The 245079-nt window shown below is 46.6% G+C and overlaps 5 protein-coding genes and 1 non-coding gene across 22 annotated transcripts; 4 read left to right on the top strand and 2 right to left on the bottom strand.

Annotated features, from left to right (window-relative positions):
* The first annotated feature begins 15046 nt into the window (after window positions 1-15046).
* Window positions 15047-79875, top strand: NDRG3 (NDRG family member 3). Of its 4 annotated transcripts, none has more exons than XM_039563373.1 (17): window positions 15048-15142; window positions 45897-46001; window positions 50044-50079; window positions 67448-67553; window positions 68239-68359; window positions 68851-68913; window positions 69237-69297; window positions 70922-71008; window positions 71541-71597; window positions 72764-72867; window positions 73255-73320; window positions 73784-73835; window positions 75153-75200; window positions 75825-75860; window positions 75951-76002; window positions 77799-77837; window positions 78339-79875. In XM_039563373.1, the coding sequence occupies exons 2-17, from the start codon at window positions 45945-45947 to the stop codon at window positions 78515-78517; spliced, it is 1164 nt and encodes a 387-aa protein (XP_039419307.1). In that variant the 5' UTR covers window positions 15048-15142; window positions 45897-45944; the 3' UTR covers window positions 78518-79875. The 4 variants fall into 4 exon arrangements, with proteins under 4 accessions (XP_039419305.1, XP_039419307.1, XP_039419308.1 ...); XM_039563372.1 differs by adding an exon at window positions 39444-39513 and having other exon boundaries at window positions 15128-15142; window positions 75825-76002; XM_039563371.1 differs by having other exon boundaries at window positions 15047-15142; window positions 75825-76002.
* A 3589-nt stretch (window positions 79876-83464) lies between these two features.
* SLA2 (Src like adaptor 2) lies at window positions 83465-86966 on the top strand. Of its 2 annotated transcripts, none has more exons than XM_019294043.3 (8): window positions 83465-83690; window positions 84061-84298; window positions 84384-84483; window positions 84615-84701; window positions 84942-85045; window positions 85613-85762; window positions 85927-86053; window positions 86146-86966. In XM_019294043.3, the coding sequence occupies exons 2-8, from the start codon at window positions 84211-84213 to the stop codon at window positions 86291-86293; spliced, it is 804 nt and encodes a 267-aa protein (XP_019149588.1). In that variant the 5' UTR covers window positions 83465-83690; window positions 84061-84210; the 3' UTR covers window positions 86294-86966. The 2 variants fall into 2 exon arrangements, with proteins under 2 accessions (XP_019149588.1, XP_019149587.1); XM_019294042.3 differs by having other exon boundaries at window positions 84036-84298.
* Window positions 86967-92164: 5198 nt separating this feature from the next.
* On the bottom strand, window positions 92165-163603 carry PHF20 (PHD finger protein 20). 10 transcript variants are annotated; one of them, XM_039563216.1, is made up of 23 exons: window positions 163498-163603; window positions 161303-161344; window positions 159844-159892; window positions 154514-154562; window positions 152752-152880; window positions 148201-148315; window positions 142140-142311; window positions 141840-141924; window positions 141073-141152; window positions 137155-137542; window positions 136669-136776; window positions 135444-135620; window positions 134447-134620; window positions 127153-127431; window positions 118549-118728; window positions 115288-115386; window positions 113291-113452; window positions 110902-111098; window positions 106033-106132; window positions 101968-102163; window positions 98442-98841; window positions 96432-96615; window positions 92165-94899 (listed from the first exon to the last, which is right to left on the bottom strand). In XM_039563216.1, the coding sequence occupies exons 6-23, from the start codon at window positions 148281-148283 to the stop codon at window positions 94757-94759; spliced, it is 3207 nt and encodes a 1068-aa protein (XP_039419150.1). In that variant the 5' UTR covers window positions 148284-148315; window positions 152752-152880; window positions 154514-154562; window positions 159844-159892; window positions 161303-161344; window positions 163498-163603; the 3' UTR covers window positions 92165-94756. The 10 variants fall into 10 exon arrangements, with proteins under 10 accessions (XP_039419150.1, XP_039419157.1, XP_039419158.1 ...); XM_039563223.1 differs by having other exon boundaries at window positions 110902-111071; XM_039563224.1 differs by lacking the exon at window positions 127153-127431.
* Window positions 163604-163819: 216 nt separating this feature from the next.
* LOC104698042 lies at window positions 163820-170449 on the top strand. 3 transcript variants are annotated; one of them, XM_019294040.3, is made up of 6 exons: window positions 166492-166647; window positions 166869-167004; window positions 167767-167928; window positions 168324-168413; window positions 168710-168896; window positions 169182-170449. In XM_019294040.3, the coding sequence occupies exons 1-6, from the start codon at window positions 166568-166570 to the stop codon at window positions 169925-169927; spliced, it is 1401 nt and encodes a 466-aa protein (XP_019149585.3). In that variant the 5' UTR covers window positions 166492-166567; the 3' UTR covers window positions 169928-170449. The 3 variants fall into 3 exon arrangements, with proteins under 3 accessions (XP_019149583.3, XP_019149585.3, XP_039419695.1); XM_019294038.3 differs by lacking the exon at window positions 166492-166647 and adding an exon at window positions 163820-166000 and having other exon boundaries at window positions 168710-170449; XM_039563761.1 differs by having other exon boundaries at window positions 168710-170449.
* Window positions 170450-175164: 4715 nt separating this feature from the next.
* LOC104698020 (rho GTPase-activating protein 39-like) lies at window positions 175165-232353 on the bottom strand. Of its 2 annotated transcripts, none has more exons than XM_039563326.1 (10): window positions 232224-232353; window positions 202694-203092; window positions 191657-192965; window positions 189087-189633; window positions 187731-187820; window positions 181093-181166; window positions 179443-179642; window positions 178451-178542; window positions 177785-177954; window positions 175165-177391 (listed from the first exon to the last, which is right to left on the bottom strand). In XM_039563326.1, exons 1-10 carry the CDS (start codon window positions 232232-232234, stop codon window positions 177197-177199), a joined length of 3087 nt encoding a protein of 1028 aa, XP_039419260.1. In that variant the 5' UTR covers window positions 232235-232353; the 3' UTR covers window positions 175165-177196. The 2 variants fall into 2 exon arrangements, with proteins under 2 accessions (XP_039419260.1, XP_010411447.1); XM_010413145.2 differs by lacking the exon at window positions 232224-232353 and adding an exon at window positions 203625-209075.
* Window positions 232354-243304: 10951 nt separating this feature from the next.
* On the top strand, window positions 243305-243376 carry TRNAE-UUC. The gene has a single exon. It is a non-coding gene; the product is annotated as a tRNA-Glu (tRNA).
* The last annotated feature ends 1703 nt before the right edge of the window (window positions 243377-245079 follow it).

Below are 245079 nucleotides of genomic sequence, written 5' to 3'. Positions count from 1 at the left end.
CACCTGCAGAGCTGCCTCCAGCCCTGGGGACCCGACATCAGAAGGATGCGGAGCTTCTGGAGTGAGTCCAGAGGTGGCCATGGAGATGGTCCCAGGGCTGGAGCCCCTCTGCTCTGGAGCCAGGCTGGGAGAGCTGGGGATGTTCACCTGGAGGAGAGGAGGCCGCAGGGAGAGCTCAGAGCCCCTTGCAGGGCCTAAAGGGGTTCCAGGAAAGCTGGGGAGGGGCTTGAGACAAGGGCTGGAGAGACAGGACAAGGGGGAATGGCTTCCCACTGCCAGGGGGCAGGGTTAGAATGGATATTTCTTTACTGTGAGGGTAGTAAAACACAGTTTTCCCAGAGAAGCTGTGGTAGCCCACCCCTGGAAATGTTCAAGGCCAAGTTGGACAGGGCTTGGAGCACCCTGGTCTAGTGGAAGGTGTCCCTGCTTATTGCAGGGGGCTTGGAATAGATGGCTTTTAAAAAGTCCTTTCCAGCTACTCTCTGATTCTGTGAAACACAGATAGTGGAAAAGGCAGCATGGGGCACTCTTCAGGGAGCAGTGCCTCGCTCCAGAGCCCAGCATTGTTTAGGGATGGTACAAGGCATCCTGAGAGCCCCTGGAAATGGGCCACTTTACCTCACTCCCTGCTGCAGCTGGAGAGAAGCACCATCCACCTGCCTGTTATCACCCCTGGAGACACGCAGTGTCCACCTCTCTGCAGTGTTCTCTGCTTTCTGCAAGTGTTCCAGCAGGTGCACTGCTGGGAAAGTCAGTCCAGTCTCACAGATTCCTTTTGGGCTGCTCCACAGGGGCCAAGTTCCAGGTCCTTTCTGCAGCATTCACCTGCACTGCTCCTTGTTCAGTGCAGCACGAAGATGTTAACATAAACAGGAGCCTGCAAAGCTCTTTTCAACCCCTTGTATTGCCATCCATTGAAGGAATACCATATATCACAGAGCAAACTGTACTCCTGTCTACTTCCTGGCAGGAAGACTTCTGGTCTGCACTCCCTGTGCATGGAGACTGCTGACAGCAAGGGATGTGAGTTCCATAATAAAGATTTGCTCAGTGCTTGTACTGTAAATCTTTTCCTCCTCTTTGTTCTGCCCCCAAGGGGAGAGCAGGGCCCTTGCAGGACACATCTTTTCACAGTACCATGAATCTCTGGTGCCCCCCCCCCAAAAAAAAAGATCTCTGGAGGGGTTAGTGAGACTGCTGGGGTGATAGAGTGCAGAAGAGATGGAGAGGACTGAGTGGATAGGACATTTGTGTCTTGGTTTGAAAGATATGTGTCTGCCAAGGAGAATGGGAGCCTCCATTGAAATGGAAAATGTGACCCCCTTCCCTCCAAATTACGATCGCTTTGAAATTAAGGGGCTTTCAGGCAGAGCTACGGGAGAAGGAGTAGCAGCTCTTTGCTGGTGTGTGTGTGGGTGCCAAGGCACACAAACAGCAGCGCCGGCAGCACCAACGAGCAGCAGCAGAGCCCAGGGCCGGCCTCTCCCGGCCGCAGGCCCTTTCCCCTCGGTGCAGCTCCGCTCGCGGCCGCCAGGGGCGCTGGTGGCTCCCGGCCGGGCAGGGCGGCTGCGGGGATTCCCCCGCGCCTGCAGGGGGCGCTGTGGCGCCAGCTCGGCCGCCTCTGCACGCGGTGATGGCGGCCGGGCCGGCGGGAGGGATGGAAAAGGGGCTTCCTTGGCAAAGCCCCAGGGGCAGCCGGGCCCCTCGGGTGCCGCTCGGGAGCCGGAATGGAGCGCAGCAGGAACCTCGGAGCGGCGGCTGCCGCAGCGGAGCCGGGCGCACCCAGAGTAATGAATGAGGTGTATTGGAAACTGCAGCTGTAGCAGGAGCCGCGGGGTGTCCCGGCGGGCAGGGGGTGCGTGGCTACAGCGTAACAAAAAAACATCCTGGAGCAGTAGCAGAGACACAGCGGGGCCCCGCACCGCAGCTGGGCTCCCGAACAGGGCTAGGAGAGACTCCCTGTGAGGGGGAAGGGGCTCAGGCTCCCAGGGTTTCCCCTGAGGCACCCAAGCAGATGGTGAAGGTCCTTTTTTAGTGAGTTAGACTGTTAATAAGGTCCCAGCTCACCGGCTGCTCCCACAAGCAGAGCTTCAGTCACGGTAGGAGAAGACAGCAGGAGACAGAGCCTCACAGTGGTAGCGAATTCTCCCCACAGCAACCCCAGCCTGTCTCCCCTCTGATGCCAACAAGCGAGAGCGTGAGCAGCTGAGTCCAGCCCCTTCCCCCAAATCTCACGGTATCTCTGCCCCTCCAAGAGAAACCCTTCAGCTATGGGAGCAGCCAGCCGCACCCTTCCCCTGAACCCTGGCTATTCTTTTCTCTCTCGTAAGTACTGGTCATTATTGTGTTTTAGGAATATATGGGAGAAAATTCCCTAGGAGAAAGTGAATCAGGGGGATGGGAAGCAGGAGAATTAGTTTGTTAGGAACAATGCATCCAGCTTGGTCAGCATACCAGGGCAGGAAGAAAAGATAAGAGACCACTGATAAGGGCAGAGGGAGTCTCAGACAGACATCCTGCGTCATCCCAAAACTAGCTCAAACCGGTCTCGAAGCTTAAACCCAGGCCAGGGGTACAAAAGAGCATGCGTAGGGAAGAAAGGTGAAAAGTTCAGGATGATGAAGACTCCTGACTTCATCAAAAAGACCCTCGGAAGACCCCTACCAAAGCCACCAAACCACACTGCGCAAGCGCAACGCGGATGTAAATGACTTTTGGGTTCATTATAATACGAAGCGAGGCTGGGCGGGGCTAGGTGATGAATATGTATAGGCGTGCTGCGAAACTTAATGAATATGGAACTTGTAACCCGATAAATACCGAGCTGAATGCAGCTGTCAACACGCATGGCTTTGGAGGAGCGATCCCCCGTGTGTCCCAGCTGGAAATAAACATACCTACTTTACTACTTATTTAGTAGTGGAGTTCTGTCCACTCTTCATAAGAAAACAAAAGGAGGAATCCTAACCTCCAACAATTTGTTACACAAGCAGGGGCTCACAGCCAACAGCCACACGTGCAGAGGTGAAACACTGCAAAGCTTGCTCATGGACCCCTGTTCCCCAAATCACAGTCTGCTTGCTGTGCCTCTTGGCCCTTTACCTGCTAGGTCAGAGGAACAAACACTCCTTCCAATCTCGTACATTTAGCTTGACAGCAGCAGAGCAACGGAAGCGGCCCATGGAGACCCACCTTTCCCTGTGTGCTCACTGTGTGTGACTTCAAAACCACTTAGAGTGGCCTCAGGGCTGCCAGCTGCTGCTGTGCTGCCTCCCAAGTCTCTGCAGCTCACACTGTGTGGATTTTCCATGTATTATCACGAGGCTCATGCACTTTACCATTGTCATGTAACCTTTATTTATGTATAAAAAAGCTAAGATCACTGTCTTTTTCTTCCCTGTCCACTCAGGGTTCTCTCTCCAAAGCCAAGCTGCAGCAGGACTGCTTGTGGAGCACAATGGAGGATCCCTATTCCCACTACCCACATGGATCCTGACAGGACACTGCTGGGCATTGAGGGGCAGGCGACCCACGCAAACACTGCTCCAAGGGGTGCAGTCCTTGTACACTGACGGCATTAGGGCATATTCTGTATCCCCGCAGCCCTGTACTCCTGGATCTGATGTGGCAAGCCTTTGAATCCACATGGTGCAGTAATTGAGGTGATCCTTTCACCCTCCCAGCCAGAGTCAGAGACTCTCTGCTCCTGGTCAGTGTATCCACTGTTGGATTCCTGTGGTTTCAAACCACAAGTCCCCTCACCAAGGTCTGGAGGAGAGGCGGTCTCAGCCCTTCTTCTGCATCTGTAATGATGAAGTTTTCAATGTGATGCAGACATCCAGGAGCATCACCCTGTTCCACTGCAGCCTGAGTAAGTCCATAACAAATAGTAGGCTGTGCTTCCACCCCTGGGACAGTCGATTCCAGGTGTGCTGGACACCCCTTCCCATAACAGCAAACTGTGGCTTGCACTCTGCTGCCACAAGGACTGAGATAAACACAGGGGCAATATCAGTTGTGGTGTTCCATTGGGCTGCTTGGGCTCTAGTTGGTACTGGAGCTCCAGCACATCTGGGACAGCAACACATGGTAGTGCTGTGACTGCTGAAGTCATGATAGCCCACTGCTATCTCCCTGCTCCATCAGATTTTAACAGTGGCCATATGCAGCAGTTAAAGGGTAAGTGGGTCCTGCTGATCACTCCTTGTCTCTCCAGCTGACAGTCAGCTCATTGCTAGGATCCAGGGAGTGTCAGACAGCGGGTAGTTGCTGCCATCAGCACCTGCTGTTCTTCAACCTCACAGCAACCCCATAAAAGAGGCATCCTCCAAGAGGCCAGGCAAGGGAGACAGCTGCCTAATTTTCTCTGTACTCAAAGCAGCTACACCAAAGACCCAGCAGTACCCTTTTGGGTCCTTGAATTACCATCCCCTGAGGTAGTCTATACCAAGGATACATGGGCCTCTGGGCTGGCTGTCATAGGTTGCTTCTGCCACTTGTGCCCTGTTAAGTTCACTTCAGCCTCCAGTACAGACAACAGTTGGGCTTCACTGAATGGTTTCCTTCAGCTTTTATTGCTAAGCTTGATGCCATATGGTCTGGAATACCCCTTTGGTCAGTCAGGGTTAGTGGTCCTGGCTGTGTCCCCTCCCAGCTGCCTGCCCACCTGCAGTCTTCCAGCCCCTGGTAGGGAAGATCCATCTTTGTAAAAATAGTGGCACATGGGTCAGGAGTGACGTATTCCATCTTGGAAGGACAAGGAGACACCTCTCACCATGTTCCCCAGGGTTTGCAATGTATGAAATAATTTCTTTGTTTGCCTCACACAGAACCTGTGTGGAGGCTTACCCAGGTTTCACCACAGCTTTTGTTTGCTGAGTGCTAACTATCACCCCATGTGAAGTTCTGGGTAATCCTGTCCTCTGGCCACTCCAAAGCTCCTCCATGGCTGCTGGACCACAGAGAACTGTGTGGTGGGGTTTGCACACCAGTGAGCTGTGGGGCATGGAACTTGGAGGGGAGCCTGATGGCTCACAGGGCCATAACCCCAGGCTGCACTGAGCAGGAAGGGGGGTTTTGGTGATAGTTCTGTCCTATTAAGAAGCTTGGTGTAGGATGATAATGAGGCACAAGTGTATATTAGGCACAGCTGAACCTCTGAAATGATAGCTCTACATTTCTTTTGTGTGGACCACCCATTTTATAACACAACCACCAGGTATGTTGGAATCTAGTCCATGTGAATTGTTTCCTTTCCCGGGTGAAAGCAAAAAATATACTGAGATTCCAGATGCACCAGAATAGGACAAAGGCTTCACACAACTCAATTGCTGTAAACCACTTGGCACTAGCCAAAGCAATGTGGTTATCATTGTTGAAGGATCAGGATCTACTGGATGTGGTACAGTCACCCATTTATTCATTGCTCGCCAGTCTTGGATAAATCTATAAACTATTTTTCCATCCAAGCCTAGTCTAGGGTTTTTAACAGGCAAGGTAGGAGTATTACAGAGATACTCGTGAGGAATTCCAGGAAAAGACCACATGTATTGGGAGAAAAGAGGCCAGAGAATTAGAAAACTGGGGTTGGTATTGGGTGGGAGTTCCCTTTGTCCACAGCTGTGCCCATGAGAGCTTAAAACTGCTCATAGCCTGTGCAAGCTGTTTTCTTATCCTGTGACCCAAGAGGATTTGATGGTGTGTTGTAAAACACAAGCCAGGTTGACAAGGTACAAGACAGCAGTGCTCAGCCAAAACTCTTCCTCCAGGATTGGAACCACAGCTTTCAAAAAAAGAACAACATCAGAGGAAGGCCATTGGCATTCAAAGAACCAGAGGAAAAGGTTTGTTTGGTAAGGCCTTTTTGCAAGCTAGAGATTGTCATCCATTCACTAGTCACACTATTAATGCTGCTCTACTGGTTACACTCTCCAACAAGTCCTGTTGTCATTTACATTGCAGGCAACAGCATCTCGGACAAAATATTACATAAACCCGATGGAGAATGGGGAAGTGAAAATGGAGTTTTCAACTTTCTCTGGAAAGCTCCTTTCAAAATTCATGGCTCATTTTCAAGTCACATTTGAGATGCATTGGTCAGGAGTCACTGGTTTCTCCCTGTCCAGTGACTCAGTACTGACAGCTGCAGGCAGGGGAGCATCACCCCATGCCCCCCCACCTCAGGCCCTCACACTTCTCCCCAGCAGCTCATTGGGCACCCTAGGGTGCCACCACCCATTGTTTTTGTGAAGTGGGCGGTGGGAACACTTGCCAGGGAGCAGCAGCCTGGCCTGGTGGAGGGGACAGGGCTCTCTGCCAGGCACTCTGCTGTCTCCTGGCACCCAGATGGACCCCTGTCCTCACTTATTGGGGACCTCCAGTCTCTGCTTCAACACTGAAGCACTTTCCCCTCTGTAAAATCATCATGACTCATCACTATTTCTACCAGACCTTTTTTCCATCTTGCTATCAATCACATTCTCTGGAATAGCTTCCATATGTTTGCCTGATAGAGGCAGTAAACTCAGTGGTTCCTCAAATCCCTTTTGAAAAGTGGAATGGCATTTGCCATGTGCCAGTCCTCTCCTATCAAGGACATTTTATCCTGTGGTTGCATAAGCAGGTAGATGACTAATGGTTGTTTAGTCTACAACGCAGGACTATGATCTAGTGCAAGCAATTTCTTCTTATGAGCAATTTGTCTCAAGATTTCTTCTACTTCAGTTTGAAACGGATTTTCTGGCTGACTCATTCCATATAAAGAAAAATCCCAGCCAATGAATAGCCTGAAGCTGTTTTGGAGTAAACAGCACTGCAAAGGCTTCATCTGTCTTCTTGAAAACCTTTCAGATTTTCTCTAGGCATGAACCTCAGTGCTGTTGGATAGTGAGCAGACAGAGATGGAGGTTACCTTGACTTTGAGCCTCAGAGAGATTTTCCATCACGCCCTTGTCCAGCTGCTCATCTGGGGGTATGCCTCTCCCCCTGCACACATTTGGCACCCAGCTGGGCAGAGGGCCTGGGAGCTCCATCCCAATCTTCCTGCCCATAAAGACACCACTGCCCACAACTGCCTGCTTCAGAGCCCGCTCTGAGCCCTGTGAGAAACAGGACTTTTCCTGCCCAGCTGGATCAGGGACAAGATTTGTCACACAGGTCTCCTGTATACAAGCAAGTGTTGAGGTGTGACTGAGCTTCAGAAAATTGTATCTAAAGTAGACCTCTTTTTAATAAGCATTTCATCAGTTTCTTATTATACTGCACCATACATTTTCTTAGAGGATGTCTTCTATCATTCATGTTTTAATTCACTGATTATTTTACAAATATTGAGCATATTTCCAGCCCAAAGCTCCAGCCCAAACTACTCAGTCTCCAGGACTATGCACTGAGTTAAATCTATATCCATTTACATCAGTTTGATATATATTTTACATATAACATATATAAGTCATATATCATTAACATGTCATAGATATATGTATAATCTTAACCATTCATTTACATACATATACATTTATATGTATAGCTTTAATCTGGGTATTTTGGCTGTTTCCTCAGCCTGCTCTTCTGCACCTGACAATACCACAGGTGTCTTGTGAAGATTTTCTTCCCCTTTACTGTAACCCTGGTGGCATTGTCCCACTTAGAGATTTTTCAGAAAAAGAGATGTGAAAAAATGCATTCCATCAGTCACATTCCCACATTCCCCATCGCTTTCACTGCACATCTCTAACATGGAAATGTACTTTCAGGCATGCTGAGCTTTCACTGCTTTAGTTTCCATGAATACTTACAAAGAAGTGAACACAGAGAAAGCAGCTACTAAACAAGTAAACACTTACTGATGGAAAGGCGTGAATTTATAATGGAAAAAGGAATCTGATGAGGCGTGGATTTATAACGGAAAAAGGAATCTGATGTCTATTTTCTAGGCTGGGAGCCACTCCTATTTTCACACACAGAGCCAGTACTCCCCGCTGCTGTGTCTGGAGCAGGGCCTAGCTTAGGCAGAAACAGGGGGTTTTGCTGAAAAGGAGCAGAAGGCAGGTGTATGGTTCCTTCAAACATGGTCTCGTGCCCCTCAACCACAAACCAGCTAGCCTACACAAGGTGTTGTCTGCCTTCAGAACACTAAACAGCCAGCCTCAGCCTGGCCCTTTTTGCACTGTGAGCTGCACTGTCCCACAGGCGTCCTCAATAAATGGTCAACACCACAGATGTGCAGTGATGGTGTGGAAGGTGTTTCCAACATGCCAATGAAACAAGCAAGAAGAGTGCTCGTTTCAACTCTTCCACTTCCATGAAAGCCCCAGAAAGACACAAGTGGGGCATGATACAAAGCAATGAGGTTTGTGGAGAGCAGCCTTGCCCCCCTGCCCTCAGTGTTACAGCCTCTGCCTTATGGGAGGAGCAGTCTTTTGCAGTAGGCCTTTGAGCAGCTGATGTGAGCCAAGGCACAGCATGCAGGGAGCTTTCTGGACAGAGTAGCATGCTACTCCATATCCTGGCTGTGACTGAAGGTGAGCAGTTGTCACCTGCGTAGCCTGGAGAGATGCTGGACAAATGGAGCCAGCAGGAGAGACCCATCCTGGCAAAACAGAGCTGCAGGCAGCCCCTGCAGGAGTACACGCTCCATCCAGGAGCTGCTGGGGCAGCTTTGCTCTCTGCATGAAACTGGAAAGGCATGGAAAATCAACGTCACTGGCCCAGCAGATCTGAACAAACCTGGTGAGGCCTGTGGATGCAGGGATGGCATAATCATGCTTGTGCCCCACTGTCCGCATGACTGCTGCAACAAAAGGCAGAGGCGTCTGCTCAGGACTAGCCCCAGGTTCTTCACAGCCTGTTACCTGATCCCTACTGGCCCTTCCTGGTGCTCGGTGGAAACAAGCCATCCATCAAATGGGACTGCCCTCAACAATCAAATGAGTCTCCTGTGGGAAAATCGGAATAGGCTCCCTTCGCCTTGCACTGAAGCAGCATATATGCTGCATGCTTCTTTCAGTGCTGTCACAAGAACTGTCAGAGAGGAAAAGGTTAGATTTTAAACTCCTTGCAGAATCAGACCAATCCCCCAGCAGTCTTCCAGCCCAGTTAGATGCTTTGATGGGTGTTGCAGTGGGGATACTGCAACATACATATATCAAACCAGGAGTCCTGTGGAAAGGAAATATATATGGACAGACAGATTCTTGATAGCTGTTTCAGAGAGATGTTTATTTCTCCAGCTGCATGGCCGGAGCTCTGCCCAGGAACTGTTCCAGTCACGGGACCAAGGGTCCTTCTGCCCGCGCAGGGAACACAAACCAACCAATGGGAACGAGGCTGAGCAGGGGCAGGGAAACCCCGTGTCTGTGCCCTCAGGGCCCCTCTCCCAGGGCTACACGGCGGGGGAGGGACCCCAACACCTCACCCGTTTTATTTTAATAAAAGGAGAATGAAAACAACTGGATAAACATAACAAGAACAGTTTCAAAACAAAACAAGCCACCCTCCTGAGTCTTTGAATGTCCAAACAGATTCTGTGGAACATCTTAGGGCTGACAGAAGGGAGACAGAACTCTCTGAGCATACTTTGTGGGGAAACTGAGGCAGGAGAGGGTTTAACTTCTTCCCTCCCCCTTTTCATCCCCCACTTGGCATTGGAAAGGGATTTTTGGGGAAACAATTGGCAAAAGCATGGTTTTGTGAGGGAAACCATGGATGAAAAAACGGATTGGGAATACACTGGGGGTAATAGGACATAGGGTAAAAGAGAAAGGTGGGATTAGGAAAGGGAGACTGTAGGGGGGGTTTACAATGGAGATATTGTCTAACATGACTACGATTTTTAGCACATATGCTGCCTTTTACAGGAACACCATCAGGCCCAGTGACCTGCGATGCTTGTAACCCTTTTCTACCTCATATAATTTTGAATTCCACGACTTCTCCATCTCCCAAGCTTGGGATGCTTTTTTCAGGGTTATTCTTTTTAATAGCAGTTCTATGCACGAATATGTCTTGCTGGTTGTCACACCTTGTTATAAAACCATAATTTTGCTTAACATTATACCATTTTACTATCCCTAACATCTTAGTTACTATGATCTTTTCCTTTTTCCGAGTGGCTGCTGTTTTCTGTCTCGCTGCGTCTTTGCTCTCTCTTTCGGTCGCTCCCGTGTTGGAATTGTTGGAGCTGCTCGTGCCTTCGCGCTCTTCCCGGGGTCGCGTTCGGGGCTGCGCGGGCCGGGCCGGGCCTCACTGCTCAGTTCTCTGCGCGCTGCCTCCTCTGCTCTCAGCTTTGCTGCCGCTGCCGGGCGCTGTACCCACGTCTCGGCCGGGCCCCGAGCGACGACCCCCCCGCATCCTGCTCCAGCGGATGGGGACTCAGTTTTGTCAAAGCTGTGTCTCTGGCAGATACTCCCTTCTCAGAGAGGGTTGAAGGCGAATATGCAGAGACGTTCCAACATCTCTGATTCTAACGAAAACCAATAGTATTTTGGAAAATCTGACTTGGATTAGTTAGAAGAGAAGCTGGCAGAGACAGACTGAATTCTATCTGTTATTTTCCAAATCCACCTTTTCTCCGAATGCAAACAATCTGTTTAGCTGCACTAAATGTGCACATTGCACAAGTGATGGGTGAGGGTTATGTTGGTTTAAGACAGATTTATCACTTTGTAGTGAACAAATTATTTTTCTATAAAGCTTGAAAAATAATTAATTGAATTAAAATACAATATTGTTTCAATGCTGCCTTAGTATTTTGAACTACAGACCTGAGTGGAGGGAGTAGTTGCTTCATTGCTATTGATCTCCTAGATCAACTCATGTAAGCTTGTAGATTTTGACAAGAAAGAATGTTTGGCCAAAGCTTTGTGAAGGATTTAGGCCGACACGAGAACTTTTACAGCTGTATCTTGCTTATACAGGAATGAACAGAAACCTGTGCTCTCCTGATGTCGATAAGGACAGTAGAACAGAATAGCATTTACTCTTATCAAGGAATGCGGAACACAACAGCACAGCTTTGGAGAAACAAATAGAGGATGTAAATCAGACAAACAGAAGTCAAGCAGGCAACAAAACACAAGCAGGATGCCAGCTCAGTTCTGCAAGGGTGACAAAGCAGAAGTTATGCAAAACAACGATATTGTCCTTACTCAAAAGCGGGGCTCGAGGAACAGCCACCTGAAATGGACACCAGACGTTGAAGATGGACCCCAAAGAACCATATAAGGACTTCTGACAAGGGGTGGGACGGTGTAAAATAAAGCCAAGGAAGTGGGGATAGCTAATGAATATGTAATCAGTGGTTGTGATAAAATCCCTGTTCACCCAACACTCTTCACACTTGAATGGAAGAAGGATCCCCCCGAGTGACCAGCCTGCTACAGTAAAGAATGCCTGCTTCTGATACTCAAAACTGTGTTACAAAGTTTCTATCCGGCCGATTTCAGTATCGGTGTGAAGTCAACTGGCCCATGCAGGGCCTCAGCAGCCCAATCCACTTGGAGGCTTGGTCCAGAGCCGCACTGAGGACACCTGGCACGACTGAATGACTCCAAAAGCATCAAGGAACCCCAGCCCTGACTGCCTGTACAGCCAGAGAGCCATCTGCTTCCCAGCCTTCACCCATGCCCACATAGTGGTTATTGCTACACTGGATGCTCAGCACCTCAGTGTATGGTTCTGCACATCATTGCCAGCATTGTCATTGCTTTTCTTTAGTGTCTTCCCTGAGAAAAATAGAAACTAACACTTTCTGGGAGAACTGGAGAAAAAAAAGACATAGGTCAGTCAAAAACACATGGGGAAGAGGTGGTGTTAGGGCAAATGCTGCTGCCTTTTGTAGGGTCTGGGACTGCTGTTCTGCAGCACGGGCACAAAATGAAATAATCATGTAATTATCATAGAATCACTAAGCTTGGAAAAGCCCTCTGACACCATCGAGTCCAGTCGTTAACTCAGCACTGCCTGGGCCACCACTGAACCACGTCCCCTTGTCGAGGAATTCATTCAGTGCAGGAGCTGGTGGTGCAGCTGCAGTGACAGCTGCAGATTGAGCTCAAACTGCTGACCTTGTCCATAATGAAGGGCACTGGACCTGTGGCCCAGCCAAGTGCTCAGACACTGCAGGAGCTGAGGACTAGGGAGGAAGAACTGAGACTTGCATGAGCTTGGACTGTGAGGGGATAAAAGCCCAGTCTTTTGTTGGGGCTGCTCCTTGGAGGCACCAGCTCAAGCTCTTTCTGTGTTACTGTGCCAGGAATAAAGGGCTTTATGGAACAAGACATCTGAGGCTCCCATGGGAAAGCTGGGGTCGAACTGGTGAGGAAACCTGGTCTGACTGTGAGAGTGGGGAGTGCAGGGAGTCACGCAGGGCACTCCTTGGCTCACTGGAGCTGCTGCTGCTGCAAAGGGGCTTCAGTCCCAGCTGTTAAAGTTGCTGCTGGTGGGAGAGTGACTGCCAGAGTGTCTTGGGAATGGTCAGACTGGGAAGGTTCCTCAACACCCAACTGCCACATGCACACATTTGTTGAACACTTCCAGAAATGGTGACTCTAGCATTGCCCTGGGCAGCCTGTTCCAATGCCTGACTATCCTTTTAGTGAAGGAATTTTCCCTAATATTCAGTCTAAACCTCCCTTGGTAGAAACTTGAGGCCATTTCCTCTTACCCTGTCACTTGTTGCCGAGAGAAGAGCATGGCTCCACCCCCCTGTCAGGGAGTTGCAGAGTCTCACTTGAGCCTCCTTTTCTCCAGGCTGACCCCCTCCAGCTGCCTCAGCCACTCCTCGTGATCTTGTGCTGCAAAACCTTTGCCAGCTGCATTTCCCTTCTCTGGATATGCTCCAGCACCTAATCCATGTAGACAACAGCAAGGACAGTGTGGGGACCAGAGACCCAAAAAACAGCTTCCTGGGTGGGAGAGCCAGTGCAATGATTTACAGTCTTGTGGCAGGAAATCACCCTCTTTCCACCTCTGTTCAACATAATCCCTAAAAATGTAAGCAGCAGTATTGATGTTTCTGCTTATAATGCCTGCACAAGTCCACACTTACCCTTCTTACTTCCCCTCTAGTTCTCGGTAGCCCAGGCAAGCTCAAAGGTATTACAAAGAGCTGGAATTATGCTTAATCCTGTGCAAGATGGGGCAGATAGTACTCAGCCTGTTATTTCTTAATGGCTTTTATATGAAAAAGTACCTATATGAAACAGAAGTTAAAAAGATGTAATTAAAAATTAATTGTTCAATTAGGATAAAGTTGGTGGGGTATAATACACATTGTAGGGGTCTGCCCAAGGGACAAGCTATTTAAAAGCCAAGGTCCATCCAGAGCCAAGCTGAGAAGGCACAGCTGGAGACAAGCACCTTTCTGTAACTGAGGCAGGGAGGAGGGCACTGGGCTGAGCGGGAATGGGACTTCCCCGAGGGTGGGGCTCTCAGGTGAGGCTGGTCAGGGCCATTCAGGCCTCTATGGGTACACTCAGGTCCACCATGGGGCCATCTCAGCCAGCATGTTCAGCTTGTGCCCAGTGATCACTTCCGGCACACTTCTGAAGAGGGATCTCAAAGAAAGTCCTGGTCCTCGTAGGGAGGCACAGTCAATACAGTGTGGTCTGCCTGAACTGGTGTCTGCTCCAAGACTTGTTCAAGGGCACCAGGACAGAGTGGTGTAAGGGGAATCTACCAATTCCAGGTGTGAGAACTTCTGGGAGGTACTTCTGAAGTCCAAGGTGCAGTAATAGACGTTCGTGGCCCTGACCAGCCACACCTGAGGCTTCCACCCACCCACATGATGTCTTCAGTGCTCTTTCTTTTCTAATTACAGAATCATTACATTTAGAAAATCCCTCTTAGGCCATCATTAACCCAGCGCCACTGTGTTCACCACTAAACCATGTCCCCAAGTGCCACATCCACACGCCTTTTGAACTCTTCCAGTGGCGGTGACTCCACTACTGCCCTGGGCAGCAGGTTCCAGTATCTGACCGCTCTTTCAGTGAAGAAATTTTCCTTAGTATCCAGTCTAAACTTCTCGTGGCACAACTTGAGGCCATTTCTTCTCATCGTGTCATTTGTTCCCTGGGAGAAGAGCCCAACTCTCATCTCAGTCTACTGGGAACATGCTCGGGAATTATTTACCTACACATGCCTCCGTTCTATCTCGCCTACTCCATCGCTATTCAGCCTTTAGTTATTGAAGATCCAACGTAAAAGCATTTCGCAGGACCACAGGGTGGCACCAGAAACTAGGGCACGGGTTAGGTTTGGGAAAGACCTCAATCCTAAATGTTTAGGGTAGGGCCGTACCGAGGGTAAGACGAAAGGGATCCCACCGCTGGGGATGCCACACTACCCTGCAAAGCGAGTGTTTCCACCTGGAGACGTTCCTGGAGAGGGGGAAAGGCAGGAAGAGGTGGAGGATAGCACCCGCCCTCCACGGAGCGCTGCCCAAAACGCCAGACAGGCAGCGAGCTCGCTGTGGGATAGGGATGGCTGCAGCCCCCAAGCGGGGACGGAGGGGCAGCCGTGCTCAAAGCTCACCCTATCGAGCAACGCCAACCCCCCCGGCGTCGCAAGCCCCGGCCCGGCCCGGCTCCGCCCCGGCTCCGGCTCCTGCTCCTCCCCGGCACGGTTCCAGCTCCAGCTCCGCCCCGGCTCCGGCTCCGCCCCGGCACGGTTCCGGCTCCGCCCCGGCTCCGGCTCCGGCTCCGCCCCCGGCTCCGGCTCCGCCCCGGCTCCGCCCCGGCACGGTTCCGGCTCCGCCCCGGCTCCGGCTCCGGCTCCGGCTCCGGCTCCGGCTCCGGCTCCGGCTCCGGCTCCGGCTCCGGCTCCGGCTCCGCCCCGGCACGGTTCCGGCTCCGCCCCGGCTCCGGCTCCGGCTCCGCCCCGGCTCCGGCTCCGCCCCGGCTCCGGCTCCGCCCCGGCTCCGCCCGCGGTGCCCTCACGGCCGGGGCGGGGCCCGGCGGGCGCCCACAGCGAGGCGGCGCCATCTGCCGGCGGGAGGGGAAGGCTGCGAGAGGCGCCGCCCGAGGGCGGTGGGGGGCGGCGCCATGTTGTTTGTAGTCCCGACCCCGCGCAGAGGCGGCCCCGCGCAGGCGCAGAGCGCTCCGTGCCGCGGCGGGCGGAGTGCGGAGGTACCGCGGTCCAGGTGAGCCCTGGGCCGGCCCCACGGGACCCCCCGGGACCCCGCGGAACCGCCGCGGCTTTGGGATGCGTGGCTGCCCCTGGGCAGTAGGTGCCACGCGACAACGGCGGGCGGGCTGGGGTCGAGGGCAGCCGCGCCCGCGGTCACCGTGTGTCCCGCCGCGCCCCGGCCCCGGCGCCGCCGGGGGTGGTTTCGCCGCGAGGAGGTCGGTGCCGCCGCCGAGAGGCGCCGCTGAGGGGGGGCTCAGCGCAGCCCGGCCCCGCTGTGAGGCGCCGGTGGAGGGACCCGCTCCCCCCGCTGCGAGTGGGAAACGATCCTCGTCACGCCGGGCTGCGCTGGGAGCGGGGGAAACGCCTCGGAAGTGCCCGAGGTTATTGCGGAGATGGTTTTTTCATGTAAATAAGGGACGGGAGTGCGTCGGGCGTTCTGCTTTCTCTCATTTATAGCTTTTCTTCCGGGTGTTCAGATGTCAGAATTCTCGTTTGCATTATTTACTTCAGACAACGCAAACTGGGTGTTTATCTTTAATTCGGCCCAGCCTTGTCGGAATATGAATGGAAAGGGAATAGCTTTTAAAAAATTTTGTTGATTTGAATCATCATGTCTCTTTTTTCTATTTAAGAAATATTTTGTATTTAGTATAAGTCACAACAGGAATTGAAAACACTGTAGCAAAATCAGAGGCTTCTGCTATCTTAAAGAGCATCGTTATAAACAGCAGTACAGAAGATGGGATATTACAAAACAAGCGAGGCTGTGAGCCCTGTCCTGGCTGCTGGGAGGCTGGCGGCTCATGGCACTGCCTCGGGGTGTTGCACTGCTGATTGAGAGCCTGGGGTCTGTACCGTTCTTTGGTGGCTCTCAAGTCTGAGGAGGTTGGAGCCGGTGTGCAGTCGTGTCATAAAGTGTGGTCACACCATGAATTGCTGTGAGATTGGGGCTTGGCCACATGCGTGTTTGCTCCGGAGAACAGGAACTGTCTAGTAGGGATCGGGGGGTTGTGTCCGGGAAACCCAAGAGTCTTTGTGCTTGAATACTGAGGTGATGAGATAAATGGGGGTTCCAAGTGGAGAAGAATGCTCCCTCCCTGGAAGTATTCAAGTCCAGGTTGGGCAGGGCTTGTAGCAACCTCGTCTAGTGGAAGGTGTCCCTGCCCATGGCAAGGGGTTGGAACTGGGGGAGCTTTAAGGTCCTTCCCAACCCAAGCCATTCTGTGAAGAATCTGCTTCTGCTACGTGCGTCAGGCATGCTTGTGAGCATCCCGTGTTCAGAGGACTTGGAGGCTCATTGCTTTAGCTTCTGCTTTGCCTTGTCTGTAGAAACAACAGTCTTCCAAATGATGGAGCCTGGCAAACCAGGTTTAGCAGCAGTGTATCAGTCTGGGGGGAAAAGAAAAAAGGTGATGTAAAGTCAAGGAGCTCAAGTTAAAACTAGTATCAAGGTTTTCTAGTACAATAATTTCCTTGGGCTAGGTAAGCAGAGCTTACCAGATGTCTCGCTTAGTTAACTGGGGAAGAAGCAAGGTGATCAGTAGGATTCATCTGGATTATTGACCACTGGACTGGGGATTGTTGAGGGAGCTCAAGATGGGCAATGACTGTTCCAGTTTCAATTATTTGTTTGGATTTTGAAACTGGTGTGGCACACAAGGCACCTTGTCTTAGGGCAGCAGCTTCGTGTGCCTTATATTTGCCTGGTATGGAGGTGTTTGCAAAGATAAAAGCTGGAAATGTTACACAATGAAAATTAAACAATATTATACAATGAAAATTATACAACTACTGCAAGCAGCATTATTGGAGCCTGTAACTATTTTCCTAGCTACTCATTCTGCATCTGAGGTTAAAAATTAATTGAAATTAATAACCATGTTTGATTTGCATTTTTCTAATCTCAGATTACCTTCAGAAACCCTCCAGTGCTCCCATTTGCAGCTCATATGTCACATTGGTCATACATGCCACAGTCCTCAGTGTTTTTCATTGGAAAGTGTAAGTGTAGTGGTACCTTTAGATTTCAGAGGCTTTATTATGTACAACATGTGTTTTGGTTCCTTAAGGATATACTAGAAAATTTTTTAAAAAATACTTCTGAGACTTTTTTTTTTAAACATTCCTCTGTTGTATGCTCAAGGTAAACATTACAGCAAAGTAGAAATATATAGCTATTTCAGTAAGAAGCACAAAAAACTACAGTCATAGTATAGTTCAAGGACAAAGATAAAAACAAAAGAGAAAGCAATTCAGTTTTAAATTGGGGGGGGGAGGGGTGGTTGTTTTTTATGTGTAAGAAGAGACTAGGGGGTTTAATTTTTAATTACTTAATTGTCATTCTCACAAACAGTAGCTTAGTTGCTTCCTGGAAAATGGTGAAGCCAAACCCTCAGTTCTGTTTCCATAGGCAGTGCTAACACCATAACCCGCCCTGAGCAGGGCTTATCTTGTGCTCTTGTGTCAGCTGTGTCTTGGATACAAGTAAATATGTCTGTGCTGCTTAAGCCAATGTTGGGCACTGTGCAGGGCTGGCTCAGGCTATTTTGTCTCTGTGAATATTATGGCCTGGTTTAACCTGTGATGGTTCCAGAGGAGCGGTTTGGTACTGTTTCCTTGTGTAATGTTAGTGTTCCTGATAGGTGTCTCCGTGCCCCTCAGTGGTTTCATGTTCATGTGAATGTGGTTTGGGAGGAATAATAAAATCCTGTATTGCTTTCCCCCGAAACTCCCAGTGTTCTGGCCAGCCAGGTCAGTTATTAAGCCAAGCAGTTGTGATTTGGTCCTGCTGTGGAAAGGGTTGGGCGACTGTGCCTTCTACTGTGCAAAGCAGAGTTGAAGAGAGACTTCCATAACCTCACTTGGTCTTCAGTTGTGTTCTTGTAAATTCTGGATTGTAAATGGGATTTGCTGGATTTTTAATGATCTTATTGATCACTCACCGTTTTTCATCTGGTCATATCTCCTTGTATTCTGTGACTGGTATAGCACCATTTATTGCAGTAATTCAGCAGATGCTGTGGGAAGCATGGAAGGAATAGCTCTGTTTTCATCTGACTATTGTCCTTCCTAGACTTGGATGCATTTCTGTATTTACAAAGGGTTTAGTTCCCCGAAGGGGTTTTCCTTATTTTACATAATATAAGAACAGTAGATGTTATAAATGTAATGTTTAATTTTGAAGTAACCTTTACTATTCAGCCATGTATAAAGCAGACTCTCTTTGTAGTTACCAGATGGACTAAAGATGTGAAACCAGCACTTTTATTCCCCCCACAAGAGCTGGATTTGTGACTTTTACCTGTGTGTTTGAACAGAGAAGATAGGCAGTCAGCTGCTTCCTTTTAATCTCTGTTTTGGTGATGAAGCTGTGTGTTACACATCTTAAACTGATCTAAAGACTGGCTGCCATGCAAAAGGACTGGCATATTCTTGCCCTCTCTTGTACCACCTTCAGCATTTACTGGAGGTTTTCCTGATCCAGTTCAGTTTGCTGAATAATCAGAGCACTAATCCAGCCCCTCTGTGTCCTCATCTCCCCAGAAGATCAGCTTTTGCCAGGTAGGTAGGCTGAGTGAGTTCACAAAAGGGCTGAGGAGTACCAGAGACATAATTGATTTTTATGGTGTAAGAACACTGTTCTTTTCTAAAAGTGACCAAAAAGAGAAGAGCATAAGGTCAGGATGTATAATAGAAGCCTTCACCTGATGGTCCTCTTGTCTCTTGTCATTTGTAGAATGTCAAGAGGTAGATGTTGTTTGCTTTTATTTTGTTCATGATTAATGCATTTTTCTTCTGTGAACTATAGCCTGTGTCTCCCATCCACTGAAATGTATGGCACTGCCACATCCCAGGGAGATTTTTCCAGAGCACAGAATCACCTTGTTGGTGCTAACTACCTCTGTTTTGTTTTGAACTTGACAGCTGCTGGCTTCATTTCCTATCTCAGCTGCTGGATGGTTTGGACACAGTGAAGAACTGATCTCGATTTACCTTCTCCATTCAACTGATGATTTTACAGGTTTCTGTCATATGTCACTGCAGCAATCTCTGTTTCCAGGCAGAAGAACCCTAGCCTGATTGATTATTCCTCATTCATATTTTCAAACCTTTTTTCCTTTAAAAAAAATATTTTCCCTTCCATTATGTCCTCTTGAAAGGAAGGAGCAGGCACTACATCCAGGATTTAAGATGCAGCCATTCTATATTTTTATATGGTAGTTTTATTACTAATAATTTTCTAACATTATTTTTTCATGCACTGAATGACTTTGAGCTGATGCTTTAATCAGTCTGTTGTGACTCCAGCAAGACTTTCTGAATGTTAATGATCAATTTGGAGTACACCACTCTATATGTGAAATAAGGACCATTTATCTTCAGACTGCTGTGCTGAATTTAGTCTGTTATTTTATTTCTCCATTATTACTCTCAGAGGTTTTTTCCGCAGATCTTCAGCCAGCTTTTCTCTTTGCTCTCAGAACAGATTGTATGGTAAGGAGACTTTCACTCTGCTCGTTGCCCCTTTTTCCGGACTTTATGAATACAGTGTATAGCAGAGTGCTGCAAAAGGCTCCTTGCAGTCTCTCTCCCTGGGAAAAATAAACACTTATGCCCACCCTCTGTGGTCTGCATTCAGCTGAATGTTAGTCTAGGCAGGGGCTTTCCCACTCAGGGTTTTCCCAAGTTCTCCCGGTGTTGACTGTGCGGCAGTTCTGTCTGCTGTGAACGCTGCTTAGGGAGAGGCTCTGCATGTCCTGTGCCCCTCTGGCACTCCTGCCCCGCAGTGAGCCCAGTCTGCAAACAGCTTGGACTGGAAATGAGCCCAACAAATTACAAATTAACGCTGATTTAGTGGTCTTGTACTGGCAGTACACCAATGCGGGGGTTTAATTAGAATCAGTTTAGTCAGGTAAGTGCATATGTCTGTGCTTGCTGCTGCTGACTGAAACTGCAGCCTTACAGGCTGAACTAGTCTAGACTGAGGCAATGTGTCTGTGCATGCACTTCCTATTTCATATTGTCATGTTTGATGCTGTAGTTAGCTTAGCGTGGCTTGGTGTATGAATTACACCAGGTACTAATTCAGTCAATTTTGTGATTGTGTCTTGGATGGTTTTCCTGGGCTGAGGCGGGTAAACAGTCTGACTCTGGGTTAACATCTGGATTTCCTTAAACAAAGACAGTGATTAAGGAGGGGCTTTAGTGTATTTATGTAAATTAATAGGGGTCTAGTAATACTTTTTATCCTATATATGGACTTTGTTCTAATTTATTTATAAGCATCATAAATACCTTAAAAATGTAAATGGAAATTCACAAATTTTGCTACTGATACCCTATAGCATTTTGTAAATTCTAGAATTATTTGGGGTCTGGGTACATTTAAGTTTTCTAAATACATGGGATATATATCTTTAATGAAATTTCTGTTCACTAAATTGATTTTTCAGATCTGTTCTTGAAAATTTGCCTGGATTCTCCAGTACTGTTGTCACACAAAGTAGTTTTCTCCTGAGGGGTTTTTTGGACTGTCTTTGTGGGGAAACTGAAGTTAGGTGCTTATGTTTTTAATGGTTTCTTTTGGCTGTGGTAGTTTTAAAATTTATTACTTAGCCAGTAAAATCGGGGCAGGGGCTGGGGTTCAGGTTGTGGAGGTATTTCTACCTTTGCACAGGCAGAAAGAAAAACTTGATTTGTATAGTTTTATGACTTGGATTGGAAAAGGAGGGCTTGTGTTTGGGTTGTGCTTTGTCCAGATGGTAGAAGGTGGGGCCTGGGGAGTGGTTTAAGTCTGCTTTTCTGTGCTGCCAGCTCAAGTGCTGCATGGCTTGTCTCTGCCTTGGTGGAGAACTAATGTTATAGTGCTGGGAGTCTTGAGAAAGGACATGCTGCACGGTTGACAAAGAAGTGTTTTTAACCATTTTATAAGAGCTCTATATTTGCTATTTTCCTTATGTAGATCATTCTGATACGTTTTCCAGAAAGAAACGACCCTTGTTACAAATTAAACTTTCCTCCTTTAGCTTGGATGAAAAGATTATCAAATACATATCATATGGCCCTCAGAAAATCCAGGGAAGATTTTTTTTTCATTTTACAATGCAATTGGGCTTTATCCATCAGCCAGCCTAAAGAAAGGCACAGGACTTGGTGAAAATCTTCATGTGTATTAGCTCAGCCATAGAATAAAACTATTCTTTCCTGACATTTTTAAAGTAGTTAATTGGAAACATTAATTATTTTTAAAAAAAAATGAGTAAGAGATATATTTTTTTGTTGCTTCTAGCAGTAGGTGGATGGAACACTCAGCAGGTATTCCTGCCAATTCATGTTTATCAAATAGTCTGTGAGGTCACCTGTCAGTGAGTGGCCTCTCTGCTCCATCCCCACACAGGTGAGCATGGTCATGCTGCTGTGAGGTTGCAGTGCCTGTGGGGGTCCAGGAGTACTTTGGAGTTGAGAGCAGAACTGTAGGACTGCAGGGCTGCTGGTTCACAGTGAGGACATTGCTTTAAGAGAAGGGATATTATATTCAGCATTTTAAACTGTGCAATGCCTATATAATGCAACCACTGTAGCTGCTGCTCTGATGATGTAAGAAACAAAAGGAAGGAGTTGTTGCTTAGAAGACTGTCTGTCAGGATGTCTCCTTGGTGAGACCTTGGCTCACCTGTGTTAGCCTGTAGTGCTGGGCTGTAGCCTGGATTGTCTCCCCGGCCACAATGTGACTTGGTAGTGTTGGGCACTGTGCTCATTCATGCTGCTGTGCCATAGAACTGAATTATTGTAACTGAAGAGTTGGCATAATCTAGGGCTCTCAACTGGCATTTTTCAGTTACTGACCTGTCATTGTCAAGATTTCAGCACAAATGTCTAAGTTGCAAAAGAGCTGGACTTTTCCAGCAGAGTGAATGCAAAAGCACAGGGGGAGCTGTAGCTTTGTTTGTACAAAAGAGCTCATGAAGTAGTTCACGTCATCTCTGCTTAAATGCCATATTGTTTTTTCCCAGTGCCACGTTGAAGAAAAAGCAAGGCCTCCACCGCAGAGAGCAGCAGCAATATGGGCTGTGTGCTGTAGAGATCCAGGCGTACCCCAGCCTGGGAACGCTGCTGTATGGTGGCTCATAAGAGAGTAAAGGTTTAAAATATTCTTTTGTCCACACTGAGCAGAACCATTGCCCAGGTATTCAGTACCTTTTGGACACTTAATTTCTGTATTTGTAACTGGTTTTAAATGGACTTGGAGCTCATGGCTATCCCGCCCCTGGACTCAGTTGTGGGGCTGACCACATGAGGCAGGAGCCAGAGACAAGTTGTCTGTGATTTCAAGGGATCACAGAGTTTTTCTAATCTTCTACTAAAATGCCCCAAACAACTCAAAGTCCGCCCTGCTGTCAGCCAAGCTTCAGGAGACACCTCCACCTCAAAAGCTTTTTCTCTGATCTCTTTGGTAGCAGCTGAAACCTTAGAAAATGGAAACCATGAGCATTTTTCCTGTTTCCAACATGCAAAAGTGTTATTGATGTGGAATTGGAAAGTGTGATGCTTGCAGCTGGAGACGGTCTTTAAAAAACTTAAAGCCGGGTTGATTTTTGTTGTCCTGGTATTTGAATACGTGCTTGTCTGGACGTATTTCATGTGGTCAGAAGATCTGTGACCAGACTCTTTTGTCACAGTAATTGCTAACTGATTTCTCTGTGGCTGTGCTCCAAGGGAAGGAGCCATCTCAGGTCTGTGATGGTTACTCAGAGGTGTTAACTTGCCTTAAAAGTGATTGTCACTCAGCCAGTGTTCCAGTTCCTGCCCCAGACTGCAAGGAAGTTAAAAACCTTTGTTGATCTGATTTCCCTGGGGGCTATCCTGGGTCTTCTGAACTTCTGTGTTGGCATGCTGGCAAGCATAGAGGTGGAGGTGCAGCATAAGAAATGCCATCTTCCTTATCGCCCTCCCCCTCCCTGTGGAAATACTCACAGCTTTTACCGCGGAGCAGGCAGCAACACCTCCCCTCCCCCCAAATCTCGCTTTCTGATATATCTATACTTTGGGTGGTAGATGGAAGATTTTTTACGATTTAGTATTTTAAAGATTGGACTGAATGATCTTAGAGGTCTTTTCCAATCTTAATGTTATCCACCTTTCTGGTCCCTCTCTGGCCTGAGACCGTCATACCAGAGCAGTAATGGAGACTTCTTGTACCCTTCTTACCAAATGTTTTTTTGCTTGTTTTGTTTTGTTTGTTTTGTTTCCTGTTGATGTTGAGTATGAATTGGTACATTTTGTGTGATGTGTACTTCCTTATTGTCTTCACTAATTCTTTGTAAAGGTATAGGAATGTTGGCAACGATTTCCAAATTTTAGGTAGCCTGACAGTCTTGTATCCAGGTATTGAGCAGTTCTTGAAATCTGGGAAGCAAGTGTGTCAGCACCAGGGCTGCCTGGTCACGTGTACTCCAGAAGCTTCGCAAGGGTAATGAATCCGTCAAGCCCTTTGGATAGTGATTGAGCTTACACTGTGAGAAATGGCTTTTGTTGTAACATTTGGTAGTAATTGCCTAAATGAAGTGTTTTCAAGGGGAATTCTAGGCCATTATAATTATATGTATGCTGCACTCACTCCAGTATAAAAATGTCTTTAAAACTATTTGCAGAGCTCACCAGTTGGTTTCTTGGGATGGGGCTCTTGTGCCTGTTCCCCGTGAATGCATTCCATTTCTGGCAGTGGTTTTAGGTGTTAGAAAATGATAATTCCTTACTGAACATTGTTTTCCTTGGCAGTGCGGTGACTTCTTAAAATGTCTAAGAAGTCTGTCATTCTGCCCTTTTTTTTTTTTTTAAATTTATTTTTTTTTAAATTAACTGTGATATCCTGAAGGGAGCAGAATTTCTGTAGGAATTCCAGCATCAGCAGTGAAGAGCAGATGGGAATGTGCAGCGCTGGAGGCAGAGCAGAAGAAGCTTCTGGGAAGGGATAGTGAGCTGAGTGCTTGTGTCCCTTGGGGCTGAGCTGCAGGAAGTGTCCTCACGAGCTGGTTTGGTCTGGGGAAAAAAACCTTAATCTTCTTTTTCCCTTGTTTAAAAAATGTTTTGTTGAGGTTGCAAAACAAGGACAAGACAGCCTTCAAATGCCAGCTTTGGAAAGGGTGTTGCATAGGATTTCTCAGACAGATGGAGGAGGCATTCACTGAGCACTATATTATCTTTTTTCGTCAGTAGTGGAAGAATAATCCAGGTTTTTCCTTGGGCCTTACAAAAGATAACCACTTTTTCCCCCTTGACTTTAATTGTTTCCTTTTTCTTTAATAGAGACAGGAGTTTCTTAACAATAAAAGCAATAAAACAGCCAGAGAAGCCTGTGATCCCTTCTAAGAAACGAAGAAATAAGAAATAGGATAAAGTCCATTGTATGGTATAGTAACCTTTGAAGAAATTCATAGTAGAATAGAAATACGAGTTTAAGACAGTGTATAAAGGCAGGAGAAATACTGTCAGTACTTCATTTTTGTAAAATAAGAACTGTTTAGGCAGACATTATTCAGCCATTTAGGGAGGTTTCCAGAAGATGAGTCTCTCTGCTTTCTCTTTGGTAGTAGTTGTTGGGGAAAAAAATTGAAGTGGCTCGAAACACATTGCACCAGAAAGCTTAATTCGTTACCTGAGCATTGTCTGAACTGAGAAGTGTAATGCAGATATCTTGCTTTTCAGTAGTTTTATTCCTTGATGTGATGTATTAATGTTTCCTCAGATCTCTAGCCTTCAAATGTTCTGGGCTATGGATTGATTATAAACATGGCACTTATGCTGCTATTTTTATCATGTCTCCCCATTAAAATGAACTGCTTATGTAGAAGCCATCCTAAGTCACCTTGTTGGCCTAAAAATGACTTAAGCAAATACAGTCTTTGTATTGTCAAAATGTTCTGTAAGGAAAGGCTCACAGAGTTTAAATCCTGATCTTTAAATATTTCATTTAGTGAAGTCTGAAGTATTTTTATCATATCCTAAATCACTAGACTCAAATTTTCTTTTGTGTTTTTAAAAAAACCCCAAGGTTTCTGAGCAGCAGTGATTCCAGGGTCTGGGACCTCAGCTTTCAAGACTGGCATTCACCTTTCCATCCATCAAGGGACTTGTTCCATGCCCACAGTCTCTGCTTCCCTGCAGCAGGGTTCAATAATCTGTGTGGCTCAGAGGTACAGGGAAAGCCATGTTGTGGGGAGCAGAGGTACTCTCCTCCTAGCATCTTCTGGTGGCTCCAAGCTCCTGGGTGCAGTTGCAGTAGGAGGGGGATCTCTCTTCTCTTGTCTGGCCTGCAGTGGTTTCTGGGCAGCTGTTAGAAAGTTCCGTCCTTGTTTTACTGGCATGCCTGTATACTCCTCATTTTTAAGGGATCAACAGTCACATCTTAACATTGACAGCTGCTGCTTCTTCCTCTGAGCACCTGCATTCACAGTCACCACTGACCCGGTGAGAAGCTTGGTTGAGCAGTGCTGTGCTGTCTTTCTCATGCAGTGGCTAGATGAAGAGTGATGACTTTTATTACTGCTGATTGCATAATAGAAGGTAGAAAACAGCTTTCAATCAGTAATGGTGAGGGTTCTATTTTACTCCAAACTGGCTGTAGAGGCATTGCAGGAGAAGTAGCCTTGGAGCTTTTACCTCTTCCTTGGTTTCTCCCCTGACTGCATCTTCATTTGAAGGAAAATGAAAACATTTAACCTCTGACTGAGGTGAATATTTAACGGGAATGTGTCAGGTGCCAGTGTACTGGGCTGCAATGCAAAGTGTTGGTCCCTTCATTAAATGCAAAGTTATTCCATGCTGACTCAAAAGATCTCAAGAGAAACAAGACTACTTAATCCCAATGTGTGGTTTGGTGAAAGAACTGTGGAGAAAAATGTGTTATCCTGTGCTAGACAGGAGGTTCAGATAGATCAAAGAAACTGATCTCTGACTTCACTGTATTAATATCAACATAAGAAGCATTGCCTGAAGGGTCCAAGAAGACCAAGAGTACAGCCTAGAAAGAGACCATGATGAACTTACTCAACTAAACCAGATCAAGCCATTGTTTTGAAAAGAAATTAATGCCTGAGCCTGTGATGATTCCCTCTGCACCCTTCGTTTCATAAAAGCTCTTGAACAAGGAGAGGAGTGTAGGACTTCTCTGCAGTGGATGGACACTTTTCGCAGCTCCTAGGTACTAACCTCGTGTAGCTCATACTCAAATGGAGCAAATGTACATAAAAGGGCTAATAAAAAAAAAATCAAAGTTGAAGTCAACTTGAGGTCAAGAGAGAAGCATACGAGCATCTTAAATTTAAAATTATGTAATAAAATATTTTTTAATGAAATTCCCAGCTCTGGGAGTGGTAGGGGAAGCAGGGCATTATGTCAAAGGTTGCATGCACATTTATGAAGGTTTGTGGCAGCATTAAGGCACACTTCTAAAGAGAAACTCTATCTCCCTGAGGAAGTGTGAAAGTCCTATAAAACAGTGAAATCATAGGAATAATCAACACTGGAGCTCATTATCAGCATAATCTGGCAAATTTTTTGAGTATAAGAGAGCTAGAAAAGAGAGAGCTGATGAGAGAGCAAAGGCATGGAATTAGAAGACGGAAGGAGACATTAAATGGTTTAGGACTTTGCACCTCGGAAAGAAGCCACTGGGAGGACAAAGGGAAGTAATAAAGCTTTATGGAAGGATGACTGGTGCAGGAGGTGAGTGAAGAATAACTGGCATTTCTGAGACCATGAGGACTGTTGGGATATCCAGTAAAAATACAGCTATAAATCAGACAGACGGAAGATTTATTTTATACAGTATTTTCACAATACTAACCAGTGCCAGAGAATGATATGGAAGCCAGAAGCACAGAGAAGTCAAAGTCAGAAAAATAAGCAGAAGACAGGCAACAAATTTATTTTTATCAGCAAACATACATTATCATAGTAAATGGAAGTTAGGTTTGAGGAAACATGAAAAAAATCCTGTGGTACTAAGTGATAAAGCAGCATTTTAAATTCAGCATAGTGAAGTAATGCAGCTGGAGAACAGCCCCCACTGTATGTGTACAGCAATGAGCTCTGAATTGCTTTTCCAGTCAGAGACAGAACTGAGGGTTATAATAGGCAGTTCTATCAAAATATTATCTCACAGTTTAGAAAAGCAAATTGAAAGTTAAATGCTGGTGGAAAAATAATGGTGATCAAACTAGGAAACAGTGGTGTGTAAGCTCACAGTGCGCCTGTGTTGTGAGTGCTGCATGAGTTCTAGTCCCATTGCTCTCAAAGACCCAGTGAAACTGGGAGAGATTCTGAAAAGGTTGATGTGATTGATCAAAGATGTGCAATGAGTTTCTTGTAAAGAATGATAAACAGATCAAAGCTCCTCAGTTTCAAAAAGATGTCTTTGAAGAGGATATGATGGAAGCACAGTCTTAGCAGCATGGCGTGTATGTGAACCCACTATTCACTGTCTCTTTTGATAAAAGGACTAAGACCACCAAATGGAAATAGTGGGTGGCAGGCTCAAAACAAAGTGAGATATTTCTAAAATAGGAGCAGGACCTCCTCTTTGGCATCGAGTTCTTAATCTGCTGGAACGAATCCCTGGATTTAAGCTGATTTATTCTGCAGTTAACACTTCATCATAATGTTGTTCATGGGGCTTTGTAAGCTTAGCTCTAGAGCTCTGTTCACAAGAGAAATCCTTTTCAATGGTGGAGTAGGTATATGCAGCCTGGCAGGCTAAAATGGCCCCTTGGATCAGTTTTCATTGGGAAAATCAGTGCAACTTCTCAACAAAATATTATAGTAGAAATACTTGGTAAAGTCAAATACAGTTTCTGCAGCTCAGGATATACAGCCTCACCTTGTGTCTGGTGTTTTCAGGTTGTGATTGGAGTATTAAAACTTCTGGGACAGCAAGACCATATATACCCTCTTTGTCTGGGATTAGCTGGGATGGTGGCATTTTCTTATGCTCCGGTGGTAGTTCCAGCTGCATCTACTACAGAAATAATATTACATTAATATACCAACCAGTTGCAATAGTGTTGTTTTGGGATTGCTCCACAGGAGTTAGAAAAGCAGAAGGTTTTGGATTCATGGAAACTGGACATGATTTCAGCATACAGGTACTATTTGTTTGTAGTTTATTACCTGTGCTTTATTTTATTTGCATATTTATTGACAATTAATTTCTTGCCATTTTAGGCCGATTTAGCACCTTGCTAAACATTTCTTTACTGAATTGTAAAGACAAACTTCACTAACTTTAACTCATAAACTGCTCAAGTGAATTGTGCTTTTGAGTTGTGTTCAACATCTGCTCCTGACCTGCAGAAGGGCATCTGGTCACAGAAGCATGTCATTATTTCCAGTTCATTAAATAAAAGCTATGACCTTAATCTGAAAATCCTTGAGATATTTGGAGTTTGAAAGAGTAGGGAGTGGAGTGGTGTAGTCTGCTGGTATTGCTGAGCTAACCCCTCACGGTCACTTGTGTGAGCACATGGTCTCAAGGACGTTGTGTCTCCCTGGAGGCACCTTGCTCCTGAGCAGGGCACAGCTGTGCCCAAGACTGAATCGGACTCTTGAGGTGCTGAGGAAGTGTTTGGTGGTAAGGTGGGTTGTTATCGTTTTACTTCTAAAGTGTTACTATGATCCAGAGTAATCATATTACTGAGGTTTCACAGATAACTAAATGTCCTGTGTTCTGTGGATGATCTCAGACCTCTCCACTGGTCAGCTAAAACTCATTAGCTGAAATTGCTGTGGACAAGGCTCAAAAGAGTATCCACACTTTGGTTCCCTCATGGCGGCTTAAACAAAGATGATATTCTTTACAATTGGGTCTGGCACCTGATTGTACCACAACTCACCTGACTAATACAGTCTTTCTTACATCTTACGACTACCCTTCTTCAGAACATTTAAAATATTTTCTGAGGATTTTTTTAGATACCACAGCTATAACACTGCAATACTGGACACAGGGTGCCATTTTCCAAAAGAATATGGCAATGAAGCTTGGAAAGGGAGGAAAAAAGAGTAATGTTGGAGTGAATAAAATCAAATCAGAAGTAACTAAGGCTTTCATTTTATGTCTGAGATGCCTGCATCAGCTTAAATTCTGCTTAAAGGTTAATACGGGAGAAATGTGCAAGCAATGTTACAGAGAAGAAATACTAAACCAAGTAAAAATATTTGATAATTTATCTCCAGGTGAAATTAGTGTCTTTAGAGAAGGTATTATCAAGCTTTTGTAGGGTTGAGACTGGTGTTCTAACCCTTGATGTTTGCCAAGGGCATTGGAAAGTTCCTTCTCTGGACAGCACATGTGGGCAATGGGAGTTGTGACTGCTCAGAGCTGTTCAAATGGGCTGTCAGAAAGAGATTATTTGATATAATCTCCAGGGTGTGTTACTTTATATTGCATATTTTTTTGGGGGGGCGGGGGGGGGGTGTAACAGTGGGATGAAAGAGTACTCTGTATATAATAGGTCAAGCTCTTGATAATTTTCATGACTAAAGGAAGGAGAGAGGCACTAAGATTTCATGGGCAAGGCTGCCTTACTGTTCTGCAGTACAAAGCCTGAGAATAACTTCTGTGTTCACAAGGAACAGCAGTGTTTCAGTGCACTGGGGAAGAAACTTCCACAGGACTTGAGAGAGGCAGACGCCGCCTGCAGTACACGTGGATGTACAGGCAAAGGGGAATTATTGTCAGGTGCTCTTCTTTTGCTGTACCCTAGACATTTGCTCTTGGACTGAATCAGACGGGATGATGCACTACTGTCTTGGTTTGAAAGACAGGTGTCTGCCAAGGAAGGCAAGAGTCCCTTGAAATGAAAAAAAAAAAAAAAATGCAACCCCCTTCCCTCCGAATTATTATAATTTTGAAATTAAGGGGCTTTCAGGTAAAGATATGAGGAACAGGAATAACAGTTCTTTATTATTATATATCTATGTGTGTATAACAAGGCAAACAAACAGCAATAACTATGGCAGTAGCAGCAAACAATCACAAACCCAGTGCCAGCCTTCTCGGCTGTCAGGCCCTTTCCCCTCGGGTGCAGTTCCGCTCGCAGCCGGCAGGGGCGCTGGCGGCTCCCGGCGAGCAGGGCAGGTGCGATGGTTCCCCCGCGGCTGCAGGGGGCGCTCCGGAGCGAGCTCGGGGAGCACGCGGCACTGGTGCCCCGGGATCCCGGGAAGGGATGGGACAAAGGCTTCACAAACCGCTGGGCAGCCGATCCCGGTGTCCGGCCAGACCCTTGGGAACAGCAGGCTGGCAAATCCCAGGTGGCAGACGAGATGTATCGAACTCCGGAGCTGCAGCGGGAACCCCCCCTGGAGGTCTGGGCAGGCAGGGCATGTGGAGCTACAGAACAGCAAAGGCTCAAAGCAACTGCAAAGGAACGGCGGGGGCAGGGCAGCCACAGCCCAGCTGCCAGCAGGGCAGGGAAAGGCGGGCTTGGGATGCCGGGATCTCTCCGGTAGAAGGAAGGCAGCCGAAAAAAACCAGAAACCTGCAGTGTTGACGAATTCCTTCCAGCCTCTCTCTGTCCAAATGCTGGGAACTAACAGCCCACAAGCCCAGGTAACAAAGAGCAGCTCATAGGACCCCGCCCTCAGTGGCCAGGACTTTTAGTTTTTCTTAAGCGCTCAGTAATTTGTCCCCCTGGCAACATGTATGGGGAAAATTCTTTAAGAGAAATAGAAAACAGAAGGAGAACTCCTAAAACCCCAAGAACTACTCAGGTCCTGCATGGTTCCTCACCTGTTCTTTTTCTGGAAAATATTGAACGTTTTTCAGAGTTGGCAATCAATTTAATATTAAGCCTGTTATTCTGATATATTAACATCTGCCCTGAAAAATTTACCAGATGAATTTCTGCTCCAACTATGCCTTTAATGTGAAGTATCTTGAGTTGACTCCTTATTCATTATGAAACAGTTTTAGAAAGGGAATTTTTAAAGAGTTCTGATATGTGGCTGTAGCAGCCACACATACTTTTGGATTTTTTCTTTTTATTCTGGTCTGTGATATTTTCAGATTAAAAATCTCATTGTTTATACCACTTGCAGCAAGGGAAATTCCCGTTGGATAAAAGGAAACTATTTTTGCAGTGAGAATGGTGTGTAATGCTCGAATCTACATCCTTAGAGATTTTCAAATCCGTAAGGCCCTGAACAACTGGATCCAGCTTTGAAATTACTCTTGCTTGGAGAGTAATCTCTCCTCCAGAAATCTCTTCCAGCCTACACGGTTCTGCAATTGCATCCAGGTCCCATAAACAGAAACCTTGCCGTGTTCCTGCGAAAGAGGCTATGAACAGGCTTCTGAGAAACTTCCTCTTAATTCTTACTTGAGGAATTAGTTTTAGACTTTGGTGTAGTCAGCTTTTTCCTTCTCTCTTGCTTTGGTGTGGTACATCCTTGTCTCATGCAGGTTTCTAAGGAATGAAATCAGGAATTAATCTGCCATAACCAATTCTTTCTAAACACAGAGGGGTTAAACGTGAAACCCATGTGATGGTTCAACTTTAGTCAGGACTAGAGTATTAGAACTAAATCACTTGTATTCAGATCTTCAGTTAGTTTTGAAAGAAGTAAAATCTTTGTGTTTTAACATCTTTGGGGGTCTGTTTACAATAACTGCATATCCTAGTTGACAATCATCCTTGGGATCATAGATTTCCATCATAAGATATGTGATGTGAAACTGTCTTAAGCTTGTGAATGTTTGCCTTATCCCAAATATGCAAAACTGAATTTCACTTAAGAGGAACCACCTTAACTTACACTGTTATTTCTTAATGAAAACTAAATTCTGAGTTGATCTAATCCATGGACTTTGGTTTGGAGAAGTTTGGGTGAGGAAAAAAGTTGTTACTGCTTTTACCAGATAGCTATTGCAGCAAAAGCTAGATTCAGATTACCTTTCTAAAACCTGTTCTTTTTTTGGTATAAGTTGTTTACCCAGTCCAGTTCACAGTAGATAAGCTTTGGTTTCTGATTTTGACCCCTCAGATTTTAACAGGAATCGGTGTGGGGGTGAATGAGGAAAGGCAGGGAAAGAAGGATGGAGAAAAAGGGAAACAGAAGTTCTATTTGCATTTTAGGAAGGTAAGGGCTTGGATCTCACAAGTCTAGGAGGCACCTTTTAGGAGGATGTGTCTGCTGGATTTTTGCAGATCTCAGGTAGTAATGATCAGAGCTGTTGCAGGAAGAACTAAACTCACAAGCAGCTTGGAACCAAGAACAGCCACTGGAAATCTGTAGAAAGCAAATTTGGTTTGGGTGAACATGGAACCTGGGGAGTAGGTCAGTTTCCTCCTCAGGCCTTATCTGACAAACTTAAAATTTGGGAAGGCATGTTTGGTACAGAGTGCCATCTGCCTTTGGCTTCTAGCTGCTTGCAGAAAAGCATTCCTAATTCTATGAAAAACATCACTTGCCTTCCAATGGTATTTTAGGTATTTACTTTATATGCAGTTTTATAACTGACTTCAAACACAAGTCATTCTTATGAGTGATGTTTAGCTTAAGTAGTTGGTGTTTTCTGTCCTATGTCTCTGTTGTATTCATGCAGGTGTTTGCAAACTACCCCTGTAACTTGTAAGGGAGGATGCTTACAGTGGCCGAAAGAAAATGTGGTCCAGTGCTGCATCACAGAATCACAGACCTCAAACACCTCATGTCAACCCCTCTTTCATGGGCAGGGACACTTTTCACTAGACCAGGCTGCTCAAAGCCCCGTCCAACCTGGCCTTGGGTACTTCCAGGGGTGTTTCTACCTACTCTGAAATAAGACATTACTGTGTTTTATCAAAAGGCTTCTATCCATTTCAGAAACTTGTAACATGAATGCCCATGCTGATGTGTACTTAGGTATTCATTTATAGGCCGGGTTACACGGAGCACCATGAACACTCTAGTGAGTTTGTGAGTATATTTCCCTACCCTTTTGTATGTGATCCTCAGCTTATACTGCAGGATTGGGAGGCAGTTCCAGAGGTCATTACATGTCTGGTCCTCATTGCATGAGTTGGTTCTAATGTGATTGTCTGATAGGCTCCTTCATCTCATTAAACCAGGAGAAAGCTAGCCTGGCAAAAAGTCTGCAGTACATCTGCTCATGTTGCAGTCAAGCATGCCAGACATTCCCCAAGGCAGGGTTTGGGTCCTGGCTGCAAGGGGATGGAGCAAAGGAGAGATCTGAAGGGTCTGGTTTTTCTTTCAGAGGTTGTGAGGTGAAACTCAAGTTCCTCCGTATGTCCTGACATAATACCCTACAACAAGGCAACTCAAATTAGCAAAATTAGAGTTCTGTCCTGTTGCAGTGGGGATCCTGCAACACGCATATATCAAACCAGGAGTCCCGTGGAAAGGAAATATATATGGACAGACAGATTCTTGATAGCTGTTTCAGAGAGATGTTTATTTCTCCAGCCGCATGGCCGGAGCTCTGCCGAGGAACTGTTCAATCACGGGACCAAGGGTCCTTCTGCCCGCGCAGGGGAACACAAACCAACCAATGGGAACGAGGCTGAGCAGGGGCAGGGAAACCCCGTGTCTGTGCCCTCAGGGCCCCTCTCCCAGGGCTACATGGCGGGGGAGGGACCCCAACACCTCACCCGTTTTATTTTAATAAAAGGAGAATGAAAACGACTGGATAAACATAACAAGAACAGTTTCAAAACAAAACAAGCCACCCTCCTGAGTCTATAAATGTCCAAACAGATTCTGTGGAACATCTTAGGGCTGACAGAAGGGAGACAGAAATCTCTGAGCATGCTTTGTGGGGAAACTGAGGCAGGAGAGGGTTTAACTTCTTCCCTTCCCCTTTTCATCCCCCACTCGGCATTGGAAAGGGATTTTTGGGGAAACAATTGGCAAAAGCATGGTTTTGTGAGGGAAACCATGGGTGAAAAAACGGATTGGGAATACACTGGGGGTAATAGGACATAGGGTAAAAGGGAAAGGTGGGATTAGGAAAGGGAGACTGTAGGGGGGGCTTACAATGGAGATATTGTCTAACATGACTACGATTTTTTGCATATATACTGCCTTTTACAGGAACACTATCAGGCCCAGTGACCTGCGATGCTTGTAACCCTTTTCTCCCTAGTACAATATTAAATTCCACCACCTCTCCATCTCCCAAGCTTGGGATCCATTTTTCAGGGTTATTCTTTTTAATAGCAGTTCTATGCACGAATATGTCTTGCTGGTTGTCACACCTTGTTATAAACCCATAATTTTGCTTAACATTATACCATTTTACTATCCCTAAGGTCTTAGTTACTATGATCTTTTCCTTTTTCCGAGTGGCTGCTGTTTTCTGTCTCGCTGCGTCTTTGCTCTCTCTTTCGGTCGCTCCCGTGTTGGAATTGTCGGGGCTGCTGGTGCCTGCGCGCTCTTCCCGGGGTCGCGTTCGCGGCTGCGCGGGCCGGGCCAGGCCGCGCCGCTCAGTTCTCTGTGCGTCGCCTCCTCTGCTCTCAGCTTCGCTGCCGCTGCCGGGCGCTGTACCCACGTCTCGGCCGGGCCCCCGAGCGATGACTCCCCTGCGCTCCGCTCCAGCGCACGTCTCGGCTGGGCATGGCTCCGTTCTACCGCCATCGCCGCCAGCCGCTGCCTGCGCTCCGCCCCTCTTGGCCGGGCATTCACGGGGCTCGCTCCACCACGCGCTGTGCTGGGCCGGGCGGGCACCGCCGGGTCCTGCCGCTCCTCGCTCCGCCACCGACACTGTGGCTCGGGTGGCTCCGCCCGCGCGTGGGAACTGCCTCGCTGCTGCTCGCAGAGCGCTCGGTGCACATGGTCTGGGCCGCACGGTCCCTGCGCCAGGCTTCCCTTCGCCAGGACACAGCTGACATTGCTCAACAGTCTCGGTAACTAAATAATATTCACGAAAATATTCTTCCATCGGCATATATTTTGACTCCAGTATTAACTGTGTCCAAACGGTTTTCCAAAAGCCCTTCGTAAGAATTAAATCCCAAGAAACATAGAAAAAGTTCTTAAACAACCATGCCAGGAAGTGTTTCAGTTCTTTTTGAGCTTGAATCAAGCTAAAATTTACAAATCGTTGTTCAAGAATCATTTTAAGTTTAAGATAAATGTCCATATGCGGCTCTGAGAGCCAAGAGTCTTCCCACGGTTCCTCCATAGTTTAGATATGGAATAGCAAAGCAAAACCAAGAAGAGGAATCCAAAGTTTCCAGGGTTTACTCACACAAATCAGTCGCTTAGGGATCGGGGATCGTTCTGCTCTCAATTCTCCACCATTTGTTGCAGTGGGGATCCTGCAACACACATATATCAAACCAGGAGTCCCGTGGAAAGGAAATATATACGGACAGACAGATTCTTGATAGCTGTTTCAGAGAGATGTTTATTTCTCCAGCCGCATGGCCGGAGCTCTGCCGAGGAACTGTTCAATCACGGGACCAAGGGTCCTTCTGCCCACGCAGGGAACACAAACCAACCAATGGGAACGAGGCTGAGCAGGGGCAGGGAAGCCCCGTGTCTGTGCCCTCAGGGCCCCTCTCCCAGGGCTACATGGCGGGGGAGGGACCCCAACACTGTCCTATGTTCTGTTTACACTCTTACCTAGATGGATTAGATTTATCATTCCCTAAAGCTAAGTGCATATGCCCCTGTATATAATCTGGTAGCATCCTGAGCATGTACATTAATCTGCTCCCTGATTCAGCTGAAGAGCTAATGCTGCCTGGACACCTGGTTTCTTACAATCCAACCTCAAACTGAGATACTTGACAGATTTAGAAAAAAGACAGCACACAAGGAGCCTTTTCATCAGTCAGTTCATTGATCCAAGTGAAAGGTAGTCCTGAAAAAAACACTTGAGGGAGAGGGTAAGGAGATCTGATTTTCCATGTTACTGCATAATCATCAGCCTGGTGCAAGGGAAGAAGAGGAAGGGAATTCTGTCTGGTGTAGGGAGGGAGGATGGGAGCATCCCTTTTGGCAGAAACTCACAATTGTATTAAATAACTAATGAAATGATCTCCTGAATTGTCTGTACTGTATCCATTACTGGTTTTAACTGTGCTAACTGGAGTTGCCTCTCCTGGCCAGCTGCCTCAGGAGGGACATGCAATTCAGCCTGACACATACAGGGATGTTTTCTGCTTGGAAGCATATACACAGGCTGGAAGTGATGGACAGGACAGCTGTGTGGCAGTTGCAATGGGTCTGAAGTAATGGCACTGATACTTGAGAAGAGGTTGTCCTTCAATGACACAGGTTGGGCCAAAATGAAAGAGCTTGTTCTGGGAAGCTCAAGGAGCAGTACTGTATGCATAAGGGGAATATTTCAGTAATGAAGAAGAATGGGCAAAAAGCATATAATAAAAATCTTATTTTACCAATTTGTTTCTCACACAATTGTATTCTTAAAATTTGTATCAGTCCTGTGAATGCCCCTTTTGCAAGCAGTCTGCAGCTAGAGCAGATTAAGATAGTGAAACATGGATTAAGATAGGAAAGCATCCTGAGACTTAGTCTGTCTTCTGTGGACTTTGATATTCCTATTAACCATCAGTATTTAATATTGAACAATATGTATTTGCTGTGATAAAACTTAAGGACTCTCCCATGTCCACCATGGTGGATAACTTGGAATTGGAGCTGTTGAAGTGTTTGATCACCTTGTGCCTGGAAGTATACTACTTTCTCATGGCCAAAATCCATTTTTTTCAAGTTTGAGTGAAGTAAGAAGAAAAGTTTGGGGTTGCTCTATGAAGACACTAGAAGAGATTTGGATGTATATACATATACAGCACAGTGGAAGGCTCTTCTTTACCTGAATGAGCTGAACCAGAAGCATTTGTGTCTTCTTAGCTGCTGAAGAGCAGAGCTATTTGTTCTTCCTGAACTTTGCACATGTCTGTGATGATTTTTAAGTTTGGTTTATCCAGACTGCACATGTATTTGTATATATATTTATTGCATTGTACATGCCAAGAGATCACCTTCACTGGTGGATACGTTACTACATTTGGTTTAGGTTGTACAATTTATATATTTGAGCGAACACAAAGTTTAAATGAAAGTCAATCTACAAATTTTTTCTTCTGTCCCAGTAGCACCCCATGCAAATGAACTAAAAAATATCAATCAAAATTGCATTAGAAAATATGAAAGCTGAGGTCTGACTAATTCTCTAGCTATACAGTAACTTAAACAGTGGTTCCTCACAGACAGCAAGAAGGCTCAGTTTGGTGTAATGGTTATGTTATGGAATGGTTTGGGTTGAAAGGGACCTTAAAGGTCCACCTTCCACTAGACCAGGTTGTTCTAAGCCCTGTCTAACCTGGCCTTGAATCACTGCAATTTAATGTTTAGTAACCAGTGAAAATGCAACTTTTTCAATAAGATAAATAAAATGCAAAATCAGCATTAAATTTCAGTAAATTGAAATGTGGTATTTGATGATAAAAATCACTGTTAAAATCTCATTTAAACAGATTTCCAATTCACCTTGCTCTGGAATGCTTTACTTTGCTCAATGCAATATGTACTCACATTTGATTAATTTTTTTTCACTTAAAGTGTGAAAACACAGTCAGTTAGTAGGAAGCATGGATGAAATGAAGCAGAAACAAGCTTGAAAATAAAACTGCAGAGGAAACTGAAGGATCTGGAGGAAAGCAGTCAGATTTCATCATAAGCTGCTTAAGAGCATGTTCCTGCTGAAGACAGCATTTTCCCCACTTGCCTGGTGTCGCATGGGCAGATGTGTGCTGGGGAGCAATTGAGGTCAGCTACACATAGTGAGTGCTCAAGGGTGGGGACACAGGACAGGGAGGAGGTGGCAGGAGGAGAAGGTGCAGTGGATGCCATGATAGTGACAGTGCCGATGAAGAGCTACATGTGTTTTGGTTTGGACAAACATCCAGCCAAAAACCTCAAGAGCCCTCACTGGTGCCTGGGTGGGATCTCCTGAATGACAGGGCTAGTGGAAGTAGGTGGCTCAGTAGAGGTGAAAGCACCTTGGAACAGATCCACTTGAACATGTCCTTCACTGTGGAACTGGCAAGAAGGGCTCTGTGGTTTGGTCTGAGCTGTGTGAGCTCTGACACTGGATGATACAGGTGTTGCTTTAGAGTCATGCCACTGGGCACAAAAGGACAGCATCATGCGAGTAACATGATTGGTGGTAACAATCACTGCTTATTTCATTTGCCTTGGGGAGAAAGGAAATGCTGCAAAGCTGTTTGAAAGAGATACCATGATCAGAAGAGACTCTTTCAAAGACAATAATTTGCACAATTTTCATCAGAAATTTCTCATTCCAGTTTATATCCTGGGGTGTCTCCACTCTAAAACTTCTTGGACTGTCCTGTATAGGGGAGCTCAGCATGGTTCAGTGTTTTCATGGGCACTGGTCCAGATAATGTAAAACACTTTTAAAGACTTTCACAGCATTCTTGCTTAATCAGCCCTGTGGTCGATGCCTGTTAATTCAGGCAGTCAGCAGGCATGGTGTCCTGCTTGCTGAGCTCAGTTACACCCATGGCAGTATGACACTGCCTTTATTTAGAATTGGACTCATCCAAAATTAATGGAAAGCAGGGCACAGACCTTTTCCTTACAAAACCATTGTTAAATGTAGGTCTTGTTTAAACACCTTAGGAATTATATGCACCAGCTGACATTTCTGTCCTAGGTGTAGCCCAGATATCAGGGACATAAAATCATGGTGGATTAGGAAGCTGCTATTGCTTTGCTCAAGTGCAATGATGCCTTAAAGATCTAGGAATAAAAGAACACACTTTCGAGACAATATTAGTATAGGAGGTAATATAAAGGCTGGTCTTTATTGGGGGCCTCCAGGGGCAGATATGGAAAAAACCCTGCATAGGGTGAATACAGTTTTGTAAGTTTAGCAAATTAGGATAATTGACAAGAATCTCCAATTAGAAGCACAAGTGATGAGGTAATTCCTCCCTGGTTCTACCCTTTTCTGAATTCCGCCCCCCCTTAGGTAGGAACTAAACTTTGTTTATGAAAATGTGTCTCGAAGAGCTGGTTTCAACCTTGGCTCCCACTGAGCCAAACCTTGGACTCCCAGGGCTTGGAGCCTCTGGAATGTGTTTTGTCTTTCTGTCTATCAGGGTAGGGAAAAGTACTGGAGCTAGCTAGGAACTATATAACTACACAACAACAGTCTACAGAGTTACAAATATATATGAAAGAAATGTAAAAGCAAAATCATTTTGGCAACAGTGAAAAGCTGGAACTGCACTGGTGAAGCAGAACACTGTTTCTTCCTGTAGGTACACAGTTTGCCTTGGAGGTGGAGCACCATGTGGCACATTCCCAAAAATGCATGAGCTGGAATGCAAAGTGAGTAACCTTAGAAAATATTCTGAAACCGAATTTGGGCCCTTTGCTTGTTTCTCTGGAAGTTCACCATGTCAGCCAGCACTTTAGTATAGAAAACAGAGTCACTTGTGCAGGTTTTGGGAAGCACACTGCTGTCCAGAGGCTTACACAGGGCAGAGGAGCCACAGAACAGGAATGCCTAAGGATCTCAAGGCCCGTAATTAAACTTACCTGAGATCTATATGCCAAGACTGTGGCTCTGCCCAGCCAGGCTGAGGAGCCGTGCCAGAGAGCTGGTTTTCCAGCAGCACAGGAAGCAGGAATCCCCTTATGAAGAACAGGAAAAGTTACAGTGGAGAGCAGTTACACAGCAAACATAGCTGAAGAAATAAAGGCCTGAGCAGCAAACCTGCAGACCATGGTGTCATGGTTTTGACACTGGCTAAGCACCAGGCACCCACAAAAAAACCTGTTCACTCATTTTCCTCTGCTGTAGCTAAGCAGAGGAGGGGAAATTAAAATGAAAACTTCATGAGTTGAGATAAGGATTAGGGGAAAAACATTTTAAGGGGAAAACAGGCTCAAAACTTAAACAGTTTAAAAAAAATTTATTATTAACATAATTAAAAGTAAAAAGGGTAATGAGAACTAAAACCTTTAGAACACCTTTTCTTCCCAGTCCGTCCCTCTTTCCACCGACCGCACAAGGAGACAAAACGTGGGGTTTTGGTCAGTCTTTCACTTCTTAAAAATCTTTCTTCGGTATGCTTAAGGAAAAGAGTTTATTTCTTCTGCTGTGCTGTGGGATCCTTCCCACGGAAGATAGTTCTCTGCGAACTTCTCCAGCGTGGTTTTAACTTTCACAAACAGCAGCCCGCCTGACCTGCTGTAACGTGAGTCCCTCCCACGGGCCAAGAAGTCTTCCCACAACTGCCTAGCGTGGATCATTTTAGTTCATGGGGTTTAGGCTTTTAAAGATGAGCTGTTCTAGTTTGGAAGCAAGGGTTCTCTGTCTCTATAAGCAAGGGTCTTCTCTCTCTGTTCGAGTTCCTCACTAGATTACAGCTTTTCAACATTCACTCGCGCCAGCGTGAGCACTGTTGCTCACGGGCTGCGCGTGGATCTCTGCATCCCCCCATGCACCTCACGAATTACAGATTTGTTGTATTATAGTCCTCCCCCGGCGTGCAGAACAATCTCAGCTCCAACGCCCGAAGTTCCTTACCCTCCTTCCTTTGCACCGACCTGAGTGTCGCCATGTTGTTCTCACGTGTCCTCTTTTCCCTTTCCTCTGACTCGGAAGAAAATTGTTGTCCGTGGGTATTATTGTTCTCAGGTTCTATCAATTGAAAAGTTCTTACAGAGTTTCGCAGTGCAGAAAGGGTTGAGCTTGTCCGTGCTCCGTGTCGGGGAATTGTCTGTTTTCATCGCTGGCCACATGATCCCTGCCGGCACTGCACGGGCGGCTCCTGCCAGGACTGCCCCCGGCGGCCTCCTCACCACCCCTCGGGAGAAGAAAGGACACCTGCCCGCGCCTTTTCCTTTCTTAACTCTGTCATCACAGAGGCGTTACCAACTTCTCTAATTGGGCTGGTAACCTGCGCATCGTCAGAGCCTTCAGTGATTGGCTCTGTGCCGGACATAGTAGAAACTTCGAGCAGTTTGTTCCCGCCCACCAAAACCTAGACTGTTTTTAAACTAGCACACGTGGGTAGTGTATTTTGGTTCTGGCATAGGTTGCAAATTGTGGGTTTGTTCCCATCTTCCTTTGCATACCTGGGAGTAGCACTTCTGCTTTCCATCTTGTAAGACATAGCTGGCTTGTCAGAGAGCGGTTCTCAGGAACCTTACCCGGATTGTCATGGCTGTGAGTCCCTAGAGAGGAGCTTCCTCAGCTTGCCTCTGTTGTCTGCCAAATGAGGGAGCATATGTTTAGGTACATTTGATGCCATGTTGAGTAGCATAGCTTGCCAACTGATGGGTGTAATTTTGCCTCAGTGTGGTTAACATACCAGGCGAGAGTGTAAGTGGCTATGGAGGTAACGAATTATAAGCTGTAGTCAAATTGAGGTGAAAAAACAAGAATTTTTTGCCTCTGAATGCAAGGTTTTGTTGCACTGAGTTCCTAAACAGTGTAGAGAGATTGAACCTCCATAAGAAAACAGACTTGAATTCAAGATGCAGCTCTTGCAGCTCCTAACCCTGCAGGAAGCAGTTGTGCCAGAGCTTCAATGACCAGAAAGCAGAGCCTCAGAACCTGCAGGTATTGCAGTTCACACTCGGCCTGTAGTACTCATGCTCTTGACTTACTGAACTTTACTGCGATTTCTTTCTTTGTGTATTGAAATGATGTATATTGAGAGTAGCCTTGTCTTAAAATAAACATGCACACATGTATTTAAGGTCTTATTTTTGTAGGTAGATGGTTTCTTTCTAGGGCTTGCCTGCCTTGTTTTTTTGTAGCCTTCTGTCTTTACCCTGATTCTAGTCTCTGTGCTTAATGATTCACCACATCTTTCCTGGATTCTTGTCTTACTGGTTTTCAAAGAGCATAGGTTTCCTTCAGCCTTTAGGAAACCTTTGGAAAGGGATAGATGGTTTCAGTTGGGGGATTTGAGTGTATTTACAGTAATATATAAATAGAGGCAAGAGGAATACTTGCAAAGCAGGTGGTACTGGGCCATTTATAGAAAAAGTGTATGATTTGTACATGGATTGTTTCAGACAAACCTTTTGCTTTGCCTGGGCCTGTCTTCCACAAAAATCTTTTGAGTGCTATGAATATTTATGCTGCTTTGTTGTAGTATTTTAAACTTGCTTTCAGCTTATTAAATGACATGTTTGTCTGTTTAAATAACAGGAGGAATGGAGGGAGAAAATTGTTTCCTGGGAAGACAAGTCTGCAGAGCTTTTTTACAAGGAGTCTTTAGCATGGTTGGAGCAGAGGATAGCCCAGCTCACCAACACCCCACCCTTTCCTTTGCCTCTGCACTTGGCGATGTGCTCTACAGAGGTCTCTCTACTACAAAGCATCCTCTTTTGAGAATTTTTGTGGCCTTTTTTGCTCAAATGTGCCTGTTTGCTGTGTTTCAAACCAAAATGCATGTTGCTGTTAGCATAGCAGGTGCTCAGGTGAAGTTGTGGCAAATAGTCATGTAGAGTGAGTAGATTTTATGCTGTAATCACAAATTACCCAGATTTAATCCAGGGCAATCACACTGAGCTTGCTAAGACCTTGGGAGAAGTACATGCATCTGCCAACGGAATAGCCTCGGCTTGGATTAAAATGAAGTCCTGAGGCTGTCTCAGCCATTTTCTGGAGAGCTCACAGTGAGTGGATTGGGAAGAGCTGATTCAGGAAGCTAAAAAAGCTGCTTGCAAGCAGTGATGGGGACCCCCTGTGCCTTTTCCTTCAAAAAACCTTCAAAAAACTTTGGAAAGCAAAAAAAACGTTAAATTGCTAGGTGAATAGATATAGAATCAAAGTGTTTAGGGAAAAAACGCACCATCTGAGGCTGTGTAGGTTTAATCTTTGTGTGATTTTGCTCTCAGTTCAGCAATTCTCGGTGACTTCCTGGCTCACCTCAGTATTTGGTTCTCACTGGAGGGATCCTTTGTATGTCTTGCTCCTGGGTGAGAATGTGCTATGAGCTGAGGAGCTTTCCAGGCCGACTGTGGTGCAGACTCACTGCAGAGCAAGACTCTTACTTTTCTGTGAACTTCCCTACAGAGGTTTTCACAGCTATTTGAGCCCAGCTGGTGTTAAGGAAGGTTGTCTCTTCTGTCTCAGATCAGCACCCAAATCAGCAGCCCTTTTTGTTGCTACCCGGCTTGCTTTAAGGAAGGGGCAACACATAGTGCACATTATGGCAAACAGCAGCTTGCCTTAGAGATCTCCCTCCTTTGAGACAGCATTTGGAGCAATAGTGGACCAGGAAGACAATCATCAGATTAATTTCAGTGTGATGTTGTTTATTGTGTGCACTGTAGTTGCATCTAGAGATCAAGTATGGAAATCAAATTTGATGAGATAAATGCATTTGTTAATCCTTGCTTTGAACCCCTACTAGGTTTTTATTCTTCTTATATAATATGTGATTAACAAAGTAGTGCGTGAGTTCAAGATGTGTGTCTCCCCTCTGACAGACTTTGCACACTTCATGGATGTGCTTGTATTGACAGCAAACAGTGTACCTGGGCAGGTTTATGCAGGATGCATCTCAGGCCTCTCTGGGACTTACCGCACTTTTTATAGCTCAGGGGAAACTAGAAGAAATATCTGCAAGGCTATAGCAGAAGTTTCTTTGAGCAATGTAAGGCAGAGCAGTTGGTGCTCTGAGGTGTTCTTTGGTCAGCCACAGCTCAGTAGAGAGGGGTTACTATATTGGTGCCCTCCTTCTCTGTAGACTCTGGTTTAGGCAAAAATGCAAGGTGTGAGCCCAAGACTCAGGAAAACTCCTGCACAGAGAAAGGTGGCTGGTGTGTGCAGTTTTTAAATTCCTTTGGGTAGAGTGGACAACTTCTTTGTCTCTTGGGTGACCCCAAGAATAAGCATGACCTTCCTGCCTGCTACCAGTGGGTGTCTTTTCAAAGGAGCATAAGAGAAGGGATACGGTCTCCAAATAGTAAGGTGAAGGTGGTCATTCCAGTACTGTGTCACCTGTCTGCACCTTATCTGCAGATAAGCTTTGTGATGCTTGTTTGAAATTCCTTTTGTGTCTGTAAGCTCATGTGATGCTGTTTTGGAGAAAACCTGGTAGATATTGAGCTCTTAATCAGTCCCAGTGTATATGGAAGTTGTAATTCCTTAGTAGAAATATTATTTTATTCCGTAATATCTTATCAGTATGACAGTAACCAGCTTTCCCCTGGGGCTTACAGTGCACTACATAATGGCTCTTAGTCTTCTTCTGAATAAGAGTTCCTTGTGGAGTAAGGGGATTGTTGCCTATAGATTAACTGGTTTCTTGACACTCTGACAACTGGTATGCTTTACAGCAAAAAAAATCGGAAAAAGAAAAATAATTCAGTTTCGTAAAGCAAAGGAGCTAAAAGAGACAGGAGTTCCTATTGCTGATTTTCAGAGGGAAAAGGCGTTTTGTTTTGATTTGTTTTGTGACAGACTGGCTTCAGCCACACCAGGGTTAGTCCTAGCACAAAGGGTGCAGCTTAGGCACAGCATTTGGGGTGAGGGGGACCCCTCCTCCACACCACATGTTTGTGTTGGGTTGAGGTGGATGGAGAACACAATTGTTATTTTTCTACTTTTTTTTTTCTGTGGTTAGTAGCCTATGATATCCTAGACAAATAATTTGATTTGTGACAGTATTCAAAAGTATTTTCCTAGCATGCTCAGCTGATGCACAGGAAGTCCACCACATGCTTACTTCTGTTCCGTCAAACGAAGCTGATGACTTCATTTATTTCATCTGCAGTAATAGGTACAATTTTCCTGAACAATCCGGTAGACTGCACCATCAGGTGTGATCATCTCTTGCCAGACCTCTTTTCATGTTGCTGCAGCTGCTTGCTCTAGAAATTCTTCTGTCTAGAAACACAGCTAGAGTGTCTAGAGTAAAAATTAAATGCCTTGTAAACTCAGCCATATTTTTCTTCCATCTTCATTGCTGTATTTGTATTCAAAGATTTCTCCTCTGGCTCCGTGGCAGCAGCCATTTCCCACAGACGTATGGCAGCTTCGCATAGTGTCCATTAATTCTTTTCTTTCCTTTGCTGACTCTGCACCATCTGATAGAATGATGGTTTGGGCTGCCAAGCTAACAGTGTTGTCTGCACATGTTCCACTGGAACAGCACTATCTGGGGCCCTTTTTATATCTCACCTTGTATCTCACCTTATATCTCAAGGACTGCCCTGAGTTCTGAACCGTCTTATGTTCTGCCAGCAAGGAGCATGGATCTCCACACCTCCATCTCCTGTGTGTAGATGTGGTTTTGTCTGTATGTCTCAGGGATACAGCATAGCCTTGCCTTTGGTGGCAGGATGCTGGGGTTTGGGTGTGTAGGGCATGGTAGGGGGAAGTCAGTATTACCACATACTAAACACAGTTTTTCACTCTGCTGATCAAGTAATTTCCAGTTCATTTCCAGACACGCTATGGCTGAAATACCAGCAATGCGTAGAAGTGGATGCAGTTTCTCAGTTGAGAGGCCTGAGCTTTCAGGGACAGCTCTCGGTGGGCAGGGCAAGGAGTAACCAGACTAACACAGTGAGAGCAGGACTGGGTTTGCCTTCTGCACTTATACAGGTGCTTTATGTTGCATCAAGGACCAGCTTTTCACAGGCTTAATTTGAAGCATAGACAAGTCTAATGAAAAATCTCTAATCTTCCTTTGATTAGCATAACTTGTAATGCTGTTTCTAACAATACACCTTTGTTTCAGAATCCCTATTTGCTGCTTTGAGGATTAATTGGCTTCACTTCCAGCACCATGGATGAACTGCAGGATGTTCAGCTGACAGAGATCAAACCGCTCCTGAATGACAAGGTAATACTGGCTGCTGCTTTATCCTCACAAGTGTACTCGGGATGACTTTGTGTCTGGCAAGGAGCCCTAGCTGCCAGAATCTGTCTACAGATTAAAGTACCTTAAGCACTGAAACCCAGTAAATTCTTCCCCATTCTGGTAATCTACCACCACCTACTCTTCCAAAGTCTCAGAGAAAGATAGACCACCACAGTTCAGGTAATTTTGGAGTCCTGGCCAAACAGTATCTCATACCCATACTGCGGATTTGCAAAGGCTGGGCAGCAATTGAAAAGGTGATCCCATTCCTGACCTGGTGTAGCTGTAAAACCTCTAATAAGTTTCTCCTTGTTAGAGAAATGCTGGATTGTATCCTGGTTTTTTTGGTGGGGGTTGTTTGTTTGTTTGTTTTACTTTTTTTTTTAGTATTCTGTCTTAAATGATCCTTTAGTGTTTTGACCCCTAAAACAGCTCTGTCTCCCTGGATTTAGTAATGGAGAGTCATCTCCTTTTAATGTGTGCAGAGCCCAGTTAGAGCAGTCCAGATTCATGCAATACTGAGACTTTGGAAAATCATTGTATTGCAGCAGCTGTTCAAGTCTTTCACTCTTGTCTTCTGTGGGCTGGAGAAGAGCCATCTGGGCTCTGGGAGAGCCCTGGCCTTACTGAATTCTGCCATAAACTGTTGTTGAGAGTGCCTAAGTTCATTACAGGCATCCCAACAAGATCTAGCATCTTATATCTGCAAACTAATTATGATTATGAGCAATGTGGTTTGGTCACTTTCCATAGCTCACAGCCAAGCCTAATGGTGTGGGAAGGAGTTCCTAAGGCTTTGCTGTTTGATGGCTGACATCAAGAACTGGCTTGTGCTGCCAAAGGGCTGTGGTGCTTTGTCCACTCACTGTGTGCTTGCAGAAGACTGCATCATCCCCCACAAAATGGGTGAAATCTCTGAAATTCTGCTATGTTTTAGTCTGTACTGATAAGTTTTTGCTCATTTCTTTAGCATTCTAGCATAGCTGTTTGGTATATGTAAAATCTAAAAACTCAGCTGAAATCTTCAGTCCAGGTACCTGTTCTGACAGACTAGTGCTTGACTACTGGGCTTCCACCATTTTTAAAAAAACTGTTTCCTGGAAGGGTGAGTCTTGAAAGTACAAAATCAGTGTAGATCAGCAAATAAAAATATGGAATACAGGCCTTGAAGAGAGTTACTAATTTCAGAACAAGAGATAAAACATTTACAGAAGACAAGCTTGCTAAATACAGCGGCCCAGATCTTGCTCATGATTCTCCTGGGATTTTCTATGTTTGAATTCAGCTGGGTAGATTGCCCTTGCTTCAGTCAGCTGACCTAAGTAGGAGGCATTGAAGCATGCCAAATCAACGTGTTTTTCACTTTATAAGTTTCCACTGTTTCTGTCAAGTATTGCCGGGTCAGCCCCGTCCAGTGGTGTGGTGTCAGTTGTGGTTCAAATGCTCACCCAAACAGAACACCCAGTGGTGTTAACCATTGCACAGAAAGGCACACAGAGAGTAGCTACTTGCTTTCCTTGAGTCAGTGTTAAAGTTACAGGACGTATATAGTATCTCAGTAGGGAGAAATATGAAGGGTGGCTCCAGAACCATCCTCAGTACTGTATGGGAAGAGAAGTATGCTGTGGCTCTCCTTTTCACACTTTGTTTTAACAAAAGGAGGGCCTCAGGGAGCAGCCACCTCCAAGGTCTGGCCCTTATTAAGGCTTTGAAGCTTGAGAGAATACATGTGTGCTTTTTAGACATAGTTTATGGAGCATGAGGGTGTGGCACAATAACCTGTTATTCTGTGCAACTATCAGAGTCCAAAATCTATTGAACTGGCAGTTCACTAAGGTTTTTACAGACCAGCCCACTTTAGACATAGGAGTTTGAGCCAGCATGGATTAATGGCCAGAAATAGCACAGTAAAACTCTTAAGGTGCTAATGAGTGTGTGCTCATGAACTCTTCACATACAAAGGCTGCTGTACACAGAGAAGGAGCTCTGGTTTCTCAAACTCTGAAACCAGTGGAATTACCTGGGAAGTGGAAATGGGTCATATCTTGTTCACTTGTCTGAATGGTAGATAGTGCTACTGTGGACCACTGAGTCCTGGCTTTGTTTTGTCTCAAATCAGCAAAAAGTTACAAGCTTGACTTTTAAAGAATACGAACACTGTTTTGTTTTTGTGTAACTTAAGCCTAATATCAAGTGCAGGGAAGTAAAATACGTAATGTTTGTTCACCTCATTCAGGCTCACTAAAATGCAGTGACTTTATACTGGGGAAGTAAAGAAACTTCAAATGTTCCCATTTAGTTGAAAGAGAGAGAAAAAGAGAGTATTGCCTGATCAGAACAAGTGTCCCAGTGACACTTTATTATTCTGGCACCTTTGATTCCTGTTATTTCAGCCTCAGTGAAAAGGTTACTGAAGTGCCAGAGCCAGATTCAGGAGATGAAACAGGCAGCCCTTAGGCTGGGTTGAGTCAGCCCAGCCAGCTCTGTGCTTTGAGGTGCAGCCGTGGCACCTTCAGAGGCCTGAAAAACTTGCCTTAAAGTTTCTCAAGTTAAGACAACGAATAAATGGTTTAAAGTCAAATTTTCGGTGTGTTAAAGTCAAGTATGTGAGAGTCAGGGCATGTCAGCTTATTTTGCCTCATGGTATACCTTGACAACAAGCAGCCCAATTCAGAGCCTCATTCCTTGCTTTGTGTCATTTCTTCCCCACTCGCTTGGGGAATCTCAGACGTTACCAAGTACAAATTCAGATCACCTTCTTTTTTACTTAGCATGCACCATCCAAATCCAGTGCTGGGTACAGAAGTTTCTCCTTGCTCCATAGAGAAATGGGTGACTGAACTGACCTGCTTGACAAGCTGGTGGTAGTGTCAGAAATCTCAATTAATTTCAGGGTCTCTGAAATAAGAGGAGACTGCTTTTTATTTTCTTTTCCCCAGTCCTGAGGATGTAGTGGGTTTTGCTATGTCCTGCTCCAAACATTGCCACAGTTCAATACTTAACACAGAGGAGGAAAGAGGGGAATGGATTCTTAAAACAGATTTGCAGATACCTCAACTTAAATGTCTCAAAGTGGAGAATGTAGGTAGCAACCCTTGTTCTTGCTAACAAGGCAAGGGGAGGAAGACATGGCCATGTGTTCACACATGGAGAGGAATGAGGGTGCTCAGCCAGAAGAAATGTTTGGAGTGTTTCTGTTGTCCATATGTGATCCTAGTTTTCTCCTAGTACTTTTAGTACTAAGGTGCTATGCCTAAAACACAAAAGCTAGAATGCTATCTCAAGTGGTTTGCTCAGCCTTTTGCTGACAGCTCTCAGTGATGTAACCTACTGTGCGGTCAGAGACAGTGTTTCACAAAGCTCATGGGCACACAGACAAGTTCCTGCAGACTTTCCAACCTGCAGGATGCCAAGTGGGTGCTGTTACTGACTGTGTTCACCTGCATGCATGGGGTCACGTTCTGGGAAGAGTCAGTGGTGAGCTGCTGCGTGCAGTTCCCATGCACTTGGGTTTCAGGAGCTTGCAGGTCCCTGTGTCTGTCACGAAATGATCCCATGCCTGCAGCAGTGGCTGCACAGGAGCTGACTGCATGGCTTGTTTTCTTGCACGCAGTACATGAGATCCCAGGAGTAGTCCTTTAGGATTTTTGCATCCAAATTGTTAATGGACACCAGGAGTAGACAAAACCCATACCCATATGCAGCCCAGCTGTGGCCAATGTCCTTCCTATGTGCATCTGTCCCTGCTTGAACACTCTCAGCTGTGCACACAGGTACTCACTTCCCTTAGCTGGTAGCCTCCTTACAGCCCTATAACCTTGGTGTATAGGAATGGGCAGTTCTTGCATGGGGTTTGCTTGTACGGATCTTGCATTTTGATGCTTACCTGACTGCAGCCAGTCTTGACTGTGCTAAAACAGAGGTCTCTATGGGAAACTTTCATGCTGTTGTTGGGAGTGTTTTGGGGCATTGTGCTGATTTCCTTTTTTCTTTTTTTTTCTCTTTTCCTGTTTTTTGTTAACAGAATGCAGCTCGCAACTTCCAGGACTTCGACTGTCAGGTAAGACCATGTGTGGGAGACAAGGATCGGTTGGGAATTCCCCGTAGCTCAGCAGTAATGTTGAGAGAGATGGAAAAAAATCTGTATTTTAATTTTAGCTCCTATTAAGGTTTAATCAATAAGAGCTGGAATATGTCCAGTGACAGAAATTGCCCTTCACCCTTTCATGCTGAGCACCATGAAAGTTCTGAGTTCTAAGGTGCAGACTGCTCTGCTGAGGCTACACAACATCTTGCAGGATGGCTGGTCTCCTGAAAAACAGTTTCTTGGAAAAATGCAGTATGCTGAAGAACTGCAGCTCTTTCATGTCCCATCTGGCTGAGAAAGGAGGAGCTTGCATGTTCTACCTGTTTGTCTTGAGAGGAGATGGAAGTGACAAAGCTGCGCCAGATACAGCATGCTGCTTTGCTTGGGCCTGTTTTGACACAGCCATGGTTGTTTTCCAGGAGTTTATTGATGGTACAGAGATGAGCCCAATGGCTCTGGTTGCCATAGGAATAATCCTTTTGTAGAAGTGATTGCTCCACCAGCATCCAAGACAGAGGACACGCTCTGTGATTGGCAGAGCACAGCACTGAGATTCTGTGGGGCATTTTGTGAAGCACAGTCTCATTTCCTGTATCAGGTTATCCTGCTGCCTTTTCACGGAGTATGTGGGCATGCAGGTAGTGGCTGTTGTTTCTCTCTAGCATTCGCAGGCTGCTGTGTCTGTAGTGCTCTGCTCGACACAGGGCAGGTCATACAGCGCTGCTGACAGGGGCTGGCAACATCATGTGATAAATTTAATAGAAGTCTGTTGATGTAGGTGATTCCAGAAAACCATTTGCAAGCCTGTGCACAACAGCAACATAGTAAATACAGTCCTATGAAGGTAGTCTGTATTTTTTCCTTCTCTTAATATCAGACACTGATACTGTCCACCTTATGTGGGCAGGCACATGTCACTGTACTGCTTTAACTCAATTAATTGTGAGTTTTGGTATCTTAAAGCCTACAAGTATGAAAATCACTACTCTTATCACATTATAACTTTAGTGTCTGATCTGGAAAGCAGCAATAGTGTTAAGCAATGCTTTTTCTTTTGAAATAAAAGTAGATAATGGGTTTAAAACACTTTCCTGTACCATCATGTCTCCATCTATCTGTATCTTCTCTGTTACCTTTAGAGGTAAAGTGTGCTCCCATGTGAGATGAGTAGTGGGTAAAAATAGGTGCAATGCCTTTGAGTAAGTGTTAGACAGCAGAGGCACTTCCTGCTGTGGTCTGTGTGCCAGGACTGGGAAGAATATAACTATATTGTGTATTGGCCTCTGCTGTCAGTCCTCTACTGACCCACCAAAGCTCTGGGCATGCCCATGCCCTGCCTGGCTGTGAGCAGCATGGTCTTGGGAGCCGGAGCAGAGTGGGAAGGTGGGGAGGACGCCCTGTCACAGAGCTCTGTGTGGCTGCTGCCTTTTGGCTCTACACTTCCCCTCAACAAGCAAAGCCTCTTTGCATCTTTCTTTAAACAAAGCCCCAGATCTGAAGCTGGGCAAGCCCCACAGAAACCTGGCACTGCAGCCACCAGCCTGCACACTCAGCATGTCCCAGAGCTGTGGTTGTCCTCTCCAAGGCTGAGCTTTGGGAAAAGCTGAGTGGTCTGCAGCCAGGGAGAGGTGCTCTGGGGACTACTAGGCTAGGAAGGACAGGCTTGTTGCTTCTCTGCTTTGCTGTAGATCACCAGTGAGCTGGTGGCCATGGCAACAGTTGGGCAGGAGGCAAGATGTTCTTTCCAGGAAACCATGTAATTCATGTAGAATACTTTTTTTTAGCAAGATGTTAACATGGTGTCTCTCATGACTGTAAATATTGTCCCAGCCTCACCTTCCTCCAGCATCTCTCCCTACAAGGTGTAGTTTCAGGATACACCTGGCTTGACGCTCCCCCGCATAATACTTGGAAAATACCCCAAGGGCTGGTTTAAATCTCTGAAATCTTCCAGAGAGGATGGATCATGTGTTGGGTCCTTGGGTTTTCTGTCTCAGTTGCTAGTACCAGGAACAGTGCTTCCACTTGGAGACTGAGCTCATATCCTGTGAAAAATTACTGCTGCTTTTGAATCTGGCAAAGCACATCTGGCTGCCACATCCAGGCCTCTGTGGTGTGACTTTACCAGTGTTGGAGGAATTTGAAGTGAATAAGGTTGCCAGGGCTTTCAGAGGAAGGAAGATCCTCTTGTGTAGAGAAAGACTTAAAAGCACTGGGGCTGGGGCAGTGGTTTAATTTGTCCTAAGTTTCACAGGGAGGAAGAGCCTTAGGGAGGATCTCAGCTTGACAAGAACAGGCACAAACCGGCCACAAATTGATGAAGATTGATAACTGGAAGATGGTCTCCAGTTACAGTGCAGTGAAGTTCTCAATCAGCTTCCAATAGCAGCAATATCTGCAAGGGACCTGGTGGGTTTTAAGGCAAAAAGTAAAGGATTTGTGAGGTGGATTTTATTATCTTGTACAGTGTAGTGTTTGCAATATGAGACCATGGCATCAGTGAAGCAAGACCTACATTTCAGACCTTTTTATTTTTCTAATAGTTAAAAAAAGCTGTTTTAAATGGAGTTAAAGCTGTGGCTTTGACTGGGGCTGACCACATCCTGAGCTGTGCTTGCAGGGCTGCAGGTAGTGGGGTGAAGGAAGAGGGTGGTGAGGGAAAGGTGAGCCTCTGTCAGCATTGTTGATAACCCTGTTGGCAGTGCAGGTCCAGTTTGAGCTCCCCAGTAAAAGACATTGATATATTGGAAAAAGTCCTGTTTTATTTCTGTGTCTGTGTTATTCTGTGCCCTTGGCCATGAGGTCATCTGCTGTAAGTCCATCCCAGAATTTCACAGAGTATGCTGAGTTGGAAGGGACCCACAAGGATCATCAAGTCCAACTCTTAAGTGAATGGTCTGTATTGAACCCACCATCTCTGGTGTTATTAGCACCATGCTGTAACCAACTGAACAAACCTCAGGGTCCCAGCTCCTGCCAGTACTGACTGATGTCCCTGCCCTAGCTTTTCTGTGGATACAGCCAGAGTAATAGCCACCCTCAGTGTTATTTCTGTGGTGCCTCTAGACCTCCCTCTGGCTGAAATCTGGAGGTTCAAAATATTCTCTGCAGCTGGGCCATGCTTATGAATGGGAGTAGTGTTTAGTTTAATCCCATCTCAGGAGCATGTCATTAGCAGTGTCACTGACTCTAGGAGGTGTGTAGGGCCAGGCACACAGGTTCCCCACACTGTTTTCTGAATAGCTTTGGCATGTGTTACTTTTCAAGATAACATGTATATTTAAGGTTTGTAAGATCTTTCCTTTGGTGAAAAGGGGTGATGCCATTGTGAATTTCTATTCATTTCCCCATGTGTTTGGTTTTATTTTTGAGTAACTTGCCAGGATCACATCTGGGCAAAGCCAACAGCACAAGTTTCTGCTTCTTCCTGCTTCTGAAATTTGATACTCTGGGGTGAATGTGTTTGAGGAAGCTTTTTAGCTTTTCTGGTACAGCTGACTTCCAGATACAGCTGTCCTGGTTTTTTAAAACTGTTTGTATGCAAGCAACCAAAGCTAACCCTGATACATAACAGATTGCCTGGGCATCAGTTAAACAACCCTACATAATCTGGTAACTGCAGTGGAGATGAAATGGAGAGCTAGCATGGAGGCTTAGGGGTCTTTATCAGTATGAATTTAGGTTATTCTCAGAGCTAAAAAGTATTAACCTAAATATGAGACCTACATTTTACTTGAAAGCTGTATGAACCCTAATGAAGTCTCGGCTTGGCTTTTCCCAGTGTCCATGGGCAGATGGTCAAATAAATGGTCTGGGATGCTGATGGACAGATGGTGTGGTGATCTGTGCTGTTAATAGAGCTGTGCCTGTGCTTTTATTATTGTCTGCAGACTCTCTGCAGCTTTCAGAAGTAGGTGTTCCGTCTCAGCCTACATCTCGCCCCTCTTTTCCAGATGATTTGCTTTAAATAGAAATGAAGGAATATGATGATATATTTTCAAAACTATCCAACTAAACCTGTGTTATGTTTCAGTCTGACATAAGCTGGCATTTGATCTGAAGAGTTGATTTGATCATTTGAGCTGACACTTCCCCTCTGCTGCCTCCCACCAACGGGAAGGCAGAGAAGTGTTTGGCTTTCAGCACACACTGTGCAGAAGCGGGCCTGGGGTGTGGAGATCGTCTGGGATTTGGCTGAGTATTTGCAGAAAGCTCTCAAGGAGGAGGAGGTGGGAATAAGTAAATCCAGGACATGCAGGGTTCATCTCAAACAGAAAGGACAAGGCATGCATAAACCCTTGGAGGAAAGAAATTAAGCTGCCTCGTATAAAAATGTGCTGTCTTGCGGGCATTTGTTGGGGTTTAGGATTCTTTTTGCTTTTGTTTCTTTCTCTTTAGGAATTCTCTCCCATATGTTCCTAAGGAACAATTATGACTGGGTACTTAAGAGAGACAAAAGAAAGTTGTCACAGCTCAGGGGAGGGGTGCAGCTGGCTACTCTCTTCACCTGGGGGTTTCTCTGGGAAGAGTGGACATATGGTGAGATTTGGGTTGGGTGAAAGGGTTAGGTGCAGCTCCTCGCTCTCTTGCTCTCTCAGCTTCGAAGGAGGATGGTCGGAGCTGCTGCTTGGGGGTTGGAATTTGGTGCTGCCGCCGGAGCCCAGCCCGGTCCTGCTTCTTCTGCTGTGGGTGAGCCTTTGGTCGTGAGAGCAGCCACTTAACTGGGACCTTATTAACACCCTACCTCACTAAAAAAAAGGACTTTCACCATCTGCTGGGGTGCCTCAGGGGAAAACCCTCGGATGCAGAGCCCTTTCCCCCTCCCAGGGAGCCTTTCCCTGCCCTGCTCCAGAGCCCGGCCGCTGCTACCCCACCCTGCCAGGATGTTCTTGCCACTGCTCGCTACACTGTAGCTCTGCACCCCCTGCCCTGCTGGATGCCCCATGCCCCGTGGTTCCAGCTACAGCTGCGGAGTTTCTGCTCCCTCTTGCTTGCTGCCCAGGGTGAGCCCGCCCTGCCGTTCCAGCCGCTGCTCAGAGGTTCCTGCTGCAGCCCATGGTCGCCATTCAGCCCGGCCGCCATTGCTGTGTGGTCTCTGAGCTGGCGCCACAGCGCCCCTGCAGGCGCGGGGGAATCCCCGCAGCCGCCCTGCCCGGCCGGGAGCCACCAGCGCCCCTGGCGGCCGCGAGCGGAGCTGCACCGAGGGGAAAGGGCCTGCGGCCGGGAGAGGCCGGCCCTGGGCTCTGCTGCTGCTCGTTGGTGCTGCCGGCGCTGCTGTTTGTGTGCCTTGGCACCCACACACACACCAGCAAAGAGCTGCTACTCCTTCTCCCGTAGCTCTGCCTGAAAGCCCCTTAATTTCAAAATGGTCATAATTTGGAGGGAAGGGGGTCACATTTTCCATTCCATTCCCACCTCCTGTGGCCCACACACCTGTCTTTCAAACCAAGACACATTAATGGAAAATGTGGAGTTACTCAGTTGCTTGTGCCCAGAGTAAAACACAGCACAATGTTTGCAGAGTTAATGACAGACCTCCATAAGGAATTTCTTGTCACTTACTGAAAGTGTCACTTTTCCATAAGCCCATGTTTGTACTGATTCTGTTTTGGAGAAGTTCTTCTACAAGTATGTAAACTTAAAAGTAGCTTGAAGCTTTTTTAATCTGCATTTTTGAAAGTTTGCTTATCCTTGCCTAGTCTCTGCTTTATTTTTACTTGCTTTGCAGTCAGAGAGGGTGTGTGCTGCTGAGAGGTTATTGACATATTCCATTGTGTGCATTTGCTGATGTTGGAGAGGTTAAATTGAAACTGTGGGGTTTTTTAAGATTTTTTTTTTAAGACAGCTTGTGAGTGCTACCCAGTGGCATTGAATACAAGATGTTTTAAGGCGTCTTCTATTTACCGTGATGAAATAAAATAGAATGTTGGCACTTTTGAGGAAGGGTTTGCTTTCTCATGTGAATAATGGGAACTGTTCTGACCCATATTGAAATATTTTGTCTGGCATATTGAGGACCATTGTTCCTCTGATTTGTACAACGAATTCTTTTGTTCGAAGTCCTAGAGTGAAATTAATTAGAACACAGAAGATATTTTGATCTAGAAAGCAGGTCTATTTAATACCTGCTAGATTAAAGCTGCTCCTAATCTTATTAAAACTAGCATCACCACTAAAGTACTGGTTTTGACTTCTGACATCACAGCAAAAAGCACTGTACAGATAAAAATTATTGAAACAGAATTTTATTTTGGCCTCTTTTTTTGCATTATTTTTGTTCCTTGGGAAGCTTTCCTCCCAGCTGGTTTTCTATCTAAAAGCTCACTTTTCTGTAAAACTGCAGTGTTGAGTTCTGGAAAGTTTTAGCTAGCTGGACTTAGACTGAAACATGACTCTTATTTCTAAATGTATGTGCACAGTCCTTCCCTGGGGTTTAATTAAACATTAGTTTTGCTTTCTGTATTCTGTGACAACAGTGTGCCAAAGGGGTGATTATGCATTTGTAATACTTGAAGTTCCTGTACTTTTTATGTTCTTTTGAGTTTTTAGAGCAAAGCAAATGTATGTGCTTCAGGTTGAGCTGTTTTCATCCATTAGGCAGCACCCATTAATGGTATTTCACAGCAATTAATGAGTAACCAGGTTTAACTCAATGCAGTGGTAGATCCCAGGGATGTGGAAAGTTTGGAGATGCAGAACACAGCCTTGCATTCTCTTCTTTAAGAGATTTTAGGATGTTCATTGTCTTCAGCAAGGTACTGAAATGCAGTTTGGGACATCATATTAGTAGGAAGACTGTCCTTGGCCCTTGGCTTACCTGCCCGGTTCCTTGAGGAATTAAGGTGATCTGAGGTCTAGCAGTCACACAAACTATTTCAGACTCACCTGTGTATTAGCACATTCAGATCTCCCTTGCACGGGCCTCCGGTTTACAAAGGCTGTGTGTCTGCAGGTGGTGGCACCTTTAGTCCACTGCCCAGGGGATGGGAGGGCTAGAGGTTCTCTGTTCTGTGTGCAGTCTGTGGGGAAGGCTGCAGTCTCAGGCTGCTGTCTCAAAACAGCAATGCAGAGTGCCCCCCTGCCAGCCTTGGGCAGAGCAGAGCTCCTCTGCCATGGTTTAATTCACCCTGAACTATTATAGATCTAGGCAGGTCCAGTTTCCTGCCTTAGATGGGGAAGAGGGTATCTACTCTCAGAGTGGGAGTAAGAAGCACCTTGTATTCCTCAGTCTGTGCTGGGTGCCTTGATAATGACAGTGGATACGAGACTGGAGTGCAAGAAAGTTGTGGTTTTAACTGCTTTTTGTAGTACATGGGCAGGGCAGGAGATGGAAAAGTGCATCTTGCTACATCCCAGACATGTTGTCATGCATTGCTTACTGGTTTCAGCATTACGTGGTTGTAGGGGTTCATGATTTCCGCTTTGGGAGCGCAAACCCAGCCTGTCAGCCATGCTGGTGTTGTAGCTCTCTTGACTGAGTTTCTTTGACTGCAGAGCCACTGTTTGTTCTCTGGCAGGATCTGTGTTTGGAAGCGACTTGCCAGTTCTTGCTGGCTGACACTGAGCATTAGCAAGGGTCACAGAGAGGCACTGGGTCCATCCTTCACCATCTCCTGCCTTTGGAACAGGCACACACAAATGCTTGTTTGTATATACAGCAACAGCAGCACCTCTGTCTCCTGATGCTTTTGAGTTTGTGTAAGCAGATTGCATATCTCATTCTTCTGCTCCTCTCAATTCTCACCCAGAATTTCTCTTATTTAAGACTTAATCCAATTACACAGAGTACCAGAAACCATTGCCTGCCTGCATAGATCATATAGTGTTTTCTATTAATAAGTTTCTGTTCTGTATAGAAATGAATAATTTACTTCAAGATGTTGCTTTAAATCTGATTTTGATTTGCTTCCCATGCAGCCATCTCCTTCAGCTCTACTATCTGCAAAATAATTTTGCACTGGGAAGGAGCTGGGAAGCACTCAGCTACCAGCTGCCTTAAGGTTGGCAGTATTATAATGGTAAGAATTACCAGGTGGTGATGTTTTAGAGTCTTACAATATTTTTTTTCTTATTTTACAGGCATAGTTTATGGTATTGTTTTAATAACGTGTAGAAATTTGAGGGCAGGTGTTGCCGAGAGCAAGACAATGGAGTCTCTGCTTTAATCTCTCCATAGTTAATAGCTGGGATAGGCTGCCCCAGGAGCATGATGCAGTTGTTTTTCACCTTTGCTAAAATGGCAAAGATGACGTAAATAGGTGTAGCCACAGAGTCAGTGAAAAGGGGGAAGGCCTGCCCTGAGTAATCTGCATCTCCTCCACCTTACAGCAAAGTGGCAGAGGCAGTTTTCTTTGCCTTAGGTGAACCAGGAGCTGCATGTCCTTAAGTTGAAAGGTTTTTTTGGGGATGTTTCTAGCCCTATGCTACTACAGACATTCAGCAAGCTTGAGCAGAGTGCAAGCAACTATATGCCATGCTGCTCTGTGTTCTCCCACACTTTAATGTTAAAAAAGAAAATTGAAGGGATTTCACAGATGTGTTCTTTATTGCCAGTTTCCAAATTAAATAAATCCCAATTTTTCTAAGGAATTAATTTTGATCTTTGAGCAGCTGCACATTGGGAGTAAAACTCATCTGGTAATGCCAAAAAAAAAGAACTTAATAAATTAGTCATGAAAAGCACTGGTAATACAAATTCTAGTCATTAATCATTCCCACTGTGAAACAAATGGTTTCTTCAGCCTTTAATAACTTTTAAAACTTAAGCACTGGATCACACTGTGACCTGGGTCTTTGGAAGCATGGCTGGAATTTGGACTGCTACCTCTGCTGCCTGTGAGTTTCTGGAGCTCAAGGCATTTAGCAGCTCTGGAGCTGCCTTTGGATGCCTCACTCCTTCACTCAGAATGTTTTTTCTCAATATGGGAAATTTTTGGTGGTGTTAAGGAAACTTCTCTGTCCAACTCTCCCGGAGCTACTCTGACAATCACTCTTGTACCACCTGAACTGGGACCAAGTCCCTGGCAGCTCACATCCCACACACAGTCTGAGTGGGTTTCTTACTGGCTCTACCCCATGTTTTCCATAGCAGAGTCACAGACGTCCAGATCCCTAAGATAATTTAATCATGGTGCAACAACTAAATAACAAAGCAACAAAATAAGAGCTCGAGCTGATGCCTCCAAAGAGGGACCCCAAGTGCAAGGGAAGTCTGAGGGTCCTCGGCTGCTGCACTGTCTGAGTCTGGGTTCCCTCGCTGGGCCTCAGGTCCTTTAGTCCTTTGTTTTGCAAAGGGTCTTCAGTTCATGGCCTCTTGTCACAGGCTTGGGCTCCTGGCTCTCCAGAGCTCAACCTGCAGCTCCACTGCAGCTGCACCTGAAGCTACTGGCACTGAATGGATTCTTTAACAGGTGGCACCTGTCAGTGGCACTGTCATTTTTTCCTCTCTGGCCAAAGGCAGAAGGTGGCAGTCAGAAATTTGAACCTTTGGCCACATGCCTACTTCTTTCCATAATCAGTCCTGCCATAGATGAAGGCTTTGGCAGCCAGAGTTGGGTGTGGGTTTTCCTCCTTAGTTTGAGAAGCATTCAGAAATGTTAAGAGCAAATAGAATAATGTCCCAGCCTTGTCTGCAAATCCCCAGCAAGGAATGCCTTCCAGCAGTTCTTGTTTGAGTTTGATCTCAGATATTTCAAAGCTTCTGTTGGGTTGTGTTGTGTCACCTTCCAGTATCTGAGCCACTATGGTTCACACACGCTTCTGAAGTGCAGGGCTCTTTGATCAAGAGCAGAGATTCTCAGGAGCTGGCACCATATAGGTGATATCAAAAATCACAGGGCTTTCAGAGATGGTCAGTAGCAGTGGTGGTCTTTCTCTGGCCACTACTTGTTTTCCTGCCCAAGCTCTACCTGAAGGCGTCTCTTAACAGTACAGCTAAAGCAAGGCAGTGCCTCTGCCACCACATGTGCACTTGTACTGCTCACTTTCCATCTTGATGAGAGATCCTGTGACTGCAGGGCCAGTTGCTTTGTTTTCCTAATGTAGTGGGACAGTGAACCCAAGCCTGCACTCCTGCTTACAGATTTCCCTAAGACCATCAGCTCAATGGACATGCGGCAGGGCAGAGGGACAGGAGAAGGACTCTTTCCAGTGGCACTTCATCATCAAGTCAGCCAATCTAAGTTGCATCCATTACATGGTAACAACACTGCATTTTAGCCATAAACTTCTGTGGAGCAGCAGGTTAAGGAGCCCCAGAGCATGAGAAGCCATCATTGACGTGATTCTGAGGGCAGAGAAATGTGTTCTGTGCCTTCCAAGAGCTGTTCTGCGATGGGAACCATAATGTATTCCAGATCAACATCCTTGGGGAAAAGGAAAAAACTAACCAGCAAACCACAGAAAGCTTCATTAGTTTTGCACTCAAAGTTCAGAACAAAACCTGCACAGAAATAGAGAAGACTGTTGAAAATAAACTGAGCAGAGAGCAAATGCCCACCATCCATCGCAGCAGAGACAAGGAATGGTGCCAGAAAGCCAGCATGACTAACAGAAGGGCAGGGAGGCAATTGTAAACAAAGCATTTTTCAAAAAGCTAGGGAAAATGGAAGAGGTTATAAACTCTAGCAGATTAAATATATGAACAGAACAAAGCAGACAGAGGGGTTTTTTGAGAGATGATTTGCAAAGGGAAATAAAACAACTGTCGTGTTTCAGACCTGTCAAAATGGAACCTGGAAGGAAGGCTTAGGGCTAGTCATAGCAGAAAAACTCAACATAATTTTTGGCACAGAGCAACTCACAGAGAGTACTGTGCTGGAATACTCTTTGTGGGGAGTCAGCACAGACCTTGCCTTCACCCAGTGCCTGCTGCAGAGGCTCTACAAAAATAATATTTATGCATTTGTAGCAGGTTGCCAGAACTGGAAGTATCAATCCAGGAGTTTTAAATAAGTTTAAATATTTGAGGTGTTAAGTGAGAGGTTACGCTCCTCTATTGAAGCTGCCATGGTGCCCAGTGATTCACCTGTCAGACATTTTATAAGACAGGTCAGAATTCAGAGGAATTCTGGGAATTCACTGAACAGCTATACAAGACAGACTGATAAAATTAGCAGAGTATAGTGGATGAATTACACTGATAAGTATTAGGGAAAGGTAATGTAAGTTTTTTAATGGAAGTCCTGCTCTGCAGAGCTGTTGGAATCCTTCAAAAGAGTCAGTAGTGATAAAGAGAATTCAGTCAGTGCAGCCTACTTTGGATTTCCAAGAGACAGGACCATGAAGAGTCTTAAGACATATATCTTAAGGGACTTAGGATGCCATGCAGTCAGAGGAGAAGTCCACTGATGGATGAAATACTGATTTTAAAAACCCCAGCATTTGTTTTCACAGTTGAGATTACTTGAGGAGCACTCTGTAGAGCTGTGCTGGAACCTGTGCTGCTTAAATATACTCTTTAGTGGTATGGAAAAAGTGATGGAAGGTACAGCGACAAAAGTTATGGGCCTTTGGGTAAACAAAGTGTGCTACATATTGAGTCAAACCTTCCTAGAGTGGAAAATGAAAGCATGTGCTCAGGGCTGATGATAACCCAGAGGCATAAGACCTTAACATTGCAAGGGATGAGTGACAATGTCAGCTCAGGGCTTGTGACTTTCAGCAAAGTAAATCAATCCTTGTTCATCAGGAAGAGAGAACAAACAACCCCATTGTGCTGCTTCGTGCATCCACAGCATGCCTGCATGTGTTTGACATCCCGCCAGCCCCCTTGGCTCAGCAAGGACGGAGCTCCCTGGGGCAGTTTTGGAGGACAGCAGTATGGTCAGGGTTAGCTGCTGTACCAGGGCTGGCTTGACTGTCTAGGCACATCAGCCTAGAAAGGGGCATGTGAGAGACACCAGCTATTAGGGTGTCATTTCTGGGGAGTATGGAAATGGGTTAGTTGCTCCCAAGCTTCCAAACCAAGGGCCAGGAGATCTCATGCAAAATCAGCAGATACAAGATGGGGAATTAGGTGGTTCTTTATCCCACAAATTAATAAGGTTCAGCTGCTCTGGTCACAGGGCGGGAGAGAGGTACCAAAGACACAAGTGTTCGGGGGTTGCAGCTCCATCCTCAGAAAGTTGAAGACCACACCTCCAGTTCAGGAAGTCTTATTTGACCTACAGATTGTTGGAGGCTGGGAAACTGTTACCAGGCGCAAGTGTTTGAGGACTTGTATAACACTTTCCTTTTCCACAAGCACAGGCTCCTGAAGTCAGCCCAGCAGGCTACAACTACAGCTGGTCCTTCTGTTCCTCCTCCATCACTGCTCTTCTCATTCCTGGCCCCCAGGCACTGCTGTTGTTTGAAGCTGTGGCTCCCAGCTGTGCTGAGTGGATCGATGGCAGCTGCCTGCCCAGCCTCAGCGCTGTGTCCCAGCAGTGAGTGTGGCACAGGCTGTGCCCGCAGCTGGCGAGAGCTGGCTCTGGGAGCCACGCTGCCTCCGCTACCCATGTCCTATTTGCAGCAGGTGGGCTGCAGCTGCAGTTTATTTTTACCTACTATACAAATAAAAGCAAAAGATAAAAATTTCTTCAGAAAAACCTCTGATAAAATTTTCAGTCCCTAAGTGAAAATTGAATTTTATCCATCTCTTCAAAATACAACCTGTGGATCCTGATCTTCTCTTGCGTTCATCTCCCTTGTTTTGTAGACTGCAGGTTTGTAAAAGTTTGGCTGTCTCCTGGCCACATGTTTTCCACCTGCCTTCTTGTATCACTGCTTCCCTGCAGTAGACCAGATAAGTGTTCAGACCTTAGCTGGAATTAGGCACCTGCAGGGCAACAACCCTTGAATCTCTTTTCAGACTACACTGATGCAGTGTGTCATAGCTGGCCTGAGCAGAGAGCAGAAAGAAACCAAGTGTGCCAGAGTCTGGAAGTGTCTGTTTCTTTCTAGCACATTTCTACATGAGCAAAGGGCAAATACGAGGAGAGAACATGCCAGAATTGTGTTTTGGAACACCAGCAGTTAAGGAAGCATTGATGCAGTGTGACACAGGCAGGACATCTCACTGGGCAGCTGTGAAGGGTGTCTACAAGAAGGACATGAAGAAAGTCTGTTTGTCAAGGACAGAAGGTACAGCCTGCCAAGTTCCTGTTCTCTCACTGAGTGCTCTGGTACCCACTGTAACTGGGTATTCTGCTCCATGTTTGAGAGGGTAATAAGCCAGCAATAATGTAACAAAATAATAACTTTTGGGGGGCAGTTCAAGGTAGCAGTTGTATTGTGTAAGTGTAGAGACTGTTGTTGTCATCTGAAGCATAATACCTAAGCTCTGGTTTAAGCCTCTGTCTCATGCTGTCTTGTGGCTTTGATGGGAGAGAGCTGTTGTGGAGACACAGGTAATGGGCAGCCATGTGTGCTCTAATTGTGTGTCATCTGTAAATGATTTTGTCCTTTGCAATCAGAGATTGAGGTAAAAGCCCTAAAACTCCAGGGCAAAGTTTCAGAGAAAATGAAGTTCACTGGAAAAACTGACATGGAATTACCTGTAGGGAAGCTGGGGGTAAAACTCAGTCTTACTTCTCCAGATCATCTTGAAAAAGAGATCAGCATGATCAGCTGATATGCAGCTAAAAAAGTGAAGGTAGAAGCCCTTATCTAGTTGAAGTGGCTGCTGCTCCCTTGGTAGAAAGAAGAAAGCCTTGGAAAAAGGCTTTTAAAAGTAATACACTTTATTCAGAGTAGAGAAGGGTAGCTGCTTCCCACGAGGAGGATTTCCACCTTGCTAGGGAACTAGCAGGAGAAATACAAAGTAACCTTAAACTCTCCCAGACTGAGGCATTGACACTGTAGAGGGCAGAGTAAGAAGTTTGCAGATTTAGCATCTTACAAGTGCTGCTTGCTGAGATTTGTTAAAGATGGGATTTCTTATGTTGCTGCCATGTTCAGTGTTGTGCTGGTTTGAAGGACAGGTGTCTGCCAAGGAAGGCAGGAGCCTCCCTTGGAATGGAAAATGTGACCCCCTTCCCTCCAAATTATGATCGCTTTGAAATTAAGGGGCTTTCAGGCAGAGCTACGGGAGAAGGAGTAGCAGCTCTTTGCTGGTGTGTGTGTGGGTGCCAAGGCACACAAACAGCAGCGCCGGCAGCACCAACGAGCAGCAGCAGAGCCCAGGGCCGGCCTCTCCCGGCCGCAGGCCCTTTCCCCTCGGTGCAGCTCCGCTCGCGGCCGCCAGGGGCGCTGGTGGCTCCCGGCCGGGCAGGGCGGCTGCGGGGATTCCCCCGCGCCTGCAGGGGGCGCTGTGGCGCCAGCTCGGCCGCCTCTGCACGCGGTGATGGCGGCCGGGCCGGCGGGAGGGATGGAAAAGGGGCTTCCTTGGCAAAGCCCCAGGGGCAGCCGGGCCCCTCGGGTGCCGCTCGGGAGCCGGAATGGAGCGCAGCAGGAACCTCGGAGCGGCGGCTGCCGCAGCGGAGCCGGGCGCACCCGGCTGGCAGACAAAGTGTAGCAGAAAATTCCACAGCCGTAGCAGGAGCCGCGGGGTGTCCCGGCGGGCACGGGGGGTCGGGTTAACGTGCACTGAAAGAGCCGGAGCAGCGGCAGAAAGCAGCGGGGCCCGGCAGCGGCAGCAGCCGGGAGCTGCTCCCTCCGGGAAGGGGGACGGGGTCGGGGTCCCGGGTTTTTCCCCTGAGGCACCCGAGTAGATGGTGAGGGTCCTTTCCAGTCAGATCGGGTGTTAATAAGGTCCCAGTTCACCGGCTGCAGCAACTCGACCGTTCCCCTCCAATCCCGAGAGAGAGCCAGGAGCTGAGCCCAGCCCTCACCCCCCAGCCAAAACTCTCGAGGTCTCTCTGCCCTTCCCAAGAGAAAAGCTCCCGGCTAAGAAGCTGCAGCCAGCTGCACCCCTTCGTCCCATCTTGGCCACTTCTTTTGTCTTTTAAGTACTGGTTGTTATCATTTCTTAGGCAACAGATGGGAGAAAATTCCCTGAAAGAAAAAAAAAAAAAATCCTAACCTCCAACAAGTGTACATTCCCTGTATTTGAATCACTAATACGACTGAAGGAGTAGCAGGGTAGTCCCCTTTCCCCCAAAGTGCAGTTTATAGAGTGTGCAAAGTCAAAGTAACCAGGAGAGCAAGAACTGATTATTAGCTCAAGGAAACTTTTCCTTCCCCACTTGAGAGCTGAGATCCAAGCTCGGCGTTGGAAAACAGAAATGCAGGGTGCTGCAGTTTGAAACACATTGAGATGCTTGGACAGAGGCTCTGAAGGGAAGTGGGTGTGTCTGTTTCTAGTACCTCGTCCTGTAGCTTACCTAGTAAAAAGCATGTGTGGCCTTAGCAGTAAGATCAGATGTAATTACAGAAAAGACTGTATGCAGACATATTTCAATATCATCAGCTCTTTTGTTGCTTTCTGTGCTTTTCTTATTGTTGCCTCAGTTTAGTGGTTTTGCTTCTCTTTGATAGCTGACCTTTTGCTGCTGCCTACAGACCCCACCCTGGTCCCCTGCAGGTGTATCTTCATGAGCTGTGAGTCAGTTTAATTGATCTTGTGCTCAGGGCAAGGTTATTCCTTCTGCCACCCCATGCACTCCCCTTGGGCTCTGAGCCAGAACCAGCATTTGCCAGACCTCTCTGTGAGCTTCTTAACTCACTGACCTGGCAGAAGTCTAACAAAGTAAGATTAATTTAAAAACAAAACAAAAAAAAAGGCAGCTGGATAGTTTCCTGCCAGCTCAATGAGTTCAAGCTGCTTATGGAAGAGCCTAGCAAGTGCCAGAGCTGGCAGAGAGTCTTGCTCGTAGTGGCAGCCTTTAGTCCAGCCCTCTGAGGCGTAGGGGAAGTGGGGGTTGCAGGCTCCAGCCACTTTGGCACTCGCTGCACTCTCCACTTTCTTCACTGTGTTTCACCATTCCAGCCACCTGCACTGCCAGTCACCACTCTTGGCCTTCTCTGAAAGTGGCCACTTTAGTTAAAGGACTCTTTAACACCTGCAGGCTTGGAGAGCACTGAACTGGAGTTCAGTGCTGTGGCTGCACGGCACATCCTTCAGGAATACAGGACAGAGCTGTGCCCAGCTTAGCAGAGCAGCCTTGAGAGAGCTGAGTCACGGGCTAGGGGCAGAGCCTGCAGGTTTTCTGGAGGCTGAGGAAGCAGAGACTACACCCTGGGCTGCCTTGTGCAGGCTTGCTGTGAGGGCAGGAATTCCTGCCACGTGGACACACGCTCAGCGCACACAGACAAGTCCTTTCCTACCCCCACAGTCCCTTCCTAAGGAAGACAGGTGAGCCTCAGGTGAGGTCACTTGCAGACAGGTCTCTGCTGCTTTGTAGGTAAGTACTCCAGCTTCTGCACGTGCGCAACCCAACAGCTGCATGCAGGCAAACCCAGCCCCATTTGGAGGACAAGGACAGCCAGGGGTGTCTTGTCATCCTTCAAAGGCAAGCTCAAGAAGGTTTCAGGCTACCACAGGTGATTTGGCTGGGGCAGCGTCCTCCTGTTGCCACACTCCTGGGGCAAGGGGAGAGAGAGGCTTTGGAGTCCTCAAAAAGAAGCACAGCTGGGGGAAGGAGGGTCTTGCACTGCAAGAACTAAATCAGTCTGCCCCACAATCAGCCCTCAGAGTACCCAGAAAGTGGGGGTGAGGTGGATTTCTGGTGTGCTGCAAACCAGGTAGTCTCACCAGTCCTGTATTTGGTTTAATGACTTTCAGGTCATTCGAAATTAATTTCATATACTTTGTGTAAACTAGTAAAACATATTCTTGAGGTCGTAATGTCCTGTCTTCAAGCTGAACCATGAAGCTTTTTCCTAAGCAGGTACTTTCTTAATATCAAGAAAATAATTGGTGCTTTTTACAGTTTCTGTAAGTGGATGTCTCTCCATTGATTGGTGTAGATGAGAGAAGGGACCTACAGGTGATGTTGTATACCCAGCTTTCCTGACATCTCCACAGCTTTTCCAAAGTCCATAGTTATCCCAGACATCTTGATCATGGGAAGATGCAGCCCCAGGCCATTTGCACATCTGTACAAAAGCAAGCTGCTTTGGGCAGTGGTTGGACACAGAGGTTGAATACAGAGATTGGATCCACACACGGCTGTCGATTGGCCAGGTTGGATGGGTCTTGGAGCAACCTGATCTAGTGAAAAGTATCCCTGCTCATGGCCAGGGGCTGGAATGAGACGGTGTTTAAGGTCCCTTCCAACCCAAACTGTTCAGTGATTTCAAGAGCTGTACTGTGAGTAGGAGAGCTGTGTTAAAGTGGGAATGAGGCCCTTGCTGCTGGCCCTCAGGGTTCCCTGTGCAGGCAGCACATGTAACACTGGGGCTCCTTCTTCTCTCTCTGCAGGAACATGACATTGAGACAGCTTTCGGAGTGGTTCATGTCACCATGCGGGGCACGCCCAAGGGGAACAGACCTGTCATCCTCACATACCATGACATTGGCCTCAACCGTAAGCCCTTGCATTCCCAGGACCCTGAAAAAGTGATTGTTTGTGGTATTTGCTTTTGAGCGTGGGGAGTAGCAGGCCTGGCATGGAGCTGAGATTAGGTCATTCCAGGGTGAAAAGATAAAGGTCTGCGGGAGAGAGAGCACGTGGCGTGCCTCTGTCCATTCCAAGAGCCCTTGAAAGGTAGGGCCAAGGTGGAAAGGTGGAAATAGGTCCACCCAACACACTGTAGTGCTCTAGCTGACTTGCTACACTGTGTGATAGGGTATCCATTCCCTGGGTGCTGGGCAGGTGAACAAGTTCCTTCTACATGGCTGCACCAGGAGTGTAATGATCTGGTGGGCTCAGCTGATCTTTTGACATGTCTTCCCACCCAACATGTACTGTTACGTTCACACAGGTGCTCCTCTGTGAGTGCTTTGAGTACCCAGGTGCTGCAGGCCCTGCTTTCTGGGACATTGCAGGCTGGACTCTTGTTTGTGTGCCTGCCCTCCAGTCATGGCAGTTCCATTGCTGGGACTCACTGCTGCATTGCAGTTTTGAGGCACAGCACATACACCATCCAGCACCCACTGCTCTGTGGGCTCAGTGGGGACTTGAGTTCCTGCAGGTGTGGGCTGTGGTGTTTGGAGGGTGGCTTGCAATAAAACTTAAGTAAATGTCTAATTTCTTTATGTTGTTGTTGCAGACAAATCCTGTTTTAATGCATTCTTTAACTTTGAAGACATGCAAGAGATCACCCAGCATTTTGCTGTGTGCCATGTGGATGCGCCAGGCCAGCAGGAAGGAGCTCCCCCATTCCCATCTGGGTAAGAGGTCTGCAGAGACCCATGTTGTTCAGTCTGGACTGAGGTAGTACCCAGTTTAAGCCAGCTGGGACTGCCAGGCTGAGTGTAGCGGTAAGCAGCTGTCAGCAGCAGAGGAAATGGCAAGATGAGGAGGCTTCCCAACGGGCATTCATGGAACTCTCCAATTACTAAGACATGGGTAAAGCCCTCACTAGTGCTGAGTCTGGTACCAGCTTTCTGACTTGAACATGAGCCCAGCACACTGCAGTCGAGCTGGTATTTCATCTGTCCATCCTGCCACAGAAGTCTGACTGCCCAAAAGACCCCAGCTGTGTGTTAGTCTTGCTCTGAGGGATGGGATCCACACAGTCAGCTGAAACATACAGTATTGTTGCACATTAATAACCTGTGCACATGTCTGTCAGATGTTCCTTGTCCCTCCTCCTACCTTGAGTGGAACTGGAAGGTAACCTCTGTCAAGCTGTATTTGGAGGTCCTCTCTTGCTTTTCAGGTACCAGTATCCCAGTATGGATGAACTGGCTGAAATGTTACCTGCTGTTCTGACACACCTGAAGTAAGTCTCTGAAAGGAAATGGGGTGAGCCAGCTGGATACCGCTATTCCAGCACCTACCTCTGTCTCTGCGTGCTGTGTCTGATATGCTCACTGAGGTGTCCCAAGAGGCACAAGCATCTCCCAGTCAGTGTGATCCTGTCTAGCTCTGTGCTAGGAACACTGTCTGCTACATGAGCAATTTATGGCTGCTGCATCATTGCTGCATTATTTCGAAAACAAACCATAAGTGCACATCTGGATGCAGAGGGGAAAGGCTTTGCCTCTAGGGATGCTTCAGCTGAGCTAAGTTAGTCTTGCTGACTGTGAAATGCCTGTATTTCAGCCTGAAAAGCTTCATTGGGATTGGCCTGGGAGCTGGTGCTTATGTCCTCAGCAGGTGTGCAGTAAGTATCTCTTCACTGCTGGTGACTCACGTGGGCTGTGGTCGTTGCTGATCAAACTGATGGTGTGGGGCCCAGGCAAAGTAGCAGTCAGTAATTACAGCAGGGCTGCAGGGAGTCACGGGAGAGCTACCTCCGTCCAGATGGTTATGTTGTAGCAGTCAGGGTTACTCTGAAGCTATGCCAGGCGTGGAAAGATTGTAATGTGATGCCTTTGAGTCAGCAGAGCCCATCCTGAGTGCTAGGAATAGCCAGTCTTGAGTCTTCACAGAGACTGGCTGCATTACTGTGTGCTGTGTGCAGTGTTTGTAGCACCAAAGAATTGATGTGGTGATGTACTGCAAACTGGTGTTGATGAGGAATGTGCTTTGTCACTAGAAGGAAGCGGATTTTGCTCCACCCTTACACAAGACAGCTGCCTCTATTTTGGTACCTGGTTATACATTTCTCTCAAGTGTAGTGTTCATGTGAAATCAGCGGGCATTGTTTAGCAGCCCAGGAATTTGCCTGAGTGTTTCAGAAATAGTGTTAAAAAAAGCCCCATACATGTGACATTTTCAGTAAAATTTGCTTCAGGTTGATGAGTGCAGAGAGTTGCCAGTTGTTCAGAGCGCTATCATTTCTTCAGGCCACTGTGCTGGGCAGCTGCCCCTCCTACACAAAGTTCTCTGTTTCCCATTCTCTACAGTCAGGATTGAGCCAGGGCAGTGTGAGGCACTGGTGTTTCACTGTTCCTTGCCTTCTGTATCTTGGGTAGTTTTCAGCCTTGCTAAAGAGGAGTTTGTGCAAATCAGCCTTAGTCCTCAGCAAACTGCCACAGGGCCCTTGCCATGCTCCCTGGGCTGCGGGCAGTTTCCTGCTGAGGACAGAGGTGTTTCCTTCTGCTTCACATCAGTGCAGTAGAGCAGGAGAGCTACCATAGAACTTCAGCCTTGGAGCGAGCCCAGAACTCAGAGGCTAGTTGCCTCTGATTTCTGAGTTTATGTTTGCAAGCAGTTCTCATAAGTGCTTCCTACCTGTGCTGCCCAGGTACAGCCCGAGGTACACTGCAGGGTTTTGAGTTGCTGGATGAAGCAGGGGAAGGGGTATCTGCAGGCAGGGAGGCAGCAGGGGTGCTGTCTGGGCAGTGGGTATCCCTGTAGCTCAAGTTTTCCATGCTGCAGGGGTTTGGGGGCCTCAGCACTAACTCCGCTGCCATTTGCCTCATCTCCACTGAGAGACTGCCTCTTCCTTGAGGAGAAGGAGGTGCTCTCTAGGCACAGGAGCCTTTCCAGGTTCCTCACAGAGGTGCTGGATTGGAGCAGAGAAGGTTGCTGCTCCCAGCCTTGTAACACACAGGGCCTGAGCTGGACCCGCCTCTGTGCCAGGTGCACAGGTCACCAGAAGGCACTGCTGAGCCTGTAGGTCCTATGGAACAATCAGTCCCTCAGTGCCACAAGTGAATCGAGTCTGGTCTTGCTGGGAGCCACTGGCTGCCAGCTGTTACCCTGGCACAGAGGAGCTCCCTACTTTGCATTTTACTTTGTCTCGCACCTTTTGCAAGAAATTTTCCAGCTGCTGCACCAGCTGTTGACCACTGTGTGGGCTGAATCATCCTTCTGATTGTGCCTCTGCTCTCTCCCCACAGCTCAGCCACCCTGACCTGGTGGAGGGACTTGTTCTTATTAATGTTGATCCGTGTGCAAAGGGATGGATTGACTGGGCAGCATCGAAGGTGAGATTCTGCTTCCCCACACATCTGCTCTCCACAGCACCTAATGAACAGTGTAGAGTAAAAAAAAGGACATAATACAGGAATTTTTCCATTTCTGGTGAAAAATGCACGATTTATTTTCTGTCCCTGCTGCATTCTTGGTCTGGGTATAGTATGGCCTTTGCCTTAGGGGCAGGGGTGGATGTGATCATGTGAACAAGGAATGCAGGTAAACTGCTTGGAGCACTCAGCTTTCCTCTGATTTAGTACTCCTGCTTGCAGGCTTCATTTGATTGATATTGATATCTCTTAATTATTTTTGTATTCTGGTCCCTTGAAGTTATTCAAGGTTTCAAGTTTTTTGGAGAGCTGTGTTGTGTGTACAGTTTCTTTGAAGCTTTACGTGTCCATCCCAAGCTTCAGGCATTTGCTTCTTATGTAATTTGAATGGTTTCTTCATTGTTTTCTTGACTCTGAGTAGCTGTTTTGCAATGTGTGATGAAACTGCATTTTCCATTTACTCTCCTCCTCATTCATGGTCACTCTTTTTCAGTTTTCAGGCTGGACAACCAACATTGTGGATATTGTCTTGGCGCATCATTTTGGCCATGTAAGTACCCAGCAGATGTTAATGTTGCCTGTGCAACTGTACATGGAGCTATAACTTCTGCATGTGTCTGCTCCCAAATAGTTCTGGTCCATCAGATAAGGCCACAGGTAGTACCATTTTCTCTGTGTGTCAAGCTCACATTGGGGTTGGCATGCTGGGGGGCACACACATCCTCACTCTTGCCCTAACTGTCTCCAGGCCATGCACTGGTGGTGGAACTCCTTTGTGGTGCCCAGGATGCTATCCACAGAAACAAATGGCAGCCAGTTCTCTGTAGCCAGCATGGAAGCCTTTGGACTGTGGGTAGAGCACAGGTCAGCTGGGAGCTGACAGTGGGATCTTGTATCTGTCCAGATGTTGAACTGCTGCATTCTGCTCTTCCTCTTACCCTTCAGTTTCAGCAGAGGCAAACCAGCCCCTCCTGAAAACTTTGGATACAGCAATGCCTTCTCTTTGGGATTAGCTGTCTCTCAACCAGCAAGCTTACTGGGCAGTGACAGGGATAGTGTGTTTGCACACTTTATATGCTACACAGCAGATCAGTCTGTGACCTGAAGTCCTCTTGCAACAACACATCAGCACTGGAAGGAGAGCTTCCTTCTCCAGCACTGCTTCCTCCTGCACACATCCTGTTCCCTTCCCACTGTCAAGCCCCTTCATTGTATGTAGTGCTTCCTTGCATTCCCTGCTCTCTCTGGCTCTCTAAGAATGAAGTTTCTTCTTAGAACTGGGTGCTGGGATTGAACTTCCCTTTGATCACAGTCTTTCAGCTTACCTATCAGCCTACCTTACAGCTTTGCTTCTTAAACATTAAGCATACGTGGAAGACCTGCCTAACGCAGAGTGATTTGTATCTGTGTAAGCATTACTGAGGCTTGGGAGTTAACTTATCCCATCTCAGGATACCTGTACTCTTGCTGCAGCTTGTGCATTGCCAGTTGTAAAAGTGTAGTCACATTACCAAAGCGTGGCATGTACCAGCACATCACATAAACACCTCATGTCTCCAGGATCCTGATGCAGTCTGGAGTCGCTGCCCTGTGGTGTCACTGCTCAGGGAATGACATGTATGGACACACTTTAATGCTTTGGTATTTTTATGACTATTGCTTCTTTGCTTGTCAAAAGTATGTTTCCTGTCTTTCAATTTTTCTGCTTTTGTACAGGAGGAACTGCAGGCAAATCTAGATTTGATCCAAACATACAGGCTTCATATTGCGCAGGACATTAACCAAGATAACCTTCAGCTGTTCCTCACCTCATACAACAGGTATAGGATAACTTTTTGCCTAACAGACAGCTCCTACAGCTTCCCTGCTCAGTAGATTTGCTGCCATATGTATTATCCTATTGGGTATTGTATCAGGGGAAGCTTTGTCCTAAGCCTAGTCTTCAGCTGTTTCCTGAGCCAAGCCTAGCCCTTGTGTCTGCCCCCAGACCCTGTCACACCTCAGTAGATCATCTCTGGGCACACAGCAATGCCATGAGAGGATGGATCCTGTTTTCTGGGAATGACTACTGGGGCTCCTGCTCAGGGCATGACACACAGAGTTGCCTGGGTGGTGGAGCCAGCACTGATGGTTGGATTTTGTGTGCCCCTTTGATATCCAGTTTCCTTTGCAAATTTAGTGGAGCATTGTTCTGTTTTGTCTTTCAGTCGTAAAGACCTGGAAATTGAGAGACCAGTTGTTGGTGTCAATGAAACGATTGCAAAAACACTCAAGTAAGTTGTCTGAATCAGCCTATCTCAGTTGCTGACTGTGCAGTCTCTTCAGCAGAAAAGATGCTGTTGCTTCTCAGCAAGAGCTGCACCAAGCCCAAGTGCTGGGAAGATTGTCCAAGACAGTCCCAGGCTGTGGTGCAGGACTGTCAGCTGCAATGGGGCAGAGGTGTCTGGAAGTCCTCTCATTAAGAACACATTGAGATTCTCCAGAAGGCAGTGTCAGAGGCTCATGTTTGCAACAACAGTGGTGGTTGATATGCATGGAGGGGATAGTCTGGGTGCGTCTGCAGGCCCTGGAGAATGTTTTGGTACAACAAAATGCTGAGGTGTGATGGCAGGCAGGGATTTTGCCAAGCCTTTTTTTTGTTAACCTTTCATGAGGGTGTTGGTTCACAGAGCTCAACCTTCTTAGAAATCCCTTGGATGCACTTTGAGTAACACCTCTGTTTTGGTTTTTGAGCAGGTGCCCTGCCTTGCTTGTTGTTGGTGACAACTCACCTGCTGTGGAAGCAGTGGTATGTATCCATGAGCTCTTTGCTCTTGTGACATTAGCCCCACAAGTCACTTCGCAACCCTGCAGTGCTTTCACCTTGCCCAGAATTAGTTACAGACAATGGCTCTTTGTCCCAAACTCTCTTCCAGTCCCCCAGCTACTCGTGGGAGAGCCAAGGCTCAGGGGGCCTGAGTGGCCCTCAGGGCAACTCCAAGGTGAGGATGGCAGAATCTGAATGAGCACCCTGCTCATTCACCCTGCTCATCAAACAGGTGATGCAGAGGACCCTGTTCAGGATCGTTCATCCTTCCCCAAGCTGCCTGCAGTTTGGTTCAAGTCTTGAATTGCTGTTGTTTTGCTGTTACACTGAGGCTACCTGGGGATTAAAAAGAACTGACTCCAGTTCTTGGGGTGGGGAGCCATGTAGAGCTCTCTTAGAGCACTGCGTCATCAGGAAGGCAGCACGTAGGAGCTGTTGCCCTCTGCAGACACCCATAACCCACTTCCCTCCCAGCACAGCTGTAAACAGGGCACGGTACAGGGTAGTGTGTTTGTGGTGGATGTTGCTCCTCCCTGTCAGCCAGGGATTGTGGGGAGACCAGGGGGTTGTCAACAAAAGCAGCTGTCTAAAACTGTGGAAGAGTGTAGGAGTCTCCTAAAGCAGTAACTTGAACCTAGGAGCCATGTATGGAGAGCATTTTATGGCCATGGGCTGTTCCCTTGGTCTGTTTGATCTGGAAGTCTGAAATTAAGTCTGCAAGTTTTGACTTTTCTAGGATAATGTCCTTGATTCCCATTGCTTACTGGCCACAGCACAGTATGGGATAGGGTCTTCTGCATCTTAGTGTGCCTGTCTGGCTGCCTGGGTTCCCAGCCCTCCCCTAACCTCCCCTGCTGAGGTTGCTTTTCCTAGGGCCCCTGCCTATTCCCTTTTTGCAGCAGCCTTACAGAGAAGAGGTGGTGGTGGCCCCCTTGTCTGGCCAGGGGACTGAGTGATGTCCCTCATGCTGCACAGAAATCTCCTTCCCTCCCAGTCTTGCTGTCAGAGCGCAGAAGGTGCTCCAGGGTTTCATAGTGCATCCCAAAACTAGGGGATGATTTCACCTGAAGTCATGACCTGTCATCACAAGGTCCCTTGGATGGAACACCTGCCGTTCCTCCCTGGATCTTTTATTCATTGTTCACTTCCTACGTGATCTCTGCTTTCTTGCTCAGTCCTTCCTGGCTCCAGAGAAAGTGGCTGAAGACAGCCACTGCTTCTGGTGCAGCTACCCCACATTTTACATCTGACTCTTCAAGTTTTCTGTGTGACACTATGTCCTTCTCTCCTTTTTTCTAGGTTGAATGCAATTCACGTCTTGACCCAACCAAAACTACCCTTCTGAAGGCAAGTGCCACTCTAGAATCATTCTGGCCAGCACAAAGACACTATTTTTGCTCATCTCGTTAGATTTTTGCCTTCCATACATTTGGCTTTAAGAAGTTTGTGGACAGTCTTTCAGGGCTGTGCTCTCTCCTCCATGGAGCCAGGGCTGAGAGGGAAGAGTTTGTCAGGGTCCCCAAATCCCTGCTTTATGGCCACCTTCAACTGGTAGGGAAGACCCCTGAGATTAGAGATGCCCTCCACCCTGCTCTCTGCAGCAGCAGCATCCTTTTTCCTAGCTTTGTACCAGTCCTGCCCACCCTCACCTGTGGCCCTGCAGTGTGCCAGACAGCAGCTGGATGGAAATGCAAAGTGACAGGTTTGGCTGGGGGAGAGGTGGCAGTGGAAGGTGCTGGGCTTCTGGAGTGTGGCCTGAGATCACCTGGTGACATGGCCTCCAAAGTGCAGGGTTCCTTCAGCAGCAGGTCCCTGAAGGTGTGCCAGCTGGCCTTGCTCTGGCTGTAGAGGTGAGATGGTGGAAATTGCAGTGTGGTGCTCTCAGCCATGGTGGGTGGGTGGTGCTGGTGTGGTTTGGGGTTGTCCTGGGCAGGAAGGACAGCTCACCCAGCCTTTTGTTTCCTGTTGCAGATGGCTGACTGTGGGGGCTTGCCCCAGGTGGTTCAGGTGAGACAAACCTTGGCTCTCCCATGGCATTTGGGTGGTACAGAGCCCTTTGTTCTTCTTGCACTAAAGCCGCCCTCTCTGTTTCCACAGCCTGGCAAGTTGACTGAAGCCTTCAAGTACTTTGTACAGGGAATGGGCTACAGTAAGTGGCAAACGTAACTTTGTGGTTTGGAGCAGGGTTGTCATGAAGGGAACTCAAGCTTTCTGGTCCATCTGGCATCTGTGTCCCTACTTCTGAGCTAGTGTGGTTGCCAGGAGATCCATCCATGCTGGAAAATCAACTAGTGTGCTGACAAGCTTTAGCAAACCAGTGTTGTTCCCTGACATGTGTTGGCAACTCCTTTCTGGTTGCTGGTGTTGGTAAAACCTTGTAAGTCTGTCTTTGTGCCAATCCAGAAAAATGTGTTCCCAAGAACAGCAGATCTGTGCATACCTTCTCCAAAGGGGAAGGAGGTAGCAGTGCAGCCCCACGACTGGTCCGGGTACATGAGAGCTCTTCCCTTTCTCCTCAGATGTTCCTGTTTCTCTCAGACTCGCCAGGGTTAAGCAATACTCCAGAACAAATCCCTCTAATGGCAGAACAGGTTACTGGGTGACTTCCGAGGCACCCAGGGAGCCCAGAGAGAGCTGTGCTTTGCACCAGTGCATGTCCTGCCCTATGGCTTCCTCCCCATGCTTGGAAGCAGAAGACATTGTCACCTGAGTGTGTCAGACTAACAGCTGCTCAGCTCCCTGCCCTTGGTGCTCCTGAGGGATGGGAGGAGAAGGGCTTCTTTACTTCTTTATCTCCAAGAAGGGCTTTACTGCTCATGAACATCAGGAGAAAGGCTTCTCAGTGCACTACAGCAACTCTCTCTTACCTGTTGGGGCCAGGAGTTCCCTTTTGTGGATGAGCCTTCAAAAGCTGGAGTTAGGGAAGGAGCTGGTTTGTGTGACTGGCTAACCACTCAGCATGGCCACTGTGGGAGCTGGAACACTTGCAGTGGTCTCCTCACAGCTTTGCCAGCTCATGGTCAGGACTTAGCAGAAGCTGTCCTTTTCCTCAGGGCTCTGCAGGTGACACAAACGTGTGGGACAGTCATGTTCTCCAACGCTGGCCAAAGGAGCCTGATCTTGCAGAGGAAGATGCTGTGTGAGGAGGGTCCCTCAGCCTTACTGAGAGCGTTTCAATGTTCATGTCTTTTGTGTTCCTGGTGTTAGTAAAGTCAGCAAGTGCTGTCATCAGAGCAAGGGCTTCAGCAGCACTTTGGGGGTCAGCTCTCATCAACAGGATGTGCAGCACTGGAGGACAGGCCAGTTTTCTCCTTCCAGAATTAGTAGCTGGTACCAGAACAGTTTTCCCAGCTTTGGTGGGCAAGACTGTGGAACACTGTGGAGCGTGGTCAGTTTTCTTGGGGAGAACAAGGTAGAAGCAAAACACAGCTGGGCACTGCTTAAAATACAGAAGCCAGTTCTCCAACAGCTGTTCCTGTGCCTGCTGTACATGGGCTGAAGCAGCTGGATGTACTTGTGCTGACGCTGCAGGTGGAAGGTAACAGCCTTGCAGGAGACTTGTAGCAGGAGTCTGATGCTGTTATCCCAAAGACATGAATTTCTGTCCCGTATTTGGAGTTACACAGTATAACCCAGGGAAACAGTATCTCTATTGAGCAGGTGTGGAGTGTGCAGTGGGGAGTTAATGTCACCAGGTACAGTGTGATTTTCAGCTAAAGGCATTGATCTGGCCCCGATGGGTTTTTAGATGAGCTTGGCCTCTCCCTGAGATGCTCATTAGCAGCTGCTCTTACAAATTCTGGGAGCTTTCCATGCAGTGTATGAGCTGGGAACAGAAAGAAAGGTAGCTGGGGGTCCCAGGAGTAGTGCAGCCACTAGTCACACACCGCAACTAATTGGCTCTTTCCTGTATTCATCCCTTTCCTTGTCTCATGTTGTTTCCAGTCCCTTATGTGCAGCTCAGCCACCTAAGCACTGAGTCAGGTACCTCCAACCGTGCATCCACCTCGGCCCCAGTCTGTGTGCTGAGTGGAATTGTCCTCTGGGTGCTTTGCTCTGTCTCAGCATGTCCTGCTGTGGGTGGGCTGATTGTTGTACTGTGTGTGCTATGGGTTTCCACCTTTCATTTGTATTTTGTTGATTGTTGCATGACTTCAGCTCTGTGGTTTTCTAGAGTGATGAGACTGACTTTCAAAAGGTCACCCATGCCATAGCTGCCTTGGTTTGCACAGACACTGGCCGTGGCTGCACTTGCAGATGATCAGTTACACTGCTGGCATTTGCTCACCTTGGACCTTTTGAAATTGGGCCTTAAACATCTTGCTTTAGACATGCAAAGACTTAATTTTGGCAGTGAAGAGTGAATTTTCTTCCCAAGGGTACAGCTCTTTCTGTGCTTACCCAGTGACACATACCCGAGTGACTGTGGTCCTGGCTCCAGGAACTGCCTTCTTGTCTGAGTCTCACATTTGTTCTCTCTTGCAGTGCCAGCAGCCAGCATGACTCGGTTGATGCGCTCCCGTAGCCACTCCTCCTCCAGCGTGGGCTCTGGCGAGAGCAGCCGCAGCCGGTCTCATGCCAGCACCCATGGGGAAGGAAGTGTTGGAACCCCAGAAGGCATTGACCTCCAGGCTGCACCTCAAACTATGGAAGTATCCTGTTAGGCAGGAGCCCCTTTTCTGGATTCAGACAGCTCCACTCAACCCCACTGAACCCACTCAGAATTTAGCATTTCATCTGACATGGCATTAACTGTTCCCTCTAACCTGTGCATGCCCATCTGAGCAGCCACTTCCTTGGTAGTCTGTACTTGACATTACTTTGATCCTTTCTGTATCCCCTTGGCATCAGAGTCTCTTTAAAACTCATTGACATTCCATGGTCTTAGTAAGTCCCATTACTGTACATGCTGATGCCATCTCCTGTCTGTGCTGTGTATCAATCCAGATGACAGCCGTTGTCTCCCTTCTTCATTTAAATATAATTTCTGTGGCTTTGTGAGGTTTAGAAATGCTTTCTAGTTGTGCTTCTGCTAAAGGACCCTTGTGGTGCAGTTGGTATGTCATTGGTGGGATGTGCCACGAGGATGTGGCACTCCAGGCACTGGAGCAGACAGTGCTCTGTGTGGAGCTGTGCCTGGGGCGTGGAACCCACTGGAAGGTCTGTGTGTTTCCAGGGCTGTTTCACATTCCAGGCAGCCTGAGGACAAATGGTCAGGAATACTGTCTTGATCTTACCTGTGTATATGTGTTAAGAAGGAGCAGAGTGATTTCTTACCTGAGCCTCCTGAAAAAGCAAAGCAATTAACCAGTAAACTACACTAACAAGGTGCACTATTAACCCAGTACAAGGGATTAAACTCCAGCAGCCCTGGCTCTAGACCACTTCTGCAACCCTCTGCTGGCCCAGCAGAAGGGCAGGATGCAATGACACATGGTCACTGTTCTGCCCTGGCACAGGTGAATCATTTGAACATTGAGCAGGTTGTGAAACGGGAAGCAGTGCCTCTTGCCAGGTGGAGATCGCAGAATCTGCTGCACTGCCAGCTGTGTCCCACTGCTGCTGCCCCAGGCAGGGTCTGCACAGGGTGCAGTTATGTGGGGGCAGGGAACACCAGTGATGTGACAACCAGCAATCACACATTCCTGTGAGTCAGGTCAGAAGGGTGAGCAGTGAACACCTATGTGCAGGTAGTAGTTACTGTCTTTGTGGAATTCACAATTCTGCTATGTTTTTACACCCGGCTGGGTCACCAAGGGTGGACAGCAGATGCCTGCTACGGGCCAGGGTCTGGTGTTAATGGGAGAAAAGGGATAAGTGGTCAGGCTACTGCAAATCTCAATTGATAAGCAAAACATCCTTTCCTCACTGCTGTGCAGCCCTGACCCAATGGGAGCCAGCTCCTCCCGGGGTCATGCTCATGTTCTGCTCCATTTCAGGTAGGGAATGGGACCGGGAGGCTCTGCCTGAGGGGGACTTTGTACCGGTTATTGAATAAAGCTGTAACTGAGTTTCATTGTTACTCTGTGTGCTCTTGGTGTTTCTCTTGGCACAACCTGCACCCCTGGGGGTTTGGCCGTCTGAGTGTGTCCTGCGGCAAGCAGCAAACTCGTCCCCGTGGCAGGGAGAGGACTGGGCACCTCTGCACCAGGATAATGTGGTTGGTGGCCCTGTGGCCCCTGGTAGAAGGCTGTCCAGGGACATTGGAGAGCTGGTCCCTGCCAAAATGCAACTAGAAATTTCCAGAATGGAAACAACAGGTTTGCTGCAACACAGGCAAGAACCACCTCCCTCCCAACAGCCAGCACTTGGAGCCATGAGCACTCCGAGCCACCTGCTGTCTCTGGAGCAGTGCTCTGCACTGGCATGTTGCACAAATATGACACAGAGCTCACTTGTGACAGGGCCACTGTCACAGCATGCGAGCACCAAGGGCAGTTCGGGCAGCAGGGGAATGTGTGTTGGCACATCCACCCCGCAGCCGGGCACAGGGAAGTGACGTGCAGCAGCCTGGCATGGAACACACCTGGTTCTTCACCTGCTGTTTTCCAGACCCAGTTTCTACTCCCACTGTCAGGTGTCACAGTTACCCTCTGTGTCTGGAGCGGGGTTACGGTGCTGGGCATGAGTTAGTCCCAGTCTCGCTGTCACGCTCCTGCAGCTGCCTGCCTGGACTGTCTGAGACCTTGGGGGAGGTCATTGCAGAAATGAGACAAAGTATTCTCAAGCATTGCAAACTGGATGAAAGTTGAGACTGGGAAAAACTGGCCAGTTTTATCAATGAACAAACAGTGGCAGTAGAAAGGGATCAAATGAGCAAAACCAGAATTTAAATCTATAGGAGACAGGAGACCACCAAAGAAACCTGGCCCCTGGACACGGTGGGAAGTTCAGCACTTCTGGATGCAGGTGTGGATACAAAGCACCATGTGCAGGAGAGAAGCCAGTGTAGGTGCAGCACTGGGATCTAATATGATCTGCTGACTGCACCCAGGAATGGTCCTGCCTTCAGAAGTACAGACCAAAAGAAAGGAAACACAGTATTTAAATGACAGTGAAATGAGTTAGAGGAAGTGATCCCACAGCAGGGATCAAGTGCTGTTCATGATGATGTGGAGAAGGAGAGCTCCAAGCTCCCGACTGCTCCTGGACCAGGAGCCCAGGTTAGTATGGAAATTAGACTTAGCAATTTGGAAGAGGAGTGATTTAGTGGAGAGTGCTGTTGTCATGGTGGCTCATAGGCTGATGCAAGGCAAGATCTGTAGTGATGGTTGGAAGGATTTAATTGTCCTTAAAATAACTGGGAAAAGTAGACTTGTTTTTACATAAGCAAATGTTTTTCCTGTTAAAAAGGCAAAAAAATCAAAGGCAAATACAAGGTGAAAAATCAGTTTAGTAAAGGGACAAAGTGTTTCGTTGGGTGCCATGAACTACACCCACCAAATCCAGGCACAGAGCTTGAGCTTGGGACAGCCTTGCCTGAGCTTGGATCCTGATCCCTGCTGACTGTTGGAGTGTGAGCAGGGCAAAAATGTGCATTCCCATCCCTCGAGGGGCAGCCCAGAGGTTGGAGTAAGACCTTGCAAATTGGTGGAGTTTCCTTGACCTCTTCCTGCTCTTGGGAACTGGGATGCCCAGTGGAAGGGGCAGGCAAATGGAGCCAGCATTTTTCTATGCTCACCCTTAGGACTGAATTCCCAATTGCCCAAAACCTTGGGACAAGTTCATTCAGTGGCGTGTCTAGCCCAAGATCCCAAATTTGTGTATCAGTGGCTCCTTCAGCAGCACAGGGTGAGCCTGGCTTAGCTCAGCTCCAGGTCACTGATGGAAAAATACAACTCGCAGCCACAGGCTGAGGTTTCTGCATGGGGGCTGCAGGGCCTCAAGTGCTGATGGGGGTGGGGGGGTTCTGCAGAACCCAGAAATCCATGGACCAAGTGTTTGGCTACCCCCAGCCCTGGGGCCGAGCTGCAGCCAGCCCCTGCCCCCTCACACCTGGACATGTTCCTTTGCAAAAGGGATGGTGTCAAACTCTTCTTGGTGCCAGAAAATGCTGGGAGGAGCAACAGCCAAAGATGGGGAATTGGGAGGCTCAGAATTGATGCTGGGATTTTTCCTTGTTTTGAAGGCAGAAGGATGGGGGGGTTGTGGGATGAGCAGTGGGGAGGGATGTCCATCCTGGAGGTGTTCAGGGTAGAGCCACAGCAAAGCTGTGTCAGTCACACACTGAGGAGGACACAGGACTGGGGCCATCAGGGGCTCTTGCCTCCCACAGCAATCGTTTGGTCTCAACTCCTGAAACACCAGGTGGCTGGGCCTCACTTTGCCTGGAACCTTGGTCCTCCCCACCAGATCAAGGTGCACAAGCTGGTGCATTTCTGCTGCCCCAGGTGTGCCCAGGCTGGGGGGAAGAGAGGGCTCCTGGGTCCCTCCTGTGGCCTGAGACACCTGTAATGTGTTTGTAGGCCATGTACTATGCTTTTGCACCCCACATCCCCAAGAACCACAATGGGGCTGCACCACCACTTCCAAGAGCAAATGAATCTTCTCCCAAACATTATCAACCCTTTGCAAAACAGCTCTGCTGATCTCAGGGCAGGCTCAAGGGGGTCCTGACCCCCAACAGTGTCATAAGGCCCAAAAGCCCTGTTGAACCTGAGTGCATTTCACATTGCCAAGGTGGTTACAATTGACCAGAAACTTTCATGTTTCAGCACAGACAGAACAGGATGTGCAGCTGCAGCTGCAGCAGCAGCAGGGCTGCGGCAGGAGGCTGCAAGAATCTGTTCACATGGCGGGGGCACAGAAGGAAACAGTGGGGGGACACAGAGTGTTGCTCAGCTGGGCCATGAGTTCAGGAGCTGCTGAGAGCAAATCCCAAGGACGTTCCTCAGGGCTGGATTGCAGGGAAGGGATGCATGTGTGGATCAGAGGGTTCTGACCTCAGGCAGGGGGAGGGGGGCTGGTGGATGGTGCTGGCTGGGACAAGCAGTGTTTGCTTTGAAAGGTGAATGATACACACACACAGTTTGGGCAATGAATGGTCCCACACCAGCAGCAGCTGCTGAGGATGGAGATGGGACAGAGCTGGGGCTGCACCCACTCATAACCCAACCGAGACCAGGCACAGACAGGCTGGGCAGAGCTGGTGTGGGGCAGAGCTGGTGTGGTGTTGGGTGCGGGGCTGTGCTGGTACGGGGCAGTGCTGGGTGCAGCACTGTGTTGGGCAGGTCCATGAGCATCGCACCTCCCCACCCCGCCCATCACATCCAGCACCATGCTGAGGGCCCTGGTGCTTCTACAACTGAGGAGGCACCCTGGTACACTCCCCCTTCACTGCGACCACCCTGGGGATGGCTCCTTTCCAGCCTCAACTTATGAGTCCTGTCATCATCCCTGCTCCCACTCATACGTGTGACCCATCCGTCCCACTTGCCCACCCATAAATCCCATGCGATGCCCACAGTGCCTTGAGTGCCTGCAGGGACTTTGCTGGGCCTGGTGTCCGTACTCAGGGCTCTGAGGGGCTCAGCTGAGTGATCTGTGACTGAGTGAAAAGGAGAAACCCTCTAGTGTGTGCACGTCACAGGAAGCAGAAGCAACCGCAGCCCCAGCACCTCACAGCCCTTCACGGCAGCACTGCCAGGAGCAGCTCCAGCACCAGGACCTGAACACCCAACCCTAGAGCGGGGCCAAGGGCAAACCAAGAGGGTCTGGCAAGGACAGGGATTGCCACCCTGGGTGCCCTGAGGCCCCTCCATGCAGGGAGGGCAGAGCTGGCCAATGGCTGCCCAGGCATGACACCACCCAAACAATGGTGGCAGCGGTGAGGGGCAGGTAAGTGGAGTTCACCTCTCCTGAGGGCAGGAAGGTGTTAGGGCAAGGGAGGGGAGGGGTTCAGCCTGAGACAGTTCTGGGTCACACGCAGCTCTGGTGGCAGCTCTCCATGGTCAAGGAACTGAAAGAGGCATTCCCGCAGCTGCTGAATCTCCATGGGGGCCAGCAGCTTGGGACGTTGGGATGGGTGCCCCACATTCTGGGGGACATGGGGCTAGGGTGGGATGGCAGCACTCAGGGAGTCAGCCTGGCTGGGAGCTGTCTACTATGAGGCTGCAGAGGCCCTGTCCTGGGGAGTACCCACACACGCTCTGGGGTGGTGATGGGACAATGGTTTTCTCAAAGTGCTGCCTGGGAAACTGCCTGCCAGGCTCAGCCACAGCCCAGAGCCCTGCCCTGGACCATGCTGACATCGCCCTGCATCAATGCCCTGCCTGGGTGGGGAATGCTGACCCAAGAACCAAGTCCCTTCCAGACAGCAGCAGCTCAGGCCAAGGCCCTTGGGGGCTGAACCCCAAGAATGGGGAATTTGCCCAGCCGGGAGAAGTCACTCAGCATCCCAGCAGCGTCTGCCGACACCGCACAACCTCCACTGCCCACACAGGCAGGTGAGTGCCCAGCAGCTGCGAGCTCATTCCAGCACCCAGGCTGGTGCTGCCAAGGGAATGCTGAGCCCTCTCTCCTTCCCTGCAGTCCCCAGTGGCTTCCAGGCCCTGGCCCTCTGTGACTTCCCCTCCAGCGTGGGGGTGGCTGCTGTCCTGAGGATGGGGGAGCAGCTCCGCATCCTCTCTGAGTAAGTCTCTGCACTCCTGCTCAGTGTCCAGCCTGTGGTGCTACAGTGCTGGCATCCATCCTGTATGTCTCTTCCCTCCCCATCCTGCAGCCCCTCAGCCCCTCAGGATGGCTCATCCCTCTTCCCCACAGGGATGGAGAGTGGTGGCTGGTGGCATCTGAGGTGTCTGGCAAGGAGTGTCACATCCCCAGCAGCTGTGTGGCCAAGATCAGGCACAGGTAAATGCTGAGAAGGATCTATCCCAGGGAGGGCCCCAGGGGAACATGGCTCCACCACAGAACCTGGCCAACCCTGAGGCCAGACTCCGGCCACTCCTCTGGGACGTCCTGCCCTGAGAAGTGCTGGGGCTGGGGGGGTGGCATGGCATGCTGGAGTGTCCGCAGGACATGCCCCAGTTGGGGCAGGATGGGCCCCGGGGTGCTGGGTGAGAGGCTCTGCAGTGCCCGCTGTCTGCACAGGTGGCTGTACGAGGGCGTCAGCCGGCAGCAGGCAGAGGAGCTGCTGCTCCGTCCAGGCAACCACAGTGGATCTTTTCTGATACGAGAGAGCCAGACCAGGCAAGGTGAGAGCCCTCAGACCCATCTCCATTACTATCCCAGCCCTCCCCGTCGGGGTGCCAAGGAGCGAGAGGGAGTGATCTTCCCTTGCTCACATCTAATGGCAGTGGCCCTGCCTATGGGGCTGCGTCCTGGTATTGCTGCCCCCCACTCTGTGCTGAGCCCCTGCCATGGGGCTTCAAAAGAACAACCAACCATCAGGTTCCTGCAGCTTTGGGTTATGCAGAGAGGTGGCAAGACTAAGCCTGCAAAATGAAACAGGGCCTATCACACCAAGGGGACCCTGTGAGGGGATCCTGCCAGGTGCCACTGTGCAGGTGGCTGGTGGCACCGACGTCACCCGCTTGTCCCCGCCATTCCCTGTCACCAATGTTGTTTTAAAGGTGCTCATGGCATGGGGCTGGCACAGGGATGCTTGCAGCCACAAAGCCCGTGGGGAGAAGGGTGATGCCTGCTGCTTCTGTAGGATGGTTGAATCCCTGCAGTGTGCAGGAATGCAGCAGGCAGCGGGGCTGAGCAGGACAGGGGCCTGGGACAGCCCAGGCAAGTGCCCTTTGCCCTGTGCCTGGCAGGCTGCTATTCCCTGTCGGTGCGCCGTGGCGAGCGAGCTGCCTGGGCCTCGGTGACTCACTACCGCATCCACCGGCTGGACAACGGATGGCTTTACATCTCGCCCCGGCTCACCTTCCCCAGCCTGCACAACTTGGTGGACCACTACTCTGGTAATGCCCCACCAGCCCCCAGCACCCTGGAGCTGTGTGTGGGATGTCCTATGCTCCAAAAGGAGGGAGGGGAAAAAGGTGGCAGCTGGTCCCCCCCTGCCCAGGTGTGCCCAGGTTGGGGGGCAGGGGGTGCACCCTATTGATGCTGCTGGCTCCCTGCCCAGAGTTCAGCGAGGGCCTCTGCTGCCGCCTCAGCGAGCCCTGCTCCACGGAAGCACCAAGGGCGGCCCCAGCCTCCACACCACCGGCTGTCATCAAGAAGCCATCGCTCCACTGGGATAAGATTGAGAGGTGAGGGCAGCTGGGGCAGGGGCTGGGACTCCCCCACCTGACCCTCAAGGGGCTGTGGGCTGCCTGCTGACTGCCTTATATCCTCCAAGCAGCTCCCTCCTGTTCTCGGAGACCGCATCCCCACCGGAGGAGTCTCCCATCAGCCAGGGCCTGCGGGAAGCCATCAGCTCTTACCTGATCCTCTCAGAGACTGACACCCCTGAGCCAGACCCCACACGAAAGGGGGTGAAGAACAGCTGAGGACAGGGTGCCACTTGCCCACAGCTCAGCCTTGAGCCACAGCTCATCTCCCAGCTCAGCCTTCTCCTGCTTTCAGCTACAGTCACTCATTGGTGCTGGGGCCCATTGGCCAGAACTTGGGACAGCCAAGACCAATATGGAGCCTGGCAGGCAGCAATGCTGGAGGAGGCAGGTGCCTGAGGGCCTGTTTTTCCCTCAAAGGACACTTTGGGACAGGATGCTTGAACACCCTGAGCTTCACCCAACACCCAAGGGGGGAGGAGGCAGAGGCTGCAGAGAGAAGGAGCCCTGCCTGCCCCACAGGCTGCAGCGGGGGCCCTGGCATCTGTGCTCCCAAAGCAGCAGAGAGAGGATGGAAATGTTCAACAAACCAAATCCTGGCCCTCCCCCATCAGACCTCTCAAGTTCAAGCACAACCATTTTAGGGGTGTGGGTGTCTGTGCAGGCCTGTGGGCAGCAGCCAGGGACCCTCAGAATGCTCTCACCCCCATAACTCAGCCACTCTGCTTGCTGGGACCAGCATCCAGGGGTGAACCAGCCCCTGGTAGTGCCCAAAGCAGCTGATTTTTAAACCTTTTAACAACATGGATTGTAAGTTCTGCAAAGCAGGATCCTGCTGGACATGCAGCAATAACCATCTGTAGCGTCTCAATTAAAAGGCACCTCCTTCACAGCTGAGGCTTGGTGAATATTATCGTCACTTGCCCATGGGGCCAGTTTCACTGCCACAGCCTGCAGGGATTTGCTCCAGCCATGGCCCTTGGTGGCCCCTGCCAGAGTGAGCAGGCAGCCACGGGCCAGTGCTGGTCCTCAGCCAACTCTCTTCGGGTAAATTCATGAGCCCAGTAGGTTTAAAAGTGTAATTTAACATCAGAACTGCTGTTCTAAGGAACAGTGGGGAAAGAAATGGGTCTGTGCCAGGAATAGATTATTCAGAGAAGTAGAATGCAAATACTCATGTACAACCCTGATCCCAGCTACACCGCAGGGCTGAGGGGCCTGAAGAGCAGCAGAAATGCCTCAGAGCAGCCACACTTCAGAGCCTCTGCTTTCAACAGGCCCTTATCAGCAAAGCTGGAGCTTCCTCTGTGGCCAGAAGCGGTGCAGAGCAATTTTGCTGCTTGGCACCATCCCCCTCTTCCTTCCCTCTCTGCACCCCGAGGCCAGTGCAGCAAGACCTCCCGTGGCCTCCAAGCTGCAGGGCTCTGGCTTGGACATGCTCTAATCCCTTCCTCATTTTCCTGTCTGATGAGCTCAATCTTGCAACCTACCATCACTTTCTCATTTCCTTCTCTACCCAGAGCTTTACAGACCTGCTCAGCCCCAGCCTCCAGCCCAGGTGGCCTCAGCACAGAACAGGCTGGGGTTTGTCCCTGCCCTTGTCCTGCTGCTGTCATGCTTGGGGCCCCAAGGTAACTCAGAAGAGTTTTGCATCCTTTATTTTTGCTATTGACCCAACATGGCTCTTGGGTTCCTCCCTCCATCACTGACCTGCACCCAGGTTGCTGGATGCATTTACACAAAGGGCCACAGTCAAGAGCCTGCTGCTCTGGCATTTGTAACCTGGAGCCAGGTAAAATGGGACAGATGTAGTTGGAAAGGCTGTTCAAATCCTTCCCCATTGCCAGCAGCCTCTGAGCCCTCCAACGTTCCTGTCCCGAAAATCAACTTGTTCTGGGCATATGCCACTCATGCTGGGAAATGTCTTCCCAGGGCACCCCTGGCACATTCCCTGCCTCTCATGGTTGAATGCTGCAGCCTGTGAACACCACGGGCATGAAGCAGGTTTTGACAAGCAGCAGAGGCACAGAGTGGGTCCAACAGCTCCAAAGAGTAGTAGCGCTCTGCCAGCCGGAGGAGAGCAAAGCAGAAGTGGTGACCACGGGGCTACTCTCCCAGGCAGTGCAGGACAGGCACACTGAAGGCTCTGAAGGGACAGAACAAGCCCCAATGAGACCCACAAGTGCCAGGGCAGGGGAGGACCCACCAGCTACCCCAGCCACCCCAGTGTGGGCAGCTGTGAAGGCACAGCAGGTCTTCCCTCGTGGTGTTCTGAAGGCCCAGGACCCTCACAGGGAGAGGAGCTTCCCAGCTGCTCCCCAGTGTTCAGGGCACCTTGCGATTGTGACCAGTGGCCAATTTGGCCAGATCAGCCACCCTGTGGGCAGCACAGGCCTCGCCAAGAGGTGTGTCACCACTTCCTCTGAAGTCACAAGTACTTTGTGTTACAAACCGTACAAACTGTAAGTACAAACTTACTCGGAGATGGGAGTAACTCAGGTTCTTGTTAATAGATCCACTGGGGTGGATTAGAGCAAAACCACACTGAAATGCTCAATGTGTATAAATACCTGTACAGAGGGTTTCTTTTAGAACAAATTGGTTGCAAAGGGGAGCAGGTACATAGTCGTTTTGATTATTATTATCTATAGTAATATAACAATATGAAAGTATTGCAAAATTGTCACTGCAATTCCTGAAGCTGCAGGAATAAAAGAAACTCTCCAGTACCATCTTTCAAGTGTTAGAGAATCAGGCATTACTTTATTCCAGCTAGGATGTGCAGTAGAAATCATTCCAGCTCACCTAGTTCTTTGCCAGACTCTTCATTTAAAACCCAAAGGAATTCTCATTCACTGGTTCTACATTATACAATTCTTAGTACTCGATTCATTATTGATCCCTTCACCTTCAATGCTAATTTGGTCCTCATTCTTCTTATCAATCTTTTCCCAGACCACATGACTCCACCCTAACGAGAGGGTGATGTTTGTTAACGGCCATTTCTCTCTGTATCTTCTGGCTACTCCCAACCTGTAGATGGTGATTTTTGTTGATTGAAGCCCATCAGGCCTCACCCAGCAAAACTCAAACCCTCAGTGAACTGAGTCTTTTAAAGAGAAACATCAATTCTGCCCCTCCGCCCTCCTTCCCCCTTGGCAAAGGTGAACAAACCCATGCTGCTGCCTGCTTCGAGCTGCCCTTCCCCCTCCCTGGTCAAACAAGCCAGGACTTGCCTCTGCCATGTGCTCTGAACTCCTTTGTTCCAAGCTTGGGCAAAACCAAATGTAACTCAATCTCTTTAGCAGTGTCTCATTGGCCTGTCACCCCGGGTCCGCCCCCAGTCCTCCCCTTTCCCCTTCTCCGAATAAAAGAAGAGCCCAAGAGGGGGGCCACGCTCTTTGGCTTTGCTATTCTTCTGCAAACAACATCTGCGTGTCTGTCTCTGCTTGGAAGCTTCCAGTTGCAGGAGTTAGGCAAACTCCCTCTTTGCTTCTGCTGGTGGTATCAGCTTTGCAGCTACCATTTGCCGCTTTCAGAGCTACTGAAATGCTGGATTGCCCGTGCTACCTCTCTAGGCTGCTCGAGGCTTTCTAAGGCATTGAACTACGAGCCTAGCCAGTAAAAAGCTGTGAGTATTCCACAAACCCATGACTAAAGTTACTTTAAAAATTTTAAAAGTTGTATCATTTCCAACAATATGAAACCACAAAAATATCACCCAAGGACTTGTATAAGGGAAAAAGAGAAAGAGAGAAAGAAAAGGAGGAAGGGAGGGAGGATAACAATGTGGAAATCTCACCACCAGTCAGCTTTCAAAGAGTCTTGACTGTTGCAGCTTAGCTGTCCTCTGGTCAAAGTGATGGTCCTTCAGGGGCAGGGGAAAGCAGCCCACAAAACACAAAGTCCGATGGGTTAAAATACACTCAGGCCAGGAATGCCCAGGTACCTCCCCTCGGGTGGGGAGCTTCCAGTCCTGTGGTAGAAAGCCTCAGAAATGAGTCTGGGGGCACTTTGGGAGCCCCTGATGGTTTATGACACCTAAAGACATGACAGCTGCCTCTCAGACATTTGAGCCAGGAACGCCCCATCAGATCTTCCCCTGACATGAGGCTCCATCCTGCCACAAAGTTTGTTATCTCACTCATAGCCTGTCATTCAAGCAAAGCACACCAGTGCCTACACAACCAAGGAATGCTTTGAGTCATTAACCCAGAAAAGTCCAGTCTCTCACACTTGGCAGTATCTGGATGTGTGACCCGGCCAGACAAGTCTATGCTCTGCCCCTCACCGCCCTCAAACCAAACTAGGCATCTCTCCCTGCAGCAGCATGTGCTGGGATCAAAGTGATTTTGAGGAGTTGCAAAGCAGGCAGTGCCATCAGCTCTGAGCCTCTGTGGAAAGGACACAGCTGTGCCCAGAGCCCAAACTCAGAGCAGCATCCACCCAACCCTCACCCCAGGGCATAGAAATCACTGGCTCAGGAGCCCTGGTGTCCCTTGTCATGTCTCTACTCAAGCTCCATGACTTACTTACCAAGTCACCAGTCTGGAAGCCCAGAACGTACACACAGCTTCCACTCCCAAGCCCACGCAGCCCCTCAGAATTAGGTATGGAGCATTACAAGGCTCCATGGCTCCATCCAGCCTCTCCTTTCAAACACCCCAACCAGCAGGAAAACCCCACAGCAGGACAAGATGAATCCCAGTTTTGCTGGTTTGTTCTCAGTTGTTGTCTGCTTCTATGTCGTAATAGGGGAAAAAAAAAAAAAAAAGGTGTTATTTACTGTTAACCTGTTTCAATAGGACCTCGTTCTGGGTTACTCACAGCAGGTATTACCCAGACAAGAGCTGTACACAGATTTTTCCCTTCACAAGAACTGCTGTGCAAGCTGAAGGATTAGCACAAAGCTGTGAGACACTCCTGAACAACTACAATGGCCTGCAGGACTCCAGATCCCCACCGGGAAATCGGAGCAAGGAGCAGCCACGAGCGCTCCCACGGCTGGATGGGGCAGCAGATGGCGGCAGCGCCGATGGTGCACTACCATCAGGCTGGGCATGAACGTGAGCCACGGGCTGGACAACGGTTGGCAGCAGATCCTGTAATTACAGATGATGCTTTGGTCAAGTAACAGCGAGAATATGGTGACTCTACCCACATGAAGGCCGACAGCTGACTGAGAGCTGCCTCCTTCTCTGAGTCTCCATCTATAGAAACCTTCAGATCTGGCAAGTAAATTAATCAGAGGGCACATAAAAACGCGACAAGCCAAAGCACACATCCCATTGAATTATTTCAGATTCAGACCACAACTTCAGAACCCAATTTTGACATTTAAGCGATCATCAAAGACCTGCATGACGACACTGACCTGTGTGACACACTGGGATCTGCCATCAGTGGCTCAAGTCTCTCCAGGCTTCACATGCCAGGCTCCAGCAGTGATGCACCCTCCAGCCTTAAAACCCAATTTCACAAGATTTTTTTTTTTTTTTTTTTTTAATGGAGAATGAAGTTAGAAAGGAAAATATGCTAGGACAAGGGAATGTATCTGCTTTCTTCCCTGAGAGGGAAGAAATGGAACCTGAAGGTATATCAATGCCTGCCCCTGCCTTCAGGCACCCTGGGCCAGGTACACTGCTTCTCCAGCCCTTCCCCTTTCTTTCCTCCTCTTCCCATGCATCTTCTCTGTATGAATTGTTTCAACTGCATCCAGAGCTCCTTGCTTCACACTATCACTAATGCTGCATTTCCTCTGCCTTGAGCTGCTGCGGCTGCTTCTAACAGGCTGCTCGTCCTAATAGAACAAAATTTAGGGTCAGATCACACATACTAGGTACTAATACATTACATACGTTACGATTTGGGAACAAAATGTATGAACTTCTCATTAAACAATATCCAACACAAGCTATTAAGGATATTTATATAACATAGATCTGGAAAACAACAATTTCCTGACTTCAGCAACAGTTAAGATATCTATACACCTGACAAACTACAGTACTTGCATTTCAATGTGATGTGAAGGAAAGAAGTCCAAAATTATTTTATTATCATTAACTGAAACAAAGACTTTACTAAGACTTAACCAACAAAAACCTATTTTTTATTTATTCCAAACACCAAGATACAGAAGTTTTCAAGTTTTGCAAATATTGCTCCAAAACAAAATTCTATGTACAGCCCCTTGGTTCTAATAGTGCATCAACAAAGACAAACACGTGTGTACCCACAGTGCAATGTTTGCTCAGTTCATCAAGGCTCCACGTTGCATTCACTTACCAGTGATTTAAAGAAACAAAAAAGTGACCTGCCAGCCTGAACAGTTGGTCCAGACTAAAAATAACAATGAGGAAACTTGCAAGAACAGGGACAGAAATGAATCCAGGCAGAGCACAATGAAGAATCTTCCCTGAACATGAGAAGTACTACTCTATTTTAAATAAATATTTTCAGTCTTTATCTGCAAGGGCTTCCCCAGCACTACTGAAGGGAAGCAAGCCTCCAGGATCTGCCACTCGATCTACCCATGGGAACTGCCTTTTCCTCCAAACCTCCAGTACTGCCCTGAGCAAAAAATAAACTGACAAGTAAAAACACACAATGAGCACACAGAAGCCATTGCTTGAGAAGAAATCCCCCTTTGGAGCAAGAAGCCTGCCCAGGGACTGAGTGCTTGAACGCCCTCAGACTGGGAGCACAACTAAGCTGTTTCCACACAGCCGTGTCCTGCTTTAGAGATGGTAGCCAGGGAACACCTTTCCACTAGGGAACACCTTTCCTGCTCCATTTCACCTGAAAATCACCAGTTGCCTGGGAGGCTGCTCTGATGCTATTCTGGTTGTCTGGTCACCACCACCTCCTCTAGAACTACACAAACTCAGGTGCCTGACAGGAATGAGACAAGGTGTAAGCATTGGTCTCATCTTCAGAGAGCCAAGTGATCCTTAAAATACCACGCAAGCTTTATTCCAATTGTGTCACAGAAAAGTAAGTTTGTCTGCTGTACGTACATTGTATTCACTATATACCAACTTAGTACTACAAAACCATGAGACAAATTATTCCCTGAACTGAATCTTGGCATAAGAGTCTTAGTTACTGCCTAGAGCAGCCTAATTATTTTGTTTTCTGAAGGAAATAAAATATTCACTTTGTAGAGACTGTAACTCCTACAATAATATTGGATATTTCAGGTTTACATTATTCTTTGCAGAATAAACACATTATAGATCTATATTCCAAATAAATAATTTGTACAGGTATGGGCCTTTCCATTACAACTCTGCTTGAATGTTATCCTTTGGTAGTACCATTGCACACAATAAAATTAAGGTAACAAATCCAGCTTTTTAAGGACACCCTCTCACTGCAAAACCAGCTCACTATATTCCATAGGGAACTGAACTCAGCAACAGCTCTGAAGGAAAACTGAAGTCGCAGCCATTATTTCAGGAGTGGTGATCTGCAGCTGAAAGACTCTGAACCTCTCAAATACTCACAATGTTCCAAAGGTTCTGTATAATGTGACTGAACATCAGCAGCCTTGTCACCTTCCTATCGCAAAGTAAATACAAACTGAAAATTAAAACTTAAGGTATAAAAACGGACTTTGTGAACACAGACCATTTAAGATAATAACCCACTCGCTGTCTGCAAGGACAGCACCTCATGCATAGATCTTGAGGCTTTATTTACACAAAATAAACTGATTCCCAAAACCACACATTCATAGCAAGTCTTTACAATGAACACATCCAGAGTATTGAAAAAAGTCTACATTTCCAAATATAACCGGAATGGCAATTATTAACAAATGGGTAAAAATACATCACATCCATGACAGACCATGCTGCAGTCTGAACTCAGAGCGTGGCTCCAGTCCTTTCCCGGTGGCATTCCATACCACTGCAATGAGGGTATCCCACCAGCAACTGCTGCAGGAGGCACAGGATGGCTGGATTTAAGAGCTCGAGAATGCACATAAACACCATGTTCACGGGCTTCCCCAGTACCGAGTCATGTGACAGTGACAGGATAAATATGGAAAACAATCATTTATTCTGAAAATAAGTGCAATCCACCTGTAACCTCCTGCTACATTATTTACTGTAACAGAAGTGTGGGTCAGGCCACTGTTACTTACAAACCTCCACTTAACACTTTATAGTCAAGAGCTGGACATTCATACTTACTAAGTCTGAAACTGTTATAACATCTCCTAATGATTAAATACTGAGTGCTAGTATGCATAAACCAGAAGGAATAAAACATGACATGAGTCACTTAAACTATGCAAAGTTATTTACAACCCCTGTCAACCAAACTTTTTTGGCTCTTAGAACTCTGTTCTTCAGTGGCACAATTTTTAGTCAATTTAATAATGAAAAAGTCTACCATTTTGATGAGCAACTTGTAAGGAGTGAAAATTTGAGTGTAACTTATCAACCAACAGGCAATCCCTGGAGACAAGAATATGACCTTTTCCACAGCATTATAATTGTCTAACAGACCCAAAATAACCTTTTTGCTGTTCTTTGAACAACACTTCTTCACAAGTCCCTGAAGTCAATCTGCATCCCATGCACTCAGCATGCTAGTTTAATTTACAGATTCAGAGCTGCTCCATCAGCCACTCCAGCTTCGCGCGCAGTGACAGCGCAGTGCTCTCCAGCCTCACGTGGAGCAGCACAGCGCGATCTGCTGCACTTTGCCCAGGTCCGTTATCAGCTGCTTTATACAATGTTTGAGCTGGGGGAGTCGAGCCAGTGGTTCTGGGGGTTCCAGCTCTCCTGTGTAATCCAGCCAACTCTCCAGAACTGCAAAGAAAACAAAAACTGTCACTACTGCAGTTCTCAGCAAACAGCTCATCTGAAGCCACAAAACAAGAGCTCTTCAGATCTTTTGTAAATCTTGAGAAAGCAGTGGGCAATATTTTTAAAATGGTTATTTGAGAAATGATAAAACTGAACTAAACACTTGCACCAATCTTTGCAAGTAACTTTGACACATAATCAAGTAATTCACATGGGGATGGAAGAAGAAGCTGCTGCTCCTAGGAAAAAGCAGGAAAGGAAAACTCTGGACCAGACACTGAAATCTCACGCTAAACTTCCTCTGATCTATGTCAATTCCAGGGCAAGGACACTGTGGTACAGGGAGTTTATGCCATTAAGAATGGGACTATGGTAATGAAAGAAATCTGTCATCAGTACAGAACACAACTGACCAAGACAGAACTGGGTAACACAAAATGAGGATGAAGATCAAAAGCACAAACAGCAGACTGCTGCACAAGGAAAATGAACTCCTGCTTTAAAAAGCTTCTCAGTGGGAAACCAAAAATCCCACTGAGCAGAAGACAAGTCAAGTGACAATGTAACATGGACACAAGGAAGGTGGTCAGGTTGGACTATGATGAGTTCTGGGGATGTTGACAGTATTGCAGATGGAGACTGAAACACTGAAGACAGAATAAATACCTCCGCCAAGAGCAGCCACTGCCACCAACCAGATCAACAGGTGAATTTCACCCATGGGCAGCACCTGCTGCAGAACCAGCAGCATCACCTGCTACATCCAGCCTTGGAGTAAGAAAGTTCCTGCTCAAAGTAGCAATGCACTGCACAAACCCCTGCTCAGCAGCAGGTTCACAAAGTCTAACTTTGGGGAACCAGAGCTTCTTTGTTTAGGCAGTACAAGCCTGACTGATCTTCACTACCTGAAATAGCCCTTTAGCTGTCCAACTTTTCAGTACCTTACTTACAAAGAGAGGGCTCTTACTTGGGCGGAAGTTGGATTCCCCTGCAAGTAAAGCTGCCACTGTAACCACTACACAACCAATGGTCAGACTTAACAATGTAAAGAAGAACTATCCTGAATCATTTAATGAACACAAAGGGTTTATAAGTTTTCCATTACTACAAAAATCTTAAAATACATTTAAGTGAAGAATTTGGAAGAGACAGGAAAAGCTAAGAGCCTTGTGCACTGAAAAGGCCACCCAGAATGGGCTAACATAGCCAGCAAGGCCCTGAGGAACAGAGAAATGCAGACACACAGAAGAGTTGTGGAAAATGACAAAAACCTAAAAAGACACAAAGATGTTCCAATACAAAATCTGATGCAACTATTTAGACATGACCTAACCAGAACTTGTTCTGTGAAATTCTGCTCTTTGTTTTAAAATCTGCCTCCCACATCAGCAGCATGTCTATTTTCTATTAGGAAATGTGATAATGAAACATTAATCTCTTTGTACGTCTGAAGAAGTAAAACTCTGGTTAACATGTTTTTAACAGGTAGTTCAGTTAAAAGAAGTTATTTTTTAAACTAGAGTAACACTACTTACCATCTAGCTCCTTCTCAATGAAATCCATTCTGTGTATAACTTCATCTTGCAGAGATTCCACATGAGCTAAAAGATTGAGCTGCCACTGCAGCTGCGAGTTCACAACTCCTTCTTTGTCTTTTTCCAGCAATTTCATTTCAATAGCTTCTTCTGGAGAGACTTTCTTAGAAACAGATTCTCTCACCTAGCAGAAATACACACATTAATATTTCTTAAACAGAACTGGGGAGGCAAACTGCCTGAGTCCTCCCAGTCCCCGAAGCTAATTGCTCAACTCATCACAGGTGAGTGAGGGAGAGAGACACTGACCATACACAGATACTAAACTGGTTTGGGCAAGAAGATCTAAATATAGACTAATTTTTATAGGTATTTTGCTAAAAACAATTTGTACTTCACAAGCATCTGGTTTTCTGAAGGTAACATACACATGTATAATTATCTCCCCGCCACCTTTCATCTGGAAGATCCTGCACTGAATCTGTGCATCTCAGGAAATGCTGAAGCTGTTTTTCACCTGACAATAATAAACTAAAGAGCAAACAATTCAGGAGTGAAAAGGGACTTTTCCTTAAGGAATCTAATCTAAGTTCTACTTAAATTTCCACTGAATCATCTCCAAACAAGCATTACCACTCCTTACAAAACTACAGTATCAGCAGTGTTCATTCCACTCCCCTACTTTTTTCATCCTTCTGCTGAAATACGAGCCTTTAGAAAAAGGCTCTTTTAGACTGAAGAACTAAAATACTTGCCTTTCTAGGAAACATAACACAATCTCAACTGAGAAGTTAAAAGTAGCAAATTACAACTTACATATGGATGAAGTAAGAGCTATCCTAACTTTTAATCTAAAAAGAGGGAGCTCAGTATTTCACAGAATCATAAAATTGTACAATACTTTGGGTTGGAAGAGGCCTTTAAAGGTCATCTAATTCCAATGTCCATGCCATGGGCAGGGACACCTTCCACTATCCCAGGCTGCTCCAAGCCCTGTCAAGCCTGGCCTTGGACACTTCCAGGGATCCAGGGGCAGCCACAGCTTCTCTGGCACCCTGTGCCAGGGCCTGCCCACCCTCACAGGGAGGATTTTCTTCCCACTATGCAATCTTAAATCTAGATTTAAGATTAAGCCTTCAGCTTAAGGCCATTCCCCCTTGTCCTGTCCCTCTATCCCTTGTCCCCAGTCCCTCTCCAGCTCTCCTGGAGCCCCTTTAGACTCTGGAAGGGGCTCTGAGCTCTCCCTGGAGCCTTCTCTTCTCCAGGTGAACACCCCCAGCTCTCCCAGCCTGGCTCCAGAGCAGAGGGGCTTCATTCACTTCCCAGAGGGTTAACATTTCTCAGCCCACATTTCACAGGAATTGGTACTAATTAATAGAAGCAAAATTTTTGCACTGGGGTGTAGAAAGAAAGGCCTCTGCTAGACCTGACAAGAGCTGACAATGAGAAAAGCTAAACCTGAAGTGCCCCAGTAGGAAGAAGACACAGGGCTATTCTATGGTGATCAGTCTTAAAAACATCACTTCAGGCTGATACCTTTTTTTTTTTCTTCCATCGTGAAATGCTGCCTGAAGAACCTAAAATTAATTTAACTATTAGAAGAAACATGGGAATAAGACGGAAATAATTAGAAGCTGGCCTACCAGTGTATTTGGCAGTATCATACATGCTTGGCCTGTTCTCTCCCTTGGCTAGTGTTAACTTTTACATTGAACACATGAAAATAAACAGCAATGAACTACCAGGGGACCATAATGCATGGTCCACACTTTTCAAATGATTTGAGGTCCAGAAGTCAAACTAGATTTTAAAATTATAATATAAAATGAAGGCGTTTATCACATGTATCATTTAAATTGTTACTGGCAATGTAAATTTAACTAACAGTCTAAAGAAAAAAAACCAAAAAAACCCACAAACAGACCAAAAAGCATTAAAAAAGGCTGAGGTTTGCATGTTGCCAGGTGAATACATGCTCTTTGCCAGAGAGGGCTATTTTAATAAAAATACCTTAGAGTAACTGTGTTTGGATTCATTTTCCATCTTGCATATTTCTTGGTCCAGATTCCAGCTAAACCTCTCTGACAGGGTATCATCCCCATTCTCCCTTATTCTATTTACTCCATCATCCATGGCTGAACCTCTCGTTTCCACAACCAGCCTCTGCTCTATGGCAGGGTAGTAGGCCCGAGGCTTCTGGTAGCAGTGTTCACTCGTAATGTAAGATTCCTCCACAGAAGGAATTGTTGAGGGTTTCTCAACTGTCCCATTCCACGTTCTGTAACTTGCTGTCTCCTCTTTGCAACAGTTTTCCTCAAAGTGAATGATGTGTTTTGTATGGATTTTTTCATCCACCGTGATGTGCTTCCATGGATGACACCAAAGCTTTAAGTCAGGGTGTTCTTTATTTCTGTTCAAACACAAAAAAGTAAACCACCCAAAGTAAATGTCAAAGTGACTAAGCAAACTGTCCTCTTAACTAAAGAAATTAAGAATATTTGAAACATGACATATTCAAGACATCATAATCAGTAAAAAAATGCCCAAATACTCTGAAATAACGTAGTTTCACTGACCTCAGTTGTGATCCTCCTAAAATGTTCCATTAGGTTCACTATTTTTATTTCCATAACATGGTACAAAAGCCAGGTGTTTGGATTAAGAAAAAACTTGAAGAATAAGATACAAATAGATACATACAACTTCTCACCAAAGTTGTCCTTCATGGACCATTTTGCTTCAATATGTGCAATTTATTAACAGCAGAAATTAATTTTAACTGTGATATTTTTAGTAAGGTATGGTACACCAACATTGTAGTGGTGTTCCATAGTGGCCATAGTTCCCTTCATCTGTTCTTAGAAAAATTCTTATTTTAATTGTCTTCAAATTGACTAATACATTACTTATTCCAGCAGAAGGGACAACTATAGGTATCAGATTATTACAAAGATATAACAAACAAAAGATTTAGAGTGAGCATTGTAACTCATGTTCTTCCTCGTGTGTCGGGCATCAAAACAGCAGTAAAAGGAGAGCAAAGCAGAATACTCTCCTATCTTCAAAGGGCTGGCAGCTCATGTGCTACAGCCTGCAGGAACAGCAGAGAAAATTCTGACTCTAAAGCACCTGCACTGGGCTGCACAGAAAGGGGGACCTGCCCTCAAGCAAAGGTGGATGGACTTATTCTATTCAGCTGATCCAACTAAATAGATTTCCTACCTGTTTACCAAACCACTCAACAAAACATGACCACTTGACTTTGGTAGTAACTGCTTTCTAACCCATCCTGCAGCAGCTCAGGTTTCTTCAATGTCTCTCAGAGGGAACCAGAGTGAGTATAGCTGCCAAGGACATGGCTCAGACTATTTCATACAAGCACCTTTGCCTCATATGCAATACATCCTCACCAGTGCTGGCCTAGTGGAGGATGTATCTCCCTGGTGTGTGGGGTATGCCCAGCCCCCGCCCTGGAGGGACATCTGCTGAGATAAGGAGATTGCTTAACCTCCCAGCAGAACTCCCCTGGAAAGGGAGCTACTCTTCAGTTACGTCGAGAAGACAACAAACCCAGAATCCTCTGGGAGACCCTATGCAGATCCTTTGTAACCCATTGGCCTTTACCCTCTGACACCCACCCCCTGTATCCCTATAAAGCTAACCCCCTGCCCCTGCAAGGGCAGAGAGCTGCCCGTCCCTGGCCTCCCCTTTGCCGGGTACAGACCAATAAAGCTGCCTCGTGCGGAACAGCCACACGGGCCTCTCGTCTCTCTCTGGTCTGGCCTGGAGGCTGCCCTGCAGAGCTGAGCTGAAATCACGAGCTGACAATCACTAAAGAGCTGACAGCTTCTGCACAGGTCCTCCTGGCCAGCAGCTGAGGGAAAACACCGGGCCCTGGGAAGACAATTCCTTTTGGGACCATCTCTCCAGACCGGTCACCTCTTCCTCAGTCAGAGCTACTGACCCCATCACCAGCTGTCATACTGGTGAGCCATCCTGAAGGCACGCCTGGAAAAGTGAAAGCCAGGTGTTCATTTACCAAAGCTTTCTGCTCCAGCTCCACTCATCTGCTATACCTAAAGACATAATATTTTGCTCAGAACAGAGCAAGAGATAACTTTACAAAAGACTGAAATTTTTTCCGAAAAGTGATGCACCAGTTTATAAGAATGAAAATTCAAATGCTAATACTTGAGTAACCTTTTAACTCCTGCCTGCTGAAGGCTCACCCTCCCATGGCACTCTCAGGGTCACCTAAGATCCTTTGCCACCTCCTTGAAACACTGAGCAGCACTCTCCTAATCATTTCAGGCACCTGTGAAATCACCTTCTATCTGTTGATCTGCATCAACAGTATGATCATTCTTCTAATTCAGCAATTTTTCAAATCCCTTCTGATTTATGTCATGATACAGAAAACAGGGGCTGAAGCTTTCAACCAGATGATCCAAACACGACTGCATCTCACCTTTAATTAATCCAGGCCATCACACTGATTTCAGCATGAGAGAGAAAAGGAACAAAACCTGTAGCAACCATCACATACACACCCAGTGCTCCCTACCTCTGTACTATGTAAATCTCAATTCACAACTGGAAAGCCAGAAACTGGAGTTCCACTCTTTAATAAAAGGCCCAAGGAGTGGCCTCACAATATTTATGTTTCAGTCTCCAAAGAGGAAAGAGATTACTTACAGATATAACTAAAGGATCCCACAATGCAAAAGCAAAACCTTATGTTAAAATGGCTACTTCTCTTGCTTTAAGCATTTCCAGTTCTGTCAGCAGACCTCCTGCATCACCACAGATAAGGGGGAACAGTCTAAAGAATGCCAAAACCACTTTGTTTTCCAAATAGCTGCTGCCATGCAATTTATCAACTAATAATTTACAACTGTAGAATTCAATAGATTTAGAACTGCTGGATTTGAGTTAGAAAAGAATTTTTTTCAGTCATCAGAACCCAAGGATAACTTAAATAGGAAAATATGCAGAAAAGTTGACTTTATAAGAAAAAACCTTTTGTATAAATAATTATGTTATTTTCTGTACATATAGCTGAAATGACCTTTCCTCAGAAATGAAGTGCTGCACATTGCTGAAGGTGAAACCACTCTCCCACTGCAGCAGAACAACATACTGTACCAAACAAAAAGATCTGATTCCTCTTGGACAAGCTATGATCAGATTTGGGAATGGAGAAGGCAAGGGCTGTAAAAATGGTGCCATGGGTTATAAGTCTATCCTGTTCTTACTTAAAATCCATTTGGGTGATTCAGGAAAAGCTGTCATTCTCAGTTTTCTCCCTTCTTTCTTCACACTTTCCCAACCCTTTCTATACACATTGTCCATTTACACTCAACCCACTTGAACACTTTTCAAGCAGCCAAGTCCTTTCCCAAGATCACATCAGCAATTCAAACTATGTTATAAATCCACAGAGAAGCACAAATCTAAGTCTGAATTTCTGGTTATTTTATACTTGCAGCCTAAGTCCCGAGGAGAACATGCCAGCTGGTACTTAAATAGTGCTTACTGTAATATGCTCATCTTCAGCTGCAGCCCGTGCAGGACTTCGATCACTCGCTGTACATCACCAAGCAGCTGGTGGGTGGCCACTATCTTCTTGGCATTTTGGTGGGAATAATTTTCTTCCAAAAATGCTAAGCCATGCATGTGACCATTACTTAACCACTCCTTTTCATACCAGTACTTTAAGCTGGACCTCTGACCTAAAGTGACAGTAATGAGTCAGTTAAAATGAAATGTTGACGTTACTGGTAGTAGTTCTAATTATCTCCAGGTACCGCAACAGCTTGTTTGTTCTTATCAACAGAACCAATGAAGATCCTGTAACACCAGACATAACCCTGAAGAAATTAAGAGCTTGTAAAGCAGGAAGCAAAAAACCTCTTCCCAATTGCAAAAGCATTCAGACTCCAAATTCCACCGAAGGACATCCGCAAGAGGCAGCTGCAGATAAGGCTGAGAAAGGTGTATTTTTAGCAGGATATCACACTGTCTAGCCTAACCACGGTTATGACATAACTTACAGTCTGAATGCAGCTCTCTGCAGACAGAAAAATGCAGAAAAAGGCAATTAACTTCCCAGTGGTCTTGTTTTTAACATCATATGTGTATTAGTACAGTTGTGCTAAAGTACATTTTGAAGAAATCAAGGATGAGATTCTGATAGAAAACTTGCCTAAGTCAAGCTACTAATAACGATAATTCTATCTTAAGAGGTTGGAATATCAACAACAGCTGAAATGAAATGGTGTTGAATGTGTTAAATGCATCAGTAGAAATAACTTAAACTGCCAAACAAACAGTATTACAAAGAAAGATGCTTGCTAAATTGCAAACACACAAAAAAGCTTCATGCTAAATACCTAACAAAAGCTCCCCCCACCCTGTAAAACATACAGTTACTACAGATGTTCTCAGCAGACAGCTTAGCACCCAGAGAAACACTGCATCAGCCACTGCCTATGTACAGCCCAAGCAGCAAGCCCACAAAACCAGAGATAAAACTGGAGCACAACAAGAGAACCATAGTCACAAAAAGGCCTCCAATAGGAGCAGGTTAATATTGACTAGAGGAGAAGCTAAAAAAATAGGGAGTTACTATGCAGCAAAGTAAGACTGAGGTTGGCACTACATAGCAATCCGTGGTTATTAGGTGGCATCAGAAATCTTGACAGGGAAAAAAGGAATTTTGAAGGTTGTACCAAGCTCAACCTTCCTGTGTCAAGCAGGAAGGCGAGCAGAATTTTTGGTATGGTCAGAACCACATTGGAGACACTCCCTGCACCTGCATTAGCCCTCCCTCATTAATTTCTGATCAGAGATCTGTGACAGAAAAGTAGAGTTCAGTCCACAAGAATAAAATAGTGACTTTGAGAACTTCATGGTCACCTGAACAACTGAGGTGATGTGTACTCTGAGGTAAAAAGTGCTCCCTTTTGAAGTATATAACCTTAAGACACTATATCCACAAGCAATTGTGCTACATAATCATCTTGATCATGTTTAAGCAAGGCTAAATGTTAACAAATCTCTTAAAAATCCCACCTGACTCAAAAAGACCTGAGTAAAATAGCAGTTAGTACAGTTTTTAGACAAAATTACACTAAATTTGCTTTAATTTCTAATAGAATGAGTGGTGCTGTTACAAGTCCTAGCAGTTTAGACTGGGGAAAGCTCCTGAGTTTGCTGAAGAGCCACGCCCAGTTTTAAAAGCCACTTCCTTGCAGATTCATACAGCCTATTAGTTCACTTCAAGCCAAAAAGCAGAGTCACTGAAAAGCAACCCCTGCAGTCAAGAAGTTGGACATGTGTTCCTTTTCCAAGACAGAAGCAAAAATTAAGCCCCCTCCAATGTGAATTTCAGAATCTTCAAATGAATAGTTAATGATTATTTAAGCAAGTGAAGTTGTAATCAGTTTCTGCATAAAAGCACTCATATTCAAGTATGATAACACAAGTTCAGTTTACATGTACATTTTAGTTCCATTTAAAACTACCTTCAACTGACATAAAAGCAAAATATCTTTAATGTAAGTTTAAAATCCCAGAAGCAAGATACTCTAAAAAGCCTTGAATATATTGCTGTCTCTGTAGCAGAAGTTTAAAGTGTAGCATGTCTTCATTGCTGAGAGTACAAACAACAGCAGTAAACCAACTACACAAATCCATGAGTTAAAGTACAAAAGATCTGGTACCTTTCAACAGCCAAAAAACCCTGAGATCACAATCCAAATACATATACAAACTAAAAAGGTATTTTCATCAGGTGAACAGAGATCCATTTTCTTGCCATTTATAACCATGGACTCAAGCCCAAACCTCATACATTTTCACTTTCAGCATGGCTTTGTAATCCATAGAGTAGAAAGTCAGAAAATATTCAAGTGTAATTTTACCTGCTGTGCAAGATGGACTAATGCATTTAAAAATATCTACTTAGAAGGAGAATGTATTGCTTAATCAACTCTTACTGTGTTACCCCGGGTAAATACCAACACATAGGTTATTGCAGGTGTGTTAGTTTTGCACAGCCTGGTTTTGGTAGCAGGGGGACCACACAGGTGCCTTCTGTGAGAAGCTGCTGGAAGCTTCCCACCATGTCCAGCAGAGCCAATGGCTGGTGGCTCTGAAGATGGACATGCTGCTGGCCAAGGCTGGGCCAATTAGGGATGATGTAACACCTCTGTGATAACAGATTTCAGAAGAAATCAAAACAAAGTGGGGCATGCACAGTTTTAATTGCAGCTAGAGAAGAGGAGGAAGTGAGCACGTGTGAGAGAAACAACAGGGAGACACCAAGGGCAGGGAAGAAGGAGGGGGAGGAGGTGCTCCAGGCACCGCGGCTGAGATTCCTCTGCAGGCCATGGTGAAGACCACGGTGAAGCAGCCGTGCCCCTGCAGCCCCTGGGGATCCACGGGGGGCGCAGAGATCCACCCGCAGCCCCTGGGGGAGGTGCCCGTGCCAGAACGGGTGGATGCCTGGAGGAGGCTGTGATCCAGTGGGAGTCCCGGTGGAGAGAGAGGGCCCTGCTTCCAGGCTGGAGCAGCCTGGCCTTGGAGGACTGCAGCCCGTGGAAAGAGAGACCCACAGTGCAGCAGTTTTGGGAGGACTGTGTGCCCATGGGAGGGACTGACAGTGCAGCAGTTTTGGGAGGACTGCTGCTCGTGAGAGTGGACCCACGCCGGGGAAGGTCACGGAGAACTGTCTCCCGTGGGAGGGAGCCCCCGGCCGCACAGGGGAACAAGTCCTCTCCCTGAGCCACGTGGAAGAAAACCTCGGGTAACAACCAACCAAAACCCCCACGCCCTGTCTCCTGCGCTGTAGGTGGGAAGGAGGGAGGGGCTGGGGGAAGAAAATGTGCTTTTAAGGCTCATTTTATTTCTCATTATCCTCCTCTGATTTTGTTGGTAATAAACTCGCTTTGTATCTCTAAGTTGAGCCTGTTTTGCCCTTGGAGTGTTTTCTCCTGGGCCTTATCTCAACTGATGAACCCTTTGTTAAGTTTTTCTCTCCTCTGCCCAGCTGTAGCAGGGGAGGGCGTGTGAGCAGCTTTTGTGGGTGCCTGGCATTTGGCCAGTGTGTAACCAAGACAGCAGGTAATGCAGTCAACAAGAGCCACAGCTGAGGAGAGCCAGGAGCCTTGTGCCAACTCATTTTAAAGAATGCGTAATAAAAGCCTGATCTTGCTGGGGGAGAGCTGCAGCCTCATCTCCTAAGCTGTGCCCATGCGGAGTCTTTGCCTGAGCTTCCTGAGTGTTTTCTACACTCGTTTGCCACAGACAGTACAATCCTTATTACAGCAAATACGTGACAGACGGTCATCACAGTGAAAACATTCATTTCCATTCCTCTCCTGTTGTAATTCTACAATACTGACTCATGGACATTCACATAAATTACACTTTCTGTATCTGTAACTGAAAATTATCTACAGTGACAGATACAGGTAGGGGGGGAAAAAACAGTGTAATTTTTGAGAGAGATAGATAGCTATAGATACAGATGAGATACAGACAAACTAGCAGATTTACTACATATATAACAAGGGTCTGTAACCTTAAATTTCTGTACCTGGAGGATCTTGGCAAATATAGCAGGTGTATTTCTCAGGTATATTATCTTCCAGTAAGCCCATACAGACTCCATGCTGCCAGCACAGACACTCTTCACACTGTTCAAAGTCACAAAGTGCACATTAACAGAAATGAAGGCTAGAGGAGCTCAATACCATTATGTCAATTAAGAAACACAGGATCTACATATTTTAAGACAAAAAGATCTATTAATATCCGCACCTCACCTTTCACTTAACAAGCAAATACATTACAAATCAGGCTATAATAAAATGGGAGCCCTTCCCACTCATTTTTCACATATGTTTCTGGAGAATGACAATTAAAAAGTGGAAGCAGAGATCCTGAAAGGTAGGAAAATACTCCTCCCTATGGAGATGAAAATCTTTCATGAGATGCATGTGCATGTAACCAGGATAGCCAACAGAGCAATCAAGCTTTTTTCACCAAAACAGATCAATTTTTCTGAATTCAAAAGCTTCCCCCTTAAACAGTAAACCACCTTCAATTACCAAATCCCAGAGATATTTATGTCACACAGGAATAGCCAATATTATGCTTTACTGATTCTTGTACCCCCAACATTTTATCCATTTCAAAGGTAGCCCAACTAACACAAACCTGCAGTACAGATACAGCTGCACCAGCTTTAAGAGCTTCCAACATCCTTCCAAGGCAGGGCAAGCATACTGGCAACAACTGAATATAATCTGGATCTATTTGGCACAGTTACACTATTTAAAATGTAATCACTGTTCTTAAAGCCATGCTGTTCTAGAGCAGGAAAAAAACTACATTCACATGTTTTGTTTCTGTCATTTTCTCCCCCCACCAGTATTTTAATGAGAGACAAAATTTTGACTGTAGGCTACAGACCACTGAAACATGGAACAAAACCCCACATAAGAACATTAAGTCAATTTTGATTGGAAACTGTGATGTCAGTTAAAAATTACTATTTTCCCAAGCAGTGAGACAAGAGATCATATACCCTTTATTTCTCAGAGCATAAACCAAAAGCAGAGATGTTGTCAATGCTGCAACAGGACTGCAATATGAGCTAAACCAAGCCCTAAAAGCAACTGCAAACAATCTCAGATGTTGCTCTTCACTGACCTACAAAAATGCCAACTTGCTAAACATGTCATCTGTGTTCAACACCACTTTAATTAATGCTCTTGTCTGCTGCCCTTCCTCAAGCTAGGAGGGACAGAAAGGGACAACCAGATTTTGAATACTTCACTGCATTAAATGAGCAGTCCGGGTGCGGAGGAAATAGAAGCTCCGGGAATGGAGAATGTAAAAGGCTAGAAACAGGTTTCTGAAGGATGGGACCAACAATGTTTTGCCTTCCAAAATGGGTGAATAGACCTAAAGCATTTAGGAGATGCTTCCAAAAAAGGCAGAGAAACCATCCTTCTTTCACAAACTAAAGCCAGAAAAAGATGTTCTAAAACAAAGAAAACAGGTAAGAGAAATAGATGCTGCGCTAAAAATAATAAGGGAGCTCCTGGATGGAGTTACACCTGCATCCTATAAATCATGCCATATTGCACTCAGTGATTTTCCAGGCAATCTTGCCCAGAACTCTAGTGAAGCATCTGTCCTGGGTTACAAGTGGGGTTATAACCAAACAATGTATTCTATTCCCATCTACGTTATTCCTAATGAACTGTTAATGGGGGTGGTTTGCAACAGCTGCCCACTGCACACCCCACCCCCCAGTCAGCAAGTGTTAGATAAGGGAAAGGGGCAACCACCTCCCCCCCCCCCCCCCAATCTGGGCACATCAGGGTAGTGTTTCTTTGTCTTCACAAACTGACTGAACCGTGATAACTACACCCAGCTGAAGGTGGTCATCTCTGCCAGTGGGGTCATAATGGCTCAAAGCCCCAATGGGCAGCTGTAACAACTTAGGCCATCAAAGACTCCCCAGCATATTCCATGACTCATTGGACTACATCATTCCACTCTGAAATTCCCCGCTCTGGGGGAGGTACCAAGCATTCCTGCCTGTATCTGACCATAAATAATCTGGGTGCTTTGGGGACTTAGGACATGAGGACCACTGGACAGATCAGAGAAGGACGTGAACTTCCGCAGGAGGACCAGACCTCCCACAGGACCACTGCTCTCAACCACAACCATCATTTCAACAGGACTGCACTCACTATTTGGTAGGACTGTGACCACCACCCTGAGCAATAGGGTACCAGGCTGTAGTCTGACTGTGGGTTTAAGCCAGGTTTTGTGTATCATTGCATTTACTGTGATCTTTCTATTAAATTGTAACTCCGACCTGAAATCTCTCTCCAGGTATTTATGTGGGGTTCATTTCTCCCGCTGGTTTACTTTCAAACCAGCACAAGCATTCCAACTTTTTGTTATTTTACTCAACTGATATTTAAATATCCAACCCCATCAGGGCACAGGTCCATTCTTTAACCTGCAGGTTCTACTGCACACTGTGGCTGCCAGGCTACAGGATACTGCTGTGCACACATGCTACAGGGAAGCTACTCCCTGCCCAGGTGGTAAGTAGGGAGGTTCAAAGAATGCAAAGTAGGAGATTTAGAAGAGAAAAAATGTGCAGCATTGTGCAAAAAATATTTAAATTGAAATTCAAGTCACAAAAGAAATAACTGAACCCAAAAGACGTGTATTTAAAGCAGCTTTTCACCTTCCAGAAAAAAAAATCTGAAGTCCATTTATACCCATCACCTCTGAGGCCATCAAATCTAGCCCCAGAATTTTCTGCATCATACACAAATTCACCAATGTTTAAGTACAAAAACCGAAAAGAAGGGACAATGACAGTCTGTCTGGACTTTTTTGGGCCTCACCATAAAAACTGAGTGCTGTGCCTCCAGAAGGAACACAGGGCAATGCTACACTGCTGCTTTACACCAGCTCCATAAATGAAGTCTAGTAACCTCCTTGCAGTTTAGAGACTGGAACAAAACAGCACTGACCAACAATACAGTATTTTTCTGTACTTCTTTTTCCAGATCTGACTTCTACTAACTGAAGCAGATACTTCTATAAATGCAAACCCAGACTTCTGCATCACGGTGCAATGAATGACATCCTTAATGCAAAAATTGCTCAAGACAATTTAAGGCAAGTACACGTCAAAGAAAATTGTTTATAAAATCTTCCGAATGTAGGGGAAAGTTTAGTTTACATACCTAAAGGAACAAACTCCCATTTTAACTGTGTATGAGTTTCATTAAACCTTAACAGTCCCCCCATCTTTCATGGAGAAGAAGGTACTGATGTGTTTAAAATTAACGTTTTCCTTCATTATTTCTAAATTTGGTACATTCATGGAAATGAGCACAGCTCGAGGAGAATGCTTGGCATTCTCCCTCTTGTAAGAGAGGAGGGGATACATGTATACTGGGAGGAATGAACCTTCTGCCAGATCCATGAAGAAAATGTCCCGGCTCCTCATTCCGATACCAAGATGGGTACACAGCAAACCCAAGCAGGTACCCCAAGTGCCAGCGCAATTCCTCTCACCTCAATCCCCATAGAGAATGCAGGTACTCATGATACTGCTGATCTTCATTCATCTCCTCTCCAGAGAGAATAACCTACTCTCCTAGCTAATTATTTCATAAAATAGCCGAAGTGTTAAAAAGTTTGCAATATGCCAAAAAACCTGCCCAAACTAGTTCAACCTAGCAAGTCCATCTTAAGAAGCAGCCCATGAAACTTTAAAGGAAAGGCATCCATAGGCTGTATCCTGAGCCAGCTGACAGCTCCTTACATTCTGCAATCCCAACCTAGTGTTGAACTTAACTTTTGCCAGAAAATTATACTCCAGGCTATTTCTTTGGGTTTCTTTCTGTAAGCCATCTCCTCAGAGGACATTCAGCCCCTTTAGTCACCACTCTCAGACTCCTTTTTTTCTCTTGTACACTCTGGTGCTATTTACTTAAATCTGACCACTGCCCATCACTCCACCCTCCCCTACTAATTCATAAGGTACCTTTTGCCCTGCATTGCCAGGATCCAACACTAAAACAACAGTGTGCATCGAAGTGAACTCACTACTAAGAGAAAAAGCATCAAACCTTCCACAGCAAAGCTCCATGAAATAGCATGGAAACCCAAAGAAAATTAATTAGAACAAAAAATTATGAAGAAATTGAATTTATCTTTTTGACTTCACCTCTTGAAATCAGTAGCAACTGGGTGGGATCATTCAGAGCAGCTGTGTAGGGAATAATTTCCTGATAATTTACAAGCATCTCAAAAAGTAAAAATAAACAGGCAGGTAACTTCCAAGGAGGTCTTTATCAACAGTTTTAAGCAGGAGAGGTAATAGAAACCTCTCCAAGTTTTCAGCGAAGCTGGTTTAAAAAGGGCACATACATGTGGAATGGACATGTGCAGCTCTGCTTTAAAGCAAAACACTCAAGTGTGGATTTTTTTGTTGTTGTTCAGCCTGTCTGGAGAATTGTATGTGTAAGTTAAGCTTCTTGCCAGGCCAGAGGAATGGGAGGTACACTACTATCTCATGGCAATGTTCCGAACAGGCTCTAAATTAGAGGGAGCCTAAAAATCACCGATTTCAAATATGCATTCTCAAAATCTAGGAAGTCTTCTATTTTTAGAAAAATTCACAAATGACAAACCAACCATTTATGACTTGGAGTGAATTTTCCCTCTTTCCTTCAATTAAAAATCCCAAACTGTACTGTGAAGCAAAATTGTTTTAACTATCATAGCAGTTACTCTGACAGATTACCTGAAAAAATGTTATGACTTTGGAAGGCAACAATAGCTTATTTCATGTACAAAACAAAAGCTTTTCCACTGACACCTTCCACTGAAATGTGCATTTACCCTTACTTCATACCTGAATCATGAAGTCATTTTCTTCTTTTACTTCACAAACACACCGAACAATCTCAAAATCACTTTCTTCAACTTCTTCATCAGGGTTGGTGGTTACATCAACATCCTGACTGCAGTCATCATCACTCCAAAGCAAGCTATCCATAGATGACTCACTCAGGGTGTCATCCTCTGTACAAGAAGGATTTATATAAAATCCTGAGTAATGACAAAAAAAGTCCCTCGGGATCCCATCCCAAGTATGCACACATACATTCGTAAAAGCATGAGTTCACAGTGTAATTTAAGGAATATCACAATATTGACAGTTTATTGAAAGTTACTACATAATGAAGTTTTATAGTCTCATTGATGGCTCCTTCAAAATACTCTAACTTAACAGCTTTTGTCATTAAAACTGTATTGTCAACATGAAGTGTCTCAAACCAAAGGCACAAAGTCTCTTAAGACAAATAACTATAAAAAACAAAACCAGGCTTCTACATTCAAACAAGATTCATGGTAGTTGCAGCAATTCATACAGAACTGTGACTTGGCACTTCTAGTGCAGAGCTCTCAAAAAGAGGCAGGACAGTTCTGTTTTATGAACCGTTCAATCTCACAAAGTGATGTTTCCATGACAGAAAGACCGAGTCCAACACAGAACTTAATCCTGCTTCAGAAATTATTATTTTCCTTTAGTCTTCTGCTTAGGATGCGTTTATAAACTCACAGGCAGTGCACTGCACGAGGTATTCTTCCAGAACACACCTACACAACTAAAGCATTAATGCATCCTAGATTGAATAAAACTGCCAAGAAAATTTTTACTGAACAGCATGCTAAATTGAGATTCTTACCTCAATAATATTAAAGCAATGTCTGCATCTTCCTTGGGGATAGAATGGGAGGGTCAGAGGAAGATGATGAGGTATTTTAATTTTTTGAAAACAATTTAATGAGTTAGAGGGGAATGGAAGGTAAAAAATTGAGTTTTAGGTTAAGACTGTGGGGTAGTTATACCCTACAGTGGGTATAACTACTTTCATCATTTAGCTCGTAGAATCATAGAATGCAAAAATAGAACCACCAGTCTGTGGCATAAACTACATCTTCTGGAGAAACATCTGTTCTCAAATTAAAGGGGTTGAGAACCCAACACAATAGTTTATTTTCATGTTTGAAAGTTCTATTCCACCTCTGAACTAGGACACTCTTTCTTAAAGCACTGTGAAAGCGACAGGTTAGGCACACTACACTTCCGTATTACACAAAATTTTCACTTTTATTTACAACAGATCTTGTTTATCTAGACACAAATTCTGCAGATGCAAAAAGCAACAAAACAATTGCGAAAAGGATGAAAAAAAGTAATTTCCAGTATTTTCCACCACTTTCAATGTCTGTGAACTGATCAAAAGAAGCCTGAGCAACTGATGGCCAAGTTACTAAACCACATGTTCTATGGTTGATATACTCCAGAAACACAACTGCTCAGACTTGCAAAACATGTTTCAAGACATTACACCATCTGCACTTCAGTAGTTTTTAATACTTCCTGTCTGACCTAAATTTTCCTGTCTGACCTGTTTAACCTGAAGTTAAATTTTACTTTTGTCTAATAACAAACAAAGTTGTGTCCAAAAAAAATCAAATGGTTCTCAACAGTGTATCTGTACAAAAAGGAAGTTAAGGTTCTTGTATATAATCAAGCTGTCATACATTTTCTGTTTCCTTCAAATCTGTGAGTTTTAAGAAGAGACAAAACAAATGTTTATCTTTTTTACTGTACCAGCTTGTGACAGTAAATAGTAATATGGACCAAGATACTAAGAATTATGAAAGCTGGTACACAGCGGCTGGATTTTTATGAGATCTGTGCGTGAAGTATTATGAAGACACCAATAAACAGTTACTCATGAGCTTGTCATTAAGAAGCTCAAATAGTCATTAGAATCATGTATCATTCTGTATCTATACAACTACACATCACCACACCCAGTGGTGTCTCGAACACAACAAGCTTGCAAAGCACCCATTTTTAACTCTGAAGGAGTTTTTACTTTGTAGAAACCTTTGAAAATATGAAAAATGTAATTATTAAGTTGGAACATGGTTATTTTAGAAGTTAATAAGGTACTGAAAAAAAATGCAAAATGAGTTTGATTTCTGAAATAAGGGCAACAGTCTTGAAGTGTATATGAAGGTAAAGTCAAAGCAAAAAGCGGCAACATCAAGCTCTGCAAACGAACTGGGTCCAGTTTTGTCAGAGGGAAAGAAATAACACAGCCCTCAGTAAGAATAGCCAAATTTACACAACAAGAACCAGTTTTCAAACATGTTAGTGCTGCTCACATATTTACTGGTAATGAAGAACAGAACCAGCAAGCCATAGAGGAGAGTCATCTCACCATTTACTTTTGATTTTCCCTTGTGCTGTCCGGAATCAGCGCAGTGCAGCAGTGTGCTTGGGTGGGCAGATGATTTATTTGAAGAAATAGATTTTGTGACAACTGGTTTTTCAAGTGAAAGCTCTTGTGAGACATCTGTGTTCTCCCCAGTGCCAGAACACCCTGTAAAATTGTAGTAAGAGTTATCATTAAAAATCTATGGTCAAAAAAAGTTGACAGAAGAAACAGCACCATGCATGCCCATAGCAGGCATGTGTCATTCACTTAGCCAGTTCTCAGTATGCTGGGGCTCAGGGACTGCATGATGCTGCTGCAAGATGTGCAAGCTTTCCAGAGGCAAGGAAGGTATTGTCTGAACCAGACAATTTTATGCCGCTCAGTCACTGTTTATTGCTGACAGAAGTGAGAAAGGTGTAAGCGACCAGCCTTTCCAGGATTTAACTATTCTTCAGGCTGAGTAGGTGTAGAAATGCTTTTGCTTTACAGGCACTTCCACACAAGCACTGCTAGCTGGAGACCTCCCCCTCACACCCCACTCTTACTGACACAGGCTACACACATTCCGTACTCTCACAGACTTCAAAGTGGACAGCAAGTACTCATTTTCCTAGTCTATGTATGGAACAGGATACACAGGTGGACAAACCCCAATTAGGAGTGTATGAAGAAAACACCGTGAATGGTTCCTCTGTGAGGTCCCCACCTGTCATGGCCTACACTGGATATAAATAAGGCTGGCTACAGTTACAAGTAGGACCCTCCAGGTATGTGGAAAAAATCTGCACAGTTCCTGGACTGAATTACCGTAAGGTCAACATCAAAAAAAGGCACACAACATCTTAAAATCCCAGGACAGACTGACAAGCAGCTCATGGGATTTATTTGTGCATAAATCTACAAATTATATTTTGCACATTATCATTATACTTATGAGCACCATACAATCAGAAACTCATTAAAATTATTTGTTTCAGTACAATTTAAGTCACTTGGCGTAGGGTTCTTCCCATCCACTCTCTTGATAGCTTGCCCTATTTCTTCATGGCAGCAAACAGAAAAGTAAGGTATTTCCTTTCTATCTCAGAAACTCCTCCTTAAGATCTAGTTTCACAACTTATGCCTAGCAGATTGAAGTATGCTGCATCAGTGATCCCAGACATCCATCAATAGCAGAGAAAGTTGTCACACTTGATCCCTAAACGTTTCACCAAAGAAATCTTCCAGAATCAGCTGTGTTTTCAGCAGTGAAGAATCCATTACCTCTAACACCTGGGCCTCTACATCAAGTTCAAAGCTTGAAGTGGCCAAAGGAAAGCATTCCCAGGCCTCCATAGATGAAACCAACAGAGAAGACACGTTGCTGCTACAGCCATTTTAATGTAGTGCAACAGCATGTTATGAGACATGAGGGGGACACAGCTTTAAATTGGGCTTTTACTTAATCTCTTCAGAAAAAAAAGATTAATTTCCTCTAAGAAAGAAATTAAGGCTGTGACAGGTTTAATTGGACTAATTGTCACATCCCCCTTCCCCCATGTGAAGGTGTAAGAAATAAGGTTAAAAGCAGAAAAAGAGGACTCAATGTTTCCAAACTCCACCATTCACAAAGCAGGCCCAGAACTAACATAACTGAGAATAGCCTGTACCCAGGGCACCTGCACCCTCTTAACTGGGCAAAGCTTGCAACAGAGACACAGTTATTAAGGAAAAGCCCGCCTTAAAGACTGACATTCACTTAGGAGTGACATTTATTCTGTGCCATTACAAGCATTACTGCAAGCCACGTGGCCATCCAGCATTCACAATGAAGCTTAACCAGGAAATAGATTATCTTGCCAATCACAATTTAAAATCAACCACTTAATAAAATGAAAGCTATGTGAAGAAAGCAGTCTTAAGAGCAATGCCTGCTCTTAAGTGATCTAAAGCGAATTTTTTGAGGTAACAAAACAAAACAATGAAGCCAGTTTCATCTACAGAAGAAAAATGAGCTTTACCAGGCTTAGACCTCTTTTTCTTTTTTTTCTTTTTCTTTGACTTGGATCTTCCATAGTCTTTGGATTTTCTTTCTTTGTTCTTCTCATGTCCTTTAACAGCTGAAATTAGACAATATTTCAAGTTAGTTTAAAAAATATATATACATTTATTCTACTTATTAATTTTCTTAAAGGCCTCCACAGTTTCTTTGGACAATCAAGGCCAGTTCACTGCAAAAAAAAAAAAAAAACAACCAAGAAAACTTATATGTAAGAATTCCTGAGCTCTCAATTGGAATGATCTATTTTAAGTCCTAATTTGACTGTCCCATAACAAAATATGAGTATTATGTGGGAGACATCAAATATACAGCAGTGCCCATAATTTACATGCTTCAGAGATTATAAAAAAGACTGAGGGATTTGTTACATCTGGACATTTCACTAGCATTGTAATAGAACAAAACCCCAATACCCCAAAATTCAGTTCCCCAGTCAAATATTTTGATACTGAAAATGGAGTAACCGGTTCAGCTGGCTTTTATCTCAACATCTCAACATCTGTTCTCCATCCTATTTTTATGGGATTAAAAACACACCATAATTTCTGAATGATTGAGTGACAGCTGTCAATCAAGTCTATCCTCAGAGCATGCACAGCACAGTATAACCCTGTTGCAAGGTCATGTATACAAATCCCTGCTTTCTGGACCCCAGTGTTTGGTTACAACTCCTGTCTTTCAGATTTAGGTCTCAGCAGCAGCATTTCTAGATACTTACACAGTCCTTAAGTAAATTATCCTGACTCAGCTAGAGATGTAATCAATGCCTATTATGGAAGGATGCCTTGTATCTCAAAAGGGCTCTGCTCTCAAGTGTGCTTGGCTGATTGAGCCATTCACCATCCCATTCAGAAATCTAGTTCAATGTTGGATGATAAGAGATCTGAATAAGCACTTCAAGACACTCAATACTGTAAGACATCTTCACTTGCACAAACTATTTGAGAACCCTAGGTTGTCTCTAACCTCTGTAACCATTTATGAAGCAAACCAGCAATACCAGTGTATTACGTCAACCTCTTTCATACATGCCAACAGTAAACTCCCCAATTCACTTGCTGTGTATTTATGGCATAAACAGTTCACTGAGAAACTGCAAACTGCAGTCACATTTTATCAGCCGTGGTAAGCATGCAGGAGACATGCTCAACAGCTTGTCCTCAGGAGATTCTTTAGTTCTGCACCTCCCCATCCCTCTCAGTCCCTGAAGATTTCCTGCTACTTTGCCACTTCTGTGCCCCTCTTGGCATGAGGTTAGTGAAGGCAACTCAGTGTGCTCACCCACATAGCCACACCAGCCACCTGGCCCTCAAAGGCAGCAGGAATGGCAGCACAAAAGCCATCTTCTTCCACCCCCTCCATGGGTGTTTGAGGGGGGGGTTAAAAAAACAAAAAAAACCCAAAACCAACAAAAAACAGGAAGAAAAAAAAGGTTCATATTTAATTGCCAACATAGTGCTTCCAACTTCCTTCTTACTTTCCTCTGTCCTCATCTGTTCTTCCAATGGTCAGGATCCTCTGGGTACCATTCCCTTCTCTCTGTTCACAGGGATGCAAGGAAGTTCTGCCATTTTATTCTTCCAGAAGGGCAAAGAGAAAATAACTGAGCTCAACAGAGGTAGGAAAATTTTGCTTCTTTTCATTTGAAAACTGAAATTCACATGATAAGATTGCTGGATTTGTTTGAAGATATCCAAGGGCACAGGATAAGCTTCCTCAATCACTATCAACATATCCCAGATAAATATGAAAGAAAATGTCACTTTGTGCCATTGAGCTTCCCCATGTGTCTTAAAATCTGAAAAAAATCTAAGTTTTTGCAAATTTCTATGTGCAGCTATCTTCTGAAATGCACAACAGAGTTAATGCTCGTTTCCCTGAAAAAAAAAATCTTCAAAGAACAAGTATTCAAGTATTATACCAGAGCCTTCCAAAAAACCAGGTACTGAAAAATCTTGCTGCCTAAGGCTGTTTCTTGTAAGTGCTCTGAAGTGTAATGTATTCTCACTGATGCAAGACCAGACAGAGAGACTTGTCTAGGTTAGCAGCATCCTCACAGATTCACATGATCAAACAAAACGATAAACTGAAAAACAATCCTAAAAATTAAGCACAAAACTACATTTTTAAATGGTTTGGATTTTTTGGGGAAAAAAATGAAGGATTTCAACTTCCTTGAATGGCAGAGACTCATGAAGACTGGAATGAGTATTCATCATCCTCTATCACACCACCACTGTGAAAGTTCACTCTAATCTCTAAATGCCACACTCGAACGTAGGACACATCCCACTGAGTGAGAACAGTGAGCAGACACTGATGGATCTCATTCAGACCTTCCTACAAGGGAGGGCAGTAAGGGATGCCCAAGAACAAACAAGATGCTTAATACTACCTGACTGCTATGATCAACAGAACAACAAAGAGACAGGCAGCTAAGGAGATGATCTCTAGGATACAAAGCATCTGTCATAGATACAGTAGTCTAACCTCAGATTTTGTGTTTTCCTCATCACTGTGACTCAAATTCTTACCAACATCTGAAGGAAAGAAGTGATGTAGTAATCTAGAAGTATGCTGGAAATTTATGTATCATTTATATACATACAAAATATTAAAATATATGTATTGTTTCTGTGAGCGTGTGCCATATACATCCATCCCCCCATCCCATTTGGCTGTTACACAACTATACTATAGTAGATTTCAGTATAAACAGGGTTTACACTATACCACTGAATAGTCAAAGTTGTCAAGTTCTTCAGAGATGTCTAGTAGCAATTGCTGACTACCAGAAGTGGTCAAATGCTATTGAAAAAAAACCCCTACAAAATAAAACACCCTAGGTCATACTGCCCAGTGCCCACCCCCTCTTTTAAGTTTAGATATCTGAGTAAGTACAAGATTACTTAAAATATTTAACGATTTGGACAACCAGGAGTTTAACAGAACCTACAATCTTTTCATGACCTTTAATACATTAGTACTTTTTACATCTTAAAAATATCAACTGACTGGGAAGAATAAACCCCAATGCAGATAGCATGAAAACTTACAAATTGACAGTGAAAAACCACTGCTTACATTTTATGCCATACATTTATACAAAATTACTCTCTCTAAATGATGGTATACAGAATATTATCAGTTCCTTACAATGTTCAAAACTTTCCCAAGACTTTTCCACGTTTAACTTTCCATGTTAAACCAAAAGCCGTACCATGTTGAACTCTTTCTCTTTCCCGAGGCCTCCGCAGTGCTCTTGCTATGTGGTTCCTGGTTTGGTCTCTAATAGAATGTCGGTGACTATTTAATGCACTTACAGGAGTTGAAGTTCTTCTCTTTTCTACTTTTTCATCTCTATATGGGGTACTCCTGAGGGCTATGTGTAGAGGAGCATCTACAAAGAGAACAAAGTCCAAGCTTTAAATAGTTTCCAAAGTCACTCTACTTCAGCAGCAGCAGCTCTAGCAGTCCACGTGGAATGTTTCTGATCAGACATTGCTCAGCTCAGTCCTAGCCCTGACTAAAAGGCTAAAACCTCCAATGCTTTTGTTGGATTTGTTGAGGGACTTTTCCTTCAAAAAGAAACAGTGGATGCCTATGCATTCCCCAAAGCTCTATTCTTCCAGAAATACTGTGACTTTGAGAAAAGATGAAAAGAGAAACAGTTTGGTTTGGCAGAGATATGGTTTGGGTAATTTTTATTAGCTTCTCCAAGAGAAAAAGTGCTTTGTCGGTTTCATTAGAGGAACCACAGCCAGTTCTCAAAAGTGTGCTTTGTAAGGACACACATAGAAGTGGCATAAAGCAGCTCTGCACATACAAGGAAGAGCAGTTTTCAAGTACATACCACTGAAACAACTGTGTTTCAACCAAGAGTGAGATGCAAGAATTCATGATCACTAGCTAAAATTCATAAAAATCGTAAGATGCAGACATGGCTTCACCCGAGATTCCATTTTTTATTTAAGTCAAACAGTTTCATCCTCCTACCTGCAAGTAGCAACTCCTACTGAAAGACTCCTGGACACGGAAAAAGAGCAGTGAAGGCAGTAAAAGCTAAAGCTGCATGGCAGGTAGGACAGCAGACTAAACAAGAGCAGTACATTGCCATTTTGGAGTAGTACATCAAATATCTTGATCAATGAGACCCAGTAGCCAAGGTGACTGGCTGCTGACTTTCATCAAAAATGTCCAGTTCTATCAGTATATGCATCTCCAAAGTTCAGTGGATAAGATGGGCAACTTCCTTCTAGCCTAAAGATTAATGTGCCACTTAGACACCTCTAATAAAATTGTGAGCAGAACCTGAGAGTTACTGAAAAGAGAAGGGAAAGAGTCCCAGAGACCACACTTAGGAGAAGAAATTGGATCAAGCACCGTGCCCTGATCAACATTTCAAGCTGAAGAAATAACAAGGCACATTAAGACGTATCATTGTAGATCTTTCAGAACCAAGTGCATCTCTTCAGGCAAAAGAAGCTCCAAGATGCAGAAATCTGATGACATTTTCCCTGGTCCTCTCTCTCTGAAGTTAGAACTTAAAGGAAAAACAAACAAACAAACAAACAAACAAGAAAAGCCATTTGCAACTATCTCCACAACCAAACTTAGGTTCTAGTCACCTGCCCTAGTGCTCTACAGCAGCCACAAATGGCAGAAATTAAAACCAAAACCCAATTACCACACACAACTCTCTGAAACATGCCCTTTGTCCAGACAGGCAACTCGCTGCTGCCTTTCACTGAGTGCATACTTCCCTCAAGAAAGTAGAAGGTTTTGTCCATAAAGAATTACTAAACCAGAAGATACTCCTTGATAAAACACCATGGTATCTGTATGACCTTCCATTTGCAACATGACTAACTTCTCTTGCAGGAATAAGTACAAAGAAGTTTTGTGGTAATTTTTTTTTTTTTGTTTGGTTGGGTTTTTTGGTACCGTCTTTATTTGCTTGTTTAAGTCAGGTCTATTTTGACTTCTTGCTCCTCTGAGTCCTTCCATGACTGTGGGTCAAGATATCATCAGTTCAGATGACAAAAACAAAAGAAAACTTTTTCCCACAGTACACAGTAACTTAGAAAGAATGCTCAGGTACTACATAATCTCTTTGGGAACACCAGTGCCCTAACAAACTTTATGAAATGCAAATGGTATATTTCAGTACACGGTGAAAAGTCACATAAACAATCTCTTCTGCAGCTTTCGTGACTGTCTACTACTCTGCAATAACTTTTCAAAATATTCACACAACACCATGTCAGAGAAACTCAAAACTACAAAAATCCACACAAACCTGACAGCCTTCATTTAGGCCTCCTAACTTTCCCCTCTGCCAACAGTTCAACTCAATCTCATGAATTAACATTTAAGAACACCATAGCCACCTTGATCCCACCAGTCTTTGCAACAGCACAAGGCCTCTTAGATTCCTGTGGGCTGACACAGGTGAACACAGACTCTTGGTGGAAAAAAAAATTGTATTTCGTGTCCACTGGGTTTTTTTAGCTTTGTGAGACTTAATTTTAAGGAGATTTTTGCCAAGAATACGTCCTGTCTTTTACAACACACAAGTTAATATACTTCTGTAAGATTTCTCAGTTAACTGTAACATTGTCCTGGGAGAGGTCAAGGCACTCTATCATACATTGGATACATTTTTTTTTTCAGTAACTGATACAAACACACTGAAGTTTTGAAACACCTTTGTTCCACTGACAGAAAAGTTTAGAGGGTGTACAAGATCTTTGAGCACTCTGAAATATATTTTAGGAGTTGTGATTGAATTTGAGAAGATGAGATGAAAAACCTACAAATTTATCCTAAGCTTTTGGGACAGCAAACATTAAAACTGATGCCATGGAGACACAAACTTACAAGCCTTCCACACTAAAGTGTCCTTTTTCCTCTTTATTTGCAAGTATAACTGAGGTCAATTTATAAAATCGTTCCCTAAAGAACAATTATTCATAACAACCACAACTAAGACCTTATATTTAGGCATGTGGCTTTAAAACTTGGACATTTCTCATGTTCAGATTTTCTGCGTTAGTACCAGTCGCAGTGTGTGCCACCTGCTTCCATCCTCTGGTCTCTCCAGGCCAATCTTAACCCTTCAGAAGGTTTCCTACTCCTCTGCCTCCACCCAGTCACAGGATTACTGGGGTTGTGAGGCTGCAGCGACAGCAGGACCAGGCTCATGGAGGCCCCTATGAGGAATGCACAGAGTGTTTCCTAAAGCTGCTTGTGCAGGCCCCATAAAGACCTGTGTCCCACCTCAGGGAAACCACAAAAGGCACAAAAAGCCTCCGGACATCCTGGGCAGTGACACTCTCATTGTTCTTGAGCAGGAATGTTGTGATTAAACATCAGAGCAGATTAATTTCCAGCTCAGATAACACTGAATACCACTAACAGGTATTAGGTATGTTCACAAGATACTGGAGATGAACAGGATTGCTGATTAACTGCCCCCAGCCTTCTTCCACGGAGTTCTTTCAGGCCTCTGTCCCATAAGCAGGAAGAAGTATCCTCTATCATATGAAGAGCTGACCCAGAAGCAATGAAGGATCTCAGAAACTAACACATACAGACCTGAGGTATGAAATTACCTCAACCATGCAGAAACCACATGGATAGAGAACTTTAGAGTTCTAACTTTCTTTAGAGAACTTACACCTGAGCACATCGAGGCTCAGTGACAGACAAGGCAGTAGCTTTCTGTTCCCTGGAACCCTGATGCAGGACCCCAGGTAAAAAGATAACTCAGCACTCACAGGAAGCAGAGACTGCATTCTGAAGTATGTGAATCAGACAAAGTTACCATCCACAGCTGTGAGATCATTTGCTGAGAACTTCCAGCGGTATTTTCAAGAACTGAAAGACCATGTATCATCTCGACTTACAGCCACCCCCCAGAAACCAAATGGAGTATTGTCATGATAAGCCAAAGCAAATCGGCAATTCTGCAGAACACAGAGGGTGTTTATGCAGATCTTCCCCTGCTGCAAGGAAAAAACCCACATTTGTAGATCACCATGCACATCCCACTGCCTAGCAAAGAGGCATCAGTCAGCCAGAATTAAGAGGAAACAGGAAAATTTCCCAAAGGATCAACCTGACAACCAGTATACAACAGGCCAGAGGTTCACCTGTGAACAGCTGTTAGTGAGATGTTTTAAGATGTCAAAGCAAGTTTGTCAACCCCACCCATGCACAATTCAGCTTTCATCAGTAACATAAGAAAGGACAAAATACCTATTTTCTTTGCATGCATTCATGTAAAAAATTCATGCATTTAATCACTTATACACTAAGAGGACATACTGTGATTAAGTAGGCAGAATTTTCTAAAAATGAGGTTATGTAGCAAAATTTAAACCTACTGACAAAACATTTTTTCCTTCTTTAAGTGCCTTATATGGACTCCACAGTATGGACATATTTTTTACAGTATCCAAACTACAAATTGCAGGTCTGTTCCTTTCTTTTCTTCCTCATGGCAAGGAACACAGGAGAGCCAAGACTGGCAGCAACTTGCCAGACTTAGGCTACTGTTCTATACCCACACCCCAAATTGAAGCCTAATACTGTACAGTGTTTCTGAAGTCCCAAAACTGAGTTTAGCTTCCATTAGGACCAAAGCTCCTGAGAAGAGCTAAACTATGTCCTAGGAGTCAATGGGTATCAGTTCATGAGGTCCCTGTCAGTACAACTGTGCTGACAGCAGGACTAAGTGATTATTACGAGCATTAAGACCACATCAATCACCACAGACGGCATTTCCTTGCATGCACATTATCAACTCCCCTACTTGTTCATGATGTTTGTGTCTCCTGAGAAATCTTCAGCATCCAGCACGTACAGAGCCTCACCAAGGTATGATGTGGGGGCACATCAGCTGTATAAGCACTCAAGTCTTGACTTTCAGATTTCAAAAATATGTCCAGCACAAAGGCATGAACTACATGTTAGCAAATCTCCAAATGAATAGATTTTACTAAAAAGATGAAAGTCACCAATCCAGAAAAACTCCAAGTCAAGATGTCAAAATTATGACTTGCAGGTACAAAGAAAGAAATGTAGTTATTCTGTGCCTCATGCCCTTGGAGTGGTCTAGGTCAGGAAAAAACAATCTTTATGGGTCAGGAAACAATATTATTAAGAATAGCCTTTTGCAGGCACTTTATACAAAATAACATGGACGTATCTGGAACAGAAAACTGGTACTACCTTCAGAGAAGATTGTTTACAGTATCTGCAGGGCACAAGTCACAGTATGGGATGATGTACTTCAACAGTAAACTAAGGGGTTCTACAGCAAAAGAGAAGGGTCCACAAAGAAAAAAGCCTGTCTTAAGGTTAATGCATATGGACACAGAATGCAGTTCTACTCCACTTTTTTATTACAACCAGTAAGTAACTAACTGACAAATTTTCACAGATACTGTACCACATTTAATTTCCAAGCAGTAATTCTGATAGAGCATCTCCATTTGAACTAGCACAAAACCTAAGCAACTCTTTCATCTAAGACCAACACTGAGAAGTCATCTGCAGCCCAGACTCAAAAAGCCTCTTTTAGGCTTATGCATCCACATACATTTCTGCAGATCTCGATTCTCCTCTTTAACAGACGGCTAAAGGTGGCTCTGCAATGTACCTGCTGAAGTGTAATGCAACCTGAGAGCTGAGGGCATGTATATCTGTATCTCCTACAGCCCAGGGAAAAACAACATCAACTGCCACCTTCTGTGTAAGGACAATTCTTTCCTGAAGACCAAGTAGCAGCAACTCGAGAAGGTAAGTATTGTACCATGCACTTTGGGGAAGAGCTGCTTCATCCTCATCATAATGATCCCATAACACTTCCTGGTAAATTAAAGAAAGAGGTATTGCCTGAACACATCCAGTAGCCATGAAGTCCTAGTCATTCTGTTTAGGCATATGTAAAATACAAGCTGCAGGCAATGGTAGTTTCCTCCTCTCTGTTCAGAGCCACTACAGAATTTCGAGAGCTACTGTCCAGTTTGCCACTTCTAAGGCAAAATCCTTCTTTGGAAAAAGGGGGAGACAGCTCAAACCAGTCCCACATTAACCTTTCCAGCTCACTCAAGCTTTGATTCCAGTATCAAGTGGCACAATTTACATATCAGAAATTGAAATTTCAGAGTCTCCACTTCATTGCAAAGCAACTATATTTAAATTGTTCTTTCCCAAATCCCACAACATGGTCACTGAAGACCACTTACATCCATCATCTTTTCTATGTGTTAAAATTCTAATTTTAAGTACTGCAAAGAAAAGGTTTTGCTACTGTTACGAATATTGCACATTTTCCCACAACTTTAAAAGCAGTAAGTGTTTTAACTTTAAATGTAGCACCAGACCACCTCCACCATTAATTTCTTTTATGTGTGGCAGAAAGAGTAAGGAGTCCCAGAAGTCTAAAATAAAACTTGTGAGGTAAGTGTGACAAAGTTTCTAAAGCAAGAGTATTTTCAAGTTTATGGAATAACAAAAATTACGATTGCTGAAAGTTTTATCTGTTAGAAATTGCCACCTTTACTTAAGCACTAAAATCTACCAAATATAGTGAAGTACAGTAAAAGACCTTTGTACCGAAAGGTAAAATGATTTAACTATATTCTTTTCAAATACGAGAATTTTTGCTCACAAAAGGATTGTAAAGATGAAAAGTATACCCACCACGTACCAGACTGAATTATGGATTCAAAAGCTTTCACTCTAAGCAGTACATCCTGAAAAGTCTTTTGAAAAGGTGGCGTAAGTGTTCAGTAGACAGAAAGTCTTGCCTGGAAGACTGGCCTTCTATACATGCCATTAAGACAGAATAATAGAACTTCAAATACTACAGTAAGAGCTCATGAACCTCATTAACTCTGCTTTCAACTGTATAGTTGAAAAGAGACCCAACAAAGATTAGGGAAATTAAGAACACGAGTTAGGAAACAATGGCACTTAGTATCATAACTAAGATATAATGACATTGCTTTTCCTCATCAAGAAAATATGTAGTACAGGTCCACAACAGCAGGCTTCAACTGTGGAAGTGACTTAAGAACTTTACAGCCCCCCTTCCACCTTGCTGCAATGTTCAGCAGCTCTGAGCACACCCCAGGTGCTCTGTGCAGAGAGCCACTATGAAGCGCATGATGGAAATAATCCAGCTGAAAAGTATCCATCCACAAATGGGGAAGTGGAGGGGTGGGGGCTTAAAATAAGCAAATACAGTTGCATCTAAGCTCCACAAGGAATTAGCTGCCAGTGATGACGGTGCATCTGACTGTATGCACTTGGAGGAAAGGATAAATGGAAGGGTCAAGATCTTGAGTTACTAGTCAGTGCATTCAAGACAATCACAACAAAACAACTTCTGAAATCAAAGTAATTACAGAGTTTGAAAGAGCCAAAAAGAAGTCTGGTTATTGAAAAGCCCATGACATGCACAAAGCAGCTGCATGAGCAGCTCTCAGCAGACAGTCTTCAAACCATGCTTGTCTCAGTGTGTTCCTCCAGGCAATATTTGGGTTCACTTAAGCTTCATGCAGAGTACAGTACATACAAATCATTACATCCTAATGCATTTAAAGAGAACTCTTTCCCTACCTAATCTAAGCTTATGCCTGTGCATTGTTTAAAGATACAGAAGTATTTGGGGTTTACATGTAGTAACAGTATGTAAAGTCACACTGATCTTGTTAGGAACAAGCACTAGCACCTCAAATGAAAAGTCATTTTCTGGACTCTTTAGGAGAAGCAACCACGAAGCAAAGTAAGGCAGGATATATCCTGCTGTAGTGAGCTGGAGCTCTGTGAGCAACTTGCACGACTTTGAAATTCTTAAACAAAATATTAATGAAAGATCATCTGCAAAGACAAAAGATGCCACGGAATTCAGCAAGGAGAAAGATGGTTTTATAAAAAAGGCTCAATGAAAAGACAGAAGAGATGACTAGTTTTATGGACTTGCAGTACACAGAGACATCAGTCCCCAAGAGCCAAGTCTGGACAGGTTATCAACAACCACTGCAATTCACACTAGACCTAGACTGCCACTCTGGTGTCATGCCAGGCCAAGAGTGCTTCAGAGAACGAGGGTGAAGCAGAAGTGAATGTGATTTTGTGGACTGCAAAGCAGTTAAAACTTACTTTTTTTTTCTGCAAACCATTAATTTTTTATTCCTTTCCATTGCCCATCTGTTGTGTGAAGATCTTTTTCAAGCACAGCTGAAACAACTGCACTTGTTAAATACTATGATTTTTCATCCCACAGAACAGTAAATACTGCAGAAACTGGTACTGGATTTCCAGCCAGATATGTGCTTGAAGGCAGTAAAATACAGACAAGTAAAGTCAAAACCTAAAGACAAGGAAGATATAGGAGAGAACTGGAGGTACCCAAACTGTTCCCTAATACAGAAAAGGACAGAAGTCTTCAACCAATACTATTTGTAAGCCAGGAGAAAAATAAAAATCAAGTCAGAAACTCAGGGAACTGTAGTTTTTAAAAGGGAACAGAGATTTAATATGCAAATGAGCTGCTACAAAAAATTAAGAGAAGCTGAGTGGGTTCTTTACCAGAACATGCTCTTGATTTCTAGAGGAAGGAACATCTTCAGTATTATCTTTCTAAAACACCATGTTCACATGTATTATGCTTCTTCTCCACATAGAAACATGCTAAGATAGAGCCCTAAAAGAGACTCCTTCAGCCCAAAGGAAAATTGATTTCTGGTATTTTCTGCCTGTCCTGCCTGCTGCTGTTTAAAAAAAAGAAAAAGATCAGCACCATACTTACACAGTGAACCAGCTGCGGTCCGTCCTCTTTTTGACCTTTCTTGATTAGCTTTTTCAGAAGCCAGAGAAGCTCTGGTTCGAATATTTCTTTTTACAGGGTTCTGCTGTGATTCTGCAGCCTTCTCCACTCCATGAAAGTATTTCATGTGATAATGCAATAACTTGGCTTTGCGGAAGGATTTTGAACAGTCCAAGAACTTGCATCTAAACTTGTGATCTTGGTCAACAGTTGCAACTTTTTTTGATGCAAGAAAATCTGTTCTCCTACAAGGTTTTGTTACTGTAAGAACAAAACAGAAAAATTGCCCCATGCATTTGCTATATTTATCAAATGGTTTCCTAAATTTAAAACAGCAAAAAGAACTTAAGTAAGCATGCATTCAAATGTATTGGCTATGAAATGCTAAAAGTAAAATGTTAATGCCTTTTCTGCCTTTCAGATCAATAACTTTAAAGGGAGAACTCCACCCTACAGCTCATAAAAACTGGTTGTCATGACGCCACTGTTTCTATGAATAAGTTACAACATTTTGCTTCCCTGAGTCCTTGCCCAACAGCTGATATCATCGTGTAGTGCTCTTGAAGATAAAAGACAATCTCACAGAGATTACATCCCTAAGTAAGAACGCTAAAGATTATTTGTTTACAATTATTCACACCTTTGGTGAAAGCACTTTCCAAGAAAACAGTTCTGCTTCTCTGCTTACAATTATTTTGCTACCTCCTTTCTGGGTGCACAGTCCCATCACCAAAGCCTGGTTACTTCCAAAGACAACAGAAGCAGTATGTCAGAACATTTTTCAAGTAAAATTAAAATTTATTTCAATTTCTAAGCAGCAATGAAACACAAAATTGCTTGCATCTGTTACAAAATGTTCCCTATGAGCTGTACTTACTTAGTTTCTCAAAAAAGCAAGGGAAGTTTCAAGATTCATATGTAAGAACACTTTAAGGCACCTATTCCACAGAGCACTGTTGTGCAACCCAGGGCTGCATCTATCATGAATTTCAGAAACTTTTAGTTCATGTTTTTGCTAAGAAACATACAAAAAACCATTTCAAACTAAATCAGATTACTGTCACCAGTATCTGTACTCAATACAACACATGAGAGGTAAAACTGAGGAAACAAATCTAAGTAGATCTAGACAATTATCCATCACTAATACACACACAGCATCAAAAAATCCCTCTCCAGCCAGAAGAAAGGAGGAAAGGCAGTATCATTTCTAAAAAACAGCTTCCAAATACAATTTTTCAATTTGTTTTGCCAGTACTAAAGTATTTTTTCCATATTTGTAAGTGTTTTTGACTTTTAGGATTAAGAAAGAAGTGTTTAACTACAAGACCCAAACCTAATAACAGTGACTAAAATTGAAAGGATGCAGCACATGAATGACAATTAAGATATTATTAGAAGTGTTAGAAATAGCTGTAAACAAGGGACAAAAGTACCCAGAAACATTATGAAGAAGAATAAGATTTTCTGTAATTGCAGGAAGGCATTGAACAGAAGAACTGTTAAAGGCAGTGTCAACCCAATCCTGGAGTAAAAACACAGGACAGTTTGTTTCCAAGCTTTTAGCATGCAGTAACAAAAGTGGTGTTACTGAGCAGGAGACTTAAAGGTTATGTCACAGTGCACAGAAGCATCCTAGACTGCTGTACCTGAGGCACACAGCCTTTAAGTACTGTGTACAAACCAATCTTGGACACAGAGAAAACACAAGTAATTGTACCCTGATGCATAGGGAAAGATTAAGTCATATGTAACACCAAGCTGGTTAAAAGAAAGAATATGCAGTGAAATTGGAGAAGGAAATTGTACAAAGAAAGACACTAGTTTCAGGTGTTTCACAGTGGTCATGACCAGGAGGAAGACACTGAGGCATAGCCACGTTAAAAACATGCTGACAGGAACATCAATAAGACTGCAGCAAAGCCAGACTCACACTTGCAGAATGACAAAGTTTGCCAATACCAAAATCAAAATATACTGCAGGCCATCAAAAGCTGCATTCAGGAAGAATGAAAAAGTATCTCAGGAAGGCTTAGTGCAATGGCCTGTGGGTTTAGTGAAAGCAAACACAGAAAAGTTCTCTTGACTGTAAAGGAAAAAAACCAGCATTTGGGACTACTGAGAATGCTGAGAACTTGTTACTATTTAATAACCAACATGAAGCTGGAAAACATAACCACAGCAGAAGGGAGTAATGGGGTCCAAAGACTTAACAAAAAAACATTACAAAGATGACAAGGGAAACTATTATAACATCACACAACTGTCAGGATGATGCCCTACATCCAAGCTCAGAGCACTTCCCTCCACTGAGCTGGACAGACTCTGGAGAAGATACAGGGAATGGCTTCTAACTGATCAGCTACAAGTTAGAACAGGAAAGGATTGCATTAGCTGAAGTTAGAAATAGGGATAACAAAGACATGGGAAAAGGAAAAGGAAGCAGACAAAAAACTTACTGCAATGTGCAAAAGGAATGTATTCAGAGTAATAAAAATACAGACGATCCCACAAAATTTGAAACAAAGCTTCAATCATTCCCATCACTACATTTTCCCTCTTTACAAGTAGCACAACAGAACTCCCAGTCACCCAGGCAGAGCGGGAAACTGACAACCAACTCTGCCACTCAGGGGAGCCTCTGGAGAGCCCACGCTTCGTGTGCTCTGAAAATGACTTCCTACACCAACACCTGAAGGGGCAGCTACCATCCTTACACAGAGATAGAATTTTTGCTCACAACATATGGCACTAAAATTGGTTTCTATAGGAAAAGGTTTAGTGTATTGTCTTCAGATTTTCAGGCACTTGCTTTTTCAGAGGAGCTTGGTGGGTATTTTCTGTGAGTACAGAGGAAAATGAATGGTAAACTGGCACCTGTTATTTCTCCCATGATTATAATCAAAATTCAAACTCCTCATCTGCTTTTCAGTCAGCCATTACAATATTAAGCACAGACACTCATGGTCAAACATCGGTGTGTCCTTTAAGTTTCACTACAGAGGAAAACATTCCTTCAGTGTTCTAGTCAGCAACCCCTCTCACTCCTCACTGGGCTGAATTATCCAAGGCTCAAGCTATGACCACGCAGTGTTGAAGCTTCCAAGTCCACCAGAGGTGTTTTTACTCCATCACCAATTCTCTGTTTGATGTGACTCTTGCTGAGACAGGAATATTTGGCAGCAGCATGGTACCTTGATGAAGGTCTGCCATCCTGTGGCATCTCCTGCAACACCCGGGTAAACAATCCCAGAAAGCCACCAGTGCACAGACCTCTTCCCATTTTCCCCCACTTAAAGCTGGCCTTACTGCAGTTTTGAGCCATTAGACCGCCACACACAATTGCCTGCTAAACTGAGGGGACTTCCACTCTCTATTTCCTAGTCTCCAAAGAAATATTAAGTGAAGATCAAATTATTTCTTCACCTGCTGTTAAACTGAACACATTGAAACACTCTAAAACTCATGTTCTCTGGTGCATTATGTTCATGATAGGTTATAATAACAAACATTCTTGAGCAGACAGTTTTCACACTGTGCTTTGGACCACTTCACACCACTGGGCCAGTGTCCTCACTAATTACTTATTTCATTCAACTTATTTCTTCTGTAATCTTTGTTGTTTTTCCTGAGCTCACCAAGTGTTTCATCATTTCAGCTCTCAAACTACATTTCTTCCTTTATTTTCAAAAACCCTCTTTCTTTCAATATCTCAGTTGTGAAACAAAAACCATCTTGCTTAATTGCTCAAGTTAATTTAGGTAAGGACAGCATCCAAGAATTTCCAGTGCATCCAGAATCCACAGAAGGAGATGCCTGGTGTAAGAAACATATAAGAAAGAGCACCAATAATCACAGATAATTACATATTTATAAACTTGAGGGGTTGTGAGCTGTAACATTACCTGGCATTGCAAGAACTACTACAGATAGTATTTCCTACAGCCCTCCACTCACCATTTTCCCCCTGTGCTGGAAATAAATTGGTACCAATAAAAGCAGCCTGTACTGGGCAGTAAATCATGCAGTGCACCACTCACACCTCAACCCACCTTTGGAGGGGCCAGGTGAGGGGATGTAAAGGCTTTACCTGCACTTTGAGGTGTAACTGAAATACTGTGACCAGATTATGGTGCCTCGCTGTAAGGAGCTTTAAATGAGCAAGGCAGGAAGGACTTATTTACCTACCATATATTGTTAGGCTCAAAAATACAATTTTCACACGACCTTGAAGGGATTAAAGCCTATTCAGGGTGAGCTGCAGGAGAAACAGCCACTCTCTCAAACTGATGCAAAGATCTTATGCTTCTCCTTAACTGAAACCCAAAGCTAAGAGCAACAAAATTAGAAAAGCAGGTGTAAATATAAGGCAAATAGAATCCCTGATGCATATCCATGCAAATAAGTAATTTCAAGGGTGCTGGCAAATACTACTACAAACACAATAGCAGATCTGTGCAAAGCAAAGGCAGCTCACCTTTAAAGTAAAAGGAATTTTTAAGAGTAAACTCACATGAACAGCTGTGGAATGCTTTTAAATCTGTTTTCAGATATATGCAGAGCTTTAAATTTGCCAACAGACTGTCACATATTTTTTGGAAAGACAACTTGACTTAGCTACATTCTGATCACCATTTCTGGTCCCTTGTCATTAGAGGCGCCCAAAGCCAGCAGAACAGGATCTTAATTTTTCAGTACATGTAATTATTCAGAATTTTGTTGAAACTTTTTAGAAAGGAACTTAAGTTTTGACAAGCAATGCTATATCTCCCTTTCAGAACATGTTACAGACAAATAAATTTTAAAACATCTCAGTCATAGGGAAGACTCCAGACTGTGTTTGCTGTTATAAATGTCTGCAACCACTATGAATCTTGAATCATATACTTAACCAGTGACTAGAAAAACACCCTTTAAGAGGAGTGCTTTTGTCCTTAAAAATTCCTGATATTCAAATGCTATAAAAATCATGTTCTTCCTGTACATCATGCAAGGTAAAACTTGTACTACCAGAATGCATTACTCAACAATGCCAAATATCACACAGAGGAAAATAGAGGTTTTACAGAATTTTCCTACAGGAAGACAATTAATTCCCACTAAGCAACTAAAGTCTACAGACAAATAATAATGGTAATACTGGGTTACAATAATGTCTTTGTTCTACACATGGAAAGCTACCAATGACTTTAACTTCCATGCTGTACTTTGCGGGAATCTCACATGCAATAAAAACCCTTTTCTCCCACACACAGCACCTACTCCAACAACGTACTTCACCCCTTCCCAAACCCCAAATCTCTTTAAAACACGTGGCAGACTGAGAACATAATGAACATAACTGTCTGACATACAGTTTTATCTGGAGCTTATCTGTTCACTTAATAGTGAGTTAACTCAGCTCTCAGTCTCCAACACCAGCTGTTTTTAGGACAGCATGCCTGGGCTCTGCAACACAACTACCCCTCCGCAAGAGCCGGAAGCCACTGGCAATTTTCAGAGGCATTTCCAGATCCCACCTAGAGGCATCTACCACTGTCATGCTGCTACACACACATGCCACTATCAGGTAAAAGACCAAGCCCTGCTGTTCCCCCATCAGGCAGCTCATCAGCACTGGGGGGACACTGGTACAATCCCACAACCAAGACAGAGCATGGAGAGGGAAACACAGATCCACTTTCAACTACAAAGGATTTATCTGTGACACAATCTATGAATTTTAAAACCCTCATCTCAAACTGCTTGTTAATAAGATTTTTCATGTTGGTTAAGTAGGGAAATGTAGATTTCTGTGCTTGGATTTTGGGTAACAGTATTTACTCAAAGACCCTGCATAGCTTTTAGCCCCAATCCTTAAGAGTGCTTTACAAAAAAAACCACCTGCTTGCCACACCTGGATGTCCACCCAGGTGGATAGATGATTTCTAATGTTAACTGAAACAACTTTTAATAACATAAAATAAAATCCATGCTCAGAAGTGTGGATTTTTATGTACCACCAGTGTTGTACTTCAGGTCAGAATTCAGTGTGAGTGCATATTCCCAAATTAACTTTAACCTAGCTTGCTCAAGTCCTGACAGAAGAGCCAGGAACAAGAGCGCACAAACTCCATCAGTGCCTTTGGGCAGGTGTCAGCCAAGCCCTGTTTCCACAACTTTGCTGCTTGTATCTAATGAAGCAAGCTCTGAAGGCCACATCCCACACATTCCATTAGTGTGAATGACACTGCACACACAGATATTACACATTCAGCTGGAATTCTCCCGAGTTTAAACCCAAATTACAAATGCTCAGCAATATCTGAAGGAGACCAACATCAAAAGAGCTCTATTTTCTAAATACTAAAAGACCATTTACACATCCAACCCGAGCGAAGGAAAGAGGTCAGTTCCTTTCGGCACTGAGGGTACACGTTAGTGGAAAGGGAGAGGACATGTCACTTGAACAGTTACACCAGAGTGAGTGAAATAAGATACGTGCAAACAGGAGAGAAATTTAAAATAACCAACAAACAACATACACAGATTTCTCCAATGTTGAGCAACTGTATATCTCTCCAAATGCTCTGTTCCACTTAAAATTAAACTTGTTTGATAGAGCATAAACTAGGAAATACGTAGTTCAAGTTTCCCCAGTTAGCTGTAGATCCAAAGATTAAAGTTAGAAGAAATAATCACAGGACAGCACTACATTTTGACAGTCTACTATCTGCATATGAAATTTTAGTTTGAAAAGCAAGGTAAGAACACTCCCCAGCTAAGAGAAAAGAGAGTATACATCAAGACAGACACTGAAATGTTTGAACTATTTCATAAATTTGCACTACACTATTTCATAAATTTGCACCTCCAAGTCTAAACATAAGGATATAAAAATGCACCATCAGGATTCTCAGACAGCAGTAACAGTAAGGCAGTAGCAGCAACAGTTACCACATACCTGCAGCACATTAAGGAGAAAAGAACTTGACCTTTTAAGGTGCTAAGTCCAATTTAATGCGGAATTCCAAACACTGAAAACAAGCATTTGTTAACTTCATTCATGCTGAAAATATTACACCCAGTCATTTAAAAATTATGATCTCCACTTTTAAGATTGCTGTCCAACTCAAAAGCATAAGATTAAAACTGAGTTGATAAAGAATAAAAATATGCTTTTTTTACCAAGGTTAACATTGCAAGAATGCACAATTTTAACACTTGTACAAGTACAAAACACCTGGTGTCATTTGCTTTAAGAAATGCATCAACATTAAATACGAAAAATCTGAACCTGTAGCAGCAGAAGGTTCTTGAGTTCTGACAGTGACAGAGGAAGACCCAATGTCTTCAGCTTTTTCTTCCTGCAAACTGGCATCTGTACTGAGTGCTGTGCTATGCGACGTGTTTCCAGGTGATCCTTGTTCACTGAAACTTTGGTCAGATTCAACAGGAATTTCTAACTGGACTAGAATGAAAAAAATTTAACACTGAGTAAAATGCATACAAAAGCATACTGCAGAACACTGCGGGGGAGGGGGGATCTTCATCACATTAGAGAGGAGAAAAACACCCATCCATGCTCTGACTGCTTGCTCTTGGGTCACAAAATTTTTACAACACTAACTTGTAGCACCCCTCTAAATTTACCGCTGCTTAGAAACATACAAGCTAACTGTCTAGAGCCCAGAATAGGACAGATCTCCTCAAACTACTACAAGAGCTCCCCCAAAAGGGAAAGGCAGTGAAGCACAGGGCAGAAAAGGGAGTATCATTTCCCCCCAGTTTAAGCATAGAAGCATCCCATTTGATGCTTTTAGTGTTCAACAACAGGATTAAACTGTAAGAACTCTGAGTTCAGCACTTGGGCTGTTACTTCTACAATCTCAAAGTGTTAAAACATTGAAATTACTTCATTTTCACAATTAGAACCTGCATTCCCTAAAAAACAAAACCAACCAAACAACAAACCCCAAACCAAACTATTTCCTTGAATATTTTTACAGCCTATGGAGCTCTCCTTTGGCAAGGCCAGTTATTCCTCTACTGTAAAAATTCCCACCACCCAAAGGAAATGCTAGGGTTACTGACAGAGAGGGAATCAAAAGCCAAAAGCAATCAGGGCAGCAGAGCAGTAGAAACTTTCAATGAGTTTTCCCTGCACTGCTGATGCATCAGGTTTTAATGGCATATATGGAGTCTGCAGGTTAAGCAACTGAAAATATAGAGCTTGCAACAACTACATGATGACCTCTTCACAAAAATCCAGGGTACAGTGCAAAGCCACTTACCCTTCTCAGATTCATTTTGGTTAGATACTGCATCTTTCCAAGGTTGAATTTCCGTGGAAGTTGTGACAAGATCTGTATTTAAAATCTCATGGCTAATACTGGATGAGAGTCTTGAAGAACGCCTCCTGATCTGGTCTCTCTCAGTATTATCTGAAGAGTTCTTAAATTTTTCCTGAGCTGGAACAGTTGTATTAATGGTACCATGCAGTTACACGAGTACAAACAGAGGACAAGCAAGCTTTCAAGTTCTTCCCTCCCTTCAACAGCTTGAAAGTGTGTTTTTTAAGGACTAGGGCTAACAGCAAAAGCTAAAAAGCCTGGGTAATTAGGCCTCTGTAAAAGCTACAATGGTAAGTTATAAATAAGCATAAAAATACAGCAAAAACTCTCAACTTTTTTCTTCTAGTAACAGATTTGAAGTACAAATACAGATCAGTTTCTTACTGGTTTCTTATTGAGAAAAAAAATTCCACAGAGTAAAATGTACACAAAAGCATACTGCAGAGCAGTGGGGGTGTGTTTGTCACACTATACTGGAGCTGGTCTAAACAAGCTGTTCCACAGATGTAAGTAATACCAGGAGTTAGACGAGACAATTCAGACACACAACCAACCATGACTGGGCTAGATAACCTACACACACTGAAGTTTAAGACTCTGTGGTATTAAGGAAAGAGCTTTCTTCAGATCTTCTTCTCCTTGGTCATGACACTACTACAGAGAATATAATTTTCTTTCCTCATCAACACATTCAAGTTCCTCAGCCTCCACACAGAGCACACAAAGATAAAGCAGAAGCTATCTGACTGCAGTGGCTGAGTATTTACGGAGTATTAGAGTGCCCTTGCTAAGCAAAGCAGTAAATCCTCCATCTAGTAACTGAACAGTTTCTACAACTTTTAAGGCTTTTATAGCCTTCTATGTATTGGAGGCAATATAACCACTGCCATCCCTGCATCTGTGAATTTTTGCATTAAGGCTCACAACTTATGCCTCCTTTATCCAAAACCAACTTCCAAGATTTAGGAGGGAATTCCAGCATGATGATGCCACATATGAATGGCAAATCTGAGAAAAACCAGTGCTGTATTTTAGTCAATGCATCTATCACAATTCAAGATTATTCCACAGCCATTTTACCCCTCCCCCCCGCCTTAAGCTTGAAGAACTTTTATATTTATACACGCGCACACACAGTGTGAGATCTGAATACCAAAAAACTCACACAAGTTTTTTTCAATCCTGGGACGCTTCAATGGAACATCACATCCTTTAGGTATTTTCCGACGTCTTAACTCTAAAGTTATGGGCTGCAGTGTCTGAGAACTTGGCTCTACAGATTTAGATGAAGAAAAATTGACTGAATACAAAGCTGTGAAACAACCCAAATTCCCAAGCCTCAAAAGCTGAAATACTGGATTTGCATAAATACAGCTTCATCTGCTTTCTAAAATTTACAGATTAGGATTTAATCCAACTACAGGTATGCTTTATATTACACGATGGTTACTTGCCTAAATCTAATCTCTGACCAAACCACCAAGGCTCCGAACTTCAATATGTTCTTGGCTGTCCTGAACAAAGATGAGCTTAAAATTTTTTAAGAGTTCATAGAGATTTAGGCTGTGAAAGAGCAAGATGCTTGTCATTCCTTTAGGTAAGTTTAAGAGTGTTCTGGTACATGCCTAAACATTTAATCTTGGCTACATACCCGTGGGAGGTGTTACTGGTGGTCGGCCACGCTTTCGCTTAGTTTCTTTCGCATTTTCCTGTGGACTCTTTACATTGTCATTCTCAGGCTTCTTCTCAATTTGTGTATCTACTGAATATTCCATATCATTCTCTGATATATTCTCTTTATCTTCTTTTCCATTCTTAGATATATTCTTTTCTGAGATCTTGCCTTTTTCTGAGATGACTATAAATTTTCCCTCTTTATCGGGTTGTTTAACTCGTTTCTCAGTCTTTAATGTCTTTTCATCTTCGTCTTTCTTTGCATTACCTGTTGCTTTCCTCTGCTCTTTAAATTTCTCCCAGTTTTCAGGAGATGACGGAATTTCATTACCTCTTTCCTTAGGCTTAGCATCACCCACAATATTCTAGAATAAAGAGAATGACATGAAAATCAAATATTGTAGTCTAAAAGCCACCCCCTCCCCTTTGTATTTAGCAGACCTGCATCCTTGTCCAATTTTTCAAGTGATAAAAGTACATGCTCTATTGTAACCCACAGATTAAAACTTAGAGGCACCCGAACTGGTGAAGGACCTGTGCAATGTCAACAGGACAGGGCAAGAAATCCATTCTTCACCACGCAATGGCAGAAGAGATTTGCTGTTCCTTTGTTCCCAGATGCAGGCTGGGTCCCTCCTAGCTTGTGCAGTACTACATAAAACCTACTTGGGACACTGCAGGAAGAGCAGGAGTCAGGAGCACAGAAAATGGCAAACAGCTCAATCACTTGGATGTGCAAACTCCTTTCCTCTCACAGAAGAGTCTCATTCAAAACAGACATGCAGTTTGCTTGTACTAAACACTGCTGCTGAAACTGCTAGGCAGAGTCATGTAAAGCAATTGCAATCAGCACAGTCATCAAGAAGCATGTGATGTTAAGAATTTAAACATTCAAATTTAAAAACAAAACTTAAAACTTTTTCTGTAATTTGTGTTCAGCATGAGAGGACATGAAAATCCTTAACAGTCCCTAATCAGCATGCTACCGAGGCAACATTCAACTGCCAGCCCATTTCCCCATAGTTCTTATTAGATAACACCAGGCCAGGAAGAACACCCTGTATGAACAGCTCACTGCTATTCCACCACCTTCCCCTTTTGTGATCAGGCTTTATATTACACCACTGAGAAGGGGTGGGGAGGATGATATATGCTGATTATGGTTTTGTCCCCTTTCAATGATCCTGCTACAGGCTGTCCCAGATGAACAGGAACCTTCTAGCTTTGCACATGGATTAATACTTGGTCATGTGTCAAGACTGCCTTTAGTTCAACTAACTTCTCACTTCCTGTTGCCTAACTGAAACATTAAGGAGCAACCATGCTCCTTCCCAGACACAATTCTACAGGGCACAAGAAGCTTCAACTCTGACCCAGGATCAGGACAGGAAAGGCTAAATACCTCAACACCTTTTTGGGGAAAGAAAGTGGAACAGGTGATTTGAGCTACATGAAATTCTGAGAATCCACTTACAACTCACTATCTCCTTGTACTGCACTACATCTTGCCTATTCCCACCCCAATGTTCCTGTCTATACGTGGCTTACATGAACTGATACCTTTTAAGGTATTTTCAGACCGTAGCCTTCAGAAATAATACTGATGCACTAAAATGGTGAACATGCAATCTGCTCCACCCTCTATGATATTGTTTCAACCATACTTCGTAGCCATGTTATTAAAAAAAAGTCACTGTTTAAAAGTGTGAAATCAAATTACATGCATATTTCATGAAAACAGCAAGGCAAATGGGAAGGAAGTCTTTCACATGTCTGAGCACCCCTTTTACCAGACATCCTATAAGTTTGTATTCTGCAAATACCTTATGGGAGAAGCTCCAGTGGCAACTTGAACATTAGAAAGAAAAAAAACCCCAAACAACAACTCAAAAAACAACCCTCAGGCAACTATGTTTCAACAGTTGTGATGCTCACAAAACCATGTGATTTGAATCAAGTATGTGCTACTGGAACACTCATAAGCCATCTTAGTCAAAATATTCTCAAGAAACTGAATCATGAATATAGTATGTCTGAATCACCTCTTGGTGCTCCTGAATTCTTAAAAGCTGTGTGCCCTTGCAAAGGCGCATCCACACTGTTGCAGGTTATTAGCATTTTACCATCATTGTTCACCATAGCCAGTTACACCCTCTACACAGGGACAGAGTAACACTGCAATTAAAGAAATTATGACCTGCTTATTTTGCTCCCTTCAGGAGCTGTGTGGGTTTGGAGCCTTTTCTTTTTCCCCACACAAGTAGTAAGACATGAGCCATGTGTGCCTTCATGACTCCAGTCTCTCCTCCTGAAGAACAGGAACAAGACGCCTCCCCTCCCCTTCCAACATGCTGCTACACTACTGCTGTGCCTGAATCCCCCACCATCTCTGAATCTTGGGCTCTTCAGTGGCTCAAGTATTTTTTTTTTTTAATTTTACTTACGGTTGTGTAAATAGAGCTCATTAGGAAATTCACACTTTATGCTTTTTTTTATGCTAAAGGACAGAAAAAAGTGTTCTAGCATAACTTAGGAGATTCTCTTGGGCTAAGAAAAATCTTCTTGGACAAAGGATAAAAGGAGAAAACAAAAAAAAAAAACAAACACCAAAACCACCAAACCAAAAACCCCTTTTATCTCCTTTCAAAACCTTTCCAAAGCTATGCAGAAACAAGAAATTTCCTAAAAGGGAAACAAAATATTTTTATTTTCTTATGCAGAGTATTTCTTCAGATTGTTCAACTTCATTTATTTAATGCTAAATACCATAAAAATTTCTCATGGAAATGAAGAATCTGCAGTAGTCACAATAATACTTGTATTATTCAACCTTCCACCACACACAATGATAACCACTTAAAAGCTATTAAGGGCATTTTATGGCAAATCTGAAATAGTGTTCCCTTCCAGCTTGGCCAATACAGAAATCTGGAGGATTGGTATACCTCTTCACAAAAGTGAGAAATTTAAATTGTACCACTGACATTCATTACTGGAATGTGTGTTTAAGACTTGTGCTGGGAGGGACAGATTCAATTTCTTTGCTCAAAGTTTCAGAAAACTAAAAGCAGAGGGCATGGCAAAAAACCCCATAGGTTACAATTACCACACAAGAATGTGTGGCAAGAGATAAAACTTAAAACCCTGCCTGTAATGAAAATTATTCTGAAGCAGGTACTTAAGAAGTTTTAACCAAGTTACTCAAGACCAGAACTTGGTCAGCATTTCCTATGTGCCTGCACATGAAAATCGAAGTACAGAGCAGCACTTCTTCCTTCTCACCATCAGCAGGACAATTTTATTTTTTTTAATGCAGTGGTTCACTACTACTTTCTATCACGAGCTTGAACCCACTGCATTGAACAGGTGAAGGGTTGGTAGAACAGCCAAACCACAGAAGGAAAACAAGGAAGAGCTAAAAAGTTGATCTTCTCAAATCTGTGAGAAGATTAATAGCCATGTTCCTTAAAAGTCTCATGAATATTAAGTAATTACTTTGGGAAAGAATAGTTTCTGTTCACTCCCTAGTTTTCACTCCTTTATTTTTAAGACATATATTTAAACTAATCTCAGGTAAAACAATCACAGCATGTTTCAAAACCTTACCACTAGCTTTAGTATGTACATTTTGAATTTTCCATCAATTTTTAGGAATCTGCTTTCCTTGTATACCTATGATTTCTTTAGTTCAAGAGGTGCATTTAGAGAACCTGAGAGCTTTGCAATCATACCACAAAGATTCACACAACCTTTCCATTTTAAGGGACTTCATTTCAGACATACTGTATTTTAGCAATAAAGGTTTTTCATTAATTTCATGTCTTATAATTCACCAAATCTAGCCACCTGAACTGTTCACTTCAGAATACACTAGCTGCACAAACACCATGCTTACCTGATCTTTGGAAAAAGCTTTGACATGAATGTTTTTGACTGTCTGAATTACACCATCATAAAATTTCACAGTGTATGTACCTAAAATATGAAAAAAACAGTAAGAGTTCAAAGATCAGAAGTTATTTAACACAGCATCAGCTAACAGCTCCAATACCCCAGATGCAACATTAGCTCTAAATGAAAGCTGCCTTATCTGTGTTGTTAGAACCCTCCACAGAGTTCCTATCACAGGCCTGGGAGACACAGAAAAAGATACCCAAAATAGTTCTGGTCAGAAAAAAGGTGCATGTCTAATCTTAGAGTTGCTCCTCAAATGCACCTTACTCACAAAACCCCAAAATATTTTTGATTAAATATTCCAACATATAATTACACAGCCTTTTTCTCCTTGATCTTACAACACAGGCAATCTAAAGCAAGCCCAGCACTAGAACAAATCCTTCACACTTCCCTGATTTTTAAGGGGGTTTTGCAGCTCTGACAATAGGTTTTATTGCAGTCAAATGCAATAACAACAAATTTAAGAAACAACTTTTCCCACATATATACTTAAAGCAATTACTGACTGGATATCCCAGCAGGAAGACTTTATCTCATAAACAGGATAAGAGGTTAAAAAGTTGATGATAGACTAAAACACGTAATTGAAAATGCAATTTTTCACAGCTGATTTCCATGCTATAGTATCTCTCCACCTAAGCAACCAGGTTCCAGCACAATTAAAAAAGCATGACTACCAAGCATGACAAAACCAGGAGTCCTTACCATCTTTGTTAACAGAAGTAACTTTGGCTGGATAGAAGCGACAGTCAGACCAGCATGCCAATACCTGATCATTGATATGAAATCCCTACAAAACAGTAGTTAAAAGTGTCTTCATCTGAGAATTACTGAAACATACAACTTTATCAAAACATTTCAATTGCTAGCTTTCCAATGTTTAAAAGAAATCATAAAATTTACACAGCAGGTAACACAGCAACGGTGAAACATTGTAAAGGTCATCATTCATACAACTGCACATTAAACTGTTACACACACAAATGTCCTCTAATTTCTACTTACTGCACAGCCTTCTTCCTCATGTAATCCTTCTTTTCTTAACTGTATTTTCTCTAAGGGACGCAAATAAGGACTGTCCCAACAAAACCATTCATCGTATCTATGGTTCCAGCGTTTGAAATGGATAAGTACTTTCCCCTCCTCATAATCAATTTCTTCAATGTGTGCTGGATACCTGGTCAAAGGTAGATTAAAACATTTTAATTAAGAATAAGGTAAACTGTCTCAGACACTTGATACAAATAAACCTTGGTTTAGCTCCTCCAATCTTATTAATTTGACGTACCACTTGTATAAGCAATAAAGATACTACACAATGACGGAGCAAAGAACATAAGAAATCCCAAAACTGAACAGCAAATGCAAACATTGGCTGCAGCAAAAGGAGACAACTAAGGAGTTCTTAGTCTGGGGTGGAAAAAGAAATTTAACTACAGATCCAGAAGTCAGAAGGACCTTCCCTACATCTAGAAATGTCACATTTTACAAAATCAATAGCTTCAATTCACTCTTACCAAGAGTAACACCTGGGGGTCAATACACTCACTTCTCTGAGATATCCACCACCAGGCATCATGAATCATCTACCCAATGTAACACCAAAAACCCAGAAGGCACATTAAATGTAATTTAAGTTTTAGATTCTCAAAGCAAAATTTCATCTGCAAAATCCTGGGATTTTTAAATATAAATTTCTTAGTATATTAGAAGTAGAGGAGTCTCAGATGAGATTCAAATGTTTCTGATCAGGAAGACCTTGTAGACTATTTCTTTAAATTGCATTGGTAATTTATAACTCAGAAACACAGCTATTTCACTACCCCAACTGAAGATAACATTCCAAGTACAATGCTTTCTCCTCCACAACAGTAACATCAGGAGAAAATTTCCATTTGTCAGTGTTTTCAGTATTTTGGAAGAAAGGCAAGACCTCAGTGAATTCTTGAACGAAGGCCTGAAGACAAAACTCAAATCCACAAGTATTCTTTATCTGGTAAACCACACTTGAAAGACAGAAAAAGTGGTAGAAAGAGGTGGCATCTCAAAAGGATCAAACCTGATGCTAACAACAGAGCCCAGACACGTAAGAATTAAGACTCAAATGCAACCCAGGCTACCATTCTACAATCCTACACAAAGGGAAAGCAAACCTACCTACAACTGAAATCCTCCAGCTGTAAGACATGTCCAGTCATGACTTCACAAAGAGCTTCAAACAGGCCTTGCTGGAGACTTACACTGCAACCACAGACTAAGGGTCTACTTAACACTCACTGTCACACATCTCAAGCTACGCCATTAGTTCATCCCAATGTATTATGAAAATGCATGCAGCAAAGGCTGTGGAGGAGAGGAACTCAAATGGAAGATACTTATGGCAGAGACATCTCTAACTGGTTACCAGCTCCTTGGAAAAAAAAAAAAGAAACTTCCTTCTTGTGATAGTCAAGATACTTTATATTAGGTAACTCAAGTACTGTCCTCCACAAGTTCATGAGGGGGCAACAGTCACAGTCACAACCTAGTTCTACTAAACACAGATTATTTTTTGATATCACTAAGTACAGGTAATGACAAAAATCAGCATCCCATTCCCTACAGTCTGAGTGCAGCAGAAACAGGTAAGAAATCCCAGATCCTCTCAACAAGAGAGCAGCCAGAAGGGTGCTCTTGCCATTGGGACTGCAGTACACCTAGGACTTGTCTAGATTTTCAAAGATGAAGAGGGAAGCTGATAAAAAGGACAGAGTGCTGACTCAGTATCAAGCTAATAATCCTGTCCAAGCAGATAACCACCTCTGGGAAACACAGTCTACTTTTCTACCACTGAGATGAGACAAGCCCAAGTTACAAGAGTCAAGTAACTCAATGATGCAAGACTTCTCCCTGCTTCATATCCAGCAAAAGGTGGAACTTTCTCCACCAGAACTGTCATCCCAGAATCACACATCAGTGCCATCTGCACCTATCCCACTTCACTGACAGGAGTCAAGATCATCAAGAAAAACATATCTGACAATGAGACCAAATTTCAGTCTACCTGACTAAGTGTGGTTGAGCTAGAGCTCCCTGCCAGTTCTTGGAGAATGTGCTTTTCTGAAAAGCCTCAGCATCTTCTCTTTTTGAAGCAATGAACATCAGTAAACACACACTCAGTGCTCTTGACTGGAGCACTATAAACCTATGAGCAGCTGTGCTAGATCTACCCATGATCTCTGACAACCCCTTCTCCTCAACACCACCTTCCTTTCAGAGGAGAGCACTGGCAGCTCCAAAACAAAGCAGAAAGGTTCAAAGGTTCTCAGCAGCCCTGAGCAGCACACACTGACAGATCAAGCTTCCTTCCTCTCACATCTGTAGCCTTTTGTAGAACTGGGCAAGCACACCACATCAGGAGGCACAAGTGCTCACAGATCTACACAGAAGAGTAATAGAGTATTATCCATACACATCCTCCAAAAAGCCTGTGAACATACCAAGGGGTAAAGGTAACTTAAAAGAAATTCAGACTTGTTTATCAAAAAAGCATACTATGAGAGAATACACAAAGTGAAAGGCCAATAGCTGAAGCCTGGCTAAGGCCCCAGAGTACAACTAAGATATGTCCAGGGTGGCCCAACACATCCTCCCCCAAACCACAAACGAAGTATTCAGCTGACTCAATGGGTATTCAAGGCAGCTAACTGATCCTGGGTAAGAAAACACCAAATGGTACCGATTTAAATATTTATCTAAAACACTTCTAAATCAGAGACAACTTCTTGCAACAGACAGGGAGCGCAAAACAAGTAGTCTTCCAGTTTAATTTGAAAGGAATGATGAGCTCATACCTTTCAAGGACTTATGACCTGGCTACACTGTAAGGGAAAACCTTTAAGATGCCCAAACTGCTGGCATTAATTTTCTAAGAACCTAAGTGACAATCAAAACTCCAAGAGTGTAATTCTGAATAGACTATGGTTAGCAATGACTGGCAACTTCAGACTACAGTGGTCAAAGCACAGCAAACAGGATGAAAATGGGTTTATGGTAGACAAATGTAGAACTATCCTCTTCTGGGAAGAGGTAAATATGTGGGAATTCTCTGGACTAGTCTGTCTCCCTTCTCCTTTCCTACATACCAAAACAGAATTGCTATAAACCCCCACTCCCTTGGAACTAGGAAGGGACAAGCTTAGCGCAGTCAAAGCAATGCAGAGAGGAAAGGAAGCATCCACGAGAACCAGCACCATGAAGGACAACAGCTGTAGTGGTTCATCTTTTCAGTACTTAGACCAATTCCTGACAGCATGAACAACTGAACTCCCGGGACTGACAATCTGAATTGTAACATGGTAGCATCATACTCTCAATACTACTCAAGAGCTCTAACCAGAATTGGAAGTCCCTTCACATCCATTTTACTCAGACAACAGACAGAAAAGCTTGGAGGTGTCATTACAACAAGGTAACAAAAGGTAACATCATTTGCCTATTGCAGGCATCCAGTGCAGTCATCCTCTTCTCAGTAAAAGAGGATGCAGCTAGCCAACACTCAATCAGTTTTAATGATCCAATGCAAAAGGTTTCAGGAAGTCAGTTCAGCTGGGACAGTGTGCCCAAGTCCATGGCTACAGCAACCTGTCTGGGATCCCTCCATTCAGGGCTGCCCTACTGTAGCAGTCCCTGTCCTTCCCCCTCTGAACTCCAGCACTAAGAGACCTTTCAGCATGCAGAGATGCTCTCTCCCTACAGTGACCCGAGGTCAACAGACACAAATCTTTCATGACAGTTTTGATGCATCAACCCAAGCCCTAAGAACATAAGCCAAGCACTAAAGTACTCACTGTACTCCCTGGAGTTCAAATATAGCATATGACAGACAACTGCACCAGGAAGTGCAGTGCACTTCTGATATGCTATGATTCCAAATACAACAAAGCAACCTCTGGTACGAGCTCTAAAGATGCAAAATTCACTTCGCACGTTGGCAAGGAGCAGGCTCCACATTGACTACATACAAAGTTTTTTCTTCACTAGGGTGACAACACATCCAAACACCCCGGAAGTTCTTAACCAGCAATTTGGGGCACAAGCCATTGCCATGAAAGAGAGGTATATGGCACCTTGACATGAAATTTTTCCAAAGTATCACTGCCAATGGAGTGGCAATAGCGGCCTATGAATTGACTGATGTATTTGGTACGGAGAACAGAAATCAAAGCCAGCACTTTAACCAAACAGGAGACTTGTGACTATGTTTTAGTGACAACACAGCAACAAAAGTACACACAAGAAAAGCTTGGACCTCCAAAGGTCTAGCACTGGTAAAAGCAAGTGTCAGCAAACAGAAAATCCTGTGCCCCCACAGGAGTGCACTGAAACCACACCATGGAGCAGTCCTGGTCGCACGGGGGCAGATGAAAGCAGCAGAGAAAAAAACCACAGTCTGCCGTCCTCTACAAATCCACTGTCAGTGAGTTTTGTCAGCACTGATAGTCCCCAGCTCTTAAAAATTTTCATTCAGAAACCGTGAAAATGGAAATGCACACAATCCAGGGTTCAAAGCTCAGCAAGTAAACAAAAGATTTCAGAACTGGAAAGTTCATAACCTAGCTGTGAGATCGGAGTTGCAAAGCACTGTGTGCAGGAGTCATTTAAGATCAAGTGTTTCCAAAAATCAAAGAACGTGGAACAAATAGCATATCCAAAATTCAAATTTAAGCCAGGGGATATGCAGAAAGTAGAGCAGGTTGTTGAAGTCCTCCCCCACATAATTTTCCCATGCAAGAGCTATGTACTCAGACACTGTTGTTGAGCAAACATGCCAGAAGGATAACCGTCATGGACACGAGTTATTAGCCTTACTCAAACACCAGCTACACCAAACTGCATCTTTAAAAAGCCTACACTACAGACAGGCTAAGAAATGTTATTTTTGTAAGCCTGACTAATTTTTTGCTGTACTAACAAAACTCAAGAATACCAAAGATGCAGGCAGGTGCTTACCTACACAACTCTTGGTTACACAGGTAAGCCAAATTAAAGTGTAAACAGGATTTCATGTTCATACTTTACATTCTTTATGGAAAGAGCTATGTTTTCTCGTTTTCACAATTCCAATGCCCTTGTACCTGGAGAGTACATGCCCTGCATGCAACTGAGATGTTTTGGAATAAATCCCCTGTGTCTAAGACAGTGCTCCATCCTTCTGAGATGTCCATATGGTTTTCAGTACTGACTTTGCACACTTCACCTGTTGGCTGGTTCCAGAGCTTTAAGTACAATCATATCTAACCCACACAAACTTCTTAATAAAAATCAACTATAGCTGATTTCTGGAAAGAGACGTTATCTACAGGAGCTAACAAAACCAAATTAATTCCTGTATTGAAGAAGTCTTTGGCAATTTTCATTTTATCTCTCATTCACTGGTAATTATTAAATGCTAAGTTTTGAGCTGACTATCTGAAACAGACAGAGTTAGAAAGTTCAAAGTTAGCCCAAGTATTTTTAGGCTCTTTTCCCTCCTCCTACTGCAGCGGTTAATGAAGGAAAGTGTTCTTCCTCACCCCTGAGGGCTCCAAGACGGGCACCAGACCAGACTTGTTAGCATGGAATATGTTTCCCCACACAGTTCTTTAATTCTAAAGCTGACCACCTCATATGAACACAGGCCTAACAGATTCCATCAGATTTTAAAGCCTATGAATTCACAACAGCACTGGGAAAGGAAGCAGCAAGGATATTCTGTACTGCAAAGAATTTATTCTTCTGTAATATCTGCTCTGCAATATTAAGTATAGCACAGAACTTAAAGGGTGAATTCAGGAGAATGAGAGCCTGAAGTCAAACTAGATTTAGGAGCAGTCCTATTCCCAGGCACAACACCAGTACACTTCTCACGGGCCAGCACAACATATCAGCATCTATCGCCCATTTCCATCACTGGTATATAAACTTTTATAAATTAACTACTTTCCTACAAACCAATGACTACGACTCTAAATATAGTACCAATACAAAATGCTTAAGATATTAAAGACTTAAAATTAATATAATATGAATGGTTTTAAAAATATACCAGTTTTTTAATCTGTCACGGGCTTCCAACTGGGCTCCCACCTCAAAGTTGATCCCTCTTCTATTCGGAGGATGTTTTGTCATTTTGTAATATCAACACTGCTGATTTTATTCCCCTGAAAAATGCAATTAAATATCAATCACTAATCAAGACATACACAACATAAGCTTATGCACTATATACCCAGAAGCCAGATGTTAAGGGACTGCTGTAATTTTGGTTTGCAGAAAAGGGGCAATTATCTTTTAAACAAGGGTTCTCAAGTGACAGTGTACAGAATCATTCCAAAAGCGTGTTCAAAATGGCAGCTACTGGACCATGAAAGAGTGAAGCTCAGTCTCTGTCCATTGGTCCAAGTTCCAGGTCAATTAAGAACCATGCAACCCAATGTTTATTCACAACTGAGACAGAAGTTTCATAATATTTTCTCCCCCCTCCCGGTTTTGATGAAAACAAGGAATCCAGTAAACAGGAAGTGAGCAAAACAAACACAATAACAATCTTTCAACAGCTACCACATTCGTGAAACACTCTAGAACACTATGTCACCTCATCATTACAAGCGCAATAAAGTTCAAAGACATTAGAAAGATGTAGTTTTTTTAAACCAATTTTAGAAGACTCTCTATACTGTTTGCATATTTGCATTGCTTTTGTCCAACTTCTCCACCATTTTAACCAGAAAATAAAAATAGTCTTCATTAAGATTTGTTTTCAATATATAATATAAAAGTTTAAGAAATCTTGCTGAAGTAGTTTCTCTCAAAGTACACAGTGAAAAAGCCTGGTCAACAGCTATTTTTCCTGATTTTTTTGTCAGTTGTTTCCCACAACTTGTAAGATACAAATTATGATCCATTCCTGTAGTGTTCAAGCTCACAAGATCCAAAAACACAAGTAAGTTTTATTCAGTATCATTGTCCTTATAGTAAGGCTGTATCTTGAAGATTCAATTACAGATGGACAAAATTGATTCGAGTTAAAATAAAAATCCTTCTACAAGAACAAGGACACATGCACAGAAGTAAGCACCAGCCTTTTGGTTCACATAAGGCATAAACAGCAATGGTATCAACTGAGCTGCATCTACAAAAGGATTAACGTTGTGAAGAACTACTCTAAATTCAAGTGTAGTTCCAAAATCAAAGATCTTTAGGCAAGTCATAAAGCTTCTACAACAAGGAAAAGCTATTCCTTCACCACACTTCTTAAGCCAGGCCATTTGCCAAGGGCTGGGCACAGAGGCAGCCCAACCACCTCCATTCAACCACCACACTGCAAAGAAACTTCCCTACCAAAAGCTCACCTGCTGCCTTCCCCTAAAGCAGTGCTTTTAGACTGATCCTCACCTCTGTTAAAGCAGCCTGCAAGGGTTATGGGGGAAAAAATACTGTTGCCTGTAACTTTGATTCACACCAAAAGATAAAGTATTCTAGCCACCCAGGAACTGAAAAAAATTAATTTCCTAGAGTAGTATCTGATAACAGACTGAGTTCACACAGCATGGATCTGAATTAGCCCACTCTACTAATGGTTGGGGCAGGACTCTGTAACTTTTAATTTGGAAAGGAAATTAAGAAAAACTTAAGATGGTTGGGATTTTACAGTTTATGTTGCATCACGTTGTAGAAATTTTAAAAAAAAGGCCGCAAGTACAAAGCTACATTTTATTTTTAAGAGGTTTATCCACCCACACCTCAAATATCCACTATTTTCTTTGCAGATTTACATCACTAAAATACTTTCTCATACTAGCAATGGAATTTCATGCCTCCAAATGTGGAGCAGACACACATTTTGCTTTATCACTTGTAGAAGAAATGACATCTGTAAGGTGATTCTTTCCCTAGTACGCTTATTTTTCCTTTTCACTAAGGAGGGAATGCAAAGCCAACAACACAGCCCCAGAGTGTCGGTACATTACTGCAGCTTCCCGCAGTGGTTCTCCTCAGAAAGAGCTGCCATCTGGATGCAAGGGATTCATCTCAGCTCACCTACATGGGGCTGGAGAGGAACATCTACATCTCCTGACTTCAGTAACAGGACCGCACGCAATAGGGCTTCTAGAAACAGGTCAGTTTTGGTGAGGAAGGTCTTACTATAGTTTCAGTCAAACATTTTAGGGAATATGAGTATCACAACTAAAAGAAAATCTGAAGAAAACAGCCAAAGCCATTTAATCAGTTACAGAGGCAGCAGATTCCATGAAAATCTGAACACAGCTAGTCAGCTAACACCAACATTAGTCAAAGCACACACATACTACACTTCACTAGCTTGGCCAAGCTCATCAGAAGGCAGCAGGTCACAAAGTTGAAAGAGAGGAAAAAATGTTACAAGCAAAAATCTCGTATCATTGGCCCCTCCTCTCAAATCTTCCTTTCTCTCCCCTCCCAAGTTACCAAACTTGGGCTGCTTTGGGTTCTCTCTCACAGCCTGCCCCTGGCTTGCACTATGACCCAGCAGTCCTGTTTCCTCAGACTGTGAAAGCAGGCTGGCTTTTCCATTTGCAGCCAATTTCAGGAACAGCTACCTCAAGCAGATGCATACTGGGCAGAACATTACATGAGATAAATTACTCAGTAGAGGGTCTCAACCATTTTACCCTGAAACACCCAGCCTTAGAGCAAGACTGAAACTGTGAGACACAACCTTTACTGAGAACCATGACATAGCTCTGCACAAACTAGGCCAAGAGGCAGTGCCAAAATAGGCTTCACCAGTATGACCGTGTCCATACAGAGAACTTCATTTCTCAGAAAGCAAGCACTGAACACAGGGGCTTGCCTACTGCAAGATTTTATGTTTCAGCCTCTGTCCTCTCCTGCAAAGATTGCTTAAAAACCTTGAACTACATTAAAACAGTTTGTTAACAAAACAACCCTAGATTGATCAGTCAGTCATAGCTACAACTTGGAAATAAGAACACCTTGCCAGAACATCTCTTCTAAAATTTTCTTCAGCAGAAAATCAATTTGTACTAACTTTGTTCCGAAATCGAGACACAGACAGGATTTCCACTCTGGTAACTCTGAGAATACATTTATCCCATGTATTCAAGACCATGATTAAAACAAGGAGACTAGGCCTACCCCAAGAGCTGTATGGCTTTTCTCCAAAACCTCTTACTTCTCTATGAAGATCAGATCTGTTTCAAGAACAAATACTTCAGGATTTAGACAAGTCACTGCTTCCAAAAGAAAATGTTTCTAAATCTTTATTATTGAAAGAAAACGTGTTATTTAAAAGGGAGAGTCTTTTCCATCAGTCATCATAAGGTAATTTAACTTTTAAAGACTATTCAACTATTCAGACACAGATATCAGTGAGGAAAGTACACTTATCTCAGGGTAATGCAGAAGAAAATACATTAATACTGATCCCTTCAGGGATCATGATTTTTGACTTCTAAAACAAGCTTTCTGCTCTGCTAACAGTGCAGATCCTGTACACCTTCACCCGTAGCTGTTCTTACTCTCCAGTTTAAGCTCTGTTAGTGCTGAGCCCCAAACCTGGCGTAACACCAAGTTCCAACAGAAGTGGGCTCCTCTTGAAACTGAAAATCTGTTTCATATTATCAGACAGAGGAAACCCAGTCATGGCAAACTTTCACTAATAACAGCCTCTACCATTTCCTCTGTGGAAACTGCAAAATCACTGCAGCCTTTTCCAAACCACACCCACCCTGACAAAAACTATTTTCCAAACCCTGACAGAGTGATTAAAACCATTCCTTTACAAAGCGTCACACCAAAACCCCTTCCTTGAAATCAGCCCCACTTTCAAACTTCATACTGTCTCAGTGCTGCTTCATAAGTAAATCAGAAGAAATGCAATTCACTGCCACAATTCAACCTATTTCCTTCATTCTTTTGTGCATCCATGCCAAACCCAGGTACTTCCCTCCCTCTGCCACAAGGATACAATAAAGAAAAAAAAAGAGAAACACCATGGAAAAAACCCCATAGTTCTCTGAACCGGTAAAGGAGCACAGTCAACTTTGTCAGTTTGCATAAACGTAATACTACTTTGCACTTAAAATTTGTGGTTTATTCTGGATGGGAAGCTTGCTGTCCCAATTCCTCAGAGGCACTCAGTACCTTTGTGGTGATTCAGGAGGACTACAGGGTAGGACAGGTAATAAAAAGCAATGGGAAAACAAGGAAGTAAAAGCAACTAGCCAGAGATTGTCTTGTGTTCCCTGGAGATGCACCACAGATGTTACTGACCTGGGGTACTGCAGGCAGCACTGCCACTCCTACAAAAGCAACATAAGCTTGTTTTGTTTCCTTCTAGGACAAAGCACATTTACAGTTGATTCCACAAAGCCTAAAGCTAAGACTGACTCTGCCATCCTCTCCAGCACCACTGTTCCAAATCTGCTGGCACATCTACATATAAAACTGCCAAGGACTAAGTCCATTCACATTTTGCACATCAGTTTGGTTTTTTTTACTCTGCAACAGTTAGTTTTGACCTTTTACTTTTATCATCTGCACCCATGTCACCAGCCTCACATCTCCATCAGTGGTAAAACAATGAAAGCCTCACCCAGTTCACCCCCTACAATTTGCACGCCCCCATCGGGAATGGTCAGTCCAGAGAAGTCCATGGTCCCCACCGCAATCGGAACACCTTGCAAGTGGATGACCACAGCCATGCTGTGCTGAAACCACACACCTGCAGATGAGAAAAGGTATGATATCAGACTGCAAAGCAGTATTTACAGACACCATTTATACTATACAATCCTAATGGCATCTTATGAAGACTAAGTGGAAGTCTCACAAGCACCACTTAAAAATTGTATTGGCACTGACATGGGAAGCTGATTAAAACTGACTTTTATTGCCTGCAGACAAAACACCCTCTGCCTAGCAAGTTTTGACCACAGCAGCAGTGCTACCATGAAGTATGCCTTACTGTGTTTTACCCTACACATAAAAACAGATATAAAACCCCTATACCTGCTAAACATGTTAACCCAAGAACAGCTCCTGTTCATTCAAGGATTTCTGCTCCTGCCTCATGTTGTTTTTGTGTACCATTTCACAGGTAGATGACTGGTTTTGGATATGTCTGTAAGTTTCAGATGATGTCCTTCACACCAGTATTTCAAACCACAATGCTATGATCTTCATGCAAGTTTTTGGGTTTGAGATCTTTTTTTTTAGTAATAGGAGCAGGAACATGAAAGATTTAAACTGGACAGAAAGACCTTCTGACACTGCAATAAATTTCAAGGAATACTACATCACCCCCCTTCTTCTCTCTGAAAGACACATTTCAAACAAGACACCGGACTATACACGCAGTTCTTACTTGCATGATGTTGCATCCTCAACTAGATATTCACCAGCACTTACTTGCTCTAAAAGCTTCCCAGATTCAATTAACAACTACACGGGCGAACTCTGAGCCACACAACACAGAAACTGGATCCTGAACGGATACTTAACATCTCTGTAACAACAGCACCGAACAGCTAATTCCTCACCACTGACATTCCCTAAAACTGTAAGACTGAGTACTTGATTTCAGTCTCCTACTTTTCCTCTAGTTTATACAAGTAGATTAAGAGAACTGACACCAGTAAACATCTACATTTGCTCTTCTCCTCAGGCAGAACCAAGACTTTCCCAAAATACTCAGTGACAGAATTGAAAATGTGTTACATGAGTGAGCCTCCTCTGAACAAGATCCTCACTTGCTCCCTGAGATTACAGGGCCTGGAGAACGTCATTTTCAACCTCTCAGCAACATCTCATGTAACTGTGCTGTCAGTTTAAACTGGTGCTAAGACTGGGATAGACCAACATGGAAGCAGAAATTATAAATATAAGCAATTCGACAGAACAAAAAAATATTTTTCTATAATGAAATCTCTTTGAATTACCAAGTGCAATTAAAGAAATAAATACTTATTACTGAAAATAATTCTTTTCAGTCATTTGATCATGTCCCATTTAGCTGTTCTGGCTTCCCCTCTCTTTTCCTGTAACACACTAAAGATAAAAAATAAGCACCTAAACACTGAACAAAGAAAATGAATTTGGAAAAAGGTTTAAGTCACATAAAATAAATCAGGTTTTTCCTAAAAAAAGCAACATTAACGAAAACCTACTTTAATGAGACTGCGTATTTCAGTTGAAGGAAAAATGGCAGTCTTCAAGAATATAAGAATTTAATGCAGATAAGTCTTGCAAAGGTGCTGTGCATAGTATTTAAGAAAAACCTGAATTTTAAAGCAAAATTTCAAAAGCTTAAAGAAAAGCTACAATTAACAAAAACAAGGATCCATGCTTATACTCACCAAGGAACTTGTTTATGTTGCTGTAAACATTCCAAACAGTGTTGTGTATCTACAGGAAAGGAAAAATAAAAATCATGTGAATTCTGAGACTAAAACTACTTCAGAGCTCAAAAAAAATATCCTCTCTACAGTCAACAGTATCCCAATGATAGAGTAACACCTCTAGAACAAAAATTTAATCTGAAAATATTTCAGTACAGGTCAGCAGGCTGCTGTGATCCAAATTACAGAGACACTTAAGAGACCCTTACAATACGCACATACTCCCTCTGCATATCCACATCAGATTTCTCCATCATGTATTTATCTGTTGTCAATTAAAAGTCACTAGTAACTTTATCATTATTCCTACTTTGGTGCAACAGGTACTGCAGTATTAAATAACTATGCATTAACTAAGCAGTCCTCTCCTGTCAATGAAGACATCCTCAACTGGATGATCTACATTCACAAGGCAGAAGGAGCTGTGTTCTGCTCATACAAAAATGAACTAAAAGAGTTTCTCCAAAATGGTTTCTTCATCCACACATCCAGTTCCTGTCAATACACGCAGGCTTCCTCACACTGCAGGAGTGGCAAAGATAGCCATCTGAATTGTTTTCAGAAGCCCAATTTAGGCTGCAGATTGAGAACTCCAATGACATTTTCATGGTTTCTACCTGAACTGCGTAGAACCTGTTGTGGTTTAGGAATGATATTCTTCCATCAAGTGCTCCCACTGAAAGGGGAACTGGAGGCACAGAAGGTAAAGATCATTGGTTGATAGAACAATTTACTGAAAACAGCAATGAGGGAAGAAAATGAACTGTAATAGCAATGGTATTAAGAACAGAAGTGTACAGAAGAGGCAAGCAGTTCACACGTGAATGCTCACTGCAGAGGCTGACGCAACCCAACCACAGCCATGCCACCTGACCTGGAAAGGACCCCTTCCCCCATTCCCAGAAAATGATGTGAGGTAGCGCAGAATTTCAGTACAGGTCAGCAGGCTGCTGTAATCCAAACTAGAGAGACACTTAAGGAGACCCTTACAGACACTCCCTCTGCAAATCCACATCAAATTCTAGCCACACCCTCTTCTGGTTACTACAAAAATTAACCTTGTCCTGGCTGGAACCAGGACATTATCCATCCCTTATTCTATACGACGTACATCATGCCCAAATCCTAACCCCTTTCCCACTATACACACACATATATATATATATATATATATAGACATGGATATCTACACAAGCACAGGTATCATTTCCGTTGTCAATGGCTGTCCCTCCAAGATGTCTGTTGAGTTCATTTAGCCCAAGACTGTAGGTTCCGTCCATCCTGTACGTCTTCTAGGGCAGGAGGGCTGGTTGCAAACTGCATCAGGATTTTATGACTGGTATATCTGGAGCAGTCTATACACCTTGTCCATGGTAGTTATGGCACACAGTGGCACTGTCATTCAGCAACCCGTATTATACAATTCAACATTACAGACTCTTCTCACCCCACAATCAAATCCCTTTGAGGTACACATCATGTTTGCCTGTCCCTCTGCATTACCCAAGCGCACCCAGGTCCTTGAGCAAAAACAATCCCACAGATGGGCTTGTCTTTGTCTGAGGTAGGACTAACAAAATTGTCGTCCCTAATGTATTCCTCATATTCCAGCCCTCATGGGGACTTTATCCCTTTCTACAGAATGTGGAAGATTTGATTGGGAAGAGCCAGCTTGATTGGTGGAGCCTCAAGTGTTAACTAACCAGGTGGCTTTTGCTACATGTAGATTTCAATGTTTGAAGGCTCCCCACCCATTGCTGTCAATATGGTTGTTAACAGACCATCATGCTATTCAGTTTTTCCAGAGGCTGGTCTATAAAGGAATATGATACACCCACTCAATCCTGTACTCTGTGGCCCAGATGTCTACGATTCAGTTGTCCAACTCAATTCTTTCTGGAGTGCCATGTTGCCACAGGACTTGCTTTTCAAGGCCCAGATGGTGTTCTGGGCAGTGCCGTGAGGCATGGGGTAGGTCTCCAACCATCCAGTGGTACCTTCCACCACTGTCAACAGGTAATACTTGCCTTGGCGGGTCTGCAAGAATGTGATGTAATCAATACGGCAGGCCTCCTCATATTTGTATTTTGACCATCACCCCCCACACCACAGGGGCTTTACCCACCTGGCCCTGCTTGACTGCAGTACACGTTTCAGTCATGGATAACCGTGGACACCATCTCCCAGGTTAAGTCCACTCCGTGGTCATGAGCCCATCTGTAATGTTGCCTCTCTTTCCAGATGACGAGGCGTCATGAGCTGCCCACTGAGCTAGAAATAATCCACCTGAGGCAATTTAACCTTGGCAGCCTGATCCACCAGAGCTGCCAATGCTCTTCAGTAGCCCAACTCTTGGGTACGTGTACATCTACATGACACACTTTTACAGTCAATTTCTCTACCCAGGCAGCCATGTCTTGCCACACTTCAGCAGCCCAGATGGGTTTCCCTCTGCACTGCCAACTGGTCTTTTTCCATTGGTCCAGCCACCCCCACAGAGCATTTGCTACCACCCATGAGTCAGTGAAGAGGTAGAACATTGGCCATTTCTCTCATTCAGCAGCATTTGAAGGCAGCTGGATAGCTTACAGCTCTGCAACCTGACCACCTTGTCCTTCAATAGCTTCTGCAACTCACTGTGTTCTGCAACTCACATGGCAGCTTTCCATCTTCAATTTGTCCCTATAGTAGGACAGGAATCAGCAGAGAAGAGAGAGCATCGCTTTTCTATTTCTGGTAGCTGATTATATCGTGGGGCCTCCCTAGCATGGCGACACCTTTTCCTCCTCCTCTTCTGATGGTACTGATATTTTTGCCTTCGTGCCACTTTGTGATGATTTCCAAGATCCCTGGGCGATTAGGGTTTCCTACTGAGCTCACTGTGCAGTCAGAGCGATCCACTTACTCCATGCAGCATCAGTGGCATGATGTGTGGAAGGGAATTTCCCTTGGACATCCAGTCCGACTGGCAGTCAGGGTGCCAGAAAGTGCTGTGCTTCAGTCAATCACTTCTGAGGCAGCTCCAACCCCTCCATAAGCTGCCAAGATCTCTTCTTCAACAAGGGTGTAACAGGCCTCAGATCCTCTTTATCACCAAATCTAGAACCCAAGGGGCTGTCTTCAAGTCTCCACGGGTACTTTTTGTCAGAGACTCCAGGAAGGACCATGCTTCCTAGTTGCAATGTAGAGCACATTTTTCACATCTTACCCTGTCCTGACTGGCCCATTGACAGACAATACCTTTGTTTAATTTGTCCAAAACTTCTTGTTGTTGTTCAGGACAACTGTTGTTCTCATATGACAGAGAGGGCTTACAATCTTGACTATCTTGCAGAATATGCATCCTCCAAAAACCCACAGTACCTAAGAAAGCCTGTGTTTCCTTTTTGCTGACTGGACACACTATTTTGATGACCACATCCACTGGACTCTCACAACACCCATCTTTGGCATCTTATTCCTAGGAACTGAATTTTCTGGGCAAGTCCCTGATCTTGGCAAAAACAGCCTTCAGCAGGATTTGGATTATTTTTTCCCCTCTCTCAAAAACCTCCTCTGATGTGTTGCTCCCATACAATGATGTCATCAATGTACTGCAAGTGTTCTGGAGCCTCACCCTTTTCCAGTGCAGCCTGCAGCACTCCATCGCAGACGGTGGGACTGTGCTTCCACCTCTGGAGCAGTCAGTTCCAGGTGTACTGGAAGCCCCTCCAGGTAAACACAAACAGTGGCCTGCACTCTGCTGCTAAAGGAATGGAGAAAAACACACTGGCAATGTCAGTGGTGGCATCACTTTGCTGACCTGGACTTCAGTTCATACTGAAGTTCCAGCACGTCTGGCACAGCAGCACTCAGCGATGGTGTGACTTCATTCAGGCCAAAATACTTCAGTCAGTCTCCACTCTCCACTGCACTCATGCACTGGCCATATAGGACTATGGAACATTTCCTCTCCAACCTGCTTGAGTCTTTCAAGTCTGTCCACAGTCTCGGACAGTTCACAGCCAAGGCACAGGTCAGTCAGGAGGAAAAAAGATGATCTCATATTGTCAGAGTCAGGTAGTCACCTGGAGCACTTCTTGTCCTCCTTATTTCATTGACATCAATGTCAACGCGCTGGTGTACAACAATGGGGTGCTCTGTACAAACTTCGGCCACATGGATTGTTGTGAAAAACTGGAGCAAACAATTACTGGCTCAAATCAACTACAGGGGAGAGGGCAGGGCAAGTTCTGTGGAACGTGGGAGGTGCACTGCTCCATTCCATACCCTTCCCCCAGGAACCTCTAGTCCAGCCCAGAATGACTGTCAGGCACTGGCACACCGCAAGCAATGCCCCACACCCCATGCTTGCAGCTTCAATCTAGCCCCGGAATGGCTGGATGACCAGAAGCCCCACCTGGGGGGCATAGCCACAGGAGGCCAGAGCAGATAAAACCCACTGCTCTGAGATGCATGTGGTCACACCCCTATAGTTCTTGGATTTTATGATAGCTGAGATTGCACTGGGATTGAAGATAGGAGCTGCATCTTGGTCTTCTCTCTTTTTCACTCCTAACTTCCTCTTCTTGGAATATGGGTAATTTAAGGTTGGATGGGTAAAGTTTGCTAAATGAAGTGCTTTATTCTGATTGACCGTTTTGTTTTAAATTTTGCCATATTCCTGCTCTGCTAAAGTTTGCCAGTTAAGTTTGGTTTTTTAACCTCCTGAGAATGCTGCCACATTTCTCCGGTGTGCTCACCTCAGGGAAAAGTAGTACCCCTTTCAAATCAACTTGTCAAGCAAGCACTGGGGCTCAACATTTATGTACACAGGACCTCATCTGGATTTATAGGGGGATTGCTCGTTATTTGAATCCCTACAGATTACCCCCAGCACAGCTAATTGACTCAGGCTGTGGATACCTTTCTCTACGATGTTCCACCTGCTTGGGCACCTATTAGATCATCTTTGAGAGTAACTTTCCCTCACGCTTGACAGGAGTTGCCTCCAGAAGCTAAAAGTTTGTCCTCTTCCTGATCCCCTGGTCAATGCCTGCATCCCAGGACAGGGATCCCCGTTGCTTGGCTACATTACCACCCAGTGCCTCACCATCAGCTGCAATATCCCAGCTCTGAGGTTGCTCTGGGTGTTCCAGCAGCACAGTATACACTCACAGCAGGATGCTAAACCTAAGATTTTTTTATCACCAAGCATCAACATGAATTTTAGCTATCAGATAAAAACTATTATGACTGAAAATAGAAGGAGCAAGTCAGAAAGCACAAAAATTATCTGGTTACAGTACCTGCAGCAGTAACTGGACTTGGGACTTCTGACTCCTAGAAGAAACCTACCTGTAAAAACACCCATTAAAAAAAATGCTAAGAAACATTTTTCACAGATAATTTGCAGCACCTGCAACATCGACCACTAAAAATCCCACAGGTCATTGTTTCCACCCAGTCACTATACAGTGTTCTGACACCTAGACGTGGCATTCCGTATTATTATTTTATTGCTTCCTGCCTTGACAGAGCCAAATCTACCCTACTTGTTGATAAAGAGGATATCTTCAAGACAGCCAAATAAAGGAAAATCTTCCAAATTATACTGCCATTAGAACTGATGAAAAATTATGTCTTTATTTAAGATAATTCATTAAGCAGACACATCATCTGTGCATACCCCACCCTGTAAGAAGGATGTGACTCCCATTTTTTTTTTTAAAGAAAAGAAAGGGGTGCACTTCAAGGCTGCTTGCAGACTTGTCTCACAGCTTAGAGATGAAAGGACAGCAGGAAAAACAAACACAAAAACGTAAGTGCCTATTTCTGCAAGCCTGGTAACAGCAACAGATGACAGCTGCAGCGTAGGCAAATGACTGATACAAATACACGGGATCACGTAGCAAAAAAAGCCATTAGCAAACTACAGTATAGGGAAGACTCAATTCCAGCCTGGTGTACTCTCAACCCCTGCTATGCCAACACATGCTTTTAAAACTAACTAAAATCCTAATTCAAACCCTACCAATAGCACTGTCTTTGCATCACTGATGCACAGGTCTAGGCTAAGGATGCTCAGCTCTACATCTGGAGCACAGAGGCACTGAAGATAGTTTCCTGACTCAATGACACTGTGGAACAAAAGGATGTTCTCCACTTCCTTGGGAAATAAGTGCTGATTTTAAGCAGTAGAAAAGTAAGTCAATTTTGAAACCAGTATTTTAACATCAGCAACAAGATCAGGAAAGCTCTTTGGTGCCAACTTCATATTAAAAGCAAACAAACAAACCAACCTGCACAATAAGCAATAGTGCTTCCTCTCTTTCCATTAATACAGGCTACAAAGCTGAAGACACAGATGGACACAGTTTTCCTTTTTAATCAATTTCCTTTTAAACAATCTTAAGAACTCCATTTCAGGTAGGTTTATGAAAAAGTAAGGCAGACTGTCGCTGGCTACACTTAAGTAAGGCTGGTTGAAAGTTCTCAAGCCCAGTAAAAACACACAGAGGCATGTCAACAAACTAACATGCCTCAGAAAGGAGTGTTTATATTCCAATATGCATTATTATCTGCTGCCAGTCAGCATGGACACAGTATACACCCATGCACGCATGATCATTTAAGCCTGGTGCTTGCAGTCACAAAAATACTGAAACGCCAGTAGTTCCAAAAGGTCCTTAGCAATCTACAGGCCATGTAGCTATTGGTATTTGGACAGCAAGGACAAACCAAGTGTTCCAAGCCACCATTTCTCACCTGAAGAAAGTATCTTCCTGCAGGAAGTACAAGGACTCAAACCTGTAGGCAAGCAAGAGCAGAAGTATGAAGATAATGAATTAATTGAAGCAAAAAAGAAAAGAATAGACTTACTCAGAAGTACAATGAACTCATAAGCACTTCACAAGACTTCTCAATATGATGCACCAGTCCAAAGGATATGCAACTGTTCTTTTTTCTTAAGATTTAAAAAAACATCCTGTATCCATGCAACTAGACAACCATCAAGAGCACAGTTTAAATACTGACAACAACCACTTGTAGAGCTGAGCAATAAATCCTTCCCCTGTCCCATGTACATTCTTTAGCTCAGTTCACAGTGCAAGTGCTCACATGTGTACAGGACAGTGTCACGCAGGTAGGACAGCCAGTGTCTGTCAGTCTGACAAATTACAGCTACAGACTATACCTATCTTCTACAGATGCAGTTATAAACAAAATACACAGTTATAAACAAAATCTGCAGTTACAAAGAATTTATTTCTATTATTTCTATCCCTACCATTAAATTAGGGGTTGCACTCTCCTTTCCTGGCCAAGAGGGAGAATTTAAGTCAATATCATTGCCTAGGTAATGCAGGAAATACAAGAGCAAAAGAAAGTGCTACAGAGAGCTTAGCCAATTAAAGCTAAGAATTAATTACATGCTTCTTACATTTCAGTCAAGGCAGTACCGTTATGAGCAATTACTGCCCTAGCCTCATTCCCAACTTGACCTTAAAATTACAGGGGAACAGATTTTACCCTCAGCCTGCTCAAGTAAAATTTTATTTCCATTGAGGAGACATCCACAAAGTTATCAGCAAGAGCGTAAACTACTGAACTCTTCCACAAGCTTAGGTCAAATAACACGCATTCATCTAAGCCACCTTTATTTATTACTATGAAGCTATTAGAAGTCACACAAAAATTAAAAGAGAGAATTATATTATGACTGATCTTTGCTTAAGTCTTCTCTTTTTTTTTTTTTTTTTTTGGGAACTGGTTCTGCGAAAGGATCCTTACTCATTACAGAAAATTAAATGAAGCCAGGCCAAAAGCACTTGTTACAGAGATGCTCAATTACAAGCTGCTCTACAGATACTTACAAAAGGTTAATTCAAGTCATCAACATTGCTTTAACGATTTGTTTAATTCTCCTACTGCATACAACACCAAAATTCTGTAGTCAAGTGACATTTTATTCAACTTGGACTCATCAACTTTCAGATATCCTTCCTGATTTGTTTTCAAGCATTTGGGCTAGAAACAATAGCCTGGGATCACAGAAACATCTCTGGTACTCAGATTTTCAGTAAGTAAAGGAGACAAAACTGTTTCCCGAAACTGTACCTATTTCAATTAAGCAAGCCCTGGAGTGGCTACAGATGACCAACTGGTACAAATATCCACTTTGCTGCAATAAGCCGTATCTGAACACAGACCTGTCACGAAGAACACCACTGTGCCTCCAAACCGTACGCATTACACTGGTACATGAGGCAGCTTTGGGGTTAATGCAAAGGTCCACCATAATCTCTGTTCTTTTAAAACGGTTTACAGGGACAGAATGCAGGGCGATAAAGAAATGCTCCAGAATTAATGGGACAGAAAAGTAACGGAAGCCTCCCCCTGCCGTGCTAAACATCTGGCAGGGCAAGTACCTGCTCCGCGCGGGTTCCGCACTCCCCGGGACCGGCTGAGGTGCAGCCACCTCGCCGAGCACCCCCGGGACCAAACCCGCCGGGGCTCCGCAACTCACGTTCCCGCAGCATCCCGCCCGCCCGGCGCCGCTCCGGACCCATCAAATCCCCGGCTCGGGCCCCGGTGCCGCCGCAAGGTCACTCGGCCGCCCCCGCCGGACGGGCCCGCGGCGCCTGCGCTCGGCCCGCACAGACTCACCTGCCCGCGCAGCTCCGCGGGTCGCCGCGCGCGGGCGGCGAGAGGGAGCCAGGGACGGGGGAGCGGCCGGGGCCGGCCCGAGCCGCGGGCCTCAGCGAGGCGGGAGCGGCCCCGCTCGGCGCCCCGGGCCGCAGGCGGGAGGCGCCGCCCGGCCCGGCCCGGCCCGGCCCTTTGTGCGCGGGGACGCGCCCGCCCGGCCTCCCTCCCTCCCCGCGTCTCCCCGCCGCGCCGCGAGCCCGCAGCGCGGGCCTGGGCAAGCGACACGGCCTGCCCAGGCGCCGCCGCGCTCTTACCGAGGGATCTGTACGGGAAAAAGGGTTAGAACGGAGCCGCCCCGCCCGGGCCCGCGGCGCGCCGAGCCCCACGCACCGACCGCAGCCGCACAAAATGGCCGCCGCGATGCGGCGCCGCCGGGGGGGCGGGGGCCGCGGGAGCCCCGCCCACTCCGGCCGGAGGGCGCGCGCAGGGGACGGGGCTGAGGCGGGGGCGAGGGGGCGGCCCTGGCGAGGGACCCCCGGGGAGCGGCCCCGCCGGGCCGGGCTGTGCTGCCGGGGCGGGGGGAGCGGGCCGTGGTCTCGGAGCGGGGGAGCTCCGCCCACAGCACGGCCACAGTGCCCTGCGGGGAGCGTGAGCGCGGGGGTGGCACAGGGCTGAAATACAGGGGAGAGTTGGCGGCCTGACTGACCCCTTGAGCCCCCCGTGAGGCGGATGCCGGGATGCGGGGCGCTCGTCGCGCACCCACCCCTGGCTGTCGCAGCCACCGCCGGCTGGGCTCGGTGCCTTCTACTGGTGTCCCACGTGCCCGGGATCGGGTGAGCCTGAGCAGTGCCCATCCGAGGGGATCGTCACTGTCCCTGAGCCCTGTTCACCCTCTGGTACAGCCAAAGGGACTGCGGGCTCTGCTGTGGATAACAGAGCTGGTCAGGGGCAAATTCATTTTATTTTCTCTTTTTTTGGTAGTTTTATGCTAGATTAAAGCCCAAACTAGATTGCCACAGAAGAGCAAAAATCTATGCACGCTGGAATTCTTAATGTCAAATATTACAGTGTGTGTGACTGTGGGTGGATAAATTCTCCCTGGTTCAGGTAGGTTTCCTGGGATAATCCTTGAATTTCTGCTCAGAGGCCACAGACCAGCAGAGGATTGCTGCCTGTCAGGTTTCGTGATTGAAAGAGTAACTGCTGTGGCCAAGGCGTCCACAAACATAGTGCCAGGGCTGCAGGTGCTGTTGGGCTTTGGAGGAAGACACAACATGGCTCAAGTGCTTTTCCCTTCTGTCTTCCTTCTCCTCCAGCTGCAAGAACTGCTGTTGCTGCAGAAATCTGGCTGGTTCTTTGACATCAGCCTCAGCCCACTGCCACAAGCATCGCAAGACCCAGAGAGCACAAAGGATGGTTTAAAGCAGACTGTCCCTGTCACTGTACAGCAGTATGTGCTAGTGCTTTTCTGACAGAGCCTGTGAACTGTGTGCTGGGAATCTGTGGTAGCAGAGTGGCCTGCTAATAATACTGCAACAGGGGGAAAAAAAAAAAGTTGAAAATACAGTTTTGAGTTTGGATTTATATTTTAACCTTGAAATCTCACAAGGGGTCTTAATATCACAGGTTTCTAGAAGAGAAAAAAAAAATTGCTGAAAGAATTAAAATAGAAAGCAGCTGGAAAATAACTCTAAAGTTTTGAGAGAAATAGAAATTTATTTTATTTTACCAAAATATCAGCATAATGTTTGTGTAATGGGTTTTTTGACAGCACTATATTTCATTCTGGAGTTTCATCACTTGAAAAAAACTACAGGCTCTTAGCACACCTGCCGTGAGAACCACTTCCTTCTCCTCCGAAACGGGTGTTCCTAGAGCCCACTGGAATCCTTTGCTTTGCTGTTCCCACTGAGAGCACATGGCTTTTGGCAGTTCAGGGTTGTGTCTGTGCCAGTTTGTGGTATTTCTCCTTGTTTGCTGTACAGGGGTCCAGCTTCTCTATCTGATGTAAGTGTCCATGGTTAAAATGATCAGGAATGCTCAGATATTTGCCATACTTGCCTGTTCTGGCTGGCCACAGAGCGGCAGCCCTTCCCAGGGAACAGGAACGGTGCTCCGCCACAGATACCTGGCTGGTCTCTGCTTGTTCTGATGCGGGTCACAGACAGACCCTGCTTGGATCAGCTGGATCAGTTCAGGCCCAGTGTTTCCCCACACATCAAAGAAAGTAGTAAATTTGGACAAACTAAGCTTTGCAGCCCAGGAAGGAGCCCACACTGGTGAGAACGGAGGCAGGCAGCACTGCTTTCCTCTTATCCTCTCTGCTCATCAGACCCTGCCAAGATTTTGGGCAGAGACCTCCTTCCTCTTGACCTTGCTGAGCTGCTCCAGTTCTGTGCTGTGAACTTCAGTGGATTTCCCTGCAGGGATGTCACCATGCTGGGAATATCACAGTCCATGCCAGTTGAATGTGGTGCAGGGCTCACAGCCCTTGCGGCTGGGCAGGACATGTGGCACAGGGAAGCTGGGGCGCAGCCGATGCTGCTCCTCCGCCTGGCGAGCTGGAGAAGAGCTGCAGCTGGAGCGTGTGCCAGAAACTGCGTTGTGAGGAGAGGACACCATCCCTGGGCTGTGCCCCTCGCTGTTTCCCAAGAGACCCGTGGTAATCACTGCACCTCCAACAGATTGCTCTGCCTGTCTCTTGCCTTTGTGCAAGGAGCGAGGCTGGCAGGACTCTGCAGTGCAAAACTGCCCCAAGGAACCAGACGGGCTGGAGGAATGGGCACCGGAGACCTCACCAAATGCAGCCAAGAAGGGGTAGGAAGTGACAGCAGATGGGGAACAGCAGAAACCAGGGCAGGGGAGACTGAGAAGGTGGCAGAAAGGTGCCTGGGCTGAAGGGGAGCCTGAGAAAAGGGAAGGAGAGGGCTTTCCCTCAGCCTGTGTTTCTCTACTCGATTCACTTGTTTCTCAAGACGTGAATCAGGAATTAGATATTGCCAGGGATGGGCCAAATATCCAGTTTGCTGCAATTTCCCCAGTTGTGGCTGCTTGGCCATGACAGGGAAGAAGGTCTAAAAAGGGAAAGGGGGAAAAGCAGAGCCCAAACTGGGCATCTTTGGTGTGGCAATTCCTTCCATTCCTTCCTGCTGTCAAGGGCACTTTGCCTCACAGAATGACAGGACAGGGGAGGGGGTAAGGGGCCTGTGAACAGGAGCTCTTGCAGCCGGGTCACATGGAGGGGGTGGCCCACAGGGCTGTCCAAAGGGGCCTCAGAGTCACCCCTCCCCCCGGGTTGTGTTGGGCAGTTTCTGTGTGACGCAGTGCCAGCGCAGTGATGTGACAATGCAGTGATGTGACATCACCGTGATGTAACAATGCCCCATGGCTATATTTAGCCAGGAGACCAGCTGTTGTGTCTCTGTTGGAGCAAGAGTCAACGTGGGATCACAACACCATGAGAGGTCTTGGAAGGAGCTGTGGAGCTCCATCTCACTGCTGGTGTCCTGCCAAAAGGCAGAGGCACTGCTGAGTGCACTGGGAATTAGGGGGGAGGAGAGCAGTGGGCCGACAGAGAGGGCTCTGCTGGGTAGCCTGGGACACAGGGTGATGCTCTAGGGCCTCAGGACTGCTGTGCAGGAGGCTTATTGAGCAACACCTGGGTGTCTGTGTCTTTCCATCTCAGCCCTGGAAGACCACACCCAGGAGAAAGAGATACCAGGAAAATGGACCCTGAACTGCTGAACCTCCCACTCACAGTCAAGATCCCTGTGGCACCTGGATCCAAGCCTGTCTTCTTCAGGGGAAAGCTGGGTGAAAAGGTAGAGGGAGTAGAAGGGTAGAATATCTCTCCTCTTTCAAAGAGTCTCATCATGCAGAGATGTTCTTGTGGCCACCTGCTCTATAGAAGGAGCTGCAGCCCTTCAATTGGACAGGGTGGGCAAGGAAAGCTCCAGGCTACCAGAATTCAGAGGAAAAAGCACTTGTCCATCTTGGCACTGGTTTCTGGCACTGTGCATGTGTGAGGCTGGGCCCCTGCCTGCAGCAGGCAGCTGTGTGTGTCTGGGTGCTAGGGCAACGAAGCTCATCCCACAGTGTCAAGACAGGCCCTGGGGCACCTTTGAGGGAGATTCCAATCTTCTCCTGCTTGCCTTCTTGGCACCCTAGGAATAGCTTGGGCTTCTCTGCTTGGGGAATACATGCACTGTTGCTGTCCAGCTTGCACTGCACCTTCCCAAGGTAGAGTCTTTCTGTAGGCAAAGGCAGCCAACACAGCCCTTGGGCCTGCCTAACCCAAAGAGACTGGTCTCATCCATTCTACACTGGCTGCATTTGAGCCTTTGAAGGTTCATTTGTGGATGGGTCTGCAGTTCTTCCTGGTGGCCTAAGATACCTATTTGCTGGTGGGGTTTGTCTTCTCTCCCTAACCCATCACAGCCCAGCCTGGCCCCTGTAGTCTGTCTGTGCAGGTCTCTGTGCCTACAGAAGGATGGAGAAGGCCTTCACCTTTTCACAAGTACCATGTGGTACCTCTTTGCTGCTCTCTCCTGCCTATTTCATACTCTGGAAACTCTCTCTTACAGCTCCCCCCGCCATATCCTTATTTCAATCTGGATGATCCCTACTTGCACCAATTCAGCCTGAAATACAACTGCCTGCATGACCCCAGCCTTCGGGACTACCACAAGCGCAAGGACATCCTGCGGATGCTGAAGAAACAGGGCGTTGTCACCTGTGACAACAAGGTAGGTTTGGATATCAGGCTGATCAAGAACAGCCCTCTTCAAGCGGGGCTCACACAGCCCTTGCTGCAGCTGCCTGCTGCTGCCAGAGGGCAGGGCCATGTGCTGGTGTCCCTGAGAGCAGAAGCAGCACCAACATCCCCCTGGCAAGTCCCAGTCTTGCCCTTCTCAGGCTGTCCCATGCTCCCTTCGTGAGGAGGAGGCAGCCAGGGCGAGGCCTGGAGCCAGGGCAAGGAGCCCCACTCAGCCCTGGCTGGGGGGACATCAGGGGCCCTGACACCGGGGCAGCGGGGAGGGCTTGGGGGCAGCTCCCCTCCCACTGGGGCCGGGCTGTTTTGGGGATGGCCATCTGCATGGCTTGACAGTGCTTGGGGGATTCTGCCCTCATCCCTCCACAGGTGGTTTGCACTGTTGAAGGACTTCACCGAGTACAGGCAGTACCTGACCAGGCTCAAGCTGGAGGCAGAAAGATCTTGGGGCAGCAAGAGGTAGGCAGAGTGGGGTGTTCAGGGGCATGGGATGGCGGTGCCCAGGGCTGGGGCGTTCCTTGAGGGGACGTGGTCAGTGCAGAAGAGAGGAGGGCTGTGCTGCTGGGCCGGGCGCAGTGGTGGGGAAAGACTCAGCGGCTGGGAGCTGAGCAGCGCAGGGCGCTGGGCTGGGCACGGGCAGCACGGCCACGTGCAGCACGTGCAGGGATGAGGGAAGCCCTTCTCTCCTGCCCTCGTGGCCTGGCTGAAGCAGGTTGTCCAGACAACATGAGCCACAGCTTGGTATCACCTTTCAGGAAGGGCTTCTGTCACCCCTGGCCAAATTAAAGGATGGCCCCAAACTGCCAGGAACCACCACCTGCTGGGGGAAGCGGCGGCTGCAGCCTCAAAAATCTTCTAGCCTACCCCCACCCAAGAGCAGAAAATCAGGGGGATACAGAAAAAGGAGAGCAGCTCTGGATGAGGGCCAAATTTACTCCAGAGGTAAGTTGGGCCAGGAGGATGCCAAACTGCCCAGTAGGGTCAAAACTGCTGCTGACTCCCAGAGGAAGCCAGATGGCATTGTCAATGGCTTGTTGAATGCTGTGTTTGAGCAACCAACTGCAGCAGAAGCCAAGAAGCTTGAAGAGCTGGCTGACATTGTGGTGCAGAGAGTGTTGGACAGGCTGAAGTTTTCTGGGAATCAGCATGTCAGCTTTTTACAGAGGGAAATCAGAGGAAGACTTTCAAGCAGCAGCATGAGAGTAGAACTTTTGGATGCTTCTCTAGATCACAGCTGGAAAATGGAAGTGATGGCAAAAGAGCTTGTAGCAACAGTGTTGGAGATCTTGAGGGACCGTCTGGCATCCAGCACGCCCAAAGCTTCTGAGCCAGGGGTGGCAGCCGGGTGGAAAGAGCTGCCTATTGCTGGAAGCACCACCCAAGCGGACAAATCCAAGGACACTGAAACAGCCACTGCAGAGAGAACGCTTTCACAGACTTCCCTTGACACACTCACCAGAGAAGTTTTTGAGAGTGTTCATTGCACCTTGGAAGCCTTTGTAACTCCTCAGTTTGAGCAAGACACTAGCTTTGAGTACGCTGAAATCCTGGAGCTTCCTGGGGGAAATGTCTCCAACAGACAACTGCGGCCATCCCAGACACTTCCAAGGCAGGCCACGGAAGCAGGACAAGGACTCCCCAGAGCATATGAACAGCAGAGCCTGAAAGCAATGTTGCCTGCCACTGCAGAAGGGGCTGGGTATGCCAAAACCATGGAGCCTGAGGATTGTGCAACAGTGAAGAAGAACATGGAAAGAAAAATGAACCTAGAGTCAACAGCCTTAGCCAGCACTTTGGATGTAAGGACTATGGCAAATCAGATTGCTGACTCAGTGTTAGAGCGGGTCTGTCAACCTGGGCCTGCACCAGCCCCCAAAGAGAATTTTCAAGGGTCTGTCGCAAACCCATCCACATGCCAAGGCAGAATGGAGAGCTGTGCTGCTGAGGACACTCTCCCTTCTGTGGACCCATAGTCTTCCCAATAGCCCATCCCTCCAGCCCAGGCCAGAGCACGGCACAGAGCAGAGCACCCAAAGCTCATCTGAGGTAAGCGAGGTGTGTGACTGGAGAGCTGAAGAGCCCCCAGACAGCAAACACAGACCACATCGTTGTGCTGGCAATAAAGAGTTTATTTCCAAGGCCTTGTTCGTGCTTTCTTCAAACCAGACCATACTGTCTCTGGGCATTTTCCCTACTGTAACCTGTTCTATCTTCCCTTCCTTAGCCTCTGTCATGCTGAGGCCAAATTTTATAGGGAATTTGAGATAGGGAGGCAAGGAGTAGCTAGCATTCTTGTCTTGTTCAGCAAGCTTTGTTGTTGGGTGAGTGGAAGGATGGGTTTGGACCTTCTCTGCTTTCTCTGGGAAGGAGTTCAGGTGTCACCTGTAAAACCTTTATTTATGCTCAGCATGAGCAGAGTTGTGCACTCCACAGGACTCACCGTCAGGGAACAGCAGGAGCTGTGACAGGACAGGTCAGCGCGAACCGAGCTGGCAAGGCACTGCCCTGTTGTCTTAGGTTACACTGTAAGATGTAACCAAAAGTATGTATTGTATTATCATCTTCGTAAGCTGTTAAAGCAGGTGGGGCAGTGTTCCTTATCTCTTCTATGATACATCCGTGATAACTCCCTCCGGAGAGAAACCTTCTGTTACTGGGCCATCCAGCCTCACCACATGACTCATAGAATTACATCATCCCACTGTGAGATGCTCCGCCCAGGGGGAGGAACTGAGCATTCCTACCTGGATATAATCTGGGGTTTGGAACACCACAGCCAGCCCTCACCTACTGGATTCCCAGAGGACAGGAGTTACATAACCACCACTGGACCTTCAGAGGAACACCAGGCCCTTCTACAGGATCACTGCTTTGACAGAACCACATCTATCACTTTAACTGCAGCCACCATTTAATCGGACTGCTACCACCACCCTGACCAACAGGGTGTCAGGTTGTATCCTGACTGGCAGTTTAAGCCAGTGTTTTCTGCATTTATTTTAATTTTCCTATTAAATTGTAGTTCTAACTTGGAATCTCCCACTGGTTTGTTTTCAAACTAGTACACCTATCCAGCACAGGACAGGCCAGTGGTAAATGGGAGCAAAGCAGGGACAGTGACAGTGACCAGATGAGCACTGGAAAATCATACAGTGATGAGGCAGGTCAGGAGAGGAAGTCAGTGTGTGGGCAGGGGCCAGGATCCCCATCATCACAGAAATGGCTGACCCAGCTCAGGCAGAGGCCCAAGGGCAAAGGTCTGTGATTAGGCAACATTCCTGAGAAAGAGGGAGGAAGTTCCCAGTGAGGTGTCCCTCAGCTCCTTCCCCTCAAGGGTCTGGCTATAGTGGTGCTATTGGGGAGCTGGCCCCAAGCTCAGCAGCTCCGCTTTCGACACTGCCCGTGCTGGCAGCCCCACGTTCCAGAAGAGACAATCACACTCGTGGCAGGGCAAAGCACCCAAGGAGCAGCCCCAGCGAGCAGTCACCAAAGCCTCCGTGCCTGGCTGGAGCAATTCCCTGACTGAGACCCTCCACTCCTCCCTGCCTGGCCACCCTGGGGCCTGCATGGCAGTGGGAAGGAGAGGGCTCTGTGCCCACAGGGTTTAGTCTTCTCCTGCCCCTAGACCTCAGCCAGAGCCCTCAGCTGCCTCAACGCAGTGCCCATGGAGGCTCTGCAGTCTGTGCAGCTGCTGCAGTGCATCCTGCTCTGGGGCAGGAGGGTTACAGATTCATCTGGACACGGTCCCTACCCTCCACACCAACATGCAGCAGGCCAGGGGTGAGTTTTGTGTCCAGCTCTCCCCACTGTGCTTCACCCCATTTGTACCTGTTCTTGTCAGAGTGCTGCTGGATGTCCTGCAGGTCTAGCTGGCCTCCAGGCTGCTCCCAAGGTGCACACAAGGATGGGAGCTGCGTGACTCACCAGGTCAGTGTGCCATCATCACAGCAGGATTCCACATCTGGGTACTTTCTACTTTGGGGCAGTTTCTCACCCCTTCTTTTTTGACCAGAGCATCCCACACCAGAGGCTGGGAAATGACTACCGATCTCCAGGGAAGGGTGTCCACCCTTAGCCTGTGCTCTTGGCCAGAACGGGCACAGCCCCATCCAGGGAGTGGCAGGGAGGGACACACAAACAAGCAGGCCCTTCTACATCACTGCACCCACACATCCCTGCTGATTTAGCTGGGAGAAGGGGGAAGGCTGTAGATTCTTTTCCTCCTCCTTCTTTATGGGGCTGTCCACTTGCAAATGAGGCTCTACAAGCCTTTCTGTGGTCCCTGGGGTTATAGGGTCTGGCTGACATGCTCTGGTAACAGGGAGGTAGCACCCACCAGGGGACAGCCTAGCCCAGTATTTGGGGACTGTATGCAGTTGCAGTATCCTTGTTTTCCCCAGCAGGCACCAAGGCCAGGTTGTTTCAGGGAAGCTGAACATCACAGCTGAGGCAGTGGCTCACTGAAAAGGGAGGGCCCCACTCCCTCCTCCATTCCACACCCTCTACATCCCTCACCACCCACCTGATCTCCTGCCTTGCTTGTGATCTGAAAAAAAGACCAGACAAGGCACAGATGGGATGGAGGAAATGTGTCTGCAAGTGGAGATGAGCTGACATAACCCACTAGTTCTCCTTTGGGAGAAGCTGCAGCTTTTAAGAGCAGCCTTGAGTTTCTGAACACCTTCATGGCTTTGGGCCTTGATTTCTGCCAGCATCCCACCCTGACAGCTGAAGTCACACAGTCCTCCAGTCCTCAGACACAAGCTCCCTTTATGGTACCAGTAAACACTAAGCACTTCAGACAAAATGGATAGTTTAAATGGTATGACAAGAGGAAGCTCTATGCTGAGGCTGGGGCAGGAGATGGAGGTTCAAATCTTTGTGGCCTGTACAGAGTCCTCAGCTGGTGTTCCCTGCTTTGGAAGGAGCAGTCGAGCTAATGAGTGACTCCATGTGTCCCAAAAGCTTTCCTGCATGGCTACCTGTAAGCACTCAACTCTGCCAGGGTCTCTATGTGGTCAGAGTGCCCATGCTCTTTCCTGTTCCCTTGTCATGGGATGATGAATGCCTGAGCTGGTTTCCCCAGCCCACTGCACCCACACCCAGTTCTCTCCATCATTTACCATGGCTGACAAATGGTGTAGGACAACAGGAGCTCTAAAAGCAGCAACCTCAGCAGCTAATTCAGCTTTTCCCATCTTATTGTTGGTGGGTGTCCCGCAGACATGGGTGTGCCAGAGCCAGAGCCCTGCTCCGCACAGCCCCAGCTCGGTGCTGTCTCCATGAGCCAGTTCTGCTGAATCTGCCAGCGCTGTGCTGCACCCACATCAAACCAATGCTGGGGCAGCATCAGGACAGGGAGCCTCCCATCTCTGCCTCCTGCCAGTGCTGCAGGGCTCCCAAGGCAGGCATGCCCCTTCCTCTGGTCTCTGCCTTCCCACAGGGCTGATATAGTGCAAAGCTCCATGTAAGGATTTAGACTAAAAACCTACATGAGAATTATGCTAAGAACTGGCCTCCTGCTACCCAGGAGTTTTGAGGAGGTGTCAGAACCTCTGGGCATCTCTGGTTTGAGAGAGAAATGGAGTATCTCTGGTGGACAAGGGCAGGGAGACCCTTCACATTTGCAAGGGGAGGAAAGACAGCAGGAAACCTCTCTACCTGGAGGGGTGGCCTTGTGGTTGCCCTGTCCTGTAAAACATGAGGCAGGTGCCAAAGCTAAGCCCTTCCTCCATCTCAAGTTGAACCTACAGACAGGTCCAAAATCCCCCTGTGATCCCCAACATCTGCCCAACCTCTTCAGGAGATGAGATGCCACATGGACAGCAGACCTGAGGGCATGTGTCTATCAGCAGCTATCAGAACTGCTTTCACCATTTCCGTTTGCAGACATAGCAAAAAACTCTCGCAAGGCTCTGTGAAAAGGAGACTCAAACCAGCAAGAAATCCAACAGCACCACCAAGAGAACCCAGCACTGCAGGAGTGCTGGCCCCATTGGGACACATCACTCTCCCACAACCAGCAGCAGGCCATGGACAAGCTGCTGGTGCCTCCTCTCAAGGAGTTGTGTCCCAGCCGCCCTCCGGCACAGGGTCCGACTGCACTGCTCAGGGAAGCCCAGAACAAACCGCAAGCTTGTTCCAAACCCAGCTGCTGCTCTGGGCATCACTTTTTTAAGTGATCCAGGTATCAGGCCATGGTGACTGCAGGAATGAGCCTTGAGTCTTGGAGCCTGAGCTGAAGCATTTGGTTTGTGGGCTTTTCTGATTTGGCAAAAATCGGCTCATTTCACAGCAAAGCTTTGTCGAGCACTCAGAAATTGGGCTGCAGATGTCCCTCCAGGAAAGGGCTGTGTGAGGTTACAATGTTCCTGGTCTTCCTTTTGCTCTCACTTGTCCTACAGGCACCTACAATCCTTCTGCCAGCCAGACTGGTGGGAAGATCCAGTGATATGGCCAGATATGTGATCCTAAACTGCTGGTGTTGACAGAGCAGCCATCACTGGCTTTGTCTGAAGTGCACCAGCTTTTTCTAGTCTGATGGGACAGTGACACCTCCAGAGCACCTGCAGCACAAGCCAGAGCCTGGGCAGGAACTCGTTTCTATGTGGCTGAAGTGGCACAGTGAGCACCTGCCCCGCAGCTCCACCACACTGTATAACCAGCACCAGTCTCGAGCACCAACGGACTGCTCCCAGCAATTCCTTGGCCTACCAGTGGAGGAAAGATGAGAGAATGCTCCAGTTTGAGCATAAAAATGTCCCCATCAGGTCAGCCGAACAACCCAATTAATCACATCTCCATCAGCAGAGACTGCGCAGGGGACCATGCAGAGGATGCCTGCGTGGCCAGCTCCTGCAGTCCACCTGCAGCACTCCCAACTTCTGGTGGAGGGACACAAGCAGAACATCCTTCTCTTACCCTCCAACTGCCCATAAACTTTTCTCATACCTTTATGACGCTGAAAGGCTCCAGAATATACATGTAAAGCAGTATTGTCTTTTTATCTGTTTCAACCCATTCTCTTCCAAGATTCACTGAGTGTCCTCTGGTAGCTGCCTGAGAATTAGGAACAATAGAACCAGCCCAGAGCATAGTTTCCTTACTTCATGCTGATTCTCAAATCTTACTCAAGAGCACTGACATTCAGCCTGACATGTGCAGCCCCAGGCAGATGTAATCGTGCTTCAGAAATTCACAAAAAAGACAATTCACAAAAGAGACAACCATGGAGATTGTATTTATTACTATTAGAACAGAGGAAAGGCTACTTTACTGATTGGTATTTACAAATCTGTTGGCAAAGACAATAATATCCAGTGTCCTTTATTAGCGTGTCTGACAGCCCTGGCCAGAAGCATTTACTTGGATTAGCAGCAAATACCTATGGTTTGATTGACTGCCACAGCCAAGTGTGAGGAGTAACACGGATCACCTCCACGGTGACTGCAGGTGAAGCCTGGCACAGGCACAGGCACAGGCACCTGCAGCCCGAAGAGGAGGGCAGGTGCCACATGGCTGCTCCAGCCCTTGGCAGGGAACAGGACACCCCAAGCCTGTTCAGCAATTCAAATCTCAGGACAGCATGGCAGAGCTGGTAACCTCTGCTCACCTCTACACTTCTGGGGCAGTAGCTCCACATCTGAAGAACATGTTGTTTAGCACTGCAGAAGGCCAGAGCAAGCTGAGTGGCATCGAAGCATGGGGATGGGTGTGTATGTGAAACAGATGCTGGCACATTTCAGGGGCATGTTTGACAGAGGTAATCTTGACAAGGGAGCAAGATTTCCTGGCCCACAGGACCACGGAATCACCTGGTACAAGGAACCTTTATTCAGCTGGGCACAAACTGAATTCCTGCTCTGGAGTTCCTCCAAACATATCTGAACATAGGCTCTGGGAACCCTGTCACACAGAGCCCCAAGCAAGCCAACAGGCTTGGGGCACTCTTTGCACATGGCACCTCATGCCCACACTGGTACCGATTATGGCATCGGCTCTAAACCTCATTGCTGGCAGGGCTCAGCTCCCCACTGCAGTCTGGAGAGGATGATCCCAGGTCCCCAGTGGAAAGGGAGAGGGATGCAGAAACACAAATGCAACCTTGGATGCTACTGACAGATTTAGCAGTGCATCAGTAATCTCAAAAGACATCTTTTTGCAGCAGACTTGCCTCCAGCAAGGAAAACACCTCAAAGGAAGAACATAGATACCACAGCTGAGTACAGGCAGTACCAGCATTTCTCAAGCACACAGCACTGCTGCTGCTCTGCCTGGAAGGGCATATCTGAGCACAGGAGCACTTCTGACTGGTGGGGGCTTTCTTTAGACCTGGGCTGAACCAGAAGGGTTGGGCCAAACTGGTATTTAGTTCCTGGCAGAGTGGGCTGGGAAGGATGTGGTACCAGGAAGGTGAGTGCCGGAGCTGTGAAGGCTGCTCTGAGCATGGGCTCAGGTGCTACTCAGAAAAGCTGGTGTCAGCTCATGCTGTCCATAGCAAAAAGGAGTTGCAAGGCCACTGGGGCCACTGCTCCAGAAGATATGGCCCTCATTAAGAGGATGCCAAAATGGTTGTTTACCTGTTTGTTGTCAGGTGTGTGGCCTTCCTGTTGTGTCCAGCACCATGGTGTGGGTGGGTACTCAGCACAGGGCTGGTCCCACATGCTGCTGCACAGCTCTCCAGTTCTTGAACCTCTGCACCTTCACAGCCCTCTACCAACAGCATCGTGAGATGTCAGAACAACCCTCACACCTCCAGCCAACACTCTGCAGAGGTGAACCAGGCTGTCCCCATAGCAGTAGGATTATTCCTGATGAGACAGCATCTTCCCTAGGACCAGCTCATGCCACAGCACAGGAGTGATGTTCTCCTACCTGAAGCCAACTCTGCCTCCAGAAGGAAAATGGAGAGTCTCACTGCTCCATGTAGCAGTTCCTCACAACATGTCACAGCCCTTTCACTGAGCAACCAATCTTGTGGCTCCCAGGAAGAGGACTGCCCCTCACACACTGGAAGACCAGGAACTGCTGAACCTGACCTGGCATGCCCAAGGATTTCCTGGTGCTGACAGAACCGAGCCTTCCAGAAATGTCCAGTCCTTGCGGTCATGTTGGGAGCTGCTCAAGGGCTCACCCAGGCCATGACAACAGCAAGGACAGTGGAAGAAACCTATGTGGAGGGGAGAAGACTTAAGTATCTAGCAACTCCCCAGAGCAGCATTTTGCACCCTGGGGCCAGTGGCTCAAACCAGCCCTTTGATGAAGCTCGTGTCCAAGTGCACTATAAGCATGCGGAGAAAAGACATTTCTTTGCGCGTATTCTCAAAGATAACGCGAGGGTCGTCGGACTGGCAGCGCAGGCAGTTGGGGGCCATCACCATGGCCAGGTTATTCACATCCATCTTTGTTCTGCCCACATTTGATGGCTGAGCAAAGATCTGCAGATAGCAAGAACACATTCAGATGGAGCAGTGGAAAAGGGCAAGAAAGTCCAAACACATGGCCCAAGAAAAGGTGCAAGGAGAGCAGAGATAAGGCCTGCCTTAAGGACAGTGCCCCGAGAGCCACACATCCACAGGGAAGGGCACTGTGCTCTCAGACAACTGACAGAGCAGCAGCCTTGGCAGACAGGAACCAATCCCAGGCTCTACAAGATCAGGAACAGGGTTTATTGCTCCCATAAGGGACAAGGCCAGCAGACCCCCCTCCATCCATCCCACCTTAAATACAGGTAAGAGGTCTTAAAACCGCGCCAATGGCCCCACCACAGCTGTCCCACTAACCATGCCTCACGTGCTCCTGGCCCAGTGCAGGGCTATGGGGCTGCCTACCTGCAGAAAGTGTATGAGGTAACACAGCACCAGTCTGTTGAGCTCTGGCAAAAGCTGGACCACAGCCACAGCAGCGTCGGGGTTCTCATAGTTGCTGATACACTCTTTGTAGAACTGCTGGGGGATCACAGGCTCCTCCAGCTCCCGATACCAGAGCTTGAGGAGAGAGGCTGGGCAGAAAGCAGGTGCATGAGAACAGCTGTGGTGACTTCCCCACCCCTTTCAGGGGCAAACTTGGCAGTGAGACAGATGGCAAAGAAGGGATTCTGTGTTTGTGCTGCTTCACCTTCATGCAGTCTTGGCTCTGAAACGCTCAGGCAGCCAGTTAGTGGGAAATGCTGGCTGCTACCTACCTGCTCCTCCAGGAAGCAGCTCTGGGGCTGCCTAAAGAAGAGGACAATGAGACCTGAAGGACTCCCACCACTCTGCCCAGCTTGCACAACCTGACTGCATCAGAGCCAGAGGTTCCTCCCCACTCCCAGTGTTTTCTCTATGGAGAGTGTTTGGAAAGGCAGTGAAAAGACACAGAACAACTTCCCAGTCAGTGCAGCCAGCCTGTGTACACATTCCCAAGCAGCAGCACACCCTCTGAGCTGCTCCTGCATCTGCCCCTCCATGCTGCACCACGGCTGAGGCTGCAGCAACACACCTGCCATATTCCTGTACCTGGTATGTTGGGGTCACTGAGACTGCTTGGGATTCTCCACTGATCCACCTGCAATTTCAATGCATTGACTTCATCTATGTCACCAGGTATCCTGCAGAAGCACAGAAAAGGTCCTTTTGAGAGTGAGCGAGGCAATATGCTTGGTGAGGCAGCTGACCAGCAAAGCATGGCTCCAAAGCTGCTTCTGGGGCCTCAGGGAGAAAGAGCAGGGAGAAGGCCTCAGGCACCAGTGGCAGCTACAGCTCCTCAGAGAGAAGGGGGTGCCTATTTCTGTACACAGTCTTAAGGTTCCCACCAGCTCAGATACCATTGTCCTCAAGAGTGATTATCTTCTATAACCAGGCTTCTTTGCAGTGTGTTCAGACCAAAGATGAGCAGCATCTCTGGCTAAATATATATATATATATATACACACATATCTATCTATCTATCAAAAAATATACCATTACAAAGCAAAAATGAGCCTTTTAATGGCTATTTTAAATCAAGTTTAGCTACTGAAAAACTAATTCAAACCTTAAATGCAAAACAAAACCACACACACAAAAAAAACCCAACAAAGTCAAACCCAAAGCAGAATCCCCTGTGTTCACCACACAGATTTTGTGTCTCTCTTGACTCCTCGTGTCTTGGGCAACACCAAGGCTGATGTGCTGCATTAGATGAGGTGTTCTGCCAGGATCCCAGGGCTCCTCCCTCCCCTACCCTGGCCAACCACCATTGCCAAATCTGATGAAAGCTCACTGCCTTGCCTGGGGATGAGCTGTCCATGTAGTTGTCACACCTACACCAGTGCCCTCTGTGCTAACACACGCAAACTGGCTACTTCAAGAGGTGATTCCTGAACCTGGGGAATGTCAGATTTTGTCCAATCCACAGCAAAGTGCTATTCTCAGGGAAGAGGAAGCACATGGAGGTCAATCTTGACTCCTTGGCTTTGAGTACTGACGTGTGGGTGGCTCAAAAGTAGCACAGCACTCCAAAAGCTCACCTGAAAATCCCCTCGGTCTGTTCCCCTCCCAGGGCCAGGACCTGCTGCGATAGCTGTGTCTGCACCCAGGGCAGCTTGTTCCCTGGGTACATGTCCTGCTGCCGCAGCATGATTTCCTCCAGAGAGCTGCCAAAGAGCGATGGTGTGACGATGGCATTCCTGGCATGCGTTATCTCTTCTACTGTTGGTTTGCGGAGGCCCTGAGGACAGAGAAAAGCTTAGTGCAGCCATGGCACAGCCAGCCCACATAGAAAGAGTGACCTGGGGATGGGGACAGTGAGTGACCAGGACAGAGAAGGCTGACCGCACATGTGGTCACCTCATCAGCCTCCTGGCAGCATGGCTCTTGTTCTGCTGCCTAAAATCTCAGGGGTGGTTCTACTCATCACGCTCAAGAGGAGCAGAGGAGACCACTTTGGAGAGTTTGGGCTGCTTTTGCAGAGATTGTGTTGCTGTGTTTTGCACAGCGAGGGGACTGCTCCGGCTGTAGCTCCACCTGCTGCAGGAGGCAGGATGGAGCAGAGCCCAGCCCAGCCCCGGCCCTGGTGAGGTCAGCAGAGGGCACCTATACCCCAGCCCAGCACCAGGCGAATGCTCAGGCACGGGACAGGTGAAAAACAGTCCTTTAGAGATGGGAATTCCAGGTATTTCCAACTCCAGGGAAAGCTTTCCTTTCAGAGGTGCTAAAACCTGAAGAGTGGGCATTGGTACCTGTTGCTTCTGACAAACACCAACACTTGAAAGGGGCTTTGAATGTCTTGTGGCAGCAATTTGGAAAAGCACCAAGCTGTTACAGGAGTGACAGGCTGCCCAGCATGGTGGCCTTCAGCAGTAATCCTGCAGCCAAGTGGGGAACACAGGGGGAAGCTCCCACCAAGCCCTCTGAGGGGCAGTGGCCAGGGCTGTGGTTGTGTGCAATGTGTGTTTGGAGGTTTACTGTCTTGCCCCTGCCGGGATGCCAGGAGCCTTCACCCCTCCCAAGGTATTTCAGCTAATTTGTTCGCTGTATGCAAAGTTCAGGAGGCAGGGAAGCCCCAGAGGAATTCACAAAAAACCCCCAATGATCAGATCTGGCTCAGGGACCTAGAACTGACAGGCTGAGCTTTCATGGCCACATGCAGAACCGTGCAGAGGGAAGGCAGGAAGATTTTCGGATAATGCGGAGCACAGACTCCCCTCTGCAGCAGCCATCTCTGCTGTGTGACTGTTTGAACTGGGAATGAACAACTCTGCAGTAAATCAGCTGCAAGACCCAGCCCATACAAGATCTCAGTAGCAAAGGGAGACTCTTCCCTCACCTGAAGGAACAAAATAATGGGCATCCCCCTGCACAGACAGCTCATTTTACCCTGGAGACAGGTAAATGTTGGGTTTGTCTTTGTCCCTGAGGCCAGGAAGCACCCAGCCATGCAGCTGCCAGCACAGCAGGCACTGCTGTCTGCCAGGAGGATGATGGGACCTGGACAGCAGCCCTCTCCCACACATTCACGGGGAGATGTACTCTGAGCAAGCCTCCCCTGCTTACTCTATCTCCATTTCCTGTCACTGAATCAGTGGTGAGCTCCAGAGTCCCCAGACAACTGCTCAGGAACCCGGGAAGCAGAGTGCCCCAGGCAGCCCCCAGGCCCTGCAGCCAGGGCAGCTGCTCACCTTTTTGCCTCCAGTGACGGCTACTTTCTGGAGTTTCCGGTAGCAGTACTTGGCATAGGTGCTAATGGGCAGACCTGGTGGGAAAGAGGAAATGAGCGGTCAGCCCACAGCACCATGCACCCCCTCACTGAAGCCCTTCAGAGAGCTCCAGCACAGTAGCTCGTTCTGGCACAAGCAGCTCCCTCAATGCACAGCCCACTGCAGCTGCCAAAATTTGCATTGAGCACCCTAAAGCCTCCCAGTCCCATGGCAGGCAGTGTCAGTGCAAGCCAGTGCTTGGGCTTGGAAAGATTCATCCATCTCCTAAGTGAAGGCTCATAGCCCTGCACCTCCCAGCCCCACTCCTGCAGATCTCCACCTCTCGCACCTGCAGTGTACCTGCCCCATCCTGACTCCACCCATTCAGCATTCACAGCCTGGGCACACACACACGCGCCTGGGTCAGCACAGCCAGGGTTAGGTGCCTCATGGACACAGGGCCAGGTAATTACATACTGCCAGAACACAGCCACAGAGCACACAGTCAGCCTCCTGTCAGGGAAGGTTTCAGAGTGTTTTAAACCAATTGTTTATTATTCAAGAGCTTTGGTTCCTTTGCTAGTGAGAGAGGAGCAGCGGAGAAAGGTGTGTGGGGACAGAGAAGCAGCACCAGCACCAACAGTGACCTCAGGTCACAAGAAGAGGTGTGGGGAGGTGATGGGATCTTATCTTCCCAAAGATGTGCAGAAGGCTGACTTATGTTCCTGCCTGAAGCCTTCTCCAACCCAAGTTTGTACCCTGCAGCTCACGCATGCTCTGTGAGACAAGGAAAATGGGACACACCAAAGCTTGGGAACTGCACCTCAAAAGCTGCTGCCCTCCACAAGACTAGCTGGTCTGCTTGTGCTTGGTTCAGTGAACTCTGAAGGCAAGTGCAGCCATGATTCACAGAGCTAATCCCCCTGTGACACCAAGAGAAATGTTTGCAATGACAGAGCACTGATTGCTGGGACAGTTCTTCCAAAACCATTGGCCTTTTGTTCTTGTTCAAGTAAAACACAAACTGCTCACTGAAAGCAGTGAATAGATCTGCCCTATTTGATTCCCTGCCAGGCCCAAAGCTTGCAGCACAGTTCAAATACTAGTGGCTGTGAAAGTCTACATTCTGGTCAGATGCAGTGCATTTCACATCAGCCTTTCACACACTTTATGGCTTAGATACACTGGTTGGGAGCTTGGAGGTCTTCAAATCCTCTCGGTGTAGAAGGAGCACAAAGTCTTCCCAACAATTCTCAGAGGTGGGAAATGTGTTGTCCTCTCAGTCAGCAGATAAGCCACAGTCCTAGGCTCCTCTCGATGAAACAAGAACCCCCTCCTCCATCACTGTCTCACAGCTGGAGCAGAGCCTCTCCACACAGCTGGAGCCACGCCAGAGGAGGTACAACAGCATTCCCATCTCCCACAGGCAAAACCAGTTTTAGGAATTTCTCTCTAGGGAATATCTAAAGCAAAATATTCACTGTAAGCAAGAATCCTGCTAATCCTAGGCATGACTTACACTGGGAATGTCTAAGGATTAGAGGAAACAAACCCAATGAGCTGCCCTGTGATGCTTCACTATGCCAGGTTACAGCTTCTGCTGTCCAATGTGAGACACACCCTGAAGTGAGGTGTCACCCTTCTCAGAGAGGAAGGGAAAGAAGCTGGACTGTGTCTCTGCATCCCAGCAATTATGCAGGAGGCAGCACATTCAAAACTAGTAATAGGAAATATTTTTTCACACTGTAATTAGGCCATGAAACCCATAATCACCCCAAAAGCTTAACAATGTTTGCAAAGGAACTGGTGTCTTGCAGATTCTGCACGGCTGATGCGTGGGCAGCAGTCAGACAACATTTGCTTGAAGCCTGTTTTGTACTTTCCCAGGAAGCTCCCTGGTCCTGGGAAAAGCCTAAAACCGACATCCAGCACTTTCTGCAGTGAGGCCTCCTGCTGCCATGACAACCATGCTGCAGCCTCTGACCCAATGGGGCCTGCTGGGGTCACACGTGAAGCTGACCAAATTTGAAGCAACTAAAAAATAAACTCGCTGCATGCACAAGAGGATGAAGGAGTTACTGCCCACGGCCAAAAAAAGAGGCAGGAGACCTGAGAAACAGGGTGAGCAGCACTCACCCTGGTGGGCACAGACCAATGGCTCCCATGCAGCCTCCTTGCTCCAGAGTAGAAGCCATCTGCCCCAACACAAGTGCTCCTGGTTCCAGGGCATGTGCAGAATGGGCTGGGCAACATGGAGAGAGAGACATGGAGAGGCCGGGAGAAACACACTGAGCTGCAGGAAGGAACATGAGGGAGAGGAGCAGAATTTAGCTTTAGCCTCAGCTTTTTCCAAACCAGCAACCTGTCCCAACCATCTGCTGCTTTTAGAACGCTCAGCTAGAGACTGACTCCTAGCACTGAGCTCATCACGCACGCTGACGTCTCCCAACATGTGGGCCAGGTACTCTCTCCACAGCCCAGCTCCTGACTCTTGGTGCAGGGCCAGGTAGTTTCATCTGCACCACCTGGAAAGGGCTAATCCTGAAGGCAATTCCACTTCTGTGAGCACATGAAGAATCTGAGAAATCCAAGATGATCTCTTACTCCCTTCGGTACCACGGTAGCCTCAGGAGCTCAGGAACAGACGACTACTAACAGCCCACACAGTGAAAAATAGTTTTCAAAGGAAAATATTTCTCCAGCCTATATGCCAGCCTATATGCCAGCCTAGGAACACATGTGGACAGCATCTTAAAGAACCTCTCCTTTCAGGAAAAGTTAAAATCCAGACAGGACACATGCAGGAACATACCTTCTGGAACAGACTTGAACGCTTTCCTGCCAAAAAATGTCTTAAAAATGCAGCAAACAGTGTGGATTCAGGACCTGGCCATGGGATATGTATTTTAGCTGAGAACAGCTAGAGAAACTGTTGTCTGGATATTTCTCCGATTTACCACAGCCTCTTGGATCTCAGCCTGGCACAGCCAGAGCAGGCTCTCAGACCAGGATCCCATCTCACTGCACTCTATAGCACAGGGATGGGTGCTCCTGAGCAGCTCAGCTGGGCTTGGCACCAGCAGTGCTGCTCTCCTGGCTTAGATCTGCCCAAGCACCCCCCCATTTTACAGCACTGCTTTAGCTCCTCTTTCTTACACCACCAGTGCTTCCTTCTACATCCCAACAATGCTTCTCGATCACCATTCCCTATATGGGAAATGCCATGCTCATCAGCCAGACAAGCCAGCAGCCTGCACCTGTCACCAAGATAAAAAACAGATACAGGATGTCTGAAAAATGAGTATCCCCCTTCAAGAAAGTCCCAGCTAACAGCAGGTGGGCAATACCCTAAGGCAGGTGTACCTGGACCATTAAGCCTCAACAGATACACTTCCCTTCTTTGAATTTGTCCCATTTCTTCCTAAACCTCTTTATGCTCTGAACCCGCATCCCACCCTGCTTTGCTGACCCTTTGGGATTTCATTCTGTGCTTCAGGACAGAGCATTCCCAAGCCTGCTGCCCAACATCAAAACCAGGCAGCTTTCAGTTCTGCTGCTCTGGCACACGGTGAGAAATTTTCTTCTTGCTTTCCCCAGGTAACCTTAAGTTTCTTTTGTCCCGTTGACATTCTCCCCTCTTCCCTCCTCCAGGTCCAGCTCGCATGCCACCTTCCCTGCCACACTCATCAGCCTTGGGGGGACCCTGGGCAGGACATACAGAGTGGGCACTGCACAACTACAGCCAAGTGCCACTTTGCTCTCTGTCCCTTTCCTAGAAGCTCCTGATCCTTCTTTTGGTTTCTGACCACTTCCCAGCAACATGTATGTGTTTCTGGAAATTCATATATGAACTGAAAATGTCTTTCCCTCCTCAAAACAGCTCAATTGGGGCCTCCCCCTGCACTTGCAGTCAGGGACCTCTCCCCCATGTAAAAAACTTTGCTTTTGGTGACACAATATTCTCTGCTGCTTGATCAGTCTGTTTGTCACCCTTGCCAGATCCCTCTGCACCTTTCATTTTTATAGTCCTGAATAATTTTGTATCAACACTGAGCTGTCAGCTCATGATTTGTCTCCTTGTATAAACCCAAAGACCAGCTTACATTCCTGTGGGATCACCAGACAATCCTCCTGAAAACACAGCATTTATTCCTACCCATTATTCTTCTGCCTTTCAACACGTTATGGATGCATGAAAAGACCTTGCACCACATTCGTATTTCATTTACTCCCAGAGAATTAAGCTAGAAGATGAAGATTGCAGAGGTTAAGTATGGGAAACTTCAGAATTCTTTCTTTGGGTGTATGTCAGATGGTAAATGTTTACTCACCTATCAGCTTCTGGACTGAAGGGAGTATGTGTGCATGGATGGGGAATCATTGCTTCAACTCAACTTTTCACTGAAAGACCTACATAGATGCCTACTTATTTTCTATCCAGTTCTGACTGAAGTCAGTACATTTGATTTCCTTACGGATTTCTCTGCTAAACTGCTGCTACAGCATCCATAAGCATCCTTATATTTCAGAGCCACTAAGAAACTTCTCACAACAGCCTTGCAGCTTCAGGGAGCTGCATCCTACCCACCCCTCACACGTCTGGCAAGCAGGGCTGGTCAAACAGAAGTAGGTGTTCCAGGGAAAAACCTGACCTTTCCAGCCAGCAGCAGATAGAACCTGGCAGGTTCCTGCAAGATTTCCCCTTACTTCAGGTGCAATTCTGAGGTCAGTCTCCAGGAAAAGTCCTCAGAGTTATCAGTCACTGCAAAAAAGCTGTTTTGAGCAAGCTGCCAGCCCTGCTGCCTCCTCCACTGAACCCCTGCAGAACAACTCAAAGCCTGGTCCCTGCCAGAGCAGCCTCCTGGGCCAGAAGGCAGACAGGCTCCAGCAAAGGACAAGAGGAAACAGCCTCAAGCTGTGCCAGGGGATATTTAGACTGGATACAAGAGAAAATTCCTTCTTTGCAAGACATTGGAACACAGGCTGCCCAGGGCAGCGGTGGAAGCTCCATCCCTGGAAGTATTAAAAAAACGTATGGATATGGCACTTGGGGACATGGTTTAGTGGTGGCATTAGCAGTGTTGTGGGAACAGTGGGTCTTGATTACTTGAGAGGACTTTTCCAACCTTAATGATTCTGCAATTCTATGAAAGGGAACAGTGTGTGTGACCTGTCAGCAGAGCCCCAGCTGAAGCCACACAGGCACAGCTGACTTTCAAGTGCTTCGTTATGGAAACTTTATAAAAAAGTTACCCTGGCATGCCTTTTTCATAACATTTCCTATATATATTAAAAAAAATGTATCAGAGGCAACACAGAAAATCCTGAGTTAGAAGGGACCTGAGTTAGAAGGAGTCCAACTGCTGATGTTTGGTTTTGGTTTCTTAAATTTCAAATTCAATGTTTGTTTTTAGGTAAAAACACATCTGTATTCCTAAGCACACCTCCAGCACCCACAATTTAGACATGCAATTGCGCAGAACAGCCTGCTCAGCCCACAGGCAGCATGCCCTGCACAGAAAAATCTCCATGGAGTTGTCCCATAAAGATGTCTAAGTCCCTCTGAGCACAAGCAAAATGAATTTTCAAAGGCCCAGAATGGCCTGAACTCTCCTGGGCCTTAACAGGAAAGAAACAACACATATCCCTACCAGAAATATAATCCTTCTGTGCGACTCCAGGTCTCTCTGCTCTTAATCCCACCAGAGACAGAAACAATGAGCACTGTTAGTGCAGCAGCTTCAACCCAGGGCTGTCCTCAGCCCCTGCCCTGACTTGCAGCTGCCTCGTGACACAGGGTGACACAGCAATGACACAGGGAAGCCACCACAGGGAGCAGCTGCCTGCTGGTGTCAGGGAGGGCTCAGGAATGCAGGAAGCTGGACTCCAGCTCTCATAGATTAAAAACACTGAAACCACTCGATATAAACTGCTGCCTGAGAGGAATTCACAGGGTTAACTCAAGTTTCCTGAAAGCAATATAAAAAATATTGAATGGACTTTGTCTAGCAAGACTTTAGCCAGATAAAGTGCTCTCCTGCAGCCAGCAGTTAAACTGAGTCCAGAAGAATGCATGAGCTCTTGTTCACTCCGCACAGATGCCAGGGCAAGCCCTGGGCTGCAGTGCTCAGAAAGTGTAGGCAAGGGAAGCCAGTTCTGGAGAGAAAAAAAGGTAGTGTCCTTTGCCAGGTACCAGCACCCTCCCTGAAGAGCCTCAGGTTAGGCAGATTTACAAAATCCATTAATACAACTGAGACGAGTTCTTGTCAACACACTGGTTCATATGGCTTCTAGCACCAGAATATGCCCTAGGAAACTCCGTGGCATGCACAGATCAGTTGAATTACAGCCCCAGGTCTACATCCAAATTAAAATCCCTCACACAACTCACACAACTGTGACTGAAAGGGCCCCCACCTGTCCAAAATGCGGCCCAGCTGCCACCCACACTGCTGATCCATGCTGTGGTCTAACCTTGCACACCAGCCCCCCCCCAGATAAATTTTCCCAAATCCATGTCTTTGTTCTTAAAGAAATGGTCTGATTTTCAGCAAAGCTCAGCATTGCTGCCTGTCTGCAGTCAGTGCAGACCTCTCTTGGCTCCCTGTCCCTCTCCTTACCTTCATCCTCTGTGTTTTGTTTCCTCTTTTTCCTGGATTTTGTGATCTTCTTGTTTTTCAGATCCACAAGCTCCTTGATGCGCTGGGCAACTGAAAATTCAGAAGAGGGTCTGGATTAATAATGGGGTATACTAAAATACCAAAGCCCAGAACTGCCCTTAGATGTGGCAGCCAGATTGACTCCAGCACAAGAAGCTCTGCCTGGGGAAAGGTCCTGCCTAACCCACAGCCAGCTCCCAATGAATCTGAATGGGGGGCCCAAAACATCACTCAGCTTCTCCAAATGGCCAAACAGTTGAAAAGTTCATACCTAAATAAACTTGCTGCCTAAATACCAGCAAAAGAACCATCTTCTCAATAGCTCAGAGTACTCCTCCTTGCTGCCTGCATTTTGGGCCAAGCACAGCTGGAGGGAATGGTTTTGGACAGAAGTGACAAGGGTTTAGGATCTTCATAAAACCCAAACCAGTGCTGCACACGTGGCAGCTCAGGGAAGGAAACCCACATTAAGGCTACAATCACAAAACCAGAAGGCAAATATCGCCAGTGTAGTACTCGCCCCTTGGTCCGACCTCTGCTGCCACACTCACGAGCAGTGGCAGGGGGTGCTGAGGCAGAACTTGTGTAGCCACCCTGGAGACTTGGGGGGCTTCAAACACAGCTTGAAGTCCCCAGAGATCAAGTGGAAAATAGGTGCTCTGGTTTCTGGCCTGAGATTGGACAAGACACAGTGAGTGTGGCTGAAATTGTGACAAATCAGCCAATAAATACCAGTTAATACTCTCCAGGCTGGCACTTGGCTTTTTTTTCTTTTTTTTCCCCTCCTCCACAGGATGCTATAGCAATTTAAAATTGGGGTAATAACAGAATATAATCTGGGTTGGTCCCCAGACTTCTGAAAGACAGATAAATTGCATCTCTTCACACTAAAAGCCTGCATTCTTCAGGATCCCTGAACAGCCAAGGTCTGCTTTCAGTGTTTGCAATGGCTCCCCTAAAAGTTAAATATTAACAATCCTTTTTTTTTTTTGCCTGCTTCATGGAACTTAGAAGTAAATTAAGTCATCAGAGAACCCAGAAGAGCTCTGCCTTTGGTGGGTTGATATCAGCCCATTTCAGTGCTGATGGGTGAGGCGAGCACAGTCTGCGGCTCGCGTTTCTTTGCCAGACACAAGCTGGTGGCAGCTTCCTCCCACCAAGGAAAGGTGAACACAGCCAACACACTGTGCTCTCCCTGACAGAGCCCACAGCACTAGCTGGGGACTACCTGTACTTTTAAAACCCAGACAACCCTGACTACGTGGCACAACCCACCAAGATGCTGTTGCGTACAGAGGGGGTGCATGAGACACTTACTGTTTTCATCACTGTCAAGGTGGCGATAAATGTAACCTTCCAGGTAAGACTGAAATTTCGGTGATGGGGAGAAAAAGGCCAGACTGATGGCCATCAGTTCCCAGCCCCATGCCAGGCTTCGGTAGCACATGTTATCTGTTGTCTGCCGGATCAGCTGTATGTAGAGCTCATCCCGTAACCCTTGCATGCTCCAGCACTTGGTGACCGTGACCAATGCCACGTGATTGCGGTCCATGCGAGTCTGACGATCTCCCATGTAGCTCTGCACCAGTTTGAACATCTCACACGCCTCTTTTTTGATGGTGCGGTTGCTGGTGATGAGCATTGGCTTTTTGATGGAGCCGCCATTCCAGGACAGCATGTTGGAGATGGAGATCCTTCGGCGGAAGATGCCCTGCGTGTGCATGTTCAGGTTTTTGGAAGCCCAGTCTGCCATGCTGCTCTGGGAGATGGGCTTCCGTAGAGTGCTGTAAGGGAAATGGCATCCCACACAGCCACCACGCTGGCTGCTGCCCTCCTGCTTGGGCTCCAACTCTATGGTCTCGGGCTGCAAAGGAGAACAGACATGTTAAAAGCAGCTTAGGTGACTCCTTATCCAGCTAGGAAAATTATCCACAGTGAGAGCGGAAGCTACCAGCAACTGCACAGTGGTGAGTCTGTGCAAACATGACTTGGTGTAGAATTGGTGGATTACTCTTGCAGTTGTGCAAGAGCCTGGCTGGCACAGCCACACTAATGCTGTTCCTAATGGAAGTGCTGGGACATGGAGCAACAGGGCTGAGTGTCCCAGCTGTCACAGAGTTCACAGGGACAGCCCAGGCAGGAGCTGAGCTGATTTTCAGAGCAGCAGCACAACTCTGTGGCACCAAGCACACACTGAGGAACCAAGTGTCTCTGCACTCCTCACCCCTCAGCTCCTATGGAGCTCCAGGAGCACAGGAGGAAGGGGGGACACTGATCTACAGTTAACCCCAAAATACACATTAGTTCGTAGAAGTTTAGAGCAAGTCAGTGTTTCCTTGTTAGTATAGAGGAACTCCTGAATTCTTGACAGAGGCTTCTGCAGTCTAAGCTTTCCCTATCTCACATCCCACATGTCCCTGCATGTGGATGATGGGATTAGCACACATCACATTCCACCTCTTATTGCCAGTCTGGGGCACAATAATTTCTCCTGGTTTTTTTACTTTGTTCTTTTTATCCCTTGAGTTACTCCTCTACCTTCTCACCCTCTCTGAATTCACTCAACACACTGAATAAAAATCCCTGCCTGCAGTTCTCTGCCATCTGCACATCCTCGGTCTCCTTCAAACCACCTTCTCCGCCTGGAGCTGGTTTTCGTCCTATAACCCCATCTGCTCCTTCCACATGTTCCTTCTGAGGAGTCACCTCCTCATACTCTCTCAAGGTTCATGAGGCTTCAGATTCTCTCCTCTGCTCTCTCTGAGGTTTCTCTCTCACATCTCTTTCACACAACTCCCTGGCTGTTATATTTGTATTGACAGTACACAGCCACTTCTGCTTAGCCTGTCCCAGAACTTCTGCCCACCCTCCTCCAATGATGAGTTTCCTTGTCTCCCGATTTTCCTCTCTATCATGCAAGCCCAGCACAGGACATCATTGCTCACTCAAGCCCCTTGATGCCATTTTTAGGTGAGGCAGCAATTTTGCTGCCATATTTTCTGCAACTTCCTCCCCTCCTTACTTGGACTCTGAGTATTTCTGTGAATACTTTTTTTAGACTCTTTTTGCCTTTACCACAACATCCATCTCCTTACATCTTCCGCTTCTCCATATTACCACATATGAATTATTTTTCTTCACTTTCAAGGCCATTCACAGCCTATTCCCAACCCACCATCTCTTGTGCATAATCAAGACATCAAGTTTCAGCTCCCCCTGTCAATGCAACAAGGTGTAACACAGCCAGCAGACTGGAGAGCAGTTTCCTACCAAGTCCAAAGAGGCTGTGAAATGAAATTGCTGAACTAACATGGAAGTAACTGAAGTAACATATAAGTCATGTAAACTTGATGTGTCTCTGTGCCTGAAAAATGGGAAATGTGGGAACATGATACCAGTTTTCCAAACAGTTTCAGATGAAAGCAAGGCACTTATTGATCCAAAACGGCAATAAAGAGAACACATACAGACAAATCTGACAGAGTGGAGAGGTGTCAGCCTGGCTTTCAAAGAAAAGTTACACCTCATAGGTCTGCTGGAGCAATCTGGAATAGTCAAGGAGGGTTACCCATAAAGACATGAGTGACAGTAACATGCTCAGGCAAGCACATTTACCCAAATAACAGAGCAGAGCTACCCACATTGCTGAGGGCTTGCTGGACATGAGCCCCACCCCACAATTCTCTCTCCTCTCAAACCACTGGCCTGAAATAGGGTTTCCACCTACAAAGCTGTGAAGCTTTGTGACCTGTCTGCTATTCTGCAGGAACAGACGTGTTTTGCCTGGAGCACACCCCTGGAACTAAATCCCCCCAGGAGCAGGCTCTGCATGAGTCCAGCAAAGTCTAGCAAAAAAAAAAATTAACATGGCACGGATGGGGAGGTACCTGTGAGGAGTGGCGTGTAGCACCCGATGAAGCCAAGCTTGTCTGGCTGGTCACGTTCTTTTCTAAAGAATCTATTTTCTCAAAAGTTCTCTTCTGCCTCATTGTGTCCTGTGGAGCAGCCACACTGCTGGGAAAGCCTTCCCTAATCTCCAGGTCCTGTCTGTACAGAGACCTGTTGCTGGCTGAGACATCATCCCTGGAGCTCCGGCTGATGCATTTTTTCAAGGGGTCAGACTGAAACCTGACCTTGCTGCTGTCTGCTGGGACACTGCTCTCCAGGCTCTCAGCATCCAGGCTGGCTTTGCTTCCCCTGCAAGCTGCTGACCTGCCCACCACAGCACGCATCTCAGCGATCACTTTATCATTCAGAGCTGTGAGCTCACTGCTGCTGCCCACAGAGCCCGGTCTTGCTTGACCTGTTCCTTGCCTCCTTCCTTTCCTTTTTCTCAAGCTTGGAGAGGGGCCAGTTGAATAACCAGAATCCTGATGGCTTATACCGGTTGGGTACTCCTGAGTCTGCAGGCTGTTTTGCCGACTGTGGTGGAGTTCCATGTTCTTGAGGACATTGGCTTCCAAGATCCTCCAAGACTGCTTGAAGCTGTCCTTTGAAGCAAGCTGACCAGGCAGTTTAGTGGAGGCATCAGTTGTTGCAGCAGAAGAGTGGGAGAGTTTGGCAGATTGGTCAACATTGACCATATGTTTTATGTATTCTCTGCCAGCTGGGCTGTATTCAGTGGAAGAGGGATTTCTTGCATGCTTCTTTGCAGCTTGTTGTTGTTGCATACTGGGATGCTGCAATAATTTGGTTGGTTGCAGCTGCTTTTTTAAGCTATTGCTTGGTGATCTCGGTGGAGACATCCCACTCACACCAATGCTTTCAGTGTCCATATCTACTGGTGGCTCGTCATAAATTGGTGACTCTAAAGATGGCTCATCGTATATAGGCGCAGGAGAGGCATACGTGGGGGATGCAGGTTGGGGGGTTCCTGTCCGGCTCCTTGGAGGTGTTTGAGAAGTAGGACCATTCATCAGCACCAGGCAAAACCCACCACTCTCTGTCTTTTTGATCTGCATAGACTGCTTCGTTTCTCCAGCAGGCATTTGCTTTGTGGCTCCAGGGCTCTGGGACGTGGATTGAGGCTGAGCACATATAGCTGGCTTGGGAAGAGATTTTGGGCTGCTGGACTTTGGAGCATCCTGCAGCTGAAGTGAACTGTTTGAAAAGCTCTGTATCTGCCTCAAACTGTTCACTTTGACCAACATGGCTGCTTTTGTGCCTGGCAGAGGCTGCCAGTGGGTAGGAGTCTCCCTAAAAGAAGAAAGATATAAGTACACACAATTATTGAAGAATTATCTTTACTGAAGTACCTTCTGTGTCTACCCAAATACCAAATTGTTAGTCTCAAAGTGCCTGAAGATTCCCCAACCAGTTATATCAGCAAGTTATTTTTTCCTGGAGATCCCCCTTGCTGAAACAGAAAAACACTGTTGTTACACACATAATAAATTTCTAAGTCACAAAGAGCAGAACAACGAGATGAAACAAGTTCATGATACTATATAATAATATAATAATCTGTCTGGTATCAGCAGTACTGATATAGGACACAACCTGTGCTTCTCAAGGCTCAGCAGATAGCATGGCACCCAGAACAACCAGCTGAACACCAGCAAGTTATTCTGGAACAGTCAAGCATTAAATTGGAAAATAATCCCAAGTACCTGCCTTCAGATTATCCAACTATGATGACAGTCCTTCCAGATCATGCTATTTTTTAAATTAAAGTTTCCAGATGTGCATTTCTCTTTTGGAAAAACCTATGAGGTCTATGGGAGGTATATGGCAGTGGCTGTCCTCTGCTCACAGCTTACATTGCAACACAACCTGCCAAGCCCCCACCCAATTTTGTCCAGATGCTCTCAGATCTGGTTCCCTTGGCCACACCGACTGGCTCTGCTCAGCTCTCATGGCTGTGAAACCCTCCTCTGCTGGGAATATCCTCTGACCCGTGGTGGTACTCAGGATCCACCACAACCCAACGTGCCTGCTGCAACACACCAGTTCCCAGGGTACATTCCACAGTGTAACAACAACAACAACAACAACCTGCTGTCAGGCTGTGGCCACAGCCAGCCTGTGTTTGTGAGCTCTGAGGAAAGGGGAATGGAAAGGATATTAAACCAGCTGAGCTTCCAGGTTTTCTAAGGCATCACAGTCCCCAGGAAGGTTCACTTGAATCTGACCCTATATTGTGCCCTACCTCCATGTATCTGCTACCAGCCATCACTGGGTAAGACCTGAGGGCATACTGTATGTGTCGCATCTGAGACAGGAGATGTTCCCCTAACACCTTCAAGAGCTATTTTGCTCTGTTTGCACCTTGACCTTGCTCCCCACTCTACACTGCTGACCTGTCCCCTATGGCCTCTGTGCTGGCAGACACACCCACCTCTGCTGCATGTCCAGAGCTGCCTCCCACCAATGTTTGGCCCTCTTATCCATTTCTGCCAAACCCCAAGATATCTGGACACCCCAGCCCTCTTGCTCTCTGCTCCTGCTCTCCAGAGCCCTTTCACCTGGCCAGGTCCCAGCCTCCTCCTTCAGCACGGTTTCCCTGGGGTGTTCTGCCTGTCCTTCCCCCATGGTTATCCTGCCAGTACATCTGCACACCCCCTGCTCTCCCCACACTGCAGCCCAACAGGACTCACCTGCCCCACATCACCATGTGCATTCTATTACACCTGCTCCACTCTGGTCACCCTGCCCACATCCTCTGTCCCCACACCTAATGTCTCAGATCTTTTCCCAGCCACTGCCCTCCTAAGGAGGTGGCACGCTCCTTCCCCATCCACTGCTTACTGTATTTTTGGCAAAACATGCTCTCTGTTGGCAATGCGTCACTGTGAATCCCACCTCAACACAACAGCACTGGGAGTGGCATGGGCGAGGCTGGCACTGCCCTGCCATGGGTGCAGTGCCTGACCCCTGGCCAGGGTCCAAAGGCCTCACCACACTCTGATCACACTTGCCTTTGAAGGGCTGGCTCCCTTCCCGCAACAGAGTCCATGTAGCTCTCTTGTGCAACTACCCAGGTGTGACCAGAGAAGGTTGAGAAAGGACTGCCATCCTCTGCTTTGTACCCTGGGGTCCCCTCTTGCTCTGGGACCTCCTAAGTATCTCCTACTGAGGCACAGAGGACTTTATTTTAAGGGAGCTCATGACACTACTTCAGGATGGTGATGCCACTGCCATGAGGAAGACCTGTGTCCCAGCCTCCACCTTCCTTCTGTTCACAGCATTGCAGCCTAGTGCTGACCCGAGCCCTATGCCAAGAGCAGCTTGGGAAACACTGACGAATTTGGGATAGGCCTCTCTACATCTGCCCAAACCACCATCAAGCACAACCCCTGCTCTCCCACTCCTGTTAGCCCTCAGTGGCTTGTCCTCCACATGCTTCTTCCTAAGGCAGGGGTTGGGCACCAACAGTGCCAGGTGAGGACGCACACAGGGAACCACCAGCAATAACAGCAGGCTGAGGATGGCATTCATGAGGACACCCAGCTCCACAGGTATCCCTCCCTGGGGGACACAGGGCCTGCTCTTTGCATCCTGATGCCCCTTGCAACAGTGCATCTCTCCTGTGCATGGCCAAGCCCCAGTCTCAATCCCAAGCTCTGCTGAAAACCTGGCTCTTCCTCGAAGAGTACCTGGAATAACAGGAAAAACCAGAACAGCAACAATTGGTAGACTTTTAAATGAGGATTTCTGACACCCCCATGGCTGTCCCAATGGCTCGTTTCATGGCACAGAAGAGACTGGCAAAGAGCAAGCAGGCCAGAGCCATGCACAGGCTCCCAACTCAGCAGGCAGGCCACAAGTGTGTGACTGGGACATATTTTAGCTCAACCCTGCAGCCAGAGCATCATTGCATCTGGATCTGTAGGGTTGCAGGGTAGCAAAGCGATAGCCCTGAGCTGCAGATGTGTCCCCCTGCCTTACAAGACCTCCTACTACGGCAGGGCTAGAAAATAACCCTGTGCTCTGTGGAAAGGTGCTGGATCCCCACATCCCACAATCCACCTCCTGAAGTTTCTCCTCTCCCTGACTCACAGCATTGCAGGCCCAGCCAGCTTGGCACAGCTGAACCATCCACTTGGCCAAAGCCTGGCAGACCTGCCTCAGCCAGGCACAGCATGGCCAGACTTGTGCCCCCCATGCAGGCTCATCATGTGCTGGTACTGTCTGGCATCAGGAAATCAAACCCCCAGGGATTCGGAGCGGCAGGAAGCTCTGCCACCTCCTCCCTCAGTTCTGAGCCACAGGGAAGAGCCCCTCCCTGTCCACACAGCAGGCACTGGCACCACCTCCTGCCCCATCTGTCCCAATTCACACCCACACAGCAGCACTGGGCAGTGCTCCAGTTGGTCCCTGCTCAGGTGTGGGCCTGGGCACCTGCAGAGCACCACCAACTTGCCCACCAGAGATGGGTTCCTGCTCCAGCATGGCATTATAACTTTAGGGCCCTGTGGGACCTCAACTGGCAACAACCTCTGCCCCTGCATCTGTGAGAAAGAGTACAGCCCAGATTTTAGTCCTCAGATAAGTGATGAGGGATTTGATCTGAAAAAGAAAAGAGGATACTGTGCTCATGGCCTCCTGCAGAGGCAAGCTGCCTACCTGTGAGCCCCTGTCAGCTGGAGGGCAAAAGGCATTCCAAAGCACAACAGCTGCTCACTGCCCAGAGTCCCTCCACCAGGGTGCAAGGAAGCCATCCCTCACCTTGGGCCTGCCCAGGACAGGAAGATGTGCTGGGCCTTTAGCACAGACTTGGCCACATGGGTGGGACAAGATGGAGAGCGGCAGGAGCTCTGCACTGGCACAGGGCTCTCTCTGCCCCTGCCCTGAGCCCAGCTGGCAGGACAGCAGGACAGCAAGACAAGCTGGACAGACAGCCACAGCAAGGCAACGAACAAAGAGCAAGCCTCCCCACTGCAGGATTTTGGCACTTGCAGTCTGTGCCCCAACATGTTCCCTCCTTCAGGCCTAGGTCAAAGCACACACTGGGACCCAGCCTGCCCCAGACCGCTGCGAACCCCTGGAGCCGGCAGAGCCCAGCACCAAGGGCACCCACTGACACGGCTTCTTTTTGAGGAAAAGCACAAACACGTGGGATTGCCACAGCTGTGGACACTGGTAAGAGGCCAAGCACCTAGGTGCCCTGCAGGGGCCAGAGGAAACCAGGAAGCTGTGCCACTCCCATGTCACTGAGGGCCACCATGCTCCCCTACCCAGGAACGTGATGGAGAAAGGAAACTTCTAAATGCATGCTGTACCCCACCTCGCCTCTCAGTTTCATCGTGGACACATCATGACACCTCCAGCCTCCCTGGCTGCAAGAGATGAGAGCAAAGAAGCACCATCACAGAAAAGACAAGGCTCTCTTGAAAAGACCATTTCCACAGCCATGAACGATCCCTTGGGGCCACGTCTGGATACAGCTTCCTGCAACTCCATCCCCAGGCTGCTGGAAAGACCAAGCAGAGGATAACAGGGACTTCCCAGTATGGAGAAAGATTCAGTCTTGTCCTTCTGAATGGTGAAAGCCATGACAAAAAGCAAAGCCAATGGTAGAGAAGTGTCCCAATGCAGCCTCTCAGCCAAGCTCTTCAGCCACCAGCAGCAGAGACCCTGATGAATCCCCTGGGACTGTTCCTGTGAGGAATGCTTTCAAGTAGTTTCAATATAAAGGCCTCAACTTGGCACTGGTTTTCCCAGCCTGCACCCAGCTCCAGCAGGCTCAGCATATCCAGCAGCTCTTCTCAGGCTCCAGATCTCCACTGTTTGTTTTTCTCCCTCCCAGAAGCCTGGAGAAAAGGCCCTGCACCTTAGCTCTGCCTTTTCTAGTAGTTGTTTTCCTGGTGCTGTGACAGAGGTGAGTGAAGAGGGATGTTTGTATTCCAGCAGCACTGCTGCTCTGCCCCCAATTCCACACTGGAGGCAGGGATACAACCTGCCCAAACCAAAAATTCTGCAGACATGTGCAAAGAACATTGTGTTTGCATATCCTACCCCAAGGCCAACTGCACAAGAAGGAAACAAACCTGTATTAGGGATTCTGATGGTCTTTCTTGCTTGATTATGAAAACTTCATAGTGGCATTACTTACATTGTGCCTTGAGAGACATGAGCCCATGACAAGACAAACCAGACTTGGAAGAGGCAGAGGTATTCTTACAGCCACCTTCTCATCACACATTCCCTCTCACTCCTCTTCCAGCACATATTCCTGGCACTGTAAGACCAAGCCCCTGCTCCTTCCCAGTCAAGGATGCTGAGCCATGGGAAAGGTGGGTGAGGAGGGGATAGGCAGCACAACCTGCTGCCCACACAGAAAGGACCCCCACCTTCCTCTTCTGGGGGACAGGATGTTCCTAGGGAAGGTGGCTTGTGGAGGATTTTAAGAAATCCTGTTATTGCAAAGAGAACCTCAGAAACAGCACTCTGAAACTCCCAGTGCCGACCCTGGGAGAAACAGAGGAAGAGGAGGAAAGGGGCTGGGGACAGCAGAGCCTCCTCACAGTCCTGACTCCTCACAGTCCTCACAGTCCTGCAGTGTGCTGAAATGCTGCAGACCAGTGCACAGGCTCCACTTCCAGCAAGACTGCCTTCTTTAGGCCTTGGCCCTCTGCCAAGCCGTTTCTCACCCATTACCTTGGAGTTCCAGCAAACCTCAGCACGGCTGCAGTGGCTCAGAGGACACTTCCAAAATGCTGCATTCAGCCCGAGGCTGGTCTCACAGTCCCCAAGGGAACATGTCCGTCTTCTGCAGAGCTTTTCAGTGTGTGAAAGGATAATTTGGCCATCACTTACCCTGAAGAGAGTTCATCTTGCTTCCTAATAGGATTGCAAGAGCTCAGGAAGGGTCTGGAGCTGTGAGGCAAGCGCTGCTTGCTGTCCTTCTCCAGCAAGGGAGAAGCAGAGTGAGCACTGGGCCGGGCAGCCCCAGGAAGCACAGCTGAAAAACAACACGGGAACAAGAGCATGGGCAGAGGAGCTTCCCCAGGAGGCTCCAGAGATGGTCAATGGCAACAGTGTCTCACCCTGCTGCAAGAAGCTGCCATTTCCCTCGGGGGTTGACCCTCCTGCACTGCCGGGGGAGGCCAAAGGCCGATGTCTAGAGAAGGCTGCTCCAAGCCACTGCGAGAGCTGGAAGAGCAGCAGCAAGCTGTGGGGCAGTGAGGGAGGGGTACCATGGGCATGGAGACAGAGGGGACAGGCAGCAAGCTTTGGGGAGCTTCTCTGTTCTTCTCGAGGCTGCTGAGGGTTTGGCAGCACTAAGATGTGGCAGGGGACACAGTGGCAGTGCTGATAGAAGGCACAAGAGAGGAAAGGTGGTAAAAACCAGTTTACTAAAAGAATAAAAACCTCGACCATGAAGTGAAACTAAAAAAAGGATGAAATCCCTTCCCCCAGATCTTTGTGGCATGGGCTTGCAGGAGGCCCCTCTGCTGGACTCTCCATCTATCACAGGATGACAAACATGAAGGAAAGAAAAACACTATTTTTTGTGCCGGCATTAAGAGACAAAAGCAAAACCGTCTTGGGTGCAGGTAGCTATAAAGATGTCAAATGCTACCAGCAGCACTCAATGTGTTCACCCTCTGTTTACGCAGCTGTATCTCTCCCGAGCAGAGGAGGACATGCTTGAGGTTGTCTTTAGAGAACAACACAGACAACAGAGCTGAAAAGTTCAGTGTGCTTATGCTGTTAGCATACCAGACACCCCAGCAATGGCATTAGATCCCACTTGAGAGCATTTGCTTCCAGCTCAGCTCTGTGCTCCCCATGTTATGAGATAGCAAAAGGCAAGAAATCTTTCCTTGGGTGTCACACTCAGGTAGGGAAATCAAATTCTGCACCATAACCAGATACACAACCCTTGCTTACACAGCAGAAGACACATGACAGACATGCAAGGAAACAGTGCCCAGTCTCCTGCTTCCAAGAAAGCACATTTCCCAGACAAATACTGTCAGCTTACTGGTATGAGCCTTGTAATCTGCCAGAGCCTTACATATCCAAGCAGCCTGTTAGCTCCCAAGCAAGCTGCCACTCATGCCTTTCTCAGCAGTTGCCCTTCAATTCATTGCAGGCTCAAGGTGCCCCAAGATTGCTGCAGAAACCTGAGCTAGGCATGGAACAAGGGAGGACTCCTTCCCATTTCCCTTCCTTGCAGGAGAATCAGCAGTGATGGCGATGCTGCCCTGGCTGGCAAGGAAAGATATAGCAAACCCCTGCCCATGTTGCATCACCCCCCTTCCCTCTATAGGAGGGGACCTGTGTGGGTTCTTCCCTACCAAGAGGGCTGGAGAACTGAGGGATGGGTCATAACTGGCATCGCTTTTTCCTTGCGGCACAGCAACTCCCCATACGAAGGTAGAGGAGGCCATGTTCCCTCCTGAGAAACTGAGTCAGTGTCCTGGTTGCAGAAAGGGCCAGAGCTTAGTGCTGCTGTTACTCTATACCATGCACATCATGGCTGGGGCTGTGGTTTCAGCAGGGAAGGCCAGGCACCCCACCCGAAGTGTGCCATTTTGCCTCTCTCTCCAGCGGAGGGACTCGACCCCTGCGGGACTTGGTCCCTTTGCTCCCCTGCTGGTTCCCCTCGGTTCCCCTCCCATTTTCTCGGTACACAACTACAGGATTCAGTGTTGAAAGGAACAGCGGTGAAAACGCAAACTGATCGCAGTGCTGAACCACCAGCGCTGGCAGGGAGGCCACTGGCAGGGAACCATCCAGCAGTGGGAGTGACCCCAGCTCCACTGAGCCTGTCAAGCCAAGCAGAAAGGAGGCCTGCCAGCCCAGCCAAACCCAGCCGAAAGCAGCGCAGCTGAACAGTGGGACAAAAAAGCAGCAGTGACCTGCGGGGTTGACCTCTAGCACAGCGGAGTGGTAGAAATGGTGGCACAGGCACCTGTGTGGAACTGAGCCCACTGACAGCTGCACGTGACCCTACTCGGACGATCCAGCTTTCTGGGGGTTTGTTGTCACTAGTTTTTGCAGTTTCTGGGTGGGGGTGGTAAACATTAGTCACAGAAGTTCTCCCACCATCATGCCTTTGTTCCCAGTGGCCACATGGGCAGCACACGAATGGGTGCCACACTGCCTCTGTCTGGGGAAGTCATGCAGATGTAGCTGACAAGGGGCATCTGCCATCTCAGTATTGTTCCCAGTGGTGAACAACTTTCTGTGGGCAAAACACCTCCACTTTTTGTATACTATTGCTATTAACGTTGCTGTTGTTATTGTGCCTGTCTTATTCCACTGCTTTGTGCTTTCAGTAAATTGTTATTGCAACCCTTAGCCTCTGCTTTTGTCTCCCTTACCAGAAACAGCGAGGGAAAGGGGAGTGGCTTATTTGGAGTTTAATTCCAGCTGGTGTTAAAACCAGCACAGTCAGGAATACTTTGGACTCTGTGAGGCTCAGGATATCTTACACCCTATCAGGGCTCTTACACTCACTCCTCTGGAAACATGAAATGCAGTTTTGGTGGTGCCCATCCTGGCTGCCTCAGAGTGCCAAGCTGTAGATGGACAAGGAAGGGAAGTCACCTGTCTCATGGCAAATCCCATGAGCCTGTGGCTCAACTGTGGTCACAGGGGTGACCTGAGGGAACTGGGAGCTACTCAGGTACAGCTTAAGACATTGCTTACTGGATTTCTCCTGGCAGGGCAGGGATCATTCTCTGGATGGGTATGAAGCTAAGAGGGGCTGCTTCTGGGGCAGGAGGCACGGGGAGCATCATAAGCACCAGTAAAGTGTTGGGCTCTTTCTGTTGCACTTCATGTGCATCACTGGTGTCTCGCAGTCATTAAGATCTGCATTGAATACAGGAGTGCCTTGTAGGGAGCAGCAGACACTGATAAGCAGACATGTGATAAGCCTCACTTCAGGGTGCATATACTTTCCAGAAGTGCCTATGGAAACCTATGTGGTTCTCATTAACTTGGGATTTTTTTTCTATCCTTGCCTGCACCAGGCACACAGAGAGGCAGCCTTGATCCAAAAACCAAGATGCTAGCACTTGCTGCTGCACTGCCCAGAACCAGGACAAGGCATCCCAGCACAGATGGCAGGAGAGTCAGGCTCCCCCAAGCACTGCTCTAGCCCTCAGGTCAGTTCTCAGTATAACCCAACTTTGCTTGCTGCATGGCCCCCCCAGCTGCCAGTACCACATCCTCCAGGGCAGGATGATGCCCAGACAGGGCAGGAGGGAGGCAGAGCAGCCCCAGACACTATCCCAGGCCAACCCAAGAGGGGCCAACCCAACAGAGACTGGGGAAGGGATGCTTTTGTGCAGCTGAAGTCATGGTTTCAATACACTAAAAAATCCCCAATTGCTGTCAGACTAGTTTGAGTGTAAAAAAAATCTCTTAGTCAAACAAAATAGCATCCTGTTATTGGTCTTTTATTTCAGGCTTGATGTAACCAAATAACTGTGCCCAGGAGCTCTGTCCCTGCAGCCCCACCTCCTGCCCTGGCTGAAGTTGCAAGAACCTATCAGCAGCCAAGCAAGTGGGAAAGGAAGGAGCCAGACCAGATGGGCTCACCCACACCCCACAGCAGCCTGACCCCTTGCACAGGAGCTATGCCATCCCAACAAACCCTGCTGTAAATTTTTGAGAGAGTTCTCATCACTGCACAACACTCCTGCCTGTCCCCTCTCCTTCTGTTTAGCACCCAGAGTGATGATTACCTTCTGATGTGTATTTTTATGATGTCTCGCACAAAGATGGCCTCGTCCAAGCTGGGGACCTTCAGGCAGTGGTGAAAGCAGACAGCTGTACCCCGAGAAGAGGAGGGCACATGGCAGTGACTGGGGGCCTGGCAGTACTTTGCCCCAGCGTTGCACCGTCTTGGGGCAGCATAGCATCCCCCTGGGGAAGCACAGTTCCCAACCTGCCTGACAGGGCCTGCCTGGCAGCTGAAGTCACCCATTAGATATAAACAGAGAAGGCTGAAGCTCTCCCCCTACCTGGCAGGATCTTTCCTCTTCTCCACCGCACCATCCCACTTGCCCTTCTCCATCTCCTGCAGGAGGGCCATTTGGACAGGGGTGCTTCTGCCACCGCTGCCAGTGCTGCCTCGGTGCTGCCAGCCACAGCAGTCAGGCTGGGAGCTGCCCTTCATGGCCTGGAGCTGTGCCAAGGGCACAATGTCACAGCCCTGGGGCCGGTGCCACACCGTCTGCCGTGTGATGGCATTGTAGTAGTAGAAGCGGTTGTTGTTCTGGTCGAAGAGCTCCCACCACTGCTTCTGGTCTGACTGGCGCACCTTCAGGTTGGGAGGGGGCTCCCAGCTGCACTCCCCAGTGGTCAGGTTCACATACATCCGCTCCTGGGAGCGGGGCTCGATGATCTCCACCCAGTCCGAGCTGCAGGGACACAAGAGCCACATTAATCTGGGCCAGAGGCCCAAAGCAAACAGGTTCTCTGAGAGTCCTACAGCGCTGCCGCTGGGCTAGGCAGCCTGCTTGCAGATCAAAGCACTGCTTGGGGATATTCAGCAATCTAATGATCTTAGGAGATGCCAGGGCAAGGCTTTGTGATGGGGCTGAGACAAAAGAGCCCCTGTCACCCCCCACTCGCCAGCCCAGGACAAACGAACAGGGCTGGCGAGCACTTTCTGCTGATGCTGGGATGACTCACATCAAGGGCTGGCCCAGTCGAAGGAGCGCCAGTGCCTGGGAGATGTGCAGGGGACATCGCTTTCAAGACCAGGGAGGATCTGCAGAGCAGGATCTGCTCCTTTTGACAGCTGCACGTTCCACCTGGGGAGACCAAAGGCCTGGCTCCCAACAATGCAGGCAGCCTGCTCCATGCAAGTGCCTGCCCACAGCCCCCACATGCTGTGGGACTGGAAGGGACTTCTGGGTCCCATGGACTCTGCTCAGAGCCCATGCTTACCTGTGGAAAAGGTACATGTGAGGAATGACTGGTGGATGAGACCATCTCCATTGCAGGCTCTTCCCCCTCCTCCTTGGCTGATGGGACAGAGCTTTCAAGGGTGTAAGGTGACCCAACGGACAGGCCCTGCTGCTGATCCACAACCCTTTTGCAGCCCTAAAGAACCCCTTGAGCCCCCAGAATTCTTTACCAGCACCCATGCTAGCCCAGTCAGTGAGAGCAAGGCAGGCAGTGCTGTAAGCCTGGTTTTCAGGCAGATCAGCACAGTGGTTTTGATGCAGAGGTGTTGGGCTGCATAGCTGTCATACATGGCACATCGACCTTATCACTGACATACCAACCCTAAAGAGCTGGCCTGAGGGGCTCAGCAAAGCCAATGCCTCCTCAGTGTAGTAGCCCAAACCATTTTGGATAGCCCAGGTAAATGGAAGAATGGAGTGCAAACCCCAACAAGGTTTCCCTCCACAAAGGAGAGATGCTGCCACTAAAGCAATCCTGAACCCGGTGACATGCTCAGCATGCTGAAAAACAACATGTGCCCCTCAGCTCCTGCTCTCACCCCTCAAGGCCTGGCCTCCACCCTGTGTTGGTGGAGGCTGCAGGAAGGAGGCCCTAGTTAACCCAAGTTAATTTTGTTATTAATAAAAGCCATATGAAGAGGACAGGTCCTAGGTCCCCCTTGAAACCTGCTCCTGCCCAGGGGCTCACTCTGACAACCTCCAGCTGCTCTGCAGCGAGGGCACGACAGAAGAAGCTATTCCCACAGCAGAAGCAGGAGAAGGGAGATCCCACTTCATCCCTCTCACACCCTCTGCTGCCAGCCTGCAGGTCCTCAGAAGGGTCAGGAGTGATGGTAGCAGCACTGCAGTACCCGAAACGGCAGCCCGGGCTCCTGTGCCCAGCCCTGCTGGCATGGTTATGGGAGAGGAGGCAGTTCCTGGCAGGGCAGCCCAGTCTTCGGCTCTGCCCTGGCTTTCTGAGGAAGGTCAGCATGTCTCCTATCACCAGGCACGTCTAGGTGAGGGTTTAGTTGCACATTGCACCTCCCTGCTAGGAAAAATGTGGGTTTGATTGACAGCAATCAATTCTGAGCAGTCTGGCATGCACCCATAAAAAGCAGGCTGTTCCTCAATGCTCTGAGGATTCAAAATTGATAGGTACAAAGTCAATTCAACACAAAATAAACGTGAACTGTCTCTGAAAAGGTGCAATTCCCCTGCCACAATATCTACTACGCAACGCTGACCTCCATGCATTCTCATGTAGGGCTGACAGTCAGGCTACCACAGACAGGCTGGTTTGGAAAGCTGATCTGGGTGGAGGCCTTCTTTTGTGTCATAGGTCAGTTTTCAGGCAGATGTGCTCACCCACCCCACAGTACCACCATCACAACTGTTCGTACTGACCAACAAGGAGCTGGGAACAGAGCACACCACCTTTCCCCATGGCACAAGTTCCTGCTGGTTTCCCATCACCAGAGCATGGCAAGGCACTGCCAAGAGTGTGCTTGCAAATGGATCCCACTTAGAAGACCCTGTGTTTGGAAAACATCTGGTTTGTTGTTTGCTGGTTTTGGGTCAAAACAACATCAGTTCGTCTATTTGATTTAAGGTGCAACGTAACAGCCACACCAGCACCCCATGCCATGGCTCAGGCTGGGAACTGCAGAACCAGCTCTGTTCTTCCCTTGCAGCTGCAATGTCAAACCACAAGCAAGCACAAAAAAAGAAATCACTGAGATCATCAAGAGCATCAGCAGCTGCAGAGGAATCACCCATAAACAAGGTATAAAAGGGAAAACCAAGAGCAGCAGCAGAGCCCAGCAGTGCTGGGAACAGAGCAAGTTGAGCATGTCTATGGAGAGAGCAACTACAAAGTGCAGGTAGAACAAGGAACTGGCATGGAGGGTCCAAGGGACAGCTCAGAGGGAACACAAGGGGAGCAGTGTCCAAGACCACCAAAACTCTTCACAAGGACAGGCACACAATAGGAAAAGGGCAGAGAGGACTGAGAAGGGCACTTAGACCCAGGTGGCTCACTGGCAGCTTCGGGGAGTGGGGAGAGGCTGCCATTGGTGCAGGAATGTGGAGGAGCTTCACCCAAAGGTGGGGGACATGGGCTGCCACTTTTGGGAGGGGACAAGAGGAGGAGAGCAGGTTGGAAGGGCTGGAAGAGGAAAGCAGCACAAAAACACACATGGAGATGAGCCTGGGAAGAAGACCAGAGACAGCTCTGGAGGATTTGTCTGGCAAGGAAGAAAAAATACAAAACATCTTGCAAGACCCTAAGTGATCAAGAGTCAGTTAGCCATCAGCATTCTTAATGTTCAAGAGCATACTGTGTTTGATCTGTTTTGCCAGCAAATGGGTTAGCAAAGCTTTGGAACACCAATGGCTGTATCCACGCTGCTGCTCGTCAGCAGAAAGGAGATGTCAGCTATTTTCTGTTAAGTGCAAGCTATTGAAAATAACAAATTCTTCTCACAGCACTTGGCCATAACCGAGTGTGTGTTGCTAACTTCTGTTTTCCATTTTAACAAGCTTATATTTATCTTTTCTTGCAAAGACACTTAGTGGATGACTTAGGTGGGTGACCTCTTTGCTCCCCTTAAAATTGAGGGGCTGAGGATGACTGAGGTGGAATTTAACCAGGGAAAAAAATCTGCACAAAACACATTGAAATACTAAAGAGTTTGGTGCAATCACACTCATGCAAAGAAAGAAGAGGAAAAACAAGGAGCACATTCCTGGAGCAGTGCCAGCCCCAGGCTGCCACACAAACCTCGAACATAACATCAGGAACTCTGGAAAGACGTGATAAGCCCAGGATTGCAGAGAGATAAGGCCGTAAATTGGAATTAAAAAAAATATTAATTCATATTCCACTTCACAAGGTTAAAGAAGTTTCCTGGGAATGGTTTAAATAATGCTTTTCCCTGTCCTTTCAGCTCCAAGCACTGAGGAATGCAGCAACCACAGAGTGTGTGCCCACTCCCACTAGCACTGCAGCGCCTGCTCCCACCAGCAGGATCACAGCAGTGGTTTCAGTTTGTCTCAGTTCCTGGGACTCAGCGTCCCCATAACAGGACTTCCCTGCAGGCCCCATTTGCAGTCCCAGACCAAACCCCTCCACAGCCCGAGCACAGGACAGGCAGCCTGCTGGCATCAGAATGGCTCCAGGAAACTAACACAGTCACCAGAGCCTGCAAGATGAAGGGATTTCAAAAAAATCCCCACTTGCTTCCAATAACGACCCACATTCCCAATGTGCATCCTCCTGTATTGTCAAAGATTCCAGGAGCTTCCTGTGTGTCCTGAGTAATACTTCCAGTAATAATTCCAGATCTCATAGCTGGGAAACAGGACACAGCTCCAGCTGCTCACTCCAGCAAGCAAAGCCTCCGACTGTGAAGGCTTGCGCCTCAAGCATACTGATGTTTTGGAGGAGCGGCAAGGCCATGGCAGGGGTCAGTCCCCAAGTAGCAGGGTGCTGTGAATGGGATGGTGCACCAGGCACGCTAAAAGCAGGAGAAAGCATAAGGCTTTTTGTGCACAATCACATCTCATGTAGGCAAACAGATTTGGTCCCATCCAAAGGCTTTGCCTCACAGATGGGCAGCTGTTTTTTTAATGAAGTGTTGTAATAGACAGTACAGGTAAGAGCTAAGCTGCTGCGCTCTGTCCTGCAGTCTCAAGGACACAGGGGATGGACATGCACAAACTTTGCTCCTTCAAAACCAGCTTGAGTTCCTCCTGGCTGCCACTCCTGCTTGGTAAAGCCTCAGAATAAAAAATGATAGCAGTAATTTTTTTTAAAATGGTATTTTACCCTGAAAGGGCATCTGCAAGCATCTCCTGATTAGATCTTCTCACAAAGACTGTAAATGCTTAGTAGGTCTAGGAAGGAATAAAATATTATAACTACAGAGAATTGAGCAGGACCAGAAAAGGAAAAGGACCAGGTGCAGGAGAAGAGTCACTTGCACGAAGAGCTGAGGAACTCCAAGAAGTCAAACAGCCACTCCCTCACAGGACAGCTGGTTTTCCTGCCACCATCACCCAACTGACATAGCCCAGGCAGCCAAGCACAGTTCCGGGACACCACAAGTTCTTTTCAAGGCTCTCCAAAGGTAAGAATAGTAGAGATGTTTCCTTAGCCGGAGCTGTCAGCTCAAGATTGGCTTGATGTGAACTCCAGCCCCACTCATTACCTGTGGAAGCCGCTCAGCACCAGCTTGAGGAGGCAAACCCCCACCAAGGGGAAGAGAGCACCAAGAATAGCCATGGGAATCACCTGCCCCAGGGAGCTTCACACCAGGCTGCCAGCAAACCCCTCTGCGTGGCTACAAAGAGACCTCTTATGACTTGGTCTCCCATTTCATTTCCATGCTCTGTAATTTTTGGACTTCTGTGCTCCAAGCCAAGATCCTACCTCCTTCCCTCACTTTCCTTCCTTGGGATGAGCCCTGCAGAGAGCTGGGGCAGTACCAAGCCCTTCTTGGCCAAACATGGCTCCATATCAAGTGAGATTTTTCAAGACTAATGCCCTCAAAGGAGGCCTGCAGCACACTCAATGCCAGCTCCAAGACAAAGATGCCAGTTGTTGCCATCATCAGTGATCATCCAGCTGAGGATGTGCCAATGCTAAAACTAAGTGCCTTTGTTAACAGGTCCTCCTTGAGGAGGGGAAATGGAGTTTGGCCATCACACACACAGAGTGAAGTACAATTCCCAGAGACCGACCACGGTGTGACACCAGCCAAAGGCAGAGAAGTGTGTGCAGGGCTACTTGCTGCAGCAAACAACTGAGGTGATGGGGATGGGCATCTGAAATTATCTGCCCTACAGAGACGAGTTCAAATCCTCTTTCATTTGCTGTTAACAGAGCATAGGACAAAGGACCCAGGAAAAGGAGTAGAAGCAGTCATACGGAGAATGAAGCCATAGTCACCATCCTGAGTCCTCTAAAAGGAGGCCCCAGAAGCAGACTGTGGCAAACCAGTTCAGGAATGGGGAGTGGGTACCATCCCAGAGGCATCATTGCTGCTGACATTGCTGCTCCTCTGTGGGTCCAGGCTCCTGGCTGATTGAAGAACAGCCCGGGCTGTGTTCAACAACTCAAACATCACCACAGATTTTTTTTTAAGACAATCATGCTTGCCCCTTCACCTTCTGCACAACAGGCAAAGCCACCTCAGAAAAATTCACTTAGTGCAGACACTGAGAAACCAAGTGCAACCTCCAGGTGGCTCCGACTCACTCAGATTTGTACATCAAAGCCAGGACAAGGCTGCAGAACTCATCTCTATCCTGGAGCTGTAGAGAGCCTCCAGAAGGTCTTTAGCATTGGCTCCTTATGGTAATCCTACAGCAGCTGAGTCAGACAATTCAGGATTTATTCACTGCCTTCTCTCAGCTGAGCCCAGAAAAGCTGCAATTTACATCTTAGGACAAAAAAAGTAACCAAAACAAACATCTCCCTCCTACACACATACACATATCCATCCATCCATCCATCCATCCATCCATCCACACACACACACACACACATATATATATAATGAACTTATTTTGAATACACGTCTCCTTCTAACAAAAATTATAGAGGAACTAAAATAAATATAATGTCAGCCTGTTCATAAAACTCTCTTGCTCCTGAAAATAAGCACTATGCAAACAAACCAACCTCTGCTTTGCCAGAGACAGACCACACTGTGAAAATCCAGAACAAATGCTGATTGCTCAAAGCCTGAGCACATAACACTTAGCTCCAGCAAGAGCGGAACAGAGACAGGCCTCTGAAAGCAGAGCCCAGCCTGGCAACACATTGCACAGAGAAGAGAGAATAACACCATAGTTTGAGTGGGTTAGGGGTACAAGAGAGCCTGGAAAAGGTCTTATCACAAAAAGTATCTCATTACTTTGGTGTTTTTAATTAAAAAAAACCCAAAAAACAATGAAACAAACACAACCAAAGCCCCAAGCCTTCTGCTAGGTAGTATTTTCAAAGACGAAGCTGTCAGATAGGAAACTTGGTGGCTTTCTGGTTGCTTGGACTCTGTCAGCTCTTGTCTCTTTCCTGGCTTTCCCAAACTTTCCCTCAGCCCAGGTGCCAGCATTGCTGGCTCCATCTTGCTGCTGTTAGCCTCTCTATTCACCCCAAATCCAGAGCAGAACAGACAACAAAGGGGTAGCTCATTCCACGGGAGCGGGTTGGGGCAACACCAAAACTAACAAATTCCTCCAAGATCCTGTCTCAGAGAGAAAGAAGTAAGAAACAAGGACTTTCAGGACACAGGTGGGATGTCCTGAGATCTCTACAAACGGAGGGGCATAAGGTAGGACAGACACCATGACAAGACATGCCACAATGATAATCAGCTTAAAATAAAGTCCAGAACAGTCTCAAACGCATAAGGCCCCATAGCCCAAGACCAGTACTTGAATCTTGGGTGGGATGGATGCACAGGCATCCTAGAGCCCTGCATGTCAGCAAGGAGAAGGGAGGGCAGCACATACACTCCCACAGCAACCTTCATGTTTCTCCACCATCCACTCTGCACTAAGTGCTGCCTACCAAGTTTGGACTGATTCAGGTCCTGAAATCACTCCATGGAGCCATACAGAGAGCACCTCAAGGGGAGGGGAAGACAGAAGGGCTTGAACTGCTGCTCATCCCCCCCCCATCCTTCATCCCCCCTTCACAGGATGGGGGATTCTGCAACAGAGGGAAGAGCAAGGGACAGAAAACACCCCTGCTTTCACAGCTTTGAGACAAAACACAAAGCACCTGCTGGATGGGTACTCTGAGTAGGAGGAGTTCATGTACTGGAGACAGGCACCAGGGGACTGCTCAAACCAACCCTAAAGGAAATTGCACCTGAGGGCAGGAGGAGCAGTAAAATCCACTCCCATTAAAAAAATCTTGGTGATGCAGACTGGGCACAGCTCTTCACCAAAGAGCTACAGTAAGTACAGGCTCCTGCTGCAGCTCCTCTGTCGGAGACACAGAGGGCTACCTGCTGCTCCCTCAGAGGCCAAGGGCCTCTCACTTCTCTCTGTCCCCAAATTGTCATTGAGGGCGAGCACCTTGAACTGTGTTATGGCTATAGAGACCAGCTGAGGACACTGTAGCCTCAGCAGAAGGCAAAAGAGATGTCAAAAAGCATTCCACATCAAGAAGTTTACAGGTGCTTCCCTCCACTCTTTGCAATGATCCACAGGCTGGCCAGGGACACAGATCTGGTGGGTGACCTCTCCTGCCTATCCGTCCCAGCCAGCCCAGGAGTTTTGCTGAGGAACAAAATCATTTGTGGAGCTTGAGTCCCAGGCCAGAGCAGAGAAGTGAGCCAGCTTCCTCAGGCTACGGGACCTGCCTTGACACCCTGTCCAGCCCCCAAGCTGCTGTCATGGCATACCCTGGGTCTCTCCTGCCACCATGGCTGGGGTTTTCATTTTGCAGGTCAGAGCACAAGCTCAAAACCCCAGTACTTAAACAGTCGCCCCAAAGCTCTGGTTTGCCCCAGACACAGTGGCACCTCCTAAGCTCAATGAACGCTTCAGCAGAGTTATTTTTCCTTTTATGGGCTGAGCATTTAAGAACAAGTTGCAGAAGAAAAAAAAAACCTGGCAGTTTTCATCCCCTCTCCTTCCAAAATGTGCTGCATGCATCCACAGCTGCATCCAAACCCCAGCTGCTGGAGGGCAGGCAGCTGTGGGGGGAAGCTCGGTGCCAGCCGGACAGTCCCTGCCCAGGGGACACGAGCTGCCCTGGCAGGGAGCTGAGGCCTGGCACAGCTCGGTGCTGGCCTCCTACATGCACAGCCTCAGGCTGCATCAATCCCAGGACATGTGGTCAGGTCAGTCACTGGAATGGGACCAGGACTGGGACTGATACTACCACCACTGCACCTGATGGGTGACTGCTCAACATGCTCATAACTAGACTTTGTCCCCAGTATATAGGATTTACATGGGAAAACTTCAATTTTATCAATATCCTAGAGAGGAAATATTTCACAGTTGCTTAGGTGAAGGCATTCCAGGACAACCTGCCAGTTCAGCAACAAATGATGGCTGTGGCTGTGGCTGCCTACATTCCACCCCTGGTGCTCTCCCACAGCAGCATGTTGGGCTCAGCCCCAGGGAAGCAGCCTGATGCCCTCCCATCACCCCCATGGTGATGCTCCTAGCTTCAGGGAGGATTTGTGCAGGCACACTGCAAGCATGGCTCAATGGTCATCACCACAGTCATCCCACCTGTACAGGGTCCCACCCAAGGGGGCAGCAGGACTCATTCAAGGTCATTGCCAGATGCACCAGCCACATCCTTCCAGGAGTGTAAATCTCTGCAGGCAGGTAACCCAAGTTATAGATCTACTTTCTCCATGTCTTCTTGGAACACACCAAGCTAAGACAAATGATGCCAGTTGGAGCAGACCTGAGCTTCATCCACTTCTGAGTGTGTGTGCAGGCACCAAGTCATACAGGATCTGCCCACAATGGCACTCAAAGCAGCTAAGAGCCTCCCAGCATGAATGAAACTCTAAAATCAGGCCTGGGCTGCTCATGTTTTTATAAGGGGGATGCATACAAACAAAAGGAAAGGATGGAGATGGAACCCATGCATGAGTCTCTCACCTTCTCAATGGGCCCCAGCACCTGTTAGCACTACCTGCTGATTCAAACCCTGGTCAGTGACCAGAAAGCTGGACAGACCTATAAGACACCCACACCTCTTGGCAGCTGCTGAACAGAAGCAAACTGGACCTAAGCAGGGTGACATTTCCCAGCGCTGACAATGCTGCACCCTGGGTGAAGAGCATTGTGCTGTTAAGCTGAAGGAGTTATACCTGCCAAAATGACATAGGGCAAGAACCCAGAGCCCTGGAGAAGAGGCATACATCAAATGATCTCCCTGGGCCAAAGCAAGTAATGTCACACCAGTGATATCCCTGCTATTTCAAGGACACGGCAGCACCCACTGCCCTGTCATTCTATAATTACTGACAAAAGTCTTGATTTATCTAGCTTGCTGCCCAGCTGCTTCAGGACTGAGATTTATTCTTCCCTGCCTCCTATGTCACCACTACCGATTTCAGGGATTCCCCCCAGCATTGCCATGAAGCCCTTGCAGCCAGGGGCCCAGCAGCTGCTGCCTCCGACAGTTGATGCCAAGGAAAGCAGTCTGGGAACAGGAGGCTCCACAATCCGAAGCTGTTCTAGGAAAGGTGCACCACCACATAAACCCAACAATTGCTCCAGTACCCTGGGAGCAACCCACAACCTGCACACTGTGGGAGGAACGGGACTCTGCAGTGAGTGATCGTCTTCATTTCTGTACACGGACCGTCCTGGGCTCAGTGACATGATGCCAGGCATCGCACAGACGTAAATACACTGCAGTGCAGCAGAGCTTCCCCATACAGGAGGGCAAAAGAACAATCATTCCTGTACCATCATCACTGAAGGGAAGAGAGAGCCCACAGCAGCCAGAACAGAACAAAGTAAATAGCCAAGTCCCAAGGCTCATTTGCATCATGCACAGAGATATTTGTTTGCTGCAGAAGAGAACACTGAGCAATGACAAGAAAACATTTACAGAGATTTCTGAACAGTGTCAGAGGGTGAAGACAGGGAAGACAGGAACAGAAAAGAAACTTCCAGAACCAGCAAAGGGAAACCCATCGAGCCAGGACCTCAGGACTGAATGGCCACCATAGTGAGAGCATGCAGGGTTGGGGACTCGAAGGACCTCTCAGGAGACCCACCTCTGATCTAAAATAACTCCACCAAACCATCAAAAAAACATGACAACTTTAGCTTTCCTAAAGGCAGCACATGAGCCCACAGTGGTCACGAACAGGAGCAGACTGAGACTGTAATTACAGGGTGGAGAACCTGCACAGCCAGGCCATGCACAACCGGACAGTGTCACCCCAGGTGCCAGCTGAGGACGCCCTGCAAGCAGCCAGATCACAGAGCGTAATGCTTTCAAGCACCACTCAACAAAGCTACATATTTGAGGCAGCTACCTTCCTGGAAGTGTGACATTAGCAAAATAATGGCCCTCTGTCTCTGTTCATTTAAAGGGCTGCCAGTCATTTATGAACTGAAAAACAGGGTCCCTTGAAAACTCATGCACAACACAGCCACGGACAGCAAAAGACCAGGTTATTTCTCAGATAGCAGAGTCCACAAAACACTGTGGGCTAAAAGCACAAAACAAATATAACAGTGTTTCATCACAACTTTTTTCGGCTGATTCGTTCTTCAGCAAATCTCTCCAGCTGCAGCTGTCTCTGCCAACTCTGTTGAAAAAACCATGAAGGAACAAATGCAGTGAAGCTCTTGAAAGTATTAGCTGTCCAAGCTTGCTATGTGTGACTCAAGTTAACCACTACAATGCCAAGCTGGCAGAGGAATTTGGTTGCAAGTCAAAGGCAAGGAATAGGAGCAAGCTGGCAGCGAGTCAAAGGAATAACCGTCTGCAAACAAACAACTCTCTCCTGTGCTGCAAGCTGCCATCAGGAAGCTCATCCCAACAGGACTCTGTGCAGAGGAGCCACTTCAGTGTCATCATTTTCTCCAGCCCAAAGCACACCAATTTCCTCTGGCAAAGAAAGAGAGGCGGTAAGTAAATAGCTGAAAACCTCAGGCACAAAGTTCATAAACTCTTTATAAAACAATAAGTAAGAAAAAATAGTATCTCATGGAAAAGAGGTCCTTCAATTTGTTTTGCCCACAGGAATTGCTGAACAACAAGCACATTAGACACAACAGAGTCAGGATATTGCAAAGCCAATGCACTGGACCCACAGCATTGGTCCCTCCTGCATGCCTGCCCACAGGGAAGCACATGGGTCCCTGCCCTATGCACAGCTCCAGCCCTGGAAAGCTCACCTATCCCTGAGCAAATTCTCAGCTAATCTGGAATGAAAACCACAGCCCATGTTTGACTACTTTATATTGGTTTTTATTCTGATGTAATAAACCATGAAAAAAAGCTTCCTCCAAAAGGAAAGGCATGCTTAATTGTTGCCCCAAACTGACATTCTTTTCCTGATCGTCTCTACAACATTACAGTGTGAGTAGGCGTCACATCCCGGGAGCTGTATTTCAACTTCTGCTTTGTCTGCTACATACTTGCATCTGCAGGACCAGCAGTGACTACAGTAACACCTCAAACTCCAAGTAAACAAAAGTACTAGTTATGTATAGTTCCAGTGCTTTGTCATTAACAAGCTCTGGCTTGATTTAATTAGAAACAAAGACAGAGGTGCTTGACCTTGCCTCAAAATGCAGTCATAGCTTTTTTAAAACTGAACATCTCTTCAATCTTGCAGATGTTAGACTTCACAAAACAAAGTGCAATTAGTTAAAGCCCCAAATTTGCCTTTGCTCTCACCATGCCACCGAAACAAAGGTGGGATTAACCAGGGTAGACCTCATTGCAGTCTTCAACACACTCACGAGAGGAAGCGGAGGGACGGGTACCAATCTCTTCTCTCTTGTGACCAGTGACAGGACTTGAGGAAACAGCATGAAGCTGAGTTGGAGGAGGTTTAGGTTGGACACCAAGAAAAAGTTTTTCACCCAAAGGGTCGCTGAGCACTGGAACAGGCTCCCCAGGGTACCAGTCACAGCACCAAGCCTGTCAGCTCAAGAAGCATTTGGACAACACTCTTAGGCACAGGGTGGGATAACTGGGGTGTCTTGTGCAGACCCAGAAGGTAGACTCAGAGATCCTGATAGGTCCCATCCAACTCAGCATATTCTATGATTCCTGAGCGTCCACAAGAAGGCAGTTTGTGGTGAATAGCTGTGTCACTGAAGGCTCTCAAAAAGGGTCTCAGTTGTTTCTTGGAGATGCTCAGGAAAAAACAGTTGGGCTGCAGAAGGAGGTAGTCCCTCATGGCATATGTTGCCCTCCCAGGAAGACTCAGCCCTTGGCAGCACCTCTGGAGGTACTACAGACCATCCCAGGAAATGAGGAGAGCAACGATAAAAGAAGGATGTAGTCACTCACTGTGGACATCACAATTAACTCCTTGCTTTGGACCAGCCTTTTGCAGGGCATATGCTCATTTCTTCAGCCTCTCCAAGGAGGTTGGTAGGATAAAGAATTCCCTGTTTTCACTTTCTCTCCATTAAGGACAGTAGGTTATCAATCCAGTAAGTCAGGGAGATCAGGGAAAGCACAATATCAAAGACAGTGACATCTGAAGCTGCAAGTTTCAAGACTGCCAAAAAAACTTTCAAGTTGGTGAGGAAGGGGAGGGAAGGTTTTACAGTTAATAGCTGTATTAACTATTAGCTGTATTACAGCTCCTCCCTGAATGAGAGGAGACTGGCCTGGCAAAATAACTCCTTCCTCTGGAAGGATGAAACTGGACAACTGCAGCTGTGACTTGTGTACACCCAGAACCAGAGCTGGGGACAGACTCGTGACCCCAGTTCACAGGCACCCATTGCAGCCTTTCACAGATGCTCAGGCTCAAGTGGAAACACCACCTTAAGCAAAAGCCCAGGTTTCACCTTTACCACAGCTCTTTAAAAGGTGTCAAAAGACCTGGTGATGGTATTTTTGACACAGTTCCACACAGTTTGACACAGTTCCAACTCAAAGGAGCTAATGCAGCTGGGAAAAGTGGATATGCACTTGGGGGGTTTTAAACTCAGCTAAATTCAACTAGTGCCAAGAACAGTTGAACTGCAATTTTAAATACCCAGGGTTTATCTTGTTTAAATAACCAGGAGGTAAGTAAAGAAATCATGCAGACCAGAGCCTGGCCCAGATCACGTTTAATTTGCGCCAGGTTCTCCCCTTGACCAAGTCAGACTGAAGCAAACACTTAAGCTACTTTGCATAGCTGGAGGAGTAAATATGTGTCATCTGTTTGCCCTGGTTTAAAAGAAGGGGGAGAAAGGGGCAAAAAAAAGAGAAAAGGAATTAAAAAGAAAATTGAGACTTATAAATGGCACAAAAGAGACATCTCAGCTCAGGAGGTGGCTGCAGAGCTGGCAGCACTAGACAGGATCTCCAGAACAAAAAAAATCCAGGAAATCCGCAGTGTCACTTCTCCCCACATTGATTTAAAATGAGCTTATTCCTTGCACTTGGTACATGAGGAAGAAGGAGCTTCCTGGCTATGATGGGGGGAAACACAGTTATTAATAGCATCACAATGAGCAAGTATCAGAAGTTATGTTGCAGCTCTGGAAGATCTTGGCTGGTTCATGAAAATATGTGTTGCCATGGCAGTAATTGCTATACATGGTAACAGTGAACAGTGGGGCGAGAACAATACACTTTTTGATTTGGTGCCCAAAACAAGTTCCTTTTGTTTTCTCCCACCAAAACCGCACACATTTATTAGCTTGTGTTCAATCCAAAACTGAGCTTTTCACTTTCAGCAGTGGCAAGGAAGATAGCAAAAAAGAGACAAATCCAGGAAGACATCAAAGCAGGCACCACTCTCTGTCCTTCTGCAGTGGCATGGCTGATGGATTGGGGCAGAAACCTGGACCACATTCAACTTTGCTTTTTATTCAATATCCACCTAGACAGTCTTCATCTGCCAAATACTATGTACCCAGTACATAGTATTTGCCACTGATAAAAAAAAAAAGAGCAAAAAATTGTAGAGGCACTTAAAGCAAGGCCTCTTCAAAGATGGGGTGACCCGACATTCAATATCCAACCTGGCAGCAGACCACAATGATGTTGGGAACTGTTCTGTCCTTTGCTTCCCTCTTTGCTGTTTCCAGCCTCCACTTCCCTTCCTGCAGCACTGCTGAGCACCAAGCACAGGGTGCTGACACTTTCCAGGACCACCTGTTACCCTCAATTCATTCCTGAATTTCAGTGCTCAGGATTTCTTCCCTCATTTGCTCTTCCCCAGCCACCACTTTCATCCCCATTTCTAGATCAGGTACAAACACTGTGAGCAGCAGAGATCCCACCCCAGCTCCCCGAGGACTTCCCTCCTCTGTAAAGTCTGACCATCTACTCCTCATCTTTGCAGCCTAATAATCATTTATTCACCCATGCATCCCATGATGGACTTTTCCTTGATACCCTGTGCCAAAACCTTTCAGTGAGGTCCACTAGACCACTCCACTTGATCACCCCTGCCATGTACTCAGAAACACCTTCCAAGTACCAGTGGAGTCACATAGCTCAGTTTTGGTCCACAAAAGCCATATTGGCTCTTCCCCAACACATCACACCTATTTATGTTCCCACTTAATGCTGATTTCTGGAAACTTTGAAAAGCATAAGACATGCACCTTTGGAAAAACCAAGTGCCCCCTCCATTCTGCCTACAGGAGAGACACTCAAGGAGGTTTGTTAAGCAAAACACGTAAGCCTGGTCATGCCCTTTCTCCATCTTGTCCCTCATTCCTCAAGAATCCACACACGTATTACAGATGCTAAAGGCACATGGCTGGCTGTTCTTCCTAGTAACTATCTCAGACTGGCTGTCCATAAATTTACCCAAACGTTTTTTAACATGATGATGCCTTTTGCATCCACAACCCCCAAGAACACCGAAATCAGAAGTTAATCACAGATTGTGTAAAATAAATGGCCTTCCTCCTATCTGCTATAAACCAATCTCCTTTAGGTTTCACCAAGTGCCCAAAATTCTAGGGCCACACAAGATGTGGTAGAAAAAATTCAACTTAATCTAAAAAGGGGAAACACTGTCCCCATCTTTTAAAAGCGTAGAAAGGAGGACCCTGGGAACTACCGGCCTGTCAGCCTCACCCCTGTGCCTGGGAAGACCATGGGACAGACCCTCCTGGAAGCTCTGCTAAGGACATGGAGGTGATTCAGGACAGCCAGCATGGCTTCATCAAGGGCAAGTCCTCCCTGACCAAGCCAGTGGCCTTGTACAATGGCACAGCTCCGTACACAAGGGGGGGGACACAGATGTCCTTTATCTGGACTTCTGTAAAGCCTTTGAAACAGACCCCCACAACATCCTTCTCTCTAAATCAGAGAGAGATGGATTGGATGAGTGGACTGTTAGATGGTGTATTGGTTTGGCACAGGCTGGCATTAGGTAGCAGGGGGGCCACAAAGATGGCTCCTGTAAGGAAGCTGCTGGAAGCTTCCCACCATGTCCAGCAGAGCCAATGGCTGGTGGCTCTGAAGATGGACATGCTGCTGGCCAAGGCTGGGCCAATTAGGGATGATGTAACACCTCTGTGATAACAGATTTCAGAAGAAATCAAAACAAAGTGGGGCATGCACAGTTTTAATTGCAGCTAGAGAAGAGGAGGAAGTGAGCACATGTGAGAGAAACAACAGGGAGACACCAAGGGCAGGGAAGAAGGAGGGGGAGGAGGTGCTCCAGGCACCGCGGCCGAGATTCCTCTGCAGGCCATGGTGAAGACCACGGTGAAGCAGCCGTGCCCCTGCAGCCCCTGGGGATCCACGGGGGGTGCAGAGATCCACCCGCAGCCCCTGGGGGAGGTGCCCGTGCCAGAACGGGTGGATGCCTGGAGGAGGCTGTGATCCAGTGGGAGTCCCGGTGGAGAGAGAGGGCCCTGCTTCCAGGCTGGAGCAGCCTGGCCTTGGAGGACTGCAGCCCGTGGAAAGAGAGACCCACAGTGCAGCAGTTTTGGGAGGACTGTGTGCCCATGGGAGGGACTGACAGTGCAGCAGTTTTGGGAGGACTGCTGCTCGTGAGAGTGGACCCACGCCAGGGAAGGTCACGGAGAACTGTCTCCCGTGGGAGGGAGCCCCCGGCCGCACAGGGGAAGGACTCCTCTCCTGGACCAGCAGAAGGAAATCTCAGTGATGGACTGACAGAACCCCCATGCCCTGTCTCCCTGCACTGTTAGTGGGAAGGAGGGAGGGGCTGGGGGGTGGAAGGTGTTCTGAGGGCTTATTTTACTTCTCATTATCCTCCTCTGACTCTGTTAGTAATAAATTCACTTCGCAACTTAAGTTGAACCTGTTTCACCCTTGAAGTGTTTTATTCTCCTGGTCCTTATCTTGCTCATGAAGCCTTGGGTAATTTTTTTTTTCCTTTTCCCTCCTCTGCCCAGCTGCGGCAGAGAAGGGTGAGCGAGCAGCTCTTGTGGGTGCCTGGTGTTGGGCCAGTGCCAAACCACGATAGATGGATAAGAAAGTGGTTGGACAGTCACATCCAGAGGGTAGTGCTCGATGGCTCAGAGTCCCAATGGACATCAGTGACAAGTGGGGTCCCTCTGGGGTCCATATTGGGACCAGTGTTATTTAATATCTTCATTAATACATGACGAGAACAAGTGTACCCTCAGCAGGTTTGCAGATGACACACCTGAAGGACAGGGCCATCCACAGGGACCTGGACAAGCTTGAGAAGTGGCCCACGGCAACCTCAGGAGGTTTAACAAGGCCAGATGCTGGTGTGGCACCTGGGTTGGGTATCAGTCCCAGTATCGATCCCCACTGGCGCAGGAACAGATCGAGAGCAGCCCTGCTGAAAAGGATTTTGGGGGTGCTGGTGGATGAGAGGCTGCACACACCCGGCCGTGTGCGCTGGCACCCAGAAACCAACCATGTCCTGGCTGCATCAAAAGAAGTGTGGACAGCAGGTCAAGGGAGGGGATTCTGCCCCTCTACTCCCCTCAGGTGAGGCCCCACCTGCAGTGCTGCATCCAGCTCTGGAGTCCTCAGCACCAGACAGACATGGACCTGTTGGAGCCAGTCCAGAGGAGGCCACCAAGTTGATCAGGGGGATGGAGCACCTCTCTTATGAGGAAAGGCTGAGAGAATCGGGTTTGTTCAGCCTGGAAAAGAGGAGGCTTAGGGGTGACATAACTGCAGCCTTCCAGCTCCTAAAGGGGGCTTACAAGAAAAATGGAGAGGGACTTTTTACAAGAGCATGTAGTGACAGGACAAAGAGGAATCGATTCAAACTGAGACTAGGTTTCAATTGGATATTAGGAGGAAATTCTTTGCTCTGAGAGTGGTGAGGCACTGGAATGGGTTTGACCAGAGTAGTTGTGGCTGCCCCTTCCTTGGAAGCGTTCAGAGCCAGACTGGATGGAACTCTGAGCAACCTGGCCTAGTGAAAGGTCTCCCTGCCCATGACAGGGGGTTGAAACTAGATGATCTTTAATGTCCTTTCCAATCCAAACCATTCTATGATTCTATTACCTCCATGACTTTGCATACCTTGATCATAGGCTCTGCAAGACTTTTCTAAACCAAGGAGTCACAAATTTTTTGTGCTCTCTCCTCATAAGGCAGCTGCTGTGTCCCTTAGTAGTTTTAATCATCTTCACTGAAGTCTCTCTAACACCAGTGTCCTTCTCACAATGCAGAAATCAGAACAGCATGCAGCCTCCAAGACATGAACAAAGTGTTGGAGAGGGTCAAAATTATGTCCTCTGCTTTGTTATTAACTCCCTTGCTGATGGTGTCCAAAACTGATTGGTTTCTTTGGCTAATATCACAGACAGAACTGATGATTTCAGAGAACTGTCAATGACTCCAAGCTTCTTCTCAAGCTATAACCACTAGGTCCAGACTGAGTATCAAACAGGCCCAGGACAGGTAATTTTTCCCAGTTCACCACATTTTCCTACACTGACACTTATCTGTCACATATTGGTCCACTTGCTTGGTTCTGTGAGGTCCTTACAGATTTCCTCACCTTCAGTGAGCTATTCAATCCACTCTGCAAACCTGGGAATGTCACTGCACCCCTCTGTACCTGAGGTTACCCATAAGATGCAAAACACTCCCAGCACCAGTTTCTCCGGCCTTGCTGCTGCCTCTTTCCCAGGCTGAAAAATGACCAGCAAGCCCTACCCTTTGCAGTCTGTGCTTTCACCAGCTCTCAGTCCTTAACAAGACCCTTCCTCCATGCCCACGGTGACTCTCTCCTAAAAGTCTTTGGCAGAGAAATTTGCCAAAGACTGTCTGAAAACAGAGATTCATGAAGCCTAGTGGTCCTGCTCCCAGCATGCTCATCGACCTCCAGCAGATCTGTGGGGCAGAGGCAGGGCTTGCCTTTACAACAGCCCTGCTAACACTGCTCCAAGCTTGGCCATGCCTTCAGCAAACTTGTTCTTCATTGCAGAGACTTAGGCGCAGGGGTCAGACCCAACAGTCCATGGAACCCTGAATACTCTCCACAGCCCTTCCCTAGCAGCACACCCGAACAAATACTGAGCCACTTCCCCAATTTCCTCAAGACTCTCCACTTTTAAAAATGCCATTGCATTTGCCACCACCAATTAATGTGATACCAAGGGCACTTTAGCAGCAGGATACACACGAAACTATCTCAGCAATTTCAGATTTAAGATCCTTTGGCACTCTTGAGTACATGCTATCTGTTCCTTAGTTTCTTATCAGTTCCTCTATTTGCTCTAAAGCTATTTCTACTGATGTTCGATACAAGACAACGTCTCAGACAGCTCTTCTGTAGCAAGCTTGTAGTTTGCAAAGCTCCTCCACACGAGTCAAGATGGCCAAAAAATGGTTTAGATTTTTTTGTGATAGCTTTATGTTCTGTGCCTCTCACACTTTGATCTCTTCTCCTGCCAGTTTCTGAAAGGCTTCTGATGCATTTGAAAGTTAATCATATTTGGCAAATTCACTCTTCAAAAGTCTTAATCTGGCCTGCCTTATTTTAATTTTACATGTAATCTGCTGAAATAGATAGGGTTTTGGTCTTCCTGCTTGGATACAGCTTCCCCTTTTTGGTAAACCTCCTTCTCATACCACTATCCTTCTTTCCTCTGCACATTTCCCTTTTTTTTGCATCTTTCTTTAAAAGGCCAAACAAAAAAAGTCTGATCTATTCTTGTTGGAGCTATCCAATCTTTCTGAGCTGGTAATGTCATCACTAAATGATTTCCATGCCACCTCTGTTCCCATCAGCTCCTCTTTAGCCAAGGAACAATCTTAGGGCTCTTACAAGACAGCAGACAGCCCCTTTTTAGCAGACTTGGGAATAAACACCAGCTCTGTGGCCAGTCAGACAGGTCTCATTAATTTTATTTTTATGCTGCCAGTCATAAGGATCCCATTATAACCCCAGGCTTAGCATTATCATAACTATTCAGCACATATGTACTGAGTTTTCACAGGTAACTGCATGTTCACAGTTTCTAGATGCACAAAACTAGATGTTTTTCCAGCTGGAAACATGCTACACAACCAAAGCACCTCCTGAGGCAGCCACCAGGTGAGAGGTAGAGGAGTCAAGGCTCCTCCTTCCTGGGAGGAGTACAGGATGATATCAAAGGGCAGCCAAGATTCCAGGAGAGCAGCGCCCTGCAACAGCATTTCCCTTCCCAGGAGCTGCCACAGCTTAGGCCTTCTCCCTTGTTAATCTTCAGCACTACTGAGCACAGAGCTCTAGCCAAGGTTGAGGCCAGCAGGACCTTGGCAGGAGACATGCAAGAGACAAGAGGCTGGGCCCAATAGCTAGCAAACTGCAAAACAGGTTTAGTCAGCAACAGGTTTTAATCTAAAAAATAAAAACATCATGGATCAATTCTTGCCGAAGCACAGTAAAAATGAGGATTGCACCTCCCAGCTATTCATTCCTTTTCTCATCTTCTCTCACAGCTTAGCCGGTGTAAAGTTGAAAGATGAAGCCAACACTGTCCTGCCTCTTGAGCAGCACAGAGAGCTCTGCTATGACAGAGCTGCACCCAAGAAGGGGCTGGCTGAATGCCGCCTTCAGCAGCACCCAGTTTTCAGAGTCAGCCACACAGATACTGCTTTCTGTTCATGGGCCCACAGACCGCCTGTCCTAATGACAGGCTGCACTTCCCAGAGGACCAACAGAGCAGTCCAAGCTCTACAGCACAGACACACCTCACCGTTAAAGCTCTTAATGCCTTTCCCAGGCAAACAGCCGCACCATTCAGGAGGGTTTACAGCTGTACACCTATACGCAAAGCAGTACAAGGTCCTACCATAAGAAACAAACCCAAAATGGTAATTTCTGGAGAATACTGTTAATTCATGTAAAGTCCCTCAAATCTCTGCAGTCCATGAAACTGCTTTACACCAGGCCCAGCTGGAATTCAAAAGACAAGAAAGCTGCACTGCTGGCAGTTCTATGACAAATTTGTCTGTTCTCTGACCACCCACATGCTCTTGCTTGAAGAAATGGCTGCTGTTGTGAACAGCAGAGGCTTGAGCAATGCAATAGGAATTAACTGCATGCCCTCCTCTGCTTGTGCCAAGGGCTCACCACGTGCCGTTCCTGGAGGCCCAACTCTACTTTGGAGTTGGTGCCACGTGCCCTGGCAAGACCAGGGTAATAGAGCTGTCTGGGCCAGCTGCAGTGGCTATTTTATTTCACATCCAGAGTACAAGATGTACGTTGTATCAGGAGACACTCTAAAATAGGAAACTGTGCTCTTCCCCAAAGAGACTCCACTACAGGTCAAAATCAACACCTTTCGAGCTCAGCTCACTACCCGAGCCATCCAGGCCAGGCAGGGGTGGGCACAACAACTACTGGAAGATGTTCATTTTTACATGTAGTGCTGAACTCTGGGTTGTTTCACTAAACCATTTGGTGATCACCATGCTGTTCACTCTTTCCCATCTGAAGTCTTTGCTTCCTGCTCCAGGGAGAGCGGGGTGGACAAAGCAGCCCAAGGTGGAACTTCCCTGTAGCCAGCACAACTTCACCGAACAACAGGTTACCAAGAAGCTTCTCCCCCATGCACAGACAGCTCCCACAGCTCAAAAGCAGCTAAATTGCGAAAATAGTGAGTGATTTCATCCCTCCAAGACCAAATAAAGTTTAAGCACGCAAATGCTCAGCTGTTAGAGCACTGAATGGCTGATGGGGAGCTGCCATTGCACATCGAGAGGCCACCTTCCTGGGGAATAGTTATGGGGAGCCAGAGAGGCTGAAATCACTGACATGGCCCTGACTGCCAGACTCATACAGCCTTCCCTGTTTCAAGAACAAGATCAACCCAAAGAAGTGCCCCCACTAAAGGAAGCTCTGTCCACAGTATCTCTCTGCCAGCCTCCCTCTTGTAGTGACATTTGGAATTCAAGGCCAAAGTCACTTCAACAGCATCACATTCAAAGCTGGCTCAACAGACCATGGGAGAGGGAACAGGATGATAACATCATGGCACACTAAAATCAGAGTGGATGATTCAATGATGTACTGCAAATTCAATAATTGTCTATGACCCCCTCCCACTCTTTCCCCATCCCCAGCACTCTTCATATGAGGACAGCAGAGCTCCTCAAATCCCTCACAGAGATAATTCAGCCTGCTAACTAAAAGCAGATGGTTTTCTCTTGCTTTAGTGAACTCAACCACTCTGGTGACAGGACTCAGAGCCAGAAAAAAAAAAAAAAGAAAAAGGTGGCAGTGAACAGCTTCACCTCCAGATCATCACTGTTTTTCTTATTTTTTATGCTTATTGCCATCCCAAAACAGACTTCTAATTTGGAAGTCTCCAGAACCTTAAACCTGTGTCTTAGACTAATTTCAAATAACAGCTTTAGTGAATTTAGGCTGGGTTGTCATACTACCACCAGGCATTTCCTCAGCAGCTTCTAAATCCTCTGTACAGAAAGGAGCATATTTGCTTTTCACCCTTATCTTCAGTGAATTTAAAATTAATTTAATGAAAATTAGAGTAGCTTATTTCAGGGGCAAGCTCTCTGAGGTGTTTCCAAGCCAAAACTGCAACTCTTTGGCCATTTGTACTCTAACTCAGGACTGCAGATGAAAACCCAAGGGCAGCACCAACCCAAGCACAAAGTTGTCCTCTAAGCCCCAATGCTACTTGCTTCCCACTCATTTTGCTGGGTTGATTAAATACAACTCAGCCATATCCCAGCCAGACTATTCACTGTATTACAAGGGTATAAACTGCTAAGATAATATACCTCCACATTACGATGTGGTAAGCATCTGCCCTCAGGCCTGCATTAAATGCTCCTCATGCCAGTTGCACTCCAGGCTCTGCACCTCAGCTCACAGCCATTTCACCATCTCTCTTTGCTTCACTTCATGTTGATTGGTGATGATCAAGAATTCATAAAAACACTTGGAGTTTCTCCTCTCACCCTAGCTTAGAGCAATGCTTGGAAGATCTAATAAAAAAATCCCAAACATAACTATTGGCTCTAGGGAGCCAAGAAGAGCTAAACAATGTGGTTGACACACAGCTGGATAGCTGCAGCTATCAAAGAACCATCAAAGAACTACAATGTACATAAGGAAGAAATGGATGCAGGACCAGAAGAGGACCAAATACAACATTTACCATTTTATAACAAAGTGACCATGTCGAAACTAACAGCTGAACCTTGGGTTACTGTTTAAACACCTAGAAGGAAGACTCAGTGCCTGGATCACAGTGTGACCACCTACAGTTCACTCCATGTCTGGAAACAACCCGGCACTATTTCCCACATGGCACCAACAGCATACAGGGGACAAGCCCAGAGCAGATAAGACTTTGTGGTGGAGTACAACTGCACCAGCAGATTGGCAGGGGGGTGAAAAGTAGGTGCTGGAGCAGTTGAGCTGGCCAGGACCAGTGGGCAGGTTGGGGTTCCAACAATGTGAGTCAGCCACACCAGCCAGTGCAGAGGAACCTTTCCAGGCAAGGCTACACAGCACAGCTCACCCACTGCATTCCCTGGGCCTGTATTTAATTATTCAGCTATAAAGTCTCCTGTAACTTTTTCTCTGACTTTCCTTTGTGCCTGAAAATATTTTACACCAATTCATCCTCCTAACCTGAGCCCTGGCTGCTTGTACACAACACATCACACTGCCTCAGAGTCAGAAAAACCCAAGACAGCTGAACTCTGTGTGGTTAAAAGGGGATTTGCTGAGCTCAGTCTCAGCTCATCAGGCAGCATTGTGCAGGGATTTTCTTGGTATCACTAGTGATGGAGACGGTAAGCCTCTTTGTTTATTTTTTCCCAGATGAATGACACAAGCAAAAGCAAACAGAAAAAAACAGACCTACAGAACACAGAGGCTATCCCTGCTACAGAGCACCTGGCCCTGGCCCACAAGTCCATGATGACACAAAATCCCACTATGTTGAGTCTTTGCTGCCTCTGTAACAGGTTTCCAGGCAAAAACCAGCAACCTTGTTTGCCCAAGTTGGAAACAGCCCCATCTGTCAAAGCAAAGTGCTTTATGGCAGTGTCCCACAGCTGCGAAGTTACACACACAGGTGAACCCAGCACAGGTTTGTGCTTGGGGGACCCTTCCTGCTTGGCTTGTTTGGTTTTGGTAGATCATAAACCCTGCAGCTAAGAAAAAGGCTGGTTTAGAGATGCCCAGGACTGCTCTGCTTCAAGTTGAGACAGGAAGACACAGCAAGTCTGGGGAGTACAGGGTGCTCCCTGTTCATCTTCACTTCATCCCATGTTGGAGCACTTGCCACTGAGGAAGTGCAGCAAGAGCTTGGCTCAGGGAGCTGAGCGCAAGCAGAATACAAGAGGGGTAGGAAAATACACCCTCCTTGTAGAACCAGATTTCTATTTGCCTCTGATGGTTGATGAAGATGTCAGCAAACAATTTTATTAAGACCTCTTTATTTCAGAAGTTCCAGTGTTCTGTAGCATGGAGCCCTTGCTGGAATTTCATACAAGACCTAAAGTACAAAGAGACAAACGAGCCTGAAAAAAAAATAAACTCAGCATCTCCAGCACTTTTGTGTTTCAGTGTGGTTTTTTTTCAGGAGAAATTTTCTAAAGCTGATATTGTCCAACTCAAGCCCCTTCTTTTTGCCTGAAGCATGTAACACGGGGAGGCCATGTCTCCTTGAGCTGCTACACAAGCCATGCCAACATTCCCCTTGGAATCACAGAGTCCTTTCCCTCTCCCATGCTTCGCTGCAAGCAAACAATCTGGACTTCCAGCATCCTCATTTTAAGTTTTCCAAATATCTCTTGGCTGTGTGTGCTGCATAACCAAAAAAATGGCAGCTGACAACACACAAATAAAAAAGCTTGGGAGAGTAGCTGGAAGATAGTTGACACCAGCTACACTGAAATTTACTGGGCTACACTCAACTGGAAATATAAATCACTTAATCCTTAGAGCAGTAACCTCAAACCCTTGGAACAGTAACTAGGATGAGAGAATATATACCAAATAATGGTATTTCCGTTATCCCATGAGACAAAGACTAAGTGCAAAAGAATCTTCTCTTGACCTACAGTGTCTCTTCCAGATGTATGAGCCAGATGGACCTCACAGCTGCTGCTCTAGTTAATACTCTCCTGCCACTCCAAGAACTGACTGCTTTAAGAAACTGTCCAAAGCAGAGGATTACTCTTCCTCATGAAAAGCATAAAACCCATCCAACAGACAGCTTGCTTCAATGGATACTCACGACTGAGCTACTAAAAAGGACAAGAAATTGTTTGCTCATTAAAGCTGTCTTTCCTACAAGGGAACAGCCTTCCTTGGCAAAGGCAGGAATTAACATCAAATATGTAAGTAATGACAGCAGAACTCAGAAACCTTCTATGAATCCAGCTAAAACCAAATCCCAGTGCCTGATCCAGAATTTATTTTTATGACAAATAAGAGGCACTTCATGAACTATTTGAATCTGCCTGGGGGACTTTTTATAGAAACACAAGCGTAACATGTCACAACAAGGCACAAATAATTGCACTCCACCTAGGAAGGACTGATGGAGCCTAAATGGAACATTTCAAATTCTGACCTATCTATTTGCTGAAAGCTTGCAAGCATCTCTTCCTAATTGCATCATCCACTGAGAAAGCCATTTGGGGACTACAACAGGAATAGAAACACTGGAAAAGGAGACTTCAGGTAGGAGGAAACACTCCTTCTTTGCTTTGAATTTCTGATTAGTTTCCATCAGAAGACTCTGATGTCTCTGAAGGCGTTTCCCAAAGACCAGGCTTTATCTGCATAGTCAAACACTGGAAGGCTTGACTGCCCCTTAGGAGCTAGCTCTGGGCCATGCTGGGCCTCCTGATGGAAGCAGCTTAGAAAGGTTTTGGCACTGATGGTAGACAGGACAACTACCTTGTCCTCCACAGCCCCTCTTCCACTTCTGCCAGAAGAGCTACTGGAGGAAAACAAACTCCTGGGTTCACTTAAAGCCAGTCATCCCTAAACCATTTCATCCCAAGGAAACTGCCCTGGTAAGCTCACCAGCTCAGCAGCATGTTTAGAGAAGTGGGGATGACAGGAGCGTATGGCAGAGGTCAGGCTTGCTGATAACCTCTCCCTAAGTGCACTTATTCCTACTGATTTTACAGAGCTAACAGAGACCTTTGCTATCCCAGTTCATTTACTGCCAAGTGAACTACCACAATGCCCATCCAGGAAAAGGCTCATTCAGCAGACCAGAGTGGGATAACCTGCTGGGGGGGGGTATGGGCTTGTCATGCAGTCACAGCAAGCCACAGAGAGGATGTTTATTCATGGCCTTATTTAAGCCAACTAAGAAGAGGGTAAACTAGAACAAGACACATGGGCCCACTTCAGAGGATGTGGAGAGCTCTGCCCTGCACAACAGTGAGAGGCTTGGATGCCCTGCCAAAACCAGAAGACCCCTCTGCTACAAAGCCACGGCTGAGTTCAGACACATAGAGCCCATCAGCAGCTCCAGGGCAGGCTGACGAAGTGTCAAAGTTTTCACTCATTCCTAAACTAAAGTTTCTAAAAAACATGGAAACTGGTATTCATGCAAACACAAATTAAAGCCTGAATTAATCTGAATTAACTAAAACCATCAAGCTATACTAAAATAACTCAAGATTCAATAATAAAATTAAGAGTTCTCATTGTAATCACAAAAAAACTGATGAATCCCTTACATTTTGTATTAAGTTAAAACAGCCAGCCAGAACAGCAGGTTTCCTGCTGAACAAGCACACTCAGTACCATTCCCAGTCCTTCCACCCAGCTAACACAACTTCAGCAACCCCAGTATTTCTGGGTAGGCTGGAAGATCTCCTTCTGCACCCATCCGGAGGCTGTTTAATTCAAACAGCCAAAACCATGCTGCTAAAACAGTAGGTCCAAACTGAAAAGCTTTCTTCTCCATAAATAAAATGGCAACCAAGTAGTACTGTTACTAAAGCATTTACCTGTCAGGAAATACAGATATGACACATATTACTTCAAAAAAAGGGTTAATTAATATGCATATTTATTAAATGGCAGTGCCTGCAAAAAAAAACCCCTACCCTCATGGGACAAAAAGTCAGAATCCTACCACTGTTTATGCTTTGTTACCTTTAATTACAGAAGTAATTTCATTAAAGCTGATTCTGTGTATCTTACAGTTCTCTCAACAGTCCCTCAACTATGCTAATAATTCTTCCTCCATGGCTCTAAGAGGAAAAAAAAACCCCTTGTTTCCTGGTCTATAAAACTTTACCTGGTTGCCAGCAGGCAGTTACCCCAATCCTGTGAAGGCAGCCCCAAAAGAATGGCAAAATGGATTCAAAAAATGCCTCAAAGCTCAGACACCAATACAATGAAATCCACAAGATTTTCTTATCCAGTAGGCAGCTCACTACAGGAATCCCAGGCTCTCCTTTCATCTTTGCACCACAGCCCATTACATTTTTCTAGAAATCAAGTAAATCGGTTGAATGGGAGGCATTTGCCTTCTGTGTCCCTAAAGCAGGGCAGTGCTCGGTGAGCCCTGTTCTGCATGGCATATTACACGTGCATGTCTCTCATGAGGACTTCTGCCACAAATCCAGTCAGGGTCAGGCTGAAAGCAGCCTTTTGCATCACAAGGATGACCATAAAATTCTCTGTTACAAAATGCACCAGACCCATGGACTGAGATCTCACTGTAGCTTACGTTCTCCTAGCTAAGGCCAAGACATCTGTTTCAGCTAGGCAAACCTGTTGTGAATGCAGACAGCATGAGAACTATCTGACCAAAATCCTGGCTTCTAAATCTGCATTCCTGTAATCTGCTGTGATCTCAGCATCATGCCAGATAGCCTCCATCCAACTGATAGGAAGAGTTGTCTCACCAAACCAAACTCAAAAGTACTAAAGAAACAGTCAGCAGGGGATACACAGGAAAAACACAGTGAAATCCAGCACAAGAAGCTCTATACTCCTCTGCACCAGCTAGTGGAATGATAGCCTCAAATCTACAGGATTTTGCCAGGTTTTACAGTTTACCCCAAAATTAGGAACCTACAACTTCAATCTCTGAGCACTGACTTGGCTGTCACAAGCAGGGAGGCAGAAGCAACTGCTGTGAGTTGCTGCTGCTGACAAAATGAGAGAATGCTGCTGTGCTCATCATTTTGCTCTGACTGAATTCTGGTATTCTAGGGCCACCCTCAACAGGATTCACTATCCCTTCCCAAGATGCTCCTTACAGGATAACTCAAACCATGGTCTGCTGCAGGAAACGCAGAAGGAAAAGGAAATAAAACAACTTCAAATGCAAGAGAAATAAAAAATTATTCCAAACACCTTGCATTATCAATGAGGCACTGAGAAAAACACCAGCGCAGCTCTCACCCAGACCGACAACGTGAGAAGCCAGCTGAAATCTGGTACCCCTGGGGAGAGTCACGCTGCAGGAATGTTAAATCGGCCAAGTTTTTAATCTAGGATGAAAAACACACTGGCAGACCAGCGCAACAGAAACTGGCATCGGCAACAGGGAGGACGGTGCCTCTGCCAGGCTCTGCACTTTCCTCCTGGTAGAACCAAACTTAATTCAAACCTCTTCTGGCCGGCGATCCCAGGCGCGGAGAGACCTGGAGGAATTCTCCTTCAATGGGGTTATTCATTGGAGCCGTAAAATCCGCCTGCGTTTGTCGGAAGCCGGATGCAGCCTGGGAAACTGGCCTGGCTACCTGGCCCTCCATTTTCACTGCCAACAGGTGATCCTGGCTCCCTACCCTCTTCCAGGAAAGGACAGAACCCACTCCTGGTCACAGTGCAACAGCCACGCCCGATAGTATTTGCACTATCATTTTGTAAAAGCGTTTATTTTTTTAAGCGAGAGAGGGCAAGCTACGGGGGCACCCAGCCCAGTGCCGGCGAACCCGGGCTGGAACGGGCACAAAACCATGGTGCGTTCCCGACGAGCCGCCCGTCTTCGGAGGTGCGAGGGCACCCGACGGAGTCTGGCCACAGCCTCCGGTGAGGCGCAGAGGCCAGGCAGGAGGGAGGACTCCGAGTCAGGGCCAGGCCGGCTCCGCTCAGCCGAGCTCACGGCCGCCCGCCTCGCTCGGAGGCCGCAAACAGCACAGTCCCGGCCCCAGGCAGCGGCCCCGGCGGGAGTTGGAACGGTGCGAGAGGGAGCTCCCCGCCCGGACAGCCCGGTGCGGCGGGAGGCGGACCGGGACCACCGTCCCGCACGAGTCTGGCCGCCCGGCACGGCACGGCACGGCTCGGCACGGCACGGCTCGGCCCGGCCCGGCTGCCTTTCACCTGCCGCCTCGGCTTGCCCAGCCCTGCGCCGCCCCATCCACCCGAGCCGGGGGTGGCTCCCGGCCCCGGCCCCGGCCCCAGTCCAGGCGCAGGCCCACAGCCCCGGAGAGCGGCAATGCTCTCTCCCCTCTCCCGCCGCTCAACAGGTGCGCGACAATCCCACTCACCTCTCCGCCATGGCCGCTCTGCCCGCAAGCGGGGCAGGATGTGAAACCCGATCTCGGCCCCGCCCGGGGGCGGTGCGGCCCGGCCCGGGACCCCCGGCCGCTCCCCGGGTCCCTCTGCCGGGGGCTGCTGTGCCGGGACGGGGCGGGGCGGGGCGGGACGGGGCGGGGCGGGGCGGGGGGAGTGGGCCGGGCCGGGCCGGGCCGGGCGAGGCCGGCAGGAGTGGCGGAGCTGCGGGTCGAGGGCAGCCCCTGGCGGCGGCCGCTGTCGCTCCAGAACCCGACCGAGTCTGCCGAGCCCTGGCGTCGCGGAGCCCCGGCATGGTCCGAGGGGTGGAAACAAGGAGAGTGGAAGCGGAGCCGGGACATCAGTTTTGGAGCCGCTGAAGGCTTATTTAAGCTACAGGTCAATGGCAACAGTCAACGGTCGTGACCCGTTTTGTGAGGAAAACCGTAGTCCGGCAGGTCACATCCTGCCCTCGCCTTGGGGACCCTTTGGGAGCGCTGTTGTTGCGGGGCCCAGGTGCGGCCTGTGCTCGCCGCTGGATCGCAGCTGCCCCGGTGAACTGTGTTCCCCTGATGCTGCCTCCCGCTGCCCTGGGCATGTGGGGCTTTACTAGTTCTGCTCTGCCCTCTGGCACTCCCGATATCCTCCAAGAGCGTGGATGGAAAGCGGCAGGGGGGACTTGAACCAGCCTGGAGCACTGAGAGAGGAAAGTTTCTTTGCCAATGCTGGATGCTGAGCTGTCCCTGCTTTCAGGTGGGAGAGTACAGATTTTTGGGTCAGCCTGAGCTGTAAGGCTGCCATGCTCTGGGTTTGCCCAGATGTGTTCTCTTTTTTGCTCTAGCAATTTTATCTGGGCAGGTTTTGTGTACTTTCTGTTTCTTCTCTATCCTGAGCACATAGTAGACTGGTCAAAGCTGTGCAGGAACATCAGGTGTGTCTCCAGGTCATGCACAGATCCACCAGTGGTGTACAAACAGCATAGGTTCAGAGACCTCAGGAGCAAGTAGAGCCCTGTTCCTTGGCCAGCATGAGCAGTCTGAGTAAACAAGCCATGCACTAAAGGTCGGCCCTGCTAGATCAGCTTCCGTCAGCCACTGGTTTAGAGTATGTCATTTGGTGTGGTGGCACAGAAGAGCTCCTGCTATCTCAGTAACTGTTGCTATGTGGCACTGCTCCCAAGGAATTTTGTACGGGGTTCTGTTATTCCAGAATCGGAACAATCCCATGTGGAGGCAAATCCTGGGGGTTGAGCTGCTTGGATTCGTCAGACCCTACAACTGGGGGTGCGAGACTTGACAGATATTTGGTGGATTTTGCCACTAACAGAGTGGTTTGTGGCCCATGTCACACCAGGCAGCAAATGTCTGCTACAGTAAGAAATGAGTCCATTCAGTTTATTAATGATCCCAGGCAAGCCAATGGTCAGGGTCCCACCCAAAACAGCACTGCATTCACTTGCAAATGGCATTTTGGCACTATTGAGAACTTGAGGGTAACTTAATCTGAAGACATTCCCATGAAAGTCCCACTGTATTTTTAAATAGCAAATAGAGAGACAGTGAGATCACAGCCACCACTCTTGTGGGCTGGTCACACAGCTGCACTGTGCTTACAGGGTGGGGAGGAGAGTGTGTCCCTGCAGCCGGAGGCCAGTGGCAAGTGGGGCCCCCACAGGGGCGGCTGCAAAGCTGCTGGAGATGCCTGAGGTGCTGTAGGAAAGCAGGCAGGAGAAGTTAAGTTCTGTGGGACTGCAAAGATCAGGGACTGAGGCACAGGCTAGCAGGGAAGGAAAGGAGGAGTTAAACCAGGTCTGCATTGAAAACAAAAATTTGCTGGTGTAGCTCTACCATGATTAAATTGGCATCTCTCCTTGTGAAGGTGTAGATATTGCTTTCCTTTGCCAATACAGACTACACCTGTCCTCAGGGAAACAGCGATATTGGGGAAATGCTTATTGCAGCCTGATAGTCTCTGCTCAAGGGCTCCTGTAGATACAGACTTACTGTATAAGGACTTTAACAGCTTGATCATCATTTCTGTGCTAGCAAGAGCCTTTGGACAGGCTGAAAATACATGCTGGGGACATGGGAGGTTTCAGAAACTCAGCTTTAGAGCCCCCTAAATTGAGTGACCTCACACAGTAAGTGGTAAGTTGGCTGCAGGAGGGACCAGACAAGTATTCATTGTTTTTGCAACATTCTCATTTTACTTTGCATATTTCACGGTTTGATGATAATGTGTAGGCTGTTTTCCACCTACACCTCTGGCAGCCTTGCTGAAGAACCTAAACATGATCGCTTGGCTGCTGCAGCTGAAACTCTTGGGATGTTATTCTGCACTAAGAGATCCTCTCTCTCTTCAGGCCAAAACGGGCAAAGTGGAGGCTCTCAAGGACACAAAGGACACATTGACATGACATCTCAGGTCAGTGTGACTCATGAGCTGGCAGCTCCCTGCTTACCTGCACAGTGTCACACAGCAGGAGGGCATCAAAATGCAGAGCAAGGAAACCACCTTGAAGGCAGAACTTCCCCACTAGAGGAGGGTCACACACCTGCTGACATCAAGGACACTCTTGGGAGCAGAGATCCCCACTGCTGGAAGAGGAAAGCTGGGTGATATGGGGTTCAATTACCAGGCACAACACACAGCTCTGAGGCTGTGACTTGCACACAGGTGCCAATAACACAGAAGTGACTCACAGAGGGGGAGAGTAATGCCAGAAGGGAAAAACTAAGCAGCTACAGGAAAAGCTTCTTTTGTGGGAACTTTTTCAGAGACTTTCACAGCTCAGGCAGTCAGGGGCTGAGGAAAACTTCTGCTAATGGTACCTGGTGCGATAACACAAGGAGGTTCTCCTCCAGAGATACAGGTGGGCCACTCTGTGACACATACTTGGGAGATCAAGCCCACCAGTCACGAGGCCTGTTATCAACACACCAAAAGTGGCAGCAGGAGGTGAATGTGAAGTGACTTGAGAGCATGGCAAAGACATTGCAGTGTCTCCGAAAACAGAGGGCGCTGGTTCTTTTGCTAATGTAAAAAGAAACAGCCTTCATGATTTGTAAGGCTGTGAACACCAGACCACTGTAAGATGAGGCAAGAGATGTATGATCAGTGTTTCCAGGCCAAATCATCTCGTTGCTGCCTGCTCTTGGCTGAAGGATATTTCCTATAACTGTCACTGCAGAACTGCAAAATGAGCCAGCTCCCTGAGATGCTGCTCAAATTGTTCCTCAGATACTGCTCCCAAGTGGAATAACTGTATTTGGAAATATTCACCCTTTCATAAAGCTGCTCATCTGGTGTTCATACTTGGACACACACTCCACGTCAAGAAATGGCAGGTGGAGGTCCTGGCATGAGAGGTCTTCCTCATGTGGGGGTGTGGAAGAACCAGTGATGCTAAAGCTATGGAAAGCTTAGCATTGCAGTGCTGCTGTCCTGCTTGTATGTGCCAGGCTAAGAGTTGAGGCAAAGCCCAGGCTGTGAGCGCAGCCAGCACATTGCCCTTGAGGTTTGGGCCAGCAGGCACTGCCCTTGCTCTGCCTTTGTTAACAAACTGGGTTGCACGGCTTGGAACCAGTGCAGTCCAGCACCAGACCCACAGTAACTGTCTCCATGTACAGTAAGGAGGGGAGTAACAGCTCGAGACAGGTATGACAACCCTTTGTTGAGAGACTGGTGATACTGGGAGTAGATGCCTAAAATGGTTGGCAAGTTTTGTGTGACTGGGCTTACAGCCAGCACTGCCCCAGTGCAGCTACAGCCTTGGATCCCCCTTCCAGGGCACCAGCAATGGTGGGAGGATGAGTTGGGAGATGCTTTGCTGTGGGTTCCCTGTGCTACTCCTGAGCTGCATTTGAGGTCCTCAGCCTTGACCTCACCTCAGCTATACGCCACAGAAGCTTGTGCCAGGCCCACTCACTGGGTCAGCAGTCACTTGACCCTGGCTGACCATGGTTACTGACACCAAACCCTCTGCTCCTCTTGCATGGTGAGTATGGCACTGTTGTGCTGTCACCTTATCTCCAGCTCACCTGTTATCCTCTCCTGCCTCCAGCACCCCAAGCCCCCATGGCTGGAAGGGGGGGGCAGGAGCAGGAGCAGCTCTGTGTGCTCTTGTGATGAGAGAGCCAATAATACCAGAAAATGTTCTGTGAATGCCCTGTGTTAAATAGGTGTCTTGGTTTGAAAGACAGGTGTCTGCCAAGAAAGGCAGGAGCCTCCCTTGAAATGGAAAATGTAACCCCCTTCCCTCCGAATTATTATAATTTTGAAATTAAGGGGCTTTCAGGCAAAGATATGAGGAACAGGAATAACAGTTCTTTACTATTGTATATCTATGTGTATAACCAGTCAAACAACAATAACTATGGCAGTAGCAGCAAACAATCACAAACCCAGTCCCAGCCTTCTCGGCTGTCAGGCCCTTTCCCCTCGGGTGCAGTTCCGCTCGCAGCCGGCAGGGGCGCTGGCGGCTCCCGGCGAGCAGGGCAGGTGCGATGGTTCCCCCGCGGCTGCAGGGGGTGCTCCGGAGCGAGCTCGGGGAGCACGCGGCACTGGCGGCCTGGGATCCCGGGAAGGAATGGGACAAAGGCTTCACAAACCCCCTGGGCAGCCGATCCCGGTGTCCGGCCAGACCCTTGGGAACAGCAGGCTGGAACAGCAGGGACGAGCACAAATCCCGGGTGGCAGACGAGACGTATCGAACTCCGGAGCTGCAGCGGGAACCCCGGGAGGTCTCGGCAGGCAGGGCATGTGAGGCTACAGAATAGTGAAGGCTCAAAGCAACTGCAAAGGAACGGCGGGGGCAGGGCAGCCACAGCCCAGCTGCCAGCAGGGCAGGGAAAGGCAGGCTTGGGATCCCAGGGTTTTCCCTGAGAAACCCGAGCAGATGGTGAAAAAGTCCCTCTTTTAGTAAGGTGGGGTGGTAGGGTCCCAGTGCAACAGCCACTCCAGCGAGCAAGCTCCACTCATGGTAGAAGGAAGGCAGCCGAAAGCGGAAGCCTGCAGCGCTGATGAATTCCGTCCACAACGATGGCCGCCCTCCTCTCCCTCCAAACGCCGACAGAAACCAGCCAGCCAGGGGCTGTACCCAACCCTTTTTCCCAGTTCAAATCTTGTGGTATCCCCTGCCCTACACGAGAAAACCCCAGGTGAAAGAGAGTAGCCAGCTGGACCCCTCCCTCTGTAGCCAGGTCTTTTGTTTTTCTTAAGCGGTCAGTAATTTGTCCCCCTGGCAACATGTATGGGGAAAATTCCTTTAGGAGAAAAAGAAAACAGAAGGAGAACTCCTAAAACCCCAACAATAGGTCAAACTACTGCCCAGATACTCCTACGAGTGTTTACATGTGGGCTCACCATGGGGAGCTCTTTGCCGCAATAAAGTGCTGGGCTGACTGAGGGGCACAGTTCACTCAGATGGGTGATGGGATCTCTGTCCTTGCAGATTTTCAAGGTTTGGCTACACAAAGCCATAGTTTACCTGATCTAGTATTGGTGATGGTCTCATTTCAAGCAAGAGTTTGGGCTAATGCCCACCAAAGGTCCTCCCAACCAGCACGTCTGTAACTCCATACCAGGGAGCTAGAGGTTTGAGCTGGGCAGACATATGTAGTGAATTCTCCAGTAATCCAGCACAGACATCTTGTATCCAGTGTCTCAAAGACCTTACTGAATGGAACCAGGCTGATCTGGGTGCAGGCATTGCTGGCTGAAGTTCTTTGGATTGTGTGCTGTGACAGTTCTCTCTATCAAATGGTCTTAGCAAGTGTGAGGAAAAGAAAAAAACATCCCTGTTCTTCATTAATCCTGTCCGTTTTGTGAAGTCGACTGATGATATTGAACAGCCCAGGACAGTCCTCTGGAAAAAGATAGTTGGAGATATTTGACCTTTTGTAAAAATACATGTTTTTAAGCACCAATCAGGAGGTTGTTGTGGGGCTTTTTTTTATAGCAGGCATGATGTAAATTTGTATAACTAGCCAGGTGTTCTGAAATGGGGCTTTTAAAAAATCATCCTGTCCTAATTTTTTCTGCCTTACCATCTTCAGCTCCTTTGCAGAGTAAGCAGCAGTGCTATTGCGTTACTGCTTGGCAATGGCAGCAGCTGGCTGTAACCCAACCATGCAGCATGGGACACGGAAACACAGATGGAGCAGCAAATGCTCTTTGTTTCCTCTCCTGCTTTTTAAAACAGACTGTGAGTACATACTCAGGAGAGGTTTTTGCCATCTTCCTTGCTACTGTGGCTCCCTGGCTGCTGACAAAGCCATGGCATTATATAGCAGGGGTAACATCTCCCTGCAGCAAAGGAGAGCTCTGTCCTTTGAGAGGAGTGCAGCCAAGATGGGAAGGGCATTAGATACAATGTCAACATGCCCTTGAAGGGGAAAGAAGGGTGTAGTGGGTGAAATGGCTGAACTGAGCTGAGGGCTGCCCATGCAACAAGTCCTGCTTCTCTTGTTGCTCTGAGTCCTGATTCTGTGTTCATCTGAGCTTGGGTGAACCCCATCAGCTCATTAAACTGGCACAGAACAAAACTGAGTCTTGTTTTGACTGTCAAGAACTTCTATTGGCCTGATGGATGATCTGGCAAGCACTCGGATGAGAATGAGGAGCGGAGCCACACATCAGGGTGGGCCAGGAGAAGAACAGGGAAGGAAGGTGGAGATGGGATGTCCCTTGTGAACCAGATCGACTCCGCTGTCCAGGGTAGTCCTTGTCCAAAAGCTAGACAAGACATAGGAAGGGAGGTCCATGCTGCCAGGTAACTTTCTATGAGGCTGCTGGCAGTGAAGGTCAGGAAAATCTCCCCAGCAGAGGTTTGCCTCTACTTCAAAATTCCTGCAGGATGAAAGCTCCCCAAAATAAAGTACCTATGTCCCTGACACCGAATGAGTTACATGTTCCCAAAGGACTTCTGTATCACAGCCTCCCACACTTCTGTTTCTGGTAAGCTCTGCTGCTCTCAAATCTGTGTCTGCTAAGGATTTACTGGTCAAGCTGGGCAATGGTGCTCTCTGCTCTGCAGGAGATGTTATACTCTGGAAAATATGAAACTGTCTCACCACCAGCAGCCTTGAGCTGGGGGACACCTGCCCAGAGCAGAGGACGATTGCTGAGAGGCCTGTGGCCAGGGCTTATGACACAAGACTCAGCTAGTACTGCCAGTGCACCCAAACAGTAGCATGAGCAGTGGAGACAGAGCTGTGCCACCTCCCTGTACCTCCCTGCTCCCTCTCCCACTGGGCTGCACATGCTCTTGGCCCATCTGGCCTTGCTGTGGCTGATGTTTGTGCTGCACAATGTAATACTGTAGGTACTTGGCCAGAAGTGAGTTTATTGTTTAGCCACAGACAGAATCTGTAATTCCTCAAGTTAATCCTACAGTCTGACTTTTTTTCTCACAAACCTTGACAAATTAATTGAATCCACATTTCTGTGAATAACCTGGAAGGAAGGTTCCACAGTCAGGTCTCAAGACAAAGAAAGATGAGGATTTGTGAGATCACTTTCACCATTTCTGACCAGTGCAGAGACATTTCTGGGGGCATTTCTTTCTGGCCTTGTTGTCTCTTGGGATGATCATTCAGACATCTGTCTGAGATCCCACCAGGGTGTATTGCCTAAGTTTTCTCAGCTTCATCCCATGACTCCTGTTCTTCTTATGTAACACAAAAAAAAATTTGTTTCATTTTGTTGTTTACAGGTCCTCAACTGAAATTTCTGCATGTTGTTATTTCTCATTGTATCCTTTCAATAAAATAATACAGATTTCATTTTTTAAAATTCAATCCCTTTTACCCTCAGGTATTGTTTTGAGCTCTGCCTGCACACCACCTCCTTACTAATACATGCTGAAAACAGAAATCCTATAATGAGCACTAGAAGTGGGTTATAACTCTTTATCTGTTATCCTTTCTCAGTCAAGGGTTCAAGGACCAGCCAGATTCCTGCTGAACTCAGCAGCAAGTTCTTTGCTCTACCACAAAACTGCAGCAGGAAGTGAAGTTTCCAAACCTGTGGTTGCCAGCATTGCAATGCTGAATGTCCCCCTGTGCTGCACTAACTGTGTCAGGCAAGTTGGGTTCCTCTCAGCATCCAGGTATTCAGCTTTAGGCAAACCCCTTTGAAAGCTGTTCTTTGCTAGTTTTTTTAGCATCTTGGAGATCTACTAGGCAGATCAACTCAACAAACAGGTTCTTGTATTTTAATTTGAGTGCTGTGCACTCAGGCTGGGTGCTGACAGCTGGAACTTGTGCATCTCTGTCCATGTACCTCTGAGGCTGCTCATTGTGAACAGCTGCTGTTAGAGGAGAGAGAAAACACTTGGGATTACACCTGAGCAGTGTCTCAGGGGACCACCCCATGCAACCCACAGGTAGTCCCCCAGAACAGCACATCTGCAGGAGGCCATGGTCAGCCCCACCATGGTGGGGCTGTCTCATGGGCCGCCCAGACTGTTGAGCAGCTCACGGGGATGAGGCAGGTTTGAGATCAACCTGGAGTCAGTCTACAGGCTGGAGTCAGCATGAGGCCAGTGATGGTGACCAGGGACAGATTCAGCCCATGACAGGTCCTGTGCAGGGCTGGGCTACAAGCCCTAGGTGGGGCTGGCCTAAGGGCTTGTTAGTGCTCTTGGGGCCCAGAGAACAGCTTCACAGGCAGGTAAGATAACAGCATGAGCATGGCCAGTTTAAACGAGGCCAAAGTTCTGCCTCCCCCAGGTCCTGATCTCCAGAAGTGGTTGACAAAGGAAAACCTTCACACTTTCCTCACATGCAATTCCTAGGCAAGCAGAAGTGGAGGGGTGTAGATGCTGGCTCTGCTGCTCATATTGACATCTCACCAGGCCTTCTGGAAGGAGAAACAGCATCCTCCAGTACTCAAACTAGAAAAGAAGCTGAGGACAGGCAGGTTGATACATGGAAGAAGCTCAAATCTCTCCACCAGCGGTGTCAAGTCCTTGGGGAGCAAATTGCCCCCTCATGTCAGAGATGGACTAAGATCATCATGTGCCAAAAAAGCTGGGTCCTCTGGCTGTCAGCCAGTCCCTGCCCATGTCTTTAGCAACCTCATGCAGGCCAGTGGGCTGTAGTTGGGATCCATGCGAGGAAACAGAATCTGCTCAAATCTACCTTGTGTAGTCAGATTCAATAGCTTGTAACCTATTCAGGATTTTCTCTGCTGGCATATGGACATGGTCTACATCACCTTCACATTTTGAAGGGTATTTTATCTTTAATTTAATATTTTAATAGCCTTTTTAATGGTGCTTTGTAGCTGTGAAAAACGAGGTTCACTCTCCTGTGAGAATTTAAAGGGTTTAATATAAAGACAATAAGAGACACATAAAAGAAAGCAAAGGGATAACGGCCGGGTGCCTTGGCACTCTGCCAAGAACACATCTGATGCTAGAGGCAAGTCCTTTTTATACCATTTTTACTGTCTGTTCTCTATTCATATTCAAACTTTTCCAGGAACTGTTCTGCATGGCCACTGCTTGGTTCCGCCTTTTTAGAGCATGCGTAGTCTTCTGCCTTGTGGTTTTATTTCTTTTGGTTCTTGGGGTTGGGCCCGCTAGGTAAGAGTCGATGGTAGGGTGGATCTCTTAATTCTCCAGACAGTCAGGGCTGATTGCAGCTTTGGGCCTCTTTGCCCCCCGGGCAGAGCGGTGGTAGCGGCTCTCGGACCCTCCTGGCCGCCCGTTCTCCGGGCAGAGCAGCCTTTGGGCCCTTTTGTTCCCTGGACAAAGTGTTGATTAGCAGCTCCTTGGGCCTCATCCTCTGTTCGCTTGGAGGTTCTCTTACTTGCTCACACTTGCTCACACTTGCTAACATTTCTTGCTAAAACAAGAGAAAACTACATCCACACAGCAAAAAAGCATTTCTAACATTATATAATATCTACCTTAATACTTTGCAAGAAGCCAATACTATAATATATGTTTATAACAGTAGCCATAGCTTTTTCTTTGTGGTGATACAACTGTTCTGAGTAATTTTAGAATCTCCATGGTTCTTACAATCATGTTATCCTTTCAGTTTATTCATTTTTTAATCAACTCTTGAGGGAGGAATTTCTTTGTTGGTGTTACTCTTCTGATGTCACCAGATTGAACATAATACTCACTGCTATGCATGACTGTTCTAATGGCCCCTCACAGAACTCAGCATTAAACCCAATTGCTTCTTTTATGTTCTCCAGCCAGCTGCTCCAAAAATCAAGCCTTTGTGGTATCTAAATGTAGCAACCGCATGATATGCTGATGTGACATTTACTCACTCGGTGTGGGGGTAATTGGAGACTTTTCATAATGATTTTCTGCCTTGGTAGCCAATCTGACCTCCTAAATACGTCACTGTCACCACCACTGGTTTTACAGTCTGTTCACTACAATAGCCCTGATTCTCTCGTTTGCCTATTTAGGTGTGAGTTTTCCACATATAGGGGTTCAGTGTTACATCTTGGAAGATTAAAATGGTTCAGGCACACTGATACCGAAGTTTCTTCAATATCCAGCATCACTCCTCCACATGCTCAATAGTCAGTTCTTCCTGCACATCCGCAGCCAGCTACTGCAGTGTTCCACCTGTTACCTGTCTTGTACCCGTGTCTGATAAGGTTGTTCTCAGTCAAAACTGGGTAGTGTAGCTTTTCTGCCTGCTTTTGTGGTTGCTCAAATTTGTTTAGGAGCACATTGGTGGCTGTTACCAAGTTTCTGTGCCTTTTTAGGCCGGAGTTCATTTGTTCATCTTCCCATTAGTAATTTCCTACTTTTTCAGTTTTGTCAACCTCCAACCTCATCTTTTAACTAAGTGAGGGAGCGGCCCTGCACCCCTCACCCCCCCTCCCTGCTCCTGACCAACGGTGCGGGCAGAGGTCAGCGAGCAGTGAATAGTGGTCAGCGGGCAGTGGGAGGCAAACGGTGGTCAGCAGGCAGGGACAACGAGCGGTGGGCAGCGCGGGCGCAGGCAGGCGGCGCAGATAAGACGCAGGGCGGGCAGGAGACGGTGCAGGAACGCAGCGATGCAGGAAGCGGCTGTTGCAAGCAGGCACCCTTACCAAGCAATCCCACATGGTCTAGCGGTTAGGATTCCTGGTTTTCACCCAGGCGGCCCGGGTTCGACTCCCGGTGTGGGAAAGCGCGAGCTTTTTCTTCCGTTCGCCCTCTTGCCTTTCGGTTGTAAATTCTGCGCGACCCCTTCTACCGCTCACGGCGCGGGTGACACGAGCAACTCCCGCCCTCACCCCCGGCGCCTTACGCGAACGCACTCCCAGGTTTAGAGGGAGGAACGAACACCAGCGATAGTCGGCATTATCCCCTAGCGCAGCAGAGCCCGTCCCTCCTCCGGATCAAGCCATCCCACAAACAAGAAAACTTTTTTTTTGGAATGTGTTACTGAGAGCTTCCCCTCAGCTCCAGAGGTGAATCCAGCCAAGTGCGTAGTGACCACACCAACAGCCCTGCGGAGCTGAACGCCGACAGCCGACGGGCCAGGGCAGTGCTGTGATACGCTGGGTCTGGCAACAAGACTGGACACGCAGCTTGTGCCGCTCTTTGCTACTCCCGACCCCTCATTAGCCACCTTAGCCCTGTCCGTGAGTACTGGAAGCGTGGGGCTGCATCCTTTCTCGTACACTGCCTGGGCACCAGCCAAGGGGAAGGGGTGTGTTCGTGGAGAAGACAAAAAACCCCCATGTCTGTGTACTGCTTCCAGAGCCTGGCTCCACAGGCAAATGATAGGAGAGAAAGGCCTTAGGTAAATCCACCAACATGAGCCTATGCACATACTTCAGTCACAATCACAAGATGAGGGAGCAAGGAACATGGAGCTGGTTAGACCAGACCTGATGGCTGCCTGGAAGCCGAGGCGTAAGGGACAGACAGTGCATGGGAATAAATAGAATAAGCCTTGTTTTGTCTGTGAGAAGACTAGTAATTTTGTTTACAACCAACCTGTACAGAAACGATTAGGTTGGAAAAAACCCTATTACAGTCATGCTTTGTTTTTAATTTTAAACAGATCATTTTTCCTAAATGTTCCAAACTCTACTAGTTGACCACTTCAGCTTAGAAAGACTTGGACACTCTGGGCAAGGGCCCCAGGACCATTTACTGCTATTAACATTTCAGAAACTTTGTTAGAAATGACATTAAATGAGACAGTAGCCTGGGACTTCCAGAAAAGTTATCATTTCAGGAGGAAAAGTTTGTTTAGAATTAATCTTTACATTGTTTCAAATTTGTAGAACAAAAAAATAAACAACCTAAAATTCCCCAGCAACAATTTACTGCATGCTGATACCAGCAGGAAACCCACTTTATGTTATCTGTACTACCTTGAAAAATTCCAAATTTACAAAGTATTATTAAATTTAAATACAAACGAACCATTCTGTGAGCTCTGAGGGAAACGAAGCACTGTTAATGAAACAAGACGGACTTGTTTAAACAAAAACACTAGTTCCCTTCTGAGTTAAACATTCAGCTTCAAGACTTCAGCAATCTGCAGTGGCTTGGGCCAAAAGCCGCACCAGAAGGGCAGGCCATTGACAGATTTACTTGGGATTGAAGTGGCTAAAAAATCTGCAAGACACTGCTGGCCTGTTAAGGGAGGTGTTGTTTCTGGCAGAAGGGTACTGCTGAACACCTTCGGACATTGCTAATCTGAATGAATCAAGCCCTCGGCCAAAAGGAGGAAGATCAGACCACAGACCCTATTAAATCATCACGTCAGCACAATCTCTGGTGAAGGAACACAGTAATTTCGCCCTCCTGCCCTAATCCACTTTAGTTTGCTGGAAAGCAAGAACCTACGACAAGGCCTCGGCATGGTGCTCAGA

Source organism: Corvus cornix, chromosome 20 (assembly GCF_000738735.6).
Source record: "Corvus cornix cornix isolate S_Up_H32 chromosome 20, ASM73873v5, whole genome shotgun sequence".
In the NCBI taxonomy this organism is placed as follows: Eukaryota; Metazoa; Chordata; class Aves; order Passeriformes; family Corvidae; genus Corvus; species Corvus cornix.
This window is presented reverse-complemented; position numbering and strand designations above follow the sequence as displayed.

Excerpts from the sequence above, each read along its gene's own strand:
- SLA2 (XM_019294043.3), top strand. The coding sequence starts at position 84,211 with ATGGGGAATTTGCCCAGCCGGGAGAAGTCACTCAGCATCCCAGCAGCG. Across the intron at positions 84,484-84,614 it reads CAGCTCCGCATCCTCTCTGA|GGATGGAGAGTGGTGGCTGG; the intron begins GTAAGTCTCTGC and ends TCTTCCCCACAG. Across the intron at positions 86,054-86,145 it reads CACTGGGATAAGATTGAGAG|CTCCCTCCTGTTCTCGGAGA; the intron begins GTGAGGGCAGCT and ends TCCTCCAAGCAG.
- NDRG3 (XM_039563371.1), top strand. The coding sequence starts at position 45,945 with ATGGATGAACTGCAGGATGTTCAGCTGACAGAGATCAAACCGCTCCTG. Across the intron at positions 69,298-70,921 it reads ATGTCCTCAGCAGGTGTGCA|CTCAGCCACCCTGACCTGGT; the intron begins GTAAGTATCTCT and ends CTCTCCCCACAG. Across the intron at positions 77,838-78,338 it reads CCACCTAAGCACTGAGTCAG|TGCCAGCAGCCAGCATGACT; the intron begins GTACCTCCAACC and ends TCTCTCTTGCAG.
- PHF20 (XM_039563216.1), bottom strand. The coding sequence starts at position 148,283 with ATGACAAAACATCCTCCGAATAGAAGAGGGATCAACTTTGAGGTGGGA. Across the intron at positions 142,312-148,200 it reads CGTGACAGATTAAAAAACTG|GTATCCAGCACACATTGAAG; the intron begins GTATATTTTTAA and ends ACCTTTGACCAG. Across the intron at positions 134,621-135,443 it reads CCAAAATGAATCTGAGAAGG|TCCAGTTAGAAATTCCTGTT; the intron begins GTAAGTGGCTTT and ends TTTTCATTCTAG.
- LOC104698020 (XM_010413145.2), bottom strand. The coding sequence starts at position 203,824 with ATGGGTGCTGGTAAAGAATTCTGGGGGCTCAAGGGGTTCTTTAGGGCT. Across the intron at positions 178,543-179,442 it reads CAGACCGAGGGGATTTTCAG|GATACCTGGTGACATAGATG; the intron begins GTGAGCTTTTGG and ends GTGCTTCTGCAG. Across the intron at positions 177,392-177,784 it reads ACCTCATACACTTTCTGCAG|ATCTTTGCTCAGCCATCAAA; the intron begins GTAGGCAGCCCC and ends TGCTATCTGCAG.
- LOC104698042 (XM_039563761.1), top strand. The coding sequence starts at position 166,568 with ATGGCTATATTTAGCCAGGAGACCAGCTGTTGTGTCTCTGTTGGAGCA. Across the intron at positions 166,648-166,868 it reads GGATCACAACACCATGAGAG|CCCTGGAAGACCACACCCAG; the intron begins GTCTTGGAAGGA and ends TTTCCATCTCAG. Across the intron at positions 168,414-168,709 it reads AGATCTTGGGGCAGCAAGAG|GAAGGGCTTCTGTCACCCCT; the intron begins GTAGGCAGAGTG and ends ATCACCTTTCAG.